Genomic DNA, 288,358 nt, shown 5'->3' with positions numbered 1-288,358 from the left:
TCCTCATACCTTCATTAATAGAATTTATTGTAACATATTTTCTTCTTAAATAGAATCTGATATATGTGAAGTTGTATATCTTGGACTGAAATTCACAATACATTTTACTAATCCTGGACTTCCATGGTTACATATAAGAACAATTAGCATGTAAAATTTAAACAAAAATAACCCCACTACCAACAACCGATATATAAATGCCTAAACATCAGTATTCTGTCAGCATTATGAGGGTAACTATTTGCCTGTGCTGCCCTCTGTCTCTCATCTCCAGTACCTAGCACATGTAGCAGGTGCTCTATAAATAACTGGCTTGTGGTCTGCCTTACCTACTTTCACCTGTCATTCTACAGACATTAGAGTCATAGGCTGTCAGGATTTCCTCCTTTGCTCTCTGCTTATCTAAGTTAGTGATTCTCAAAATGTGGTCCCTGGATCAGCAACCATCAGCCACACCAGGGAGCTTGTTAGAAATGCACAGTCTTGGGTTCCATCCCAGTCCTATGCCTGAGAAGCTCTAGGAGTGGGGCCAACAATCTGGGTTTTATCAAGCCCTCTGGGCAATTCTGGGGCATTCTTAAAGAACCCGTAGGACAATGAATGGTTTCCTATGCCCTTATGTGTAAAATGCAGATAATGGATATGTGGGTAATTTTTGCACAGCTTATATGTAGTTGATGCAAATAAATCAAAGTCACTAGTCTGATTTTACCAGACTTTTCCTCTGTTTTCCTTTTATCGCCTCCTGTATTGTCTTCTTCCTCACAAAGTAAACCTTGTTTCTTCACTTTCACCAAGTAGGTACATTGACAAGAAAAGTTCTGATCATCTTTCCTCTCCTCCTCCCCCTTCTCCTTCTCTTCCTCTCTCCCTTTCTTTTCCTCTCCCTTCTTTTCCCCTTGTCCTTCCCTCTCTATTTTATTTGATTGACATTTCCAGTTTAACCATCAAAATCCTTCAAGTAATTCTCCTATCCTCTCTCTCACATAATGACCCTGGGCTAGCATCTTCTCTACTAATGCTAAAAACTCCTTCTCAACTCGTCCAACCTGACTGCTCTTAACCAGCCTATCTTGTCCCCCTTTCTGGTTCTGTGTCTTCTATACACTTCTCTCTTTATCATGCAACTCTGCCTTAATCTTTCAGGTCTCTGCTAGTGCCTGCTGTTCTGCAAGTCGCCACCCAACAAACAATCCCCACTTGAAATATGCATTACCATCACTAAAACCCACTTTTCATCACCATTACTCCCACTTTTTCCAGGCAGGGATGCTTTTAAATTCACACACATAATTGAGGAAATGAAATTTGTCGCTTATACTTTCCAGAATTGGCCATTCACTGAGCTTCTATATATCTAATTCATAATTACTTTTGTTTCCTATGTAGGACAATTCTTCTATTTCTTATTACATGAAACTGTGCCCCAGCAGTTTATCCCTTCAGGAGATGTCAGTTAGAGCAAGAAATATTTCCTAATTCTTATCCTGTATTTGTTGTTTAAAAAAAAAACTGAGCATAACCCATAGGCTAAACAGAAATTAGAGTCTTTCTTTCGCAATTGATTCTTTATTTTTTGGTTTTTGTTTTACACAAAATTCACCATTTAAAAATATAAATTTCAGTGGTTTATAGTATATTTACAGTATTATGTAAACATTACTATTATCTAGTTCCAGAACATTTCCATCACTTCAGTTAGTCCCAATATCCTCCTTCCTCTAGACTCTGGAAACCACTGATCCACTTAGTGACTCTGTAGACTTGCCTTTTCTGGACATTTCATTTAAATGGAACATACAATATGTGAAATTTTCTGTCTGGCTGCTCTCATTTAGTATAGTTCATCCATACTTTATCATGTATCAGTGCCTCATTCTTCTTTATGGCTGTATAATATTTCACTATAAGAATATAAGGATATGCCATTTATCAATTGATATAATGAGTAGAACTGCTATTAAGTTTTTGTGGTGAAGTTTTTGTGTGGATACTTCTCCAGAGTATATACATAGGGATGGCATTTCTGGGTTATATGGTAACTCTATGTTGAAATTTTTGAGAACCTGTCAAATTGTTTTCCACCATTCCTATCAGTAATGAATGAGGGAATTTTTCTACATTCTAACATTTGTTATTTTATGTTTTGTTTTTTAGTATTATACCCAATCTAGTGGTTGTGAAATGGTATCTCATTATTGCTTTGATTAGCATTTCTCTGATAAATAATTGGTGTTGAGCATGTGTTTCTCATCTGTGTATCTTGTTTGACAAAACTACTATTCAAAACCTTTGCCAACTTTTTTTTTTTAATGTTTATTATTTTTGAGAGAGAGACGGAGCAGGAGAAGAGGAGGGGCAGAGAGAGAGGGAGAGTTAGAATCCGAAGCAGGCTCCAGGCTGTGAGCTGTCAGCACAGAGCCCTACGTGGGGCTTGAACCCACTAACCATGAGATCATGACCTGAGGTGAAGTCAGATGCTTAACTGACTGAGTCACCCAGGCACTGCAACCTTTGCCAATTTTTAAATCAGATTGTGTTTTTATCAATAAGTAAGAGTTCTTTATATATTGTGGATACTTCTCAGGAATCTATCTATCTATATACATACACATTTATTTTATATATCAGATGTGCAAATGTTTTCTCCCATTCTGTGGGTTGTCTTTTCACTTTCTTCATGGTGTTCTTTGACACACAAAAATTTTATTATGATAATGTCTAATTTATTATTATTTTGTTATTGTTGCATGTACTTCTGGTGTCATATTTAAGAAACCACTGCCTGATCCAAATTCATTAGGATTTACTCCTGTGTTTCCTTGTAATAGTTTTATCCTTTTAACTCTTAAATTTAGGTCTTGAATTCATTTTGAGTTAATTTTTATATATGGTGTGAGATAGTGGTCCAAATTTATACTTTTGCATGGGGATATTCAGTTGCCCCAGCATCATTTGTTGAAAGGGCAATTTTTTGCAATAAAATGGGCTTGACATCCTTTATTGAAAATAAGTTGAACGTAGACATACAGTCTTTTTCTGGACTCTCAATTTTATTCCATTTATCTCTTTATCTTTATGCTGGTACCACACTATTTTGATTACTGTACTTTTGTAATAAGTTTTGAAATAATGAAGTGTGATTCTTCCAACTTTGTTTTCCATTTTCAAGATTATTTTGGCTATTTGCAGTCTTTTGAATTGCCATATGAATTTTAAGATCAGCTTGCCCATTTCTGCAAAAAAGACAGTTGAAATTTATATAGCAATGGCACTGTATCTGTAGATGAATGCCATCTTAATGATATTGAATCTTCTAGTCTGTGGACATGAGATATTTTTCCATTTGTTTAGGTCTTTTTAAATTTATTTCCACAGTGTTTTGTAGTTTTTAATGTATAGGTCTTGTACTTCCTTGGTTAAATTTGTTCCTAAGTATTTAATAATTTTATTTTTTTTTAGCGTTTTGTTTATTTTTCAGACAGAGACAGACAGAGCATGAACGGGGGAGGGGCAGAGAGAGAGGGAGACACAGAATTGGAAGCAGGCTCCAGGCTCTGAGCCATCAGCCCAGAGCCCAACGCGAGGCTCGAACTCACAGACAGCGAGATCGTGACCTGAGCTGAAGTCGGCCGCTTAACCGACTGAGCCACCCAGGCGCCCCAATAATTTTAAATGATATTGTAAACGGAAATTATCTTTATTTCCTTTTCAGATTGTCCATTGCAAGTGTAAAGAAAATCAATGGAGTATGGAATTGTTGAATCACTATATTATATACCTGAAACTGATACAGCACTGTATGCTAACTATACTGGAATTAGATTTAAAAAAATTAATGGGGGGCGCCTGGGTGGCGCAGTCGGCTAAGCCTCCGACATCAGCCAGGTCATGATCTCGCAGTCCGTGAGTTCAAGCCCCGCGTCAGGCTCTGGGCTGATGGCTTGGAGCCTGTTTCCAATTCTGTGTCTCCCTCTCTCTCTGCCCCTCCCCCGTTCATGCTCTGTCTCTCTCTGTCCCAAAAATAAATAAAAAACGTTGAAAAAAAAAAATTTTGAAAAAAAAAAAAATTAATGGGTTTTTGCTTATTGATCCTATGTCCTGCAACGTTGGTGAATTCTTATGGGGTGTGTGTGTGTGTGTGTGTGTGTGTGTGTGTGTGCGTGTGTGTGTGTTTTCTTTAGGATTTGGATATAAAATACCATGTTATCTGCAAATAGAATTAGTTTTATTCCTTCATTTCCAATTAGGATGCCTTTTATTTATTTTCCTTACTTACCTGCCCTGACCAGAACTTCCAGTACAATTCTTTTTAAAGCTTTTAATTTTAATTCCAGTATAGTTAACAGTGTTGAATAGAAGTGAATAGAGCAGATATCCTTGACTTATTCGTAATCTTAGCGGTAAAGTTCAGTCTTTCATAGTTAACCGGGATGCTAGCTCTGTGTTTTTGTGGATACCCTTTATCAGTAGGGAATTTCTCTTCTGTTTTTAGTTTATGGAGAGGTTTTTTTCTTTATCATGAAAGGGTGTTGTATGTTGCCAAATGCTTTTGCTACACCTATTGAAATGATCATTTAAAAAATTCTATTAATAAGATGTATTACATTTATTGATCTTCATATATTGAGCCAATCTTTCATTCCTGGAATAAATCCTGATTATTCATTATGTGGGTAATCCCTTTATGCTGCTGGGTTCACTTTGCTAACATGTTTGCATCTATATTCATAAGCAATATTTATATGTAGGCTTTCATTTCTTGTGGTGTCTTTGACTGACATTGGTGTCAGGGTAACACTGGCCTCGACAGGAACAAGTTTGGCAGTATTCCTTTCTTTTCTATTTTATGAAAGAGGTATAAGAAAGATTGGTATTAATTCTTTAAAAATATTTGGTAGAATTCACCAATGAAGCCATCTGAAAAGAAAATCCTGTGATCTTTTTTGAATTTTTTTGATTACTAACTCCATCTTTTTGCTTGATTTTCTATTTCTTCTTGAGTCAGTTTGATAGTTTGTGTATTTTTAAAACATCATTCATTTCATTTGGGTTATCTTGTTTTTTGGCATACAATTGCTCATAGTATATACTCTTACATATATATGTTTTATTTCTGTACAGTAACACATATTTTCATTTCAGTAGTAATATCATTCCTGATGTTATCCACTTTCATTCCTGATTTTAATAATTTGAATGTTCTCTCATTTTTGCTATGTCTGTAAAGTTAAATGTTTGCCAATTTTGTTGATCTGTTCAGAGAACCAAATTTTGGTTTAATTTATTTTCTCTATTATTCTTCTGTTCTCTTTCTGTGCTCTAATTTTTATTATTTCCTTCCTGCTACTTGCTTTGAGTTTGGTTTGCTCTTGTTATTCTAGTTTCTTAAGATGCAACATTCAGTTATTAATTTGAGATCTTTATTATATTTCAAAATAGGCATTTACAGCTATAAATTTCCCTCCAAGCACTATGTCCCATAACTTTTTGTATGTTGTATTTTAATTCTTATTTATCTCAGTATTTTCTTTTTTTTAATTTTTTTTAATCTTTATTTATTTTTGAGAGAGAGACAGAATGTGAGCAGGGGAGGAGCAGAGAGAGAAGGAGACACAGAATCTGAAGCAGGCTCCAGGCCCTGAGCTGTCAGCACAGAGCCCGACATGGGGCTCAAACCCACTAACCATGAGATCATGACCAAGCCGAAGTCGGACGCTCAACAGACTGAGCCACCCAGGCGCCCCTATCTCAGAGTATTTTCTAATTTCTCTTGTGACCTCTTCTCTGACCCATTAATTATTTACAAGTGTTCATTTTCTATAAATTTGTGAATTTTCCATATTTCGTTCTCTTATTGACTTCTAATTTAATTCCATTGGGGTCAGAGAATATAATTTATATGATTTTATTCTTTTTGAGTTTACTGAGTATTCTTTTTGAGTTATTTTGTGTCTAACATATGCTCTATCCTGGTGGATGTTCCATGTGTGCTTGAGAAGAATGTACCTTGTTCTGTTGCTGGGGGGGAATGTTCAATAGATATCTGTTAAGTCCAGTTACAGTGTTGTCAGATCTTTTGTTTCCTATCTGATCTTCTGTAAAGTTTTTTTTTTTTTTTCTGTAACTGAAAGTCTGGTATGAAAGTCTCTCACTATAATTGTTGAACTGTTTTTTCCATCTCTCATTCATGTCAGTTTTCATTTCTGTATTTGGGGGCTCATGATAGGTGCATATATGTTCATAATTTTTCATGAAGGATTGACTCTTGTATCATTAGAAACTGACCCTATTTATCTGGCACAACAATTTTTGTCTTCAAGGCTATTTTGTGTAACTACCTCAGCTCTCTTTTGGTGACTGTTTGCATGGATTATCTTTCCCAACCCTTTACATTCAATTTATTTTTGTCTCCGAATCTAGAGTGAGTCTCCACTCAGTAGCATTTAGTTGGATGTTGATGAATGACCAATTCTGGGACAGAGCAAGTACACAATAATCCTGGAACATCTTGTACCAGAAAGCAAGAAAGTGCTCCTAATTCATAAAGCACATTTATTAAAACTGATAAACTAATAGTGATCCATTTATTATTAACTAAAGTTCATAATAGTTTGCATTATAATTCACTCATTGTGTTGTATAGTTCTTTTTGTTTTGACCAATGCATGAGGCCAGTGAAACTATTGTGCATGGTACTGCCAAATTGTCTTCCAAAGCAGCTGCACCATTTTGCATTTCTACCATCAGTGAATGAGTTTCCATTTTTTCCACATCCACACCAGTATTTGGTTTGTCAGGTTTTTGGATTTTATCCATTCCAATAGGTGCATAGTGGTATCTCATTGCTCTCTTAATTTGTGGTTCCCTATTGGCATATGATGCTGAGCCTCCTTTCATCTGATTATTTGCCATCTAGTCTATATATCTTCTTTGAAGGATGTTTGTTTAGATATATTGCCCATCTTTAAATTGGGTTGTTTATTTTCTTAAATTGGGTTGAATTTCAAGGGGTCTTTGTATATTTCAGATACAAGTCTTTTATCAGATATGTGTTCTGCAAATACTCGCACTCTGTGGCTTGAGTTTCATTTTGTCAACAGTGTCTTTCAGAGTAGAGGGTTTTTATGTTAATGAAATATAATGTCAGTTTTTTTCTTTCATAAATCATAATTTTAGTTTTATATTTAAAAGTTACTGCTAAATTCAAGATCACCTATATATTGTTCTGTAACATCTTGTAAGTTTTATATTTTTGTGTCTTACAATTAGGTTTATGATTAATTTTGACTTAATTTTTATGAAAGGTATAAGATTAATGTCTAGATCCATTCTCTCATATGTATATCAAAGTGTTCTAAGCACCATTTGTTGAAAAGACTGTCCTTTCTCCGTTGAATTGTCCTTGCTCCTTTGTCAAGGATCAGTTGACTATATTTGTGTGGGTCTATTTCTGGGCTGTTTTGTTCAATTGATTTTTTTTTTGTCTGTTCTTTCGCTAATCCCACACTCTCTTGAACACTATAACTTTATAATAGGTCTTGAAGTCAAGTAGTGTCAGTCTTTGGACTTTGTTCTTTTACAGTATTGTGTGGTATTCTGCATTGCCTTTCCATGTAAATTCTAGAATCTGTTTGTCAATATTCACAAAATAACTTGCTAGATTTCGATTGTGACTGCCTAACATCTGTAGATCAAGTTGGGAAGAACTGGCATCTTGACAATACTTAATTTTCCTATGCAAAAATATGAAATATCTCCATTTATTTGGATCTTGATTCCTGACATTAGCATTTTCTTGTTTTCCTCACGTAGATCTTGTACATATTTTCTTAGATTTATACCTAAGTATTCCTTTTCTCTTTTAGCACTAATACATATAGTATTTACTAACCCAAACCCTTGGTAGGAAAGGCTGGGGAATGAGATACTTTGGGGAATAAGGGCTTTGAAAAACTCTGACATATTTCTGGGGTTCTTGAAGGTAATGTTCAGGCCCAGGGCTATCTACAAATTCAGCAATAGTTGAGCAGGCCTGAAGCTCCCACCTCTGGTTGACGTCCAGCCTCTATGTACCCAAGAAGTAAAGGCTAGAGGCTAGGCTGTGTTTTTGACAAAATCCCCAGGGATAACAGCTTTAACACTAGGAAAGTTCCCATTCAGGTGAGATAAAGATAAGCCTTTTGAGCAGGTATTCTGGGGAGTCATGAGACACACCAAAGAAGAATTCTTTGCTAATGTATTCCATTATGTTCCTCAAGTATGGGTATCTTGAATGTGGAGTGTTATTTTCAAGGCCGCTGTTGAGCTAGTATTGAGGGATAGGAGTGGCATAAATTAAGACATAAGTCTGCACTTCTTACTGAGAGTTAGCCAGTTTGTTTGTTTGTTTGTTTGTTTGTTTGTTTTGTTTTACCAAATGTTATTTGGATTGCTATAAAGTTTTGGTTAGATTCTAGAGTTCTGAAAAGGTTGGTTCCAATAGCTTTTGACATAATTTTCATTGCTTTTATAGAGGGGCAAACTTTTGGAGGTCCTTAATTTTTCATTTTCTTTGACATTTGAGAATTGATTCTTAATGGAAGATGAGATCCTCCCTTTCCTGAATAGCTCAAGAAATGGATCACACATATTGGGTATGTTTAGTCCTGTCAGAAGAGGGAAGATTCACAAGGGATTCTCTCTATCCCTGTATCTCTGTATTTATCCAGTATTGAATAGAATAGTATTTTAAGTATCTAATATTATTATTCACAACACTCAATGTGACCAATATCAATAATAATACAATTAATAACCAAATCACAAATTTACAGTCTTTTAAAACTCCAACAACAGCCATCTATATTATCAGTTTGGTTTTTTATCTCTACCATATTGTATAAAGGAATTATGTTTTTTTCAACCTTCTAACATAAAGAATAAAAATATATTTATGCGACAATAATCCGGACTGCCTTTAGATAAATTCTGCTATTGCTGAAGGTTATCAAGAAGAGTAATTGCTCAAGAACATGTTATATGGAGAAAATCCTGCTGTAGGTGTGATTATTCCTCTTTGTAAAAGGGAATAAGAAAATGCTTGGGAATTCTTTGCCTATCAGTTAATAACTCCTATAGAAAAGAGAAAAACATAGATTATGAAGCTAGTTGGGCCAATAGCACTGGACTGGGAATCAGGATATAGTTTAAATCATGACTGTGTCACTAATTTATTGTATAGCCCCTAGTACTCTATAGAGCTCAATTTATCATATAGTTACTGAAGGGATTTGTTAGATCGAAGCCACAAACAGGTGACAGTGACATTGGATCCATTCTGCTGGGTAACACTTGCCTTTTAATGAATCAAACGAATACATATAGAACAAAATATTGCCATCCTGGAAAAAGTTTTATGCCCTTGAACAGGGTTTTATCAGAGTGTCCAATGACAATAGCTAAGTTATATAATTCAACACCATTCTTAAGAATAAGGTTGAACTAGAGATGGGCCTAACCATACCATCTAGAATCCTAGTCAGGTTCTCAGTGTAGCCCAACTTCCTTTTGGCTGCCAGGTGTCAAGGTTACTAGTATTTTTGTATGTTCTATTCCAAGCGTAAGAACACAGGGTAGACATCTTGAAGCTGTTTGCTGTACTTATTGGTACGACCTGCAGTAGTTTTCCCAGGAATATCTGACAGACCTCACAGGAGTTCTAACTTGCCAACATTGGAAAAACAGCCTGTCATGATAATGTTCCTAATAATTGTCCCTCTTGTCTTTCCTTCAAATTGAAATACATAAGGAGTCAAGGAGTTTATAAAAAGATCACTGGACTAGGACTAGGAATGTTAGTCCAGCTCTGCTGCTAGATAATTCTGTGGCCTTAGCTACTTCAATCACCTTGGTACTCTGGTCCTGCATATATAAAGTGGGCCAGATTAGTGGCTGTGAAGTGCAGAACTCAGAGGGTTCTGTAGAGTTGCTTCAGGCTGTGTAAGGATGTGAGGATGTTCTGAATAGGTAGGATTCCATCACTACCCCCCTTTCATCCAGAACAGTTCTACTATTGTTTGTTTTATAGATTTGAGCTTCTGGGTATGATGCTCTTTGAGGGAAGATTCTGAGGCTCTGAAAGTCTATTACAAATCTCCTTGGCTGAGTGTTGCTGAACTCCCTGTTTCTGGCTTCAGCATGACAAAACTGTACAACTTTAAAATTAATGGGAGTTCTACAAGTAGCAACCAAAGAACCAGCGGCACCCTTTAAGAAAGGTCAGTAGAAGGAATTGTAGGACTATGTAATGTGTGGAGCGTGCTTGTCAAGTGTTCAATTTATTGATAATGATGATGACACAAGTATTCTGACAGTAGCTAGATATTTTGGGTGTATGCGTGTTCTTTTTTGCTGTAGTGCATTTTTATTTTTGTCATATTTTGCCAAACAATAAATAAAGACAGCATTAATATTCATGAGAGGTTGCAGGAAGAAAATGTTGAGTTTATTTTGCTCTCAGGGACACAAACCACTGAAGAAAAGATGCTGTAAACTCATAGTTGGAGGATAAAATAGCAACAACAGTAATAATGATCTACCCAATTCTCCAGGGTATGTTAAAAGCACACAGGCTTGTCTAAATTCATTTATGAGAGTGAAGCACATGGTAAGGCACCATATCTCACCTTTATGTGCCTTGATTTCACCCCCAGAGTGTACCTGAATCTGTTCAAATTTTCCCACATATAGCAGAAACTTGAACTCGGGTACAGAGCCAGAAGGGCTTCTTAGTACTCTAATATGAATTATGCTTAGCTGCCAATATTTATAATTCCCCCACTGTATTGTGCTTTTCGTAAGGACAAGGAATCTGAGTTGTCCAAGGTGCCTACCATAGTATTTCTAGCATGTTGCCCACAGTTGGACCTCAATACATGTTTGTCAAAGTGAAAAGTTAAGGGTGATATAGGTCAAAATTTCATCTTCAGATTTAAAAGCATTTCTGCAGCACCTATTCAGGTTTTCTGACCCGAATTTGCTGGTAGCCATGCTTAGGCTGGGGCCACTGGCAGTGGGCCAGGCCCTGCCTCAGTACCTACCCACAAGTCGCCTGATGAATCTGTTGAGAACTAAGGAGAGCTTTCATTCCAAGCAACAGGGCAAGTGCTCATCAACTCTTTTTCCTTCCTTAGGAAAGGTAGGCAACTCAGCTGAAAGCTCCCTTCAGTTTTCATGCATGATAAAATGAGCATATCCCTTCAGTAGAAATCCTGCCCCCCCCCCCGAAATGCTGCCCATATTATTTTAATGAGCAACCAGAGTTGAGAAACATGAAGACATAGAAAAACTAGTGGCTTTGGAGTTTAGGTCCAAAATTCAAATCCTCCATGGCCACTTACTGTTTGTATGACATTGACTATGGAGCAGTGGTTAAGAGCCTGGCTGTTGGAGCCAGACTGCCTGGGTTTGGGGAAGTTACTTAGCCTCTCTGTATAGGAGTTTCCCATATGGCATATAGGTATGATACTAGTGTTGGCCTCATAGACTAATTATGAAGATAAGGTGTTATATATGTAATATATAAGAATATGTAAGAGAGGAGTTAACACCTGGCCCATTGTATATTATATACAAATATTTTCTGTTATTGTTATCCACCTAAGCTTCAGTTACTTCATCTGTAAAATGAGGTTGTAATATTTACCTTTAAAGGTTATGTGAGGCTTTGAAATAACACATTTAAAATCCCTGACATGTCATAGGAGTTCAATAAATTGAAGCTGTTATTTTTTTAATACAAGATTATTGTAAGTTCTGATCTCATTTATATGATATGTAGTTGGAATAAGCCTGATGTTCTCCTACATATAGAGTGATGTCATTCCCAAAGAGGGGCACACAGGTAGTCGTATCATTTCCCAGTTGTCTCTGTACAGGCTTTCAACATGATCTCCCAGAGGGGAAAACTTGTTCGTCAGCTTGTGGGTATTTTGCTCCTGAAAGACTTACAGGTTTTTGGGGTTTGGTCTGGGGTTTGATAATAGCCACACCCCCTGAATTTGGGTAAGTTATTTCACCTTGCTGGCATTCACATTATTCTTAGGTAAAATGGGGGCTGTGATGGAGCAGAGGACTGAATACATGGTACAATAAAGCACTTAGCATAATACCTCTGGCTGCTTAGAACTTTTTGCTTCCCTTTTTTCCTTATCTATAAAGTCAAGTCTTTGCACTAGCTTTTGGTTGTTTTTGTTTTTGTTTTTTTGTTTTTGTATTTGTTTTTTTTTAAGATCATCTCCTACTTCAGCATTCAGTCTCAATATGATATTATAGATTTGGTGTATTTTAATGCTTTGGCATCAACATGGAACTTTTGCATCTTGATTTCTCATCTCATCAGGGGAATTTTAGTCCAACAAAATGGTATTTTAATGCTGTTGAATATTAACACTTATGTTCTAACAGTTGAAACAGATTTCCCTGACTATGGAGAAAAGGGCAGATATTTGAAACATGTACATATTAATTGCTATTTGCCAAAAATTCAAATTCATTGATTAGTCACAGCCAAACATTTTAGGATCATCCAAGGATTTAGGGAAATTAATCCAATTATATGGGTCTATTTCCTTTGTGAATCCTATTGATGACTGTTTGGGGGAAAATAGAATATGAAAACATAAATATGGTTCAGACAGAAATCTTTTAAGCCAAAACATTATGAAGGGCTTTGCTGTAATCCATTCAGAAATTCTGGAAGTTAGATTGGATGTATCGTCCTTGCTTAACCACTGAGGAAATTAAAACACCAAAAGAATGAGAGATTCATCTATCTCCTAGCACGGCAGAGACAGAGCCAGGATTGGAATGCAAATGGCACTCTTATCCAGACTTATATTAAACAATGTACAGGGCACCTGGGTGGCTCAGTTGGTTGAGAGTCCGACTGGATTTCAGCTCAGGTCATTTGATCAAGCCCTATGTCCAGCTTTGTGCTGAGCGTGGAGTCTGCTTAAGATTCTGTCTCTCCCTCTGCCCCTCTCCCCTGCTTGTGCTCTCTCTAAAAATAAATAAATAAAATAGGAAAATTAAAAATTAAATTAAAAAACTAAAAAATAAAACAATGTGCAGCCCAAAACATATATTTAAAAGACATTCCTTGTGTTAAATGGTTCTGTTGGAGTGTATTTTTCTTCTAACTATTCAGTAATCCATCCTTTTTACTTCTTGTAGGCACTATGAGACCCACAGAATGTTGAGCATGTAGAGAGCCTTGTAAATCAGTCTGTCTACTGGATTTCACAAAGGAAATGACTGAGAGCAAGAGAAGGAGAAAGAGAGCTGCCCACGTGGCAAAGCTAGACTATGTGCTAAGTGGTCACTACCTACAGAGTAAAAGTGTCCCTATATGTTTTTTTTTTTAATCCTGAAAGCTTTATTTTGTTTGCTAAGAACTGCAATAGGATTCTTATGCCCTATCTCTCCTTGCTGTTTTCAGTTCCAAATATATTCTAAGGCCAAGCACATTGAGAGGAACTACTGCAGACATGACCCGGAGTTGGGCTTGATTTTCATTGTGGAACCAGCAGGATTGGGGATGGGGGGCAAGGGAGGGAGGAGAGAAGAAAATGCTGAAAAAAGAACCTCTAAAATCAACCTGTGACTCAGAGTGCTGCTTACCAAATGCGTGGCTGGCTCATGGGGACCTTCTAGTTCTGCTTGAATCTACTTGGGCTACATTTTCTACGCTAGAACACTTTTCCACAAAAGTCCTTATGAAATTAAGAAATGGTGGACAAAGAGGCTAATTGGTGTAGGGGAGGAAAAGTTTTCCTTGACCTTCTCAGGGGCCCTGGCTGTATCTGAAAATTAAACTGACAGACTAACAGAAGAAAAGCATCTGAATTTTACTGAATTTTTACATTGACATGGGAGCCTTCACAAGAGAATGAAGACCTGAAGAAGTGACCAGAGCAAGAAACTTTTATACCTTTTAGACAAAGAAACAATAGAATTATAAAGGTTTGACAATACAAAGGGATTTGGGCTAGGAATAGTAAGTGGGGAAGAAGTAACTTGGAAGGTAAGGGTTAGTTCAACAAGGTTAGTTTGTACAGATTTCTAAGCCCCCATTCCCTCTCTCTAGTGATAAGGATGTCTCTTTTCTTCCTGGTATAGAAGGGTACATTTCACAGGGGAGATTTATCTCCAGCCTTCCAGGGAGAAGTGCAAGGTGGGGAGGTCAGAGTACCTTCCTGTTTCTCCCATTATCTCAAACACTTTCAGCTTAAGATACTTAGCATGCCAAGGTACCATTTTTGTGCATGTCCTGAACTCCATCACTGGATAGAAAATTCTGTAACACATTAGCTTCCTTCCTTGCATTCCTGACCCTGGTGCTCTGAGTTTCCTGGCAGGACAAGATTCCCCAGGGACAGCTGGGTGTAAAGAAAAGAACTGAGGTCAGGAGTCAGGGAGATGGGTTTGTGAATTCCAGTGTTGCTGTTTACTACCTGTGTGACTTTAGGCAAGTCACTTAATCACTCTGGAATTGTAAACCTGCCTTAAAGTTGGCATAACAATAGTATCTACTTCCCAATGTTGCCAAGATATTGTGACAACAACCTGACACAGGAGCTAGCACTGACTGAGTACTTAAGGTAATAATTATTATATATAATAATTTTCTGGCTTTCATTTCTGTAGTTGCTTTATAAAGTTTTTAAGGTTCTCAAAGCTGAGCTACTTAATCAGAATTTTTCTCCCATTTGTTCCTTCTTGTTCTGCATACTGCTTTATAGACTTTGGTCAAGCTTAATCAAGTAAGGTTTCATGCTAATGCCTTTGGTTGGTATGTGATGAAGAAGGAGCCATAGGGCATATGCATATATATGCAAACTTGGGGGTCAGGATTGAAGTTTTTGTAACTGCAAAACACAGATACTGAGTTAAATTACAAACTAATGGTAATTTGCTCAGGGGTCTGAAGGAGAAAAAGAAATTCAGAGAAAAAGTTATTGGTATCCTTATGGTCAACTATGTGCTGGATTAGAAATACACTTTTTTAAATAATACTGTTTTTGATTATAAAACCAATCCCTGATCATTATAGAAAATTTGGAAAATTGAGACAAGTAGAAGTAACCATTGTTAATAAAAAAGTGTATTATTTTAGTGCATTATCTCAGCAAACATTTTCTGCACAGTGTATGGGTATATCCATTATATAAACTTTTTTTTTAGAAAACTGAAGTTAAACTATTATTTACAGCTGTGGTCTATAACTAAACCTTTTGAGCATAGCTAAAACAGAGAAGTGGGAATCTCCAAGCCTGAGTGGAGTTTGGGATTTAGGAAGCCATCTGGAAAGAAATGCTATTTTATTATTTTATTTTATTATTTTATTTTATTTTGTAATTTTTATTGATATGTAGTTGACTCACAATATTACATTAGTTTCAGGTGTACAGTATAGTAAATTGACAAGTTTGTCCATTATGCTGTGCTCACCACAAGTATAGTTACCATCTGTCACCATACAATATTATTATAATGCCATTGACTGTATTCCCTATGCTGTATATTATATCCTCATGACTTACTCATTCTATAACTGGAAGCCTGTATCTTCCACTCCCCTTTACCTTTTTTTCCCATCCCTCTACCCTCCTTCCTCTGGTATCGATTTGTCCTCTGTATTTATGTGTCTGTTTCTATTTTTTGTTATTTGTTTACTGTTGGTTTTCTTTTCAGATTTCATAAGCAAGTGAAATCATATGGTATTTGTCTTTCTCTGACTTATTTCATTTAGCATAATACCATCTAGGTCTATCCAGGTGTATATCTGTGTATACACAGATACACACACACACACACACACACACACTAGAATATTATTCAACCATAAAAAAGAATGAAATCTTGCCATTTGCAACAACATGGATAGATCTAGAGTGTATAATGCTAAGTGAGATAAGTCAGTCAGAGAATGACAAATACCAAATTATTTCACTCATATGTGGAATTTAAGAAACAAAACAAACAAAACAAAGGGAAAAAAGACAAACCAAAAGATAGACTCTGAACTATGGAGAACAAACTGATGGTTACCAGAAGAGAGGTAGGTGGGGAGATGGGTGAAATAGGTGAAGGGGATTAAGAGTAATTATCTTGATGAGCACTGAATAATATATAGAATTGTTGAATCAGTACATTGTACACCTGAAACTAATATAACACCGTATGTTAACTATACATGAATAAAAGTTTTAAAAAAGATTCCCTTGCTTCTCATAGCCCCCACTCATGAACTGGTTATTTGTGTATGTTTTGTGTCCTAACTTCTTACACCAGCACTTATTTGTGTTAAAATTTTAAGAACTTGGAAGGCAAAACAGGGACAATTTAATTTTCTTTTTTATAGTACCATGCAGAAATAAAAAACAAATGGTTTGTAATGATCTTATGGGGACCCAACTCTTTAGAAAGAATTGATTTGGACTTGAATAGCTATGTGATAGGAAGAAATGGAAATTTTCATTAGGCAAATTCAAGTCAGAATAGTTATGTTCAAAATAAAACAGGTGATAATAATTAGAATTTGAAACATAGCAGGAAATGAAACGAGTTAGTTTTAAAACAAAATGGGGAAGCTAGTAAAGATCCAGAAATGCCCTAGTTAGCAGGTTAGAGTTGAGATATCCCAGCAAATGTCAAACACAGTAAGTATTTAAGTAGTAATGACAGAAAGGGTGGGGTGCCTGGGTGGCTCAGTCTTTGTGTCTGACTTTAGCTCAGGTCATGATCTCAGGGGTCTGGGTTCACGCCCCGTGTCGGGCTCCGTGCTGACAGCTCAGAGCCTGAATCTTGCTTCAGATTCTGTGTCTTCCTCTCTCTCTGCCCCTCCCCTGCTTGTGCTCTCTCTTTCTCTCAAAAATAAATAAATAAGCATTAAAAAATATAAAATGACAGAAAGTGTTTTCACTGCTCTGTGTACAGAAAATGATGTTAAATGGCAGAGACCAGCAAAGGGAGATCTCTGATATGTGGGTATTATGCTCTGGTAAATGATTGTGACTATGAGTCTAGAAAGGAAATCGATAACTATGTGGAGTACTCTTGTTGAGTGTAGTCAGTATATACTATTTGTTGAGAGACAGAGTTCCATTCATCCATTCATTCACTCACATGCCATCAAAAATATTTTTGAATGCCAGTCATGTTCTAGAATGCATTTTACATGCTATGTATACATGGATAAGCAATAGACAAAACTGATCAAAGTCCTTACTTGTATGGAGTGTACAGTCTCAATGAAGAAGGTGGAAAATAAGCAATAAATATATAACATAATGTCAGGTAGTGATAAGTGGTATGAATAAAATAAGGCAAAAGAAGCATTAGAGAGTGTGTGGCTGTGCTAGTTTAAATAGGATATTCGAAGTAGAGGGGAGAGAAAACCCTACAGTAAAGTAACCTTAGGAAAATGAACCTCAGGGTATTGACAGAACATTGGGATGGGCCATGGGAGGAGCCGACAACCTCACTGTTTAGAATAAAGAGGTCACAGCATGGGAGAGTGTGAGTGACAAGCAGGGGTTTTAGGCTCAGGGAGATCTAGGTTTGAATCTTTTTCTACTGACAGGAACTTTGTGACTTTAGCCAACTTACGTAAACTCTGTGAGCCTCAGTTTTATCGTCTGTAAAGAAAATATCTTTTCTGCAGGGTTTTTAAAGAATAATTATGTATGAAAATACATGACTTAATTTTCCTTTTATTATCCTTAACCCATTTACTGATTGTAGGCATGGTAAAGCCCTTCCTAGATATTGTCTCATTTAATCCTCACGACAACCCTGTGGTGGATACTACTATTACTCTCATCATACAGATGTGAAAACTTAGGCACAGACAAGTTAAGTAACTTGTCCAAGTGTGCACAGTTAAGTGATGGAGCCATGTTTCAAACTCCCAGGAAGCCTGACTCCATGATCCAAACTCTTTCAGGGTTTTCCTTGCCCTCTTTATGGACTGAAGGTGCCAGAGTAGATATTCCCTCAGCACCACCCATTCTTGTGTTTCATGGCATATGAACACAGAGAAGAAGTAAATCTTACCTGAGTAGGAAGGCCCGGACAGCTGGACAGGGCCAGAATATGGTTATTTGGGAATGTCAGCTTCTTGCCACAGCTCAGAAAGATCTAGAACGCCTGGATATCTGAACTGATAAGGGAGGTGCTGTGCTGTTATTTTCCCTTCTTATTACTCACAGTGTTTCTTTCATGAATGTGCCAATTTTGCACATGCTGAATATGGAATGTAGTTGGGCATAGACAAATTAGAGATCTTTGTGATTCTTATTCTGAGAATTTGATCTTCTTGTTTTCAGAGATGTGTTTGTGTTCTGAACATTAAATACCAAAAGGTGAAAGAGGATTTTAAGCACAAGAAATTGCAAACACAGAGAGTAAATACCCATTGAGAAAAAAATATTTCTGTATATAAGGCTGTAGTAGAGGGGTGAAAGTTGGGGTTGTGAGGATATAGGGACATTACAATATAAGGCAAAAAATCGGGGACATGCCTCATGGGAATGGAAAAGTCAAGACATTCAAGTTTCTTTCAGGGGTCAGATGGTTTCTCACGACCCTTACCCTTGTCTTTCTACTATGTGTTCCTCTCTCAAGTACACATGACCTTTTAACAACCTTTCATAATGCTTTAAGGAAACAAGGCTGCCCCCAGCAGGGAACAGATTCATTCTGGACTGTTCAAATAAAAATAGTGTAATGGGGGACCACTAACAGAGGTGTGGGAAGAGTTAAGTGAACAAACACACAGTGGAGACCCCTCTAGAAACTAGCAAACAGTGGGAAACCATTACTATCTCTAAAGGTGAAGTGGTAAAGCAAGAAAATAGTAATGCCAGAGCCCAGTGGGAGCTGGATACATTGAAGAAGATCCAGCCAGTGGCAGTGAGAGTCAGGAGGGGCATAGGAACAGCCAAAAGTACAGGGCTGAAATAGGGAGGGAGCAGGGAAGAAATCCACTCACTGCTCTTTTCTCTTTGTAGCCAAAGTCCTACCAGTGCCTCCCACTGACTGAATCCAACAGAGATCCAGCTAGAAGTAGAAACATAGTTATATTTTTCCTATTACTGCTGCTGTAACAAATTACCACAAACATGCTGTCTTAACCTTACAAGTTTAATATCTTATAGTTTTTGTAGGTCACAAATTCAACATGGCTCTCACTGGCCTAAAATCAAGATGTCCCCAGACTGAGGCCCTTTCTGAAGATTCCAGACAAGAATCAATTTCCTTATCTTTTCTCTCTTCTAGATACCATCTGCATTCCTTGGTGCATGGCACTTCCTCTATCTCCAAAACTAGTGATTCAACAGGGTTGTGTCCTCATGTCACATCTCTCTGCCCCTGCATCTATTACCACATTTCTTTTTCTGACTGCAGCTGGGAGAGGTTCTCTACTTTTAAGATTGTGTGTGACTGAATTAAGCCCACCAGAACAATATCCTCATCTCAATATCTTTAACCTTAATCACATCTGCAAAATCCCTTTTGCCATAAAGTAATATATTCACAGGTTCTGGGGGTTAGGCTATGGGCATCTTGCGGTGGGGAGCTGCTGAGCATTGTTTTGCCTACCACAGTAATCCACAGGGTTCTTCCTCATAAGGCACATAGCAGAGAGGTGGAAAATAGATCTGGGTGTGTGGAGAGGGACAAATGAAGAATAGCACAACAGCAATTTGACATCTCTTTCTCATCTATAAAGTGTACAAATACATCGAACTTGGCTATTTCAATGTTACCAATTTATCGACTTACATTTATTCATTTGTTACTTGATCACCTATTATGTAACTAGACCTTTGCTGGCTGTGCTAACTTCAAATAGAAAAACTATACTAGAAATGTAAGATACAGTCTTTGATCTGAGAAATTTACCATCTAACTGGGTCAAGAGATATATAGACCTGAAACTCTTAATGAGGGATCAAGGCAGGAAGTATTGGAGGAATGAAGAGAAAAGGGAGAAAAGAGTCTTGTGAAAATAATGGAAATTGTTTTATGAAAGTTTTAAGTTGAGCTAAACCCTGAAGGCTTATTAAGGTTTTTAAAAGGGAGAAAGCGTTGTAAGAATGTAGAAAAGGAAAGAAAAAAACCGCTGGAATATGTCATTTTGCATTTGTTGTTCCTCCTGGGTAGCAAGAGTAAAAATTAAAAAAAAAAATAATAACAATGCTATCCATTGAAAGTCAACCATGCCATAAAAATGTGTAATGTCCTACAAAGTATACCAAGGTTTCTTCTTTCACACGAGTTACTTAGGAATTCTATTTAGTATACACTTTGACTGATGAAGGAAATGTAGGAGTCACTACAAACATACTTCCATTTTCATTTATGTCTCTACCTATGGAACCATCTGATATTTGCTCACTTCTTGGTCTCATTTGACATTGCTTAATTTCTTCTAGTTCCTAAACTTCTATGTGTACCATGTGTAGCCAGATTAATAGTTGACATTTGATTTTAAAATATGAGAAGAAATAGTCTGAATCTAAGAATTCCATCACCATTTCATCATTTTTGATATTATCAGACCCTGTGGGGTCAATTCATTTTTAATAGACCAGAACATTTGCAGAGTGTAGCATGCTGGGAACTCTGTCAGGTTTTGGGGTCAAGAGTCAAAGGATGAAGTTTTAATTCCCTATATTGACTGTGGGGATGTGAATCTTTTAAACCTCAAAGTTCTCATCTATGAAATATATGAAATGATACTCACAGGACTGATCTGAGAAACAGATTGTTCAAATCTATGACTTTGTTCTACAACATACAAATACAGATTCAAATAAATACTTATAAGTCAGCTCTCTGCAACCTTGTGGCCTCAACATGGCCATGATCCCAAAGGACCCCAAACTGAATGTCCATTTTAGCAAAAATAGGTGACAAAATATAAGCCAATGAAAATCAGAGACTCTTTGTTCTTATTTATTCCTAAATCAAAAAAAAAAATCTTGGCTTCCCACATTCTAAGTTTGAGCAACTTAGAAGCAAAAACAAAATAATTATTAAGGAAAGACAACAGCTATCATGCAACGAAGCATCACATCCTATTACCAAGCAAGGAGTGAGAAAAATGTTTAGCAAAAAACACTCAAAAGTAATGAAAGACATATTTTGTAGGTTTGGGAAAATCCAGCAGTCAGGGCCATTTCCTGCCATGCAAAGAGCACGATTTACTCCAAAGTGCCAGAAGGCACCACTGTTTATATGGTTTGGCATAATGAATGTTTGCAATGATTACATTAAATTATCAAGGAAAGGTTAAATTATGTTTGCTATGATTTGCTCAAGACAGCAGGAATATACATAATGTATTCTAGAAAGATACTCATTCAAAATGGTTAAAATTTTAATGATATTGGGAGACTTAAAGAGTGATTTGGAAAACAGCTCTCAGTAGCTGAAGTTTTATTACGCTATTCTACTGATTTGCAATACAGAATGTCAGACATGACAAACAGCATTTGTCTGGTTCCCTAAGATGTGTATATTTATAGGGTTGATTATGAGGTAATAGAAGTCTCTATGCTCCACGTGTCCTGTCACCTTGTTTGAAGAAGTTTGGTTAGCCTTGTCTGTAAGACTTTGGACTCTCTGTGACATAGCCAAAGAACTGAGTAGGTTGATGATGTGTTCTTAGTAACAATTACCAAATTCCCCAACTTCAGTAAACAGTGGGCTGGCTGTGTTCTGGGGTCTTATAGTTGGCATGCCTAAAGAGAGTTCACCTGTGTTGCCTGCAGTTCAGTTGTATACTTATTAAATATTCATGAGTGCCTACTGTATGCCAGGCCTGTTGTTAGCACTGGGTTAGGCACTGGGGATGCAAAAGTGGATGAGGGGATAACCTGAAAAAAATTGGTTGTATTTTTCTGTGAGATCATTATAAACTTCCCACCCTGCCACACACACACACACACACACACACACACACACACACACACATACTTCAAGAAGGTGAGAAGGTGTCATCCTAGGTTTTAGGCCACCCTGTGTTTTAGGAAAGAGCCCCAAATATTGTAATCCCAGGAGCAAAAGATCTAGGCTCTGGGCCAGGAGTCCATGGTGGCTGAGTCCATGTCTGCAGAAGTGGAAGGATCAGAGAAGGGGCATGGGAAGAGATGACACAGAAAAGCTGGTAATCTTGAGAAACACATCAAAGGTCTTTGGTCAAATGAGGTACAGGGAATGTGTTGCTATGAGAAAAGGAACTCTTACCTTTAACAGGACCTCTGGAATTTGGTTAATAAGCTTCTCAACAACTAGTTCCAAGAACTAAAAACAGGGACTATGCCCATATTTCTGTACAGTCTAAACATCCATATCAAACAGTACTGGGCAGTAGCGAGCAGGGCAGATGCCTAGTTAGGATGTGGAATAATATTTAATTTTTATCTTAAACATAAAATAAGGTCATATACATGCACCAAGGAGTTGTGAAGCAACTTTACAGCCATTAGAAATGAGTAGGTCACAGAGGAGCTAGTAGTCTAGAAGGATAATTCCTAGAAAATAAAACGAATCACTCTGTCAGACTTTTTACTGGCAGGTTTTCAAATGTTCACAGTAAACCCTGAAAGGTGGGAATTGTCTGTTCCTTTAGTTATAAAGGAACATACAGGATGATTTATATGTTAATGAAAGTGTATATGAGTCATGACATACAGTGGATAACCATGGAATGCCTAACTTCCTGGGACGTTGTCTATAAATAGAATTAAAACACACACACACACACACACACACACACACACACACACACAAATGCTGAAAGAAAGCACTTTCACATGCTGCCGTGGAGGAATGTTTCCAGTATGTTCATTTGTTTAAAAACTTTCTTCACGTAATTTTTTCAAATGCTTTGGAATGTGTGTAAAATGAATGACAGTACCTTTAAATAGCAATTGCTGTCACTGGCCTTCAGTTTGACTGAATGTTATCTTGGAGAATAAAAGGAGTAAACAGTTTCCAATATGCTCCAAAGGTCTGCCATAGAAAGTGAGATGCACTGCCCCAGAGTAAGATCTGAAGACCAGAAGGAATGAAGGTCACCGAGTGTGGCTCTCTTCTGTCACATGCCAAGTGCTATTTGACATACTTGTGGGAACTCTAGCGTGAACAAATGCATGTTTTTGCCTTAGAAATTTTCTAGTTACATTTTCAAAAAGGTGGAGGGATGATGTGGAGAGAATCATTTCTCTCATTTATATGATGAAATATATGATGTGAAATAATTAGTGCATTGAATTAATGCATTGAAACGTTTGGGGACCTTGATTCACATTGATATACAGTAGTCCCTTGAGCACAGGGTATATGTTCTGGGTCCCTGAGTGGATGCCTAAAACCGTGATAGTGCCCTGAGTGGATCCCTAAAATCAGCCCTATGTATACTATGTTTTCCCCCCTCCTATACATGTGTACTTATGGTAAAGTTTAATTTATAACTTAGACACAGTGTAAGAGATTAACAACAATAATAAAATGGGACAATTGTAACAGTATACTGCAGTAAAAAAGTGAATGTGGTCTCTCTCTCTCTCTAAATAGCTTACTGTACTTTATTCACCTTTTTGTGATGATGTAAGATGATAAAGTGCCTATGTGATGAGATAAAGTAAGGTGAAAGACATGGGCATTATGATGTAGCTCCAGGCTATGGTTGACCCTCTGATGGTATGTCCCAAGGATCATCTGCTTTTGGACCACTAACAAACCATGAAAAGCAAAACCATAAATAAGGAGGGACTCTTGTATTGATTTACATCTTGAAGCATCAAATCAAAGCTGCCCAAGACCTGTCTTCCGGAGAGCACCTATGAGAGAGGGTACAAAGGGATAGGTCAGAAAGTCCCAGATACTCCATATCTAAGATTAATAGCAATTAATGTTTATTTATTTTTGAAAGAGAAAGAGACAGATTGTAAGTGGGGGATGGTCAGAGAGAGAGGAAGACACAGAATCCAAAGCAAGCTCCAGGCTCTGAGATGTCAGTACAGAGCCCAACGTGGGGCTCAAACTCACAAACAGTGAGATCAGACCTGAGCCAAGTCAGCTGCTTAACCAACTGAGCCACCCAGGTGCCCCAAGATTAATAGCAATTAAAAATAGCCAGACACCTTTCTTTTTTTAAAGGTAGAATTCTAGTTAAATGGATCTTGGCAATCTACAATTCTAGTCTCCCTCTGAACTGCAGGCATCCTTTCTACAACATTTCTGACATTAAGTTCATCCTGCTTCTGTTTGAACTCATTCTGTACCTTGTGAGGCAAATTGATTATCAGGAAATCTGTTGCCATGGATGTTCTACTCATAGCTCTTGTTTCTAGAACATAATACGTAATATTTACTTTCCCTTCTATATGACAGCCTTCAACTAGTTTAAAGTCCACTATGGTTCTTCCCCTCAAGTTACTTTAGTTCAGATTTCTTCAAACATGTCATTCTGCTTGTTCTTTTCTGGATGTGCAGTCATTTCCAGTTTCCTTTCTAGATTGTGTATAAAAGACTCAAATATAATCTACGTTAGTAGAGTAGTAGTATTGCTTATTTTATACTTTATTTTTATTTCAAAATTAATGACTTTATGATATTTTAAACAATACATTACAAAAGTTTGAGCAATGCAAATAAATGCAAAGAAAAAACCCTAATTTGACCAAATTTCTTCCACCCCAAAAGAGCTAGTTTTTACATTTGGTGATCATTTTACACATCTCTCCATGCATATATACACTTGACTTTACTTGTAAGTTATATATTAAATATGTCTACTTCTTTTTTCTCTATTTTTTATTATAACTACTATGAAAAGCATGTAGTTATACCTCATTTGGTTTAAATTTGCATTTCCCAGATGGCTAAGAATAATAAACCTCTTTTCATGTGTTTGTTTGCCGTTTGTACATCCCCTTCAATGTATATCATCTTTAGACATATCTGTTAGTATACTTTATCCATTTTCTAATTGGATTAAAAAATTTACTATTTAGTTTTGGGATTTCTTTATGTATTCTAGATATTAGCCCTTTTTTGTTTGCATGGTTTGTAAATATTTTTTCCTGTCTGTAGCTTATCTTTCCATCCTGTTCACAAGATCTTCCACAGAGCTGAAGTTTTAAAATTTGTTAAGTTTTTTTTTTTAATTTATTTTTCCAGTATTTCTTTTAAGAATCATCCTGTAGTTGTCAAATCTAAGAACTCTTTGCCTACCCCCAAATTTAGAAGATTTTCTCTTATGGTTTTTTCTTTTCTTTTTTTTTTTTAAAATGTTTATTTATTTATTTTGAGAGAGAGAGCAGGGGAGGGGCAGAGAGAAAGGGAAAGAGAGAATCCCAAGCAGGCTCTGTGCTGCCAGCACAGAGCCCAGTGATGGGCTTGAACCCATGAATTGTGAGATCATGACTTGAGCCAAAATCAAGAGTTAGACACTTACCTGACTGAGCCACCAGGTGCCCCTCTCCTATGGTTATTTCTCAAAGTTTTATAATTTTGTGTTTTACATGTAAGTGTGATCCATTTTCTGTTAATTTTTATATAATGTGTGAGATTTAGATTAGTTCATTTTTATTGCCTCTGGATATCTAATTGCGCTAGCAGCCATTTGTTGGAATGGAATTGCTCCACAGAATTGTTTTATCACATTTTCCAAAAATCAGTTGAAGATTTTTGTGTAGGTCTGTTTCTGAGTTTTATATTCTGTTCCATTGATCTATGTGTCTGTTCGTCAACTAATTCTCCATAGCCTGATTAATGTTGCTATATAATAAGCCTTAATATTAGGTAGAGTAATTCTTCTCACTCTATTTTTCTTTATTAAGATTGTTTTAGCTATTTTAGGCATATGTATTACCACAAAAATTTTAAAATAACCTTGTCTCTTTCAAAAAAAATCTTGCTGAGATTTTGATAAGAATTGCATTAAATCTATAGATCAACTTAGGGAGAATGGATATCCTTAGTATGGTGTGTCTTCTATTCCATGAATATAGTATGTTTTTCCATTTATTTAGGTTACCTTTGATTTCTTTCAGTACCATTTTACAATTTTCACTATGCATATCCTGTAACAGTTTTGTTAATTATATAGTTAAGTATTGCATTTTTGGGAACAATTATAATTAAAAAAATCTGTTTCTACATGTACAATGTTAGTATACAGAGATGTAATTGATAATTGTGTATTGAATTTGTATTCTGTGACATTGCTGGAAGTACTTCATAAATCCAGATTCTTTTATAGATTCCTTTATGTTTTCTATGTATACAATCAGGTCACCTGCAAATCAGCACAGCTTTATTTCTTTCCAATCTATATGGATTTTGTTGATTGATTGATTGATTGATTGATTGATTTTGCTGTAGTGTGCTGGCTAAGACTTCTAGTGTCATATTGAATAATAATGACAAGAACAGAAATTCCTACTTTGTTCCTAGTTCTAGGGGAAAGTGTTCTGTTTTTCCTCATTAAGTATGTTAGCTGTAGGTTACTTTTAGATTTTTTTTTAATCAACTAGAGGTAATTTCCTCTATTGCCAACTTTTATCATAAATGGTTGTTGGATTTTTGTCAAATATTCTTTTCATTGTTAATTGATTTGATCATTTGATTTTTGTTCCTTAGCCTGTTGATAGAGTGGATTATAATTGATTTTCTGTTGAACTAGCCTTGCATATCTGGAATAAATTCCACTTGATAATGGCATATGATTCTTTCTAAACATTGTTGGATTTGGTTTGCCATTATTTTGTTGAGGATTTTGTGTCTAGGTTCTTGAGAGATATTAGATTATAGTCTTCTTCCTGTGTGCTGTCTTTGTTTAATTTTAACATCAGGGTAATATTAGCGTCATAAAATGAGTTGGAAAGTATTTCCTCTTCTATTTTATGGGAGAGATTTGTAGAATTAGATTTAATTCTCCATTAAATGTTTTCTCAAAGTGTTTTCTAAAAGTTTGAAACTATCTGAGTATGGAGATTTTAACTATGAGTTCTCATTTTTAAAATGGTTATAGTACTTTTTGGATTATATGTTTCATATTTGTTGAGTTTTGGTAGTTATGATTTTTGAGAAAATTGTCCATTTCTTCTAAATTGTCAAATTGGGTGGCCTAAAACAATAGAAATTTATTCTCTCACAGTTGCGGAAGACAGAAGTCTGAAATGAAGGTGTTGATAGTGCCATGCTCCCTCTAGAGTCTCTAGGGAAGAATCCCTTCCATGCCTCTTTCCTAGATTCTGGTGGCTGCAGAAATCCTGGCATTCCTTGTTGCCTCCATAGTCACATTGTCTTCTCCTCTCTGTTCTTCTCTCTTTGTGTCTGTGCCAGATCTCTGTGTGCCTCTTCTGGCTATCTGGGATAATCACCTTTTACCATGTAAATTGTATCATTCACAAGTTCCAGAGATTGACATGGATATTAATTGGTGATGATGGGGGAGTGATTTTTCCACCTACCACAAAAATTTTCAATTTTCTTGATCTTTCAGAGAACGAGCTTTTGGTTTCATTGATTTTTCTGTATTGATTTTCTAATCTCTATTTGATTAATTTCTGATCAAATCTTTATTATTTCCTTTTTTCTGTTCACTTTAGGTTCAGTTTTCTGCTTTTCCCCAATCTCTGAAAGTAGAAGGTTATGTTATTAACTTGAGATCTTTCTTCTTTTTTAATGTACTTATTTTCAGATCTCTATAAGCCCTGCTTTGGCTGCATCCCATAAATTTTGGTATATTATATATTTGTTTTCATTAAAAGCAAAAGTATGTCTATCCTTTTAAATGTATTGAGTTTTGTTTTATGGGCTAGCATATGCTCTATCCTGGAGAATGTTTCATATACACTTGAGAAACATTTTCTGCTGTTCTTGAGTGAGTGTTCTATTGATCTTTGTTAGGTCTAGTTGGTTTACTGTGTTATTGAAGTCTTCTATTTATTGATTGATCTTTTGCCTAATTGTTGTTTTTGAGGGGGGTGTTGAATCTTCAATTATTATACTGAATTGTCTATTTCTCCTTTCATTTCTGTCAGTTTTGCTTCATATAGTTTGACGCTTTGCTATTAGGTGCATAAATGCTTATAATTGTTATACCTCCCTGATTTATTGACCCTTTTATCATTATAAAATGTCCTTCTTAATTAACTTAGCATTTTTTTTTGTTTTAAAGTGTGCTGTTTCTAATATTATTATAGCCATTCCCTCTTTCTTGTGGTTGCTGTTTGCATTATAATATCTTTTTCCATCCTTCTATTTTTAATCTGTAAGTTTGAATCTAATGTGTCTCTTCCATAGACAGCATGTAGTTGGGTCTTCTTTTTTTTTTTTTTTTTTTTTAATTTTTTTTTTCAACGTTTATTTATTTTTTGGGACAGAGAGAGACAGAGCATGAACGGGCGAGGGTCAGAGAGAGAGGGAGACACAGAATCGGAAACAGGCTCCAGGCTCTGAGCCATCAGCCCAGAGCCCGACGCGGGGCTCGAACTCACGGACCGCGAGATCGTGACCTGGCTGATGTCGGACGCTTAACCGACTGCGCCACCCAGGCGCCCCCCCCTTTTTTTTTTTAATCCTATCTGACAGTTGATGACTTTTGATCAGATTATTTAATCCATTCACATTTAATGTTATTACTGATGTAAGTTGGGTTTATATCTGTCAGTTTTCTTTTGTGTTCTATGTATTTGTGCTTCTATTCCTCCTTATTGCTTCCCTTTGCATTAAGTGCACATCATCACAAAATCATTTGGTGTTTTTTTTTTCAAGAAGAATTCATGCATATTCTCTGAGTTTTTCCATGATCAAGAATGTCTACCTGTTGCATTTGTACTTGAGTAAGATTAACCACTTAAAATACTCATGGTGTGTCCTTTGTTTTCCTTAAAACTTTGTAGACCTTCTTCCATTGTCTTTTGACATTGAAGGATGTTATGGAATAGTCTGGTCTCTGTTATTTTCTTTTTGTACTTTGAAGTAACTTCATTTTTTTCCTGCAAACTTTTTTTCTTTATTCCTAAAGCTAAGTAACTTATTGAGGATGTATTTTAACTTTGACTATATTACATCCAGATGTATATTGTGTCCTTTCAAGCTACAGATTCATTTTTTCCTTTTCATTTAAAAGAACATTTTCTATATGTCTCTGAATATCTTTTGATCCACTTATTGGATTTTTAAATTAGGAAATATCAATTCTCTGTATTGAATTATCTATATTCCTTCTATCCATCATTTTCTCAATAATTGTTTTAATTTTTGACTTTTTTTGTGTGTGGTTCACTCTGGTTATTTCACAACCCTAATTTATTTTTTATTTTTTCTAAGTTTTTCAATAATTGGATAGCAATTTGGTTCTCCATCTTTTCTCCTTAGCTTGGCATTCTCCCTTTCTATTTTTTTAAAAATCTTTTGTCCTATCATCTTAACTTTGAGCTGATATTTTACTCCTTTCAAATTCTTATTAAGTTCTAGAGCATATATCAACTTTCTAGATTTTGCTACTTTTTCCTTAATTGTATTTTTTTCCAACTGGAATTTTAACTGCCTTTGATTTTATGTTCCTTATCTTTCTTTCTTTGTTTGTCTCCTTTTTTCTTTTTAACGTTTATTTATTTTTGGGACAGAGAGAGACAGAGCATGAACGGGGGAGGGGCAGAGAGAGAGGGAGACACAGAATCGGAAACAGGCTCCAGGCTCTGAGCCATCAGCCCAGAGCCCGACGCGGGGCTCGAACTCACGGACCGCGAGATCGTGACCTGGCTGAAGTCGGACGCTTAACCGACTGCGCCACCCAGGCGCCCCTCCTTTTTTCTTTTTAAAAAAAATATATTGGGGCACCTGGGTGGCTCAGTCGGTTAAGTGTCTGACTTCAGCTCAGGTCATGATTTCACACTCTATGAGGTCAAGCCCCATGTCAGGCTCTGTGCTGACAGCTCAGAGCCTGGAGCCTGCTTCAGATTCTGTGTCTTCCCCTCTCTCTGCCCCTCCGCTGCTCATGCTCTGTCTCTCTCTGTCTCAAAAGTAAAAATAAAAGCATTAAAAAATTTTTTTTAATAAAAAATATATATTTGTGTAATTTCCATGCTTTTCTCCTTTAATTTTTCTTAACTTTATATTATCAGTTCTATTTAGATTCTTGCTACCCACAATGTGGTCTTCACACCAGAAACATTGGTATCATCTAGAGGCTTATTAGAAATGTTGAATCAAAGACCCCACCCAGGATCTCCTGAAACAGAAACTGCATTTTAACAAGATCCCCAGATGATCATTATGCACATTAATGTTTGAGAGGCACTGCTCAAACTTCACTGCACACTGAAGTAAACTGGGAGCTTTTAAAGAATACTAATGCTTGATGTTCTGATTTAATCAGTATGGGATATGGCCTAGGCATCATGAGAATTATTTTTTAAATGCAGCGAAGTATGAGAATCACTGACCTAAGCCTTCCATTTATTTATGATATTGTGTGGGTCATTTTTTTCATCATTTTTCTCAGTTTATTTAGTTTACCACTTATTCCTTCCATTCTACCCTCCCCTGTACATATCCAACAACCAAAGTATTGCCTTCTATTTATTCTGTGATCTGAGAGGGAGTATTAAGAGGATAGAGTTGGAAGAGGAGGAGGGGTAGTTCAGTTATGTATGATGGAACAGGACTCAACTCCTTCTTTTGATATTCCATTAAATGTCTAACTTCACCAGCCAGGGATGCATCCCAATTCTTGTGGATGTCATCTTTGAAAATGGCAAGAATTTAGCTCCATTCAGTTGGGAGGCTGGGAGCTTTCACTTTTAAGGGTCTTTCCTTTACTCATCTCAGGACAACCTATGTACCTTCTAGACAGACTTGCTTCTTCCTATGTTGTAGAAAATTAGTGAACAATTCTTAGGTTTTGTTTGTTTGTTTACCTTCTTGTCTTAGTACTACTGTGGGTTTATGGTCAGGTTAGGAGTTCTGTTAAACCATTTAATAACAAAATTTTCAGTTTCACTTAAAAATGTTAATAACTCAGGGTTGTCTAGCACTCTATCCTTCTACTGGTGGTGAATGTTTACTCCTTTTTCCCTTCATTTCATTAGAGAATTAATTAGATAGCCACTGCTTAATTTTACCTTTAGTCTACATGCTATATGGCTATTCACATAAGCCAAGTTTGTGTTTGTATTTTAAGCAAAAATATTTGGCATTTTTGGCATACGTTAGGCTGTAACTATAGACTCCAGTAAGAATTCTTTAAATATCAGCCATTTCATATTTGATTTTAAAAGTTTTCTATATTATGCTCTTAGTATTTATGCTTTAGTTTAAAAAATCATTATTCAAGCAACATAGGTCTATTTCTCAATCTTATAATTATAAATATTGTGTGTCTGTGTATATGCACTATAGCAGATATATAAAAATAATCTGTCTTTCAAATAGGAGTACCTGCATATTCAGGAGTGTTCCTATTAATACTATTGTCAGTGCACCAGATGAGATCTATCCAAGCATAAATAAATTTGATTTACAACTCAAATAACAATGTGGCTCATTATTGGGAAAAAAATTAACAGTTAAAAATAGAGCTCAATTTAAGGTAAAAGAGCTAAAACACCCTTACTGATTCTTAAAAAAAATGAGTCTTATTACAGATTAAATTCTTTTATTAATATATAATAAATTATTTAAACTCACTATACATTAGTGAAGATTTTATTTTTACTTTAGTTTTGATCACACTTCCTATATTTTTTAATTATATAAATGTCTTTTAATTGAGTTGTTTCCAGCTTTTAGTAAGGTTTTTCTGGGGTTAAAAAGGTCTACCAGCTGAATATCTAATAAGTAAAGGTTCAATAATATGTCTAAGGTCAGTGACTAGATATATGGACACGGAAGACACTGAAATATGAGTTACTCACTAATTTAATGCTCCTTCAAATAAAACACCTTGTTTTGATGATACTTTGCAACACCAGCAAATTAAATGAATCCTTTTTATTTTATTTATTTATTTATTCTTTTTTAAAATTTTTTTAATGTTTATTTATTTTTGAGACAGAGAGAGACAGAGCATGAACAGGGGAGGGTCACAGAGAGAGGGAGACACAGAATCTGAAACAGGCTCCGGGCACCGAGCTCCGAGCTGTCAGCACAGAGCCCGATGCGGAGCTCGAACCCACGGACCGTGAGATCATGACCTGGGCCGAAGTCGGATGTTCAACCGACTGAGCCACCCAGGCGCCCCTAAATGAATCCTTTTTAAATAAAAACTAGCTCTGTTGTCTTTAAAAGTCTCTAAAGATTTTCAAAATTTGAATAGCTGACATGTTTTAGTTTATTATTTTACCTTTACTGTCATAAGCCTGAGGTTACTGGAAATTTAGTAGAATATATGAATCAATTTGAGGAGAAGTGACATAAAAATTGAGTCTTCTAATTCAAAAACATATTATAGATTCATTTATTTACATCTTTATTTTTCTTAGAAATGTTTCATAGTTTACAAAGTAGAGACCTTGAATATCTTTCACTATATTTAATTCCTAGGCATTTGATTTTGTTATTGTTGTAAATGCCATTTAAAAATTTTTACTTTTGAGTATTTGTGCTAATATAAAAATGTGTAATTAGCATTCGCATATTGACCTTCTGTCCTATGACTTAAGTTTATTAACCAGTGCTAGTAATTGCTTTGTAGATTCTCTAGGATTTTCTACCTAGGTGATCCTACTGTCTGAAAATTGAAAGTTTTATCTTCTTTATTCCAATTTTTATGCATTTATTCCTTTTCTTTCCTTATTGCACTAAGACCTATAGTACAAATTTGAACAAAAATAGAGAGGTTATCCTTGCTTTCTTCCCAGTCTTAGAAGAAAAGAATTCAGTATTTCACTATAAAGTTTGATGTGTATGCTAATAAACTCACCACCTAGATTCAGTAATTAACCTTTTACTGTATTTGCTTAATCACAAACTATTTAGCAATCCATCTATCGATGGATCAATCTATTTCCTTTTTTGAGTATAATCCAAAGTAAGTTGCAGATATTCATTTGCTTCACCCTAAACAACTAAGTGCACATAGCATTAACTATGGTTAATTGCTTATTTACATTCCTCCTTTTATCCCTTGAATCAAAATTTATATGTAATGAACTGTACAAACCTGAATTGTGTCATTTCATGATTTTTTTCACAAATGCATGCATGCACTTGTGTATGTGTAACCTAGCCCTATTGTGGAAGACAAAATGCACCAGATAATTAAGGAGATTATTTTATTCAGGCTATTGTAATAGGGGAAATATTCATGAATGAGGAGTATCTCAAACAAAAGGATGTGGGCCTAGCATTTTACAGAGATAGGTAAACAGGGGAATCATCCAGAAGTCTTATGGGAGTCATGAGGAAGGATAGTCTACATGAGAATATGAAAGGTATTAGTGGTAGTTGGTAGTTAGCTGTTTTCAGGTAAACAAAAGGTGATGGAATTTAACTGTCTTTGATTTTGGGGAATCACAGGGCTCAGGTAAAATTCGACATTGTCAGTTTCCACTTTTGTTTAAGAAGAATGTTTTTTTGTTTGTTTTGTGGCTGTACTAGATAGTAAGCATCCTTAATGGAGCAAAGAAGAGTTTAAGAAATAGCTTCTCAAGGACACTTGTTGACATCATTTCTGTATAATTAGCTAGACTTATCTTTTGAGAGTTGGTGGCAAAATTCAGTTGTTTTAGAGTCTTAGAGATCAGGTATTTTAAAAGACAGATGTCTGGGGGCACGTGGGTGGCTCAGTAGGTTAAGCATCCAACTTTGGCTCAGGTCATGATCTCATGGTTTGTGGGTTCAAGCCCCATGTCGAGCTCGAGCTCTGTGCTGACAGCTCAGAACCTGGAGCCTGTTTTGGAATCTGTGTCTGCCTCTCTCTCTGCTCCTCTCCCACTTGTGCTCTCTTTCTCTCTCAAAAATAAATAAACATTAAAAAAAATTTAAAAAAAAGTTGTACTAAGAAACAGTGGATCCTTGAAGGTAAGATGTGAGTAGAGGAAAATGTTTTGGTTATGAAGTAACATTCATTGAGTTTCTTGAAGCTCTCAAGTTGGGATATTGATGATTTTTGTGGCGTTAGCTACATTGTTATATGGGGGCACGTATGACCCAAGTATTTTGCTCGACTTTCTTTTCAAGGAGAATTTTGGCTCATGCATGATCTTCTGTGGTCTTGAGTTTTTTAGGCCTTATGCCAAATAGCCTGGCTTCCATTTGCAGGACTTCCTTAGATCTTGAGTAACAGGGCCAACTGCAAGGCAGCCAAAGGATGTGACCGGTTAGAATTTAGGTCTTGGTGATGGCAAGTTAGGAAGGAGGGAGGAAAACTAAAGGTGGTTTGGAGGATTATAGCCAGGTATTGAAGAAAACTGAAAGAATTGAAAAATTGGTAAGGATTGTTAATTTGTACAAGGAACAAAATCCAATTTACACCTAAGTACCAAGAATGATTTTTTTTTCTATCGTTGGAGATGTTAATTATGTTTCTACCAGACAAAACAGAATTTGCCTATCAGTTACCTAGAATTTAGAGTTGCAAAATAGCTCAAAGATATTGAACAGAGGCTAGTCTCTGGTAAACTCAGAAAAGTTTGCTGGAGATGATAAATAGTTTTCCATTGAATATAACAATTCTCTCTGTAGTCACCCTTCTTTTGATCAAAAATAATCTCAAGGAAAAAATATTTTTGATCACATTAAATTTGATCTGATTATTTACATAGGTGCAGCAAGGATGGCAATATACTATACAGACCTTAAATTTGCTTTGCAGGAAATCTTCATAAGGAATCTCAGATTGGATTCTTTTAAAATTGTATTTTAATTCCAGTATAGTTAACAAACTACATTAGTTACCTAACTAACAATATAGTGATTAAGCAATTCTGTATATCACCCAATAGCCATTATAACAAGTACACTCCTTAATCTCCATCACCTGTTACACCCATCCCCCCCTTACCTACCTCCCCTCTGGTTACATAAGTTCTCAAAAATTAAGAGTCAATTTCTTGGCTTGTCTCTCTCTGTCTTTTTTTCCTTTGCTTGTTTGTTTTATTTGTTAAATTCTACATATGAGTGAAATCATATGGTATTTGTCTTTCTCTGACTGACTTATTTCACTTAGCATTGTACTGTCTAGCTCTATCCATGTCACTGCAAATGGCAAGATTTCATTCTTTTTAATGGCTGAATAATATTTCATTGTGTGTGTGTGTGTGTGTGTGTGTGTGTGTGTGTGTGTGTGTGTATCACATCTTCTTTATCCATTCACCTATCGATGGATATTTGGGCTGCTTTTATAATTTGGCTACTGTGAATAATAGTGCTATAAAACAGTATGGTACTAGCACAAAAATAGATACATAGATCAATGGAACAGAATAGAAAACCCAGAAGTAAACCCACAATTTTATGGTCAATTAATCTTTGACAAAGCAGGAAAGAATATCCAATGGGAAAAAGACAGTCTTTTCAACAAATGGTGTTGGGAAAATTGGACAGGCTCATGCAAAAGAATGAAACTGGACCACTTTCTTACACCATACACAAAAATTATTTCAAAATTGATTAAAGACCTGAATGTCAGATTGGACTTTTAAAAGCCTCTTAAAAATAGCAGCCAAGCCAAGAACTTGCCACTTGACTTCACCTATCTTGCTATAAATTTGAGTGAATTCCTCTTTTCTCAAGGTCCTTGCAATATCCAAGCCTGCCAGGACATGACCTTCCTTATTCCCCCTGTGAGGTTGAGGACCTTTTAAGTTTATTCTTATTTATAACATTGTTTATTCATTAGTTTGTGGAAGCACCATTGCTATGAGTCTTCTAGGGAATTCTATGGGAAAATGTGCCCTTAGTTTCACCCTTCATTTCCAATTTTAATTCCTCAAGAGTGAGCTAACCCTTCTGAAGGGGGACCCTCTTTTGTCCTGCCTTAAGAAAATAGTCCCACAGAAATCTCTAGTACTTACGGTGCCCAAGTCTGTTACCCAGACAACATCTGCACTCTTCCCCTATAACATTAATTTTAATAGAGATTTCCTGGGTTTGGATACTTATAATTTATGTGAAGAGGACCTGAGAAAGGATGGATATCAACAGTCTCTGCTGCCTATGTTGAATAAAAGCTGTTGAAACTACTAATAATTATACAGAGAGCAAAAATCCTTACCTTAATGAATAGTTGGCCTTTAGAATAACACTAAATCAAGATTGGTAATTTCTATTTGTTCATTCTCTGTAGACGTTAGCCAGAATTCTGTCCTTAGACAGAAAATATATTACTCCCCACATCAAAAAATAATCCTGTTATACTTCCAAAGCACTTAGCAACCTTTTATATGCCATTCAGGTGTAAATTAGTGAATGTTATTTTTTCTAATCACAGTAGCTATCATGATGTATTAACAGGAAAAGCTAATTGAATAGCAAAAATCTTTGCATGAAATAGCTCTTTCAGTCAGCCCTGCTTTACCATATCATGGAAGCATTGCATTAAATCCTCATAAAGTACAACTGATTATTTAAAATGTAATAATTGACTGTCCTTGGAAAAGAAGTGATATGCGTAGTTGTGTGGAGGGGAACCTCTGTTATAGGCCATTCTACCTGCTGTTTTTCTCACAGTCAGAGCCATCTCTTTGGTATGGGAGGGAGGGAAGCTGAAATGTACTGACCCCTTTGTAGAGCTGGGGATAAGGACCTAAAGGCTTCAGAGAAACATAGCACATGCTGAGCAGCCCACAAAGCCCCCATTATTACTGTGTGGGCAACTCCGTTTGCATCTCATTGAAAATGTTGTCTTGCACATCAACATAAGCAATTAAAAAATAAAAGAGGAAAAACATCCGCCTGCTTGTTTAAGATGCTCAGCAAAAGAAGGGAAGCTTGAGATTTGAGAGAAAAGGGAAGGTTTGTAGTATCAAAATTCCATGCTCACCCCCCCCTACTGAAACTCACCCATAAAGCTACTTTTTGAAAAGCCTTTAAAACAAGGAGGGGGAAGTACTGAAAGCAGCTTTCATGTCTGCCAAAATGTAGGTTCATTAACCAGTGTATAAAAAAATGAAATTTTGGTTCACTTGCTGTGATATTAATTTCAAAATAAATTGAATACAGTGTATTTAATTTTTCAGGATGTTCCTCTGGGGCATGAGCACTGTTTATGGGCTCAGTAAATATATAATACCAAATCTGGATTGATAGAAAAATAGAAACATAAAGCTAAGAAAAATTGAAAAGGAATTCAAGAATCAGGGAGACGGAGTAGGATATGTGAAAAGACATGGGATAAGAAGTTAGATAATGGGACTGTTAAGAAGATACAGGAGTTGTAAAGAATGCACGGGAATGAAGGGAAAGTAAAGAAGTGACCTTCATTTACTGTCTCATCTCTTCCATCTCTGCCTCCCCAGCTCTGCATAGCTGAGTTCCATAATGTTCCATCACCTCACCCTGGGTCATCCATGTCAGTCAGGAAGTTTGAAGATGTTCCAGTCTCCCAGCAGGTGGATTTGTCTATGAAGAGGGGAATCATTCATTAGCTGACTGTACCTAATTTCTGATAGAAGGGCAGGTTCTCCAAACTGACCTATGGATGCACTTCATCCACCAGCACTGAAGTTGCAGTTTAGATCAATGGTGGAGGCTAATGAGATTTGCAGACTGGAATGAATCAGACCTGAATATGCTAAGTACAGTTGATGAACTATAAGCAAAATAGGCAAAGGAAACATTAATTAACAACCAGCCTCAAAATCCAAGGTAGTGGTTGTCCAATGAGAAGAAACGATGCTAACAATTTGTGTGTGACAGAGATAGGATTTGGTTTAAAGGTTGCATGCCATTTTCTGTAAGAAGAGATGGAATGGCCTTGAAAAATGCACTTATGTCACAAAATAGAAGATACACACACACACACACACACACACACACACTGAGCAAGTGTGAAGAATGAAATTAGTGTTTTTTTCTTAATAGTCACTGTTAGTGCATATGATTTCTTTAAATTTTCACAACGTTATGGTGTAGGTATTTTTATCCGCACTTTACAAGCAAGGGAATTTAAGCACATAGAGGTTTACGCCATTACCGAACGAGTGGGCAGCTGATTCATGGTTCAATTCAGCTCTAACACCAGACCCTATCCTCTCTCCATTATAATACCATATTGCCTGCCATGGAAGAGTTACATCTATCCTTGTTACTACAAATTGCATGATAATTGCTTAGTGCCCTGCTTTTTAAACACGAAGAATGCATGCGTGCATATGCATGTCTATATTCTCCCTAAAAGCAGGGCATAGGCTAATTTTATGATAACAATTATGGTTAGGAATATTGTCAAGTCTCCAGAAACCTCCTTGTCACGACTCACCCCATCACCAAGAATACTCAAGGAAATTTTATGGAAAGGAAAAGTGCTAACATGTTTTGAGAATCTATTATGTGACACTTTGCCAGTTGCTTTCCTGGCAACTTTCAAGGTGGATGAGGTATAGATTTTTGTCTTTACCTTTCCTATCCCATTTTTCCCTCAAATCAGCTCTAAGATTACAACCATGTCTTTTTCATTTTTGGTGGGCTGTATCAGTGCTGTTAGGCACCAAACTACACTTTTATGTGATCTCTCTCCTCAGCCCTCTCTTTAAACTAGTTTTCTGGCCACTCTGCTCCCTCTTCCTTGCTTTCCTCAGCCCTCTTCAAATCCTTACTGTCCCTATCTGTCTGTTTATTCACCATGATTCCCTGATGTTGAGCATAACAGGATCTGAAATTTCTAGTCTCCAGAGTGACTTTTAGTCCTGGTCTCTCAGATGCAAAAACTGCTAGAAAATCCTCCATAATGGTTTCCGTTCCTTCATTTGAGGAACAGCAGTGCCCCATATTCTACCCTATCTCTATCTTTTTTTGTCCTATATCCTTAAGCCCTCTGAACCCCAACATGGCAGGACCTAGAGTGTGGTTGTTTGCCACACACACTGAACAAAATTGATGGGAGGAAAAGTGTGCATATGTGTGTGTGTGTGTTTTTACTCAAGCATGTGCCCCATTCTCAGTCACTAAATTTAAATACCCGTGGGGGCTGTGGCACCACACGGGTCAGCTATAGGACATTGTGGACTATAGACAAAGACTGGTTAATTGGTTGAATTGTTCTTTGACTTTCAGTTGGAGACTTTGGTGTTTACGTATAGCTAACATCTATCTTCTCACACTCAAGCTCTGCTACTATTCTTCCCTTACTCTCATTTTCTTCGCCTACAAGTCCCTTACTTCAATGACTTTCACATTCTATTGGAAGTGGTCAGAGGTGCTCTTGGGGTCTACTTGACCCTAAGAAGAAAGCCATGCCTCATTAGTAGTGGGTGGGCTGAGGCTCTGGTTGTTGCTTATGTTTTCCACTACATTAGAAGTGTCCAGCTGGAGAAAATTTGGGGCTAGACCAGAAATCCAGCAAGCACACCAACTTAACACTTCCCATATGTGTGAGCCTGTCTCAATCCTGAACTTAATCATAATCAGCCCACCCACTCGCCCTAATACAGCTGGCACATACAGACCATTCATAGACAGCATCTGCTCCAGGCTGTTACCCCAGACAGGGTCCTGAATACATCTGCTGCTACTCATGCACTTGTCTCCCTAAGACAGGAAGTCCTGAGTCCATAGCCCTGGTTTCTGTTTGACCTCCTATTTTTAACTCACTTTCTTGGCTGAGTGGGCCTTGGCTTCCTTTTCTATTATCATCTCTACCCATCGCTCTAATTTTGGCTCTTCTATAGAGCCTTGGCCCTAGGAATTGCACAAACCTACCTATTATTCTCCAGACCACTACAGCACATTCAAATTCAGGGGTGTTGGACAGTAATTCTCCTTTTTTCATGCAAAAAGAAGTGTCTATGAAGCAGGGCATTTGGCATTTTAGATGTAAAAAGGGGTTTGAGAATGTCTATGGAGTAGAAATTTAAACACGTGCTATTAACATCATATTATTTTTAAGATAATTTTTAAAAGTTATTGAGTATGGTAGAAAGAATACTGAGTAATATTGAGTCTATAGTTCTGGTCTTATGTCTTCCACTGAGTCTCAGTTTCTTAACAACTTGTAAAAGTTTATTATAGTGGGTGATTCCTTTGGTCCTTTCTAGGTGTATGAGTCAGCAATGCTATTAGTCAATCAACAGACAAAAATGATAATACTTCATGATCTAGGTTCTTCTGTAAGTTCTGGATTCTCCTATAAATTTTATGACTTCTTTTTTCAGTCACCCTACAATTAGAGAAGAACAATTCCAAAATAATTAGAAAGACTATATCCTAGTGAATGTGTTCCAGAGTTATGAAAATTTCTTACTCTGAGGCACCGGCTGTCATGACATTCCATTGTTGGTTTTTGCATTATTTTTCATATCTTTCTTTTAACCCAATTTCTTGTATTTCCTAGCAGACATAGGACATGGTTTCTTAAAGTATAACAACAATGATTTCCTTTATCATTCCGTGCTTTAGAACTTTGCTTCAGGTACTTTTAAATGAGCAGTCTCGAAATCTTGGAATTAAATTGCCAGTTATTAGAGATGATATTTCATGCCTCACATGGGGCGCACCTCCTTTTCATATTGCATTTGTGATAGACAGTTCTTTGCATGAATAATAGAATGGCCCTGAATGAATTCACGTCAGCTCTGCCTCAGGGAGAAATGCAAGGTGAGCTCGATGACTCCTAGTGTGATCCTTTGCCTGTTGACATTACTTTTAAACTTTTCTTCTTTAGGCTGCAGCCATGTGTATTAAATAAATGATAAACACCATTTCTCTCACAAGGCCGGTTCACCATTTGAGCTACAAAGAATGCTTTGCAGGTAGTTGAGAGGTTAATATCACTGAATTATTTATTTATTCTGTATAAACATCCCTATTTTCTGCCTCCCTTTCTCTTTTTTTTTTCTTTTTTTTTTTCTTAACTTTTCTAGTGACTGATTCAGAGTAGAAAAAATATATAGTCTCCAGCAGGGACAGATTACAAAGATGGCCTCTGTCTTGGGTGGAAGAAAAAGTACGGGTAACAAATCTTGCTTCTTCTTGTATTGGAGAGGAGTTCATGTTTTTAAAAAACTATGCAAGAAAACATGTGGGAGGATATAGATGTTCAAAAAAGAAAAAAGGGAAGGAGAAGGTAACAGGACATCCTACTACAAGGGCAGACCCCGAAATTGTGCAGAATTCTTGAAATCTGTGTTGTACGTTATTTCCATCCCCTCCCCCATAGAACTTTTTATATTATTATTCAGATGAAAAGTGGATAGACTTAACAAGGGCATTCTTGAAGGGTAAATAAGAGAAGAAGAATTACACAAAGCATCACTCATCCTGAGGAATGAAATCGCCAGGCAGCCATTCCTGCACACCTTATCACTCTTTCAGAAGTCCTTCAAGCATCTCCAAATTTGCAAATGGGAAAATCATTGCATAGGCTCCTGCCTTTCTTTCCTGTCTCATTTCTATCCTATCTTTACACTTCATGTTATCCTTTTCCTATGAGTTATCTCTTTAAATTTTTTACTAAGACTTTGTAGCACATTGGATGACCATTTTCACAAAGAAGCAAAGTTTTTGTGATCATTTTTATGAGTGATCAAAGAGCAACCACATGGAGCTTATTCACAACTATATTATTCCCACATATCCGCTTTGTTCCTCACTCAGAATGCATGCCCCTAAAAGGACTCATCCGAAGTTTGAAAGTCTAAATTGGACTAGCCTAGCCTTCATGGTTTCTGATCTCAGTTCCAGAATCTACCTGTCTGACCGGCAGAGAATATGAGAACATAGGTTCTGAGTGGGTGCTTCCAGTCTACAGACATTTTGGAACCCTATCCCCTGAGGGAGATTTCCCAGTGCACAGAAGTTCCAAAGGGCTGTATAAGACCACCATGAATTTGTCTAAAAAGCAGTTGTCAATTTTTTTTGCTTGGAGGAAAGGAAATCTTAAAAATTGTTTAAAAGCCTGATGCTAACTATTTGGATGCCAGAGTTACAGCTCATGTAAGCAGCTAGGTCTTTTAACTCCAGCTGAATAGACCTGTTTCTTCACCTGCTCCTGCTGCCTCCATTGCTCTGGCTAGCTGGGTCTGTGAGCAGAGTGGAAACAAGGCAAAGAGAAGTCAAGGTGATCCCCTTCATTGTTCTACCCCAGGGTCAGCTCTGCCTCCAGTACTTAAACCTAAATTGCTTGACAAACTAATTTTTCTTTCTTGGTTGCTAGTTTCTCAGTGACACCACCATTCTCTGAGATTATCCAGTTTCAAAACATTGGAGGATTCCTTGACAGTTTCTACTGATTTATCATTCACTCTATTCTATTAATTAAAAAAAAGGTTTCAGGGCACCTGGGTGCCCCAGTCAGTTAAGCCTTTGACTTTGCCTCAGGTCATGATCTCAAGGGTCACGAGTTCCAGCCCCTTGTTGGGCTCAGTACTGACAGCTCAGAGCCTGGAGGCTGCTTCAGATTCTGACTCCCTCTTTCTCTGCCCCTCCCCCACTCATGTTCTGTCTCTCTCCTTCAAAAAGAAATAAACATTGAAAAAAGGTCTCCTATCTGTCCAGTCCTCTTAATTACTACTGCTAAAGTTCCCTTCTTGTCTTGGCTTTATGCTTGAAATACAGCCACACACTAGCTAACACACCTCTGATTTTTCTCTCACATTCTAATGGCATGTGGTACAAGGGAAAGTGAATGAATGGAAGGTCTAACCTGGCCAAATCACTGTAGTGGTTGTTTTGCATGTTCTATCTTACTTAATCCTTACAATATCTCTTTGAGGTAGGTTTTGATGACTTGGTTTTACCAATGTTGAAATGAAGACCTAGAAAATTGGAGAAAATTAGTTCCGTGTCAGGTGGAAAGTGGTAGAGTTAGGAATGAAACCAATGTCAGGTTCACCCCAGAGTCGTTAGAATTTCCGTAATAGCCTGCTGTCTCTCAATAAATACATAACTGAATGGATAAGGAGTGAGTGGGTGAATGTATGAATTCATGCATGAATACAGGAATGAGAGGAATAGTGGGCAAGAGACTTGTAATATAATTTTACGCCTTTTTGAAAATAGGGACTATGGCCTGTTAAGTGCTATTATATCATAAGTAGCTGCTGTCACCACTGCTGTGTGTCTTCAAGCCTGTGACAGTTCTTCCACCTGTACACTCCACAGTCCACATTCTTACTTAGGACAGCAAAGCACAACTTAATCAGTATTGAAAGAATTCTGATTGGGAGCATACTAATGCTTCCTTCAATTAGTTTCCTCCAGAGTTAATCCCATTTACTTTTCCTGTTTGGGCAACCAGCTGTTTGAGGTTGCTGGGCAACCAAGAGTTGAAGGGAGGGAGTTGGAGAGAGATGGAGACCCAGAAGCTTCAACGAAGGTGAATATTAAATGAGAATCAAATGTCAGGATTTATTTTAAGGCACAAACAGATCATTCCAAAGTGAACATTAAAAAAGTGAGTTAAATCCAGTTTAGAACATTTGTTTTTCAGTATTTATATTCTTAGCATAATCTACTTTTTTTTCCGAAACAGTGTGGCAACAAAGAGCCAAGGGGATTAAATGTTGAGTGAAAGGAAAAAAGCATGGCTTCAGGGAAAGCCAGAGCGGTTGTGAAATGGCAGCTCTCCTTTGGGATGATTATGTTGTTTCTGTAGAAGTAGATGAAACACCTGGGTGTGTTCAACCCTACAGAAACTTCAGAAGCACAAAGCAGGGGGCTGGATCCTACAGGAGATACTAGTAGTATAGAGATACAAGTAAATAAATAAATGGATAAATAGATAAATAAATAAATAAATAAATAAATAAATAAATAAATAAATAAATAAAACAAACCTTGGAGGGGCAGGTGATCAAAGCATTACGTACAGGTACCAAAGATAAGAGGAGAAATGGAATGTGGGCATTCATGCCCTAGCTGCATACACTCTAGATACCCATCCCTCTCTATAGTCAATCCTGGGAGAATTGATGGTGGCAGGCTGATCCTTAGAAGGTGGGCCACTATAGCTTCCTCCTGGGAGGAATGAAATAATTGCCTGGAAAAGACAGACTTCTTTCAGATACATTAGCTGAGTGTAAAAGAGAAAGACAGTACAATAACCCAGAAGTAAAGAAAAATCTCTCTGTGATCTTGGGTAAGAAATGTCTTTCTCTTTAGAGCCTCTGCAATATGTCTGCAACATGCTACCTATTTGACAGGGTTATTTTTCATCTAAGAAATACAAGAGTACATTCATGTCTCAAGTTAAGGCCTATACATAACAGAAATTGCAGGAATGGCTGCAAAAATTTCAACTAAAGCTAAAATTTCAAAGCTCACTGGGGGTCATTATGTCACATTTAGCGTGTCAAACACTAATCCTGATTTGAAAACAATGCAGTATTCTTTTTCCTGTAAACAAAATGGAACGTTTCACTTAACTTCCATGGTAATTTAACTGAAATTAAAGAGAGATAGAGAAATTGGGAGATTTAGAATTGTTCTGTTCTATATAAATAGAAGAATAACATGCTTGAAATGTAAACAATTATGTTATTTTTTAAGTTCACTTATTTATTTTCAGAGAGAGAGAGGGTAAGAGTGAGTATGAGTGGGGCAGAGACAGAGAGAGAGGGAGAGAGAGAATCCCAAGCAGACTCTGCACTCTCAGCCCAGGATGTGGGGCTCAAACTCACAAGCCAACCAGAAGATCGTGACCTGAGCCAAAATCAAGAGTCAGACACTTAGACACTTAACTGACTGAGCCACCCAGGTGCCCCAACTATATATCTTTTCAGTAATAAAAATTAAAAACTTTAAAACCTAAAATTAAATTATATATGTACAAATTATATATATATATGTGTGTGTGTGTGTGTGTGTGTGTGTCACTGGAAGTGATTTATATTTAGTAAATATAAATCTATTGTATATCATATGTATTTAAATATGTATTTGTATGCTTATATTTACATATAAATACATATTCAAATTTAAGTCAAATACCCTTTTTACCATGCTGCTGTCAATTCACTTATTTGAACAAGTGACTGAGACAATATAAATGACCATAGCTTCATGAATTAACAGTTTCCATTAATCTTCTTTTCTCCAGTACATGCAGCCAATATGTGGGAGCAGTAAAACAAAACATACACATTCACATATGTACACAGAGTAAGTAAAACATCTGTTCTGTTTGTTTCACATCTTTACTCAGAGTGTTGGGAGAAAGAACCACAGCATTATATTCTTTGTTTTAAAAGCTAGGTCTAACCACCCAATCGTTCAGCATAAAAACATTTCTTTGATGCCACATTAAAGAGGTGCATCCTAAAACTTTAGATCAAAATACAGGTCATTGAATCATCCAGTGCTGGAGCATTGATTCATTATCTCCATATGTGTTTGTAAACATTATGTAGTGTTTAGATGTCTTGATATGATGAGTGATTTTTAACATATGGTTTAGGACTTCCAAGCACAAAATTGGTCAATTGCCTTTGGTTAGTTGCAAGCTTCAGCAGTTGTCCCATGTACTTACACTAAGTTTGGAGGAGAAATTTGGAAGGAAATGATTCCTGGAACTAAGACACCTACTATGCCCAATGCTTGTTCCATTTTCACAAGACAGAATAAAACCACCAGAGGAATTGATTATAGAGAAGGGTGGGCACTCTGAGTGGTGATCTGCAGCATTTTCTGAAGCCAGAGATCCTTGAATTTACTTAATGATAATTTTGTCTTGATTCAAAAGAAACAGAAGTGCAGTGTGGTTCCCAGTGACTAGGATTGGTCTTCCATTGGTCTTTTTTGGTACTCAGATCCAAACTTTGTGGACTAGGATGGCTATAGAAGTAAAATCACCATTCTTTGGCCATTGGAACCATGGTTCCATTGAGACCCAGGAGGCCAGAGGAGCTTCATAGTCTTTTTATATCTTACAGAAGTATCTTTCAGTAGATATATTAGTGTTTGCAATTATTTACTCTCCAGTTTCCTGTAACAGGATTATACATTCCTACCTTTATTGACTTTGAAGTTTGACAAATTATTTGCTTTAGCCAATGGAATGTGAGTGGTTGTGATCCACACCACTTCTGTGCAGAAGCTTTTAGAGGCATCGTTTCTGCCACCACATTTACTTTTTCCCTCTGCCTGTTTCAGATTTGGGCTGCTTATTCAGTTCTTGAATGAGAAGACAGGTAGAGCTATAGCCAAACTGTGTCCAGCTGTAACATGAATGAGCAGTAAATGTGTATTTTGTATGGGGATTATTTGTTAGCAAGGCAAAGCTGACTAGTACAGTTGCCTACCTCAGAGTAGTCTCCCTTTAATTCTTTCCTGAAATAGCTAGAAAGCACATACACCTCTGATATTATCTATATTAAGGTATTATTTGCTTATCCCCTTCATCCCCTTGTGTCAGCCACTCTCAAATATTTCTTGTGATCCCAGAGAATTCTGGTCACAATAATGTAAATAAATTAGTGAACTGAATAAATGATTTAACTCATTAAACGTTTTATTTAAGTCAAGCTCTATAAGATATGAAACGGACAAGATAAAGTGACTGTCCTCATGGAGAGGAGGGCCAGTGAAAATACTAATGCAGTGTGATCATTCTCTAGGTAGAGACACATCCAGGATATTGTGACAGTCCACCCATTCACTCAACAATGTACTCCTATACCTTACTAATCCTTCTTTATTTTCTCTCTACAGTTTTAAGCACCACAAATAAAAATACAGATTTATGCCAAAGGTGACCTAGAGACTGGTTCAGCTTTTGACTACCCTCTTCCTTAACCCCTCTTTCCCTCACATACCACATCATGTATTGCAGCCAGAAAAGAAGCCTGGGCTGAGGCCCAAGGTCTTACATTTGTTATCTGAAGCCTCATTGTCTTCTCCTTCCTCCTCACTCACATGATTCCAAAACCCATCCCCAAGGATGGAGGCTAAGAATTCTAGCAAAAGACTCTCACTCGCAGATGACATCTAACATAGGATGGAATACCTATTTGGGGATGTTATTAAGCCCGTATTGTTGTCTACCTTTCCCTCTTCTCTCCTAACCAACTGCCTTTATTTGAAGCATTTGTTCTAGTTTTCTTCTGATGTGAGTTTTAGGGAATAGGGATCCCTCTTTTTAAACTGGTATCACCTTTACTTTTAAAGACTTAACTCTGCCTTTTGACTATTCTATTGTCCCACTAATATCTATAGCTTTTTAAATCCTTTTCTTTCTATACCTCCCACCACTCACACATTTGACATTATTTTAGAAGTTTATTTTTACCGTTAACATTTATTAACATCCTAACATGGTGATAGGTTTCTTGCTGTGTTTGATTATGTCTATCGAAGATAGATCTGTGTTTAGCTATACTCTCTCTGTCTCTTTCTATCCCAAGTGAAAACAAAGTACACAATGCTAAGCAAACTTTTGTCCTCTATTCTCCTGTGAAATCAAGTTATTATGCTTCACCTGTTGATAGCTTTGCAAAAGAAATCTTGTACGTATGCCATACATCATTCAGAATTTCTACTCTTTGTTTCTGAAGAAATCTCTTCTATAGTGTAGGAAGAACACATTCAAATGGATAAATAATTCATGTTATTTTTAGTAAAATAAATGAATGTGTGATTTGAAGATGCAGTGTTTCACTCCTGGAAACATTGATTGAACTTTGAACATTGATTGAAAGGCCACTGTGTTCAGGGAAGTGTGACAGAAAATAAAGGATTATATAAAAGATGTGGTACCTTCCTTTTGAAAGGTTTACAGTGGGATGTAGGAAAAAAAAAACACCTGTAAAAGTGAATAGCAGTGTATTTGGTTGATACCTACTGGCTATATAAAATTGCTTTTGGACATGTTTCGTGATTCCTCATAAAGCAAAGGCTTAATAAGTTTACTTGGCAGCTGATGGGCAAAGTTAAAAAAAAATCAAATGAGCTTTTTGTTTTCCTTTAAGCAGTTCCTGGCAATGTTTTCTTTTTTATTTTAAGCAGATGAGTTTTTAAAACAATGATTGCATTTAGGACCTTTATGAAAGCTTGTAAAGCATGGATTTGATGAGCTGGGCCCTGAGATCTGAACTGGGAGCTAGCTTGCTGCAGGCATTGCAGGGCCTAGAAGGTCTGGCATTTCCATGCATACAGACAGACAAACAAACACGATGAGGGCAAACATCAGCCTTGTACTATTTGAGTAGGAACCGTAACATATTTTGTTGCTCCGTGAAGACTGGCAGCTTAAGCCAGGGTCTGGGTCCTGTCTACAGGGTGAGCAATGAAGGGTGACTGGACTTAGATGGAAAAAATATCTATCATTAGTTTTGATAGCTTTTTCATTAAAACCCCATTTCCTGAGTGGATGGATATACCAATTTAAATATTTGCTATTCATTTCATGTTTCTCAGCAGTCTTTGTTTCCTTCATATCGGGACCCGTTCGCTTGGCCATGCGGTCTGTCTCCCAAGAGTGCTCTTGATGAGATATTTTTTCTTTATCAGGAAATTGATTTTCTTGCATCTCTTTCTGAGATTACTGAATCCAATCTTGGAATAGAATAACTCAGTTCTTGGAAAAATGTCTAATTTGGGAGCCTGGTGGTTGATTTTTTTTTCTTCCGGTCATAGCATCAAGGCTTAATGTGAGCATGCCAGTAAGAGAGGCAGAGTAGATGCTGCTTGCCTGCCTGGTCCTTCCCCTTCATGAACTCACCAGTTTCCTCCAGCAGTGCTCTTCCTCACACTGGGCTCTGAGCACCCTCTTTCTTCCCTAGGAAGTACCCTGCTCTGATGTAGCTTTTGACTCTCTTTCTTGTTCTAAATTTTAACTACACTGTCTCAGTCTTACCCTGGGTTATCTGCCCTTACAGCTGTGTGTTTTGCCTTTTTGATTAGAATGGCCTAAACTCACCACTTTTCCTTGGTGATGAGAGTTGGATTGCTGGTCTAAGCTTCGGATTAATAAAATCTGGACTCCTAGGTCCAAGACAGGCACAACGGTTGCACTCTGTGTCTTTCTAAAAGAGATGCACATAATTTTATTATGGGTAAGGGCCTTTGCCATGATACCTTTGAGAGGGGGGGATATGTATATTTATATCTCATCTTGATGTTTTATTAATGACCAATAGTTGTTTAGTCTACAGTGGCAATAGGGAGTTGGAAATCAGTCTGTGTGTCTGGATCTAGTTTGCTTAAGTCCTAAAATCAGAACTGGTTTAATGCAGCACAATGGGTATGGTTATTATAAACAATTATGGCCAGAATGCCCAGTTTTCTGTAATTAAAATGCCCAATGTATTCAATTCATTGGATTTTGTCCTGTGACCATTGTGCTGTTTCTCTCTGTGTGTAAAGAAGCGTATGCAATTAAGTCTTGCATAACATGCACTTTGTCAGTCCAAAAAAATTTTTTTTTCAAGTTGCTCGTGGTGTTGCTGGTATTTATTCTGCAGCATCAGCAATGCTTGAGGGCCAAATGCAGAGTGAAGACTGCAGTTGAAGCAACATTTTTGTTGTTGTTCACATTCCAACATTCTTAAGAACTGCCTGAAAAGAAATGTTGGAACTGTGTTCTGAAAAGTACTTTTGAGAGCCCTGTACTATGGAGAAGTTAAGAACCTTATAGTTCTGAGGGCGGGGGTGGGGGGGAGGGAAAGACTAGGAATCCTTCTCCCTCACCCTGCTTTGTGACAATGCTAGTTGTTTTAAATCTCTATCTCAAAACTAAAAAATAAAATTAAAAATGTTGCAGAATGAGTTTCGGTGCTGTTTCTCACTTTCTGGCTTCTTCTTATGGTAGGAAGCAGACATCTTTTGTTGTAAATAATAAGATGATTCTGCCTTGCGCAAAATAAAATAAAATAAAATAAAATAAAATAAAATAAAAGCGAAACTCAATGCACTCTATTGGAAAAATGCTTCTGGGTCTCTCCTGTAGGGCTTTGCCTCTGTAGTTACCAGAGACCTTCATTTCCTTCCTGTTTGTAGCTGAAAGGCCAGGGGTAAGGTGGAATGTATATATTGCTTAAATTTTTGTTCTCTTCTTCTTAGCTATTGCCAACAATTGACAAAGACAGAGGTGGGAAGCAGCCATCTCAATACTTGAGAATGCTCATGTCTCTTATCCTGTGCCCAGAGTGGAACAAAATTTGAAACGTTTAATTCTCTTGTGCAATATTTCCTTTGTCTTTGCTGCCTCCGATTTGAAAGGAATCGTTAAGACACCTCTCAGCCTTAGCCTGGCCCTAGGCTGTTAATAGAGTAGCAGGAACCAAGAGTAGCAGAAAGACAGCAGGGCTAGAAAGAGGGGACATAAGGCTTGGAGTCACAGTCACTCACATACTGGTTGAAAGGCCTGTATTCTCTATAGCAGTTTTGCCCACTTTACATAAATGTAATTATATGTCTTTTACGGAGGTTTGAAAAAATGCTTTGTTACATTTTTACATGTGTGAGAGTGTCAAGTGAGATCATGAATGAGAAATTATTTTTGAAAATTATAGATTAGATAAATGTAAATTATTGACCTTCTTTTCCCATCTTCAGTGGGAGCCAGGATCCCACAGTTTGAAGAATGGAGATATTCTCCTTCTCCCACTCTGCTTCCCTCCACCCCTAAATAGACACATGGCTTGGCATAGTTTGGTCCTTTTCAAAGCCTAATATCACTATTAACTTATAGACCAAACTCTGGGAAGAATTATTGATAGATCTTTGGGAGAGTAAGCAAGACTTGTCCATGGAAATAAACACTGTTGGAAGAATGAGGAGAGCTCCTATGGCAGAGAGATGGAGATATTTAAACAGTGATTTAGAAATTATATTCAAAAACAGGTATGGGATGCTTGTAATGGGCCATACAATTATCCTGTGAAAAGTAAATGTTAGAACTCAGCTCAGTGTTAACAATGGTGCACAAATCTAGACACAGTTACATTAACAATTTGGTTTGATTTATACTTGGTCCCACCATTGCAAGTCATTTAGTGGGGGCCATACCAAATTGCAGAAAATACTGTTTTTCCTGAGTTTGGCTAAGGGTTTTTTTCTCAGCCTTTCAGATACCTGTCACAAATCTGTTCTCTTTCTAGCTGCACCCTTGGAAGATTCTCCCATTATATATATAGGGGTCCAATATTGCCTCCATGACTAGTCTGTTGCCCTTCTGCTGGTCCTTCCAGTTGGAATTTGGTTGTGTTTTCTCTCAGGTGGGTGCGCTCAACTACTCTTGACCCCAAACGGTGAAGGTGTCAGTTTCCTGATTTAAGTATGTACTTATGCTAACATTAGAGGTGGACGTCCATGTATTAAGTTTCTAGTTTTATTAAGGACTTGCATCTCAAGTCCAACCCCCTTTCTGTGGTTCCCCAGCTCACCTTGATTTTTTTTCTAGTTGTTTTTGTACAGGAAGACTTACTGTCTAGTGTAGGAGGTCACACAACTACAGACCTGAACAATATATTGATGTTTTTTGAAGAGATGGATGGGTAAGTGTATTTGTGTATATATAACAGTTAGGCTGAGTTCTCCAAGGTATGGCTGCCTTTAGAAATAGCAGTTGCTATCATATCGCCTCCTTTTCAATAGATACTTGCTTTATACCACTAGGACAACCAGACACAACTTTATTTTTTTTAATTTTTTTTTCAACGTTTATTTATTTTTGGACAGAGAGAGACAGAGTATGAATGGGGGAGGGGCAGAGAGAGAGGGAGACACAGAATCGGAAACAGGCTCCAGGCTCTGAGCCATCAGCCCAGAGCCCGATGCGGGGCTCGAACTGCCGGACCGCGAGATCGTGACCTGGCTGAAGTCGGACGCTTAACCGACTGCGCCACCCAGGCGCCCCACCAGACACAACTTTAGTACGCTTCAAATTAATCACTTAAGAAAACCCATGGCTGTGTATGCAGTTGAGCCTGTCCAGATAATCAGCTGACATTTATACATTCATAGAAATTTGTGTAGGTGAAACAGAAAATAAAGCAAGAGGGAATGTTAACTAAAAGACAGTTTATGTGCCTGAGCATGTTTTATAGCAATGTAAAAGTGAAGATATATACTAGATATAGAGTCCAACAGAGGATTCCTTTAGAAAGGCAAAATATAATATGGTGAGTGTTTCAAGATATGAGACTTGTAATGGAAAAATATTCTTTCCTTTAATGGATGAGCAAACTCTGCCATAAATATTCACACAATTGGTCACCAAGTATAATTTAAGACCATGTTTAAGGAATATTTTCCATATGAATGTGCTTTAACACCTGCATCCCTTTAAAGCTCAATGTTTCAGTAAAGGAAACTGGTAGGCACGTGGCTGGGTGGAAAGGGAGAGAAGCAAATGGAGTTCTGAAAATCATCTTTACATTTTTGTCTGTAAAAAGGAAATTGAGTGAGTGCAATTATAACACAATCCTCTCTTCCCCCAAAACAGTTCTCAACCCATTTTGAGAATTTCTTCCCACTTTTCAAAGTCAGTCATCAGAAAGGAGGTATTTTCCCTTGTTCAAGGGCGCACAAACCTCAGCCAGAATCCCCCTTGCAAGCCTGTTTGGAGATTAGGTTATCATTCGTGACACACAGTGTAATGCAGAAATCAGGTTCTTTTAAAAGGAATAAATAACATTTAAAAATATATGTTTGTATTGGAAATATTTAGGCCCTAAAGGTATAAGACATTTTTATGATATCTCAATTGCTTTATAAAGCTGACATTTTACCTACATATATTTATTAGTTTTCAGTTCTGTTTCTTGTACAAGATTCCAGAAACTCTTTTTTAAACAGCTGTTTCCAGGTGATGTAGCTCTAATCAATGATTCTATGGCCTCTTTAGAGAACCCAATATTTTTTACCTCCTCTTCTATTCTGTGTGATCTTATAGCTATGCCCCCACAATGTTTATAAAGAGATTGTGAGCATAATTATGAAAAATCCTATTGTTTTATATAAAATGGGTAAGTCTTGATGGAAACATTCATTTATTAAATGCTTAATCTATATATACTCTGTTGCTAGCATTGGCCAGGGTGCTGTGGATATAGCAGTGGTTTAGATGTTCCTTCTCACAAAGAACCATTTTACTGAGCAAGTAAACGAATATACAAAATGAGTGCCCACTGTGATAAAAACTCTAAAGGTAGTAAAAACACAAATGAGTTAGAGAGTTACCAGTGGTATTAGCTAAGGATTCCTTTATACTGGATGATCAGGGAAGCCCATCTGAGAAGGTGACATTTGAGATGAGTACAACTAGCCAGGATGGGACAATAGAGAAAATATTCACACAAGGAGAGATAAATGCTTCCAAATGAGGTAGGAAAGAGGTTGGTGTATTGGGATGACAGAAAATAGGCCAGTGGAGGCATAGAATGAGAGATCTAGGAGTCCTAGATGAGTTGAAGATGTAAAGAAGGGCCAGAGCATGCTGGTCCCCTACAGCCTGTAGGTTATGACTTTGGATTTTATTCTAAAGTGTAATGGTTTCATGTAGGTGAAGCAACATGATCTCATTTATGCTTTAATAGGATTGCTTTCAAAGGGGGCAGTTAATGATTAAGGCAGTATCAGTAAGCAATGGGAATAGGTGATAAGGGCTCATAGGAGACTAGTTCAGGACACACAGGGATGAGGAGGAGCAAAGCTTGTACTGGGAAGAAGACTGTGCATTGACTGCCTTCACATGGCTTCATGGAGCACTTTGGTGAGGTTGTTGGTGATCAGCTTGGACATTTCAGAGCTTAGTCTAATATAGACAAAATGTTTCTTTTGCTCACTGGGTACACATACCTTTATTCCAAACATTAATAAAGAGGGAGTATATAAAAAGTACCAAAGTCATTTAAGATAGCTTGCAGCATGAGCTACCTATAGGAAAACAACTATTTGCTATGGAATAAGGTGTAATGTAGAGTTCCAAGCAGTGTGACTTAATGACTTGATTATATCCACTAGATAGAACATTCACCCCAGCCTTTCATAGAAGTCGCTGTGTTCTTATTTGCCCAGTGGTAAAATGGCCCATTATGTTAGAGTAATATTCTATCTGCTCTCTCAGCTCTCTTTTTACATCTGTCCTCCAGCAGGCTGAAGGGCTGGTGAGAGTGGGTTATGGTCATGTTTCAGGCCTCAGTCTTATATCCTTTTTCCCTCTGCCAGGGTTCCCTTAGTTCTGCTCTCAGTAACAAAACCCGGCTCTGTGCCCAGCTTTTCCATCACCTTGATATTACCCCATTGGTGAGGAGGATAACGATGATGATGATATTAACTCACATTAATAAAGTACTTACTGTGTTTCAGACGTTGTGCTGCTTTACCTATTTCATTCATTCCTGAGGGCATCCCTGAAGCTGTCCTTAAATTTATAACATTAAAGCTTAGTATCAGAGGGACTGTGACTTGCCCATGGCCATGGTGGACCAGTGGAATAGATCAGGAAGAAAAAAGTTCATACAGGAAAACTGGTGTGCAGGAAAGGTGCAGAGGAAGGGTTGGGGTGGGAGACGTTGAGGTGATTGCTTGGTGTGTGGACAACAGGTGGACATGTGGGTTGATCTAGCCACAATGATACTTAGCACATAAATGAATCATGTGATTCTTAGAGATTAAACTAACCAGACACACCATTGCTTTCAAGATAATCATTTTATTTCCTGGTGTGTGTCCACACAAAAAAACCAGTTTAGGATGAAATCCAGTCTGCTTGGAATGACTTCAATTATTTAGGAACCTCAAACCTACTTAATAAGCCAAGTCTCCTTCATAGCACATAACCTTTGAAGACTGTTTTTACCCAAATGAAAGCAGAAATGATGCCCATATAAATTTTCATTCACTGTAATTTTGGATTCCTTTGGGGTATTTACCTTTGGCAGGGAAACTAAAGCTGATCTGCATGGCCAGTAAATAACAGTTGTTTCAGTAGGAACTACAGGAAGGCTTTGAGTTAAATGAAGATGAAAATAAGTAAATTTTGCTTAATGGACATACTCCAAAATATGGGCTGGTAAGGAAATAGTGAATTCTAGATAAATCAAAAAATATATATTGTTATTCTGGATGACAACTGCCATCCTTGGAATCTATTAAATACCCTTGAGTAACTTACACCTTTTAAAAAAGCTGTTTCTCCCTTATAGCTATTGTCTATCAGAAGCCATCTTGTAAAATAATAAGATTCTATAGATACTTGATGAAAAATTATGGGCACATATGTGCAAGCACTAAAAACAATCTAGAGTTAATGCAGAGAATTATTAAAGACATTTCCATTAGTTCTCTAAGAAACCCTTAGCAATTGTATAGAGGAGCCAGTATCCTCAGCTAATGACTGTGGGGTGTACACATTAACAGATTAGCATAAATTTATCCTTGATGTAGCTATTAGTGGGGTGTTAGGGAGCCTCAGAAGATTTGGAGATTCTGATTAATCTGGGCGAACATAGAGAATAATGGCATCACCGAATCTCTGGGATTGGATGTGTTCTGCCTGATCTGTGCCCTCCGTGGCTTGGTTGCAGTGTTTGCCTGTCCCTCATGGTGAGGACGTTTTCCAGCAAGTGTTTTTAATGTCTGCTTTTCTAGTCTTTAGGGCATCTTATTCTTGGCTGATTGCTCTTGGATTGTCTGTAGTGCCAAGTGAAACCTGGGCCACTTGAAAAATCAAGAGAAAGAGAAACGGAGAGTTTTGCCTATTTTAGGCAAGTGTAAAAGAATGCTGTCAAGTTCAAAACATTTACTGAGTGCCTGTTATGTGTACTGAACAGTGTTGAGTCCTGGGAGTGTTTGCGGAGACCTGGTGATGAGCAGAAGGAAGAGAAAAAAAACCTGACTCAAACATAGTTCGTGCCATTGGACCACACACTTGCTTATATCTTAGAACTTTCTTTCTCTAGTTACACAATTAGGTGTTACTTTAATAGAACAGACAGCTTTGACACTTGAGATGAATTTTTTGAGCCTCTTATTCTGGTACCTGTAGATTTCACTTTATTAATCAGTGGTAGGTGCATGTTTGGAACGTGGATCTACTTTTCAGAGAGGATTGAGGAACATGTTTACTTACCTTCCCTCTGATCACTCATCAACTTTTCCTTCCGCCACCCACCTGCCTTCAGTACGTTCTCAAAGGCTAGTTAGGCCAACATAGTTGTTGTATGTAATGTAGCCACCAAGCCCATCCATGGCACTGCATCTTCAATGCAATATTATTCCTGATGATCCTTACCATTCCTCTAAACCACCAGCAGAGAGTTACTGCATTTTATCTCCTCCAGTCTTTTTATCTGTGAGAAAAGAATGTTTAATAGTAAACTCTGAAAATAACATGGTTAGTCGCCTGCTCTCTCCATGCAGTGAGTTCATCTTAAGGTACAGAGGACAAACAGCATAGACTCAAAGTATGAGTGACGGAGGTGTCATGGAAAGAGAAGTGATTTGGGGGGCAGGTCAGCAGGATTCTAAGTTTTGTCTTTGGGCCAGCCACTCTCCTTTTCTAGGCCTCCCTTTCCTTATCCCTCATATTAGGTGGCTGGATTCAGTGATCTCTAAGGAACAGATTGAGCTTTCAGTGGTTCTATGATTCATGTCAGGAAAGATGAGAGAGAGAAACCAGTGTAAACAGTGACAGCTAGACCTCCATCAACCCCAGTGCTAACATGTGTCTAGATATCGGTCTTCACCCAGTGGGTGCAGAGGCTTCAGGGTCCACGCCATCCAAACTGTGTAATATGTCATATACTAGCCATACTAGGTATCTGGTGTTGAGGCATCTGGAGTTTAGCACCAACATAAGAGATGAACTCGACACTCATCAGAAATAGAGCAGAAGTGACAACAGGTAGCTGCTGTTCTTCCCTCTACCCAGGCTTTTTCTGAAGAGGTAGGTGGCCCTGAAGGTCACCAGGCAGGTGTCCAGCTGCCCTAGGGGCAGTCTGATCTTGAATGTGCTTCTCAACTGATCTGAGCTTACTGGCTGCCTTCACCAGGAGGCGGGAGCATGGTTTCTCGGCTGCGCCTTTCTCTGTACAGACAGCTGCTGCCACTCTCTGCCAGGTGACTGTTCCTCTCAGAAGCAGCTGTGAGAGGCAAGGAAAGAGAAGGGGCCTTGACCGCAGGGCAGTTCTCTTAAAAATAGCTTCAGGGTTCATGCCATAGCATACTGATTTGGTGTTTGGGTAGATTTAATTTGCATAGTGAGTTCAAGAGTCCCCCAGACTCTAAAGGAGATAAAAGCAGAAATATTTATTTAGGTCAAATGTAATATCTAGGACTAGTTTACATTGAAAAATAGTTTAAAACCTAAGTTTTTATTCAGAGACTAGATTAGAGGACCTAGGAAGCAAGCAAAAAGAAAAAAAAATGCTGTTGATGATGCTAAGGACAAAAACAGTAACAGCAAAGTAAGTGACCAGTGCAGGCCATTGCCACATCAGTCCACATGGCATACAGGTGGTCCTGTCCTTCTCATAACAGCCCAACAGTTTGCTTTAAGGAAACTGAGCTTCATAGTGCTGCAGTTTACACATTATTAGGATATCCAAACAGGCAATGGTTACCTTAACTCCTTCATTCTTTCTTTTTATTTTAAGATCCTATAATCATATGCTGCCCTTCTAGGGACTATCATCCCAGAAAATTGTTTCTGCTTATATGTAAGAGGACTTTATGTCTATTGCCAGTTTTTCAGCGACCAATGCAAACTTCTCTTATAAAAATTTGGTCAGATCCAGAAAAGTGGGAAAAAAAAAAAATAAAAAATATTTTAAAAAATGAGCAAAGCATACTATGGTAGGCAGAGTAATGGCCCCCAGATATATTCACATAGTAATCCTCAGAACCTATAAATATGTTGTCTTACACGGCAAAAGAAACTTTGCAGGTGTAATTAAGTTAGGACTTGGAGGATGTCCAGGATTACTGGATGGATTCAGTGTAATCACAAGGATGCTTAAAAGTAGAAGAGGGAGACAGAAGGATGTCCCAGAATCTGAGAAGGAGCAAGGTGAATGATGGGCTGTGAGGACTCAACTCAACTTCACTGGGTGTGAGGAGGGAGGAAAAGAAAAAAACAAGGAATTTGGACAGACTCTAGAATAGGGAAAAGGCATGGGAACGGATCCTCCCCAAAGTCTATAGAAAGTAATATGGCCCTGCCAACACCTTTATTTTTACCTGGAGAGTCCCATGTCAGGCTTCTGACCTACAGAACTGTAGGATAAAATTTACTGTTCTAAGCCACTAAGTAAGTGGTAATTTGTTACAGTAGCTATAGAAAATGAATTCACTATAGAAAATAGGGTAAATTTACCAGAAGTATCTGTGGCAAGGACTCATGGCTCTCACCATGAGCTGGTCCTGTGCTTATGCTGGTTGTTTTGGGGCAGATTAAAAATTATGATTTAAACCATCTTGCTTCTCCAGATTCATATGAGAACTTGTCCTTTCTAGGAGAAAAAGGAAAGATAGGAACAAAAATATGCCTGACAAGATTCCCAGAGATATACAGACCCAGACTTTACCACAGCCTTGCTCTCTAGAAGTCTAAGACAACTTAGAAAGCTGTGGAATTACTGAATGCACACTTCTCAGCAATACAATCTGAGAGTACATGTCGATTTGAATTTCCACGGTAGGTATTGATGCCTGTGTTGTGAAGCCACACCATGGATTTAGATGCTGACATTTTCAGGGTCTGTCATGATCTCCATGTCTCTTTGCACTTGGCTGTTTCAGTTTCCTGGAATGCTCTTCCTAATGACTTCTACATGACTTACTTCCTCACTTCTTCAAGTCTTTGCCCAATTGCCACTTTCTTAGCGAGACTGTCTCTAACCAATCTATTAAAAAATATTCTCCCATCCCTCTACCTTGGACTCCCCGCCCCTTTATTTTTCTGTCTTTCTCCATGATCCTCATCACCATTGTATGCAGCATATATCTGACATTTATTTTCTTGACTTTTCCTCTCCTCTCATAAATTATATGCTTCATAAGAGCAGGATTTTTGTCTGTTTGTTTACTCATACATTTCCAGCATTGTCTAGCACTTGGTAGATACTCATTCAATATTTATTCAGTGAATAAGAATTGTTAGACTTGGGGGGAGTGTTGGTGAAGTATAAGCCTTCCCCTTTGAATTATGTCATTCATTATGCAAGTTCAAGCCCACTGTTGGTGATGAACTTGTTTTCTCAGTTCCAGGAAGACCAATCAATGAAGAGACTCTGAACTACTTACACCTGAGAGCTCAGACTAGTTTTTGACACCTCCCTTGATGTCAAAATAACTTTCCCACCTACCCCTATATGCACCATACCCCTGTATTACTCTCTGACTGATCAGATCACATGGAACACCATATAGGATGCAAGGTTGAGTGAGTGTGCAGGATATTACATTTAAATACACTGCCTGAGAGATTCAGACTAGTAGTAGTGTTTTAGCACAGGTTTTCCATCATTATGTGTAAATCACATTCTTTCTCCAGAAAAGGTTGTCATGTTATCTTAGTCATGTTATAAGTAGCACCTTTGGGGATTCTGTGTCTAAAAGCTTCTGTTAGAGTCCATAGGGTGGCCTAGTATTTATTCTCATCTCGATTTGGACCAAGCATGCCATATCTAGACTTTTCTTCTCAATATAGAGGCATACATTCTTCTGAGGAAAGGGGCCAATAACCAGAAATAAACCAACAAAAACATTGTCAACAATACATTGATTTTGAAAGAACCACTACTTGTCTATATTAGGTATTTTCTTCAAACAAGTCCAGAATGCTCCAAGTTTTATCTTAAACTTTGGCTACACAGCTTACTATTTTTTTATTTTCTCATTATTTATAAATCTCAGATTTCTAGACATTCTGTTGTTCTGACGATGGATGCATATTCTTATTTCCTCAGTTGCATTTGAGTTGAAAGTCCAAATCAGATTCTTATCTGAACTATCACCTCACACCTCATCGCCCTCAAGTAAATGTATTTTACTGTGGTGCTGATGACTAAGGCTGTTCTGGTGTTGTGAAATACAGGAGGAAATTTGCCTACAAGACCTGCCAAGTTTGCAATCACTCAAATATATTCAACAACAATATTCAGTTCTGCTGAATTATTAATGAAGCAAAGCTGAAAGACTCACCCTGACCGTCTCTATTCATACTTAGATGAGAATTTATGAGGCAAACAAGAATATATGCTGAGTGTTGTTACACTAGCACCTGTTTTTCATTTATGTCTATCATAAAGGCTAGAAAGAATCATCTGGGTTGCTTATTAAAAAATGTAAATTCGTGGGGCTCTCCCCAGATCAATTGAATCAAATTCTCCATGAATAGGGCTTAAGAAGCTACATTTTAAATAAATTTTATAGGTGGTTATTCTGTGTCTTAAAGTTTGATATGCTGGGTTAGAATACAGTGCATTCCTTCACCTATAAGCACTCTCATTGAGGTGGTGACTAGCAAGTAGGTGATTTGGTGTGGCATTGCCACGTGGCTTGCCATGGGTGTGGGCCAGAGAATGATGGAGAATATCTGTAGGGAAATGTGGCACTGATGGCTTAGCTACACTTGCTTGGGCCATACCAAAGCTACATTGTGAAAGAAGCCAAGTCACTCCACTGGTCATTATCCCAGAAGTCACATCATCTGGTAGAAGAGAAATAAGAGCGCCCCCTTTTCCTTGGTTACCAGATTATGTTAACTAATGATAAAACTATTTTGTATTGTAAAATGCTGTAATGCAGCCCTGATTGTTTGTTCCATTTGCATTTTAGCAATTCACTATAGTGAATTAAGTAGAATTAATTTAAGGTAGTATTTTTTTTCTTATGGAAAACATTTTATTGAAGAATATTCCTCACTTGGCCATTTTGTTGTCACCATCATAACAATCTTGCTTTGATGAAGCATTGCATGCTTTGAACTTATCTGACCACATCGAAGTTCTGGGTAAGATCTCTCTTGGAGATTGAGTTGCCATCAAGGCAGCCAAGATAAGCTGCTTGCCCAAAAGCGGTCTTTACTATTCCTTCCTGTCTGAGCCGTCACACATTTGTCTGTGTCCTTGATACTACCACTTGCTCTTGGCTTTCCTCTCTTCTCTGTCACAGTGCCATAATGAATAATAAATTGAACTGAGAATTCTGGTGGATAATGCTTAGATAGCATTTGTATACTTTCGGTAGACTCTAAAGCGCTATGCAAAAGAAAGGATTTTATTGAAAATAGGTAGGTGGGGCTTCCAATGGGAAGAGAGCCAAGGTTTAGTGGTAACATCTTCCGGCTGGCTCTGGTATTAGAGGGTTCTCCTAGGAATTCTAGGAAATTTTTTATTTCCCCCTGCCCACTGCTTTAATTATGCAAGCCATGTATATTCATTGTAAAAAGAAATAGAGAATACAGTTAAAAAATAAATAAGCATGTATATACAAATAAAAATAGAGATCAATCATAATCCCACCAAGTAGGGGCAATCACTAACATTTTACTTTCTAACAACTTTTATACCTACCCTTATATAATATCAATTGTAGAATATGTGTCACTTTTCAACTCAATATAGATAGGAATATTTGCAATTTCAAAAACAGGTGGGTATTTTTTGAAAAGACAACTTATCTATGAACCTATTCCATTTTGCTGGTAGAAGTGTATTGTGGTATTTAAGAACATGAGCACTTGAGCCAGACTTCTTACAGTTGAATCCTGGTTCCACCTCTAAATAGAGATGCGATCCAAATAGTAACTCAAATTCCATGTGCTTCCATTTCCTCAACTGTATAATGGGGATAATAATAGAATTTCTCTCATTTGGCTGTTGTGAGGATTCATGATATAATTAATTATATGTTAAGCACTTAAAAAGTGCCCTGCAAATAGGGGATAGTCATTAGATGTTAGCTGTTATTATTAATTACTTCTCTGTTACTACACATTTAGGCTAAGGGAGTTTGTTAACTGCAAATGTATGACATCATTTGGGCAAATCAAACCTCTTAGAATTAGTCTCTTATGTTGTCATTTTGGTAGCTGTTGTTAGGAACTAGACCATTCTAACCTAGGTTGGGAAACCTAGGGAAGGAAAAAAAAAAGATTGGATACACATTTGATACACATCTGAGAGATGGGTGGTGATGAAATTGTAGGAATTCCAAGAAATTTTCTTTACATTCTTCCCTGCCAACCACTGCTTAATCCTAGGCCTATGGAAAAGTACTATGAATTTTCTCAGCTCGATGATGAGAAGATTTTTCCCTGAGATTTTCAGGAAATTCACAAATGTACAAAACTGAGAAAGATAAGTGGCCAAACTTCAATATGTAAAGCAGGAAAGACAGTGACTGTCAATATGAACAGAATGTTCATTCAAGCCAGCTGCTTGATATAAGCTGAATAGTTAGGTAAAGGAGGTACAGTAAGGAAAAGAAAGAAGTTCTACTGGCTTTTGTTAGTATCTCCTCTTCTTGTCCAAAATATCTTTCATTTCCTTCCAAGTAAAGGAAAATGATTGACTGTTACTTGCCAAATGACAATTATCCTAATTAGGATTCATTATTTGAAACCATCTTCTCAAAGATGATTTACAGGAATCACATAAAAGGGTTCTACATGTGATGACAAACTGGTTTGATCGAAGGGTACTTTTTGTAGCAGTTTATTGAGGAATCTTATGATGAGAAGTTTTGATGAGTTTTTGCATGTTTGCTGCCTGCAAAAATATGTCAGAATTTCACCTGGCTATTTTTTTGTTTTCAAAATGGTTGAGAGGTAAGCAACTTGACATTAAGCTTATACATTTCAAAGCATATTTTATAAAAAGTTAAGAAAACAAAGAAAAATCTAATATTTAAGTACTGACCTACCTAGTCTTTTCTCCTTGGTGTATGTTTTCTACATCACTGCAAAGACCCTTTGTTCAAATCCCAGCTCTGCCAGCTGGTTGGAGAAATTACCATTTGTCCCCCAGACCTCAGTTTCCTATTGTGCTAATGAGAATGTGCCATCTTGGGGTTCAATGAGAGTAATATTAACTACGTAATTTCTGGCATGTTGTAGACATTCAATAAATATTAAGGCTTTACCCTTCCTTATCTGTTGAGTCTTAAAACATTGTCTTCTACCTATCATTTCTAAAATAAATGAAGATTTGAGTAGGTCTGTATTCTTAATTAAGCAAGCCAAGAAAATTCCCTTGAAATCTTTAGGACCAACCTCCTAAGACACAACGGCTCACTGGCAGAACAGTTCCATAACCACAGTAACCTTTGGACAAATGACTCAGATGCTTTTACATAACTGTTGGCAATGGCATCAGGGTATTGGGTTGGGCTCTTCAGGCATCTCTGTGAGCAGGCCATATGATCATTGACAGAAAATTGAGGTCAGATTTTTCCTTTTGTTCCTATAATTGTAGAAAGGGAGTTAATGGGGGGAAATGATAAAAGGGTAACTCTTCTCCATTAGATTAGAACTATTTTAGACAGGAACTATAATCAAAAAACTAAGTCAATGTCGGCCCCAGTTATTTAAAATTTTATAACTAACCCATTTGAAAATTTTTATTTTCTTTTTTGTCATTTATTGGTTTGGCATCATATGGATATAGCCAATGTTAAAACACACATCTGCTAAATCTAACATCTTTCAAGCACAACCCCTTCAGCATTACTACAGGATTGACATTTACTTTCAGATATGCATTTATAAAATTATGAAGTATATCGTACCTGAGGTTAATACAGGATCTTGCTTCTCCGAAGGACCCCTGATTGCTGTACACAAAATGGGACATGGTTCATCTTTACACTCATTTTCAGTTTCCTCACTTAAAAAATTCTGTATTTCTGGTATGTGTGTGGTACAAAGGATATTCTTGTGAACACATCCTTTCAGATCTGTGGCAAGTAGAAGGCTACATGAAGTGCGCCTTTTTCACGTGACAAGTTGTCTGCTGGGTCCTGACAAAACCTCATACCTAACCCCGACTCAGAGACAGAAGGGCTGCAGACTCAGCTTACATTTAGAAACCATACCCCCTGTCATAACTGTGACCTGGAAGAGGAGCTGAAAGTTGCAGAGGCTGGTGAAGAGAAGGATGTTAGATTCCTGGTCCAGGTTGTGTTTCCACCAGTGTCTACATTTGGTGAAGTAGGCATATCTCTATTTTAAAATGTGATATGTTACTTATTTGAAATGAGCCAACTGCTCTTTTCACATTTGTTCCCATGGTTTACCCAACTGGTAGACTGCTTTGAAGGGGTTTGTAAAATCCTGAAGGAATGACCTGGGGGCAAAAATATTGCTTTCTAAATGCATACAGATACAGTTCATAATGTTTTTAAACCAAATATTGTATACTCTTTGAATAGTAATAGTTTTTATTATTGTTATGGTGAATCTACTATATATTAGACACTTTCATTTCCCTTACTCTTCATACCAGTCCTGTAAGGAGAGATAGTATTTTAGATATTTATATTTGTATATATTATATATTATCAATCAGAAACTGAGACCTAAGATCACACAGCTTCTTTGCAAATGTTACACTACATCACAGTGTATGAGAGACTGAGGTAGCATCAAAAGGAAAGAAATATCTGAGCATGATTTGCAGAAGTTGAAGACAGACATATAAATTCTAGTTCCTCCATTGTTCCTTTCTTTAAAAAGTCATGGAACTATCCTTGCCTTGGATTTATGGCCATAGTTGAATGCAGATTTTCTTGCTCTGGGATTGATTATATCACCAACTGCCTAATTCCTTGGCTGAAGCTCTGAATTTTGCCTCCCAAGTATGCACTGTATTTTTATAATACATACTTGAGAGGCAAAATTCCAAAGTGGGATAGCACCTTGATTTGGAATTGCAACCAAGGGCCATTCATTAAAGATCTCATCGTCCTATTGCTGCCTGTTCAAGATTTCCTATCACCACAACATGAAAAGAATTGGCCCAAAGAGTTTGATTGTTGTTGTATCATCTACACATTTTTCCCTTTATGCAGTGACTTGATCAGTTGGTTTAGGTAGTGGAAGCATGTGCAAACATGTTATCTTCTATTCAAAGAGTTTATGTAGGTAAAGTAGGATCCATTTGTCCATGTACTCAATTTGACATCATTTGTGAAAGCTAACTTTTTTTTTTAAAGGATTCAGGAGAAGTTATTAATGTAATTGCTATCTCAGAGACACAGCATTCATTTTAATACCCTTATTCGTCAAGTGTTTTCACCTCTTGATTCTTGAATATAATCTGCTTTGGAGCCAATGGAGCATCATGGGAGGACATTGAATGTGATGCCTGCAGGAAGAATTGTGTGGATTTTTTTTTAGCATATATTTTGATGTATTCAGTTCCAAAGTCAGGTCGTTTTGCAGATCAGCTCAGTGATATTTACCCTGGAGTAAAAGATGTATTTCCATTTCTTTTACAAATTAAAAGTTATCTTTTGGATTTGAAAATTTGAGTCATTTTCCTTAAACTTTGGGTCTCATTAAAATTACAGAAACAGGAATGAAAAAAAAATCCATATATAGCTTTTTTCCCCCCCCACACAGCAGTTAACAGCAAAAGTCAAGAAGTACCCTAGGCTGTTCACATTTCTTCCTTGCCTATGGTAAATCTCTTTTGGTGGGTTTTATCCTGTGTCTACATGAGGCAAACCAAATGTCTGTAGCAGCTAAAAGCCGCGGGAGACAGTCCTGGCAGTGGATGTTAATTATGGAGCTATTGTCAGCGACTTTGCCGTTTCCTGAAGCTCTTGTGAGAAGACTTTGCAGCTTACCATCTTCAGCAGTTTTGATCCAATAAAGCACCTCATAGGTATGTGCTAGGGCAGGAGAAGTGGTGTGGCCTGATGTCTCTGATGTCTCAGTTCCGAGTGTGATGTCCTGACCACTCCAAATGATGGGCTCAGGTTTAGATTGCAACTTCAGTTGATGGCATTCATTTTTGCCTAGGCACCTATTTTTTTTTAGGTTTTCCTTTTCCTCTTCCCATTGCCTTCACCTACTCTAAAAATATATCATTTTACTGCTAGACAACAACCACGGCTCCCTCTGCCTTCCTGTCTTTAGTTTCTCTCCATTTCATCATGTGTACCAATGACTTAACTGTTCTTCCCAAAACACTCTTCTTATCCTGATGGCACCTTTGCCAGCCGCTCTCTGCTTTACACTGCGGACATGCTTAGCCATATCCATTCATTATTCTCCATAATCGAATTCCCTTCTTTTTATGTGTCCATCTTTATGCATGTCTATTCCATCCGGGCTGTTTTCTTCATCATGACCTGTCAAAATGATAATTGATCATGTCTTCAGTGCTTCTGATTTTTCAGTTTCTTTTCCCAGTCTCTCAGCAGCTTCTACCTCCAAACATGTGCCCAGACTAGCCTTGTTTCCTTCATAACATCCTTAAATTCTACCACAATATTAAGGCTAGAGCCTTTAGACCAAAACTGTCCGACAGAAATATAATGCAAGAAATATAATGCAACATATGTAATTATGTATGTAATTTTAACTTCCTAATAACTACATTTAAAAAGGTAATATAAACAGGTGAAAACAATCTTAATAATATTTTATTTAATCCAGTATTTCAAAATATTACTAGCTAAAGTATAATTAATATATAAGTTATTAATGAGATATTTTACTTTTTGAAATGAAATTGTTAGAATTGGGTGTGTTTTCACACAGCACATCTCGTTTAGACCAGCCACATTTTGGGGGCTCAGTTGCCACATGGGATTAGAGGCTTCAGTGTAGGGCAGCACAGACCATTTTAGATTGTGTATTGGTGTTCATTTGTTGGTTTTGTTTGTTTGTTTGTTTTTCTTTTCTTCTGCTTTTCTGTTGCCTCCATTTCTCTGACTGCTCACTGAGTGTATCTGCAGGAATCTTCTCAAGTTCTCATATCCACGGAGACTTCATGAGCTCCCTGTCTGTTTTCTTATCCCCACACCATCCACTTAGCAGCCTGGCCAGAAACCTTCTAGTCGTTGTTGAAATCCTCTTTTCTTCCCTAAGGGGTCTGCTGTTAATAGTACACAACAGTGTTCTGACTTGTCTTCTTTTCTCTGTTGTCCTATTCCACATTTTACCTTTGCAGCAGCCGAAAATTATATCCCTCAATTTCACCTAATATGCAGTGATTCTTCATTGTCTGTCTCATAAAGCCTTAGCTCCCCAGTGTGTCATAAAGGTCCTCCTTGCCCTGGCCCTAGTCTGCTTTTTGAGCTGTAACTTTTACCTCCTTCTCCCACGGTACCATAGGCTGCAGTTACCCACAAATTTAATGACTCCTTACACTTTACCTCTTTTTATGCTTTCCTGACTTAATACCTGTTCTTCTTTATGCTTAGGATGCTCTTTCTCCCAACCTGTGTTCTTTCTTTAAAAATTCCCTTTTATCCATTAAGTCTTAGTTCAAACATCATCTCTTCTCTAGAGTCTTCCTTCCTCCATCCAGAAAGAGTTTAAGTGCCTCCTCTTTTTGTATTGCCTTTTTTCCCCCTAATGTTTCCCTTAGGCTTGTGAATTCCTTGAGAGTAGAGAAAGTGTGTGTTTGTCTTCATCTCCCTAATACCAATCAGGGCCTGTTACATAGAAAGCAGTGATTCAATATATGGATATTTGCTGTAATGCTGAATGGCATATTGACCTCACCACATGGTTTGATACTTACATATTCTATGATTAATTTAAAATATTAATTTTGTCCTGTATGCTGAATTATAAACTACTTGATAACGAGATTATATCTCTTATTACTCACACAGCTTTAGCCAGGTAAAATTTAATTTGTATATTAATATACTATTATATATTAATATGTATGTATGTATCTATCTATCTATATCTATCTATCTATCAAGTTTTGTTAACTTAGTCCAATCACTGGAAGCCCTTCTGATAAGGAGCACCTGGTACAGTCTTAGGGATTTAGTCCCATCTTTATGATCTCTGTCTCTTGGTAGGTCAAATAAGACATAACTGAGTATCATCTAAATTGCAGACCTTGGAGTTGCTCTAGAAGAGGGGGATGCAGAGAATAATGGCAATAGGGTTTTGCATAGATACTTTAGGGATAGATAATGGAATACATTTATTTCATCAGCCATCATGCAACAGCATTTATTGAGTGACGGAATGTGGTCATTAACCACAGTCTCAGAGTCAAAAATAAGAGGTCTATACCTGTTTCATTTTTTCCCTCTACAAAGAACCTATTAAAATAAATTATGTGTTACTATCTTTATTCTTATTAGAAAACTATGTGTGTTCCTCATAAGAAATGACCACAGAGTATAATGGGCATAAATTTAAAGAAGTGTTAATTGTTTTTTTTTTCATTTTTTCATGTTTATTTATTTTTGAGAGAGAGAGACAGAGCGTGAGCAGGGGAGGGACAGAGAAAGAGGGAGACACAGAATCTGAAGCAGGCTCCAGGCTCTGAGCTGGCAGCATAGGGCCTGACATGGGGCTTGAACCCACAAACCATGAGATCATGACCTGAGCTGAAGTCAGACACTCAACCAACTAAGCCACCCAGGTGCCCCAAGAAGTGTTAGTTCTTTATGAGAAAAATAACTTTTACCTTTTCAGTATGAGGAGATGAAACACATAGTTGTTTTATGTTCCTTATTCACCAGTCAACACAAATTTGTGTGACTAGCACTTATTTAGGTACCCCCGTTTATATTGTGATTGTTACAGAAGATGATGAGATAAACCCTCTCAACCCTATTAGATGGGGTTATTTTTTAAATGCTTAATAAAACAATCTCCCTCCTCCTCTAACGCTCTGCAGAGAGCAGAAAAGCCCTGTCCTGATTAGAGGGCACCATTAAAACAGTGGGAGACACCATCATATCAGTTTAACACTATGGATTGTAAAAAGCCTCTTTTAGCTGTGTTGTTAAGACTCAGGCAAGGTATATCTATGTTGACATAAAATAGAAAACTATGTGAAGACTTCAAAGTTTCTTTGACATCTATGGAACAAGAATCAAATTCAGAAGGAAGGCATGGCAATTTCCCCCTGTTAAAAAAACTTTTCATTTCCAAGTAATTTATTACTTAACTGAGAAGTTGCAAAAATCATACACAGAGTTCACTAATTATACCCTTACCCAGCTTCCCCTAAAACTGGGAAATTAACACTGGTAAAATACTATTAGCCAAACTTCAGATCTTATTGGAATTCACCAGCTTTTTAAAAATTGTCATTAATGTTATTTTTCTTGTCTAGGATCTAATCCAGAATCTCACATTGCATTTAGTTGTTGCATCTCCTTAATTTATTCTAATATGTGACAGTTTCTTATTCTTTTCTTGTCTTTCATGACCTTGACACTTTTAATGAGGTCTGGCCAGTTATTTTGTACAGTGTGTCTTATCTTAGATTTATCAGATGTTTCTTCATGAATCAATTGAGCTTATGCACTTTTGAGAAGAATACTACAGACATAATGTTGCACCCTTTTTAGTGCATTATCCCGTGAGTACATTATGTCTGTATATATTATTACTGGTGATTTTAACCCTTATCATTTGGGTAAGATAGTATCTGCTAGATTTCTCCACCTTAGAATGACTAATTTTCTCTTTCTTGTTGATAAATATCTTGAAGGAGATACTTTGAATGAATGCTAACATCCTGTTTCTACTTAATCATCTGTACATTGATTTTAGCGTCCACTTAGTGGATGTTGCCTGCAACTGTGGTATTTGCCTAATGATGATTTTGTGTGTCCCTCAAATGACAATTACTTTTCTATCTATCTGTCCCTGTGAGAGCATATTAACTACATTTACCTAGACTCCAGTGAGTACCATTGGGAGCTAAGAAGAACTCATTTAATGTTCTTGGCATTTTGCTTGGGATATCCTGGTTTTGTTAAAGTACTAGACCAGAAGGCCAAAAAGAACAAATTTAAACACCAAAGTTAACCAAAGGCAGTCAAAATATAATACATAATACAAGTTCACACAAATTTTCACAATCCAGAGATAACCATATTAACAATTTGTTGCACCTAGATACTTACCCAAATATTTTTCTTTCGTAAATATGAATTTATAAATGTATAAAAATAAACTTTAGTTTGTTGTCATCTTTTTATGCTTTACACACAAAAAAATGACTTGACCTGTGTTTACCTAATTTAGATGTATATATGTGGTGGGAGAAGCCATGGTGGAAAAGCATATTGATTTCTAATATATAAAACAGAAAAAAAGCTTTAGATATTCAAAACTGTAGACTTCAAAAATTCATAATCAATTGCTATCCATGTGGAAAATATTACTGCAAGGTCTAAGATGGGTACTAGCAGGGATTTATTTATTTAACAATGGTTAATGATTCTCTTAAGCAAACCCAGAGAAGCAAGTTAGTATATGATATATACATATATATGTATATATAAATTATATGATATATAAATGTATGCTATTTATGTTATATACTATCTAAATATCAAATGCTTATTATATATATGCATAAGTGTGTGTATATATAGTAAGTGTAGTATATATGTGTATATGTGCCTAGATATAGTAAGCATTGGATATAGTGTATTATAATCTGCTGTTTTCTCTTAGAAATACATGGTGACAATTATTTTTTGATGGGCATTGAGGAGGTCATTTGTTGGGATGAGCGCTGAGTATTGTGTGTAAGTGATAAATCATGGGAATCTACTCCCAAAGCCAAGAGCACACTGTATACACTGTATGTTAGCTAACGACAATAAATTATATATGAAAAAAAGAAAAAAAGAAATAAAATATGTGTGTACTTTAAATACTATAATTAATAGGAAAAAAAAAAGAAATGCATTGTGAGCTTCCTTCCATGCCAGTGAATATAGTTCAACATAATTTTTGAAGGCTGTTATTATTCCATTGTAATGTGGTTCCTTAATTTATTTGAAACCCTCTATTCAATGGAATTTGATTTTTGGTTCTAGTGGTTGCTCTCACAGACACTCTTTAGCTGGACACATCTTTGTGGAGCTGTTGAGTCAAAGGATAAGTCTATTTTTATCCAAATTTCTGAAATCACGTTCTAGAAAGGTGGTACTAATTTTTCCTCCTGCCAATAGCACATGCACGTTCCAGACGTGCCACACTTTCTCCAGATACGGTATCTTTGTTCTTGTTAATCTTTTTGCTGGGAAAAAAATATTACCTCATTCTTTTATTTTCTCTGTCTTCCAGATAGTTTGAATATTTTTCTTTGTGTTTCTAGGCCATTTTTTTGTATATTTCTTTGAATTGCTTTGCTCAACATAATTCTGCAGAAATAAAATATTCTCTAATTTGATCTCTATCATAATCCCCTTCACTCATAGCAGAAACTTTAAACTCAACCCTGTAACACTTCTCCAATTGACTCAATTCATTGTTTTTATCTAGAATAGGCAACACTCAGTTATCCATTGTCCTTAACCATTACAAGATCTTTGGTTAGAAGAGCAACAGGGTGGAAGTTTTCGGATCCATTATCTGTCAGTATTATTTCCTTTCACATGTCCTAATGAACTGTGACAGAATGCTTTCCCTTTACAATGCATTACCTACCAAGGCTTCTTCTTCAAAAATGAAAACAACCTTAAACCCTTTATGCCCTTTAAATAGCCCTTATCAGAATATGCTGATTCCCTGGCCATGCCTTCATTCTGTGGTTGGGTCCAAATGTTTGGTTTTGCCATTCCCGATGCTATTTCCCTCCTTCACCTCCTGTGTGCCTGAAATTGCCAAATCATTAATGAAAGGACTGATTTACATGCTAGTATTTGATTTGCAATTGTTGTTTTATCTTTACAGCTTCTTCTATAGTCAAAAAATAAAATTTAAAATTTGCTTATAAGAGATGAATTTGCTGCCTGAAGCAGTTTCCCAGGTACCAGAAAACAACAACAGCAGCAACAACACAAAGAAAAACCTCATGTAACTAGTTATTAGAACCTGTACAGGTAATTGGATTTGGGTTTGTAGGAAATCAGAAGGTTTTCTAGAAAAGTAGCTGCTATTAAATTACTTTGAACATTAAGAGTCCCAACCAAAGCTTCCATCCACTCTTCCTTGTGAAAACCTCCCTAAGCTATATCACCTTGGAGAGGACCCACATGAGAAACCATTATGGAAACGGATTCCCTAATGCAATTTTCATTAATTTCTTTACTGCTGGGCATGAAAATAATGAACTAAATTCTCTCACAATCACGCTTAAAATTTCAAATCAGAGCAATTGTAAAAGAGTTAAAGAAATATTGTAATAAATGTTATTTCATTTTACTTATGACAATAATGGCTCCACTATTAGCCAGGGTAGCAATCACAGTACTCCTCTCAATCGGAAAGAAAAAGAGATCATTTCATCCCATCTGTCCTGGACTGTTAAAAGCATTTGCTGTACACATTCTTGTTCAAAAGGTGTTGCTTTTCTAATGTATTTACATGATGTGCAAAGATCAGAATTGCAAACAGGTCAAATGGGAAGTATTTCTTTCTCTTCTCCATTCTCAGAAATGTTTACCATCTTCCATTAGGTTACAGCCTAGTTTACATTTACATTTTGTTAGTAAGAGGTGAGTTGTTTACAAGCAGTGTTGCTATGTGTACCTTGAAAATAGGAAATTTTGGAAGTGCCAAGCTCAAGTTCAGAATGTAGGAATCAAGTTTGTAACATGTTGGTTGCGAGGCACTGATTATTGAAGGAAAATCAGTGACTTAGAAGTGTGTGTGTGTGTGTGTGTGTGTGTGTGTGTGTGTGTATTTTGTCAATTGAGATTTGTTATCTTTTGTGGGAGAGAGATTTTCCCCATGTCAGATTAATTCACTTTGTTCACTCCACCTGCCCCCACAAAGGCATACAAGGCTGGTTATTCACATGGTTATAGTAGGTAGGTCATGGACACCTCTGGAAAATTCTGGGCCTATGCTATGGACATCTGGATGTGCAACTTCTAAGGGATAGGCTCCAACAGCCATCCAGAGTTCTATGCCAGTTTATCTCATGACAGTAAGAGTTAGCTGAGTCAAGTTCTTGCTGTCCTACGGTGAGACGAGGCCCCTTGGGTGTTTAGGTGTTGGTTATATCAGTCATGTTTAAGCATTTGGGAAACAAATACTGCAAAGATACTATATATGTGCTTTGGGCCCGTCAGTCTGGGGCTAGTGCTCTGGCTCCCCAGTTACTGGCTAGATGTTCCTGGGTAAGTTATTTAGCCTCTTTGCTGAAATTTGTCACCTGCGAAATACTGATAACCCCATCTAAGTCATACGTTATGATAAGAATCCAATCAGATAGTTAATGTAAACCACTCAGCATAGGGCAGTCACATGATAAGTATGATACACGTACTAGTTATTCTCATTGCATTAATAGACTTTCCCCCATATTTTCTAACTCTTTTGTTAAAATTCACAAATGAAAGGCCACTCTACTCCATTAACCTCATTTATTTATGAATAGACACCTATGTGTTTGAACTGAAGGTATTGTTTGTGTTTCTGTTTATTTTAAAGGTTTTTTTAAAGGTATGTTTGTAGAGGGTTGCCTGGGTGGCTCAGTTGTTTAAGTGCCTGACTTCAGCTCAGGTCATGATCCAGCTCAGAGCCTGGAGCCTGCTTTGGATTGGTGTATCCCTCTCTCTCTCTCTGCCCCTCTCCTGCTCTGTCTCTCTCTCTCAGAAATAAATAAACATTAAAAAATTAAAGGTATGTTCATAGAACACCTATGTTTGTACTTATGAACCTATTCAGATAGTGCTTTTTATCCCTAACTTGTGACTTAGGAGTAGAAAGTATGAATACAAGGTAAATATTGGATGAGATGCAAATAGTAAAAAACATTTTTTAGTTCATGGAGAAATCCTTTTCTCATTAAGGAAAAGAAAAGGGTGATATGCTGGACTGGGAAACATTGGTGGTAGTGGGACAGTGCTTCTGCCTGTCGGAGGAGGATTGCAGAATTCTCAATGTTAATATGCTCACAAGTGCCTTGCAGGCAAACAAGACATTTTCTGAGAAACTGGATAGGAGGGGGAAGTAATATTTATTGAACACTTACTCAGTGACAAGATACCTTATCCTTTCGTCATTTAATTTTCACAGCATTATACCTATTATGTTTGTTATTATTATCTCCATTTTACGAATGTGGAAAGTGAGGCTGGCTGATTTGTTCACTCATGGATATATTGTAAATAAAGAGCAGACCCAGAATTTCAAGTGTATGCTCCTTTAAAGCTTAGGTCTTAGTTCACAAATATGAAGAAAGCTGCAGAACAAATTTTTAAAGTCTGATAATTTGGTATACCTTGGATGGAACAAAGAAGGCAGGAAACCTGATTTTTCTCAGGATGACTGTATAGCTAACAAGATCATGTCAGCTCTTCTCTGATGCCAAGCTGATATGAATTCTAAACTCCTAACCAAGAGAGTATATCAGAACACTTGGGGAAACTTTGCCAAAACACTAAAAACCAGGCTTTCTCCCTGAAAATTCTGCTTTTCCCACCCAGCAGATGTAATTATGCTGTTTGGCAATAAACCAGAGATTCCCAAGAGGATGAAACTTCTTCAATGCTAATCAAGGTCCTAATTGAGCTTTGGAGGCATAAAGGGTCAATTTTAAGACAGAAACAATGGAGAATACTTAAACTGCTGTAAGTTAAAGCATTTGCTTTAGATCATTCTCAGAGCATCTCCCAGTACTCCTCAGGAAGGTAAACAAGGCTTGGCATGTAGCTCCTCTCGTCAGACCTCCAGCTCAGGTCCTACCTGTGGAGAGATGCTCCTTGATGTGGCTGGTTGGCCTGTCTCCCTCCAACCATAAACTCTGGTGCACGCCTCACCTCTCACTAATGTGAAGCTGAGTAGGAAGGAAATACATGGCCCACCAAAGAGGTAACAGTGGATTTGCCAGGGGAAAGAGTACCATGCCTGTTTTATCATTTCAATCTTTACTATCCTGTCATTTAATTATTTCTCCCTTTAGTCAACTTATTTAAGTAGGTTTTCATCAATCAAGATAGAATTCATTCATTCTTTCATTAATCCAAGCTTCTTAGTTCATGATTGTCTTCTCAGCCGAATTATCTTGAGGGTAGGTTTTCATCACTCAAGATAAAGCTTATTCATTTTTAAAAATTTTTTAAAAATTTTCATTTTAGAGAGAAAAAGAGGAAGGGGGGAGGGGCAGAGGGCAAGAGGGAGAGAATCTCAGGCAGGCTTCACACTCAGCACAGAGCCTAATGCAGGACTCAATACCAAGATCCTGGAACCATGACCTGAGCCATCCAGGTGATCCAAGCTTTTTAATTCTTCTGAAAAAACTTAAGAACCTAAAATGTGCCAGGCGTTGTTCTTGATGCTGGCTGGAGACTGTTGAACAAGACAGATAAGAATCTGTTTTCATGGAGCTTTCTAGTTGGTGATCAAGACAGAGTAGGGGCAAGTAGTGTTTGTTTCAAGTATTACAAACACTAATTAGAGAAACTACAGGGTGATTTCATGTGGTAGAATGAGTTGAGGGATCATGGAAAGGAGTGTTTAAAATGAATGTAAAAAGCATCCTGTTACTGTTTTCTTAACTTCTTCACTGATAAGCCATGTAGCATGAACCTATAACAAAGGTGTCAGTGTTATCATGGTGGCACCGAATGTACTGACTATAAAATGTATACATGAGAAAATAAGTAGGCTTTTAAAGTTTTGGCCTCATTATCTCAAGCCAATGAAGTAAAATTGATGTCCGGCTAATTTAGCTGAAGAAGAATAAGTCATTGTGATTTACTGTAATGATTGTGATATATCAAAGTGTGCATTGTTTGGGTTACATTAGGAAGTTTAGCTCACTGCCTCTTCCTTTCTTCTGTATTTCTTTGTATTCCCTTTATAGCAGCGTTTCCTTTAAGAATGGCCCTCAGACCTACCTGAGAATACACTTGAGTGGTTGCTAAAAATGTCATTTCTTGGCCTCTACCACAGACTTACAGAATCAAAATTACTTAGAGTAGGAATTATCTGCATTTTTAACAAGATCCCAAGACATTTCTCCTGCACACTAAAGTTTGAAAACACTGCTTTAGAGTCATATCTTTCTGCTGTTGTCTCATTAAGTTACCATCATTGCCTCAATCAACTGATGAAGATGCTAGTTAAGAACTGCACACTGCCTTTGTGACCTGCCTGGTGCTTCCACATTGCCCACTTGGTAAGGTGACAGATTAAAAGAAAACAGAACTAAGCTATGTATACTATGCTGCCTTTATTTAGAATTAGCAACTGGTGGCCCTTTGCTGACCAAAGGTTTAACCCCTCTCTCTCCCATCCAGGGACCCATCTCTCATACACAAAATATTCACAATTTCTTGTTATGCTGTTTATTTTATATTCTGCTTTCCCCATTTAATTCTTTTTCTTTTTCTTCCTTTTGGTCTTGTCTGGACTGTACATGTGTAAGTTTGCATGCAACTATATAAGTGAGCGACGTTTCTGTGTATCTGCGTGTGTCCACATGTGAGCATATGTGTGTGTTTGTGTGTGCATAATGTAGGTAATCCTTAGTCCATTGGTAATCAAGAACTCCATGTTTCTCTGTGTTGGATAAGACATTCAGGGAAAGGTACTGTCTCATGGAAAGGATCATCATGTAAGTCAGAGACCTTAAATAGTCGGGTTATAGTGGTGATAGTGATCAGAAGCATTGGTGGATAAAGGAGGCTAGCATAACTGAGAAGAAAGGCACTATGATGGAAGTCTCTGCTTTCATATTTTCCATGTTCTAAAACTGGCCAAGGAGCCTTTGGGGTTCTGAATGGGTATGTAGGCCATGGTTCGTGGTATTAATATCAGTCCAGATCACTACCCCTTAATTCAGCCAACAGTTATTAAATCCCTAGTATATACCAGAATCCACGGACCTACCAAGACAAGTAAGATACAGTCTCTGTTGTCATGGAGTAATGTCTGACGGTAATATGCACACACAGCCAAATAATGCTTTCTGAATATAAAATGTTATGGAATCTCAGAGGTAGCCACATGTTTTTAGAAAGGGTAGGGAGGCCTTCTCAGAGGAAATGAGGCTTCAGTTGTGTGCATTGTAAAATGCAAGATAGAGACAGGAGAGAGAAAGGGTTTCTGAATAGGGGATCCAGGATGTGGACACAGGCGTGGGCAGTATGCATCAACAAAGCATACTTAGTTAAAGATAGAATTACATGCCATCCTTAGAAGTGAGGCTTCTCCTCCATGTTGCACAGCCCTGTTTATTTTTCCCAGTTTCAGCCTTTAGCTATGATGAGAGCATCGGATCTGAATAGTCTAGGTCATGAGTTTAATTTCTGATCCCGCTCCAATCTCACTGGCAAATTTTACTTGCCCTTAATTTCATAATGCATTCCACCTACATCCCAGGCCAGAGTGATAAAGGGTCACCATAGGAAAATCTGGATATCTTTTCCTATCCTGGATAGTCCAACCCTCAACCACATCATTCTGTTTTTTAATTTTCTTGAGCTAGCACTCACAAGCATGGACCTGACCGATGATTAAACATTTTCTGTTTTAAAAGCAGACTATAAGGAAATAATCTCATATGTGTGCCAAGATAAATACAGAGGGATATACAATGTGGAATTACTTGTAATAGTGAAAAATTAGAAACTAGTTAAAGTCCAAACAATTTACTTAAGCAAACATTGTGCATTCATATGTTAAAATATGATGCAATCATTAAATCTTATTTTCATCTCAATTATATGGGGAAATGTTCACTATATACCTCGTAAAAAACAGGACACAAAACTAAATATATGTCATTATACCCAGTTTTTGGAAAAAATAACTCATGGACATATGTATAAATATGTGAGTGTGGAGATAGGATTATATAAGGAAAGGCAACAAAGCAAAATAACAATATTTTTGGATGGTGTAATTATAGATGATTTTTATTATCCTCTCTGTATTTTTCTACACTCTCAACATTTTCTTTACTGAAAATACTTTTTAAAAATAAAAAAAAAAAACTGAGGGATAAATAAGAACCAAAGCCAAACATAGATCTGTGGTGTTTCTGTCCATAGCCTTATAAGAAGAGACAACATAGAAAAACATACTAACAGCAATAACCTATGTTTCCAGTCACTTAATACATTTCTGGTTCTCATATTGCACCAGTAGCAGCCTGATGTGGTGATAACTGAGTCAGTTAGAGTCTTGGAAGAAGGAGCTTAGTAACAGAGGCCCGCCATTGCCCTAAAACTGTGCTCAACTTTGGCAGGAAACTCACCTCTCCTCTATATTATCATTCTTCCAATGTGTTAGGGTTTTGAATGAGAAGGGCTCAGGCTAAAGTCTGTTTCTAATTAGCTTACTTATCTGAAGAATGAGTGTAAATGGCATTAATACACCTAACAAGACATCTTTGGTGATTCTACTTTTCCTTAACTAATAGCACTACAGTGTGTATAGTGCCAACAGACACTGTGTCCTTGTTAACACAGTAACTGAGCTTTAATTGGTTTGTGCATATTTATGTGACCTTGAATGGAGATCAAAAACTGCTTGCAAAATTGCACAAACATGCTCAGGTTCCCACTCCAGCCTTGGACATTTCAGCCAGGGAAGTTCCACGGGAAAGGCAGGCTGCTCAAACACCGCGTTTGAGCAGTGAGTCCAGCCAGGAAGGCATGGGCCCTGGCCCTGACAGCTTATTTTTCAGCTCCAAGCTTTCACCTTAATTTTTTGTTGTGGACGTTGCTGCGGTTAAACAACCAGAAGGAACTTGGGAATGTGCCCCTGGGTGGCACAAAAAGGGCGATGTGGCAGCTTTTCTTTAACTGTTCAAACTGTGTTTTCCCGCTTGCGGATGTAGCTCAAGATGATTTTCTAAGCCCACTTAAGCTTTAAATCAAGAACAGAGCCCTCCCTCTGGAATCTAGCTGTGGTTGTGGGGTCATTTATTCTTAAGGAGTTATATGGGTGAGAAAGACAGCCCTTGCCATAATCTTGAAATCCTCCATCTGCCAGGTTAGGTCCTATGATGCCCACACAATAATCATGTTTTTTTGGATAAGGGATTGTAGCAGTAGATCATGGCCATACATGGCATGGGTTCTAAATCACAGAACAGATCTGCATACGTATACAAACAGTACCCTAAACATAGGTGCCATTCAGCCGTATGCACGAGTAACCAGTCATTTACACACTTGCCACTCCAATGAATACTGCCCATCTAATTTATCTGTATTACTGGAAGGAGCCAGTGGAAGTCAACAAATTCAAATAATTATTATAATCAAATCTAGATTATTAGATAAGATAGTAGGATAAAAACATACGTGAATGCTGTCACTTCTGTGGTTATTGTGTATTATTACTTTTTGGAAGAAATTCCTAAGTGAGGTAGGAGACTGGGTTTGGCAACCTTGGATTGTTCCTTATGACTCTAAAAATTCATGAGTTTAAAATATGCTCTATTCAAGTCTACAGGGCTTACTCCAGTTTAATTAAGCTACTGTTAATAAGGTAGGATTTAATGAGTAAATATTCATTTATAATAGTCCATAGTGTTGGGATATATATGTCATAATGTAAAATAGAATAATTGATCAAAAACTCAAGAAAAATTGGTGAAAAACTTTAAGAAAAAATTCATAAACCATAAATGAGAGCTAGGGCATGCTAATGTATTTCCATTTTATTGACACGAAGTTCAGGCCCAGCAGTTCAGATCCAAAGGCTGTAGCTAAGACCTCACCATCCACTTTGTAACAGCTTATCCAAATATCTGGATGACAATAGTCCGATTAGTATTGGACCTGGAAGTGCCACCTAAATTTGATGGCAAGTGTCATAACAAACAATGGAAAAATAGGTAGTTAATTTGGTGTCGCACATCATTTATTCATTCAGTCATCCAGCAAAGATTTATTGATTACTTCCTTTTTCCAGATATCACTCTAAGTCCTGGTGAGCATCAGGAAACAAAACAGACAAAGCCCTTGCTGTCATGGAAGTTACATTCTAATAGGGGGAAGGCAATAAATAAACAATTAAACAGATAAATGTATAATAGTCCGGACATTGCAAAGTGCCATAGAGAAAATGAAGCAAGACAAGGGGAATAGTGTTGGGAGTAGGGAGGCCACTATTTCTTACAAGGTGGTCTTTAATAAGGTGACATTTGAGCAAAAACCTAAATAAAGTGAAGAAGCCATGTGGCTATCTGGGGGAAAGAGGGGACATTAGGTTCAAAGGCATTGAGGTGCCAAAAGCTTGGCAGTTTCAAACAAGAGCAAGGATATATGGATGGAGTAGAGTGGGCAGAAGAAATAATGGTAGAAGATAAGGTTACAGAGCTGGGGGAGTGGAGTCAGTTGATGGGTAATAAGCTACGGTTAGAGAAGGAATTGCCTGGAAATTAAGGAGAGGGGAGAGTGTTAGAGATGGCAGTGAGCCAAGTTAATTTTTCCTCAGAACCAGATTTGCCTGGGAACCAGGCAAAACAAACTATCCAAGTGCTAATTAAAAAAAAAGTCAAAGAAAAATTTGCTTGAGAGAATGCACAGTTGGAATGATAATTCTGCTGCAACCTTTCTAGGGAGAACAGAGGACCCTCTACTCTTCTCCTTAGTCATGTTTGTCATCTACTTGCTGTTTCCCCTTTCAGGAAAGTGGCCCAAGTCCGGCTGTCAGGAGAAAATGATATGTATTTATAACTTTACATTTCCAGTCAAAATCATTGTTTCTGCACCATGTTTACTTTTTTTCAGGGGTCAGATCTGGAAACCATCAGCTGAATCTCCAGAACTGGTTTCAGTTGGTTGATAGAAACATTATGCAGATTTAGGGCTATGGAGTTAAATCAAGCTGTTAGGGCCATAGCGCGTCAGGCTTCAAATAAACTATCCTGAGAAAAGAGAAGTGGGCAGTAGAAAAGCACTGATTCAAACAGAAATTGAAACACCAGTCTGTCTCCCTTAGATTTCTGTGTTTACTGATATAATATATAAAGTCCCACTGCACCGTTGGAAAGGGAGTTACTATTGGGAGATTTATAACTCCAGTTTGAGTGATCATTCCAAAATTATCTGGAGTAAGTAGAACTTTTTAAAATCCATTTTGGGTCTTAAAGACTTGGACCATTCAGTCATTAAAAATGTCTCTATATCATTATTGGAAATCCTTATTGGAGACTTAGAGACCTCTCAAGCCTGCCAGTGTATTCAGATTGTTTTTAACCCTGCTAGAGGACCAAAAATGGAATTTCCTAATTCCTATGTTGTATAGAAGTGATGAATCACAAAATTCTGCTACTGAAACTAATATTACACTATATGTTAACTACCTGGAATTTAAATAAAAACTTAAAAAGAGAATAAAAAGGAATGAGACCCAAACATATGTTTGCATGTTGTAAATAATACTAGCTTGGAGAGAAAGGTCTGTGATCCTTTCTAAGTTTTGCCAGTTTAGCAACTGTATGATTTTGGACAGGCCAAACCTTCTCATCTATACTGCAGGGATAATTATAACTCTTTCTCTCATTAGATTTTCCTGAGTATTAAAATTCAAATAAAATGTGATCAAGTAGAGTCTGTGGAGTTTGCAACTCTTGATCTTGGGGTTGTTGTTTGAGCTCCATGTTGGGTGTAGAGATTACTTAAAAATAAAATCTTTTGAAAATGCGATCAAATACTTTCTTAACTGTAAAATTATGAATAAATATGTGGTTCTATTATTAAACAGCTTTGTAGAATTTAAAGAATTACTCTGTAGTGTTTCTTGTGCACCATTTGAATTGAAGTACTTGTTATTCTAGAAATGGTTACACAAAGCCAAATATTTGTTATGGGACTTCATAGGCCTCTGCTTTTAGATCCTTGATATCTATTGTGACATCTGGGAAATGAAGTGTCCCTAATGGTAACCCCTTGTTTTGTTTCCTTCCCACCCTCCGTCTACCTCCAGTGCCCGAACCCTTTTGGGCTGCTCCAACTCTGAGTGTTTAAATTCAGTGAAATTGTTCCTTGTGTGTCCCAGAGTACCAGATTACTAATGCTCAGTCATCTAAAAAGTAATAAACAATAACACCTTGTTCTTCTGTACTTTTTGAAACACTGTAAAGATGTTTTCATTGAATAAGTTATGCAAATCTCAAATTTTATCTCTGAAAGCAAGAATTTTAACAAAAATTTATTGACTTATTTCTAAAATGTATTATGATTACTTAATTTATCATAGTATTCTGAACCCAGTTTACCTTTATTTTTTTTATCTAAAATTATCATCACGAGCAACACTAATTCTTTAGTACAGTGATAACTAAAATAACTTTTGTTGAGTGCAGCCCTCTTGCCTGTACACTAAATAGACCCAAATTCCTTTCAAGGCATCTAGGTGTTTTGCTTCTTTGCTTAGAACCACCTGTATTTTCCCAGTTGATCCTCTTCTAATGTAAGACCTTACCCACTGCTGCTTTTAATTTACCCCCTATTATGGTGCTTCGTAAACTTGATGATTTTAGTACTACCACTTTTTGCCACATAAGTTTTATCTGTATTAAAATTATACATGTAGTACTTTAAACAATAGACTAGTGTTTTTTACTTAAAATAGTTTTAAAAGAAAATTGCATCACTATTCTACTACCAGTATAACTGCCACTTTTAGTATACATTAAAATAAATACATAAGGACTTCCAGCCAAGATGAAATCCAGCCAAGGAATGGATTTATACTCCCACCTAAAACAACCACAAAAAAGTGCAACATATATGCGATCATGATTTTCAAGACCTAATGTGTAATAGGTAAGATGGATAGCTTCCTGGAGATGGAAAGAAAGTCAAATAGGGCCTATTTCTGCCCCAACTACTTTTTGGGGAGTTACTAGGCCACAGTGCAAAGAGGGGATAGGAAGGAGGACCATGATACACTTCCTGAGTTGAAGACACGAAGCTGAATGTGTGAGAGGACCAAGGTGGTGGGAGTTCCCAGGACAAAGATCCTGAGAAGAAAAAATTGCATGGAGAACTCTGGAGATCTGCAAAGTGTCCACCTTGAGGATTCAGTTAAGTTCTGATCAGTGCAATATTGCACTGGAAATTTTAGGCAGCAAAGTGTGGCAAAAAATTAAAAAAAAAAAAAAAAGAAAAGAAAAAGTCATCTAAGTAGGACAAAAGAAATAAAACTTATTTGTAGAAAATATGAATATGTAGAAAATCTAGTGTAATATATTAAGAAACTACATAAACTAAGAAATGAATTTAGCAAGGTTACAAGATATATGCAAAAATCGATTGTATATGTATATATTAGCAATCGGTATTTAAAATTGAAATAAAAAGTCAAAGCCATTTAGAGTAGCATCAAAAATATGAAGTACTCAGGGATAAATCTGAATACAATTAAAATTATACAACATCAGTAAAGGAGGTTAAAGATGACCTAAATAAATGGATTGATATACTAGATTTGTGGGTTAAAAGACATGATATTGTTAAGATGTCAGTTCTCCCTGTATTTATCTATAGATACAATTCCAAATCAAATTGCAGAAATCTTTTTGTAGAAATTGACAAACTGATTCTAAAATTCAGATGAAAATGCAAATTATCTGTAATGCCAAAAGGACTTAGAAAAAGATAAATTTAGAGGACTAACACCATTAGATTTTAAGACTTATAATAAGACTGCAATAATCAATGCAGTACAGTAATGGAGTAATAATAGACAAATAGAGCAGTGGGACAGAAGAGAGTATAGGCGCGCCTGGGTGGCTCGGTCGGTTAAGCATCCGACTTCGGCTCAGGTCATGATCTCATGGTCTGCGAGTCCGAGCCCCTCATCACGCTCTGTGCCGACAGCTCAGAGCCTGGAGCCTGCTTTTGATTCTGTGTCTCCCTCTCTCTCTGACCCTCCCCCGTTCATGCACTGTCGCTCTCTGTCTCAAAAATAAATAAACATTAAAAAAAAATTAAAAAAAAAAGAGTACAGAAACAGATCCATTCATATATGGACACTTGCTTTCTAACACAGAACCGAGTGCAGTTCCATGGGACAGTATAATCTTTTCAACAAATGCTGCTAGAACAAATAGCCATATGTAAAGAATAAAAAGAGCTTTGATCCATACTTCATAGTATATGCAACAAATTAATACCATATTATGTACAAAAAATTACTTGATTTTAGACCATAAGCAAATGTAGAGCCTAAAAATATAAAACATCAAGAAGATAACAACATAAGAGGAAACTTTTGTTTCCTTGGCCTAGGCAAAGTTTTCTCTGTTTTTATATGTTTTTTTTCTTTATTTCAGTTTTTTAATGTTCATTTATTTTTGAGAAATAGAGAGAGACACAGCATAAGCCAGGGAGGGACAGAGAGAGAGAGAGGGAAGCACAGAATTTGAAGGAGGCTCCAGTCTCTGAGCTGTCAGCAAAGAGTCCTCTGCGGCGCTTGAACTCACGAACCATGAGATCATGACCTGAGCCAAAGTTGGATGCTCAACCGACTGGGCCACCCGGGTGCCCCTTTATTTATTTATTTCTGAAAGAGAGAGAGAGAGAGAGAGAGAGAGAGAGAGAGCGAGCGCACCAGCATGTACATGCATGAGCCTACAAGTGGGGGAGGGGCATAAAGAGGGAAGGAGAGAGAGAATCCCAAGCAAGCTCCATGCTGACAGCATGGGGCTCAACATGGGGCTCAATCTCACAAAGGAACTGGAAGATCAAGACCTGAGCTGAAATCAAGAGTAGGACACTTAACTGACTGAGTCACCCAGGTGCCCCCAGGCAAAGATTTCTTAAATATGAAACCAAAAGCATGGTCCATAAAAAAAAATAAGTGAAAAGTGAGTTTTATTAAAATTAAAATTTCTACTCTTCAACAGACACTGCTAAAGGAATGAAAATACAAGACACAGATGAAGCATATATCTGATGATAACCATATATTTGGAACTTATAAGAACTTGCAAGCTTAATAATAAAAAAAACTAATAGCCTGATTAAAAGTTGGACCAAAGAAGCAAAAACAAACTATTTGAGACTACACCAAAATAAAAAGCTTCTGCACAGTAAAGGAAATAATCAACAAAATTAAAAGGCAACCGACAGAATGGGAGAAGATATTTGCAAATGACATATCGAATAAAGGGGTAGTATTCAAAATATATAAAGAACTTACACAGCTCAATACCCCCAAACCAAATAATCCAATTGAAAAGTGGGCAGAAGACGTGGACAGACATTTCTTCAAAGAAGTGATACAGATAGCCAACAGACACATGAAAAGATGTTCACTCATCATCAGGGAAATGCAAATCAAAACCACAATGAGGTATTACCTCACACCTGTTAGAATGTCTAAAAAAAAAAACCACAAGAAACAAGTGTTGGCGAGGATGTGGAGAAATAGGAACCCTTATCCTTATCCATTGTTAGTAGGAATGCAAACTGGTACAGCCACTGCGGAAAACACTGTGGAGTTTCCTCAAAAAGTTAAAAATAGAACTACTCTAAGATCCAGTAATTGCACTACTGGGTATTTAGTTCCCCCCTCCCCCACCAAAAAATACAAAAAATGCTAATTCAAAGGGATCATGCACTCCTGTGTTTATAGTAGCATTATTTACAATAGCCAAATTATGGAAGCAGCCCAAGTGTCCATCGACTGATGAGTGGATAAAGAGGAAGTGATAGATAGATAGATAGATAGATAGATAGATAATGGAATATTACTCAGACATATAAAAAAGAATGAGATCTTCCCATTTGCAGTGGATGGAGCTAGAAAGTATAATGCTGAGTGAGATAAGTCAGAGAAAGATAAATACCATATGCTTTAACTCCTATGTGGAATTTAAGAAATGAATGAACAAAGGAAAGAAAAAGAGACAAACCAAGAAACAGACTCAACTATAGAGAACAAATTGATGGTTGCCAGAAGGGAGTTGGATGCAGTTGGGGGGAAAAGGTGAAGGGGATTAAGAGTACACTTATCTTGATTAGCACTGAGTAATGCATAGAACTGTTGAATTACTATATTGTACACTTAAACATAATATAACACTATATGTTAACTATACTGGAATTAGAAAAAAATTACATGGTCAACGAAAGGCTGAAGAAGTGTTACAAAATGAAGGGAACTGCAGAGACATGGAAGCTATTAAACAAGGCCATTTATGGGGCGCCTGGGTGGCGCAGTCGGTTAAGCGTCCGACTTCAGCCAGGTCACGATCTCGTAGTCCGTGAGTTCAAGCCCCGTGTCGGGCTCTGGGCTGATGGCTCAGAGCCTGGAGCCTGTTTCCGATTCTGTGTCTCCCTCTCTCTCTGCCCCTCCCCCGTTCATGCGCTGTCTCTCTCTGTCCCAAAAATAAATAAACATTGAAAAATTTAAACAAGGCCATTTAAGTGAAGTGGCTGTATTGCCATGGTGGCCTATATAAGCAGATTAAAATCTAAGCCTGTAAATGCCTCAAGGTTATGAAATTGTAACCTAAGGACAACCAGTCACAGCCAATGGGTGCCAATAGGCTTTCAGCTATAGTCAATCAAAAATGTCCTTACTTTGCTTTTTCCCTTTTCTCTATAAAAGTCTATCCTTGAGGTCTTGCTGATGCAACGATCCTAACCACTTTCTAATTGCTGCCCAATTTGAGTAGATTTTTCTTCAAATAAGCAGTTAAAATTTTTAAAAAATGGGCAAAAGATTTGAACAGGCATTTCATAGGAGAAGACATACCTGTTGACAAATAAGCACATAACAAATTCTCATCATCATTAGTCATTCAGGAGATACAAATTAAAATCACAATGAGGGGCATCTCATCTGTGTGGCTCAGTTGGTTAAGCATCTGACTCTTGATTTCAGATCAGGTCATGATCTCATGGTTTTTGAATTCTAGCCTCTGTGTAGGGCTCAGGGTATAGAGTCTGCTTGGGATTCTCTCTTCATCCCTCCCCCACATGTTTGTGTGTATGCACTCTCTCTTAAAATAAAGAAATAAAATCACAATAAGATACCACTACACATCTTTTAAGGATGGCTAAAGTTAAAAGACTGACCATATCAAGTGTTGATAAGGATTTGGAGAACTGAACGTGTAAGAATGTAAAATGGTACAACCTCTTGAGAAAACAACTTGACATTTTTTTTAAAGAAGTTAAGTGCACAACCATCATATACCTAGATATTTACCTAAGAGAAATGACAGCATATGACCATATAGTTGTACATGAATGTTCATACCAACTTTATTTGTAATAGCCCAAAACTAGAAAAAAAGGTCCATCAACAAGTGAATGGATCAACAGGCATGGTGTATCCAAACAATGGAGTGCTACTTTGCAATTTAAAAAATGCACTATTGATACATGCAACAACATCAATGAATCTCAATATAACAGAGTTGAGTTAAAGAAGACATACCCCCCAAAATCTGCATTGTATGATTATGCTTAACAAAAACTCTGGGAAATGCAAACTAATCTATTGTGACAGAAAGTGAATCAGTGGTTACCCAGGGATAGGGAGGTCGAAGGAGGGTAAGAGCAACACAAGGAAACTTTTGGGAGTGATGGATATATACGTTCATGTCTTGAGTATGGTAAAAATTTAACAGGTGTGTGTGTGTGTGTGTGTGTGTGTGTGTGTATGAGTTTATAAACTGTATGTTTTACATATGAGCATTTTATTATGTTGATTATACCTCATACAACTATTAATATATTAAATATATGACCATTACAAAATGTATATTGCCCAAAGTTATCTTGTATATACCACTATCAGGACACCCTGTCACTACCTATGTCAGAGCTTATAGTTTTCAAAGGTTAGATAAGACAGAGACTTAGTTTAGTAATTCTGATTTTGCTAACCATATTACATCAATAAATTCTGGTTTCAGGTATGCCCATTCCTCCTAATAAGTAAGTAGAAGGACTCTAGGAGACAAGGTTTCCATGTTGCTCAGGATTTTCCTTTCAAAGGCAAAATGGATTTTTGGAAGGCTATGGAATAGCATCAGGAGACCAAGGTTTTTGGCCTAGCATCACTTGGATCTTTGCCTCCTTTTGTTCCATATGTCTAGGAAAGTCATTTAACATCTCTGCGCCACATATGGAAAACAAGGAGCTTAAATTTAATCCCCCAAAACTTCTTCCACAACTGTCATTTTGCCTCTAGGTTGTAGCTATGTTCAAGAGGGCTGAGGTGACTGGAAGTTCAACCAGATGATAGCACAAGGTAATGAGAGAAGAGTTATATGGCTTTAAATAAAAATTAAATAAAGGCAATTCAAATTTAGAAACAGAATAATTATAGTGATATTCTATGGTGACATAGTAAGAGTTGAATAAAAGATTTGCTAATCTCTATTTTTACAAAAAGAGTTTTGAAAGTACAATCTTCTCATCTAGGAACGGTGCCAGGTTTCTGTCTTAAGTGAATTTTTGTATTTTTTAACAACATTAAGAAGTTAATACTGTCAGAGTCCTACCTAACTCTAGCAGAAGTGGTGTTTGTGTAATAGATGACAACCTGCAATCCTACCATAGCTTTTGTGATTCTATTGAAACCTATTTCTTAACATAAAACCATTTACCTTGGAATGTCAGGGACAGCTTTAGAGTAACTGGTAAAAATTAAAACCTAAATGAAACCCAAACCCAACATAGTTGGTATTTCTTCCAACAAATGGAGACCTATTCACAGCCAATGTTGAAAATTAAATGGAGCAGGCTTTTCTGACAGAAAGTAGCTATTTCCCTCCAAATAACAATTGAGAATATCGATCAGCATTTCAGCTCATTTCAGATGATGGTACTTTTTTCAATGACTTGCTGGGCATCTATAATCACAATGCAGGCACCAAGTAGTGGAAACTCACTGGAGACACTTAAAAATCCATAGGTAATAATAAGAGTGTGCAAGGTAGCAATGCTTTGCTCTGTATGCTTTCTTCTATAAACCCTGTGAGAATGTGCCCCTTCTTCCAGAATGGTGAATGCACACTGAACCATAGAAGCTGGGGAGGAGTCATGGAGTCCCTTCTGAGTCTTTTCCCTTCCTCATCATCTCTTTTCACTTCTCCAGATCTGTCCTTGAAAAACCAGAGGTCACACATTCCCTGTATTTCTCTAAAGAAATTGGATCAACTGCTCCTAATAAATCACTAATATCTTAGTGTCAGTGAACATGGTGCATTACTTCCAGAAATTCAGCTATGTCTCTGTGGTAGAAATTCAAAGTCTTTGGGCATGTGGGGAAAATCCTATGGGGCTAGAGAGTTTCTGCGGTTCTTCCATCTCGCTGCATAAATATCTAGATACTCTGTTTTTTGGCAGTGCCTGTTGTTTGCCCTTCTTTTCTTCCATTAAAATCTGGCTGTTTTGGTATAGTTCTTTTGATGTAATCTTTCTAATGTAATATTTTCAAATTTTGCGTCCTACATAATGTAGCCAGCACATATTTAGGTATAGAGCTGAAAAACAACATATAGATCGCCATTTGTTTATTTGCTCTTTACTTCATTTAACACTTACATCAAGCCATGAGCTCTAGAGCCAGACTCCCTGGGTTTAAATGGAACCTGTGTTGGTTACTAGACTGTGACTTTGGAAAACTTATCTAACATTTCTGTTTCTTTGTTTCCTCATCTGTACCTGGAGACATTGGTGCTTTATCATAGAGTCATGAGGATTAACAACTTAATATGTAAAAACTCTTATAATAGTACCTACCATACACCTAAGAGCTATATATATGCATAAGCTGTCACTATTTCTACTACTGTCTCTTTCTAGAAGGACACTAATCCCATTCCTGAAGGCTCCTTATGACCTAATCACCACCTCAAATTTTGTCACATCAACGATTAAGATTTCAACATATGAAATTTTGGGGGACACAAACACTGAATCCATATGTAATCTCATTTTATCTCAAAATAATCTGGTGCTCAAGATCATCCAATTAGTAACTGCCTAAGCCAGTATTTCAAAGCCAAGCCTCCTTGACTCAAGAGTGCATGTGTATGCACGCATGTGCATGCACACACAGACACGCACACACACAGACACACACACAGACACACACACACACACACACACGCACACACACACATTGTTTTTTCCTACTGTACCACCAGTAACTAAATCTATGGAAAGACTCATGGAAAATCTTTCAAAGGAGGTGATGTTTAGGCAGTGTGTTGAGGAATAATGACAGCTATCAGGGAGAGAATGGAAAAGGTATTTGTGATGTAGAAATAACAGGGTCACAGAAGTTAGAAACTTTGGGTAGCTGGCTTTCTTCTTAGCTGCGCCTGTCCTGTAGATCTGATCTTCAGGGATGTGGGATAGGAGGGCAAGGGAAAGAGATCAGGGCATCTAATGGCAGAATCTGCTTAGCTCCATTCTCCCCAACAATCCCAAAACAGATTCGGGGTGAAGGATCTCCACTTCTCTTCATTATTCTTTCCATGGTATAAACACAGAGTGGTTCATCCCATAGTCATTTATCTCAGCCTGCTTTCCCCACACAGAAGGGAATTATATTCCTTAGGAGCGATCCTTCTAAGCATATTGGTAACACTTTTTTTCTAAAAAGCAGAAGGCACTTTTTGTGGATTTGATTTGATTTCCTTATCAGAGCATGTTATTTGAGATTTTGCAGGTGCAGGCTAACAAATCTATGAGGAAGAGGCATTTTTGTTTATTTGTTCACTCTTAATGACTCTACAGGGCATGTTGGTGCATCTGGTTAAACCCAGGGAAGAAGCATTTGCAGGATCAAACCCCACCATCATATCAGCGTGCCAAGATGTTTTGAATGTAAAGACAGGGAAATACTATCCACTGGTTCTACTGCTCGAAGGGCCTTTGTCTGATTGTTTTAAAATGTGAATACTTTTTCATAGAAAATACTGTATGTGGTTGTAGTATAAATAAGGTTTTACAATGAATTTTAACTGCATTTAAGCAGGCATTGCAGTACCAAAAGATGCAGGAGAGAAAGTGGAATGGAGATCATTATAAAAAATATGGATCTAGAGATAAAGCCTAATATAAAAACAGATTTTGGTAACTGCCTGGAGTAAATTGAAATTTGGTCTCAATGCTAATGTTGTTGAATACAATCTAGAATAAAATACTGTCCTGATCTTCTTTATCACTCCATGGAGATAAACTCCCCATCCATGGAATATGAAATAACCCTTGAAGGTTGCCGTGTCATGCACAAAACAACAACACAGAAACAATAAAAACAAATTACGTAAATGGGGTCTATTATTGGAGAATGATTTTGTGTAAACTTCAGGGAAGTTTACTCATTTCAGAAGTTAGTGCTGGGGCGCCTGGGTGGCGCAGTCGGTTAAGCGTCCGACTTCAGCCAGGTCACGATCTCGCGGTCCGGGAGTTTGAGCCCCGCGTCGGGCTCTGGGCTGATGGCTCAGAGCCTGGAGCCTGTTTCCGATTCTGTGTCTCCCTCTCTCTCTGCCCCTCCCCCATTCATGCTCTGTCTCTCTCTGTCCCAAAAATAAATAAACGTTGAAAAAAAAATTTTTTAAAAGAAGTTAGTGTAATAAAAGAGCATTTTATCTTCCAATATGCCTAAGGATATGTGTATATCTGTGTGTATTTTGTATGTAAAGGTCGCGTAAGTATGTTTTCACTATAACTCAGTCATATCCCCTTATCACAAATCAAGTTTCTAATTTAACTGATCTTGATTAAAAAGTCATAGAATCTCATAAGACAGATATCAAAAACAACAATGGGGATGAGTAAGCTTTTAATAAAATAGTCCTTTATCAGTATACCTGATCTAGATTCCTACACCAAGTCAGTCACTAGGGCAGAAACTAAACCACTTACAGGGACTTGAATCCACGAGCTTTATACTTTACATATCTACTAAATAGAAGTTGAAAAATTGAATTTCAAAGAGTAAACTTGAACACAGGATCAAACATTTGGATGTCTTTGGAATTTGATACTCAAGGTATTCTGTTACCAAAGATTCATTTTTACATGGCTTCTGTGTTTCAGTTGACAGCAATAAACCACAGACCCTTCTGAGTCATTTATCTGTCTTCCGCCAGCTGTCTCCATAGACCTGTTTCTTCCACTCAAACACAACTTTTGGTGTTTGCTTTTCTATATCACTTTCATAAAAAGGGTGTGGGGAAGGGGAAAAAGATGAAACCCTGTATGTACCCAGTTCAGAAGCTTTGGTTTACCTTTATTATTAATAATGGCAAAGCTTTATTTGCATTTTTATTAAGATACCTGAATTATTGGGCAAATGATATTTTTAAAAAGAACCGTAGCTGTTTCAATTAGTGCTATTGAGCTTAGGACAGATGTTTCAAATCCAAACAATTTGAACTTTAGTGTAAATACAAATTTTAAAGAAGATGTGATCATGATTGGCTTTCTCTTAACTCATCAGGCCATTTTGTTTATAAGATTTTCTGTCCTAAGTAGGAGGTGGGACCACATCACATCTTTATTATTTTGGTTATATGTAATAACATTGATCATCAAAACTCCTGAAAGCCTCTGTATTTCCTACAGAGTCAAGGTCAGATTCCTATTTTGCATGGATGCTAGCAGTACACTTTGACTCTTCTTTTCCCATACCATTGCCCAGCTCCCAAGCTGAGCAGTCTCTTATTCCCCTTGGAAACTTGGTGCTTTTATGGTTCTCTCAGTGCATCTTCTCCCTTCTAAAGAAAATCTTCCTCCCACCCACTTCCATGTGTTTATATCATATCTACCCTTAAAGATTCAACTCAGGGGGACCTGGGGGCTCAGTCGATTAAGCATCTGACTTTGGCTCAGGTCATGATCTCGTGGTTTGTGAGTTCAAGCCCTGCATCGGGCTCTGTGCTGACAACTTCAGATTCTGTCTCTCTCTCTCTGCCCCTTGCCCATTTCACTCTGTCTCTCACTCTCTCTCTCAAAAACAAATAAACATCAAAAAGAAAAAAGATTCAACTCAAATGTCAAAAATTTTGAATAATTTCCTGATTCTGAAGTTGGATGTTTCTCTCTATTTTTGTCTCATTTATAAATCTGTCACATATTCAATCTTATTTCATGATGCTTTCTTTTCCACCGTACCAATAACAACAATAATGATAAATATTAAAGGCTGTTCTATGATATGTAAAGCTCCTTATGTACGTTATCTCATGTAATCCACAAAACAACCCCATAATGTAGATGCTATTATTATTCCTAATTCATCTGAGAAAAAACATCTTTAGAGAGGGCATAGCAGTTATACAATTATATAGATTTAATTTTTTTAATGCTTATTTATTTTTGACAGAGAGAGAGAGAGACAGAGACAGAGACAGAGACAGAGAGACAGAGCATGAGTGGGGGAGGGGCAGAGAAAGAGGGAGACACAGAATTCGAAGCAGCCTCCAGACTTTGAGCTGTCAGCACAGGGCCCGACACGGGGCTTGAACTCACGAGCCGTGAGATGATGACCTGAGCCAAAGTTGAACGCTCAACCGACTGAGCCACCCAGGCACCTCGAATTATATAGATTTATATCTGAACTTCTAATTCATAGGCCTTTTCCTTAACCAACAGCAAGACTGTGCCTCATAGCCATACCTCCTTTTGCTTGTCACTTATCACTTTCTGCTTTGTTGTGTAATTACCCATGACCTGAGTTACTGTAGCTGTTGTTCTTTGAGGGCTAAATTTACGTTTGATATAACTGGTATTTAACATGATCTGACTCAGTGTCTGATACAAAAGTAAGGGTGGTCCAAAACAATTTGGTGAACAGCTGAAAAATTTAGAACCTTTCATACATTCTTTTATAGCTCTGACATGGAAGATTTCTGAGAGAGGAAAGTACTATGTTTAACTGTCATCAAAATAAAATGGAAAATACAGCTTGACCAAAAGAAATGACATGTTCCCAAAGAACAAAATTAAAACAGGATTTTAAAATCCATTATCCAGTCAATCTGAAAATAAATGAGAGTCCCATGACCAAAGGAGTAAAGTCTTTGAAACTTTCACCGTCATTGTATAACATACATACATGTGGAAGCCGGAAGTCTATTTTCCACTGAAACAAAAGATTATATTTGATTAAAATAAAAATTAATATTAGTTAAACAATAGCTAATATTAATGATATTTTAATAATTAGTAGAAAAGTACATAATGACATTTTATGTATTTATATTTCTATCATTCAGATGAATAATTGGCTGATTTTCATCAACATGCTGTCATTGAATTGACAGAGCCTTAATATTAAAGTAGGAGAAGGTGTTGAAGATAAGATGTCTTATCTGAAGACTAATAACCTTTTAAACTTTACCAAGCTATCTTATCTTCACTACTCTGCCTTAGAAACTCAAGAACAGTGGCAGCCTTGAATAAGCACTGCTATTTTCATCCTCATGTCCTGAGACTGATTCACAGAGAAAATGTCCAATCAGAAGGATGGCATGTATTTCAGGCTTATGAGGTAGCAGGTAGACCTGTGAGGAGCTCACCTTCTAAGGTGAAGAACCTTTGGTTCTGGATCATTTATCTCAGTCATTCTAACTCCATCCACAATTATACACTGAGTGCTAAAGAGAGTTAGACTTTCTTCAGCCATCTCCTGATCATGAGATATAAAGAAAGATAAGGATGAAGGATTAGTTGATTGACAGTTTTTTTATTGCATTTTCAAGGATGTAATTGAATTGTGTGTCCTGCAAAGCTTCCCGAACATTAAGTGTATTCCCAATATTGGATATATTGTCCTATAAAGATCCAGTCACCCAGGAGAATTTATTCTGATTACTTTTTGCCTATATATTGTTAGCATCATGTAGATAGAACCAGGCAGATAGAATTTTCATGAAATAGTTTTTGGATGAATATTGTTTGGATACTGGGACATCAATATCTCTAATAAGTAATCTTCTATACAAAGGTTTATTTAGCTCAACACAGATGTCATGAAGACGACTCTTAGGGTCCTGATTTGCTGCTTTTATTTTCTACTGACAGTTTATTCATTAAATTATATATATATATATATATATATATATATATATATATATATATATATCTCCTGCCTTTAGTCAAATTCTGTTCATAAAGAAAAATTAACCTTTTCAAGATATCCCAAGGGCTTCACGAAAGATATTGAGTTTCAGGATGGCAAACTACATTGATACTTCCTAAAGAGTTACGTGTTTTGTCTTTTTAATGGAGGCCTTAGATTTCTTTAGACCTTTATCCCATTTAGGATTCTCTGACGATACTGAACAAGTTCAAGGGTTTCTTAGAGTCAACCAAATAAAACAAATTCCTTTTTCTGGCATAAGTAGTAGATAATGATATTTCTTGCTCTTTTTTCTATACCTTATGCATCTAACAAGGAGGCACACCTCCAGTGCTTTCTACCTTGGTAACATTCCACCTTGGTACCCTTCCACCTTGGTACCCTTCCACATGCTGTTCCCATCAGGAATGTATCACACTCAAGTGATACGTTACCTTCTCCATGAAGAGTTTTTAGTTTTGTCTAGCAGAATTGGTCTCTTCATTCTCTAAACTTATACCTCTCTTAGAGCCCTTATCATATTATTTCAATTGTATTATACATATGATCTTCTCAGTGTGAGAATAAATCACTTGAAGCTGGGGAATATATTAATCTCATTTTTAAACTCACCTTGGCTCCTAGAGCAGTGCCTAAAAAAGGTAGAGAGTAAACATTTGTCAGGAAAGAATGAGTGAGTTGTCCTTTTTTTCTAAAGACAACAGTGAAGCCAATTTTGTACCATTTGTGTAAAATATTGGGTAAGTTTGTCAAGACTTTTCATGCAGAATCATTTCCTTTTTATTGAGGCCATTAACATAGAGACAAGGGATATGGAGACAATTATGAAGTATATATCTGAAGATAAGTTGTGGAAAATAGTTACAAGATTTTGAAAAATATATTTCACAAAGAACCAGATTTAAAATATTATTTAGTTATTTTCCTGTGGGATTCTTAAGTCATCTCCATTAATAAGCTCTCTCTCTCTCTCTCTCTCTCTCTCTGACTTTTTCAGTTTCTCACGTAGGGACTCAAAGTCTTGGCATCATTCTGTGGTCTTTGGTGTGCTGGTACTTTTCTCAGTAAGCCCTTTTGGGGCTATACCTTTTGATGATTTAAGAATAGAAGGGGAGTGCAGTGCTTGGGTGGCTCAGTTAGTTAAGAATCCGGCTCTCGGTTTCAGATCATGTCATGATCTCACAGTTTGTGGGCTTGAGCCCCGCATCAGGCTCTGCACTGAGAGCATGGAGCCTGCTTGGAATTTTCTCTCTACCCCCCCCTCTCTCTCCTTCTCTCTCTGCCCATGCCCTGCTCTCTCTCTTGCTCTTTCTCTCAAAAATAAATAAGCTTTAAAAAAAAGTAATGGAAGGAGAGGTAAAGAAGTGCACCTTCCCCTCTGAATGTCATAATGGCTTTCAACAGAGGTGGGTTGCTCATGAGTCTCGCTTTTCCAATTCTTACTTTTCCCAGAGTAGAAAGCATATAGAGCCACAGATACTTATCTTTTAAATATAACCATACCTTCTTATCATAATCTTTTAATGGGATGCTTTCTGAATGATTTGATGCACATGTGTGTGTTGAGGGGTGAGAACAAAGAATGTGATGAACTTGTGACTTCAGAGAAGGACACAGAGCAATAATTGAGACTTTGCAGTGGCTGCAGGGCATTTGCCCATATCCAATCTTGTAGGTCCTCAGTCTTAGGAAAAAAATACTATTGTGCTTTACTGAACCCTTATCTCAATTCCTGCTATACCCGACTATAGCCTGATTCTTTTTCATGGTTCTCTATTTTACTTTGAACACTACACAGCAGAATGCATCATCAATAAAATGAGTAAGCTCTGATCCTCGTTGGGTATAACATATTTTCCCCCTTTGTATTACTTGTAGCTTCTCCTTGAACTAGTTTAGCTGTACTATTTACAGGAAACAGAGGTTAATGAAAATCCTCAAGCACCTCTGGTTACAGGAGGAATATTCACTGCAATTATAAGGGTAATGCTTTCAGGCATTCTCTATTGTGAGGATAAAATTTGAGAAATGTACATCCAAATAGTATGCCCAAATTGTGTCCACGTGTTACCTAAGCACTTCATCAATTTAAAGATAACTAGTAGAAAAATGTGTAAGTAAATAGTAGGATGTGATGGGAGCTAGAAGGACTGTAGACAATAGCACATCTACGTATCTCATTTTGAAGATGAGAAAAGTGAAGTCCAAATGGGTTAATTGATTTTTCTCAATGTCATTTAGCCATTAAGTGACAAAGCAAGGACCCCTGACTCCTGGTCCCGTGCTCTTTCCATTATACCATTAGATTCATATAAAGAAGAACTACCTTCAGTATTTGAATCTCTGATGCTCATTCAGCCTTTTCTTGAACAAATTAAGAGGCTTCAAACTCTATCCTCCCTTCCACTAAGATGTCCCATTCCATCTTTGGGTAGGTGTGATTCTTGTGAAGTGCTAATATTCTTAACATTCTCAAAACCCAGTTTCCTGTACCTTCTACCCATTGGACCTGGTTCTTCTTCTTAGGGCCACAAATGCCAAACTTGTCCCTTCTTTCCAACTGTAGTACTACAACCATTCAAAGACAATTGAGATTTCCTTTCCCCAGACCCCATATCCCGTGCCTCCTTATAATTTTCTTTTTCAGGATAAGTAGTCTCAGTTCCTTTATTCCTTGATATGATGGAAATAGAAAAAAAAAAAAGATTTTTGGCTACCAGTTAATTGACTGGTTGGCATTTTCCCCTTGTTTTTAATTTTATATTTTGTGTTTAATTTTTACAAATCACAACTAACCATTTTCATAGCTTAGTTCTTCCCCCTGCCTCCTGCCAGTCTCTCCCTGATCTATTTTGAGGTTGAAACTTAAGATTAGGAGCCCACTGTTATTTGGCAGAAGAAAGGCAACTTGAGAGTTACCAGTGAACCAGAATATGTCCTTTTCCCTACAAGTTTTCAGTTTGTGTGTCTCCCCTCCAGTGAAGGGGATAAGGGTGAATCAGCAGTATGGTGCCAGCAATGATACAGGGGCATAACAGTTATGGTTAAAAGTGGCTGCTTGCCACTCTGCATAGAGGAGATGTGTGGTCAGCAAAAGGCCTTGCAGTCCACTTTGTGTCTCTATTGCTGGCAGCATAAGTGTAAGAAGAAGAAAAAAAGTGACAAAGTGGGTTTATTTAACAGCTTTAGGCAGCCTAAAATGTGTGTGTCCAGCCCTAAGGGACAAAATCATTCAAGAATTTGTGAAATTGTTCCAGTGAATTCATGAGGTTTTTTTTTTTTTTTTTGCGTATTATTTGAAACCAATTAAAAGATTTAAGAGTCCAGGAAGGAATATTTGAATTCCTGTGATTAAAGGGACACCTGGGTGGCTCACTTGGTTAAGCATCTGACTCTTGATTTCGGCTGAGGTCATGATCTCACGGTTCATGAGTTTAAGCCCCAAGCACAGAGTCTGCTTGGGATTCTCTCTGTCTCCCTCCCTCTCTGCCCCTCCCTCACTTGTGTGCACAAAGGTTCAAGATTTTCCATCTGGCACACTGAACTGTAACCTTACATACCAAACTTCCATGTTTTCCGACTTTATTTTCTTCAGAGGTCTTACTTGGTGTTCAGGTTAAGTGAGGAAGAGTTAAGAGAGGGACAGGGGCTTCGAGAGGGAAGTGGGAGTGTAAAGGAAGCTGTAGATTTCAAGTAATGAACCAAGGATTCGAATAACTGAATTGCCAATCACTTAAATACAGATAAGAGTACTAAGATTCTAAGTTGTTGAAATAAAAATTAAATTAAAAAGAAAATAGTAGATGCTGATGCTAACTGCACTTCCTGTGGAAAATTTCCTGTGGAAGCTGTTTTCCTTTTGTTTCTACATAAAAATGAAAAGCTTCATGTTTTGTTTGCAACTGACATTGCCTAAGAGAGATATTCAGGATTCAAAGATCAGAGGTGGAAAATTATTCAGATTAGATGCTGTCAGAAGAAAGGGTGTGTATGTATATGTGTGTGTGAAAGGGGAGTTTCAAAAGTGCATTTACCATTGGAGTCTTTTTAGAGCAGACATCATCTCTAGTTCCCTAGTTCTTTTTTTTCCAATATTTATTTACTGTTGAGAGAGAGAGAGAGACAGAGACAGGGGCAGGGCAAGAGACAGGGAGACACAGAATCTGAAGCAGGCTCCAGGCTCTGAGCTGACAGTACAGAACCCGACACAGGGCTCAAACTCAGGAGCCTTGAGATTATGACTTGAGCCAAAGTCAGACACTTAGCTGACTGAGCCACCCAGGCACCCCTTTAGCTCTTTAGTTCTGCTATATCCCGCAACCCTCCTTTCTATTTTTTGTCTTCTCAGGACTATGCTTACCTGCTTAAATAGCTTTTATACCAGCTCTGAGAGGGGAAAAAAAGAAAAAACTCAATGCACTTGACTGTGGGGTTAGAGAACTGCTCTCTTAAATCTAGCAAAGGTCCCTTATGATTTACATTGCAGATCAGCATGTACCAGGCCTTCACACTAGGAGGGCATGTAAATTAGAAGGCCATGTTTTCCCAATGCAAGGATTATAATTACAAAAACAATTTCAGGGGCAATATTTTGCTGTTTTGAATTGCTCTTCCAAGTAAGTCTCTGTTTACAGTATTTCTAGTTAAGCACGACATTCTCTTTATACCATTGTAGAGGGAGAAAACATCAGAATTTCAGAGCTCCAAATGGGGACAGTCTAACCCAGAGGGAGATTTTGATAAACAGTGCGAGTTGGAAACCTCTTCAATCTTTGGTCATTTGGGTATTCCTATTGTACAGCGAGTTCAACTCTTGGTCTTTATCTCTCAATGGTCCTTTTCTTTTCTCCTTTCCCCACCCTTTTAATGTTCATGTGAGAGAGAGAGAAGGGAAAAAGGTGGGAACAAAAAGTAAAACTAAAACCTTTAGGGAAGATCATCCTTAAAATAGAAGGAAAATTGATCCCCACAAAAAGTAAGTACCTACCATGTTTCTACTTAGTTCCACATAAATTAGACTAGGTCTCGTCTCCCCCCAAAGAAGAACAGAGGAACGCTATAGCCAAGAAGACTAGCCAATGAACATTTCAAAATACAAGAATAAGATCAAGCCTCCATTGTTTAAAGTTGTGTAGGGGGATAGAGATGTTGATTGCATCAAATGGGCAGATAATCTTCAAATCCTTTCTATTTGCAAACAAACAGACTTTAATGCTTACATAAAATGGTAGCTATGCATGGCATTTTGGTAAAACATTCCAAGAAAACCATACCCAAACCTCCAAAACGCCAAGAAAGTCACCCATTGAGAAGACCAGAGGAACCTGAGAAATGCTTAAATTATGTACAGAGCCATCTGCTCTATTTACCCTGTGATATCAAAGAACTGGCAGCTTTTCAGCCTCCAAAGCTATTAGCAACATCATCAGCTGATCCAACACAGAAGGTGATTTGGGTGGATATTTTCTCCTCAATTATCCTTAATAGGAAAGCATATCATAACAAAGTTTACTAATATATTGCAAACTAAATATATTTAAACTCAGTTTAGAAAAAGCTGCACATTTCTATAGACTTTGGGAATTTTTAGAAACTATTTTTCAGAGTACCACAATTTATTCTAGGCCAAAGCTCTGAGTTTTCCTTGTGGGTGGATGATGTTATTCTCTAAACTCTTCATTTGCTTGTCCAAAGATTATGTGGATGCTATATGTGAAAGGAAGGCTCATGTCTCTGAATAAGAGAATGTTTGACCTTAGATGATTAGTAGTTACTTTGCTATGAAGAATGATCACCATGACCTTGTCATCCTAATCACCATTTATTTGTTGGCTTTTTTTTTGTTCATAATCTGTCCTTTTATGCCCTCCCCTAGTTTATTTATAGAAAAATAGTTTTTAAAGTTTATTTATTTTGAGACAGAGAGGGTGAGTGCATGCAAGCAGGGGAGGGACAGAGAGTGGGGGAGAGATTGAGAATCCCAAGCAGGCTCTACACTAAAAGCATGGAGCCTGATATGGGGCTTGAACTCATGAACCATGAGATCATAACCTGAGCCAAAGTCAGATGCTTAACCCACTGAGCCACCCAGGTGTCCCTAGCAAAATATTTTTTTTTAATTTTTTTTCAACGTTTTTTATTTATTTTTGGGACAGAGAGAGACAGAGCATGAATGGGGGAGGGGCAGAGAGAGAGGGAGACACAGAATCGGAAACAGGGTCCAGGCTCCGAGCCATCAGCCCAGAGACTGACGCGGGGCTCGAACTCACGGACCGCGAGACTGTGACCTGGCTGAAGTCGGACGCTTAACCGACTGCGCCACCCAGGCGCCCCAGCAAAATATTTTTTTAGAAAAATATTTTTAAAGTAATAATAAAAATGATAGAGTTTAGCTTTCTAATCTAATTGCTTCCTAGTGATGATTCCCATATAAACATAGGAGCTTATCATGGTCTGTTGGAGAGGAGGGAAAGGAATGGACTAGGATGATAGGAAATATGATTCTTATTTTTTATCCTCCAAAGCTTTCTGAATCATCTGGTGAAAGGCTCATCTTTATATGTTTCACTTCCCTGGTTTCTGAAATGGGTAGGAGACCACCTGGCTGTAATTAATCTCCTAGGGCAGAAGCAGTCATGTGCAAATGAAGGGCTTTCAGCACATGGAGCATGTGCACATGCACGTGTGCGCGCGCACACACACACACACACACACACACACACACACACACACACAGATCTGGATGTCATCAGTCTCAGAGGAAAGCACTGTGTGTTATCCAGGAGTCAGGGCCCTGATTAGGCATGATGGCTACAGCTATTTTATGCATCAGAACAGTAGAGTATTCTATGAGATTATTTTCATGGTTGAAACATAAATTTAAACATAAATTCATCTCTGCAGCATAGAGCCTTAATTCTGCCGTGTGGGGTTCTCAGAGACAAAAGACAGAAGAGAAGCTTGTCACTCCTATAGTATAGTTTTAGTTGTGACCGTATTTGGTCTGCCATATTACTTTTCATGAAATTTATCATGTCATCTCTGAATCTTAGAGAGCCAGATGCATATTTTCTGCCCTTCCTGGACTAGACATTTCTTGAGGATAAGAACTATATCTCTTATGGCACCTAGCACAGTGCTGGGTATGTGTATATCTGGCACCAAATTGATAATTTATTGAATAATCAAGTTCCTTAGCCTCTCTGTACCTCACTTTCATCATCTTTGGTGATGATTTCATGAGAAGTGCCATGAGAATTAAATGAATTAGTCCTTTTATAATTCTTAGATCAGTGCCTAGCACATAATGGACAATAGATATTTTCCTGGAATATGGAAAGTGTAGGGGACAGGGGTGGGACTCCTCTTTTCTCTGCTCCATGGGAGTGAAGCAGGATGAACATGAAGACTTAAGGTTCTGAGAGGAAGATGCTATGCAGTTAGAAGACATATTTTTTATATATTTCAGTCACTTAGAGCTATTATGAAAATTCAAATATGTAGTTTATACCAACTAAAAGATCTTATAGGGATTAGTATCTCCTGGATAGAATGAACATATAAAAGAGAAAAAGAAAAAAAATGATAATCATGGTTCTAGTTAGGTTATAATAGCTTTTCACTCAGATATGCTTTTTCAAAGTTTGCCTCAATCTTATGACAAATTTTCTAGGAATACTCTGAAATTTAGCATAGTTTTGAGAGGATCAAATAGAGCTCAGGGAGAAAAAAAAAAAAAACAAAAGCTCTTGAGCAGATTGTAATGTGGTTGGGTAAAAGATACAGAGTAATGCTGGATTGCATTCATGTCCACAGGCAAAGCTGGTTTGGGCCCAGTGGAGATTTTGGAAGTGCTCTGTGTCTGACATAGTCCTTCAAGCTGAAAGTTTGTTTTGTTTTGTTTTGTTTTGTTTTTTCCTAGCCTTCTAAACAAGGACGTAAATTTTCTAGAATGTTCATTTCCCCATAAAATAATGTTCACACAGCTAGTCATATCAGACAAGTGCATCCTGCTCATCAGGGAAGGGATTCTAAAACTTAATGAATCCTTAAGTCCACTAATGATGTCTGGATGTTACTAAAGCTATTATCCCAGATTGCTTCTGACATTTGCTCCTTTATATCAGAGTGCCAGCATTCTTCAGCTTCCCCCAGTACATGCTGAGCTTGCTTAGCAGGTAAGCATAGGACTATGTATGCAACTTATATTTACAGAACCTTTTAGCTCTGTGTTGTTCAATATGTTAGCCATTAGCTATGAGGTGACTATTTTAAATTAAAATTAAGCAAAATTTAAAATTCAGTTCTTCTATCATCCTAGCCGCATTTCAAGTGCTCAATTGTCACATATATCTAGTGGCTACTATATTAGACATCACAAATTTGAAACATACCTATTATTGTAGAAAATTCTCTTCTATGATGCTATACTAGATTATAGGTGCAAGGCAAGAAAATTTACCAGTTGTCAATAGAAAACAAGTGTGTCTTGTTTTCAGAAAACCCAACCTGTGAAAATGCAGGCTTACAAAGACAATAATTTAGGAAGCATTCATTGTCCTCATATGGCAGTTCAGAATATGTTCTATTCATCTACCTCCATGGATTTTTAAGTATTTAGAAATTCTTAATTGTATTTAGAGAGCAGTCAAAAATAAAATAAAATAAAATAAAATAAAATAAAATAAAATAAAATAAAATAAAATAAAATAAAATAAAATAAAATGTAAGGCTATAATGAAGCACTAAGTCATGGGAAACCATGCAGCAGGGAATTTTTATGAGGGAGGTGGAGTGGCTGTTTGAAGTATACATCTATCTATATATTAGGATTTGGATCCTAACTTTGCCTCTTGAAAATGGCAGCCCTCAGGGGCAGAAATGGGCAAAACTCACCCCACCAGATTGTCCTGAGGATTTATTGTAGAAGCACGTATGCAATAAAGGTGATTGTTAACTACTAGCTTTTTTCCTAGTTCCTCTCTTCTTCCTTATCTCCTTTTCAGGGCCTTCTTTTTAAAATTAATGTATTTAATTCAAGTTAGTTAACATACAGTGCAGTATTGGTTTCCAGAGTAGACCCCAGTGATTCATCACTTACATACAATACCCAGTGCTCATCCCAACAAGTGCCCTCCTTAATGCTCATCACCCATTTAGCCCATCCCCCTACTCAGCTTCCCTCCAGCAACCTGCAGTTTGTTCTCTGCATTTAAGAGTCTCTTACGGTTTGCCTCCCTCTCTGTTTTTAACTTATTTTTCCTTCCCTTCCCCTATGTTCATCTGTTTTGTTTCTTAAATTCCACATATGAGTGAAATCATATGCCTGTTTTTCTCTGAGTTATTTCACTTAGCATAATACACTGTAGTTCCATCCATGCTGTTGTAAATGGCAAGATTTCATTCTTGTTGATTGCCAAGTAATTTTCGTGTGTGTGTGCGTGTGTGTGTGTGTGTGTGTGTGTGTGTGCGCGTGTGTATGCCACGTCTGCTTTATCCATACATCAGTCAATGGACATTTGGGCTTTTGACATAATTTGGCTGTTGTTGATAGCACTGCTGTAAACATTGGGGTGCATGTGCCCCTTCGAAACAGCACACCTGTATCCTTTGGATAAATACCTAGTAGTGCAATTGCTAGGTCACAGGGTAGTTCTATTTTTAATTTTTTGAGGAACTTCCATACTGCTCTCCAGAGTGGCTGCACCAGTTTGCATTCCTACCAATGGTGCAGAAGGGTTCCCCTTTCTGCACATCCTTGCCAACATCTCCTGTTTCTTGTGTTGTTGATTTTAGCCATTCTGACAGGTATAAAACCATCTCACTGTGGTTTTAATTTGTATTTCTCTGATGATGAGTGATGTTGAGCATCTTTTCATGTGTCTGCTAGCCATCTGGATGTCTTCTTCTGTACTTATTTATTATTATTTTTTAATGTTTATATTTGTTTTTGAGAGAGAGAGAGAGAGGGAGAGCATGAGCAGGAGAGGTAGAGAGAGAGAGAGGGAGGGAGAATCACAAGCAGCCTCTGCACTGACAGCAGAGAGCCCCATGCCAGGCTCGAACTCATGAACTGTGAGATCCTAACCTGAGCTGAAGTCGGAGGCTTAACCTGAGCCATCCGGGTCTCCCTGGATGTCTTCTTTGAAGAAATGTCTATTCATGTCTTCTGCCCGTTTCTTCACTGGATTATTTGGTTTTGTTGGGTGTTGAGTTTGATAAGTTCTTTATAGATTTTGGATACTAGCCCTTTATTGGATATGTCATCTGCAAATATCTTCTCCCATTCTGTCGGTTGCCTTTTAGTTTTGCTGATTGTTTCCTTGGCTGTGCAGAAGCTTTTTATCTTGATGAGTTCCCAATAGTTCAGGGCCTTCTTTTGCCTTCTTCCTCTCTTGCATCTGAGAGCCTAGAGCCTGGCATTTTCATGCTGGCCACTCTGTGTTTCAGGATTTAGCTGTGCTAGTGACATAAACTCCTCTTTTTCTGTGACATTCCCCTAACCACCCCTTCAGATAATACCCTATTTTCATTCAGTCAAAGTGTGCAAATCCCCTAGGGAAGGACAACCAGCTACAGGAAGACAATGCCCCATGGGAGGCCACTGATGGAGAAATTTTAGGCCGCTTTTTATTATTCCTTGGGTCACAACAAGAGAGGGTAAAATAAAATTAAAGTAGAAACCAGGAGAGCTGCTTGTAAGTCTCAGTGCTGACAATGATTTCTGCAAATACTTTACCTCACCGAATAAGCCTTCATTTGTAAAATGGAAAGGTGCAGCTAGAAAGTCTCTTACTGCCCGTTTCCGTTCAAACTTTTGTAAGAACCACTTACAGACTCTCAGCTACACTGACAATTCTGTGAGGGTAGGGACTTGAGCCGTGTGCTCCCCACTATATCTCTCAAGGTGTAGCATAGCTCTGGTCACCCCATAGCTGCCCAGGGCATATTTGTGGACTGAATGAATGGATGGTTATGTGCTTTCCTGCTGGACCCAGTGGCCCTATCACCCGCTACCTTCACTCCACTAAGCTCTTGCATGACACTACTTCTAGTATTACCACTGCTTTATCTTCTCCTTTTAGAAAGTGCCAGAATCTCTGATGCATTGTACCACAATTTCTGGTTTCTCCATAAAGCTGGGGCTGGAAAACAAACTGCTCTATGTAATCATCCTTGCAACGTTCTTCTCAAAGACTTCCAATTTAATAGAATTACCAAGACTTAAAAAGATTAAAACAAAAATGAGCTTGTTAGAGTAAATTAGGCTTCATAAATGTGTTCCCTTTTTATTTCAAAACATTGATTTCTGTGGTCACCTTCTCTAAATTATTGAAGGCTGAGTGGACTGCCTTAATTGGCAAGGAGAAATGTCATCAAGCAACTACCATGGAAGCCAGGGAGGGGGTGAACGGGAATGAAGAAATTCAAAAAGAAGAATGGGGGCAGAGTTGGCTAGATAGGTGAGTGGAAATCATCATGGGGAAAGAGTCTCCTGCCTTGGTGAAGCTCTTCTAGAATAATAACACTCATTTGGGCGAGGAGTGGATAAATAGTATGCTGAGGGTTGCAATATAAATGTGGAGCTCTGTGATTCCATAGCAAGAATAGGAATTCTTGTTTCCTCAGGAGGAAAATCTTTGTTCATGACCCTGGAACTTGGCCTAACACAGACTGACCAGCAGAACTTTCTGGGTTCCTAGGCCTGCCTCTTGCCCAGGGCTCTCGGTATCCCTGTCTCACACAGTAAATGATGCCTGCTGACCCTACTCCTCACTGGGCTCTGGTGCGACTTTGCCAGCCCCAAACAATCTGCTTCAGGCCCTGAGCTTCTTGAAGATCATAGTAATCAGTGTGGAGAAAGCAAAGTAGCCCTCTCTGGAGCCTCCTAACCACCAGTTTGGAGAGGAGAGCAGTGGCTGTGGCCAACCATAATGAAGCTCCCACAGGGACTAGTCACAGGAAGGGTGGGGGCAGAGGCAGCTGCAAGCCTCAGAGTTGCTGCTGCCAATACACAATCATTTTCTCTGCTTGGGGATGAGCCCTACTTGATACTGGAGGCGTGGCTAGGAGAGAGAGAGGCTGTGTTTCTTGAATTAGGGCCAGTGGGAAATTCTAGAGGTGATGACTTCATGCTGCTCATTTGCTGTAGGGGGAAAATGTAGGTGCTCCCAGGCCAATGACCAAATCCTTGAGGGCTTGCTGAAACAGTCTGACTTCTTTAGGCAACTTTCTGAACACTGCTGCCCTTCCATACCTGGATTAAATTCAGTTAGAAAGAAAAAGATCTCCAAATAACAGCAACAAAACCAATAATAGTAGTGACTGATGCATAGCATTTAATGACTGCATGCCAGAAGCTGTTGTATGAACTTTATGTGTTAATTCAGTTTATCCCCACAAAAACTTTGTGAGATAGATTCTATTAGTGTTTTGTCTATAGAGGAAGAATGTAAGACACAAAAAGATAACCTGTCTGAGATCACAAAGCTAGTAAGGGGTAGAGTCTGAAATTTGAACCTAAGTGTTTGGCTTCAGACTATGGACTGTTAGTCACTATGTTAAGAACATTCCCCTAATTGAACATTCATTCGATACTCAGTATGGGCCTGGTACAGAGTAGGCATGATGGGGTTATATGAATCTACGTTCATTTCTGACGTGGATAGGGTGGGGGAATACGTGCCCCATTTGGGACTAGGTAAATAACTTGTGGGGTTCCTTTTCTAAAAATTATGAAGACATTGATGGTGTCTTTAAGCCACATTGACTTAGGCCAAACACGGTGACCTTCTGAAGATCAGCACAGCTCACATGCCCATGAAACTGGCTCTGTCCCCATAACCCAGAAAAACAAAACAAAACAAGACCTACAGCACAAAGCAAGGAGCAGAATATTTGTAAAAAGGAATGAAAGTCCTGTACAGGGAATGATTTAGTCATTGTGAAGGCATCAAGGGATAGGTTAAATCAGTCAAAAAAGTGGAGGACATGCCTATGTGGGAAGGAAGGTTACAAATTAAGACACTTCCAGTTGGGAGCCAGGTGTAGCCGTGTTGAGCAAGACGGCACATGCACGTCGTGTTGACCTGAGGGTCACTCAGCTACACTTGTTCTGAGACAAAAATTTCTTCAGAAGTTCTGGCAGGATAGGTGTGGAAGTATTTTCATACCTTTTCAGCTGCAGATCAAAATCAGTGGTGACGAATTCTGTGGGCAGCAGGAGTCCAGCTGTATTGTATTATCATGGCTTAAAATGACCATGCTCTACACAACGGTTTGTCTCATAATCAGTCACTCGAAAGATGCGAGAGACCAAAGAAGAAAAGGTCTAGAGGGGATTTTTAGTTCAAATAAGCTAGCACCAGGGTTCTGCTCGGGGTCAACATGCAAGATGCTGGGGAAGGAGCAGCATAATTACCGTTATTTATAGCCCTGCACTGCAAATGTGGAATTTTATACAGTAGCTGTAATTTGTTTTCTATGGATCCAACATAGAATGTTTTCCAGCTCCCCTGAAATGTGTGATTTAACACTGAGTAGAGCAGCGGGCCATCTCTCCACTCCAGGGCCTTCCTCCATTGCCCCTCTTCCAGTGCCTTCCCTCCTTGAGCCTCCCACCTACTTCCTGTCCCTCTCTATCCCTCACTACCCTCCCTCCTCTTGTTCCTGGGCCCGGGATACAAATGAGTTCGGCCATCTTAGAACTGTCTTGCTGTGGTCTGTATGCTTTGGGCTGCATCTCAATAGGATCCGGGCACATCTGGCTGCACAGTAGGAGTGCCACACTCCAAAGTGCAAAAATAAAACCACAAAAGATCAAAAGAAAAGCATCGTAGGCAAGAAATTACCCTTATCTTTATCTCCACAGAATCCATCAAGTACAAGCATTTGAGAGATGGCAAGCGGTAAGATAACAAAAGGGAAGCCGGGAGGAAATTAAAAGCAGCCTCCAATCATTAGCCCTTCAGCTGGCCTGGTTAGGGCCTAAAAGGCTCTGAGAGGGTATCCCACAGACAGAACCTTCATTAGGAATGGATTGGAGCAAAATAGACAGCCTGCTGATCCTCAGACCTTAAGTTGACAGCCTGGCTAAGCAAAGTTAAAACAGGAAGGCCAATTTTATTTATACATTGCACAGTGTTTCAATTGTTTTCTCCCTTGTTTAGCATATGCACTCTTGCCTCTTCTTGGGGTTTGATGTTTTGCTTGGTGAAGTGTGGATAATCTTCATCTCCTTATACCTACAACTGTGCCCAGGGACCCCTGCAGGTGGACAAACCCGCTGAGGCCCAGAAAACTCCATCGTAGCCATATAACAGCTGTGAATATCTCTTCCTCTTCTGGCAATTTGTTTCTAACATCCTCATCTAATCTCTTAAGTGGACCAAATTTCTATATATTTATGATGAAGCCACACTGCCCATGCTTGAACAAATTTAGGTGTAGTATCAGAAACAGAATCCATCAATTTTTTTCCAGAGCATGTTTTGTTTAGATGTTTAGACAATGTCTGGGTCAGTTATGAGTTGACTACACTCTTCAGAGTATCAATGTTTTATTCAAACTAGGATATAACTGATCAAAAATGACAGAGAAGGTTTGGACTGAAGTTCAATATTCTGTCATTCTAATTTTAGTTATTTATACACATGCCATGTGCTACAGCTCTTAGTCCATTTGTGCCATGTGCACTCACAAATTTTAATATCTTATTGTTAATACCAGGCTGTTGTGTTCAGCTGTGCAGGGAATGTCCTGTGTGACTTCAGAGGAGCCATTCACACTTGTAACTTTTGCAGATGGTGCCCTCTGGAGTTGTGCAGTTTAAAATCTGCATGGTCATATATGGTTGCTGTGATGATGTCTGTTCCTCTATAGGGATGAAGCAGTAATCTAGTAACAGAGTAAGAATATAGAGACGATGGTGAAGAGTTCCTGCCCATCAAAAGAACTATGACAAAGGCAAATATGTAAAGACAGAAAAACTGCACCAAATGCCCTAAGACTATATTTGTGGTAGGGACAGAGTGCTGTTGGGAAATAGTGAAGAGAGTTATTAACTCTGCTTGAGGGAATCAGAGAAACTTCACAGAGGAGATGACATTAGACCCTGGTCTTGAGGGATGAGTAGATATTACATAGAGTGAATAAAGAATTTCAGGCAGAGAAATCCTTGTATAAAAGACTTAAGATAACAAAGAGCACAGCTTGTAGAGGCAAGAAATTCCTTCGTGCTGGAAAACAATGGAGACAGTGAGTACAGGCAAGAAGGGGTGTAATGAAAGAGTTAGAATGGTGGAGTAGAGCCAGATCACAAAAGACCATTGTTCAGCTGTTTGGACATCTAAGATAACATTTTATCAAGAAATAGATTCAGTACTAACTGCTTGGCCAGTTAAGCTCCAGTGAGAAAAAATGACAGCCAGGAAGACTCTATCTTGCCTGTAGAGGTAGCAAAGTAGTAAGAGCACATGCTCTGGAATGGGAATGCATGGGTCATCCCTCATGGTCACTTAACCTCTCTCTATACTTTGGATTCATCAGCCAAAAGGGATTTCAAATAGTACCTGCTGCACAGAGTTGAGCCAATCCACGATGCAATTCATTTGCCAGGGTGTCTGGTATTTAATAATTGTGCAGCAACTATTGGTGGATCTTCATACACTGATGCTGTTGTTGGTGATGTCCTGCCCTTGCCCTCCCCATCCTCTTCTTCTAATTTTTACTGTTTTTATTGAAAACTTGACAGAGCTCACGGAACAGATTTTCTTCCTGATCCTGCTCTGATTAGATTATAAATAATGAGTCTAGTTTGAGTGGATGGCAAACCAGAGGTCATCTGCATATCTACTTGGTAAATGGAAGAAAATCAGATGTATCCAACTTTTTTGCCTTCTTATATCAAATAACTGTTTTTAAAAACCCAGTTTTTTAAGCTCTACTGCCTTCTGGCATACTCAGCTATGGGGTATCTAAACTGTTTATCATCCAGTGCTTTACCAGACTTATCTTTTATTCCTAAACTATTATAAAAGTCAGTTCAAGCTATTTTATTTTTTTAAATGTTTATTTATTTTTGACAGAGAGACTGTGCAGGAGGGGCAGAGAGAGAGAGAGAGAGAGAGAGAGAGAATCTTGTGCGGGCTTTGCACTACCAGCTCAGAGCCTGACGTGGGGCTCGATTTCACGAACTGTGAGATCCTGACCTGAGCTGAAACCAAGAGTCAGACTGACTGAGCTACCCAGGCACCCCATCATAGTTCAAGCTATTTGAAAAGGAATTGCTGGGAGGAGACTGTTAATCTGGGATTTTGCAGTGGTGACTACTCTCCCCTTATACACACACACACACACACACACACACACACACACACACACAGATAGAAAGAGAAATGGAGACAAAAAGAGAGAGAGAGAGAGAGAGAGAGGAGAGAGAGGGAGATTGATACAATTGACTTCTTCCTTAAGAAATACTACAATCCATGCATTTAAGCTGACAACACAGGCATCTCTTAACATTTTAATTAAACATTTCTGCTTTTCTGATGACAAGCCTTGGCTCACACTCAAAAACTCCCAAGGTTTAGCTTTGACAAGATGAGGACACTTCTGAGAGACCAATGGCCCCCTGAAGCTTAATGCTCCCTTTTTCTTTTCATAAGAACATTTGGTGTGTGACTAGAACATAATGTTTGGGCCCAACATAAAATAGTAAGAGGACAAGCTTTACAGAGGCTTTCAGATCTCTTTCCAATGGTACGCACAGCATTTCATCTTCTATTTAGATACCAGTGTCCATAACCCTAACACCATTGCAGGAGTTACCTCTAAGATATGACAAACCAACAACATTGTGCCAGGCTCCCCAGCTTTGGTGGGCCCAGCCATGCAAATGATTCAGGGAGGCAGCCAGTGGAGGAGAGGAGGCAGGTCCATCAGCTGGTGACTGAAGCCTTGAGTCTCATAACCGTGAAGTCATTCCAGAATTCTTATTCCCCAACACCTTCATTAGGGCAAAAAAATGGGTTTGCCTGACTTCTCTCTACTTTCCTCACATACTTCACATATCTGGACTACCCTTCTACATATCTTTTCCTCTGGAACAAAGGAAAGGGAAGCCAGCCTTTACTGAACCATATGAAGGGTCCCTAGTATGAATTCCATAAAAGCTGCCCTGATCCTTGCATTAATTGCCAGATCTTTCCATTTCCATTTTTCCATTCTTGTGTATATATGTGTGTGTGTGTGTGTGTGTGTGTGTGTGTGTATATACATACATATATATATTCTTGTGTATATATGTGTGTGTGTGTATACATATATATATATATATGTATAAACACACACACACACACACACACACACACACACTATGAAGCTTGAAGTTCATACCAGAATAACAGAGCAAGAATTGGAGCCCAGATTTATCTGATCAAAAGTCTTTTACTTTTTGCTATCTTTCAGCACTTAACATTTCTTAATATTGCCCCTGGAGAGAGATGCAGTCTCCCTTAGAGATGTTTCTTGGTCACTTAAGACTCTCAGAGATCACAATGAACATTCTAAACGGTCTGTGGGTTCTTGGCAGGAAAGCTTCATCATTGCTTTATAAGTAACTTGGGGGCTATGCAATATGGGTTAATGTCATAAACCATGTAGAACAAAAGAAGCCAGATAACTAATCTGTGGTTCCATTTATAAAAGTCCAAAAAGAGGTGAAACTAATTGATAGTATCAGAAATAAAGGTGGTAGTTATTTTCAGATGGTATGAGATGAAAGGGGCCCACGGGCTTCTGGGTTCTGGTCATGTTCTGTTTCATGATCTAGAACTGGTGACATGGGAGTATTTAGTTTGTAAAAATTAATCAAATTATACATCTATAATTCACGTACTTTTCTATATGTATGTTCTAATTCAGTAAAAACATTTTTAAAAGTTGCATCAGGCTTAGAGCTCAGAGGGTTTTGAAGCAACTTCTTTGAATTATCTGACACCTTTACAATGTATTGAAGTTTTCAGAGAAAAAAAAGACAATAATAGTTTATAAAAGAAAAAAACATCTTAGAAAATTGCCCTCCATATCTTTCCATTATTGCTGATGTTTCATCTACTATGTTGGGCTTAGTGTGAAAATTTGAATCCCAATCTGTTATCATGGTTTTAAATCCTCCCATTGAAATTCAAAAGTAACAATTCTCCTTTTTTCCTTCTACTGTGAGACACCGATTATGATGAAATGTGGTTCATTTTTGAAACTTACTGATCATTATAGTAATCACTGATGTATTTTACCATATACATAAAAGGTGAGTACATTAGAATTGTGTTGGATTACCAGCCCCTGCTAAAGTATATGTTATTGCCACAAGAATAAAGGAAGTTCCTACCCAAGAAGGAAAATTTTCCAATAGTGAGACACTATAATTCTGACTAGAAGATCTGTGTACAATGCAGTTAAGCATTCATATCCTTTCTGGAGGCACATGCTACAAAGTAAGTATGAACATAGCCTGCATTAACTGAATGCTTATTACGTACCAGACACTGTTTTAAGCATATTGCATTGGGTTACCTTATTCGTATGCCTTATGAGAGAGGTCTCTTGTTATTTCAGTTTTATGGATGAGGAAACTAAGGCACACTTATGTTATGTAACTTACCTGAGGTTATATAGCCAGAAGGAGATAGAGCTGAGTTATAAACCTATTCACCTTGACTTCTGTCTTCTGGTAAAGGGAAAGTGGGTCATTCTCAAGGTGTCACTCCCTTACTCTCCAATACTTAGTAAACATCTGTTGATATTTCAGAAATATTTTAAATGAGAAAATTGTGAGGGCTTGGCAGCCTTGAGGTAGGAAAAATGGGGCGACAATCTTATAAATTAAAGGGTAGTGATGACTACTTGAAGAGAAGACTGAGTTCATTTGATGGAGAGGGAAGAATGGGGGAGAATGCAGGAGGAAGCAAAGGGAATGATGTAACCTATGGTAACTTGGTAAAGGGCTCTGATGCAGATGGTGAGCTTTTGGATGCAACTTGCTGCCTAGTTAGTGCTCAGCTACTCGGCAGAATCTGTTCACCTGGTCCAGTGCCAAATAAAACAATGGATGGCCAAATATTACAGTTGGCCCAAATATTACAGTCCCTAATCAATGGACTCTTGGTTACTTTTCCTTCAGGGCCATTGTTTATGAAAAGCCAGTGTCCATGTGTTTTGGTAAACCAAGTTCTTAGCCTAGGATGACAATATGGACGACTTTTTCTCTCCACCATAATGTTCATTCATTGTAAAAGTGCCCTCAAAATCCAGCTTCCTGCCAGGTGATGATGGTAGATACTTAACTCCCATCTCCATAGTTTCTACAGGAGCAGAAAGGTCTGTTAAGAAAATAAATGAACTATTATGTGATAGATTAATCAACCAAATGCATTAAGCCAATCAAACAAATGAATCAAGCCAGTGCTTGAGAAACCTTACACGTGCTTGCTACTCAGTTCCCTCAGTTAGGATCCCAGCCCGAATCAAGGCAATCGTATACCTTCTTAAGAAAACCCTTCTAAAAGTGGTGTGAATGCCAGAAACTTCAGAAAGAGTAGAAGAAAGACACCCTTCATGTACAGGATCCTTAGGTACCCCTCGGTATTACTGTGGAGGCACTGTTCTCCTCCCTGGACCTGTGGTGCGGAGCAACCTGTTGACTTTTGTGTGCCATTACTTTCAGGGTGAACTCCTCACCGTGTAACTGGTGAGTCATTAAAAAACATATTCAGACATCCTAAGCATTTGGACTATAATGCTCGAGGCCCTCCTGTTTCAAGCTTAACTTTGCTGCTTATTGCTCTAGTTTGTGTTTGATGGTGATCATCGTATATAATATTTACTGGATACTTAATTGATTGTCAGGCATTGTGTGGAGTGCTTTGCAAACGTTTTCTCAAAAAGGAGAACGGTCCTACAAGGTAGGCAGTAATACTTTCCCCCATTTATAGATGAGGAAATGGAAACTTAATGAGATCCAGTACTGTGCTCAGGGCCACACAAGTGTTAAGTGTTGGAGTCAGTATTTAAGGCCAAATGGTCCCAATCCCTAATCTGGCACCCACTGTGATATACTCTAACTGCCCTTAGCAACCCCACATCTTTTGGTTTCATCTCAGTTCTTCACACATTGATTAGACTTGATTAAAGCTTTGTATTCGATGATTTTGACTTCAGAATTCTTTTTTTGTTGGCACCCAGTCTCTGGCTTTGTGACTGTACTATCTGATCAAACTCAGGTGCTAACCAGGCTTTTCCTGATCTTCAGGGAAGTTTTGACATACCTGGATCTTCAAGGAGGAGATCAGACATACCTGGTCTGGGATATAACCTTTAATAGGAAATTCTAAAATTTCTTGTGCTTGAACTGTTGGATGGAATAACATGGAAATTGCGTCTTTCTTTTTTTATTTGCAAAGATGAAGCTGGACTTGAAGAGATAGATGCAAAGCAAAAACAAACTCCATATTTAGTTAGCCTCAAAATACACATGACCTGAGAGCTCCCTATTTAGCTCACCTCCCTGCTTCTGCTGCAAATGTTTGCTGATGCTACAGCTTACAAAGCACAAATCTGCAGGGGTGTCTGAGCCCCTTTGGTACACTCTTTGCCATGATTAGGTAAATGTCAGTGGAAAATCACCATGTATTTAGTGTTTTAATAAAACCACAATATTGTTTATTTTGTGGCCTCAGGTTTCAAAAGGGAAAGAAACAGCTACATTAAACTTTGCCCCTAAAACTCCAGCAACTCCCTCCAGGATACTTATAAATGTTATCCTCCTGCCACTGAGCTATGGTTTCACTAGAAATCCTCCACTGCTAATTCTAGTCGATAATCATAGGACTGGCCAGGGTCATTTTCAGGCTTGAGGAAAGAAATAGAATCCAGATTGTGTGTCACCAGAAACATAACTTTAATTCCTAAGTTCCACCTCCTTGATGACAAGGTCACCAAATGCCAAACTTAGATCATGGAACAGTAATTCTACCAAGAACACACAGGCAGGAAACCTATCTCAGCTTCTATTTGCCTGTGTAGCACTCAAAGGGCTTCATCATCACCTCCAACCCCACTGTTAAGCATTAGTTTTGTGCATCACACTGTCAGGGACACTGACAAGAATCAAGGGGTGAATAAGCCAGCTATACATGACTTCACAGGGCCCACTAGATCCAGGTAGCGCTGAGATGTCATCCCAGGTGCTACTGATGCCATTATCCACTTGTGTTTGAGCAAATTGTCACATGGACAGTGGGATTTCCATGAGCCGGGAAGGCTTCTCTCCCACTCCTCCTCCGTCTGTTTTTTAATGCTTCTATATTTTTAAAAGAAACATGGACATATATTACAGGTATTTTAAAATGTAAATATACCCTATATTTGAAACAACACCATGATATAAATTAACTTTCCTACAGGACCATGATCGGCATCTTTTCAGAAAATTCATTTTTTTAAGGGGGAAAAGAGAACCCAATGGCTTTGGATACTGGAGTCCTGGTGTGGGAAGAAAGAAAGGTCTCTCATAGAGGATGAGAAAGGGGTAAGATAGTGTCATTCTATCTCACTCTTCTGACAAACCTGTCCACATGCAAACTGAATTGTATTTGGTACAGGTGTTAGAACTTTACAAGGTTTCTGTGTATATGATATATAAATTGGATATTTCCCAACCTTGTGACTAAATATTACTATTTATCACTTAGTTACTGAACTGTTATTATTCATGATGCTTCCTGTTAAGTTCCAGGCTCCATTTCATACAGTTGTGTTTTCTTTTTCAATTTTTATAAAAATCTGTGTTTTATTTACTGTAAAACTTGCCCTGGCTTTTGAACAAAAGGGCTAAATGGAAGGGCTAACCTTTTCGTTGGATAAATGTAAATAATTGGTTTCTCTCATTTCATTGGGGTTCTTAGGCAAGGCCATGAGTGGGGGTCATGGCACAAATCCACACAGTGGTAAATAACTCATCCATGGATGGCTAAGGACTGAACCACGACAGATGTGAAGATTAGCTGGCAGAAATCAACCTTATTTTGGACATGTGCTAGGACAGAGAATAGTGAAAACTAGCAAATAAACAGGAAAACATTTATTTTAGTTCTAAACATTCACTGTCTTCTAGAGTTAAGAACATATAACTGCTTCTCTGCATTATCCAGAATAAATGAGAAGGACATTAACAGAAGCAACTGGAACATTAATTTGGAAGGAGAGAAATGGGATCAGAATTAGGAAATTGGCTTTTGGAAGAAATCCCATAGAAAGAGTGAGGGTGTAAAAAGGAGATGGTAAAAAGAAGTCCTTTAACCTCTGTTTACCCTTTCATATAGCTGTGAGAGAAGAGAGAACCATGCATAAAATGGTGGCAGAGCTCATTTTTGGGTGAAGGGTGAATCTTCTCCCTTCTTTTGAAGGGACCTTTCTTAGTCAGCAATAATGGCAATGCACCTGTTTTCTGTGTTCAAGCCAAATGTAAACTGGTGGGATAAGTGCTTCCTTAACCCTATTGGACTCACACCCTCTCTTCTTCCCTCATTTGCTGTCCAAGGCAGAGCTCTCCTTTTCTTCTCTGTCTAGGAGACCCCTACAAGGGCCAGTTGTCATGGATCTTAAAGCTTGATTTGGCTGCTTCTGCTGCATATGAGGCACACTTTATTCAATATAAGCGTTTCCTATGTAATTGGTAAGACCTTTAAGCACCTGTCCTAGACCCAGGGTTGCTGAGGCAAAATGAGGGGGAGGGGCATCAAGGACAAATTACCAATGTCCCATCTTTGAGGCTGGATGCCCTACTGATCCTGCCATCCCAGGGCTCCAGGAGCCTAGGTGTGTGAACACTGAGCAGGTCTGGTGCATGAAGCTCTGTGGGAAGGGTAGGAAAATGACCACTGCTATATCTTTTCTCCTCCTGATCAGACTCCAACTCTGTCATGGACCTGTCACAGAGGCTCACGTGGGTGGTTAGCAGCAACTACTTCCTGCTCCCTTTCCTGGTCCCCATAGGGGTACTTCATAACTTCTCACCTCTGAACTCATATATCCTTTGTAGTCTGTGCCATTCTACTTATTTCTTAGTTATCTTTTGTCTGTATTGCTCAAGAGATGTCTGAAAAAGCTGACTAACCATCCTAGGAGTCTAACGTTTGGGAGACTAGAAGTCTCCAGGTGGTATAGATGCTGTAAAAGCAGAAACTACCTGGCCCCATAAAAATGGGTCAGGAGGAGGCTAGGAGCAGCATGAGTATAAATCAGACTCTAGAAACCACAGGAGTGGTGTCGGTATAGAAGAAGTCTAAAATCTTGAGTGGTACATTTTCCAGCTGCCCATTTGTCAACCATGGAGCCTAATGCTGACTTTTCCATTTCCCTCTTTCTGCTTCTCTTCTTTCCCTTCTTTCCTCCTCCACCCTCTTCTTTCTATTTTCTCAAAGTCTCCATCTCCCTGTCTCAAATATACCTCCTCTATTCTTTCTTTCTTTCTAAAATTTTCTTAGTGTTTATTTATTTTTGAGAGAGAGAGAGAGAGAGAGAGAGAGAGAGAGAGAGAGAGAGAGAAAGAGAGGGAGCACAGGGGAGGGGCAGAGAGAGAGGCTCCAGGTTCGGAGCTGTCAGCACAGAGCCCAATGTGGGGCTCGAACTCACAAGCTGTGAGATTATGACCTGAGCTGAAGTTGGCTGCTTAACCAACTGAGCCACCCAGGCGCCCCTCTTATTTTTTCAAAAGAAATTATTTTAAATGATCTTAATTATCTTAATATTTTGTCCACATGCCTGCTGAATTCTAATATTGGTGCATATCCTAGTTACTGTGACCTGCTGGTGAGCAGAGAGCATGACTTCTCACCAGGCCAGAGAAGATAAAAAAGTCAAATTCAGTTTCCCAGCATTTCAGCAAAATTGGTCTATTGACCCTGTTACAATTCTAATTCTTTTAAGACAAAGAGACAGATGTGGATTTACTTACAGAAGTCTGTTAAAAATTAAATGGCCAGGGGTGCATAGCAAATAGAATTTTATTTCACTGATAAACTGTGTGGATTAGGACTTATAATGTACTGAAAATAATTTAAAGGACAAGACATTACATATACATTTATACTCCATTGTCTTAATTGGACAAAAAATTAATAAGAGTCAAATGCTGGAGTTTTATATATAGAAAAAAGAAAAACTTTGTGCCTTTCTAGGCTGAGTTTAGATCCACTCATCTTACCTGTCCCCAGCCTGCAACTGTGTGTTGCTTATATTAATAACTGCAGGACGTAACCCATGTAAAGAAGAATGGCTTAAAATGGAGCAGTACTGTGTCTTCGAACAGTGCACACTATTAAAATGGACTTAAAAGTTTTATAAATGCCTTTTAAGAGCAAACATTCCTCGAGCACCTGATCAGCTATTTTCAGGGACAAGAATTTGCAGGAGACAGTGGAAGGGAAGAGTGTTGCTGCCCTGGCTGGTTCACACCCTCTTTGCTACAGTTCTCTTATTTGGATCGCCATCTGTCCTTCCTTTGACAAAGCTGTCTTTTGGGGGTGCTCCTTTTAATTTCTTTGCTTTATCACAACCTGCATTTGAATATAACTAATGCAGCCTGCTGCTTGATGCTGAGCACAGCAAGAAATCCACATCAGCACCCCCGGCACAGACCGCCTTCTACTTTTACAAAACCAAATGCCAAACTGGTTTCACAATGGAGATGTTGAACATAAAAGTTGGCTCCATCCTAATGTCCACCCGGTGGTTATGTGAATGGTTGTTTATAACTTGTGTTCAGCTTCCTAGCCAAGCACTAGTGTCGCCTAAAATTGCTACTGTGAGAAAACCAAAATGCTATTTTGTAAGCCCAGACTGTTCATCTAAGTTTTGGAAAACTGCTCTTCTTTCTGTAGAGCTTGCTAAAGAAAGATAAACAACTCTACCCAGACAATGGGTAGCTAGGGAGCAGTGGTTCTTTATTAGGTTACATATTACTGTGGAATGGGCAGATATATGTGCTTTAAAGGCGGTTGCCTTCTTGTGGGGTAAAATATGTTAAATATCAGCAGTCTCCACAGATCCCTGAGTTGACCTTTTGTGGATTTGTTGCTGAGAAATTGATCAGTCCCTTTATTTTTCCCACGATCACATCAGAAGCATAATTTGGATATTTTCTTCTATTGTTCCTAGATTGTAATGATAATTTAAACAACTAATTTGGCTTAAAATAATCAATAATTGGTGCCTAACAGCTGATCAGTGACCCTATTTTCCCCCATAATTATTTGCCAGACATCATCTTGACTTCTGAAGAAGCTGAATATGATGAGTAATTGAATGCCTGGAGATACGTTGGATTTGTGTCTGAGGGCAGAATACAATTTTAAATAATTTATTTGACCTCCCTAGAATTATTAAATTCCAAATGAACAAATTAATAATAAAATCTGTGCAGGATGATAGTAATAATCTAATTTTTTTCAGTTAGCCTGAATTTTGAATCAAATATATAATTTATTCAGTAATAATTAATTTGTGTCTTAATAGCATGAAATGGTTTCAGGGATTGACTGTCATCTTTGGAACCATCAGGAAATAGGTACAAGTGGCCTCATGGGGAAATTCAGTAATTCCTAGCAATGCAATCAGATGGAAATAGTAACTTACGTCCATCACTGTTGCTGAGTGCCTCCTGGGTGACAGAGATGAGAAATAGAATTATTTATTTTTTTTTTAGGGAAAAAATAAAAGTTGTTTCATGGAAACCTAAGGATCAGAGCCTATGAGTCCTTGCAGGGAAATAGCAGTGGGTATGTGGAAAATAAGGTCTCATAAAGTGAAAAGGCACTCCTGTTAATAAGTGGGAGGATCAGAAGTTGTCAGAAGGTGTCCTACCATCCTGCCTCATATGGAGTCAATCCCAAAGTAAAGCAGGGGGAGGGAGTGGCTGCGTGTAAAGTGGGATGGTGCCTGGGAATAGAATTAGCAATGTTACCTGAAGTCTAGAAGTAAGTGCAAACTTAAAGGTGACCTCTAATTTGTTCCCTAAGAGTCTGAGGAGAATATTAAGGTGTTTATGCCTGGTGAGAGGAGTGGAGGCAAGTCACAAGGTTCATGTTTCTTAATTTCCTTTTGGCAAGGTGGTGTTGTCCTTCCAGACTGATATTTGGGAAAGCTACCTGTTTTCTGAAGCTTCCACATGTTTATATTAAAGTGTTTAAAGGAAGCTTTATATCGCCTGGCCACTTTCAATTGAATATATTAACTGGAAATGTCCTTAATGGGAGAAATGCTTAAAAACATAAACTTGAGGGGCGCTTAGGTGGCACAGTCAGTTAAGCATCCGACTTCAGCCAGGTCACGATCTTGCGGTCCGTGAGTTCCAGCCCCGCGTCAGGCTCTGGGCTGATGGCTCGGAGCCTGGAGCCTGTTTCCGATTCTGTGTCTCCCTCTCTTTCTGCCCCTCCCCTGTTCATGCTCTGTCTCTCTCTGTCCCAAAAATAAATAAACATTGAAAAAAAAATCTTTAAAAAAAAACATAAACTTGAGCCTTGAAAATCATTTTAAAGCAGTAGACTAGGGTAATAATAAAAGCACAATTCTCTCCTTTCTAGAAGCGGAATATCCCCAGCAAGGATGACTAACAAAAGAAATTTGTTGAAAATAAATGCTGTTTTTCCTCTGTCTCCCTTTTTAAAATCAGACCAATGTCTGAATGTTAAAGATTGAAGGATCTTCCTGAGCACGTTTGGCCAATTGTTTGGCGTATTATCATTAGGAAGTGTGCTTTGCACATCTTCTAAAACAGGTGAGTCTAGTCTCTCCTCCCAATGTAACGAATTTTCATGATGATTTAAAAATTCTCTGAATAGTTTTTTTTTGTTGTTTTTTTTTTTGTGTGTGTGTGTGCCTCACACTTGGTACCCACTTCTAAGATTTCTTACTACCTTGCTTACTTCAGCCAGGATAATGTAATGCATAAAACTGGCCCAAATACATTATTTTCCACCAGATGCTGCCATTCACTCTGTAATGTATTATGACCTGGAAAGATAAGATTCTACTAAATGAATCTACTGACTTAATCAATTCTGTGATCTGTAAAATGGGATTACAGAAATGGCAGAGAACTCTATTAGCATGATACTCGGTTCTGACATCACAAAATTTAATGAGCTCCTTACTGGGCCTTACTTCCAGACATAAACTGGACCGGAAGCCACATGGCTTCGAGGTAAGCAATTTGTAGTCATTTAGCAAGGGGTCTATCAGAAGACATACAAAGCATAGTCTCATGTAATTCCCTCTTTCTCAAACCAGAGACTTTGTTTAAAACAGAGACAGAAAGGGTGGAATTATGTTGGAAAATTTTTTCTGGCTCTACAACTGCTGTAGCCAGGATATAATTTGCAACCTGGCTACAAACCTTTGAACTCTAAAGCCTTTGTTGACACCATTAACTGTAATTAAGACCTTTCCTATTATCTGACTACTAAATTAATTCAAATCTATTACATTCCCCTGCCTAAATTTCCAAAGCTTCCAGGGTAGAAATAATGTGCTTCAGGGAACTGCTTATGTCTTTCTTAAAACTGGCATTTTCAGGGCCCCTGGATGGCTCAGTCAGTTAAGTGTCCAGGTTCAGTTCCTTGGACATGAGATCAGGATTCTGAGACATTTGCTAATCAGTATGTATCTAGTCTCTGTGGCTCTCAGGTTTCCCCCAAAACTGTTTACAATTATCCCATCTATACATACCTTAAGAAAAATCTTTCCCCAACATCAATGCAATTTCCCTTTTGACAACAATTCTCTTTATTTTCATATTCATATTTAATTAGTTGATTTAATTATAATCCAATTATATAAATGCCGTAATAAGAACAACCATATTACTGGGTTTAGGAACATATATAAGTGACCACTGGAAAGCAGCCACATCATTTTATGGGAGTAAAAGTGTATGGGTTTACTAATGAGACCCTGCTGAATGAGAGAATTCAGTGTGGAGAGGGTCTGGTCTCACTTCATATATTTTGGAGATGAATGATATAAGTCACTTAAGTAAAGATCAGTCAGTAGAGAGATACTCTACTGCAATAGCTATAGTAACAAAATTATGAAGGCAAACTCAAAGATGAGCCTAGATTTAGAAGTCAATTAAAAGGGACTCTAGAACTGGCAGTCAAAATAGCTGGAGGTCATCATACATCACCCACCACTCTCCTCCCTAGTGATGATAAATAAAATACTAAAAGGAGAAAGTTAAAACAGCTGCAGCCAGAAAAACAAGTTAAACATCTTTGTGGCCCAGAAACATAATAGAAATGCAAAACTGTGAATTAAGCCAGGCTGAAGCTACCAGTCTGCTGGGCTCAGGGCCAAACATTCTTTTAGTGGATTTTACACTTTGAACATCTGGTTCAACATTACTAGAGCTGAGGACTTACTTAGACTGTGTCTATATGGTGAAAATTACAATGGCTTATGGTAGATTTATAATCTCAAAAACATACCACTTCCGAACAAATCTACAGGTTGCACCAAAACCTTCACTACTAAAATTAGTGGCAGCGTATTTGTGGCTTTTGCTCATTGTTAGACAGAGCCAATAGGTGTAATTTCTATTTTTGAGCAAAGCCCATCCACAGATAGCCCTTGCACACTGACCAAAAAGCCTAATTCTGTGGGGTCTTGCTTACTCAAATTAGTCTCTGGAGTGACAACTGCAGGATAATTTCCTATCAGTCTAATCTGTGCCCCAAACCCAGGGGCACACTAGCACACCTGTGGCCTTGAGGAAGCTGCCGGAAGAGTCAGTGGGAAGGTGACCTTCTCTAATAGGAATGACTTGAGGGCTTTCTTGAAGATATCAAAGTGTTGTATCAAGCAAGGTATCATGGGATGTTTAATAAATGGAAATTATTTTTAGCAGAGGAAATAAATGTAACAGTTGTGACCACACTTAAAAAGAAGAATCATAGAAATGTATGCAGATGCCAAAAATGTGATATCAATGCAAAATTGTGGGAAAAATGAGTTGTAAATCCAACATTTTACAATGAACTTGTAGCCACTGTGAACAGATCTTCTGAGGAGTGACTAATGAGGCAGTGGAAAACATATGGGCTAACTCTTCTGCATGATTATAAATGATCTTTGTCCTATTTGCCCCTCTCTGTTCATTCATTCAGTGAAGATGGGTTGAATGTTTACCCTGAGCCAGAGACGGTATTTGGGTTTAGAGGAGACAAAGGTGAATAGGACCTTGTAAATGCCCTGAGAATGTTTTGCATTGCTTTTCTCTTTGGTAAGGAAATATTTGAGCGAATAAGGAGAGGAGATGCCAAATCATTGCTGCTTGCTTTCAGTAGAACATTACTAGATTAACATCTCAAAAGAGACACAGGAATAGTATCATATAAACTTAAACAATTTTTACATGATAAATCAAGCCTCTTAAGAGGGGATCACTGAGACATTTTTATGCCAAAGGAGATTTATTTTATTTTTTTAATGTTTATTTATTTTTGAGAGAGAGAGAGAGAGCAGGAGCAGGGGAGGGGCAGAGAGAGAGGGAGACACAGAATCCAAAGCAGGCTCCAGGCTCTGTGCTGTCAGCACAGAGCCCGATGTAGGGTTCGAACCCACGAACCGTGAGATCATGACCTGAGACAAAGTCGGACACTTAACAGACTAAGCCACCCAGGTGCCCCAAGGAGATTTCTTTAAAAGCACAAACCAAGTCAACAAACACTTCTAAGAGCTGTTAGGAGACCATTCAAATACTGCTCAAGTGCCCAAGTAGAATAGACACATGGCTGAGACATGGTTTCATGTTCACAGAGCCCATGGCTGCTAGGTGGGACAAGAGAAAAGCATGATTTCAGAAGAATGGCCCTCTGTACTTAACTCTTGCTTGTTAATCTTGTAGTACCACATGGTGAAAACAGGTGACATTTACATGGTTCTGATTTTTCTCTCTCAAAATGATCCAGGGTGGCTTCCCTCTGTGCCTCCTGAGGAGGACAGAGAATTTTCTCTCGGCACCCTGGTATTCCACAACTTTGATGCAACTAAATGGACTTAGGCCGATCCCCTATTTCCAAGGATACAAGGATCATGGTTCCCTAGCATTTCAAAGAGGAAGGAAACTAGTCTCTTCACTTATGCTGCAGCTCATCTGGGAAGAGTTATGAGCAAAGGCTTCTAACAGAGTTTCTGATTCATCTTGGTGATTCAGTAGCTCTGATGGACACATGCAAGGTATGGGAGGATGCCACATTATAGTTCCTCCCATGTAGTGGGGAATGGGCATCAGCACTGTAATTGGTCTTTAACTCGTATCTCCTGGCTACCTACTGGTTGATTTTTAAAGCTTTCAGCACAGATGTTTCTGAAGAGGGCATACTATTCTTCTTTGAGATTAGACTTCCATTATTTTCACATCTGGCACTGGCAGAGGCTTAGTACTCACAATACTATAATAATAATCTATTGAGTGCTTCCCTTGTCTCAGATAATGAAGTCAATGCTTTATTTGCCTGAAGTCACAGGAACCCTTCAAGTTAAATATAATCACCTGCACCCTATAAGATCATGAAAATTCAAGCTCAGAGAGGTTAACTAAATGTCCAGGTTTACAGATCCAGAGGTAAGACTGTATTCAAAGTTTGCCTTGTCTGATTCCATGACACAGAACTCTTAACCACCAGACTACACTGAAAGGTCTCCAGCATGCTAAGACATTTTAGCACACATTCAATTTCTCATAACCTTTTACCTTTGTTGTCAGAAGCATCTCTATGAGTCTCCTGGTCCAAGTTTAAGCTCCTGCCTCCACAAAGCACACAGGCATACATTCACACTTATACACCCTCATACACACAAATTCTGTTTTCACTGTCTCATTTACAATAGGTTCAGGTATTGCTTATATCCATCCCATTTGAGGCTGGGCCTTTAAATGCTTTTTAAATATTTAGAATTTCAGGGGCCTTCACAAAATGGCTTAAGACCAACATGGTAGGGTTTGTTTTCTTAAACATCAGAATAGGCAACTGCCAGCTTCCACATCCCATCTTCACCCCACCCACCCCCACCACTCAGTGACAGCAGTTGTATCAAAAGAACAGAAAAGCCAAAATATTAGATGCATGTAAAAGGTGTTTTAAACAGACCTGGAAAAAAAGAGCAAATTCAAAATATTTGCTGCCTTTCTAGTGCCTATTCATTAAGTGTTCTCTTGTTCAGAGCTGGGAAGCTTCGTTTTTTTTCCCCCACTTCACCTTTCCCTTTCCCTTGAAACATCTTTATCAGCTTCCCACTCTTCCATCTGTCGGAAGTTCCTATTTTCCTTTGAAATGATTTCTCAGCAAGCTGACCTCTGCAGATTCCGTCAGCCCCACTTGCTTGCACACGCTGTGACTCATTTTCACTAATTTGTGCAATGAGCAGCGAGCAGAGGCCAACAGAGACACTGCTGCCTGCAAAGGACTAATCACTACCAACTGCGGCATATGAGGGTGTCTGTGTGGGGAGCTCCTAATGCCTCTGTGCCTCCTGCCCAGAAGCTCCTCCCTCTGGATCTCTCACCCTTAGGTTTTGATTTTGAGTAAGTGGTGTGAAAGCAAACATCTCTAGCTCTGAGTCAGGCTTACAGTGCCAAAAACATAGAGTGTGTAGTTATTTTCCCATTTATCTATTTCAAAATTAACATTTGATCACTAAAGTTTTTTTTTTTAAGTAAAGAAAAAGAAATATGTTTCCTCTAGTCCTGGCAGATCATTTGTTGTTTTTCTCACCCCTTCTGTTTCTCTCAAGTGTATTTGTGAAATGAACGAAGGCTGATTTCTAGCAGAGAATATTTCATGGCTTAGTTTCTCATCAAGATGATAAATCAGCCTGGGTGCCTGAATAATTACATTCATGGAGCCGGACTGTAATTTTTTTTACCGTAGAATTCACCAGGCAGTGTTCCGACTCATTATATACAACAGTTTTCATAACTCATGCAAATACTGTATCCAACTTTTGGATAGATAGAGGTATATTTTTAGGAATTTTCATCAATACTTAATAATGCAATTTGCACTACAAACAGAACATTGCAATAAAGAATTCAAGAGTGAATAAGTGCCATTAAGTCAAGTAAGGGACTTCATAGACCTGGTTTCCACTTACAAAATACCTTGTCTCAAAACACATGAATATACATTTAAACATAGTCACCATAGACATTATGCTGTTCCTTTCTGCTATGAAGGCAACATGGTCTTTGCTCTGGGAACTGGGAGGACTGAGTTCCATTCTAAGTTCCAGAACCATATTGTTGTGTGAATTTGTAAATATTAATTTATTTTTGTTTTAACAGAGAAAAGCACAACCTGGCTTCTACTTCCTCTAAGATCATTTTTATAGTTTGTTTTGGTTTTGTCAGAGAAATATATTTCCATGTTTCCATGCATCTGAACCCCAAAGTCCAGAAATTCTTGCTTGCTTTTTATACCTGCCCACACCCTCAAAAGAAAAGACTAATGTACATTAGAACTATAGCAATAAAGGGGACCCTGACTGGCCTAGTCAGTTCAGCATCTGACTCTTGATTTAGGCTCAGATCATCATCTCATGGCTTGTGAGATCAACGTCTGTAGCATAGGGCCTGCTTGGGATTACCCTTCTCCTTGCGTCTCTGCTCCCCCACCCCCACCTCAAAATAAATAAGTAAATTTTTTTTTCAAAAAGAACTATAGCAATAAAACAAAAAAAATACATACCATTAAGATTAAGGCTACAGAACAAAAACTGAACCCCAATGCAAAGGACGTCTGCTCCAAGGGGGCATGAAATTTAGCCCTCTTCTTCCTAAGACTTAAGATAAGAAACAGGCTGAGCTATCTAGCACTTATATATCAGCAAAGCTTTTGATAGGGATTAAATTATAATTTGAGCACAGGATTTAGTCTAAAAGCCCACATTCAAAATCAGGTCTGCTCCTAACTGTGTAGTTTTGGGCAAGTCATTTCATTTCTCTGGGCTTCAATTTTCTTCTCTGTAAAACGGAATTGATAAGGTATACCTAGCAGAGTGTCGATGAGGATTAATTAGATATGGAACATATGTATAACTCATGCACAATGCCTAGCATGGAGTGCTACATGTATCAATAAGTTGTGATGCCATTACATTCAAGGGGCTCAACATCTGGTAGAGGAGATAAAATATCTACATAGACAACCATAATTTATGGTAAAATTGCTTAGGTATCCTGAAAGAAGTAAAGGTAAGAGGTAATAGGAGAAGCTTCCAGCTGGAGCTTGGGACTTGGGGGAATCAATTATTGCTCCATGGGAAAGGTCTGAAGGGTAGAATTAAGAGAAAGCTAAGCAGCAGGAAACATTATAAAATGTGTTAGTCTTGAGTCCTTTGAGCAGCGTTGGCCAATGTGGGATTAAATGTATGAGGATTTTATGAGAGGAAATGCCTGTGAATGACAATAAGGAGACAGAGGCAGAGTCTGGGTGAAATGTCTGACCTTGACCCAAGACTGGCTCCAATGAAGGAGAAAGGGAGGGGGAAGATCCTAGCCTGGTGTGCATGCTCCCGAAAGCCACTGGGGAGACCTGCAGCCAAAGATGGCTGTTAGACAAGTCTGTCTCCCAGGCTTTGTCCTGTTTTAGGGTCCCTGCCTGCTCAGTCATTGACTGGCAGTAGCCTATGGGAAGCATGGCCTCTGGGCAGGACTGGTGTCAGATTTTAGGGGACAGCCGTTGGGGGCCTTGGTTAGTTACATTCCCAGTAGTTGGGGCGGCGGGGGGGGGGGGATCTGTCCGACATGTTCTTATGGCTACCACATAAGTATTGTATGGAGGCTAGAAATTATGGGTTGTTTCATCGAGAATTAAACTATCCAGTAGGCTAGCTGGGCTTGGTTAAAAAGGTAGGAACATTTATCTCTGTTATTCGCTTACTTACAAATGCAGAAGGGATGAAAGAGTGGCGAATAAGGAAGCAGGGTCAACAGCACTGCCCGCGCAGACATGGTCATTATGAGGGCATGTGTACTTTCAGACCCTGCTCTTTGGGTGGCTCCAGTATGTTCCAGTAGTTTCTTTTTATCAAGCTAATTTAGGGAGCACCTTGGAGATGTGACTGTATCCCCAGGGGTAAGCAGTCTTCTAGGACACAAAAATCCTTCATTAATAGCAACCCTGGGAAGTACTTTTACCCATCTAATTGTTAAATGTGGTCATCATGAGCACACTGTCTAGGAAATTTAAGGCAAGCCTTGTTTTTCCATTTTACTGATGAGAAGGTTGAGGTGCATTAAAGTTGTAATTTACCAAAGTCAGTCTTGTACTCTACTAGTGGAAAAAACAAAGCAAACATGAATTTGGAGGCATTTAGATTCAGTCCTAATTTTGACTTTGGATTGGTAACAAACCTTTTAAGTCCCAATATGTTAAAATTTAAATATGAACTTGACATTGTTATAAGAATTAAATGAATAATGTTTCAAGTGCCTAATCTCACACCTACTGTGTGGGAAGGATTCATTAAATGCTCATTTCTTTCCTCTAATTGGTTGACAGATTGATTCAGATAAATGTTACAGCAGGGCAGACAATGTTAAAAAGAAAAATCAGTAATAATTTTAAAGAAACTTGGGAGCTCATTGTCAGAATATATGTAAATAGTGTGTAATTAATAACAAAGTTTGGACTGCTGAACAAACATCAGTTTAATTCCCAGGTCTGCTGTTTGGGAGCTCTGTGACTTTGGGCAAGTTTCTTAACCCCTTGAAACCTGTTTCCCCCTCTGTAACATGTATATGTGACAGAAAGGCTCTCATGGGAATGGTATAAGGATTAAATAAGATAATTTGTTATAAAATGCTTAGTGACAACCTAAGTTCTGCTACTTAGAAGAGTAGTAAGCACTCAATAAATGTCGTCATCACCACCACCACCACCATCATCATCATCATCATTATTTAAGAATTTATATTACAGGGTGCCTGGGTGAGCATCTGACTTTAGCTCAGGTCATGATCTCACAGTTTGTGGGTTTGAGCTCCACGTTGGGCTCAAACGTGGAGCATCTCCAGTCGGTTGAGCATCTGACTTTAGCTCAGGTCATGATCTCACAGTTTGTGGATTTGAGCTCCATGTTGGGCTCTGTGCTGACAGTTCAGAGTCTGGAGACTGCTTCAGATTCTGTGTCTCCCTCTCTCTCTGTCGCTCCCCTGCTCACACTGTATCTCTCAAGAATAAATAAACATTAAAAACAAGAATTTATATTACTATTTTAAGGATTGTTATTATAATTCTTTTGTTGCAGTAGGACTTTCTTGGTTGGAAAAGGAGACTTTCAATTACCATTTCTTGATCAAGTCTATCAAATATACCACTTAAAAAAATTGGAAGTGCCAGAGAACATTGTTAAAAGGAAGAAAGCAAGCAAACAAATATAGATCAATGAATTCCTACAGAATTCATAGACATGTTTTTATATTGATATTCTTTTTTTTAAGACTTGCCTGAGTCTATGTATTTATTTATATCTCTCTTTGTTTCAGAAAGGATTTCAGGAAGCTTACAAGATATATAAAATCCACCACACTGTAAATTAAAATTAGAAGTAAATGATGAAACAAGATAGGGTGGAGGCATAAGAGCGACCAGAAATGAGGATAAACATGTATACAGAGCGAGGTATGTGCCCAAGTGGGCTAGATACTTGGCTACAGATCTTCTAGGTAGAAACTAATCAGTTACAGTGTTTCTCCAATAAAAGTCTACTATTTGCTTAGGAAAAATAAATAATTGGTATAAAAGTCATCAGATAAAAATCTACCATTTCCTTAGAATAAGCACAAGGATTATTTGAAACAAAAGTGAGAAGCAATTTCTTTACAAGTGCAAATAAGTTACCTGTGGTGAACTAAGGGATGTTTTAGCATCATCCTTAGCACAGACATGGTGAATTCTACACAACTGTTTCTTACCTTCTTAGAGACAAGTTATTTTGCATGTCAGTCTCAGATTCCTTAAAATAGGAATACTATTTGTATCTACTTCATAGAATTAGATCAGTTTATATATATAAATAAAGAGCCTAAAACAGTGTCTGGCACATATGGAACATTTTATAAAAGTTTGCTGTTGGTATTATTAGGAACCTCAAGGAAGCTGTGACATCTCACTAAAGCAAAATGTATTGTTCTTTGTGAATGTGCTTCTTCCACATTCTTCACTTCCTACCTGTGGGAAGGAATGGACTCTCTGGAGGAAAAAAGAAAAGACATTACTGAAATGGATTGACCCAGTTATCCAATTTCTAGGAATCTACACCCTCCACCCCCCAATTTAAAACAAATGAAAATTAAATGTACTTAGAGGTTAAGTGTTGAGATTTTGATAAAAGAATAAAACAGGAAACAAAGGAATGTCCAACATAAAGTAATGGTTAAGTAATTTATGCTGTGCTGACTGTATAGCTGTTTAAATTATTATTGTGAGAAAAATAGCAAAGTGGAAAACTCAAAGCATTCTATTCTTTTAACATTTTTTAACATTTATTGAGAGAGAGAGAGAGAGAGAGAGAGAGAGAGAGAGAGCGCACATGAGTGAGCGTGAACGCACAAGCCAGGGAGGGGCAGAGAGAGAAGCAGGCTCCAGGCTCTGAGCTGTCAGCACAAAGCAAGATGTGGGGCTCAAACTCACGGACTGTGAGATCATGACCTGGGCCGTAGTCAGACACTTAACCAACTGAGCCACCCTGGTGTCCCCAAAGGGTTCTATTCTGTACCCAGTTTTCCAGGCTGGAAACCTGGGAGTCACTCTTTAGTTCTTCACTTTCCTTTCTCTCTGTATATAACTCATGAGCAAGTATTATTGTTCTGTCTCCAAGATTTATGTCAAATACCTTTCTTCCCTTTTGCTCCATTGCTACCATTCTCTCCAAATGGATTATTCCTACTGCCTCTTCCTTGCTGGCTTCTCACAGCAGAGTGAGCTTCAATAACCATAATGCATATCATCTCACTCCCTACTTAAAACTTGTCAACTATTTTCCCACAAGCTCTGTTAGATGATCCTTCTATGGTCCATCAGCTATTCCCATAATAATGCTGTATAATAAGCAACTCCAAAAGTTGGTGGCTTCACACAACAATTATTCAGTCTTACTTGAGCATCTTCAGATCAGCTGGAGGTTGGCTGATCTAGGAAGGACTCAGCTGGACTTGGCTCCAAGCTGCAGTTTGGACATGCTGCTCATGTCTCTCATCATCTTGTCACCAGTGGGCTACCCAGGGCGTGTTCTTTCCCCACAGTGACAGCAGTGCCATAGAGCGAGCCTAACTGTGCAAGCACATTTTAAACACATTCTTGTGTCATATTTGCTAATGTCCCTTTTGATAAAGAAGTGACATGGCTGAGGCCAAAGTTTAAGGGTGAGCAAAGTTCACTCAGCCATTGGGAAGTCAAAGCAAGTTATATGGCCAAGTCCAACAACAGTGAAGTGGGCAAGTGTATTCATCCATGGAAGTGGGTAGAAGGGAGGAAGTGAATATTTGCTTAAGAGTAATCTACCACATACACCTTCCTGACTTCACCTCAATTATTCACCTTGAATTAGCCTCATTGTTGTTTCTCCCCCCAGTTCTTCACACAGGACAAGTTCTTTCCTGCCTCGGGAAATATTTGAAAATATAATTCCCTCAAGATCCAAGGCTCCATAAGGTTCTTTCTAATTTTAGCTTAAATGTAAATTCCTCAGAGAAGTCTTTCCTAGAGACGTTAGTAGGAGGTAGCCTCCTGTGATTCTCTCGGTAGCCTTCTTCCTTCATAGCATTTATATTAGTTTATTATCATTGTTTTCTCTTTACCAGTTTGGAGATCTGTCTTCCCTACTGGACTGATATTTTTCCCCCTCCATTCTGTATTGTCTGAAATGTTAGCTTCCCTTTGTAATTAATAATCAAGAGGTGGGGGTGGGGATGTGAATCAGAAGCAGAGTCTGAGGCGTTGCAACAGTGCATGTGTGGCTTAAATTCTGTGGTAGCACAATTCCTATTCTCTTCATGCTCAAGAAGACCCATGGCTCTGCTTTGAGCTTTCCTTCTTGAATTTGGCACTTGTTTCCTCAGTGTACCACAGTCTGACAAGTTAACCCATTTTTCTCTGCTTTCTCTTTTGAAAATGTTTCCTCTTAGGTTCTGAGATATTCCAAGTCCTCTCCTGGACAGCAGCTCCTGTTTCTCCTTGTAGAAGCTTACCCTATTGAAGCCATCAGTAACTGCACTCAACCAACTGGCCCCTCTGCTCTCTGAACTGCTGTCCGGGCACATGCACACTGGATACTGTCAGAGCCATGACTGCAGCCAGGCCTCTTGTCTACCACTACAGAACTCTTTCTTATACTAGAAAACATTCTAATGCCAAATTAAGTAGCCTAAAATTTATATCAGAGGCTTCACTCAGCTCTAAATGAGTACTGACATTCAATGAATCTTGCAGCCTTCTTGCTGAACATTATGTGATTATTGTAAGGATCAATCCATCCGACAATGGCTCCTATTACTAGTTAAAAGACAATGTCAAGTGTACTAGGGAGAGGTGACTCTGCATAACTGGAGTGCTTTGGTTTCCAGTTGGCTGGAAATTAATACTGAATTGTATATAAACTCACACTGACTGGAATGACCTATCAACGCTAAATTGAACTGCACATTTCACAAAGAGGCCCAAGATGAAATTTGGGGACAGAAACAACTATTGATTTTTTTTTTTTTTTGCAAGAGGAGTGAAACTAGCTATTGTATGGTTTTTACACACATGCATTTTTTTGCCGCATATTTCTTGTGGGAGTATCCAGTGAAGTATGCAAGGGTCATTAGAATAAAGGCTAGACTTTTAAAAAAGAAAGAAAGACAACTTTGATAGCTGGTACATTTTTAGAAAAGATGGAATTTAGGGGCACCAGCTATTCATATTTACATTCTCTCCCACTCCTGTTACCCCATCTCTCTCTCTTAATAGATATATTTATATCCAACAATGCATCTTAAAATCACTACCATATGCTTTCTGTGCTCACACTTAATTTTCATGGTGTACATACTTTGCCTAGTTCTCTATCCAATTTTATAAAGAATCTGTAAAACTACCGTCACTAACAGTGTCTCATTTCCTGTTCATTTAAGGCACTGTTCTCACCAAGCACTCTTTCACTACTGAAATTGCTCATCCAATTCACAGGACACCAAAAATTATTTGAGTGACAGTTTTCTCAACTCTTCTGGGGATGACACATAACTAGCACCATTCTAGTTGCACAAGAGAGAAGTTAATTTATTATAAACAAAGGATGCCCGAGTAATGGCCCCCCACACAAACATATTCACTTCTTAATCTCTAGAACCTGTGAGTCTCCTACTGTACATGGAAAAAAGGACTTTGTAGAGGTGGTTAAGGATCCTGAGGGGCATCTGAGTGGCTCAGTAGGTTAAGTGGCTGACTCTTGGTTTCTGCTCAGGTCATGATCTGGTGGTTCCTGAGTATGAGACCCATTTGGGGCTCTGTGCTGACAGTACAGAGCCTGCTTGGGATTTTTCTCTCTTCCTCTCTCTCTGCCACTCCCTTGCTCATGCTCTCTCTCATTCGTTCTCACAAAATAAATAGATAAACTTCAAAAAACGTTAAGGTTTGAGATGGGAAGATTATCCTAGGTTGCTTAGGTGACTAGTTTGTAACCGTAAGGGCCCCTATAAGTCAAAGAAAGGTCAGAGTCAGAGATGGATGTAAAGATTCTTATGCTCCTGGGAAGATGGAGGAAGGAACCATGAACCTGGGAATGCAGACAGCTTATAGAAGTTGGAAAATACGAGAAAATAGAGCTCCCTCGGACCCCCCAGAGCCTCCAGAAGGAACACAGCCCTGCTGACCCCTTGATTTTAGCCCAGTGAGACCCATTTCAGACCTCTGATTTTCAGAGTTATAAGATAATAAATTTGTGTTGTGTCAAGCCACTAATGTTGTGGCATTTTGTTACAGCAACAACAAAACAAACTAATATACATGATTTAGGGCATTGGGGCTTACTTCTATCTGGGAACCCCAGGTTGCCACCAGGGTAAGCAAAGTCATCTAATGAACATGAGGGATGTCTCTGGTTGCCGTTGCCATTCGGAGGGCCACTGAGTAGGTCTCTGGAGACAAACTCCTCTCTGGCAGGTTTGTGTTTTACTTCCATTTGGTCACCTTCATGTGACACACTTAGGAGATTTCATTGGTGAATTGATTCTAATCAAGAAGTCTCTGGCCTCTACAAACGACTTCACCAGTCCCTAAGAATCATCAATAGCAGAAATGTGTCCCTCAAGAAAATGGGAAAATATCTATAAGCAGGGGGAAATTCTAGCATTCCATAAGTATTCATAGTTGATCCAGAACCTGTATTATCCTTTTCTTTTATTTTTCTTTTATTTATTTTTTAATGTTTATTTATTTTGAGAGAGAGAGAGAATGAGCAGGGGAGGGGCAGAGAAAGGGAGACACAGAATCCGAAGCAGGCTCCAGGCTCTGAGCTGTTAGCACAGAGCCCAATGCGGGGCTCAAACCCACAAACCGTGAGATCATGACCTGAGCTGAAGTCAGACGCTTAACCAACTCAGCCACCCAGGTGCCCCAGAACCTTTATTATCCTAACATCATCCTCTTAGTGTTCAAGCATATGCCTTGGTGGACAAATAAACTGAAATATTCTGCAATATCTACAGAGTGATTCCTTGGGCTTAGTTAAGCATTCAGACCCACAAGATTACCATAGAAGAGACTGGACAGCATATCACTTAGAAGGACCAGGATGGGAAACCTAGCATATCAGCAGGACATCCTGAGCCATTTCTCTTCTGTGGGAATCTTCAGAGTTTTGTGTCACACAGGCCAGCTGCAAGGAGAAAGGGTCTACATTGGGTAAGTGTTTCAACACCTCATGCTCCAAGAGTCAATATCTCTTATAATAACAATAATATAGGCATAATTTCCAGGGTCCCCACAAGGACATGTCAGTGACAAATTCAGCATACTCAGGAAAGTCCCACCAGGTATTTATAGTTCATGTATGTGCCTCCCAATCCAGATGCAATTTTTGAATCATGGGCCACATTTCATCATTAACAACATTCATTAGCAACACAGCCAACGTATTACTCTTAATAGATTAACCCAGCTTGAAAATTAAATGAAGGTCAAGTTTTCATGCAGAATGGAAAAGGTTTTGTTTACTCTTCACCCATAAGTATTTTGGAAATTGCCCATTTTCCATGTATAACTCTGCATTATCATCATTGTTATTGTTATTCATAGCTGCTATTTTTTTGAAGTTGAACATTTATGTAAAACTTTGTGCTTTATATGCATTGGCTTCTCAAGTCATCATATGAATCTTATGAAGAATGTATAATTAATGCTTTCTTTTCATAAGAACAATGAGATTCAGAGAGGCAGGGGAAACTTCTTAAAGATTTTTTAGCAAGTGAGTGGCAGGATGGGCCTTTTGACCCAGTTCTCTCTGGTTCTTAAGCCAACTGTCTTTATCATTTGCTGTACTTAACATCCTCCTTGTTGCCCAATCTGGGTTGTGGCCATTGTCACAGATACCTGTGTCTGCATCCAGGAGGAGGTGTGCCTTTCTTGGTCTATCAGACCCTACGTGGCCAGTTTTGTTAGCTAAGCAGGGATTGACTCTGTGCCCATAAAACAAAGAATGATTTGTACATACTTATTTTCTCAAACTGAAATGGAGTATCTTTAATGGTTAAAAAAGAAAAAAAAAGGAAAGAAAGGAGCTGAGGACACATGAACACTTCAGTGGTTTACAATGGTCTTTTCTCCGTTACATTCAGCACTTGGTACAACTATGCAGCTAGAATGCAGGCAGAATCTGAAGAGTGCTGGATTTGTATCAAAAGAGAGTGGTGAATTAGTTGGGGAGAACAGTCCTGAACTTCATATGTAAAGGAAGGCTTGAATGTGGAGGTAGTGAGGGTCAACTGTATTCACTAATCACTTCCCTTACAAAAGAGGCTGCCTTCAGTTCTTGCTGACATCAATAGGAATACTAAATCCTACCACAGCATTTCAGCTGATTCCTTTCACAGCGGGATCACCACTGTTTCACCTCACTTTTGAAATCCTGCAGTCTTTGCTAGCCGTTTGGTGGAGTTATAAATGATTGTCTGTCTAAATCAACAAGTGGTAAATCTCCCTTAGTTATAATTTGATTTAAATTAGCTTACCTTGGGAAGCAGATCTCCACACGTGTAAATTACCATAAACAGCAGCCTTCTTTGATGATTTACATAATTAAATGAGAGAATATTAAGACATTACTGTGAAGTGGCAACCTATGATGCCAATTTTTTTAAGTGAAGAAAAAGGTAATTTTTCACTTCTTCTCTGTTGTCATTTTCTACCAAAGCAAACCTCATTAAGGTTGTTGTGGTCAGGGCACCTTGATGGCTCAGTCAGTTAAGCATCTAACTCCTGATTTAGGCTCAGGTCAAGATCTCACGGTTCCTGAGTTCAAGCCCTGTGTCGAGTTTTGCATTGACAGTGTGGAGCCTGCTTAGGGTTCTACTCTCCCTGTCTCTCTGCCCGCCCCCCCTTCTCTCAAAAATAAATAAATAAACATTAAAAAATATTGCTCTGGTTTTAGAGATACATTTTTCTGAGATGATGTGACCCAAAATGTGTAGCTTTCCTTGACCTTTTTTAAAAACTGAGAAATGATGAAATTCCCAAATACATAACGGTAGAGAGTATTGCAGTATACCTGATTTATAAAATTACATACATAATAGGTATTTTAAAATGTAGGAAAATAAGAAAGACAAAGTGCTTCAATTAGTTGTACTTTGGAAAATATATTATACGACATTGTTCTACTTAGCACTGTGAGGGGGAAGAGATTTTCTTCAAAAAGTACTCTTGGGATTTCAAAACCATTTCTGCTTTTGGGGAGTGAGAGTTTTAAAATGTCATTGGAAAGTTGTGAAATTTAAGATGTAAATCTTCATTGGCTTTGTCAATGGTGAAGTCATATGAAATCATCAAATCCTGTGGAGCAGACCCTGGTTTTCAAACCAGAAAGCTGTGATAAGAGGTTCACTGTGCATCTTTTTATTTTTTAGACTTTCTATGGATTGTCAGAAAGATATTTCATTAACTGTTACCTGGCATAAAAAGAACATATCCTTTTGAAAGAAAAAGAAACCACTTGAATATTATTGATTTTTCCTCTGGAGAATGCACACAGGCTAGAGAAGGCTTATGCAGGAGCCGAGTGCTATCATGTGGAGACAGGCTGTGATGCCACAGTAGCCTCCAAGTCCATTGCCAGGCAAGCTATCCTAGAGGTCATGGAACAGAAGGTCCAAATGCTAATACTCAGATCAATTTAAAACTCCCAGCAAGAAGCAAGGGGAAAGGAAAGAGGGGCAGGTTAGCACACCTAAGATGGAGTGCAAATATGGAGAAAGACCACACTGTCTGAATCTAAATTATGTGATATTCATACACAGGATCAGCTACTCAATTTACAAGCCCCAGTGAAAAATGAAAATATGGGGACCCCTGTTCAAGAAACAGGAAAAATGTGCCACCAAAGATACTGAAATATCAAGGTTTTCCTTCCAGCGGGTTGTCTTCTCTCCTTATACACATGCTCCATTGCCTCATTGAACGTCTCATCCAAAACACAGGTTGAAAGATAACATTATTAAGAATCTCAGGACAGTGACATCAGAATGTTACACCAAGTATGGGGCCTTTCTAGCTCTGTTCCTCTTATATCCTGTCTATTTCTCTGCCACAGTCCTTTTTTTTTTTTTTTTTTTTTTTTTTTGCTGATGGCCTTGAACAATTAATAGAGGTTGGTGAAGGAATGGGAGAAATGGCCAAAGGGCCAGCTCTGATTTAGACACATTTGTTTGGAGAGCCCTCTTAGACATCTGTGTAGACAACCAACAGGCCTAGTTAGGCCTAGCAGGGTACGTAGATCTTGCTCATAGTATAGGTCAGATAGAGATATCATTCAGATATTAACCTGCATAGAGATCATATTCAAAGCTATCACCCAAATGAAATCACAAAGATAGAAAAAAGAAAGTACAGATGAAAAAAAATGTTTGTTTCTCTGACAAGATTTCAAGCTTCTTGAGGGCAGATCATATATTTCTAATTTGTTTTTGCAATTCTAGTGATGCCCCAAAATGTCTTACACAGAATACGTGTTAGATAAATGTTCAGAGAATGAATGGATATGTAAACAGCAATTTATTCAGAAGTATTATTATTTTTCTCACAGACTTTTTCTTAACTCTAATTTGGAAAGTGTTTGCTTTTCCAGCAGAAATTGTACATTGATATATTATATGCATGCTTGTTAGAGGTGATTTTATTGTTTTATTTCTGTAAGTAATTAACCTGTTTTCCATGCCTTCTGTGATACCAATTAAGAATATTTAGTATGGAATAACTCACTCAGATGTAACTTCAGCATTTTCTTACTCTTTGCCACTTGTCATTGAAGATGTTGTAACATTGCTGTGATATCATATATCCATTATCTCTAGGAGCTTCATAAGCAATTTCCAGTGGCTATTTGCTTCACTGTTTGTTGAGATTTTGTTCCTCTGGAAAAATTTCCATTGCTGGTTTTCATGTCCTTTGGAAAGAGAAAAAAGGCAAAAATAGAACAACAGTATCTTTCAAAATGTGCTTTATGAACAAATATGCTTATAAAACCTAGTTTCTCAAATCGTTACACAAATTGAAAGGGCTTCAGCACTCACACCATCCCCCAACCCCCAGCACTTTCCCTAGCAAAAATTCATCACAGTTTCTGCCTTATGAAAGATCTTTTAATCCCAGCCATGGCATTTGTGACTTGGCTAATTATGAAGTACAATTAAAAGATGATTAAGAATTGTTCCCTTCTTAACCAGAACTCAGGAAGTGTTCTCTTTGTTCTCACCTATTTAATCACCTCTGCAGTCTTTTTCAATCTAGCTTGACTCCTTTTGACATATCCCAAAATAGCCTTTTTAATTCTGGCCGGAGATGTTCTTTCTTCTTATCTGATCTGGCACTGTCTCCTTCTTTATTGGCTGCTATCAAATAAGATACCCTTACAAACCATCTAAAGTCACAGATGCCTCACTTTTCAGGCTATAAATTCCTGAACTTCTTGTCTTTCGAGAGTCTTCCGAGTAGGTCTAAGGGTCCCAGAGTCTGCGCCTGTGCCAATAAAATGAACAAGGGGTTTGTTGTTGTTTTGTTTGTTACTTAAGTAATCCTGAAAGCTTGATGAAAACCATTCTAATCCCTATTCCCCATGGCCCCAAGGCTTCATCTGAGAATTTTAAAAGAATGGAGAGATATGGCTTGGCACGCAAGAGGGAAGACATCATGATATTAGACACAGGGAAGGGTATGTATGAAGACTCAGAAGTGAGATCAAGGAAGTGGTACGGGGTGGTGCCATGGCAATTGCTGTGGGAGTCCTGAAGTCAGCTGATGGCTCCGAGTAGCTGTCCTCAGTCTCTCAGGAACCAACCAGATGCCTTTGCCTTAACTCAGGTAAGCAACAGTGACTGCAGGGCCCCCATCTAGAGAGGAAGCAAGCTGCAGTATTTAGGGCCCCTGGCTCAGAAGCCAGACTGCCTGGATAAAATTACCACCAGCAAAACCTTGGCCACGATACTTACTCTCTTTGTGCCTTAAAAATAGTCATTAGAATGTACCAATGAAAGATTGGTGTGAATATGTTTTAGTTGACATTTGCGAGCCACCAGTGTTGCCAGATGCTTTCACATAAATTCTTTACGTGAGAGTATTTTGTAAATTTATAGGCACTTGTAAAAGTATAAGGCAGTATATATTTTCTCAGTTAAAGACAAAAATCTTTTTGCTGTTTTTCTTATTTTTCTATTATCTGCATTTTAGTAATGAAAAAACAACAGAGAATAGAAGAGGTTAAGTGATTTGCTCAAGGTCACATAGCTGGTAATTCTAGGCCACAAACCCAGAGTGAGCTTTCTAGTCCAGTGAGATTCCCATGACAACTCAGCCCACAGCAATCTGCTCTTAATCAAGTGCCAAAGCAACATTCAACTTACTGATTCTTCTACCAGCCACCATCCTGCTGAATCTCTCCAAGAATTTCACTCAACCCAGGGCTTGGGAACTATCGATCAGCCACCTAAACCTCTTTTCTTCTCAAATCCGGGCCTCCTAGACTTCAACTCCTCTGACTTACTGGCTGATGCCCTAGATCTCCTTTCTGATCCTACCATATTTGTAAGACCAAAAATAGGGAATTTGTGGTTTGAGGATCTGTGCTTCCATAGTTATTATTTGTGATTATTAGCAGGGAAGAACATGCTTCCTTGGCCAGTCCTGAGACCCAGGCCAGTACCCTGTGCTGGGGAAAGCCTGGTAATGCTGGCCAAGACTGCTTGGGGAGAGGCAGTGCTCTAGCGGTGTGGAACAAATTTGAAGGATAATTATGTTATCTCACTCATTAAAGTGGAATTACGTAAGGATGGATGTCAAAGTAAAGAGCAGAATATCAGAAGAAAAGACATTTGGAAGAACTTCCTTGAGAGATGAGGCCTTTTGTGAGGTCAGTCAATAAAAACATCAATGTGTTAGGCTCATCTGGGCCCAGATTTTGGTAAAAACAGGGATGTGTTTTTGAAATTGAATCAGAGAAGGTCTTAAATAAGGAGAGTTGGTGTTTAGGTCATACACTGGAATGTGTTCGTTTTGAAGAATTTCATATTTATGATACCCTCCTCTCCATCCATATGCTTAACTGAGTTCCAGTGAGTTCTAAGAAAGGTTTTTCAAGACTCCGCAGGCCTTGTATTGGACCATGATGCCTTAATTAAAAGAACAAAAATTATAGCAGCAAAAGATACTTCTCAGTAAACATCTATGTACTACACACAGTGAAAAATCCTTTCTCTCTATTCTCTTAATATTTCTTACAAACCACTGAGGCACACATTAGCCCCATTTTCATAAGAAGAAGCTGACTTTTCTGAGAGGTTGTTACAGGCAGCTATTGTTGAGGAATCTCTGGGATTGCCATCATGTCTTGATTATCTAAGGAGGCTTTGAACCTACCTTTTTAATGATACACAACTTATCAAGCATTTGTCCATTTCTATCCAGATGACCTTCTATGGAATAGTTCTACAGTACACATACTGGCTTACTGGCTTTCGTGGTGTGAGAAAGTTGTTTCTGAAGATCTGTACTTACATAAAATTATTTTGAAGCCATGCTGTGGTGGAAAATAATCCAATATAAAATCAGGCAGACTTTTGTCAAAGAATTTCTAACAGAGGCAGAACAGCCTGGAGGCCAAGGATATAGATTCAAGAGCTGGATGTCTGGGTTTGAATCCCATTCTGTCATTTATTAGCAGTGAGACAAATTTTTTAACTTGTTTATGCCTTCATTTCCTCATCTGTAAAAGGGAGATAGTAATGGTAGCCTACCTCGTAGGATTGTTGAGAGGATTAAATGATTAACTTATTTAAAGCACTTGGAATCATGCCTGATGTGTAGTAAATACTCTGTAAATATTAGCTATTATTTGGCTATTATTATTGACATAGGTAATTGTCTTGTGTCTTATTTCTCTATACAATATAATCATTTTATTCTTCTGCTCAAATCCTTTCGCGGCTACACATTCCTTTTATAAACTATAGTAACTTTCTTTTTTGATTATTTCACATGTGGCACGCATTGTGACAAGCACATCGTCTCATTTAATCTACACAAAAATCATAAAAATTTGGCAGGGTTATTAATACCATTTTACAGATGAGAAAAATGGGATTCAGAGAGATTTAAAAACTTGCCAAGAGAATAAAACTAACAGTGTCCAATTTTGAGTAGAAACCTAGTTCTGGATGTCAGTGCTATTACTTGCTGAGTGATAATTCCTAACACCCCTTCCTCCCACCGCCTGCTCACCTCATACCCTTTAGCTCACCGTGCCATCCACTTTGCCAGCCTGTTCTCACCCAACCTCTTCCTGGAAATTTACTCTCCATTCCAGGAATATTAATACCCTCTTCATGTACTGTTCTCACCACGTCCAGTGCCCTTTCCCCTAGTAAATTAGGAAAGTGACTACTCATTCTTCAAGAATCATGTCATATTACCTCTTCTTTGAGGTCTTCTCTTACTTTTTAGGGCAAGATTAGGCTGTTTTGTCTCCATGCACTCATAATATCCATTACTCAGTGCCCCACTTTTTTCCTTTTTAAAAATATTTGTTGGGGCTCCTGGGTGGCTCAGTTGGTTAAGACGCCGACTGTTGATTTTGGCTCAGGTCATGATCTCACGGTTTGTGAGTTCAAGCCCCACGGCAGGCTCTGCTCTGACAGTGCAGTGCCTACTTGGGATTCTCTGTCTCCCTCTCTCTCTGCCCCTAGCCCACTTGTGCTCTCTCCACCTCTCTCTCTCTCTCTCTCTCTCTCTCTCTCTGATAAATAAATAAATAAAAATTAAAAAAATTATTAACCCACCAGACTGTGAGCCCTTCAAAAATAGCTAACTTTTACTTTTAATCTCTGCCTCCCCCAGAACCCAGAATTGAGTCTTTTTTTTTTAAAGGGGAGAGAGAGAGAGACAGAGAGAGGGATGAGTCAGAGAGAGAGGCAGAAAGAGAGTGAATCTTAAGCAGGCTCCAGCTCAGTGCAGAGCTTGACACAGGGCTCAATCCCATGACCCTGAGTTTGTGACCTGAGCCAAAATCAAATTCAAGAGTCTGATGCTCAACTGACGGAGCCACCCAGATGCCCAAGAATTGGGTCATTTACAAAGCAAGCAAGTCATAAAATTATAAAATAAATGAATCAATGAATAAAGATTTCAGATTATTTTCTAGAGCAGCACTGTCTAATAGAACTTTCTTATGATAATGAAAATGTTCAATATTTGTCCAATTGACATCATGAAATGTGGCTGATGCAACTATAGGACAGTAATTTATTTAGTTGTAAGTAATCTAAATTTAAATAACTACTTGTGGCTCATAGCTAATGCTCTGGACAGCGTAGTTGTTGAGTTAGAGCTGGAGTGGGGTTTTATTGAAGGTTCTTTTTGAGTATGTCTTATCTTTATTTCCTTCTCAGTTATATATCATATCTTAGATGTGGTCAAAGTCAGGGTGCTACATATGTTGGAGAATCGAGATGTTAAGATGCTGCAATGAGGCAGCAACACTATTCTATTAGCACACTATAGCTCCCCCACTGATGGGCTTCTCAGAGGGGAAATTTGGGCTCTTGGAGCCACCCAGATAGTTATAGCAATAATTTTTGTGATAGAGTTCGCCATTTTCTCCACAGTCTTTGGGGTCATGGGGGACATTTGGGGCCTGAGTAAGATGCCTGCGTTGTGTGCTTTCAGGTTTCCTGCAGAGCTAACACGTGGGAAGAGATATCAGCCTCTTTATCTGCTTGCAGTGGGCCCCTCTGACATTATGCACATAAATCTATTTTCCATTTGTCTTATTATACTGTCATTATTTGTTTATGTTCTGTTTTCTCTCCATCCTGGGTGACTTCATTGGGAGCCAAACTTTTTTTCTCATTCATCCTTATTTCCCTAGGACTCACCATAGCACTTGATATAAGGAAAGAGGGTCAATAAATGTTTCATGAATGAATGAACGAACATTGAATTGAGGAAGAAGCCAACAACTCCTGGGACTCCAGGAGGCCTAACACATTCATCACAGAAGAAGGAATATACCAGAGGGATCCAGCCTGCAGCAGTGTTACCCAATAGAAAGAGAGACATGTGGGCACAGAAACCTGTTCACAGGACAGTCACAAAGAGACACAGTTATGCATTCTAGGCCAGTCCAGGCAGTTACATTGGGTGGAGTTTCAGTCAAGTTGGCAATGCACCATCTTGCAGTCCACCTGAGGGATTTGGGGTTTAATGAATAGGAAGCAGTAAGATATTTTAACAAAAGCTGTTTTTCACAATCCTTGTGTTGTCTAGAGAGCTTGCCCAGCTTCCCTGGGGTCTGAAATGAACTTGACCAGTATATGTGCAAGTCTTCTTTCTTGCACAGTCTTTGTCTGAAAAAGCCATAGGGAAAAATGTGAGTGATAAAAAAGCCCCAGAAATGCACACACGTACACACACACCCACACCCAGCCTAGGAGGTGCCAGTCCCAAATTAAATGGAATGTGAACAGGGATTCATTTCAGTTCAATCTGATTCAATTCAGTAAAAATTTAGTGAGTATGTACCTTATGGGAAAATAAATGAATAATTAAGACACAGTTTCTTCCTTTAAAGAATTCACAATCTAGTACACCAGAAAGACTGGTAAACTAATAACTTGTACCGGAATACGATGAATACAATAACAGATGATCTGGGTCCAGTGGTGGTACAAAGGACAAACTCGTTCTACTTGAGTTTGTCTTGAACCATGTATAGAAATTCTTTGGCTAGATGGGTTGGGGTGGGGTAGAAACTAGAAGGGAAGGGAAGGACTGCCAGTTAGAAGCAAGAGCATAGGAAAAGGCACAAGAGTGTGAAAGAGCATGGAGGGGATATTGGGGGAGAGGTGGCTAGTTCTCCCAGTGGGGACTACTAAGATTTCGTCAGAAGATTGCTTTGCCTTTATGGAGTTTGAAAGATGATCCCCACTATTATATATACGATAGATTGACAAGAGGAAAACCCCTAACTAGGAAGGTCAGCTAGGAAGCTGTTATAACAATTTTAGGGTGAGAGGTTTAGGGTCCCAGTTGGAATTATGGCTGTGAAAATAAAGAGCAAGACTTTCTGAGGTATATTCTAGAGAAGTGATTCTCAGCTTCCTCTCTATCTGATAACTTCTGAGAAATAAAATATATATTCCTCTGTAACAGTCATAGTATGCTATACAAGTGTTTCTAGAAAGGAACGTGGGGGGGCATGGAAAATCACCCTAGATGATTCCGGTATATAAACCATCTTGTAACCACTCCACCGAGGATAATCCCTATTCTAGAAAAAACAAAAACAAAACAAAAAACAAAAACAAAAAAAACAGAACTTTGTGAGGGTTCAGAAGTGGAGGGTTTGTGGCCGAGGATGTAAAAAATAAATGTTACAGTTTACTGAGAACTTAAACAGGAGATGTTCTTAACAGCTATAATTTAATTTTATCTTGGTAGTAGCCTTAGAGGATAAGTATTCATCCTTATTTTACCAAAAAGGGACCCGAAGTTCAGCTAGATTCTGAACCTTGCTCTGGTTCCAGTTACTACTGGAAGCCACACCTGGATTTGAGCCAAGGACCATCTGATTGAAAAACCCAAGCTCTTTGCAGCATACAACACTGCCTCTCTCCTGGGAGCTTTAATCCTGTGTCCTGAGAAAGCCCTAGCATTATAGCAGTGGGGTGTCCTTTATAGTAAAGAAGAAGTTGGCAAAAGGGATAGGTTTCAGGACAAAGATGCCAAGCCAGTACTCTGATCTGTTGCCTTCTAGAGATAGCTTTTCTCTCCAACATCACCACCACTATAATACATTAAAAAATGATGAAGAATCACATGCTAACTTACTAAAAGCACATGGGAGGGTAATGAGGGGGTCATTCATTCATTTTTTTCAATCAACATATTTATTAAGCTAATATATCTTCAATATTTTGCTCTCTATGGAGGATAGAAAAGATGTATTTATAGGGATTGCTCTTGCACTCCGGAAATTCAGTTTTGTTCAGGCTAAAACATATATAAATATAATTCCAGTGGAGAGTGCTAGGTGGTCATGTAGAGATGTTTGCAGTGTCATGAGAATATAGCAGAGGGAATGACTAGTTCCTTCCTAGAGTTTGAGCAAGTCCTCACCTAGCTACTTATGTGGCAACAGTTTCTTAAAAGAATGAGTAGGAAATTTGTCCAGAGGAGAAGTGAGAAAGGAAGAGGGGACATCAGAACAAAAGCACAGTAAACTGAAAGTGTTTTAGGAGATGTAAGAAGCTCCATGTGTCCGGAATTGAAAAGACCAGGCAGGATTATAAAGGACTTGTATTATCCTCTAGGAGCAGGAATCTCCTTCCTGACTGAGGTGTTATTGGTGGGGAGGAGGTGTGAAGAAGTTGAGAGAGAGGACATGAACTTGGTGTCTCAGAAAAAAATCTTGAGAGCCAGCAAGGAAGGATTTGATTGGAGGATGGTGCCAGGATCGGAGCCTAAAGTCCCACCTCAGGCAGAACTTCAGTGCATCCTAACTACCCACCAACCCCCCCTCCCCCCCCAGTCCACCTTCATACACTTCCTCAGAGGGTTAGGGAATTTTAGAGGCCAGGTGTGAATAGAGGAGGAGTTTTGCCCAGCACTTACTAGTAGGGAGAGTCCAAGGTTGAGGGCTGCATACCTGACTATAAAATGAATCAGTGCCTCAGGGCCTTTTCCTTGGTAACAAAATTAGTCCTTGACACCTAGACATTCTTACTTCTTTTGTTTTTGCTTCTCATGTTGCCCGAAGGCTCTTCTTTTGACTTGCATAATTCCCTCATCTAGCCAGAATGCCTCACAGAAACTCTGCGGCTGCTAATATTTCATTGTCATTTTTAGCTCTATTACATCTTTCTCTCAATCGTTCTTTAGAGCAGGAGATGTCATCTAGAGGGGTTCTGCGGCTTGCATAAATGAGTTATGAATCCTCATGATTTCAAGTGGGTTACCAAACCCCTTCCAGCAGAACCAGGCATCTGGTAACTCCAAAGTGTGAAAAGGACATTATGCATATGTATGCAGAGACACATGCCCTACAGCACTTCCCAAGTACACGCCACATTTTCATTCACACAGGCGCCATATGCAAGAGGACCTGAGAACTGCTCTTAGAAAGGAAAAATCTTTAACGTATCCTTTCTTGACTCTTGTCTTCACAGTTTTTCAGTTTTCTCTTTCAGGAAAGTGGTAAGGAAAAGGTTTGTTTGAGCATGCACATTATGTGTTATATACAGCTTTGTGCATATATAGGTAGGTAACCATCAGTGGTTATAGGACAAAGTGAGAAAAGCAACAAAGCTCAGTCTACACAAAGACAACAAGGGAAACAAAACCAAGTAACTACATCACTTGACATCATTTTGCTTGAACTATATGATTATGGAGAGTGGCACTAACACATTTTGACCATAAGTGTCAATAACTTGAACCTTTCTGTGTTTGAGAGTATGATACCGAGGCCGCAGTATGTCACAAAAGGCAAGGCATGGCAGGCTACAGAGTCCGGATGCTCAGACAATGAGGACATCTCTGGAAATCAGATTACTTTATTTAGAATTGAGGTCAGATTTTGGTCGAGACTGTGGGCTTTGATTTAAACCTGGATTTGAATCCTAGCTCTGGTATTAACTTGTTTTATGACCTTAGGCAAGTCATTTTACCCACTTTAATCCTTGGATTATTCATTTGTTTAAAGATAATAATGCCTACTTCATGGAGTCATTATGCAGACTAAGTAAGCGAATTTACATAACCTCTGCAATGGTGTGCCACCCATACACAGCAAGCCCTCAATAAATTCAACTTGTATTGTTTTTCCATTGTGACACATTATCTGGGACACTTCATTTAGCTTCAATTTCCTGATTTAAAAAATTGGACTATAAATGTAAATCCATAAATTTTGGACTGACAGCTGTTCAACTGATAGGGAATGTTGCTGTTTCTCAGAGGAATGGCTGCATTTAACCATCAAGCCCAATTCCTGTCCACCTTTTGGAGTGAAAAACTGCCCAATAGCTCATATGTGTATAAGGTGGATACTATTTGGAAATAAGAATCAGGGGATCCTGTGTTCCCTTTTAGAGTGGTAGATAGAAGGTGGAAACTTGCAGTTTTTTACATCTTACAACTGCAGGGCTGTTACCATTCCTGAAGCTTAAAGTTTTAACGTGATTACTGATGCCCATTTGATTGATAAGCAGCCAGAAGCTCAGATACTTGCAAATTCAGCCAGTCTTCCTGGCTTTCTTTCTGACAAAAAGGGCATTCTCATGCCTTTCTTCATCTTCTCGGCCCTTCATAGTGGAGAGAGAATTGGTCTTAGAAGTATGCAATCGATCAGGCATTGGACCGAGTTGTTGAGGGCCTGTGATTTGTTGCTGGGGCTGCCCAAATCCCCTTTCTCTGTGAATTTCCAGGCTTTCATGTCTCATCCCTGTGCCACCCCATGTTGTAGAGGGGACTGTTGGAAAGGGACTGCCTTGGGCACAGTCTGGCATCCTCAGGCAGAGCTAGGTTTGAAACCCCCCTCTGCCAACTACCACTTGCAGTTGTCTGGTCTGGTTTAAGTTATTCACTCTGCTACTTGCTTACTGCATCTGCAAATGGTGATAATAATATACATCCTGAGCAAGATCTTACTGAGAACTAGTGAAATAATGTATTTAAAATATCTTCCAAAGAACATAGTGCACAGCAAGTGCTTTTTTGCTCTCCTGTTCTTTTCCTTTGATTTGTAATAATTCATTAACAGTTACTCTGCAACTTTGTCTTTCTACACCACTGTTTCCTATGCGTAAAATGAAGTTAAACTCTATGACTTATCATTCCCGTATATTAGTGAAGCTCTAGAATTCCTACGCTTCAAGTTCTGTGTGAGAGGAATAAGTGAGATTGCTCTGGACATTCTTAGGTAGGTGCGATAAAGCCATGCTGGGAAATTGAACAAGGAGAATTTGATAAGCAAATGGGTTTTGAGAGAATGAGGAAAGACATACAGAGTCTAATGCTTTATTAGGTTCAACAAAAGCTATCTGGGTAAACTGATGCACACTAAGATAATAGAGATTCTCCTGAACTTTGTTTGAAAATTTGAAAAAGGGCAACTTAAAGGAAGCATCGGCGGTGCCTTTCTTGGGAAGGTGGTGCCTCTCCCTGGCCCTTAGTTCACACTGACAGGAATGCAGCAGACTTTCCAGGATGCACAGTTCCTTGCTGGACAGTAATCTGAATGAGAGCAAGGACTCAGTCTGCTGTTGCCGGGTGTATTTGCTGATTGTTGAACTTTGGATGAGTAAATGAATATCACTGATGTGCCTAAAATATTAATGTCTGAGTGTGGAGTAGGATCCAGAAGAAGAGAACCTAGCAATGGTTTTATAATAGTAATTCTCCTGGAACTCTTCCTGAAGATACCCCAGAGCACTTTTGCAAATGCTGATTATTTTTTTTTAAACTTGTAGACAGCTTTTTCTTGTCTGTTGTACAGCTGTGAGTGTGGGAGCACAATTCTCTGGGGACCCGAACATATGTTCCCTCCCTGTGAAAATCTGGGAGAGAACCCCAAAGGACACATTGTACCCCTCTCCCAGCCAAGAAAGTAAAATCCTGTTTGAAATATTCCCTTGGTCAATGAGTAAAACCATGAGCTGGGAATACAGCTTTATAAACTTTTTGTATGTTAGAATAAAGAGTGAATTGATGTATGAGTCTGAAATTCTGGGTTCAGTCCTTGATCTCTCAGCATAAGATATTGTTTGAAAAGCTCTCTGGGCTTTATTTTCTTCCCCATAAATGAGGAGATTAGGCCAATGGACATGGAAATGTCCCTTCTATCTCAGTCCTCCCAGTTTTACTGGCTTTTCCTAGAATGGAGGAGCCAGAAGGATACTTAGATTTTTCTAGTTTAGCTTTCTCATTTCACAGATGAGAAAACTGAGGTGTCGAGAGGTGAAGTCATTTGCTGAAGTCGAGTTAGAAGCAGAGCTAGGATTAGAACCAACATCCTTAGACTGCCAATCCAAAAGTTCTGAGCCTTATGAGTCAGTGTCCATCTTAAAAATCCCACGGCTGCTGTAGACCTTCTGGGAGTGCGGGATGGATGGAGGCCAAATGCCTCACAGGAACACATAACATTTGCACATTGTTTAAGGGGGAAGGGGGGGGAGGGTGATTCTAGGATTTCAGACGAAGAGCTTTTATGCTACACTTTATTACTCAAAGTAGATGCTGGAATCAGATGTTAAAAAGCAACATAGTTACATGCAATAGAAAGCATGCCTTTGGCTTTTTTTGGTTTAGTAACTTTATTTGTGCAGAAAAGCATCTCAACACAACTGGAACAAGTTTGGGTTTGTATCTCTCTCCAAATAAGTCTTACCTGTTTTGTCGTTGGCAGTGTCTGATTTTTAAAAAAGCCAGTTCCCCTTTTAAATATCACAGCTGTTGTTCCTCTTACATATACTTCTGCTAAATTCAGTGCTTGACTTATCTCAAATGTAGCCAGAAAACACGAGAAGGAGATGGCTAAAAAAGTTTCTCTCATTAACTGGGTCTGAAAGTGGTCTCCACTAATTGGTTCTAGAGTTGAATCTTTATACCCACATTTGAAAAGTGCCTTCCTCAATATGTGCCCAAATATTTTCAGTCTTTAATAATACTAACACAAGGATCATTCTATCCTAAATAACTCTTGGTCTTTAAAATGTTAGGTTAATGCAGAATTTAGAAAGCATATTTGAGAAACATGAGTGTATTATGCTAAAGTTTGTAATCTTGTATTTTTCCAACAAAAAAACTTTTTCTGCTCAATTGAAATATAAGGACAGGAGGGGCTGTGGTATGGTTAATGCCATGATGGGCACTGTGCAGGGTGTAGAGACTTCTCTTTGGCCCTCATCTGAAGGGAGATTCCTCAATATATACACTTATTTTTATCTTCACAATTGTATATACTCTTGCCATTGAAGAATTATTCCCATAGTTCTGCTTTGTTTTTTTTTAATATAAAAGTATCAACTGTATAATTCCAAAACTTACTTTAGCAAATAGTGAATATAGAATTTATGTCTCCTCTTAGCATCAAATAAATAACACACACACTCATACACTGGTAGAATAAAAACCCATATAAGAATTACCATGTCTGGGGCGCCAGGGGGCTCAGTTGATTAAGAGCCCAACTCTCAATTTCAGCTCACGTCATGACCTCGCAGTTCGCACCCTGAATCCATCACTGTCCATGCAGAGCCTGCTTGAGATTCTCTCTCTCTCCCTCTCTCTTTGCCCCTCCCCCACTCACACTTGAACTTGCTCTCTCTCTCTCATAATAAATAAATAAACTAAAAAAGAAAAAAAATTAACATGTCTGACATTTTCTAACTCGAAAACACCTTAGATCTGAATGTGAAAGAAAAAAAAATCTGTGGTCAACAAGTGAATGGATATCTGTTACTTTGGACCAAACTACTGAGTTACTCTGATGCGTTTGAAGTACATATCTTGGGTACCCTCCCACCAGTGAAATCCCTAGAAGCCCAGAGTGTGTCTGAAAGATCTGTAGTCAGTTGAGTGTTGTAGGCTGTGGGTTAAGTCCAATAGACCGCCCATTCCTGATTTAAGACTTCTCTGGTTTTCTAAGCAGCTTCAGAGAACTCCTGGAGATATTTATTCATCTACTTTTCACCCTCCTATATTTAGGTTTTGGATTCTTGAGTTTCCCAGTGGGTTCACATCCCTTGTATTTCTATATAGCCACTTTGGATTCAAATCCCCCTCTTCCAGTAGTGTCATCATCAGATCTGTCCATTCTTGCCTTCAAAGCTTCTATTCTAAGAACAATAGAGAGAACTTGGAAGTAGTAATCTAGGGTGTCCTTAGGGTCCCATATTCACTCTGATGTGGCACTCAGTCAAAGCCCAGATGCCCTAGACTATCCAACGCTTGGCCCACAGAATGCCCACAGACTTTTCAGTTTCAGTCATGTAAGCACATACTTCATTAAGATTGGATTGGTTCCTTTTTTTTTCCCCACAGAAACTATTGCAGTTTATTAAAACTACCCATGCAGTGTGCCATTATTCCTCCTGCTTGTATTCATGAATGGTTCCTATTCTCAATAGGAACATTCAGGTGGAGATCAATAATCAGTCAGTTAGGGAAGGAAAAAAAAAAAGAAAATCCATTGGTTGCACTGCATTCAGCTGTATTTAAGAGGTCTTATCATTAAAACAGCAGCAGGCATTCATAAACCGAGCTTGCCGGCAGTGCTGGACATGCAGGATTAAAATAATCGTCCATCAGACTCTGTCTCATAAACGTTTTCCTTTGACTTTTGGCAGGATCGCCAACCTGAGCATATGCCAGTTGACATGGGAACACTGAGGACAGCAATTTAAGGATTTTCACATTTGCCTGTGGTGGTAAGATTTAAAGATACAACAATGCAGGACATTAAATATTACTGGGTTCTGGCTTTTTTCACTATATATGAAAATGAAGTATTTTATGTATAATAGTTTTTGACCCATACAGGTCTCTAATTACCTTGTATAAAATCACAGTAAACACAAGAGAAATCCATACTCCATAAATATTGAATTTACTGTTGTTTGGGTTGGTGGAATAGGGAAACTAAGTAATATTAAATTTTTTTTATTTCTCTATAGTTGGACCAAGTGGGGGAAATGGTTTCCATTTTGAACTGTGTCTATTCAGAAGAGGTATGATTATCAGAGCACATAGGGACACAAAGTTTAAGATCAGTGGGGAAAAAGAAAGAGGAAGTGATTCTGTCTTCAGTATCTTAAAAGACAGTCATGACCTCAATATGGATCCAGAGATTGGGTTTCTAAAAGAATAAAATCCGTGGTCAATTAACTTATTGCATAAAAATTAAGAATGCCTAATGCTGGTGGTGTGGTGATATACTGCATATTTGTTGATATCAGAGGTACAACCATGTGATGTTTCTTAAAAAGAGAGAGTCATGATGATGAATATATTGGTAGATGGATGGCAAATTGTGTTATTAGAAGATTGTTTTCAAAAGAGAAGTCTTCCACTGTGTGTGTGTGTGTGTGTGTGTGTGTGTGTGTGTGTGTGTTTACATATGTGTGTTCACACACACAGTCTTAGACCTGAGGCTGAAATGTAATATTGAATAAAGTATTATTTCAGCATTCCATATTTTACAGAATAAAACATTGTCTGGATACATTTCAAATATAAAGTAGAAAATGCACCATGATGTGGTTAACTGGAGCCAAACAAGATCATCTAGGCCATAGGTAATTTTTTGGACCCTGAACTTTTGAACTTAAAAGGTTAAATTTAGCAATAATTCCCATTCCATTACCAACTTCAAGTTGAACCAGATCTTCATAGGGTGAGACTATATTTGGCATTTTCAGTTTTCTGATGGCTACCATTTTGGTATATTTTCCACATATGTTTCAGTCTCCATTTTCATATGGCCTTGTAGCAGTTCTGTGATACATTGAACAAAATGTGATTTAACCAACTCACTTGTCCATTTTTGTATACCGCACATGGCCTTATACCTGTGAATTTTCAAATGATATATTTTGGCAGTTCAGTATTCATATTTAGTCTTCTGAGTACATTCCTCTCAAATTGCCCTGCTGTTTTATTCACTTATATTATTGCAGTAACTTTTAGTTTAACAGCTTGTATTCACATAATCTATTTATGGGACAATGGAAGAATGATTATTAAATAGCCTGGAAAATACATTACTTAAACTGATACCTGAAAATGACGGTACAACTTCATACTTTCGTACATATAAAAGTAAATGAATGTACTATTATGGTTTCTTTTATCTGAATACCACATTCCTTTTAAAAATTAAATTACTTTGCATTTGAGTTTAATGTTATATTTCATGATTTAGATGTGCTTTCTAGGAACTACCACCAAGTTCTAATTCCCATACATAAGTCATGGTTTCTCATATATACATGGAATTCAAGATAACATCCTAATGAAAGTCATTAAATCTCACATATCAGAAGGGCTGGATTTAAACTGAACACGGCTTTTTAAAATCCCCAAGGCTGGGCAATTTGAGGAGAAAAATAAAAGTAGAAGAGGCATGGCCTTGATGAAACAATAAACCTCCATGGAAGTGGTCTAGTAACTCACTTCTGGACCACAGAAGTCACAGTTTCATCTGAACTCTGAATATCGAATTATGTGTTTTGTTATCAAGAGTGAAAGCCTATGAGAGAAACCTAATAGATCATGCTACACTGATCTGTATCCGTTGGGATATGGGAAGGTTTTCTTGAAACTAGCCGTGGATCTCCTAATCGTTGTAGAGAATCAGGGGTACTGAATCCTGTGCCACTTGTGCAGTATGAGAACACTTTGTCAGCCAGACAGACTTGTTTCAGAAAGAATACATTGATGTTGAGTGGTATAATAGAAAGAGCAATGATTTAAGAATCAGTGGACCTAAATTCTAAACCTGACATTATAGCTGACTTAGCTAGAGAAGTTTTTGTTTTTTTGTTTTTTTCCTTGTTTTGCTACCAAAATCTTAAATATTCAGTTAACTCTTGGACCTTAGTTTTTAATCTATAAAATAAGGTTAATACTCATTGTATTCCTCTGTAAGTTTATACAAAGATAACATAATAAAAGGAAAAGACTTTGAAGAACTTAAAATCATGACACAGAACTTAGTATTGCTAGAAAGTTGATTCCTTATTGATAGCACTTGTCTGATTTGAAAATAGTCAAAAAGGCTCTTAATAGGTGTTCATAGATGCCTTTACATTGAACAAAGGCTTAGAGTTGCTCTGAGCTCTAATATATTTGTTTTTTCTCTAAATTGTGATAACTGCCTCTGACTTGTGTCTGAACCTGTCTCTAGTGTTTATGCTACACTGACCCCAAATTTCAGTATCCTAGAATTACTCCGAAAGGAGAACATGGGTGAGAGTGAAGAAATATTTACAATACATCCCTGTCAGCAAGATGGGGAGAAAAAAGTCTCTTGGGTTGATGATCTTTGAGGTGAATCAGTCTTTCTCAGGCCTCTCTCCCTCTATTTTTTCAGATATATACTTTTTACTAAACTGGAATCTCTGCTATCTTCCCGCCCCTTATCTTCCTCTCCACCCCCTCCCAGTCTCCTTTCCCTTCTCCTTCACACCTCAGAAAGCCCTTTACTTGTTTACAAATCCAGGTTTTGGTTTTTTTTTTTTTTGATATTGACCCACAGCCTTCTGCTTCCATAAATTCCGCTTTAAGTGTTTGATCTCTAAGACAAATATACTCCCATAGCCCTGAGTTTACTTTCTGACTCCATTTCATTACAAGCATAGATAGTCAATATGAATTGGGGGGTGGAAGTGCCTTGGGTCAAAAAACACAATTTGCTTGAACACACGATAGTCTTTGCCCCTGCAAAGAACTGTTCATCACACATCGTTTAAAAACAAAGCCATAATTATTGGAAAACATCACCTAGATAATAAACAGGAAATTCCAACGTTACACATGTTACAGAAAATCTTCCAGAGTTCCCAGTTTATGTACTAATGTTAGAAGCAATCAGGGCTATTAATAATGGGTGAAGTTAAACATAGTAGTCCACATTTTTGTCCAAAGTGCCAGAGGATATTAACATAATGGCTTTGGGTTAGATAAATTGGCTGACATATGAAACACCAACCAAGGGTATCATCCATTTAGTTTTTTTAGGGATGAAATTTGAACACCATCCAAAGTTCACTCTTGTGGAGATATTTACCTGCATGTACTATCATCTTCTTCCCCGGTCCCAAGACCTCCAACTACATGGTAGTATCATTTTTACATTCTCTGTTAAACCCACCCTCATTCCTACCAAATTTTGTCTATGAAGATCCTTCAAACTTTGTATGCCCCATTCTGTCCTTATGTTAGAACCTATTTTAAATTTTCTTTGGGTCACAAAATTCTGCAACTAATCTGGAAGAGTAACCAAAGAGAATTAAGAAAGGGATAAAGTTAAATATGGAAAAGGCAATCTCAGGGTACTCCATGCAGATTTCCATGTGTTTATGACTGACCCAATTAGCCTGAAAATTGTAGTTTTTAATCATCACAGCAGACCATACTGCTGACAACTCAGTGAAACAATTTTTTTTTGGGATCTGGCCGATATGGATACTATTATTTTCAGTATTCCCAACTCAAAAGGTAATTTCTCTTTTCAATCATTGACCTCTGCTTCTCCCCAAAGATAAAATGGGGATGACATATAATCAACAAAAATGAATCCTTAAGACCCTTCCCAGTAATGGCATCATGAAATGATGGAAATTGATAGAAATTCAAGTAAGGTCTCAAAAATCTCAGTTACTTCCATTAGCATTTTACTGAAGCTCCAGAAAACTGTGAGTATTTTCTATTCTAGTCACCCACTATTACTTTGCAGCTGATCAAAATAACCCATGGCTAACAATAGGAACCAGAAAACCACCATATCTGCAATGGTCCCATCTATCACTCAGACATTTTTGGTGTAATAAAGTCAAGAGTGAATTTTCTCCTTTTATTTTTAAGTTTTGCATCTGACAAAATGTCATTAGAGCGCAATGACTTATGGAAAATTGGGATAGATTTAGAGCCTCTGATAAAAGACAATCTTTATATATATCACTGGAGGATTCTACAGAATTAAGGGAGAAGGGGAGGAATAGTTTTAATAATGTGTTCTCTGGCATTTTATCAACCATCTGCAAAAAATTCTAATTAACTATCTAAAGACACATTATAAAGATATATTGTAAGGGCACGAATATGATCCTGGAAAACATTTTAAAAGCTTAAAAATATACATTTTGTCTGTTTTGGAGTGTGGAGGTCAAGGAGAGCTGGGAAACATAAATTATGTAAGCATACTGCAATTATATTCTAATATTAGGCAAGAAGACATGTTCTGACATCCCACCCCTGGGTCATGTATGTCAGCTTTTAGACTTTATCTGATTATAGTGTGTGTGTGTGTGTGTGTGTGTGTGTGTGTGTGTGTGTGTGTGAGAGAGAGAGAGAGAGAGAGAGAGAGAGAGAATGTCTGAGAAAGTAGGAAGTAGACATCAACAGAAGTGAAACTTTTGCAAGTTAAACCAAAAGAGCAAGATCTATGAAAACTCTTTTCTCAAGGAGTGACAATTATTGCTAAGATTAAACATGGTAATTTTAGAATTGTTCAAGGATTTACTTTAATCTTGGTGTTTTTGTGTTGCTCAGTGAGCTGTATTGTTATATTGTCACTGCATCACTGTGACAACTGTTGTATCCTAGGATTCTCTGAAAATCCCGACTTCATACACAGGAGATTTCATAGTAAATTAGACATCTCTAAATATTAATTTTCCGTGTGAAAAACATTTATAACTTTCTGTTTTCTCTTTTCCTAGTCATTCATACACCCATTTATTTGTTGATTCTTTCATTGAACAAATATTTATTGATCACCAACTAGACCTTGCTAGGCATTATTTTGTGTACTGGGGATACTGAAGTAAACCCAACAGATAAAAAGTCTTGCTTCCATGGATTACTTTCTAGTAGAAAAGATGAGCAGTAAGGAAGATACAAATCTAAAAGATATAGTGTATATATATTTTATACACCCATATGTATTTTATATATAGATGGGTGCTAGAGAGAAAAAATAGAGAAGGAGGCGTGAAGGGCAGGGTGGGGCAGGTGTTGAATTACAGATAGAGTGGCCTAGTAAAGCTTTTCTAGGGAGATCTTTTGAGACCTTTTGAAACAAGATTTGAAGGAAATGAGGAAGCAAGCCATACTTCTCTCTAGAATTTCCTAGGCAGTGATAACGAAGGCAGTGAGTGCAAAGGCTCTGCAACAAAAGGGTGCCTGGCATATTTGTAAATCAGCAAGGAAGCCATTGAGGTTGGATCAGAGTGAAAGAGGGAGAGGTAGTAGGCAAGATATAGAGGCAGTGTGGAATCAGATCATGCAGGGCACTAGTGCCATGGAAGAGTTGGCTCTTACTCAGTGAGACAGGAGGTCTTTGGAGGTTTTGAGTAGAGGAGTGGCATGATGGATCTAACTTACACTTTTATGGGGATCACTCTGGATGCCATGTTGAATGTGGACAATAGGAGGGAACATATGGAGTGGGCAGGCAGGAAGTAAGTGGGGAGATCACTTAGGAGCATGCTGCAGTAATTCTAGTAAGAGGAGAGGACAAGGTGACTTAGTGGAGAGGCTAAACTTGACTAACAGCATGGATAACTTATCCACAGTAACTGGAGACTCGAGGGTAGGCACAGATGTGGCAATGTGAGTGTGTGGAAGTTCTCATTTGATTATTTACCAAACATCATACCAGACTGCATGAATGTAGGCACTGAGGGGTTGCCTGATTGACTTTAATATGGGCTCTGATTTCACCAGGAAAGTTCACCAAAGCAAAAAAAGGAGTTATGGTTATAATGATGATCTAGTCAACTTAAGCTGGCAAGGAGACAAGAGAGGATATCATGAGGAAGGTAACCCAGGGACACTAAGAGAGTGCCTTTTAGGTCCTGGTGGACTTGCAGAATTGTAGGGTTTGAGATGTTAAAGGGAGTGAGCGGGAGAGATAAAAGGTGATTAGAGAAAGGTTGTGATAGGGAAAGATTTTTCAGGAGATGTAGGTACTGTAGATGTGTTAAAGGTAAGACTGTATAAGTGAGTGGGTCAGGAAGGATAGCTGATGAAATTTTTGGAAGAGAGGAAGTCCAGGAACTGAGAGGACAGGATGTTGAAGGGGTCATCCCATTGTATATGGAAATGTCCAAAAATTAAATGAATAGTATTATAGACAATAATTATGAGCCAGGCACTAAAACTTTCAGTTAATGGAGGAGGAATGAACTGGAGAATAGTAAAGAAGTACCTGCATGAGTAGACGATGGTGTAGCCTGATGACATGGAAGTGAAAGCTGGAATTTTATAGATGAAGAAGAGAGAAAGTTCTAGGTGCATTAATGAGGACCATGGACAACACCTAACATACTTTCAGGCTCCTTGGTAAGAGGGATCTTTGAGAAGAAAAGCTACTCTTGGAAGGGATTAAGTGGAATCATTGTTATCAAGGAGAGCCAGGTTTCAACTAGTGCAAAAAGTGAAAGGGAAATTGCCAAAGGAAGTTGAGAATAAGTGGACTTACCGGTGATTGATCTGAAGCCCCAGAGAGGTCAGGGAAAAGGTGTCAAAATATGTGGGGCCAGGGTCAGAAAAAGTAGTGAACAAAATCCGTGGGTATTAGAGAAGAAAGGACAAGAGATGACAGTGACTGACAGGCAGAGGCCTGATGATAGCTGTCCCCACTGCCCTCACAAATAGTGGTGAGGCTGTAAGTGTTCAGGGCAAGGAGAGTGTTGAATGCAAGATTCAAGGATGGTGAAGCAGACCTTTCCAAGAACATGAAAGGTTCTGAGGTTCCCACTTTGTTGCTAAGGAGACAGTTGTCCTTCAAAGGAGTGGAATGACTCAGAACACACAGATACTCTCTTGACTTGAGCCAAACAGTGGTTTTCAGTAAAGTTGTCTCACACTTTACCAGGGAGTGGGCTGGCTCCCTCTGAGTTCATCATTATAGAAAACAGTAGTTCACGTTTAATCATAAGACCCCCGTAACTTTTTTTTTTTTTTTTATCATTAGAACATTGCACTATTTGGATACATCAGGTATAGACTCAAGTGAGAAACTCATTGTACTTTAATCATCTCATTTTGTGATTTTTCCCCCACTAACCTACTTATAAACCCTTCCTCTCTTCCCCATTTTTCTCCTCTGGCCTATTCTGTTCCATGATACAGTGAGTGAATGAATAACTGTCAACACCACTGTGTTCTCCACTTTTCTTTGGAAGTACTGCATTCTCTCATCCTGTGCATTCTCTAAAATACTGGTTACCTTACAGTTTTGCTCATCTTCAATGTCATGTGCTCTGAACTGAGTGAAGGTATGTGCTTTGCATGTTCTAGTGACCCTTTCTTTTGTCCTGACTTTCTTTCTTTACAGAACTGACTTGAGAACTTTAGCAGAGCCATAAATGCCTCTTAACTTTTCCTCTTACCCTCTAAGACGCTTTTAAAATCAACATTTTTTTGAGAGAGATGGTAATACTCATACAATTTTGGAGGCACTTGTAGCTGGCCAGTCTATGGGACTAAAATAAAATGCAAGTTGTAATTAAAGCTTCAGGTCCAGTATCTCTGAAAAATAAAGCTGTTTTATGTTTGTAGCTTTAGGAGCAAGTATTCAGTTCTCTGAAAAAATAAAATATATACATATGAAATAGATTATGAATAGAATGGGATCACAGCGACACAGACCATCAGTATCCGTGGGGTTATTGTAAATTATAAAATTGCTATTTCTCTTCTTTTCCTAAATGTAGAAATATTGCAAAAAATTTTAAGTGTATTATTTTTGTACTTTTTATGGGAAGCAAATGCTATGAGTCAGTGAAGAACACATGATTTAGATGAATGAACTTTTCTTACCAGTTAAAATTATTCATTATTCATTCTCACCTATACCACTGGTTATTCCTCTCTCCCCACACCAAGATAAGATTCAATCTTCTTGTTATACTCTTCAGTCTCCTTTAATATGGTTCCCAGCAGCTGCAATATCTGAGGCAGTGTGATAGAGGTAAGAGCATGGGATGTGACATCAAAGGGCTGGTATTTGAATTCTGGCTTTGCTACTTACTAGCTGTACAATGTTGAGGAAGTTATGTAAGTGTTGTTATTCTCTGTTTTCTTATCACAGGGTTTCTGGGTTAACTGTTCTCATGTATTTGAAAGTGTTCAGCTCACTGTTATGAATAGTATGTGCTCAACAAATATGCCCTCATCATGTGCTCCTTGGTTTCAGCCTCAGGTAGTTGGTTAGTTTTCCTGTTTTCTGTTTCTCTGGTCACCTCAAATGTTTACTCCTTTTTTATACTTAAGCATTTTCTGCCTTTGCTCTCCACTTGACCAGTGCATGTGTGCCATATTAGCTGAGCTTTCTGATTGAGAAGGAGAGACGTTAGGAGTCTCTTTTAGATAAGGAGGATCTGAAGGAAAGGTGCTTATGATATGTAGGAGAAAACTAAATATTTATGTGGAACAAGGGAAAGTTAATGGGAATCTGAGTATCAGCCAACGGTATAAAGTTTTCATAAACCAAACTTGTGGCAGTGCCCACCATATGTAGAACCACCAAGGAGAAAAACCTGCCAAATAACATCGACTGACTTTTCTAAAATCTGTCAATCAGTTTAGTAAAATAAAATGCTATTGTTTCCATATAACTATAGATACCTAATTATGATATATAATACAATTTTATTTCTTAACATGTCTCCCTCACATAGGCATAGCATAGAACTAAGACTAAGAATGTTTAAGAACTAGGAGTCAGAAACTGATCAGTGAGCAAGGAGAGCTCAGTACCACAGTATTAAAGGCAGTAGGTATTTTGATGATGATGATTGTAGAGAATGAAAACTAAATGGCAGGTGATTTGAAATTAACCCTTTCTTGTTTGGACATTTTTTTCTGCATATTGTTAAGAGTCTTCAGTCCTGCATCATTGAATTAAAACCAAACCTGCTAATCACCATCCTTAAGTGACGAAATCTGTATAATGAAACTCTAAACAAGAGACGGTTGAAACAGATAAGTTTCCAAGCTCAGTTTCTTGATTGATATTGTCTTTTCAAAACAATTGGGTATTCCATGTCATTAAAATAGCAGGGGGGAGAAGAGAATATATTCTGCCTGACTGTGTCTCTTTGGTCATCTTTTCACACTCCATTAGAGGCTTTATCCAACGTTTGTATTCAGACTATTGTATTTTTCCGGTGCTAGAATAAACTTCAATGAGGACATGATGAATGTCCACATTAAATTGGATCCCCCTCCTCTTTTTAATTAAGTTCATTTAAATTTAATTTTGTAATTTTACTTCAGTAAACCATCTGACTCCAGATGTTGGATGCACTTTTTCTTATTTCTGTTCCCACATAATTGTACCTGTAAAAGATTTATAGCTGCAGGAGACATTTTGGAACCTTAAAGAGCATTTTCGGCATATGTTTCATGGATGACTGGTAACATGAGCAATTAACATCCTAAAATGTTGTTCTGCTCCCCAGAATATTTTTAGTGGGATAAGTTACTTTTATTAGCTTGAACTTTAAACAAATAATCATCTTAAAGGAAACATTATCATCAAAATAACTCAGTTGAAACGGAAGGCCAACACTCAAAGGAAATTGGTAAGAGAAAGAAGAAAAGACCCTTGGGCTAAAGAGCCTTTAACAAAGACATATAAATGAAAGGTGAGGTTTGGCCTTTTGCTAAAATAAGTGCTCTAAGCGGAGTTTCTGTTCCTTCTGATTGACTCTGAGTCACTGTAAAGTGTGTGTTGTACTGCACATTATAGATTTATGGGTCACACTTCTTGTGCTTGGGGAACATCTAACTCTGGATTTCAGTGATAGAACTCTCAGATAAAAGTGAACCACCCACTTTGCAGGAGACCAAAGGTGGAGGTTCTCCTAAGTGTGTTTGTGTATTTAAGAAACATATAGCTGCCTTGAGGCCTAGAAGTCAAACTTATTGCACTGATAAATAATCTTTACCATCACCTTCTCTCAGGCATTCTTAAAACAACAAGAAGAAAGATTACTCACAATTAGTCTTTCTTGTTCTAAGAATTATCTGAATGCTTACATTCATTCTAAATCTGCTTCCTTGCTTTCTTAGTGAGTACACCTAATAAAATACTTGCTAGCTCACCTGGGACCTTGTCTAATGAAACTTCTAGTCTTCATCAAAGAAACATATACTAGAATTAAACCCTTAGATGACATACCAAAGAAAAACAGCAAGTACAAATCCACAGAATAAAGGAATCATTTTTTTTTCCTTATGTGAGAAATTATACTCCATGTTTTTGATATTCTATAATGTGTCTTGGTATATATGACATATTCACCACTGCAGTAAATAAATTAGAATATGGATTTTTTTCCTCGGGCTTAAAGGATCCAGCACCAAGCTCTAATTCTGTTCTTTCACAGTCTTTGCCTGGAATAAGTATTTGTGTATGCATTGGGGATGGGAGTTGTCTAAAAATGACTGGTGCTTGACGTTACTGTTTGCAAATGTTTTTATTGCTTTGAGTACTAAGTAATCCTAAAATCATTTAAAAATAACACCAACCACTGGGACCAGGCAACAGTTGTTTGCCTTTAATTGATAGACAAGAAACTCACAGTCTCCACTTGTTTCTAATATAACAAAACTAGCTCGTAGAATGATTTTGCTATTCCAAGAATTTTGCAACTTTACGAAAGTTTAAGTAGAAAATCAGTGACAGCCTAGAGAGGGAAACACGTGAAGCGGCAAATAGAACACAGCGTATAGAGTAGTATGGAATTGTGATCTTGCTCAGTGTTATTTGTTTACAGAGTAACTATACCATCTAGGAAAGTGCACTTACAACATTCCATGTCTAGAGACAAGAGTCCTATTTACCAAAACCTGTAATTCCTACAGGAAATTAAAATAGATGTGTGCCATGGAAATATAAAAGGAAGAAATTGGAACATATATGGAGCTTTAAAATGTTGCATATATTCTAAGTAATAGAAAAAAAGGAAATTTGTTTTGAAAATAAAAAAATGCACTGTACTTTCAATTGTTTCTATCGATCATTTATGATGAAATAAAACAAATTTTAATGGAATAATATTTTTATCTACCATAAGTCTTGGTTAAATTAGAGCCTGTCAGTTTTATGATTACTTGGAAAATATGTCCAGAGTAAATGTCTGAGACACTATCTCTGTCTTCAGCTTATTTTTTTAAATTTATGTATTAATTCAATGACCATATACTGAATACTTCTTGGGGCAAAGCAAGTAGTAGAGCTTAAGAAACCTGAAATGAAAATCAGAAATGAATCTGACAAAGAGTTCTCATTTGAATGGGGGAGAGGAGACTATAAACCATGGTATAAGGAATGAATAAATGTTAGAAGAGGTCAAGATGAAGTGTTGGTCCCTCTTTATTTTTACTTGGACAAATTTTGTAAGTAAAAATATTACTGTAAGCTGACTTATTATACATTGGCACCAGTTTCTAAAAACATTTTGATATATGAGAGACGACCCACAATATTGGTCAATGTTAAACCTCCTCATGTCTTGGAAAATTGGTACTGATGCTATATGAAGTAGATAGAGTAAATCTGAATACGATGTATGAATTCTATCTATAACCTCCATGTTGGCCCACAAGGCTAATGGGCTAATGGAGGCTAATTAATGCTAATTCCTTATTCTGTGGTTTAGCTCTTTTACCCTTTGGGATAGTACTGGTGTGTTGTGTTTTGATATCCCTTACTTTCTCCTTGAATGCAACAGGGATTTGTTTCACTGGACTTGAATAGTAAAAGGACCTTTTCTTCCACAGAATCCAAGTTTTCACAGAATCCAAGGACACTTTTAGGACTTCTTTTCAATGAATAATCTAAATTCTCCCTTCTAATTTCCCAGCCCAATAAACACCTGTTCTAATTACTTTCAATCATTCTCTGCTGGAGATTTTTGTGTGTTATTGACTATTGGCAGGTGTTCCATAATAATTGAGGGAAAGAACCTATAAGAAACTTTGCATTTATACTATTATGTACTATTATATAAATATGTATATTTATAAATGTTGATTTGTCTACCTGTCTTATCCCTTGAAAACCTTTCTACATTGTTTTCGCTATGTTCCCAAATTCCCGAAATATATACGTACCGAGTTAGCACCTGAGATAGCTTAGTGCAAGAATTTTAATTTTTTTTTCTGTTTTATTTGGTATTGCTGTCTAACGGTTGGCCATTTTATCACAAGAAACTGCAGAGATTCTGATGCAGAGGAAGACACACAATGGATTCAATTTTGATAATCAGTACCCTGCATCGAAGTATTTGGATTAATTGAACCAACTCCATCCTGATTCTATCATGTGGGCCACATGAGGATGTGGTCTTTAGAGAGAAAAAGATAGGGCCTCAGGACCATTGCTAGTAAAATCTTTCTTCCCAAGGGTTTCTGGTTAAAAGGCATAGGAATACAGAAGGAAATATTTAAAGATAGATTTTGGCCTTTTATTAACATTTTTTAAAATATAGAAGCACATCCCTGATGTGTACTTCCTATAGGGGATAGAAAATCAAAATCAGCCTTTCACACACACACACACACACACACACACACACACACACACACACACTACCAAATATTTTTTTCCCCCAAGTGAAGCCCAACACTAGCAAAGACTAACTTCAGATTTGTTTTGTAAGAGCCTAAGGACTGCTGTGTCTCTTATTCTTGTTACCACTGTGGAAATGAATTGTATAAATTGCATAGTTTTTCTCTGCCAGATATAAGTCATAAATCTGAAGAGAATATTTTAGTTTCAAAAGACATAAAGATCATTTTACTGATAGGATTTAAATGGTAGAAGGCATGTTCTTTTTTATACAGGTTAACCTGTTGTAAAAAGAAATTAATAAGTCAGGTACCAAATGCAATTTCAAATGCCAGTAGGGTGTAATAAGATATATTTGCATTTTATTTTGTGATCTTATTGAAGTAAGATCTATATTCAGCATCATTTCCTTTAATTTAAAGACATGGTATTGAAAAACTTTAAGAGGGAGCAAAGAGGCATTGGTAGAGATCAGCATTGCCCAAAATAAGTGTCCTGGGACACAAGTCTCAGGAGGTGTTGGTCACTATTGATCCATTGTTCATGTAAGTTTGAGAAACACTGAACACAGACCTGCTATGTACTACATGCTCCACAGTCTAATGACTCTGGGAAATGCTGCACACTCATGTAGAATCACAGCAGGGTAACAAATGTATTGGATCCCTTTCTTTCACATTTTACAATATCCCATGGAATTATGATTCTGTGCAAAATACTTTGGAAAACATTGGGCTCAATGATATTGTCCTTTACATATCATAAATTATTTTTAAAAAAGGAGAATATACACATGGGAAAGGATGCTGAATGTGACATCAGGAAACCTATGTTAGATTACTGCCTGCTCTTTGCTGAATATATGGCCTAGGGAATATCATTTAAGCCTGCTGGGAAATGGGAATAGTGTTATCATCTCTAACCCCAAGGGGGCTATTGGATACAAATTCCAAAAGAGGTAGTGCTCTTATTTATGGCTTTATTATTATTTATTATATAATATATAATATAATTAGTAATAATAATCATAATAATGCTAAGAGCTGCATCTCAGAAGTAGTGAAAAACTCTTACTTATCATATTGGAGCCCTTTCTGATTTACTAAACTTTCTTCCCAACCCTCTCTGAGGAGACTAAGAGAAACAGTATATTCTTCCTAGGGAAAAAGAAAAATGGAATGGGATATATGAAATAGGATAATTGAATAAATTGCTTTCAGACAAATTACTTTGAAATTGTTGGGTCCCCAGAGGAGCTCCAGGATTCAGATGTTTTATTGGATTATGTAAGAGACATAGCCTAAAAAAAATACAGAAAAAGAGAGAAGCTGAGCATTATTAATAATCACAATAAATAGGTGAATTTAGGTGTAAAATGGCCCATCTACCTGCCATATTACAACAGAATCACGGAGACCACTGATAAATCAATGACTGAGAACTTATTTAGTACATATTATATATTGTATAATATAGTATATCCAGGAGTGTGGGAGATAAAAATAATAATATGATGTGTGCATGTTAACAACAACAACAAAAAATCAACCTCTCTGTGGAGCTAATATGAACACATGGTGTAAATAGAGATCAACTGATACAGGCTTTGCAGGATACCAAAGTATTTCCAGTTACAACTGTACACTTATTTATAAGAGCAAAAGGAGTTCTAAGAACAGGGAGGTAGGAAAGTCTTCAAGTGTGGATTTGGGCTTGAACAGATCCTTAAAAATGGGTAAGATGGGTGTCATGATTTTTGTTTCCCCGTTACTTGGTATTTATGTACATTGCATATTGTAGGTATTCAATACATAGTTGTCATTTAGTTAGATGAACAGACAAGAAAGTGAGAGGAAGGAATGGAGAGAGGGAGGGAGGGAGGAACAAAAGGAAGGAGAGAAAGGGAAGTAGGGAAGGGACAAATGGAGACCACTTCGAGCAAAATAGAGCATTCCCACCTTGAAAGATACAGAGCAAGTACTAGTGTATGTGAGGGCATGTGTGAGTCCAGGCCTGCCCACGTCCCAGAAACAGGAAAGCTGGAGGCAGCAGTGATAATGATACAGTGCTCAGAGTACCAAAGTTATCATTAGAAGTTGTGAGCTGTTCATTTCCTGGCTCTACCATTCACTACCTGTGTGGTCTCTGGGAAGCCTCTTAAATTTTCTGAGTCCTCTTAACACCGTAATGTACTTTTTGTTAGGGTTCTTACATGGATTAAATAAAGATATGTGAAGTGTATTAGTAAAACATTAGACAGCTGTGAGATAATGTTGTTATTTATGGAAGTGACATGAAATTCCAAGAGGTCATGAAATACAAAATCTAGCCAGTCCTTCAAAACTCTGGTGTGAATTTCTGAGGGATTTTATATGACAAAGATTTGCAGTATCTGTGAATATACTGTACTGTTACACTACTCCATATTTCTTGGTAAGGCAATAGAGCACTAACAAAGTTGTACATTGACCATAAACACTTGGCTCTGTAGGAAACAACTGCCTGGAAAGGAATACAATAGGGCAGATGGTACCCTTCTGAATAAACTTTTGTTGTATTGTATGGTGTAGGACACTATGCTCTGTCCTAAGTCCATCAGTAACTAAAATGCTTCAAGGGTGTCTTTAAGAGGATTTTTCTTAAAAAAAAAAAAAAGTGTCTGTTATTGTCCCTGGGAGTTTTAAAGCTTTCAGAATTTTGTGACCAAACCAGTTGAACTTCCCAGTGATTAGAAAGGTATGGTCTTACTTAGTGGTAACTGAGCAGTCATCCATGGAAAGTTTTCTTACTTTTTGCACCTTTACATGATATAACACAGCCAAAGTATCTTTTATGTTGGTTTGGAGCCAATCATTATAAGGGGCCCATACGGTTTTATCAGTAAGTGAGAGCTCACTTTATCAGTAAGTGAGAGCTCACCCTGTGGTGAGCTTTCTCACCTGATTTAGCAACCATTCCCATGAGTGCCCTGAGGTGTTGGACTTTGATAGAATGAGGGAAAGTCATAAAAGTGCAGTGTGCCAGCTACTTTTTGGCTTTAGCATAAAATCCTTATTCTTCCTTTCCTACTTTACTCCATTCTCCAAAAAGTCTCCTTGATAGACCAAACCATTTGCTCTGCTATAGAGAGGGAAAACAAAGAGAATTCCTTTTTTCTAGCATAAGACCCTACAGCAGAAGAGGAGGGGAGCATTCATACTTTGCCCAGGGAGCCATTTTTACTTGCACAGTTACTGCAAACTATCACTTCCTTGGTATGTGTTTGTTTGCTTATTGTCTATGATCATCCAGGAAGTATTTTTCTTTCTTCAGCATCTCATCAGGCTCAGGCTGGTCTGGGAGAAGCAAGTAAATTGTGCCTCCTCCAATATAAAATATGTATGGTTTTTAATGAGGCAGCTGGAAGGGCAGAAACAATGGGACACAGACAGGCTCGTGTGAGCTGTGTCTCCCATGTAGCAGGTCGAACTCACCTGTCTCTGCCTGGAGGTGCTAAGGCAGAGCAGAGAGACAGGAAGAAAACACGTAAAATGCTGGAAAATAAAGAACATATGTTTCCTCTCTGGGTAATAATGTGTTCCCCCTGCCTCTGTTCCCACCCCGGTCCCCCACAGGCCCAAGGTAATGTTTCAGGTCCAGATGAACATTGATAAGATATGAGACAGCTACATACTTTCTGAAACTTATGTACATATTCTATTTGCTGTCTATGTAAATGCAAAATTTGAGGGATAGAAAGAAAAGCATGAGACTACTAAGACCATATCAAATGCTACTACTGTTCCTCACTGTTCACCATCCCTCCACCATTTTAGCAATGTGGGTTTGGGGTCAGGTGCTGAATTGCAGGAACACACACTCTTGCCTGGGAAGCCTGTGTCTGGCCAGAGAAAGCTCTGCTGGTCAGGATCCCTAGTCACTAAGTCCCCTTGTGAAGCAAATCATTCAGGCCAGTCCTCTGGATCACAGATGGTGTTCATTTCTACAACTATTAAAAAACCAATAACCTCTGTTTGGGTTAGACTCTGTTTGGATCTCAAGATAGGATTTTTCTTCATCTTGGTTGAACCACATATTTACTTTTTTTTTTTTCTTGAAGAACATAATGAAACTTGTCACTTTTCTAGTCTTAAAAGATACCTGTAGCTATGAGGTTTGGGTTCACTTTTCCCTCTACCTCATGCTAGGCTTCTTTTTTGAGGATGGATGGCTGTATACATGTAAGGCAATTTGAAATGGGAGTCTTAAGTCTTCTCTATAAAACTTTGATTTCTGAGGCTTTTGCCATATGGTTGGGTATTCCTATTTAGTTTAATAAGAAATAATAAAGTAAAATTTTATTTTTTTAGAATCAAATTAACATTTCAAAGCACAATTTGAGCATAACACCAGTTGAAACCTGATCCCTCTCCCCTTCTAACATTGCATAGAACCTAAATCATTCCAAATCTAAATCTCTACCCCTTGCTCTGTGTCCTCGTTATGAACACACTTCTCTGTCTGCTCCTCTTCCCATTGTTCAGCAAACCTACATCTTCCTACAGTGATCCCAGATTGTCCACTAACCACATCTTCCTAGTTGGATGGATGGAGCTGTGGGCTGGACGTAGGGTTGACTGGCAGCCTAGCAACAGCGGACAGCAGGGACCGTTTTGTCATTGGCCCTTAAGGTCCAGCATGTGGATGTGGGTGAATCATGCTGACCTCAATTCCAAAGGCACCCACAAAAATATTTTCTGTGTGATGTTTCCAATATCCCTTGTTGATTCACATGCACAAAGGAAATGAACAGTTTAGATTTTAGGTACAGTACAGTTGAAAATGCCTCTGACATCAAGTTGTCTTATGTGTCTAAAAGGTATCTTAGTGTTTCTGTTGAAACAAGGATAATAATTATAAACAAGCCTCTTCATTTTATAAATATTCTGTGTATGTATAAGACTTTCCATTCATTGAGACAACCCTGAAATGTGTTAAAAGTAATAGTGGCTTTTTTTTCATTCTTTTAAATATCCTTTTCAACCACCAACAATGATACCTGGCTCTACGGGTGATGTTCCAGTGCATTGATCAATGCGTGAGACTACTGAGTCCTAAAAGATGTTTTCTTCTTTACAAGGAGAGCTGTGTGTTTGTGAAAATCATTAACTGAATCCAAAAGAGCCAAGAGCAATTTCTGACCTATTAATGCACTCATTGAAAACAACTGGCAGGAGGTGCCAGGGTGGCTCAGTCAGTTAAGTGTCCGACTTCTGCTCAGGTCATGATCTCACAGTTCATGGGCTTGAGCCCTGCATCAGGCTCTGTGCTGACAGCTCAGAGCCTGGAGCTGTGTCAGATGCTGGGTCTCCCTCTCTCTCTGCCCCTCCCCTGCTCATGCTCTGTGTCTCTCTGTCTCTCAAAAATGAATAAACATTAAAAAAAATTAAAAAATAGGGGCGCCTGCATGGCGCAGTCGGTTGAGCGTCCGACTTCAGCCAGGTCACGATCTCGCAGTCCGTGAGTTCAAGTCCCGCATCAGGCTCTGGGCTGATGGCTCAGAGCCTGGAGCCTGTTTCTGATTCTGTGTCTCCCTCTCTCTCTGCCCCTCCCCCGTTCATGCTCTGTCTCTCTCTGTCCCCAAAAAAATAAACGTTGAAAAAAAAAAAAGAAAAAAAAATTAAAAAATAAACCGGCAGAATAGCCAGTGTCCACTCTATAAAACTATATATGACTCTTACATCTTTTATTTTTACAATATAGATATAAGAAGAGAGGGTTACCCTGAATAAATATGTCTTATAAAAATGGATCAATAGAAACAAATAAAGAATAATTTATGTTTAGGCTGATGAACTTTAGAGAATTTTTCTTATTAAAAGTTGACAGTTTTCTTATTCATTCTCTCCTTCCACCTTTTCTGTATATATATGTATATATAATAAAAATAAAATACTTATGTATGTATACATATACATTGGCTTTGAGAGGAAGCATAATAGGCAAATGTGCTAAAAAGATCATGTGACCACACTTGAGCTGAAAAAGCAGCTCTAAAACCAACCATTCCAAATTATGAGCTGGTCTGGGCATCTCTTGGGAGAACTGCTGTGTTTTCCAAATTAAAACAGTTCAGCTTAGAAAAACTAAAAATCTGAATGATCAAATGTAAGTGTTCTTTGCTTTGGTGAGAAGTGTGAATTTTTAAGATGTGAAAAATTATTTTTAAAACCATAAAATTAACTGGGCCATTAGTGATTGTCAAAAACTTAAGCTAGTTTTAAAGGGGGGGTGGGTAGAGTGAATGGATCTTTCCAATGTTTGTAAGGTACATTGTAAGGTGTTTGTAAGGAATTGATTCATTCCACAAAAATTTTCTGAACATTTGTATCAGCCACTGGGCTAAGTGCTGAGATTACAGTGATAAACTATTATTTATAAGCTATTATTAAACTATAACCTGTAATCACCAATTGTGATAAATACTATCAGTTCTTCAGTATTTTAGATATCACTCCTTGCATAATTATACTTTTAGTTTCTTTTGCTGAGCTCTTCTTGTGAACAGTGCAAATGTAAGTTTGCATCGAGCCCTGGAGTTAGTTGCATTACTAGAATACTAAAAAAAGGTTTTATATTTCTCGATACTTAGGAATATATCCAAATATGTTACCATTTATAAAATGTGTCTTCTAAACAACAGCTTGTCATGCAGAATAACAGAAATAAAAGCAACAATGGAGACTTCACTGGCTTTTCATTAACCAGTCAACTTCTCTAGCTAAATAAATAATAGCTTTGCCTCAAAACACTGGGGTTTAGATTTTAATAAAAAGTGGCCCATTTTAGAATTTTGTGTGATGGCTGCATTTGATGTATCTTATATTTTATTTTGCCAGAGTCTTTTTCTGTCAAACATTGCAATTCAGTGTTTCCTGAAACACACATTCTGGGACGGAGTTTTAGCTGAGGTTAATAATTAATTAGACAAAGAACTCACTGGAGGTGTGGAGAATGGGGAATGCCTGATTTACATAGATAGAGGTGCACCATTACCACTGGGGAATCCCTGGATAACTGTTAGTCTCTTTTCGAAGAGTAATGGTGTCAACATAAAATATGCTTAGATGTTAAAATCAGTTCAATGAAAAGATGTGGAAAAGATTAAGAGAAGGAGATCCTTAGTCCTGTGAGAGATGCATTCTGTCCACAGATCCCTTATGATTTTGAAAATGCAAGCTATGAGATGGGTATTCAGTAATTACATAAAAAATCTGAATGGTAAGATTTTTAGCGAGGACATAAGTTTTCATTATCTCAGTACACTCCAATGTCCCAACAAAGTGAGCTAAAATTATAAATGATGGCATAGAGTTGGCACAATAAAAGTGAGAAAGCCAAGTATGAACCAACGATGACAGTCTAGGTACAAAAGATGAGGCCTCAATTAGGATGGTGACATTAATAACAGAAGGTGAGAATTGATGTTTAATAATATTGGGCAGAGTAACTATGTTTGGGAGCTGAAAGAGAAGGGGAAAAACATCATAACTATAGTTTCAAACCTGGTGATAAATGTTGAGAAGACTGACAAAAATAAGAAAGTTTAAAGAAAGCAGTTTGGAAATAAGGGTTTAATCCTGTTGAAATGGGTGCATTCTAGATCATTCCCATTGTAATACTCAATAGGCTGACAGTGAAGTGGAATGGAAGCAGAGGGAACAGGGTTCTGTCTCTAAAGGAGTAAACTAACTGAGTCAAGGCAGATATATTTTCCTTCTTCCATCTTCTATCCCTCTGTCTCTTTTCTTGCTACATGCCATCCTGATACTTTTCTATTTTTCCTTATTTTGATTGCCTGCATGAGCAGTGATATATAAATATGAATTTGTTTTCCTCAGTCTTCAGGAATATTAACAAAATGCATGTGATAAGCTATTGGACTAAAGCTACTTCATGAGTTAAGTCTGTGTTTGGTCCACTTTATATCCTACACAGCATATAAATAGTGTCTGGAATATAGAATTCATTCTACAAATAGATAATGTGTGGTCCCACATGGCATAGCTCCCTCTGAATCATATGTGAGGGCCCATTGACTAACCCAGAATCAACCCAAGGGCAAGACCTAGTGCACAAGAGGAATATGTGTGTTTATATCAGTGTGTTCTTTGTAAGAAATACGCCAGATGGGAAGAAAAATGGCGCTTCTTTTGACCTTTAAGAGGGACTAAACACAGCTGGTTATCAGAAATAACACACACACGCACACACACACACACACATATACTGACACACACACAGAGACAAAGAGACAGAGACAGAGACAGACACCACCGTTCTTTAACAGCTTGATCCCTAGGAAGATAATCAATGTTCAAAATAAGTCGCTGGACTGTAATTAGTAGAGAATGGCCAGATTAAACTAAGCCATGTTGGAAACATCACATTCAAGTTTCAGTCCCTTTTTATACTTTGCCTTATTCTTCATAGATTTTGTGGTTTGCATTAGGTGGTGGGAAAGCTGGGATTTTCTTGGAAGGTCATATGTGAAAAAAACCATTTTCCCAAATGAAGAAAGAAATATTCTAGGGGCGCCTGGGTGGCGCAGTCGGTCAAGCGTCCGACTTCAGCCAGGTCACGATCTCGCGGTCCGTGAGTTCGAGCCCCGCGTCGAGCTCTGCGCTGATGGCTCAGAGCCTGGAGCCTGTTTCCGATTCTGTGTCTCCCTCTCTCTCTGCCCCTCCCCCGTTCATGCTCTGTCTCTCTCTGTCCCAAAAATAAAGAAATGTTGAAAAAAAATTAAAAAAAAAAGAAATATTCTAAATCACAGTCTGAAATTTCTGTGAGGTTGCTGTGGTAGAAGCAGCCTGGTTTGTGAACCATCAGTCCTTGTCTCTAAGCCACAATCCTTCAAACTATTAGCAACATAGAGTATGGTCTCCCTCCACTCTATCTCCATTTTCCATGATGAAATTTGACTTCATGGAATGGTTGAAATTCTGTTTTTCAGATATACCTTGTATCTTGTAATATACATGCTCCAAGGCCCTGATAAGAAATAGTGAACTCCTTATGGCAAGTATAAGGCTGTGTGACTCCCTATACGACTGGACCCCATTCATTTCTTTCTGAGCACTTTAGCTAAAGGAGGTGCTGAACCTACTGCCTGCTAGATGCTCAGAATGCTCTAGCTCAGTTTGCTTATTTTGGTCTGGCTCTTGAGAGAGATAGGATTCCTATGGGGCTTTTTCTGGGTAGAAGCACTACTAACTAGAACAACTTGATCCTTTTGTCTGACTTTTATTAAGAATTTAGAAAGGTGTTTCTTTTTAATGGTTTTCACTGGCTTCTGTGTACATTTAATTAATTAATTAACTAGTTAGTTAATTAATTTGGTTTCTGTATTCATTTTAAAGTAGAAACATACTTCAAGTGGCTAAGACCATACCTCCAAGCCATGTTATTATGTTTTTGTTTCCTTAAAAGTAAATACAAAGATATTATAAAAAAGAAAACTACTCACCAAATACTCCTTATATTCCCAGGATCCTTTTAGTTTAGTAGGAGTGGTATGATTAGTTTTGGCCTAAGGGCTGTTAAGGGACGTTGCATGAGACACTTTCAGACTGAGGGAGTAAGAAACCAGAAACCAATGCTCAGTGAAGCAGTATCTCATCCCCTGAGGAGGCTACGTGTTCCACACTTTGATCTCCAAGTGACTCTAAAGAGGAGAGCCCCGATCCTATTAGAGACACAGTGTAAATAAAAACTTGATTTCTCTGTTAAGGTGCTGAGATCTGAGGGTTGTTATCACATCATTATTAGCCTGACCTAATAAAAATGGCATCAGTGATGCTTTGATAGGCTTTAAATGATTAATATATATTTTCAATATTTATCTAAGTAGAAATTTATGAATCTTATGATGTAGAAAAATACTGTAGGAAAATGATTGCTTGGAATCTTATGATGTAGAAAAATACTGTGGAACAATGAATGAATCTTATGAATCTTATGATGTAGAAAAATACTGTGGAAAAATGATTGCTTGGAACTAACATTAAAAATGATGGTTCAGGGGCGCCTGGGTGGCGCAGTCGGTTAAGCGTCCGACTTCAGCCAGGTCACGATCTCGCAGTCCGTGAGTTCGAGCCCCGCGTCGGGCTCTGGGCTGATGGCTCAGAGCCTGGAGCCTGTTTCAGATTCTGTGTCTCCCTCTCTCTCTGCCCCTCCCCCGTTCATGCTCTGTCTCTCTCTGTCCCCAAAATAAATAAATGTTGAAAAAAAAATTTTTAAAAAAAATGATGGTTCAATTGTCTGTCCCTCACTGACACTTAAAAGAGGATTTCTTTCCCCACCCTATAAGAGGAATTTCTAGTGTTTCATGCAGCTAAACACCTCATTAGCCAATTGTTGTCTTGTGACTTTTCCAAATAGTGTTATGTGCCCATTCAGATTATTGTAAGAAATAGCCTTAATATAGGTTTGGAAAGCCCACAGTTCTCTTGAGGGCAAGGATCATGTCTTACTATGATTTTTACTCACACCACTAATACAATCTATGATGTTACTGAGCAATATTAAATGTTTATTGTTGAATAAATCAGTGTGTCAAAATTATTAGTTATCTACAAGCATGTCAGAAATATTTTTGAATGATCAGTCACAGTCTAACTGAAAATAAATTGTATAAATTTCCCTCTGCACATTTGCCTACATAATATTAATGTAGTTCTTTCATCCCAAATCATTACCCACCCACAACAGTCTGAAGTTAGCAAAGGAACTAAGCAGTGTCTAGTTTGAGAGGAAAAAGAAATGATCTCCCACCTTGGATACCAACCTCACTGGCTGGCTCTTGTCACTTTCATTTCTTCCGACTAAATGAGAACCTCTTTCAAGAGACCTGTACAGCATTGATTTGTCTGAGTCATACCACAGTGAAGATGATTCAGATAATTTACTATAATTATGAATTTTATTCTTCCTAGAGGTGAGACAAAATAAAAAGCTCGGTCTTGATTTTTCTTCTCAACAACATACTGTATTCCCACTCTCCCTACTGTTTGCTTTGAAAGCACCAAAAACAATACCCTAAAAATCTCTTTGATTCATGAGCCTACTGTAGATGTTTTCCTTCTCACTCTGTGCCCTTGCTGTGACTTAAGCATCTAACAAAATCTGGGATAAGTTAGGAGGTGGCTTATAAAACCTGTCTTATTCTTGGGACTTCTAATTTATAACTGCTGCCAAATTTGGATAGTGTGAATGAATTGTTTGACTTTACATGTCTTAAAGTGAATTTCTGATCTTTCCCCCAAAATTTATTCAACTTGCAGTCTTCACTTGCTTAGACCAAAGCACCTTGGAGTTATTCTGGACCCCTCTCTTCTCTCAAATCTCACGTATAATCTTTCAGAAGAGTCCTGTTGACGCCATTCAAAATACATCCTTAATCTTACCACTTCTCACCACCTTCGTTGCAACCACTCTGTTATAAGCTGCCATCATCTCTCGGTGGCAAAAGCCTCCAAATTGTCTCTCAGCTTCCCCTCTTGATTCCCTAGAAGCTATCTCAACATAGCAGCCAGAATGATCTTTTAAAATATAGATAAGACCCTGTCACTCCTCTACTCAAAATCCCATAATGGATTTTCATCTCACACACTGTAAAAGCCAAAATCCTTTTAACAGCTCATTATGTCCTATGAGGTTTGACTCTTTTCATATGTCTCCCCTCTGCTCTTATGATGCCTCCCACCACCCTCTGCTCCAGCCACACTGCTCTGCTTGCCATCCCTGAGACCTCTTGACATGCTCCTGCCCCAAGACCTTTGCACTTGCTGTTCTTCTCCAAGGGATGCTCTTTCCACAGATGGCTGACTCCTCCACCTCTTTCAGGTCTGCTCAGATACTCCCTTAATGAAGGCTACCGTGATCATTTGTCCTTGCCCTAGGAGTATCCCTAACTCCACTTACCCACATAATTTTCTCCTCCATTTCATTTATTGTTTGTTTTCTCTCTGGAATGTAAGCTCCATGTGGGAGAGGATTTTTTGTTGACGTAGCCCACTATTATATCCCAAATGCCTAGAACAGTATCTGTAACACATATGTGCATGATATTTAGTGGATGTATTTGATGTAGTTCTATCTCCCAGCAATACCTTGCAGTGGATAAGCAGCTGGAGTGGTGGGTTGACATTTTAGGAAAGAGTGGAAGAGGAAAGAATAAAAACATCTGAGTCTACCAATTTATCTATCTATTTATTTATTTATTTATTTATTTATTTATTTACTTACTTATTTAAGTTTATTTATTTATTTATTTATTTATTTATTTATTTATTGAGAGAGAGCACACAAGCTGGGGAGGGGCAGAGAGAGAACGAGAGAGAGAAAATCCCAAGTAGGCTCCACACTGCCAGCCCAGAGCCTAATATGGGGCTCGAACCCATGAACTGTGAGATCATGACCTGAGCTGAAGTCAAGAACCAGACACCTAACTGACTGAGCCACCCAGGTGTCCTGAGTCTACAAATTTAGAGAGAAAAACTAAAAAGTCATTTGAGAACTGGAACTTTTTTGAATTTTTAATTTGTGATTTCTATGCAATGAAAGAAGGGTATCACCTTGTATTCTTTGCATGTTGTAATTAGACCACTGTGCCAATTAATTTGAGCATATAATCTGGAAATGATTTCATTAGCTATGTTTTATTTTGTAATCAAATAATAGCTATGTACCCAGAAGTGAGTAGTTTGTGTACATTTTTAATAATGTTTGTGAGTCATCTCACTTCTATTTAAAAACCTATATAAACTGAATACTTACAATCTCTGTATTTATACAGATCAGTTCTCCAGAAGTCTTTAATTATGTGCTGCTCAAGATTCTGTACTTCTGTTTATATGGTTACTAGAAACAACCAATACAGTTTGGCCTGAGCTGTTCCAACACTGTAATTTTGGATGTATTTTCTTCTCTGAATGTGTGAACTCTACTTTACAGAGAAAATTTATCATGTGACCTAAGTGATGATATGATCTGTACAATATCCTCTTGGCCATGGTGTATCTTTTCATTACAGCCTTTTCCGTGCGAGATTTCCCAATCACTTTGCAAAGGCAGAGCTAGAAGTAGACAGTGCATTATTGACTAAGTGCTGATGCTGTTCTCATGACTGAACACTTTTATACCTAATTTCTGCCCTGTGGGTTTAGAGGCCAAATTAAGCAGACAATAAAAGCAGATAAAAAGTAACAGTGAGGCCTCAAAAAAAAAAAGACTCAGTTAAATCTTTAAAAATCCTACACCAAGATACTACTAAAATTTTTTTTCCCAAAAGATCACAGTTACCAAGAAGAATTTGGATACAAGGAGGAATTGTAGTTTCATTTCAGAAAGCACTACAGACACTAAGGGAAAAAAGGAAAAAAATATACAGTGCATCTAAGATATAGTCTTAAGTGACAGGAAATGTCAGTCTCCAACATTTATTGAGCACACGCTTTATGATGATTCTGGAGAGTTACAGAAAAGCAAATTGCTCACCTATCAGTTGAACTTGGGAGAACAAAAGGAAGAATGGACACCAGGGGGTGGTGGTGAATACCCTTGAACAGTTATGAATGTGTTAGAGATTAGATGAAGGCAGTGGTTTCAGAAATAGAGGAAGAAACATGTCTAAGACCCACAAGGGACAGAGAAATAGAGGGACTTGGCAGAATGAAGTAATGAAAGAGAGAACCTGAAGATATCCTCCCATGAGTAAGGACACAAGGATGCGAGAGATTATCCTCATCATCTATAAGTCAAACAAAATGACATGAATGTGGGTGTTTGCCACGATCTGGGTATAGGGACTTTATAACAATCTTGGCTCTGGTTATATTCCACTTATTATTGGCAAGAAATTTGTGTGATGACAAGCTATAGTCAGGAAGAAATATTGGAGCGAGGACTGCATTGGGAGAGTTACGTGCAAACATGTATTGGCATGTGAGAATTATTGGCTGGAAAAGAATAGAGCGTTGAAGAAAGAGCACAAGACCCCCGACTAAAGTTTGGAAGAGAACTGCCATGTATGCATGAGGGAGATGGGAGGACCACTTTTTAACAATGGCTTTAGCAGGCATCAATTTAGAAAGGAAAGCAAAGGTACAATGTTTCTGAAGATAAAGTCAAAAAGATCATGGTGAATGAAGCGTAGTACAGGAGAGGCTGGGCTCAAGAGAAGAAAACAGACAGACAGATAAGGTCCTTGGTGACCTCTGAGGACTTCTTGATCAAAATGAAATGCAACCAGGTTGTCCTCCTGGTAAGGACATGGAGACAATTTAGAGTATGTGCATTCAGATAGTTTAGCAGATGAAAAGAAAAAAGCAAAAGGAATGAGAATCGTGACAGATTTGTGGAACCTGCAGGAGAACCTATTGCTGAGACTCACACTTACTCTTTCCGTGACCTTTAGGAGACCAAACACTTCAATTGTTTGTCATCCCCTTGTATGTAACTTGCTCTTTCTTCCTTTTATCATTTTTTTAAAAAATTTTAAACATTTATTTATTTTTGAGACTGAGAGAGACAGAGCATGAATGGGGGAAGGTCAGAGAGAGAGGGAGAAACAGAATCTGAAACAGGCTCCAGGCTCTGAGCTGTCAGCACAGAGCCCCATGTGAGGCTTGAACTCACGGAGTACAGGATCATGACCTGAGCTGAAGTCAGATGCTTAACCGACTGAGCCACCCAGGCATCCCCTTCCTTTTATCTTTGAAATGCCACCATCTCTCTGATAGTCTGCTTGACCCTTTCCTTTACATGGCGGCCCTGTGGGGTTAATCATAGTGTCCTGTCCTGTTAGCTTTTAGACACTCACTTTACATAATGCAATTTTGTATCTTTTTATGAGTCTCATTTGGTCGATCTTAGGTATATATGAACTATGTCACCTATGTAGATCACATGCCCTCCAAGACAAATATCTCTCTTACCTGGGCAATCATTCCTAATCCCACCTTGTAATAGGCATTTAATGGAAAAATAATCATCTATAAAGTGCAAGACAAGTTAAACAGAGAAGGGAAATACAGGGCGAATAACGTTGGAAAGAAACTAAAGTGGACAAAGTCAGAAGTTAAAAAAATTGTAATGCAAATGGAGGGGGATGGGAACAAGATGCAGTGAGAAATGATGAATGCAGAGACAAAATGGAAGGTTCCTGTTACAAAAAGCAGGATAAATGATATCTTTATTACTGTAAAAGAATGTAGACACAATGTCATTTATATAATAGCTTGATATACTATTTGTCTTTTAAATGTTTATGGGCAGAAGTTTCAAAATGCACAGCTGTCTTTCAACTATAGACATTGCGTGATTTTGGGCAACGGCAGATCCCAATTGAGTGAAAAAGAAAACTGGCTTTAGAGGACTCTGTAAATTGAAATGTTTTATGGAATCATAGCAAATAGATATAATTTTTTAATAAGGTTGATTTGAATATGTTCCAAACCATAATATTTTATGAATATCTGTTAATATGATATCTTTCAATTCAAGGAGTAAAGCAGAGAAAGCATGTGTAGTCTATCTAAGGCTGATTTCCCTCCTATATAGGAGAGGACTGCCATGTGTCTACACTGAGATCGCCTATAACCCCAAATTCTTTAGTTTACTATTGATATTGGAATAACTAAGATAATTAGCCAAGTTTTAAACATATGAATTTATGAGGCTTTTCCTCCCACTTTACCACATCTCCCTCATTGTGTATAATTTCTAGCATTATAAAGGCAGCTAAAATTCATCCTCATTTCATTCAGTATATTATAATGGGCATAAATAGCTCTGGAAGAGATTCTTAATGACTAGAAAACCTTGTATTCACAGTATGTCAGCAATATTTCCACAGAAGCTTGGTTAAAATCTGTTAACAATATTAATTGCATAGTACACATCAAATGCTGATGTTTCCTAGGTTTGTTACCTCCTTGACAGTCTTTGAGACACTTAGAATCCTGAGACTTCCCCTTCACCTCCTTCTCCTATGAGAGGAGTGGGCTATAACTACACTTCTAAAGGATACCCTTTATGATGCATGGAAAAGGGAGACTCAGCTACTTCCTCCATGTCTCTGCAGCCACAGAAGAATTTACACCTGTTCTACCCCACAAAGCTGAGCAGGAAGAGCCCTGTTCTGCAGTTGGGGGTCCTAAGTTCTTATCCCCCTCTGCCACCAGCTAGCCATATGACCTGTGCCACATGACCTCCATATCTCTCCTTTTCCTCATCATTCAAAGGAGAGTAACACCTGCCCTACACAGCTGTATTATAAAGAAACAACATCTGTGGAAGTGCTACCAAACCAAAACCTTAAAGTTCTAAATATTGCAAGTTGGCATTGTTTACGTTAATAGCCATCTTCTAGGGTCGAAAGTGCTATAGAGGTCTACATTACTGTTCTTAGCTAGGTCAGAAATGCTAAGACTAGAAGTGTATTTTCCATAGTCCTCCACTGCAACACAAGAGTCATCTTTTTTGGGTGTTGATTCTTTGTATAGAAAAAGATTTGCTATGAAATAGGGAAAACCCTGCTGTGACACAGCAAGACCCTAAAAACCTATAACGCTAGGAATTCCAAATGGACCAGAATTATCACTTATTGTCCCTTTAGGGGTGTTATACTGAGTGGCATTCTCCAGAACCAAAACAGGCAGGCTAATCCCACTCTAAGCAGGAGTAGTTTCAGATTGTTACAGAAGAGTGCACTGACTAGATAGTTATCCTTTTTTTTTTTTTGCCAGTGATAGTAGAAACTGCATTCCAGTTTCGCAAATTGAAATGATTACTAATCACATGGAATGCAATGATGCATATATAACCTTGTGATAGATGGCATTTCCAAAGATGGTCACAACACTATCTCCCACCCCTGCATCCCTCCCATTGAAAGGTGGGGTCTATGTTGTGTTTCCTCCCCCTTGGGATGTGGCAAGTTGTTGTGTTGGCCAAAAGAGAACAGTTCAGAATGACTCTTGAGACTTGGTTGTAAAAGGCAGTGCAATTTTCACTTTGGTCAGTGGAATTAACTCTTCTGAAGAGTTACCATTCAAACAGTCTGCTTAAAGTCACCATAGTCTGAGGAAGACCAAATTCACCCTTCTGGAGTGACCACATGGAGAGGTCTTGAGACTACATGAACAGAGAGATGCCTAACCAGCTCCAGCTTCCATAGCACCTGCTGCCCCAGGTCTAGTCACCATCTGACTCCAGCCTCATAAGGCACCCAGTCAGAACCGCCTGGCTAAGCCCTTTCCAAATCCAGGGGACATAATAAAATTACTATTGTTTTGACCCTCTTATTTTTAGGATGTTTTTTATATAGTAATAAGTAACTGGAAACACTGGGAAAATATTAACATAAGCTCTTAAATAAAACACTTAACAAGGTTTTTCTTTAAGTTTATTTATTTTGGGGGAGGGGAGAGGAAGAGAGACAGAGAGAGAGGGACAGAGAGAATCCTAAGCAGACTCCACACTGTCAGCACAGAGACTGATATGGGGCTTGAACTCATGAACTGTGAGATCATGGCCTGAACCAAAACCATGAGTCAGATGCTTGACCAGCTGAGCCACCCAGGAGCCCCAAGAGGGTTTTCCATCAAGATAATCACTAAACGTTACCAACTGTGGAAGTCCGTCAGTTTTTTTAAGGTAAAGGAGTGTACCCACAAATCAGGTAGTTTTAGGAAATTAATTAGTAATGGCTACTTACCTTGGAAATTTGTCTTTCAAACATTACTTTTTACTAATAGCCTATCATTTGTAGACCAAAGTGGGTGCAAAGAGAGTACATAAGGATGACAAATGGATGGCCTAGAAGACAGTCACAGTATCTTTGGAATGTGGTCAGAATCCTAATAGAGGCTCACTTAACTTTTTAGAGTCAGCCACATCCTTATTCTGGAAATGATGTGACTGAATATACTGTTGTCTTGCTCGTCAACAAGTGTATCTTGGATCTTTTCTCCTATGCCTGTTTGCTACATGCAGGACACTCACTAGGTGTAATTCAGAGAAAAATAACAAAGTGTCATGGAATTTATAATCAACACACACACATATACACACACCCTCATACCTACACACACAGAGTTAATAACAGTACAAAGTAGATTATGACCCTCAAATAAGTAGTATGGACAGGCTGTTGGTATTCAAAAAGGAGAAAGTTCAGGGGTGCCTGGGTGGCTCAGTCGGTTAAGCATCTGACTTCAGCTCAGGTCACGATCTCACAGTTCGTGAATTTGAGCCTCACATCAGGCTCTGTGCTGACAGTTCAGAGCCTGGAGGCTGTTTCCCATTCTGTCTGTCTGTCTGTCTGTCTGTCTCTCTCTCTCTCTCTCTCTCTCTCTGCTCCTCCCTGACTCACACACTGTCTCTTTCAAAAATAAATAAACATTGAAAAAAAATTTTTTAAAAAGGAGAAAGTTCATTTTGCCTGGAATGAGTAAGGATGGCTCGTCAATGGAGATGGGATATATAAGCTTTCAATAAAGTGCCAGTCAGTGAAGAATAGTTGAGAGTGTTGGGTTAGCTGATTTCCTTTAACTCCTCTGATTGCCAAGATAAGCTTTCCAGGATGAAAGGCTGCTTCTCCATCCTCATTTCTTTGAGTGTCACAAGTACATATCATCACACAGATACGGCAAATGCTTAGTTGTCTCCAGAATGAGCTGAATTAGTTTATTTTATTGGGAAAAGCACAAATTTATGACATATCACACAAAGTCCTGATTGTACCACCGATTTTTAAAATATTAAAAATTTTTATGCTGTTTTCACGATATGATCATTATGTTATGATACTATCACTGAAGAAAACTTCTGGAAAATAGGAAAATTTCCCTACTGTGGTAATACGCCAACACTTTTCATCTTAATATGTCTGTCCCTGCTCAGGGCTTATCCATTCCTGCATCTGTTTCACATTTTGGCAATTATGGTGTATACCAGTTTGTGTTATACACTTGATTTACCATAGTACTTGGTTACTAGCATTAATTTACTTAGTACTAACTTAGCTGCATGTTATTCCATCTTTCTGTGTGTTACCTATTATTGAGGCATTTCCCTTTTGTATGCTGTTTAGATTGTTTTCAGCACTTTTTAATTTTTACTACTTTGGCTCAAATTTTTAACTTAAAAAAAACAGATGCCATTTCAGAAATCAAGGCATGTCCTCCCCCTAAGCATATCTTGTCCCCCTTTCAAGCTCCATATATGTGACAAATATCACCAGTTTCAAAAGGTTATGTTTGAAGAGTGAGATGGCTCACTTGTGATACAAGTTACATCATGATACAAGTTAGGGGGTGGATGTTAAGCATAAAAGTACTTTGGACTCATAAAGAATGACCACCTTCCACTTCCCTTTCACTAAAGGGAAATACACAATCCTTGTGCAAGAGAAAATAAATAACTGTGCACAACTGTTTTCTTTACTGCATGAAAATTTCCACTTGCTCTTGGGTGATCAACCTTGCTGGTGCACTTCTCACTGGCAGGCTGTCCCCTCAACCCTTGCTTGATGGAATGGGGAGACACTGATTGCTTCGAGGAGAAGGGGTGATTCCTCCTTGGCCACTGTGATGGGGGATGCTGGCCTGTACCACTGGGGGTGTGCATGGGATACTCTATTCTGTGCAGGTCCCAGGGATGAACATGAATATATTTATGTTAATGTATGTATTATGATCTTTAATTGCACTGCTAATTTGTATGTATACACAATATAAATTATGCATACATTTTAATCATTTAATTAGCCAAATGGGTGTTTAGAACCTTTTTCTTTTTATTTCTTTTCAGTGTTTATTTTATTTTATTTGAGTTTTTCTCATATTTGGTTAGTTAACATAACAGTGTTATATTAGTATTAGGTATACAACATAGTAGTTCATTTCCATACATCACCTACTGCTCATCACAAGTGCACTCCTTAAACCCCATCACCTATTTAACCCATCCCCAACCTCTCTCCTGTCTGATAACTATAAGTTTGTTCTCTACAATTAAGAGTCTGTTTCTCAATTTGTCTTTCTCTCTTTTACCCTTTTGCTCATTTGTTTCTTAAATTTCATATTTAAGTGAATTTCTTAGCAAATTTCTTATAAGAAACCATATAAGTCTTTGACTGACTTACTTCCCTTAGCAGTATACTCTGTAGTTCCCTCCATGTTGTCGCAAATGGCAAGATTTCTTTCTTTTTATGGCTGAATAATATTTCATTGTATATATATACACCACTTTTTCTTTATTCATTTATTAATCAATGGACACTTGGGATGTTTCCATGTTTTGGCTATTGTAAATAATGCTGCTGTAAACATAGGGATGTATGCATCTCTCTGAATTGGTGTTTTTTTATTCTTGGGTAAATACCCAGGAGTGTGATTGCTGGATCATAGAGTAGTTCTATTTTTAACTTTCTGAGGAAACTTTCTACTGTTTTCCACAGTGGCTGCACCAGTTTGTGTTCCCATCAACAGTGCAAGAGGATTCCTTTTCCTCCACATATTTGCCAACACTTGTTGTTTCTTTTTGTTTGTTTGTTTATTTTAACCATTATTAAAGGTTTGAAGTGATATCTCATCATAGTTTTGATTGGCATTTTCCTGATGGTAAGTGATGATGAGAATCTTTACATATCTCTGTTGGCCATCTGTATGTCTTCATTAGAGAAATGTCTGTTCATGTCTTCTGCCCATTTTTAATTGGATTATTTGTTTTGGGGATGCTGAGTCTTGTAAGTTGTCTTTATTTTGGATACTAACCCTTTATCTGATAATGTCATTTGGAAATACTTTCTTCCATTCCTTAGGTTACCTTTTAGTTTTGTTGATTGTTTTGTTTGCGATGCAGAAGCTTTTTATTTTGATGAAGTCCTAATAGTTTATTTTTGCTTTTTGTCTCCCTTGCCTCAGGGGACCTATCCAGAAAAAAGTTGCTACAGGCAATGTCAAAGAGGTTACTACCTGTGTCCTGTTTAGAATTTTTATGGTACCAAGTCTCACATTTAGATCTTTAATCCATTTTGAATTTATTTTTGTGTATGGTGCAATAAAGTGGTCTAATTTCATTCCTTTCCATGTTGCTGTCCAGTTTTCCTACCACCATTGCTTGAAGAGACTGTCTTTTTTCCCACTGGATATTCTTTTCTGCTTTGTGGAAGATAAATCGATCATGTGCCAGTATCATGCTGTTTTGATCACTATAGCTTTGTAACATAACTTGAAGTATGGAACTGGGATACCTCCAGCTTTGTTTTTCTTTTTCAAGATTGCTTTGTCTATTCAGGGTGTTTTGTGGTTCCATAGAAAGTTTAGGATAGTTTGTTTTAGTTCTGTGAAGAATGCTATTGGTCTTTTGATAAGGATTGTATTAAATTTATAAATTGTTCTGAGTAATATAGACATTTTAACAAGCATATTAATCATATTTGTTCTTCTGAACCATGAGCATGGAATGTTTTTCCATTTGTTTATGTTGTTTTCAATTTCTTTCATCAGTGCTTTATAATTTTCAGAGTACAGGTCTTTCACCTTTTTGGTTAGGTTTATTCCTATGTATCTTATTATTTTTGGCATAATTGTAAAATGGGATTTTTTTCTTAATTTCTCTTTCTTCTGCTTCATTATTAGTATATAGAAATGCAACAGATTTCTGTACATTGATTTTGTATCCTGTGAATTTACTGAAGTCACTTATCAGTTCTAGCAGCTTTTTGGTAGACTCTTTCAGGTTTTCTACATATAGTATCATATCATCTGCAAATAGTGAAAGCTTGACTTCTTCCTTACTGATTTGGATGCTGTTTATTTCCTTTCAGTGGCTGGTAATTGTGGTTAGGACTTCTAGTACTATACTGAATAAAAGTGGTGAGAATATCCTTGTATTGTTACAGACCTTAGGGGAAAGGCTCTCAGTTTTTTCCAATTGAGGATGATGTTAACTGTGAGTTTTTCACAAATGTCCTTTATTGCGTTGAATTATGTTCCCTCTAAATCTACTTTCTTAAGGGTTTTTATCATGAATGGATATCGTACTTTGTCAAATCCTTTTTCTAAGTCTATTGAAATGATCATATGGTTCTTAATCTCTTATTGATATGATGTATCAATGTTGATTGATTTGCAAATATTGAACCACCCTTGCAATTCAGGGATAAATCCCACTGGATCATGGTGAATGACTTTTTAATGTATTTTTGGATTTAGTTTGCTATTAGTGTGTTGAGAATTTTTGCATATATGTTCACCAGAGATATTGGCCTGTATTTCTCTTTTTTTGTTTTGTTTTGTTTTGTTTTGTTTTGTTTTGGTATCAGGGTAATGCTGGCCTCATAGAATGAACTTGTAAGTTTTCCTTCCTTTTCTATTTCTTGGAATAGTTTGAGAAAAATAGGTATTAACTCTTGTTTAAATGTTTGGCAGAATTCACCTGTGAAGCCGTTTGGTCTTGAATGTTGGTTTGTTGAAAGTTTTTTGATAACTGATTCAGTTTCTTGGCTGATAATCAGTCTTTTAAAAATTTTCTATTTCTTCCTGTTTCATTTTTGGTAATTTGTATGTTTATAGGAATTTATCCATTTTTTCTAGATTGTCAAATTTTTTGGCATACAGTTTTTCACAATATTCTCTTATAATTGTTTGTATCTCTGTGATATTGATTGTTATTTCTGTTATTTCTCCTGGTCATTTGTTATTTTATTTGAGTCATTTCTCTTTTTTTCTTGGCAAGTCTGGTGAGACTATCAATTTTGTTGATTTTGTTTCATTGATCTGTTCTATTGCTTTTTTTAGTTTCTATACCATTTATTTCTGCTCTAATCTTTATTATTTCCGTCATTCTGATGGTTTTAGGTTTTGTTTGTTGTTATTTTTCTAGCTCCTTTACGTGTAATGTTAGGTTGTTTATTTGAGATTTTTCTGGCTTTTTCAGGTAGACCTCTATTGCTATAAGCTTCTGTCTTAGAACCACTTTTGCTGCATCCCAAAGGTTTTGAGTTGTTGTGTTTTCATTTTTATTTGTTTTCATGTACTTTTTATTTTATTTTTTTGTTATTTTCTGGTTGACCCAGAAAATGTTCAGTAACATTTTATTTAACCTCCATGTATTTGTGGTCTTTCCAGATTTTTTTCTTCTGGTTGACTTCTAGTTTCATGGTGTTGTGGTCAGAAAAAATGTATCATATGACTTATATCTTTTTGAATTTGTTGAGACTTGTTTTGTGTCCTAACATTTGATCTATTCTGGATAATGTTCCATGTGCACTTGAAAAAAAATGTGTATTTTGCTGTTTTAAGATGAAATGTTCTGATTATATCTGTTAAGTCCATACGTTCCAGTGTGTCATTCGAAGCCATTGTTTCCTTGTTCATTTTCTGTTTAGATGATCTGTCCATTGATGTGATTGGCGTGTTAAAGTCCCCTACTATTATTGTATTATTATTAATTAGTTCCTTTATGTTTTCTATTAACTACTTTATGTATATGGGTATCTACAAGTTGGGTACATAAATATTTACAATCGTTACATCTTCTTGTTGGATTATCCCCTTTATTATTATATAGTGTCCTTATTGTTTCCTGTTACAGTCTTTGTTTTAAAGTCTATTTTGTCTGATATAACTATTGCTACTCTGGCCTTCTTTTGACATCCATTTTCAAGATGGATGCTTCTCTATCCTTTCACTTTCAATCTGCATGTGTCTTTACACCTGAAGTGAGTCTCTTGTAGGCAGCATATAGATGGGTCTTGTTTTCTTAATTCATTTTGTCCCCCTATGTCTTTTGATTGGAGCATTTAGTCCATTTACATTCAAAGTAATTATTGATATAAGTGTACTTATTGTAATTTTTTTACTTGTTTTGTGGTTGTTTCTGAAGATCTTCTCTGAAGGTCTTGTCTTTCTCTTTTCATGGTTTGCTGGTTTTCTTTAATGATATATTTAGATATCTTTCTCTTTATTCTTTGCATATTTATTAGTGGTTTTGGATTTGCGGTTACCAGTAGGTTTGCAAAGAGTGTCTTGTGCATATAGCAGTCTATATTAAGTTGATGGTTATTTAAGTTTGAGCCCATTCTTTACTCCTCTCCATGTTCTAGGCGTATGGTGTCATATCTCACATCCTTTTATTTTGTGAGTTCCTTGGCTGATATTTTACAAATATGTTTATTTTTAAATCTGTTTGTTTGTTTCCTACCTTCATACTGTCACTTTTGGTTTTTCTTTTCCACTCAGAGTCCCCTTTAATATTTTTGGTAAGTCTGGTTTAGTGGTCATGAACTCCTTTAGTTGTGTTTATCTGGGAAATGCTTTTTCTCTATTTCTATTCTGAATGATAGCCTTGCTGGATAGAGTATTTTTGGCTGCAGATTATTCCAGTTCAGCACTTTGAATATATGATGCCACTCCTTTCTGGCTTGGAAAGTTTCTGCTGAAAAATCCCCTGAGAGTCTCATGTAGGCTTCCTTCATATACAACCATCTTATTTTGTGTTGCTGCTTTTAAATTTTTTTATCACTATATTTCGTCATTTTAATTATAATATGTCTTGATATGGGTCTACTTTTGTTGATTTTGTAGGGAGCTCTTTGTGCCTCTTGGATATGGATATCTCTTTTCTTACCCAGATTAGGGAAGTTTTCAGTTATTATTTATCCAAATAAATTTTCTGCCCCCTTTTCTCTCTATTCTTCTCCTGGGACTCCTCTAATGTGAATGTTATTGCATTTGATGAAGTCACTGAGTTTGCTAAGTCTCTTCTTGTTTTGCATTGTTCTTTTTTCTCTCTTTTGTTCAGCTTGATTAGTTTTCAGTACTCTGAGTTCTGTGTCATTAGTTTGTTCATCTGCTTCATCCAGCCTGCTGTTCATTCCATCAAGCATGTTTCTCATTTCATTTATTGATCCCTCTGTCTCTGCTGTGTTATTCCTTATTTCTGTGTTAAGAGTCTCACTCATGTCTTCCACTCTTTTTTCAAGTCCAGTGAGTATCTTTATGATTATTACTTTAAATTCTCTACCAAGTATGTTAATATATCTGTTCCACTTATATCTCTGGCCATGGCCTTGTCTTATTATTTCATTTGGGACAAATTCCTCTTTCTTTTCATTTTTTCTAAATCGCTGTGCCTGCTTCTCTGTGTCAGCAAAGTCAGATACTTCTATTCTTCAGGATAATGGCCTTATGAAGAAGAAACTCTCAGGTCACAAGATACAGTGTGAGCAGCGGTTTGGGCTGGTCTTCTGGGGGAATGGGCCCACTGTACTAGGACTAAGGCAAGCCTGACTATGAAGGACAGTTCCACCAGAGAGCTGGGGGTTGGTTCTTGGTGTAAGCAAGTTAGGTAATGAGTATAGGCACTGAGCTCATTCCCAGGTGACTTTGTGTTTATGCTGAGGGACAGGGGAAGGAAATGGCATCTGCCCGTTTCCTTGTTCCCAGAGAGGTCTCATGAATGCTGCCTCTCTGGGACACACTGGGAGATGAGCAAATACCTCCCCACTGTGTGACCCTGGCCCTTTTCAGATCATTGTCCTTGCTATATGTCCATAGACTGTTTCCCTGCCTTCTCTCCAAGAGAAGCAAAATGCCCTCATAGCTCTCCCTGCACCAATCCTGCTGACCTTTAAAACTCTAGGCATTAAGCCCCACTGGTTGCAAGAACTCACAAAATTTGGCCCTTCTTCCTTTCCAAGCCAATTATTATGGGAATTTGTGTTCCCATTGTGGCTCCCTCATATGTTAGTCTGTATTTCTCCTTTCATGACCATGACTTCCTCCCCAGCACAGTGGCCAAGGTCCATTTTTCTCCCAAACTGCATCTTTGGACTAGCTACCTTCTTTGATGTGGCCTGTTCTTTACCTTTAGTTGTGATTTGTTCTGCCAGTCATCAGGTGGATTTCTAGGGTATTTAGGATGATCTGGACTCCCTATACTTTTTAACATAAGAGCTACCATGTATGCAAATATGTGTTTGTAACAGTGGTGGTCACACATTGTCATCACACACTGGTAGGCCCAAATCTGTTGTAGAGCAGTATTTAGTTACTCATAGTAATTTATTAGTAAACTTCACAAATGGTTTGTTTTCTTTTCAATATTATCCTTATGGTAAATTATCCTTCCCTTTGCTTGAAATCCAACAAGCTTTCTTCAGAGATAGAAAGCAATGGAGTTGTAGCTAGTGTGCCAGAAATTAAACATAGCATTGCCTACCCTACTTATAATAACGTTTCATGGAACCAAGCGGCAAGTGGAAATATGTCATGTGTATTATAGCGATTTTCAGAATATTGTTTTGAAATACTCATCAAAGTGATAAGGAATTCAACAGACCCGATCTATTCTAAAATACATTTCCCTTCTTAAAAACCTTCAATAATTCCCAGTTGCATAGAGGATAAATTCTAGAAATCTCATCATGTCATAAAAGTCTTCCATGATCTTTTCCTTACCTACATGCCTGGTCTCTTTCTCGAGCCATATCCCCACAGACACCCCGCACTGTGACCATACGGAACTGCATACAGTTCTCCATTTATGTCATGCCATTTTTCAGGTCATTTCCTCCAATGGAATGTCTTATCCCAGTTAACATGCTGGCACTGCCATTCATCCTTCAGGAACCTCTCAGCTCTGTCAGCCTTTCCTTTTTGAAGCATTCTCATCTGCATAATTGGTCTCCTTTTTACATTTGCCTCTACTGAACATGACATACATCTGCTATTATACTTCTTTCTCTGTTACTATGAACTTAACTTTGACTGCCCCCATGCTTCTTGAGGCAGAGCCTGTGCCTTATTTGCTTCAGGCCTCTGATACTGTTCATGGTCCAGAGAATCTCTTAGTGAATGTTTGATGAATAAATAACCTGGCAATTTATCGGGATCTTAAAGCCAATGTCCACTTTAAGGTAGACCCCACACCTATTCTTTCCAAACTATATGGAACATTTCCTTCTCCAAAAGAATGTGCCCAGTGTTGTCCTATCAGTGTGGGTATAAAACTATAAGGCACTCTCAGACAAACAAGAAATCTACCTAATTATACTGCACTTCTGAGGGCAACATAAGGTCCTCTTGTCATAGATGTACTAACATTAGCTTCATGAAGGCTGCCTTGCTGATCTTACTTTGTACTGCTCAGCGTTCACCTTGCTACCCTCCGGTCATTCTGCACTCTATAGTCTTCCACTGAGATATTAATTCCAGTGTATCATGAATCTTAGGCCATAGACTTTGTTTATGCCTGTATGGCAAGTGAATGGAGAAGAGCTGGCTCTTTTCCAGTAAAAATAATCTCAGTATGATCTGACTCAGCTAATTGGCCAGGCTTCAGGTGGAGGTTATTCTGGGAGGCTGAGTAGTCTGTGGCATGGCTTTAGTAATGCTTAGGACGTCCAGTTATTGACATCTGAACCATTAGCGATGGGGCATGCTCTTTAAACAAGTAGCTGTTGGAGAAATAGTGCCTAATCAAAATCATTTGTTTCTCAGCCTGGTATACTGTTGGAGCTCAATAAACATTGTCAAATAAAAAGGAGATGAATCTGTTTATCACAATATTTTTTGGTAGCATAGTCTCATTGTTGTGAGGGGAAAGAAATGAGGGCTCTGGGGACTTAATATGGAGACCAGAGAAGAGGAAAGTTTGCGGGGAAAAAAAAACAAGCATAGCTAGCTGAAGGAAGAGCCTTGTTTTAGTGGATGCTCACTATTTAGGGACTGTCCTGCCTGTAGAAGATACCTTCTTTCAGGGAGAAGACTGGAGCCTTCACCTTTGTTCTGAAACAGCTTCTGCCAGTGCCTCAAACTGAGGGGTGTGGAAAATTCTCTTTCCCTTACTCTCTGGCCTAATCTCTCAGGGGGTCCTGTTGCTTTCTCCATCAAAATCTCATTCTGACAAACAAGCAGATGAAAACTCATCCTCTGCCCCACTCATTGCTTCTCTTGTGGTCAAAAGGAATTTCTGACATGTGCTGGTATGGTTGCAGTCTTTGACTCTCTTCTCTGCATGTTTTGAACAGACTATCATGAAGCAAGAAATGTCTAGATAAGATATACTTCCTGTGAGGATGCTTCCCAACTTGGGCTGACTTCTCCAAGGACCTGGATATTTACTGAGGGATGGAGACAAAAAAACTCAGCATTTGTACTGATGTCTTATTAAAATAAAGCATAGGGGCACCTGGGTGGCTTATTGGTTTAGTGTCTAACCCTTGATTTCTGCTCAGGTCATGATCGCAAGGTTCGTGAGTTTGAGCCCTATGTTGGGCTCTGCGCTGACGGTGCAGGGCCTGCTTGGGATTCTCTCTCTCTCTCTCTCTCTCTCTCTCTCTCTCTCTCTCTCTCTTTCTCTCTGTCTCTCCCTCCCCTGCTTTTCTCTCTGCATCTCTCTCAAAATAAATAAATAAACTTAAAAAAATAAAGCATAGGTTAACTTTACTGATATTCAGTATACATAGTATGAGCTGATGAATATATATTTACTGGAGATATATTTGTAAAAATATCTTACTAATGGAGTACATAATAAAAAAAATGCTGATGTCCACTGCAGTAGACAATAGTAAGGTATATGTGCCCAGAGCCAAAAGGATCTGACTGGTGAGGGGTTGCAGGATCTTACATAGGAACTTGAATTTAGCCATCTGCATAAAAAGGCAGGTTCTGTCTCCCACCTATAATTGTGGGCAGGCTTCTGCTCATAGATTGCCTTGAGCCTGGCTGACCCAGTTCATGTGGGTTGTGTTTGCCATTTATGGGCCGACATGTGAGCAACAGTATTGCATTATTTATAAGGAAAACAAAATATCCTGAGCTCCTCACCGCATACCTTGTCTTTATGAAGAATGGCTTTGCATCACATGTGGAATTTGAGATTCTCCATGCTTCCCTGATGGTGTCTTGTTACCATCTCTTATCATACATCCTGGTCTATCAGGGAAATAGCATGAATTTTTTAAGACACTGAACACATATAATGCAATAGAGCACAATCTTTCCAAAGGAGTTATTATAAAGCTCTTTATTCCTTGTAAGAAAATCCCTAAATACATATTTATAATATGTATTAGAAGTCTCTGAATACATATTTAGATGACAAGTTATGTGTTTAGTTGTCCCAGAGTACTTATTTTAAAATGTTATGAAGAATTAGGGAAACTCCCAGAGACATATCACAGTTTCTACAACTATCAAGCCAGAGAAAGTTGTTTTGAGGAGTGACTGACCTCTTATTCTTAGGGGACTGTTTGGCACTGTTTTAATTGCCTTTTAAAAATAGAATTAGACATGAAACAAATAGAGCAAATTCAGTGCTCATTGCACAGGCAAAGAACTTCTCAAGACAGGGTTATCTTAAATGCACATTTAATAAATCAGGTAACCCCATTTAAAATAAACCAAAATGTCTGACTCATCCATTCCCTGTTCTTCTTTATGTGCACAGATTATGTAACATAATTTCCCTCTTTTCATGCATTCATTCAAGAACTATTTATTTGTTGATTATCTATGATGTGCTAGATGATATTGGGGAATGATATTCCTTGGTAGCTCCCACCCACCCACCCTATTATGCTCGTCATAGGCAGTATTGTGCTTCTCAATGTCACTTTGTTAGTGTATTTATAGACAGTTGGCCCCTAAAGCAGAGCACTGTTCTGCTATGAGTCCCCTTGGAAGGAGTCCTCTGTGAAATAATGACTCAAAGGAGGTGAGTTCTCCTCTCAGAAACTGGCTCCTCCTGGCCATGTATATTCCAGATCACTTCTCAGTTTTATGGGCTTTTCCAATGTCTGGACGTTTGCCTCTGTGTGTTGGATATTTCATAAGATGGCCTCAAGTGGCCAGCATAGTTTATTATAATTCTAAAAGAGAAAGGGTAGTTTGACTTAAGGGAAGGCAGTGTGCAATCCTAGAATATGGAGCTCAAAGGCATTATCCAATCCAGCCCTTTCTCATTTGAAATTTGAGCTTACTGGGGATACCCAGCAAGGTTTGTGACCTTTGCAATGTTAGGCCCATAGCTACCGGGGGAAAACAAGACTCAGTGGAACCATGGAATGCCTTGTGTTCTCTCCACCCTTTGGTGCATCTTTTCTCAGCAAGCTGCACATCCCTCCCTAACCCCACAAGTCTTTCTTCAGAACCTTATTTTCTTGTGCAAAGTAGTGGCATGTCTCCACCTCCAACACAAGGGAAGATAAGGTGTTATAAAAGCTCTAAAACATGCTTTGCAGAGAAAATGCTAATGTAGCACTTACAAGTGGTGATGCAGAGGCTTTCCTGATTCTTTTTGCACAGGGTGAGATATTTGCTCCTGGTCTGCTCAGAGCAGGAAGGTGCAGAAAAATGCATGGTTATGGGAATATTTTACACACTGAATACCGAAGACAGTCCTTATGGTCCAGAAATGGGTTTGGGGGGTCCAGGAACCACCTGAAATTGAATGCAAAACTATGTGTTGAGGTGCATGTTACTAGGGGAAACATCAAAAGTTTCCTCAGAGAGGTCTGTGATCCCCAGAAGTTTAAGAACTACATGAGTAGAATCGTGGCTAGGATTCATGGACATAGGATAGTGGTTGGAGCTACCAGTGTGATCCAGCTTGCAGCTCCTCAGTACAGCAGGACTCTGTATGTGTCATTTTCATTCTATAAATATATGCGTGGATGGGCCTCAGTTGTGATAAGATGAATGATGAGAAACAAGGAAAAGACTACTAGAAAGGAAGAGTTACCTGGGCAAGTGGATGGCTGTCCTTGCCCCCACAATTCCAACTAGCTGCTCCTTCCCTGCCTGGAAATTTTATTTAGACTTACAACCTGGAATTTTAATAGTTGGGAAATTCATCTGACTTAAGTCCTCTCTGTGTTCTGACTATTGTCCTTACCCTTTCCACTTTCCATATTTTAAAAATCCTGTCAAATGTATGAGGCCAAGGGTGGAAGGAGAGACTGCCTGCAGAAAAGCTGGAGGGAAACTTGGGGGGGCAATGGAAATGCTCTTGGATTTGACTGTGGTGGTCAATGAATAGTACACAGAAAACGGATACATTTTATTATATGTAAATTATACCTCAAAGATAGTTGGCTTATCACCAAAGCCAAAAATTGACCTATTTGTTGTTCATTCCAGCTCCCAGCTCATCACTTCTTTTTGTGGAGGTAACTGGTACTTAGAATTAGTGTCCTTGTTTCATGCCCACATAAACCTTCTGTCACTACTTCGTTTCCTGGCTGGCTCCCTCTCAGATCCTCTCTTCCAACCTCTCAAATCCTTAAGGCCTAGCCCACAGCCTACTCCTCTCACTTCTCTGAGTTCTCCATAGCAGCAAGCACTGCTCTAAAGGAATACCTGTTGATGATAGCAAGGCAGAGGCAATGAAAGAAGGGAGCTTATCAACGTCACTTAATCATATAGAAGACAGTTGTCATTGCTTTTGAAGTGACTGAGGAAAGGTGTGTTTCATAATCAAAAAGTGGATTCAAACGCAGATGATTTGTATTCAAGCCCCAGCTTTGACACTTAGCATCTATATGATTTGGGATGGTTTCTTCACTTTTTTGAGCTCCACTTTATGTCTTTAAATAGAGATATAAGGAATCCTTTTTTTAATTGCCTCTTCAGGAGATATATATGACGATATCTCCACAAATCATAAAGCTATATTTGTGTTTTTATAGTGTACTAGATGATATTTTTTTCTTTCCTTTAAGAAAATACTGACATTTTAAGGAAAATGAATCTTCCGTTTTGAACTTTAACAGGGATTTTTTTTTTAATTTTTAAAATACTTCTTAAAACTCCTGGAATACTTTCATTACCTGATTATGTGACCAAACATGAAAAAGTATTTTAAGTTATAAATAGCAAATTGTTTCATCTATTTCTTCATTTTGGTATATTTTGAAAATGGTTACTTATTGTTATTACCATTGTAATTTTTATTTGACCTACTCAAAAATAGATATTCCAATTTCTGTTCAGAAATTTATTATGTTTATCAACATCAAATAAAAATATTTATTAAATTGCAATAGGAACACTTTTATATATATTTTTCCAGAAAGATTATCTTTTATTTATTTGTTTTTATTTTATTTTTTAAATTTACATCCAAGTTAGTTAGCGTATAGTGCAACAATGATTTCAGGAGTAGATTCCTTAATGCCCCTTATCCATTTAGCCCATCCCACCTCCCACAACCCCTACAGTAACCGTCTGTTTGTTCTCCATATTTAAGAGTCTCTTATGTTTTGTCCATGTCCCTGTTTTTATATTAGTTTTGCTTCCCTTCCCTTGTGTTCATCTGTTCTGTGTATTAAAGTCCTCATATGAGTGAAGTCATATGATATTTGTCTTTCTCTGACTAATTTTGCTTAGCATAATACCCTTTAGTTCCATTCACATAGTTGCAAATGGCAAGAATTCATTCTTTTTGATTGCTGAGTAATACTCCATTTTGTGTGTGCGTGTGTGTGTGTGTGCGTGTGCGTGTGCGTGTGCGTGTGTGTGTGTGTGTGTGTGTGTGTGTGTGTGTTTACCACATCTTCTTTATCCATTCATCTGTCCATGGACATTTGGGCTCTTTCCATACTTTGGCTTTTGTCTATAGTGCCACTATAAATATTGGGGTGCATGTGTCCCTTCAAAACAGCATACCTGTATCCCTTGGGTAAATACCTAATAGTGAAATTGCTGGAACACTTTTATATTTTTTAAGTGAGTATATTTACATTTGAAATTATTCTTCTGGGTGTTTTTTGTTTGTTTTAGTTAATTTTGTATGATCTCATTTTTTACAATCACCATTACCTTCTTCTTTGCAATTTATTTAAAAAGGAAAGTGGGACACCTGGGTGGCTCAGTTGGTTAAGCATCCAACTCTTTGTTTTGGCTCAGGTCATGATCTCATGTTTCATGAGACTGAGCCCTGCATTGGTCTCTGTGCTGACAGCACGGAACCCATTTGTGATTCTCTCTCTCCCTCTCTCTGCCCCTCTCTGCACACACACACACACTCTTTCTCTCAAAACAAATAAATCAACCTCTAAATAAATAAATAAATAATGAAAAAAGTAAATCTTATACTATAATAGATAAATTTCCAAATTTGTTATCATTTCTTGTTTTAAACCTCAAGTGATTTTGAAAAGAAATCTGTGCTTTTTCAACTTTGTTCAGAATCTAAAACAATGTCCATGTTTGCCAAGTTGGAAAGTAAAATATTAGGAGAAAATTTAATTTACAAGTTCCCAAAAGGTCATGTAGAGGCAAATGAGGAAGATAAATTTAATTAATTTATTTTAAATAAAAATGACTTTAATGCCCTTTAGAAGAAAAGCACCATTTCAACAAACGTGTTTTAAACAGAAGTGACAATTTCTATCGCTTTGGGAACAGATATGAATAAAAAGTAAATCAACAATGCTAAGCCCACATAATAATCCACAGTGAGTCAGTAGAGGTTATGACAACAGCGGCCTGAAGGGTACAAATCAGCTATTAAAATATCTGAGTTGATTATGTGCACAAAAGCTTTGTATCCTACTGAGAGCAAAGAGCTGGGAATGGTACTTAGGACCTATCTTTATTTCCTGTTCAGAGAAGAGTCCGATTTTAAGTAGTAACAGCATGTCTGCAAGTATTCAGTTTTATTCCATAAACTAAAACAAATAGCCCCACTCCACAAAGAGGGAGAATCAAATGTCACGGTTTGATCTATTTCAAAACATCTTGTTTTATCACAGGAGCCACTTCTAACAACTCTTTTCAAAAAGATAGAATAGGAGGGGGATCAAGAGCCCATGCAAGTCCCATCCTGTGGCCAGAATTTCTGGCAAGCTATACACAAGCTTGAAAGCTATTGTAGATAAAGCTGTAAGGTAGTGTGATAACTAAACAAACATCTGTTGGAAATAGGAGCTCTCCTCAGATGAAACTCAGAGAGCCATGCTCTTTACAAAGCTCATTCCCTATTGATGATGTCTTTGGTCACGAGTATCTGACATTCCAGTGATTTGTGGCAACCATTGCTTCATAGGACTAAAGAACAAATGAGCAAAGGCATGCTGCTACCCAGCTAATGTTCTAAGTAATGCAAGATCTGTGGTGCAGTCAGCAGAGAACATGCAGTTTGAAACAGTGTAGTTTTTTCATGTACTCAATGAGCATTTATAGAAAGCCTGGTTTTTACATACTCGGATCTGTACTAGTAACATTCGAATGTGAATCAATGGCTATGAATGTCTGCTTTCTTAAAGTTTTGTAATACATTTCAAGAACTTGTATTTTAGTTTTGGTAATTGAGTTCTTGATCATTAGTCATCCTTATAGTGATGCAGCCTTTTGTTTCCCTGAAAGTAGCTTAATTACTAAGGTTATTTTTGATGTTCCCTTGTCATTTTGATGTTCCCTGGTTTTATTCCTGTGGCCAGAATACAGTCTTCATTCCTTGAACACTTTTTGCTAAACAAATTTCTGGGGCAATATACAGATCTTTATTGAGGAGGACTGCCTGTCATGGTATGAAGACTAGCCAGCAAGAAAGCAATGAGATATCTTGAGATGAGGCTTTAAGGATGCTTTCATAGGAAGAGCTCAGTGCCCTGGTATGCAGGTGTATATGTGCACACATGCACACACACAGCTTTTGATACTAATATTTATACATAGGACATGCTGGTGTGGGTTTTTTTTAGGATTTTTATTTACCTCAATCTCCTAATGTACCACCCTTTGATTTATATTTCTGTGACTGTTGAAGGCTTTTCATTATAGAATGATTTTTTTAAATGCAGGGGCTTTCTAAATGAACCTTCAAATTTATTCTACTACAGTAAGGTGGTACGGTGGCTAAGTAGTTTTGAGCCTAAGTTCTGGAGTCAGAATGCTCAAGTTTGAATCCTGGGTCTGCTGCTCATTACTGTGTGACCCTGAACACTTTGCCTGGATTCTGGGAACATCAATTTCCCAATCTGTGAAATGGAGGTGATGATAATACCTATATTTAGGGATTGTGAAAGGATTGATTGAGATTATACAGTTACATCTCAGCACCTGGAACAAAGTAAACATTCAATACATTTTAGTAGTTACTGTAATTAATATTATTAATTAGGCACAAACAGCTGTGTTGGAGCTAAAGATTAATAGGAATAACAGACTAAAAGGGGAAGGTTAGGAGGGTATAATTAGAGGACGGATGACAGAAGTTGGCAGGGCAGTTGGAAAGTCACTGAAGAACAATGAAACAGGTTATTTTCCCTGTTCACTCCATTGTACCTCTCTTTTCTACATCCTAGCATGAGAACATACTTTATTTAGTAGCTAAAATATAAAAATTTGTAGCAATATCTAGAGTTGTTATTATCTTTTATTCTTTATTCTTTTATTTTATTATATATCTTTTTATTTATAAAGTAAAAAGTTATCTTTTTACTTTATTTCATTTTCAAAGGATTCCTAGAAATAAAACTACATTTATTCTTGGTTTTGATACATTTATATGGAACATCCACTATGTGTCATTACATTGCTAGGTGATGGTAATAGAATAAGGAGTAAGATAAACAGGGCCTTCTGCTCTCTGTTTTCTGTCCCCGGTCCAGTCTAATACACCTGCTACTGGGAACATGGAAAATAATCCCTCCAGGAGTCATACATACACTCAGTGAAGGGCTCTGAGGATTGAGGCTAGGCCTGTTAGTGGTTCTCTCCTGTCTCTACCACCCCTCCAGATTTCCCCACATGATTGCTTCCAACTTAATGAGGACAGAGATCACTCTACAGTTAATCTCATGGTTAACTGATGAGATTTATGAAGATGAAGAAGAGGAGAATGTCAGAAGGGTCCATGGACCTCCATGGTGTTCATGGATAAGGCAGAGACCCATGAACATCGATAAGAAAAAAGGCATCTTAAATTTCACTAACCTCTAACTGAAATTTAACGTTCCTTTAATTATGAATACAGTATCTAAATCTGAGTAGTATTAGCAGTTCTTGTGATTTTTGTCACCAATAGAAATTGAAAATATTTTCATAACACATATAGTTGCTGCAGATATCTGGAAATTTTATTTATGCTCAACACTGCTTCAGATTTTGGTAATTATTAGACCTGCTGCTATAATTTTTAAATGTTTTAATAAGAAGCACATGTATTACAGTAACATAATTATTTATAAAAATATTTTGATAAATGTATTTCAAGATAATTGGTTTATTTTGCTATCCTATGCTTTCATTATATGAATTTAATATCAACATTCTGAGAAGAGTGCACAGATTTCACCAGGCTGCCGATAGAGCCATGGCACAAAATGAAAAGATTAAGGATCCTTGCACATTTCCCCTTCTAGTAATGGTGAGGGGCCAAAACTACATTATGCACCCACCTTAAACAATGAAAAAATAGATAGCAACAGTTTTAAGGTATTAAACAAGAGACAGTATAGTGCAGTGATACCTGTGGAAAGTAAAAAAAATAAAAAGAAGAAAAGAAAGAAAATAAAAAGAAGAAAATAAGAAAGAAAATAAAAAAGAAAAAAATAACAATAAGAAGAGGCATGTCATATGATGGTCTCAGGTTAGTGCCCCAAGAATTTCGAGGAAGGACTAGAACCAGATCCCAGTAGTCTCCTGGAACTGAGAGGATGGGATTGAGAATTCAGGGAGGCTAAAGAGGCAAGAATTTGCAGGGCAGAGCACTAGAGAGGCGAGAACTGCAGAGAGAGGGGACTTGTTAAATCTCCAAAGTATTCTCCTTTTCTACTGTTTTCTGTTCAGCACAAAGATGTGATGAAATCACTACATCTGGAGAAATAATCCATAAAGGATTAGGTAAAATAGTCACAAGAGATTATATAGGGCTTGTAATAAGTTTTGTTCCTACCAGCCAGAGTGGAGGAACCTTGTAATACATAGGGCACTGGGTAGAGTACTCAGAATTGTATTGTCTTAGTAGCACTGAAAAATTAGCCCTAAAGTAAAAAACTATTCTGATTTTTTATATCAAAATTTATAGGTTATCCTTGAAAAGCTTATCAAATAACTTGTTTGAGTCTCAGAATAAAGTTCAAACATACTACAAAGAATGTTAAAAATATCCAGCATCCAAAAATATAAAATTCACATGTCAAGCATCCAATAAAAATATTCTCATAAATGCAAAGATGCAGGAAAATACACCCTATATAAAAGATTAATCGATATAAGAAGACTCAGAAATGACCCAGAGATAAAAAAAAAACTGTTAAACTTCAAAGTAAATAGGATGGTATTATCAGAATATTGGACACTATGGAAGAAAAGGTTAGTGACTTTGAAGACATGACAATGGACAATAACCACAATGAAACACAAAAAGGAAGAAAAGACTGAAAAGTGATAAAATAAACAGAGCATCAGTGAGATGTAGGAAATTTTCAGTCAGACTAATATATTTGTTATTGGAGTCCTCAAAAAGGAGAAAGGCAAAGAAAAATATTTGAAGAAATAAAGGTAAAAAAATGTGATGAAAAATATAACCCCAGAGATCCAAGAAACTCAATAAATCCGAGGCATAAAAACATGAAGAAAACTACACCAAGGCATATCATAATCAAATTGTCAAAACCAGTAAGTAATAAAAAGAAAATCCTAAAAGTAGCCAAAGCAAAAATGGCGTAGCCCACACAGAGGGAAAAAAGTTAAGAATGATTGTAGATTTCTCATTGGAAACAATGCAGGCCAGAAGACAGAAGAACAACATCCTTAAAGTACTAAAAGGACAAAATTGTCAACCTAGAGTCTATACAACAGGAAAATCTCTCAAAAACCAAAGCAAAAAGACTTTTTTTCAGACAAAAGCTGAAATCTAAATCTACACAAAGAAATGAAGAGCACTGGAAAATGTAAACATGAAGACATATATTAAAATACTTTTTTTATATATATCTTTAGCAGAACTTGGGTGGCTCAGTAGGTTAAGCGTCCGAGTTCGGCTCAGGTCATGATCTCATGTGGGTTTCAGCCCCATGTCAGGTTGGGCTCTGTGCTGGCAACTTAGAGCCTGGAGCCTGCTTCAAATTCTGTGTCTCCCTCTCTCTGCCCCACCCCACTCACGCAAGTGCATGCACACACACACTCTCTTTCTCTCTCAAAAATAAACATTAAAAAAGTTTTTTAATATCTTTAAAATATAATTGATTATTTAAAGCAGAAATAATCACAACGTATTGAGGAGGTTTATATATGACAAGAAAAGTGAAAGAATGGGAAAGGAGAAATGGATGTATACTGTTGTAATTGCCTCACACTCTCCATTAAGTGGCATAATATTACTTGAAGGTCTTTATTTTAAAGATGTAGCCACTATAAAAAAAGAAGTATGGCTACTAAGCCAACAAAAGATATGAAGGATAGTAATTTTAAAGTATATTCAAGTAATCTAAAAGAAAGCAGGGAAAAGACGTGTCTTAGTCTGCTCAGGATGCCATAACAAAATACCATAGACTGAGGCCTTAAACAACAGAAATTTATTTCTCACAATTCTGAAAGCTGGTAAGTCCAAGATTAAGATGCCAGCCAAGGCACTGTTTCTGGTGAGATCTCTCTTCCTGACTTGAAGATAACTACCTTCCTTCTATGTCTTCACATGTCCTTTCCTTTGTGGGGGTATGTAGATATCTCTCTCTATCTTCCTTTTTTTATAAGGCCACCAGTCTCATCATGAGATCATGAGGGTCCCATCTTTGTGACTTAATCTAACTCTGTCTCCCAAAGGCCCCATCTCCAAACATCATCACATTGTAGGTTAGGGTTTTAACATGAATTTTGTGGAGGGGACATACTCAGTCTATAACAAAGGGAGAAAGGAAACAAAGAAGAGATGGAATACATATAAAACAAAGAACATCATAATAGATTTAAATATAATGATACTAATAATGATATTTAATGTAAATGGTTTAAACACCCAATACAAAATGAGAAAATACTAGATTGAATAAAAAAGCAAGATCCAAGATATGCTACCTATAAGAAAATAAGAAACTTAAAATTTAAAAACATAAATTGGTTAAAAGTAAATCATACAAAAAGTTATACTGTGCTAACTCTAATTCAAATAAAGCTGAGTGGCTGTATTGATATTGGAAAAGGGTATGACCGGGGATAAAGAGTACCATTTCATAATGACACAGAGGTTGGTTCATCAAGAGAACATAACAATCTTAAATATTTTTGCACTTAAAAACAGAGCTTCCAAAAACATGAAACAGAAACTGATAGAAGTAAGATGATTATACAAATATACATCATTGGAGATTTTAATGACCCTCTTTAGATAAATAATGGAAAATGTACATTAAATTAGGATATAGAAGACTTAACAGTATCAACCAATTTGACCTAACTTATATTCATGGAAGTCTCAACCAATCAGCCCTAACTTAGATTTATGGAAGTCTCTACCCAATAACAGATTGGATTGTTTTCAAGTGCTTATGGAATATTTATGAAGATAGACAATATTCTGACCACAAAACAGGCCTCTTTAATTCAAAAAGGTTCCAATATATATAAAATATATTTTCTGATCATAATTAACTTAAGTTAGAAATAAATAACAGAAAGCTCTGGAAAATCCTGAAGTATTTGAAACAAGCTAGCACACTTCTAATTAAGTTATGTGTAAAAGATGAGATCAAAAAGGAAGTCAGGATTATTTTTAATTGAATGAAAATAAAAACAAAACAAATTAAAATGTATAGGATGCTGCTATCACAGTGATTGGAGGGCAATTTATAGCACTAAACACCTTTATTAGGAAAGAAGAATTGTCTGAAATCAATGGCCTAAGGCTTCCACCTAAAGAAACTAGGGGGGCAGGGAAGAGCAATTTAAATGAAAATAAACAAAATAAATAATACGAATACAAGCCTCAAACAACAAAATAAAAAGCTATGATAAAGAATATAAATTAAAATGTGGCAGACAGACTCTAACATAAGTCCCAGTGATTCCTACCTCCTTGTGTTCACGTCTTTGTGTAATCCCCTCCCCTTGAGTGTGAGTGGGGTTTGTGATTTGTTTCTAGCCATATAAATATGGTAAAGGTGACGGGATGTCATTCCTGTAATTAGGTTATTTTATATGGAAAAGATGATAGGATGTAACTCCCATCATAATGTTATATAAAACTCTGTCTTAGCAGACTTGAACCAGGAATTCTCCTTATAGGCTCAATGGAGTGAATGGCTGTGTTGAAGAACCCCATGTGGAAAAGGCGTACGGTGTCCACTACAATCTGAGAGCAGCCTTCAGACAGTAGTCAGAAATAGCCGCCTCAGCCAAAAAGCTGCACAGAAATGAATTCTGCTTAAGCTGATTCTGAATAAGCATGGAATCAGATTCTCTCCAGTTGAGCCTCCAGAGGAGAACACAGCCCAGCAACTTCTTGATTGCAGCTTTGTGACATATTTTGTAGGATGAGTCAATAGGACTTGCAGATGGATTGGATGTGGATGGAGCTGAAGGAAGCTCTGAGAGGGAGGAGAATCAAGTATGATCTAGTTTGATTTGGCACTGGGTACATTGTGATTTACTAAGCTAGGACCGACCATGGAGTAACGGATGGATGGTGAGCCCAGGTATCAAGACTTTTGTACTAAACAGATAAACATAAGGGAAGGGAAACAAAAATAATATCAACATGGAGGGGGGAAAACATAAGAGACTTAAATATGGAGAACAAACTGAGGGTTACTGGAGGGGTTGTGGGAGGGGGAATGGGCTAAATGCGTAAGGGGCATTAAGGAATCTACTCCTAAAATCATTGTTGCACTATATGCTAACTAACTTGGATATAAATTAAAAAAATAAATTAAAATTAAAAAAAAGACTTCTGTACTGCCTGTGATAACTGCAAGGGGAAATATTTAAATTTAAACCTTGTAAAATAACCACAAAACAAATGATAGATTTTCTCCCTTTTTACCCTGAAGCCTTCCACTTAAACCAATATTAAATTCTATTAACAATTTCTGTGAGACTCTATTAAGTTCTGTTTTAAATGATTTCATTTCTGTGGCAATATCAGAGGTAACTATCTGGGGGAAAATGTGGAGTAGTGCAGAATATACTATATTTGGTCCTTCTACTTCAATTTTCTAAATAACACATGAATTTATGAAATAAAATCCATTCCTTAAAAATCAATTCCACTAACTCGTCCATTGACCTTTTAAGCTCTGTAGATCCCTATATTCAAATCCCCATGTCAGAGAGTTTTAAAATCTTACGCAAAGACTAAGGAAAATGTCTATTTTCTAGGTTTTGTTAAGACATAGTGAAGTGAGGTTAAAGTCTTCTAATTAGCCATCCCACAGCTGTGTCTTCTCATTTGCAACCAAATGACACTCAACCAAGAGGAGGAATTCTCCTCCTGTGAATTCTCCAAAATTATTTAGAATTACTTAGAATCTAATTTTTATACCCGGGGAGATTCATAAGAAGGAGTCAGGCTCATTACTGCTTATCAGAAATTACTTTTCGTCTCAAGTCCTTTTTTACCCTGAAAGGCCAATTTTGATAAGAAGTGGAGATCTGAGTCAACGAGAGGGGAAAATCATTGCAAGCAGTGATCAATGGAGTCCAGTTTGCCAGGCTTATTTAAGAGTTGCCAAGAAATCTTCTTGCCAATGACCAAATCTTACAAAATAATAAGTACCCTACTCTAAATGTGCTTTGAAAGCACTGAAGGAAAATCATGTATCTGCTGTGATTAAAGCTACATCATGATGCTGTATGCTTGAGGACAGAGTATAAGAAGGAGCAAAGACAACTGAAAATAGGTGATTTGTTAGTGTTATGTTATCATAGATTCTTTTCTTTGTTTTCCACACTTCTGTGTAGATAATATTGTGAGAGAGGGTGGGAGCAATGAAATACTTTACAGAAATCTTATACTTTCTTACTCAAGCATAAATCAGCTTATAAAATTGTATGAACAGATCTCCGTTTTGGTAAATGTTATATTTCTAGTAAAATGTTTGTCACCAAAAAGTATCATATCATACAAGAGCAGATATAATGCTAGAAATTAATTCAACTAAATTTGCTTTGATCTTATGAAATCATTGTTAGTATTTGCCCTAAGCAGGCATATTGAGTCATTTCCATGGCCCACAAGGCCCCACATGGTCTAACTCCTGCCTTCTTCCTCTTCCTGCTTTTTCCAACCCGTACCCCTCTCATTCTCCTCTAGCCATCCTGGCCTTTTCCTCCTGGAACAAGCTCATTTCTATCCCAGGACCTTTGTACTCGCTCTTCTGTCTGGCTGGACCACTCTCCCCTTAGTCTTCACATCGCTGTCTTTATTCAATTCTTAGTTGAAATATGACCTTCTCAGAGAGGCCTTTGGTGACCACATCATCTAAAATAATTATATGTCCACTCAATGACCACCCTCTGCAATCATTCTGCATCTCATCACACCATCATCTACAAAGCAGACACCTCACAATCTAAATGACTTTTATTAATTGAATTACTGTTTATTGTCTCTCTCACCCCAACACAATTGCGTGCAGTCACACACACAAACACACACGGATGCAAACTGCATGAACACGTAGATGTTGTAGCTTTCCTCTTCACCATTATATCTGCAGTGCCTGAAATATCACATACTATAGAGCAGACATTCTGTAATATTTATTGGACAAGTGGTTGAAACCTGCAGAACAAGAAATCTGAGGTTTGTCTGTCAGATTTGATAATCATATGACAGGATTACCGAGCACATGGAACCAGAGTCTTTCCATCATTAAAATTAGTAGGTAGTAGTAATAATCATAGCCGTCATCATAGTTCTAAGTGAATTCTTATTGATAAAGTGAGGTGTACCGGATGTTAGGAGGAGGCTTCTTCTTGGAAATTTAATTGCTTTATGTCTTTGGATCAGTCCTGTTCTTTGGAATGGGAAACCTGGTCCTTGCGTGTTAATTTAAGAAAGATGAACTGAGGTCAATACAAACACACAAATAGTCCCAAAGGGATAAAATCCGTAAGATTAGAGCCTCCACCTGCAGGACACGGGTATTTTATTTTATTTGTAAAATTTTATTTGTACAAATTTGTACAAATTTGTACAAATTTTTATTTTATTTGTACAAATTTTATTTGTAAAATAAGTGAGGAATAGATGTTTCTGTTTGCATACTCAATTTATATGGTGATGGATAAAAAAGGCTTGTCGATGTTTACTGGTTCAAGTCAATGCATATTAGATTTGATCCTACAACATGAGCAAGACAATCTTTATACATTACCGGTGTGTACTGAATATACATAAAGGCACCATTTGGTGATTCTAGATATTGATTTTTTTAAAATGCTCATCTAGCATGATTCATTTCAAATCTTGGTGCTGCCATGGCGTTTTTCCAGACCACTTCAGTGTGGTGTGTGCTCTCCATTTCTCTGACATCCTGTAGCAATTATTGATAATTAAATGTGTCCTGTCTTGTGCTATTTTTGCTTTCTTGAACTCTTACTTGGGGTTCTTTTTGTTTTGATTGTTTGGGGCTATTGTTTAAAATTTAAGACATTTTGTCTCATCTCTCGAACTGGATTTTTAAGACAGAGATGATGCTTTAAACCTGTTTTTATACGCCACAGTTTATGGCACTGTGCCTTGCACAGCAGGAAAGCAATACAGATGTTGCCTGGCCAGTGATTCCAGAGGGTGGTTGCCACACCCCAAATGCCCCATCTCAGCCTCTCTGTTCTCAGGTGGGAAATACACAGTAGGTGTTTTTGCAAAAAAAAAAAAAAAAAAAAAAAAAGGAACCTCTTTCCCACAGTCTCTGTGAGTATTGATCTGGAGTGACATTGTTGCAACCTCGAACATAAACATATTTCTTGCTACTGTGCCATCAGAGATTAAATCTTTGGATGTAATGAACTAGAGTCAGACTACCAAATTCTTCAGGTCCTCAGATAAAATGAAAAACACATTAGTTGTGGTGGTTTGTTGTTATTGTTTTTTCCTGTTTCTGTGAGCCATAGCAAATTGTGATTACTCTGTTCGCAATGAATAGATAAAAGGCCTTCTCTTTTTCATTATTATGTTAGGCAAGAGTGCAGGTAATTTTATCTCTTGTAAAGATTACTTAATTCACCTTCCTGGAGAAGGAAGGGCTGAAGTAAAGCTAAAACCTGTTTTTCAAGAATGGGGTCTTTGTGGCCCTATATGTTGCTGGCCTGGCTTGTAATTCATTAAATCCTTTAGCAAAACAGATGGCATTGAAGGAGACACGTGGACAGAAAGAAAATGCCTGGCCACAAAGAGATGTAGCTACAAAACCAATTCAGTAATGAATTTGGATATGGGAAGGATTTTTTTTTAAGAAAAGGATCTTCAGAAAGTAAATAAGAATACCTCAGATTCCAGAAGGGATAGTAACAATCCACTCTAGCAAGAACAAAAACAATCAGGATCTAAATCTAATTAGTTTCTCATTTTAGTACAAGATTTTCAATTGCAAGCTGGGTTACACAGTGTACTGTGTATGGAGCTTGTAATTTTCCCCTTGAAATACTGCTTAAGCCATTCTTCAGAGACTCCACAATGTAATACCTGGTCTTTCACAATTATCCAATTACGTGCATCCTTTTCCTCACAATTCAAAGCCTTCTTCTCCATAAACTCTTTCCTGATCATCTCTGCCTATAACAAGTTCTCTTGACTCAGTTCCTATAGCCCTTACTGCATATACTTCTCATTGAAATCTTAATATATCCAGTTTTAATGTGTTTCCAAATGGAAGGTGGTGTCGACTAAAGCAGATGGTAAGTATCTTGCAAGACCAAGAGCTAAACAGCTGCAGCAAGTACTGATGGTATAGAGGAGGCATCCCAGCAAGGCTCAAAAAGACAGATTTTAAAGCCAGACAAACTTAGATCTGAAACATGTCTCCTCCTTTTACTAGATCATTATGTGGCTGTATTAGTTTCCTATGGTGGTGGTAAGAAACTATCAGAGTGGGTAGCTTAGAACAGATAGGTGTGCCGTCACAATTCCGGAGGCCAGAACTGAGATCAAGGTGTTGGAAGAGCTGCCCCTTGCCTCTTCAAGCTTCTGGTGACTCCAGGCTTGTGGCTGCACCGCTCCAGTCTCTACCTTGATGATTGTATCGCCTCCTCTTCTTCTGTGTGTCCTCTCCTCTGTGTGTCTGTTTCAAAATTCCCTCTGCTTCTTTCTTTTTTAAAAAAAAATTAATGTTCTTTTTGAGAGACAGAGAGAGACAGAGCGCAAGTGGGGGAAGGGCAGAGAAAGAGAGGGAGACACAGAATCCGAAGCGGGCTCCAGGCTCTGAGCTGTCAGCACAGAGCCCAGTGTGGGGGTCGATCTCACAAACTGAGATCATGACCTGAGCCAAAGTCAGATGCTCAACGAATTGAGCCACTCAGGTGCCTCTCCGCTTCTCTCTTATGAGGATATATGCGATTGCATTTAAGAGTCATTTGGATAATCCTGAATAAACTCTTTCTCTCACTATTCTTATTCTTAATCATATCTTTTGCCATACAAGGTAATACAGGTCCTATGGGTTAGGGCGTGCATGTATCTTTTTAGGGCTCACTGTACAAACTGTATGGTAACCTTAATGAAATTTCTTTTTTTTTTTTTTGAGCTACAGTTTCTTATCAGTAAGAGGAGGACAATGTCCTTCCATTATCGTGGCTGTTAAATATATTTTTTGTGGAAAACATGTTTTGTAAGGTCACATAAATGGTATTTCTCTGATGGACCACCCACAGCTATTGTAATAAATTCAGCCCCTGCAGCACCTTGTCCCTAGTAGTGTGTTGCATGTGTGTTCGTTAAGAAATGTGTTCAGGGGTGCCTGGGTGGCTCAGTGGGTTAAGCGTCCGACTTCGGCTCAGGTCACAATCTCGCGGTCCGTGAGTTCGAGCCCTGCGTCGGGCTCTGTGCTGACTGCTCAGAGCCTGGAGCCTGTTTCACATTCTGTGTCTCCCTCTCTCTCTGACCCTCCCCCATTCATGCTCTGTCTCTCTCTGTCTCAAAAATAAATAAACCTTAAAAAAAATTAAAAAAAAAATGTGTTCAGTTATCAGATGCCATTAGTCATCTCACCGCCAACAACCACTGCCGCCAAACCCTGCTTCAGGTACCTTGGAGGAGCCATTGCTGCCAGCACACAGGTCCATGCCAAGGGCCCTGCTTCCCGACATCCCCACCTCTGCTAACGAAGTGTTCCACAGCCAGGTCTACTTTTCACTCTTCTGAGATTATTATTTTGAGGAGCTGTGGGTATGTTGCCATGGTGGACTACATGCTGCCACCACCGTGGTGTAGCTGGTTTACTCAACCTCTCAAGGTGTCAAAGTTGTACTATATTCTTTGTAGTCTTCCATGTGCACGCACTACTCTGCATCCCTACCAAAATGGAGACTTTGTTCTCTGTCTCCGACTTAATGTAATTACCTCTGTAATAGACGAGTCCCGTATATATGAGTCCATGTACAGTTAGGACAGAACACAAATCACAGTGGCAGTCCCGTGGATTGTCCTACCTCGTTGATAAATGAGGTACTGTCATGGCTCAAGCCAGTTTGTCTGAATTAGTACTCTCTTAAAGGGTTCTTACCTCCCTTGTGCCAATAGACAGATAATGCTATGAGTTTGCCAGATGAATCCCAGTGATGAGTACAGCTGAGACTCAAGCTAGAATACTACATTCCTCTTTCTCTTAAACCTTCTATCTCCCTGTCCTCCCACCCACCCCCACTCACAAATATAAGTAAATGCGCCTTGCATGGCATTGAGAATATGATAGGTGCTCAATAAATACCATTTTCTATCCTATATCCACAGGGCTTTGCATGCATTAAATAGTCTATAAATATGGTGTTACCAATGAATATTTAAATCTCTGTTATATAAGAAAAATAGAAATATCCCTCATAAAATTGCATTTACTTCAACTGGGCCTCTGACTTTAAGGTCTACTACTGTTAACTTTCTGGTTATTAGTAATAAGCCCCAATATAGACCTTTGTACATTCATATGTGTGTAAGTAATTGCACACGTGCCATTTAAAATTCTTACTTCCTAAACATTTGCTTTGCAACATTGCTAGCTGTACTAAACTCTTTTACCTATAAGAGGGAAAGGTCTCTGGCCTTTATGTTGTAAACCCAGCAAAGGGTTTTGCCAATTTTATAATAATATTTATCTAGTGCTTTTCTCCAAGGAAAAACATGCTTTTTTTGACATTTTTCAGGTGCCAAAATGTCCATATTTGCAATTATTCATGGACAAAAAGTAAAGATAAGAATTTTGACCCTTGTTTTATAAACGAGAACCTGAAGACCTAGAAAATTGTGACTTACTCACATCAATGTAAAAGTATTGTGCCCTCCCTGATGCAAACTTGGGATCATTTCAGCATCAGTGTGCCAAGTTTCTAAGCATTTACTGTAATTTTTGTTTCATGGACCAGTAATCATCTCTTACCCCTGAAATCACTGTGGAATGACACACTCCAGGTCTAGTTGGGGCCAAGGGAATTAAAGTAATTATGATGTAAACATGTTGGTATTTATGCTAATGCTTGCTAGAAAATGCAACCTAGAGAAGGTGGATTGACATAAGGCCTTATACCCAGTGTGTTCTCATTAAACATGTGAAGGCTGAAAATGCAAGAAGGCTGGCAAATTTGTGGGAAAAAAATAAATTGAAAATGTTACTTAAACGGCTGACTTAAAAGTAGAGGAAGGGATGGAAGAGTTTAAAAAGGCTGTTTAATTAGGGAAAAACGTTTAAGACTTGATCTAGATACATGGGAAATGGGAGTGGGATTCTTTCTCTACCTTCATCACATCCCTTTTACACATCATGGCATTTTGCTTCAGATTAGGACATTGTCTCTTTTCTTTCCCTGATGGGATGTTAAGAGAAATTTGATAGAATTTTTATCATCGTGGGTTTTTGTAGGACCTAATCCAACAGCATTGGTGCCATGTAGTAGATGTGCCTGCTAACACAGGAGGCAGAAAGAAGATAGGTTTGAACTCCTTCCCCTACTATCTATGTGATCTGGAAAAAGTTTCTTTGTTTTTATGGGCCTTCTTGTTTTCTCTCATCTGTAGTATGGGAAATAATATCAACAGGGTTGTTATGAGATTCAGATGAGACAGTTTATATAACAGTGCTGGTAAAGCATTGGCCAGTACATATGTTATATAATAATGAGCTTGTGTCACTGTCTGTCACTTACCGCACTAGACCTGTTTTCTTATTGGAAAAAAAGAATATAATCAAGCAAATCAACTTCAGCCTCCTTTCTAATTTAAATCATATGTGTTCATATGTATGTATATACATGTACCTATACATGTGTGTATGTATGTGTATATGTATGATATTCATATCTACGTTTCTTCATTGTTGAAAAATTGGGTACATACAGTTGACAGTGATTTCCATCCTTGGGGTTTTCTCATGATAGAATATCTGGCTTGAGTTAACAGCATTAGATAGAAGTGGAGACTGTGTCAACCATTGTAATTGAATAAGAAGTAAGATGTGAGACAGTGGTTTAAACCCTGAGTACTAACTCAACCAGGAGGCAGGCATTAAGAAGCAAGAATTATCAGATCCATGGCCTCATTTTAAGTGAGTGAGTACTGGGATCAGAGAAGGGAGACAATTTAGCAAGACAATTCAGAGCCAGCCAAAATGATAGCCCCCAAAGAGTTAACACTAGATATGAAGCGAGCTGGGTTATAGGGAGCAAGTTCAGAACAAGAGGGACATATCAAAAGCAGCTACTTCAAGAATTTCCATAGGAACGCTTACTGATAAAAACACCTTAATTGGTATTCTTTGCTGTTGATAGGCTGTGCAGATATTAAGGCAGCACTTCCTTGGTTATCGTCTATAGCAATGATATTAAGGAAAGCACAGAACAGTCACCAATATCCAATATCCAAGGTTTGGATGGCACAGATAAAATTGTTCCACAACTGGTAGACACTCAGGCCAGAGGAAGTGGTCCTGCCCCTGGACTTTATCCGTTTACCTTCACCAACACACTGGAAAGCCATGTATTTTTTTTTATTTTTCTTAATGCTTTTATTTTTGAGAGAGAGAGAAAGAGAGAGAGAGAGAGAGCACGACTGGGGGATAGGCAGAGATAGAGGGAGACACAGAATCCATAGCAGCTCCAGGTTCTAAGCTGTCAGCACAGAGCCTGACAGGGGGCTCGAACTCACAAACTATGACATCATGACCTGAGCGGAAGGTGGATGCTTAACCGACTGAGCTACCCAGGTGCCCCTAAATGTTTATTTATTTTGAGAGAGAGAGAGAGCGTGTGTGCACATGCACACAAGCAGGGGGAGGGGCAGAAAAAGAGGAGACACAGAATCCCAATCCATGCTGATAGTGTGGAGCCTGACCTGAGGCTCTATCTCATGAACCAATGCTCAGTTCAACCAACTGAGCCACCCGGGCACCTCTGGAAATCCATTTAGGGTGATTCCCAACATAAACCTCTCTACACTACCCTATCTAAGATGCCTTGCAATTTTCTCTGTAAGAAAGCTTTCCTATATTTCCTTTTACGTCAACCCTTGAATTCTTGAGGGCTCTGGTTACAGAAAGTCTGTCACTCCCAAATTTTTCATCACCATAACTTCTTAGTTTAGGTAAAGAGCCCATCTTTTCTGATCTCTGTGGTGTATCAGATGGGAGGCAGTAGAGCAACCTGCCTGGTGGGGAGTATTTTATTCCTGACATGATTGAGAATTGTCAGTGCATGGCAGTGATAAAAAGCAGGTCAACTTTTAGTTGGATGTATTATTGTTTCTTTAAAATTCTCTACAGTAGTGAACCCTTTTATTTTCTGAACCTCAGATAGATCCCCCTCTACCCCCGCTTTGGAACACCATTGTCAAAACACAGACTTTTGGAACTATTGCTGTAAGTTCTTTTTGTTTTGGTGGGGGGTGGTAGCAACAAATCATGGTCTTTATGTTTTGTATTTTTATTTTTGAGAATTTTTTAAGACACTTAAGCCTGCTCAACAGCCAAGTGTTTGTAGAGTATCTGTGGAGTCCTGTTAGATCAAGGACCTGTACTAGATACTAGAATTACAGTGAATCAGCCCTGCTCCATGCCCACTGGCAGCTCAGACATCTAAACATCTTCCAGATTGTCCAGAAGCTTTTTTTTCCCTCTGTTTCTTTATTTTTGAAAATATTCAACCTTGCCCACAGCAACTTCTTACTCAACATGTCTCCAGAGGCGAGGGAAACAAAAGCAAAAATGAACTATTGGGACCTCATCAAGATAAAAAGCTTCTGCACGGCAAAGGAAACAATCACCAAAAATAAAAGGCAGCCAACAGAATGGAAGAAGATATTTGCAAGTGACGTATCAGATAACAGATTAGTATCCAAAATCTATAAAGAACTTATCAAACTCAACACCCAAAAAACAAATAATACAGTGAAGAAATGGGCAAAAGGCATGAATGTACACTTTTCCAAAGAAAACATCCAGATGGCCAACAGACACATGAAAAAATGCTCAACATCACTCATCCTCAGGGAAATGCAAATCAAAACCACAATGAGATACCACCTCACATCTGTCAGAATGGCTAAAATTAACAACTCAGGCATTGGCAGATGTTGGCAAGGATGCAGAGAAAGAGGATCCCTTTTGCACTGCTCGTGGTAATGCAAACTGGTGCAGCTACTCTGAAGAACAGTATGGAGGTTCCTCAAAAAATTAAAAATAGAACTACCCTACGACCCAGTAATTAAACTGCTAAGTATTTATCCAAGGGATACAGGTGTGCTGTTTTGAAGGGGCACATGCACCCCAATGTTTATAGTGGCACTATAGACAGAAGCCAAAATATGGAAAGAGCCCAAATGTCCATGGACAGATGAATGGGTAAATAAGATGTGGTATATATATATATACATATATATATGTATATATATATATATATATATACATATATATATATACACATATGTATATATATACACACACACATATACATACAAGGGAGTATTACTCGGCAATCAAAAAGAATGAAATCTTGCTATTTGCAACAACATGTATGGAACTAGAGTGTATTATGCTAAGTAAAATTGGTCAGAGGAAGACAAATATATGACTTTACTCATATGTGGAATTTAAGATACAAAACAGATGAACATAAGGGAAAGGAAGCAAAAATAATATAAAAACAGGGAGGAGGACAAAACATAAGAGAATCTTAAATAAAGAGAACAAACTGAGGGTTGCTGATGGGTTGTGGGTAGGTGGATGTGCTAAATGGGCAAGGGAGCATTAAGGAAGACACTTGTTGGGATGAACACTGGGTGTTATACGTAGAGGATGAATCACTGGATTCTACTCCTGAAATCATTATTGCACTATATGCTAACTAACTTGGATGTAAATTTTAAAAAATAAATAAATATATTTAAAAAAAGAAAATATTTATCTAGTACCTTCTAAGTGCCATGTACTGCACCAGATATTGGAGATCGGGTTAATATAGAAATACTTGACTATCATGATGTAGCTTCCAATCTCCCATAGATGCTTACCTTTCTCATTTATATAAATAAAATGATAAAATCTTAGTCACCTACTTATTACCTTCATGACTTTCCCTATATTGGCATATTAAAAGTATTATGTACTTTAGATTTTCTTTAAATTGACACACTCTTAAATTTAGAATCATTTTAAAAGAAAACACTTTGTCTCTAAATACGTAAATCGATATTTCTGTGGCTTGTGATAAATATAATACACGTAAAGATAAAAAAATATGATGGAAACAAACCCAATTAATAATTTCTAGCTGTATCTTGTGATCTGCCAAGACCTAGGTTAGTTAAAAGAGAGATTAGCAAAGATTAGAGATAAACGTTAACCAATGTAAAACATTTTCCTTGAACTCATCACAAGTATTGACAAGGAAATAATGTTGTTGTATGTGCCTTGGCATTATTTTATTGCTTCTCCTGTTCCACCTAACATGGTCTTGTTCCTTCAGTAGCCACACTGCATGCTTTCTAACGCCCTGTATGAAGTTACTGGTTTACATACTGTTTTTGTGTTGAGAAATATTTTTTAAAATTTTTTTAATGTTTATTTATTTTTGAGACAGAGGGAGACAGAGTGCAAGTGGGGGAGGGGCAGAGAGAGAGAGGGAGACACAGAATCTGAAACAGGCTCCAGGCTCTGAGCTGTCAGCACAGAGCCTGACGTGGGACTTGAACCCATGAACCATGAGATCATGATCTGAGCTGAAGTCGGATGCTCAACCAACTGAGCCACCCAGGCGCCCCGAGAAATATTTTTTTTTTGTTGAAGGCCTAGAATTCCTTAAATAGGGATTATGAACCTAATTCTAATTTACCTTCTATTTCTCTAGTAACTTGTAAGCAATGCACTTGCACTGCATTTGTAGCTATCCCAATATCTCTTTGTTCATTTTCTTTTCTATTTACTGTAGAATGCAGAGTCCTGGATCTCTTGGCCACAGTTTGACAGCCTGGAATCCTAAGGAAGACCAAGACTTCTAACAGTAAGGCATGAGTCTTTTGCAGTTGTGCTTCCTCCGCATGGGATGATACTACGATTTGATTTAAGCTTGAATTTGGAAGGTTCATTCTTCTCAGGGAAATATATGTCATCTCTGGACTTTTGCCACATACTGGCAGTAGGCATGCTTAACTAAGTAGTCAGGTTGGGTTAGCTTTCAAGATTGGTTTCTTGATTTAGTATAGATCAAAATTCAAGTTTTATTATGATGTTTAAACTCTCTTTGCTAGTTTAGAACAAAACATGATAGAAGGAGAATAAAGATGAATAACAGAAACACTGCTTCAAGCATACCATTTGAATAACAATCTGGGTCGTTTTGCTGCATGCTGTACACTGAAAATATATGGCACTTCTTCACGTGTTTCAAATTTTTAATCAATATGAAGTTATGCTTTCAGGAACTAAATAAATACACTGTAATGACCATGTCTAGCAGGCAATTGCTGGAGCAAGACAGGTTGTGTGGTGTCCATAGAGGAAAATACTACTGGTTTTGACCAAGTGATAAGAAACAATCAAGTACCAAAGAAAGACTGTTAATTGACTGGGACATGTGACTATTTTGCCTCATGAATATTTGAGGGAACAGAGTCAGGACAGTAAGCATTTCTATTCAAATAGCAACAGTGGTATCGGGTAACTGAATGAATATCGTAGTATCTGTGAACTTCTGCACAGACCCTGTGAGACAGCAGTAGACTGTCCTAGTGATTTTGTTGCAGTCATTACTGACTGTTGTTGCAGTTTTAAGTTTGTTGGTTCCTATAAACATATCTTTAAGATCCTATTTTTAAATTTGCTGCTTCCCTGAAAAAAACATGGGACTTTCTGATTCAGGATTTCCCTTTTCCTACATCATGTTTTCCTTTTTCTTGAATCAAGTGCTGATATACTCCTTGCTGAAACTATAACTCATTCAGTAGTTCTTTAGTTATTTTCAACTCATGTCCTAAGTAATCTGTTATAAAGACTGTTGTTCTGGAGGTTGGGACCCTTCATAATTTGTCTACTTTGTCTAGGAGGGTCTGCACCAACTGAGAAGTTAATTCTCAGAAAAAGGCTGGCTTACCATGAGATGGCAGTAGAGAGCAGCTTGGCATACAGACCCATTTGACTAGGTTTTTGAGCCAGACTGGGGACTGGGCCCTGTGGGAGGAGCTAGACAACCAAGGTAAACTACTTCGATTGTGCTCTTTGTATTTATGTGGGAGTGCCTTTTGGACGAAGGGGCATAGCTGTTAAGAAAAGTCCCTTATAGACACATCCGAGATGGATAAATCAAGAGAAAGAGAGATAATTCCTGAAATACACCAACTTCAGTTGATCAGAGTTCTGCTTCTCTCTCTCTTACACATACACACACACACACACACACACACACACACACCACTGCACAGTGCACACACAGAAAGGAGAGAGAGAGAAGGAGGAGGAAGGGCAGAAAGAGAGAGAAGAGAAGAGACATACGTGTTTGATCATTGAAAAGCAAGGCTAACTGAGATCAGCAAGAAGCCAGAAGGCAGTTGTCACTGATCAGGAGCCACATACAACAGCTAAGTTTCAAGGCCACATACCTTAGCAATGTGTTTTCCATCCTTAAAGGTGTCAAAGCATCAATGGAGTAGACAGTAGGGTGTAGGTTTTATCATCCTTTACATTTTGGTATCTTCTATTGTGCAGAGAAATCAGGAAAGTTAATGATAGATGGCATTTTCAAAAGCTGTAGCCCAGGAGGTGACGTGTATTACCCATGCTCTTTTAGTTTAACTAGTTAAACTAGTTAATTCGGACTAGAGAGTCACTTGTCCTAATTATCAATAGCCTATCCTTTCCAAATCATAAGAGCAGAGGAAATTTGATATTCTCTCCCAAATGTAAAATGTATTAAAAGAGTGTGAAATACATTCATTCTCATTTTCCTTAATTAATATTTTGGTCTATGAGACAAAATTTGGGCCACAAGGGAGTATAGGGTATCCTGTCTGATTGTCTAGTAAGTTAGCATGAAATCAATTAATGTGTCACAGGATCCCTCAGAAATTTTATCCTTCGAGGATATCTCATCAGTCATATATCACTGTCCCAACTCTTATTTTTTTCCTAAATAAGAAGTCTGAAATAGGAGAACAAATGATATAGTATTCTGTGTTCCAACTTTTCTTACCTTCAAGGAAAATCTTTTATGAAAACCCAATGTGTAAAACAGGTAAAGTAAACATGGACGACATAACGAGGATGAGAGAATAGAATCTTAACAGGTGAAGTAAACATGGAAGAGATAGTGAGGATGGTAGAAAAGAATCTTACTTGTTTCCCAACCATGCCCTCCCTCTTCATACAAAATGGCCCCAGGACTGTATTAGAGGAATGTGAATGGTAGAGGCAAAGGAGCTTTGTGGACAAAGACAACTGGAGTCAAATCTAGCATCCATCTTTTATAATCTGTGTGACACTGATATTGTCACTTGATTTATCCTGAGTTTCAGCTTCCTCATCTAAAAAATATGAATGACACTGATATAATAAGGCTATATGGAAGATTAAATGAGACATGCATATAAAGGATTGGTAGGTGAAAACTGGATCTTAAAATTGTTGAAGCTGGAAAATGTTGATTTGGTGACTGGAACTGGATTCTGCAGTTTAAGTTAACAAAGTCAATTCATTTGTAAGGTTGAATGTACTTTTGTTTTGTCAAGAACTACTTGCCCGGTTGCTTATAGTTATGTAGACATAGAGTAAGTAGAGATCCTGTTTTTTTTTTTTTTTTAATGAAGAGAGACCTCAAGAGCATACCTTTGCCTTGTCTAGGACCTAGCCTTAGAAACTGTAAGTAAATGAAGTTAGACAGTACTCTGTTCCTGTAAGAGTCATGGAAGCTTTCCTAGGAAAAAGAGATTCAGACAGTGCCTCTTCTCCAGGGTGAGCCTGAGGAAAAAGAAAATACATTGCTAATACTGTTGGTGGCTTCAGAGTGGAGACAAGAGCAAGAGGAGGAGACAGACATTCAGTTCTCCATGGAAAGGTATGGTGGTCTCACATTGGCCACACAGCTCTTCAGTTCCTGTTACTCACTGGGCCTTTCCCCTTGGCCACCACAGAGGCAGCTTTGATTCCAGTCCAGAACTGGTCCTGGAGAAGAGTTGGAATTTACAGAGCCTAGTGGACCCTGGATAACACCAGACCAAATCAGAGATTCAGCACCACTTGAGAGAGCTCTGTTGCTGGGCCAGGGAGGTTCCTGGGCCAAGACACCAAAGCCAGCCTTGGAAAAGATCTACATCACACGTCAAATCAAACAGTCATGCTTGAGTCCCCTGATTCACGTTAACATGATCTGAAGGAGTGTCTCTAGCTGCTTTCCCACCAGGTCCCCAGGAAGTCTGCATGTGAAACAGAGATGTGGTAGCAATGTTTACACCTCTTCATAAAATATCAACTTAAATTTTATTAAGAGAATTGGGATTAAGAGAATCCCATTAGAGAATTGGGATTAATGCTCAAAAAGAAAGCTTCTCATAAAATAAAACTGATGAAATAGGGCACTGAACAGATTTCAGAGGCACATCTTCCAGCCTGCCTGGGGTCTCTCGGAAGGAAGAGGTTTTCTGATTATCAGCAGACTATGGAAAACCATGACTACGCTGCTAGAAACTCACCACTTTCTTTATTTTTCTATGACCCAGAAACGCTTTCTTTCCCCTTGGTCTCTTAAAGCCTCTATTAGTGACCATTTTGTGACAGTGGCTTTGTAATCTCCCAATTCTGGCTCTCAAGTGGGGAAAAAAAGGGGCTATTGGCGAGCTCTCAGGGTCTGGAAAGGCCGTTCCTTTCCCAGCTGGCCAGGAGTGCCGGAAGCCTGAGAAGGCTGTCCACGGGCTGTCTGGCGAGGGTAAAGGAAGAGGGGAGGAGGAGGCTTAATTCCTGGCTGGCTGGACCTCGGAAGGTGGCCTCCTTTCCCTTGGCTCATGAAACAGAATAGAAGGCCAAGAATCCTGGCTTAGTTCCTGTCAGCTTGTCGCCTTGTTTGTGGGCTTGTGGAGTGAACTGAGTTCCGGAAGAAGCTTGAGGGCTGCCTGAGACAGGCTTACAACTGAGCCTTGAGGAAGAAAGACCCTCCCTGTCGCCACTGGGGTCAGAATCTCTTAGCCAGAAGCCTCTCTCCTTTCAGTTTAGAGGAGAAATGGATTGAGGACTAAATGGCCTAATTAGTAGTGGAATGTTTGCTCAGTACGTTAGGATCTTTTCTATGTTCCCATGAAATTACCATAAACATAAACACTTTTATTTCTAAGCATCTCAAACCTCATTGCATATATCAAAGGGTAAATTGCATTAACACTTAAAATTGTGAATATATTTTTTGCAGCAAACGTTACATGTCTCCAAAAAGTCATCTTAAAATATAATTCTTCTCAGAGACTGGTGTGACCTCAATGAAATGCTCATTTATGCAACATCACTTTAGTAGGTACTGGCTTTATTAAAACCATTCAGTATCTATCCAACCTGCTCTATACAAGAAGGCACTAAGTCTTAATCATTTCTCTTTTTTTCCAGTGCTTAATAGAGTATTTATTTACAACTTTATCGAAATATAATTGGTAGACAAAAAAATCACACATTTTTAATGTATACAATTTGATGAGTTTAGACATGTCCATATACCCATATCATCATCACAATCAAGGTTATAAACATATCCACCACCTCCAAAAGATTCCTTATTTCCTTTCATTTTTGTTTTTGTTTTATTTCTGTTTTATGATAAGAGCATTTAACATGAGACCTACCCTCTTAATAAATTTTTAAGTGCACGATTTGTAGTGTTAACAATAGCCACTATGTTGTACAACACATTTCTAGAACTTACTCATCTTGTATAAGTGTAATTTTATACCCATTGAGCAATTCCCTGTTTCCCCCTCCCCCCATTGCCATTATGTTTTCTTCTTCTGTAAGTTTGACTATTTTAGGTACCTCATATAAGTAAAATCATACATTATTTCTCCTTCTTGGACTGGCTTATCTCACTTAGCATAATATCTTCCCGGTCCACCCATATCACATATGGTAGGATTTCCTTCTTTCTTAGAGCTGAATAATATTCTGTTGTATTTAGATACCACATTTTCCTTATCCATCCAACCATTGATGGACATTTAGTTTATTTCCTTATCTTAGCTATTGTAAATAATTCTGTGGTGAACATGGGAACGAATATATCTTTCTGAGATCCTGATTTCAATGTTTTTGTATATATACTCCCAGACATGGGATTTCTTGATCATGTGATAGTTCTATTTTTAATTTTTGAGGAACCTCCACACTGTTATCCATAGCAGCTGCAGTATTTTACATTCCCACCAACAACATATAAGAGTTCCGGTTTCTCCAAAATCTTGCCAATACTTACTATCTTTTTGTTTGTTTGTTGTAGCCATTCTAACTGGTGTAAGATGATATCTCATTGTAGTTTTGATTTGCATTTCCTTGATGAGTGATGTTGAGCACCTTTCCTTGTACCCCTTAGCCATTCGTATGTCTTCTTTGAAGAAATGTCTATTCAAATCTTTTGTTCATCTTCTAATTGGGCTTTTTTTTTTCCATTGAGTTGTGGAGGTTCCTTATGTATTTTGAAAATTAACCCTTTGTCAGATATTTTGCAGTTATTTCTCCCATTCCATAGGTTGCCTTTTCACTCTGTTGGTTGTTTCCTTTATAGTGTAGAATTTTTATAGCTTTGTGATGGAGTCCCACTTGTCTATTTTTGCTTTTGTTGCTTGTACTTTTGTTGTCATATCCAAAAAAATAATTGCCAAGACCAACATCATGAATTTTTCTCCTGTGTTTTTTTTTTCTGAGAGTTTAATAGTTTCAAGTCATTTAAGCCTTCAATCCCTTTTAAGTTGATTTTTATGTATGATATAAGATAGTGGCTTGATTTCTTTCTTTTGTATGGATATCTGATTTTTTTGATACAATTTGTTGAAGAGTCTATCCTTTCCCCTTTGTGTACTCCTGACACTCTTATCCAAACTTGGTTAAGTTTTAATGTATGTATGGGTTTACTTCTGGATCTCTGTTTTGTTCTATTGGTCTTTATGTCTGTCTTTATGCCAATACCATACTATTTTAATTACTATAGTTTTGTAAATATTTTGAAATTAGGAAGTGTGATATCTCTGGCTTTGTTCTTTTTTTTTTCTTTCTCAAGATTACTTTGGCTACTCTGAATCTTTTGTGATTCTATAAGAATTTTAGGATTGTTTCTTCTGTTTCTGTAAAAAATGTCATTTGGGTCTTTGACAAGAGTAGCACTTAATCTGTAGATTGCTTCAGGAAGTATGGACATTTTAACAATTTTTTAATAGAAATATTAAGGCAAAGATAGCACCACTCAGCGGATATTCCCTTTGTTCCCCTGTATTCTTTGACCCTTTTGCAATTAGAGCACTGTGGCCAATTCTAGCCAATGACATGTAAGTGGAAGTGATGAATTTGTCATTTCTGGACTGAGAGAGTAAAAACCCATATGCACTTTTTTATGATTTTATGGCATTCTTTCATGGCATGATTTTACAACCATCAAACAAGCCCACGTTCTGGATGGCATAACTACAGGATGGTGGCATTTCCATCAACTTGGATCTCTGAGTAGCTATGTAGAGCAGAGTCCTTACTGACCCTGCATGGGACATAAATTATGAGCAAGAAATAAGATTCTGTCTTATTAAGTTAAGTTACAGAAATTTGGAGGTCAGTTTGTGACTTGCATAATGGAGCTTCTCCTAACTAATACAACTGCCAACCAAGTCGTGAGTACTTCCCTCAAGTGGTTCAAAATGGTGCTCCTAAATGGTGGGGCAATGGTGGGAGTTTGTACAAAGTGTGGTTAGAAAAAAAGAAAATCTGGGGGGAAGACCTGTGCCACAGGGGAGGTAATATTGATCCTAGATCTTGATGGAGACATGGACATATTTTAGACAAAGAAAGTAGGAGGGCATTCTAAGCAAAGACAAAGAGGTGGGAAAGGGTTTTCTGTATTTGTTATGTTAAGGCTTCATCCATTTATTCATTTATTCATTCATTTAACTTTACTGTTGACACTGGTCATTAGCTGAAGCATAATTTCATGGGTGAAATGGTAGAATGGACTGAAAAAGTGGTTTATGATCAGGTTGGGAAGGGCATTGTTTCTCTTGCTGATTTGGAGGTTTAATTTAAGGAGAATTTTAAATGACCCTTACAACTTTAATATATAAGTTTTTATTTGGTGAAAGGAGATGGACTCAACTATTGTATTCATGTTATATATGTTAGAAATTTGGGAATTTGATATACACTACTTTCAGGTTCAATTAAACACAAATCAATGGTGGAGCTTATAACCAACTTAGAATTATGTACTGTTTCTTCCATCTACTTGTCACCCTATCTACAATCTCCCCCATGTTCCTGTCTCCTCAAAAAACACCCTACAAAAAGTGAGTGAAAAAGAACCCTGAAGTCATTTTAGGAACAAACACCGGGAATGGGGGTAGGGAAGTATGGATATAGATGAGCTAACACACTCCAAGCATGCTGTTTGATTTAATTCAGTCAGTTGTTTTATTTTTTTGTCCATGGACTCATCCCATTCATCCCAGCCTAAGACAACTCCTCTTCATACCTTAGAATTTTTTCTTGGCTCTGATCCTTTTACTTTCTTAGCACCACCTCATTTCCTTCCTTTACAGAAAGGTCTTGGGCAGATGATACCTTTTAAATACAAATCTATCTTTCCTCCAAAAATATGTTGGCATTTGAAGAAAGAGGAGATAGTAATACTTAGTAGTCAGGTAAAAAGATCATATTGTATGATGAGGGAACAATGTGGGTGAATCAGAAAACTGGCATTTTATAATACAGAATGTATTTTCTTTTCCCTCGGATATTATTTCATTTAACCAGAATTTATTGACTAGAATCACAAACTAGATATTTTCAAAATATTAGGAAAATATATTTTCCTTGGAATTATTTACAGTATTTGGGTTTTTATTATTCCAAAAAGATGAGTAATCATTACTCCACATGAACTCCACAGTAAGTGGCATGTAAATTATGTTATCAGTCCTGTCCTAATAACCTGGGCAGAGTGTGCAATGAGGAACACCTGGGTACTAATGACACCTCCTTCTTGAGTTTACCTGGATGGGGTAACACATTTAAATTGCCTTTCTGTAGCTTCAGAGAGCCCACAGGTTCAACTCTGCCCAGCTTCCTCTGAAGTGTTTCCATTAGTCTACAGCAGGGAAAGATCACGAATGATCTGGCATAACCCATTTTCACCGCAAGAAAAGAATTCAAATCATAAATTCCAGTAATTAGGGATTAACATCATGATTCTATATTTGGAGAAAAGCATATCGCTATCATTACAAATAAATTTAATCTATTCAATATTTTAAAAAGCAAGAGAACTATGCAGAAAGTATTAAATAGCCACAGAATTAAACATTTTTACAATGACTTTGTTGTTGTTCTTGAAGTGATGCAGTGAAGAGCATCTAACTAACCATTCTCAGTACCTTTCATTCTCCAAGCTGCCCCAACAAAATATTTTTCAGTTGGCTTCATCGTTAAAGCTGACCCAAAGACAATCTGGGATAAACTGTTTTTATACTAGATATTGTAAGGTAATCTAGTAAACTATAGCAGAGAGAATATTGGCTTAGTCTCCTCATAGTTCAGCTCTTTCTATGTAAATGCCCAATCAGGTGCTCATAAAAACTGAAATTATGACCTTCATTTTCTGTGGCTTGAATTTAGAGCAAAAGTGTTCCATCAATAAAATCTTCAATGGTTTTTCGATCCTCATAATATCACCCAGCAATTGTCTCCCTGAGTTGAGATAATAGCAGCAATTAAGCAGCTTTTATTTCTCAACCCCTTTTAACTTTGCTGTCTTATAAATGAACACACTGCATATATATGTATCCACTATAGAAAGAATGCTGGCCAGTGTCAGAAGCAGGGAAAAACAATTAGTCCATTCATGAATTATCCTTTATTTTTCACTTTAGCCCCAGAGGTTAAATGTGAATGTGCTTAGTTGCCTCACTTTCTATTTTGACCATATGTGAAAGCTTTGATGGAGTTCTACAGAGAATAAGAAAAGTAAGATTTGTGAAAACCAAACACACTTGCATTTATTAATGGTCACTAATGGCATGCAATTAAAGTAATTACAGGAAGGCAAACAGACAATTAACTTGTTGGAAGTGTCAAGGAAGGGCAATAACAGAGTTTAAAGTTCTTGTCTGTCTGGTTCATCTTTAAGTCCCACAAATATCATAAAGAAAGAGTGATGCTAACCAGAAGGGTCAGGCTAATATTAGATCTTTATGAAGCAACTATGGAGTCTGAAGGGAAAAGCAAATGGCCAAGGGCAAAAAGCTGGGGTAGTATGGGTTTGAAGGAAGGGAGCTACAACCAAAACCAGGCTTCATGAATGACGATGGCTTTATCAGAGCTTTGACAAGGATTAACTACAGCAGATGGCAAACAAAAAATGATGAACATGTCTTTCTTTTCCATCAGTGTGTGTACTTCAAGTGTGAATCACATTATTCAGCCCTGACTGGTCTTCGTCTGAAAGTCATTTCATGTGTATATTAATTTTATATTACCGAGTGAGTTGCAAGCTCTCAGGGAACAAAACTTTCATTTTAGGAATCTTCCATGTGTCGTACCGTGCTCAGTACATTGGGTGTCATTTGATGAGCTGGAGTTCCTGAATTACCCATCCTGCATCCCTCTCTCCAAAATCTTTCTGTGTTCGGTGAGGAACAGGCATGATGTGCTAATAACGAAGTACCCCATCTCACTTATTGAAATTCACCTTTTATGGAACACATACACAGCCACTGACACCCAATAACTCACTAATGCTAATAAATATGTATATATCAGTTCACTTCTGAGCACTACCCGCTTTCTTGTTATCTCATCAGAACAACTCTAGGAGATTGTTTTACAAGGGGTGGGAGAAATCTGATTTTTATTATGTCTATGTAAAATCAGTTGAAATTTTAGAGTAGCAACTTGGAAACCAACCTTTGTGATGAGTAAATTGGGAGCTCTTTTGTTAACCAAATGATTGCAATAGACTAGGCCTAGGGGCCATTTGTAGTAATAAGAATGCAGGTGGATGGGGTGACTGGGTGGCTCAGTCAGTTAAGCATCCGACTTTGGCTCAGGTCATGATCTCACAGGTTTGTGAGTTCAAGCCCTGGGTTGGGCTCTCTGCTCTCAGCGCAGAGCCCATTTTGGATCCTCTGTCTCCCTCTCTCTCTGCCCCTCCCCTGCATGCTCTTTCTCTTTCTTTCTCCCTCACACTCAAAAAAAAAAAAAAAAAGAATGTAGGGGTAAGAAGAGGGCCCCTCCTCCCTAAATGAAAATACTTATCTCAAGACAAATGCAAGTGGTTTGCAATTCTGTGAAATCACATATTTCTTAAATATGATTTCTTAAATTATCTATTTCTTAAATTTCTTATGTTCTCACCATTGTTATTTCACTGCCTGTGTTCTTTGTTATTTCTCACCTAGAGAAAAGCGGTGCTTTCAAAGCAGCTTCCTTAATTCCATCTCCCCATCTCCGATGTATTTGATGGTGCTTCTTTCTGATGGATATTTCCTATGTAATGTGTAACTCTGATCATATTACTGTCCCACTCAAACATCTTCAGTGGCTCTCCATGGTCTACATGACACAGTCCAATCATCTTATCTTCACAGTCACAATTACCCACAAGCCGGGCCCAACTTTCCTTTTGTACCTGATCCTCCACTCCTCTCCTTCAGACATCCTGCATTTCAATTTGAATAGCACTTTTCATATGCCCTGTACATTCTTTGAGCTGTCTCATCTCCATTCCCTGGTTTATGCTATCTCAACGATTTTTCCACACTCAAATTCTGCCTTTATTTCAAGATCTCTCTCACATATCACACTAATGGCACATCCTTACCTAATTTCTCTCCCTGCCCTCCACTTCTGCCAGAACTCCCAAGGTTCTTATCTGTACTATTTTCACTTGCATGTATGTATGTGTGTACATATGTATGTATTTATAGATCCGACTCATTTCTAGAATAGCACTGTAACATTCTGTGGAGATGAACTTTATCCCAATTCTCATTGTATCTTCATAATGAAATTATGATAACTTAAATAAACTCACTCCCCCCAATTTAACTATGAAGACCCAGTTTGAATATAACCTCTTGCAGAAAGTCTTCTTAAAACTTCAAGCCTGAGTTAAATGCACTTTTGTGTTTTCTCATTGTCCTTTGTTCATACTTTCATCTTGGATCTATAGCCTCATAATGAAATTTTATAATTATAGGACTGTCTTCACTATTAGATTCAAAATCCCCCCAAGGAATTATATAGTATTAAATTTCCTAAGCCTCTAAGAATCATAGTTACCATATTATAGGTGCTCAGTACATTCTGAAAGACTTTTTTTTAAGGGCTCAGATCCATGACTCTTTCCTGATAAGACTGGAGATAGTGGGTGAGGGCAGTTGAGATAAGATTAGAGAGCCCTTTTTGAGATGAGCAACCATAAAACACTTCCAGTTTTCAAGGTCTAAAATTATGTTCAGCCTGGGCTTTGTCATCTTGAACTTCACAGCTACCCCCATTTAAAGCTACAAAGTATTTCTGGGCTGGAGTACACGAAGAGGATAAGTACTTTTGGCAGATTTGAAGGAGTTTGGATGGATTCTAGAGAGTGGTGAATGTTTTAAACTCTTAAGCTTTTTTTAGACACCTGAGCTCCATTTATTTGCACTGGGACATTTCCTGTGGTTCTTCTTCTCAAACCATACTTGACGAGTGTTTCCAAGAATTTGAAATTGATGGATGCAAGCCTGTTTAAATTCATGACCACTGCAGTTTCCAAACACCTGGCCCTGAAGTCAGGTCCCTGCCAACCCCAGTCACCTCTAACTTGCAAATCTATTGAGTTCCGTTACTGAGTATGTCTGCAGTGCTCTGAACAGGGGGAGAAAGTGGTATGGCCTAGTCTGTAATCAGTGTAGACTATTTCCTTCTACATGCTAAACCCTAGGGAAGAATGTAGGTACATGCTATGTATAGTTAAGCTCTGCCTATTAAAGATAGAGCTCTATGTTTGTGTACAAAATTATGTTTGAAACAAAATAAAATAAGGGCAACACAGGAGTCCTGAGGAAGGGTAGAGTGGAAGTGTTACTTGTCAGATCTTATTAATTAGAGAAATCTTCCTAGAAGAAGTCATTTTTCTGAGCAATTAGAAGGAGTATTTGGAAAGGGGGGGCAATCATTTCAGGTGCACCATGGAGCATGGCTTCATGAGATTTGGACAGTGTTAAGCAAGGCATGCAAGAAAACAGACAGATCCTTTGATTAGGTCAAGGATTCTGGGTAGATAAATCATAAGTGATTAAACCTCTGAGAATGGGGCAGGGGTGTTTAGTAAATGATATGAATTGACATAATTATAAAGAAATCCATTAGAAGTTATTGAATGAGGGGCACCTGGGTGTCTCAGTCGGTTAAGCATCCAACTTTGGCTCAGGTCATGATCTTGTGGTCCATGAGTTTGAGCCTCGTGTCAGGCTCTGTGCTGACAGCTCGGAGCCTGCAGCCTGCTTCGGAATCTGTGTCTCCGTAGTTCTCTGCCCCTGCCCCACTCATGCTCTGTCTCTCTCTCTCTCTCTCTCTGTCAAAAATAAATAAACATTTTAAAAAAATGACTTTAAAAACTAAATACAAATGAAAATTATTGAATGAGGAGAAATATAAACTATTTTTGAGGAAGATTGTTTTAAAACTTTTATATTAAATATATTAAGGAGGAAAGATCTAAAACTTGGGTACTAGGAAAGGGTTTGATCCATTAAATGTGTGAGCTGATGAGGGCTTAGGCCGGTAATGACATGCCATAGTTACCTGTTTTCTGATGGGTATCCCTATTCAAAAGCGAATGCTTTCAGAATGGTACCAGAATTCTTCTCACCACAGCCCTCTGGCAAACCTCTATCAAACAATTTGAGTTGGCAAGCTAGATGATACCTACATGCTATTCCTGTTTTAGACTATGGTGTAATGTGTGGAAATGAATATAATGGGCACCATTATGTAGAAGCCATATGTAGGCTGTTAACAGGACAACATGAATACAGAGGATGAGGGAACTTGAAGAATAGAAAGTCACTGAAAATGTAGAAGTATAAGGGGCTACAAAGTGTTGTTCCAAGAAGAGAAGTAAGGGAGGAATTCTTGTTTTGATAAGAAAATGAGTTATTTATTAATATCTGAGGCTTAGCTCCATATGATTATAATTGACTAGATAGAAGTGCCTTAGAGAAAGGATGAAATATAATAATAATATTGGGTTGATAAGTTTCTTCACTCAACACTTTAAATAAATATATTTTGAGCAATTAACTCTGCACCAGATACTTTTTTTGGGTGTCTGGGATACATCAGTGAACAAGACTGGGGCATAAATTGCAACAATGAGAGGAGACAGACAACTAACAATAGATACAATAAATAATCACCTAGTCTATTTGAAAACTAAAAATGCATAACAGCATAAGAATGATCAGGAATTCAGGAGGTGTGGAGGGAATTAGAAGTCATTCAATTATAGATCTTCATCACTTGATCTACTGTCAGATTATTTGCTAGGTTAACTCCATACAACTTAAGAAATACTAACAATTAATTTTCTTACCTCTGATCATGGAAACTCTCTAGCCATAAACCCTGCAGACTACAGAGATATGTGTTAGGATTTTTTAGGAGACCAGAGATTGATCACTGTGTCTCTTATACTGATCTTGTTGCCTTCCAGCGAGAGAAAGAAAAATTAGGATAATCTCCAATGATTGAATAGTATGGACCATTTGGCCTATTGGGTTCTTCATGTTGATAAATTGATAAATTTATGCTACAAAGGATGATGAGGGCAGATTGGCTGATTTTGCCCCTTCAGGACACCATAGTCTTAAATGCAATAGTTAAATATAGTCTATTCAAATTTCTATCAATTACAACACCTAGAGGAGATTTTTAGTGAAGGACATTTTGACGATCATGGAAGGATTTGTTGAGGAATCAAAACTACTCTTGGGAATGGGAACTATATGGATTTTACCATTCAATTACCATCAGACCACCTTTGCTGTAGAATGACCATAAATATCACTCACTTGTGTTCAGATTTTCATCTTCACCCCCTTCTCAGCAAAGATTTGTTAAAATCTCTCTCAACTCTTACGGCAAAGAAATGGTATCTGTGCTGGTTCACTCTAAACTCTTTTCTTCTTTTGTTGTTCCTATTTCTTGGAGCCTCTTTGGTTTTCTGCAAATGTCCTGCCTTATTTCTTTCATACTGGGGCATGGGTTCCTGATTTCAGCATTCCTATTGATAGTTCTTGGGCTTCCTATCTGCAAGAGCTTAATGGTCACTTCACATTGAACTTTTGCAGAGATTTTTGTTCAGCTCACCAAAATGTTGGCTGCCTGCTTTACATGCTAACCTCCTAATGGCTTTGGTCTATTTGCTTGGCCCTACAACTCTTCTCATGCAGGAGGGCTCCCTCCTCTTTCCATTCTTTTTGGCACAGTCAGCATTTTCTTTGCATTTTGCAGCATTCTAAGCATACTCTGGCAGCAGGAAGGTATTTTCAGTCTCTTTTTGGCAGTAAGAGTTATCTTATGCCTGGCACCAAGCTGAAAACATTCCCCATTGTGTAGTGCTTTGACATTGTCTCAGCAGTAGCAGAGTAGAGGTACTTCCTGTGTAACATCATTAAATATCCCTGCTCCATCAACAACCCTTTAGAGACATTTCCTGTGTAGCACTATTGAAATTCCTGCCCCATAAATAGCAATGCAGGGATACTCCTGTGTCACTTCAGGGACACATCCTATGTGACATTATTACAGTCCTTACACCAAAAGGAGTAGTTTCAAGGATACTTTTGGTTTTGATTAAATATTCTGTTGCAATGGCCACACAGCAACTCAGGATCCTTATTTTTTATTTCATTTCCAATATTGTTGGCATTCTTTACAAGCATATAAACTACTATTACTATTTAGTTGATTAATCTAATATTTTATTCCCTTGTCAGAGTCACTGAAGCCATAGGTACCCAGGCATGGAAATTATGGGATCCAATCAGATTTAAGGTCCCAAGAAACCTCTAAATTCAGAGTAGCATTCAAGAAGAAAGCAAAACCTGTACTATTTATATCTTGACCATTTTTTATTATGTTCCTTATTCCTTAACAATAAACAATAAATAAAAATACAGCCTAAACCCTATCATTGTCAGGAGAATAGTCAATTCAAAGAGCACTTTCAAATTGTACAGTTATGGGGATAGGAGAAGAGAATGCTACGCAATATCCTGTGGGATAAATCCTGACTCCGATTTGAAAAGTTATTTATTAAGCCTTTTCTGTGCATTCTCCAAAGGCTACAGGGATGGTGATAGCATATCACACTGGACAAACATATCTTAGAATAATGTGAACATAATAGGAATATTCAATCTCAAGAACACTTCGAATTGGTGTTTGTTTAGATGTGGCTTTTATGATATAGAAGATATAGTTTTATGGTGTTCTCAGATGACATATCTGTTTCACCATGACTAAACTGAATATGATTAATTATGTGGTCAAAACCAGAGTCACTCTGACCTGCAAAGTAGGCAAAGCAACATTTCCAGGTCCACATTAAGGTAACAGGTCACATTGCATGAAACCAACCAACATTTCTTTGGGTCACATCCATGTTTCTCAGGTATCTAGCATGGTCTACTTTTGGGGAAGTGGTTAATATCTTGGAATAAGGAATAAATATAAAATGACCACAATTAATTAGAGACATAATCCTGATCCTTCAGAAAAAAATGAAAATCACCCGGAACAGGTACATAATAAAATATTTTGCAAAAAGAGTGACATACTATGCTTTAATTATAACTAAATCCATACCAAAGAAAGTTATACTTTATTTAACCCAAATAGAGTTTTGTCAGGCTCAATTATGTTGTATGTCCAGTTTTCTAGAATGATGCCATTAAGTTGGGTTAGCTTGACTACTGTCCAGAACTTGTGATGCAAGGCGAGAAACAAAGCAGAAAACCCAAGTAAGCTAGTTTGTAAGTCTTTCATGGGAGTGGCAGATAGGTATAGCACTGAGCTACAGGGACATCGCAGTCTGGTCCGTGCTGTATTCATATAGCCAACAGATGTGACACTGCTCTCTACAGTGCACCCAACCTTGTGAGCTTTTTCATCAGTCACAGTTAACATGATAGGAGAAGACAATATTGTTTTCCAAAAGGAGCCAGAAAGATTCAGTCCACAAGGCCGTTGACACTGTTTATTGCAAGTTCACATTATTGAACTGTGTCTGTAGAAACCAAATAGCTGGTTTCTAGTAAGGTGAATTATGGCAGCAGGGGCAGGTAGGAGAGAGGTAGTTAGGAGAAATACCAAAGTATCTTATAAAAACCACAGTCTGCTAAAGTCCGTAGTTACAGCTACTAAGAAAGTGGGATTGCTGTTAGTGACCAGGCATAAGAACTCATCATTAGTTAAAGCATAAAAAAAAGGTATACAAGGCAGAATTGCAAACAGTATCAGACTATGAAAAGGACAGCTGCAGTCAATGTTCCCACTAATATTTTCCATCCATGTACGAAGTGAATTTGTAATGTGCAAGTTATGTCAAGGAAAATAAACAGATGTGCACCATAAGCAGGAACAACAATGAAAAAACTTACATAGGTTTTATGAAGACTGGACTTTTGATGTTGATTCTGTTAGTAAGAGGGTATTGTAGCAAAAGATCTCCCATTTGTAAATTTGTCTACTATTAAGGAAGATGAAGTTGTTGATATTCCCCAACAACCCAAAGTGTTTTGAACTCTTTCTGGTGGATCTGTGCCAACTTGGAAACACCCTGTCACCCATTCCCATTGTGTAGGTTGCCAGACAGCTGGATGTGCATTGCAATGAAGAAAATAGGCCTACCAAAGAATCACATCTGTTATCTTGGCCTCATATGCACCCTGATGAAACCAGTTTTTCCACCTGGCAAAAGACATGGGAGGGTACAATTATATTTTAATGAATTCTTGATGTTAGAAAACTCTCTAAGTTTGTACATTTTTATAGGCAGAAGAATTTAGACTAGACATATAATTGATGGCACTAATGCTAATTCTATACTATCATTGACTGTGAATATATTGCAAGGCTTAAAAAGTTCTTCATAATTTGTCCCTTATATACTTATCACCTTTATTAGCCTTGCCGTTCCCTAAACATCCTACAGTAAAGCCATATACCCAATTTGATATTACTATAATATACCATTTTTCAAAATAAGTATTCATTGAGTAATTACTGTATAGGAGGCATGGACCCTATTTTTACAGTGGTCCCTGCCCTCAAGCCTAATGGGTAAAATATAAAAATAGATATTTTAAATATCTTAAACAAATATATTAAATATATTAAACAAATATAAAAATAGATATTTAAATCAGCGTGACATTTTTATACAAGTAACTCATTAATACATTCTCTTTGTTTTTTTTTTAATTTTTTTTTTCAACGTTTATTTATTTTTTTGGGACAGAGAGAGACAGAGCATGAACGGGGGAGGGGCAGAGAGAGAGGGAGACACAGAATCGGAAACAGGCTCCAGGCTCTGAGCCATCAGCCCAGAGCCTGACGCGGGGCTCAAACTCACGGACCGCGAGATCGTGACCTGGCTGAAGTCGGACGCTCAACCGACTGCGCCACCCAGGCGCCCCAATTCACTTTTCTTAATTTGATTTGACCTCTTTCACTTGGAACTGAAAATATTCACTAATCTAGGCACTATCATTTTGACTGCATGTATTTATATAGTCTCAGGACACTTCTCCCAGTGTCCATATATAAAATCTTAGGGAAGGACCCTGATTGGGCCTTCTTAAGTCATATGACCATCCTTAGCAATTCGTGTGCAAGAGAATATATACTGTGTTTGGCATCCCCACAAGAATCTTAAAGAAGAGGGGAATAGTAGCCTCCTAAAGGAAAGTTGAGGAAATGATGACTATTCAGGTAATATCTATAGATGTCCCTCCTTCTAACCCCACTATCTCTAAAGGGGTGACCACTGTAAAAGTTAGTTTCTGTTTTTCCAAGCCTATGTACACACATTTCTAATGCACATACATATATACATTTATACATATATCTGTGCATATACAGATTTACGTATGTGTGTATGCATATCTACATGTGCACTCACATATACATACATTTATGCATATGTGTAAGTGTATAGATTCTTTTTAAAGATATAAATTCAGTTTTATTATATGTATTATAATTTTCTACTTGCATTATATACTGAAGACTTTTCTATGTCACTAAATGTTTTGACAGAATGCCTATGCCACTTCATTGTTTTGAATGCTAAAAAAAAATGCACCATAATAAAGATGTATTACATTTTACCTAATCTTACCCCTATTTTTGGCTATTTAGGTTATTTCTAATTTTGGGTTACAATGCTTCAATGAACACCTTTATACATTCTTCTGTATCCTCACATGCAAGCATTTTTCAGGTGTAGTTATCTAACAATACTTATCTAGTCTGTGTTGCTTATGAAAATTATTTCAGTCCCAATATCATAAAATATATTCTTTGTGTATCCTTCTAATATTTCTCATAATTTTGCTACTTATATTTAGCTCTTTCTTTCATTGGACTTTCAGTGAATGGTTAGAAGCAAGAATCTATTATCTGCTTTTCCTTAGCCCTCATGACTTACCAGTCACTTGCCTCATTAACTGACCTATTTGTGGCTGATTTGAGAGGCTACTTCTACCAAACACTAAATCTCCAATATGTGTGCACCCGTTTCTAGACTTTCTGTTCTTTTCTACTGGTCTATTTGTACATCCCTGAATAAATCATAAATTTTTTTACTTATTTTTGTTTCTGTCATACTATTTCTGTTATGCATGTAATATGTAACTTTTTCTTTGCACATGGTTGAAAGAGTACAGAAACATTCAGAGGGAATATGAAAGACTCTTTCTTCTCCTCATTACTCCCCTTGCATTCCTCCCAACTGTCGATAGTTGGGAAATAATATTCTGGTTTCGCTCATGTGTTTCCATATACACATAAAGCTATGTAGATGTATCTATTATGTTCTTTTTATTGCTATAAGTAGGGTCATACTATACATATGACTTCAACTTGCTTTTGTCACTTCACAATCTTGGAGATATTTTCTTATCAGTGCATAGTCAGACCTTTTTTTTTAAACAACTTTATAGGATTCCGTAGTATTATATACTATGAGATATTTATCTACTTTTTTTCCTAAAGACATTGTTTTAATTAATGCAGATTTCTATTTTTAAATATGGAAGGCTATAGCAGGATAATTGTTATTTGAGGATCAGAGAAGAAAGCCTGACATTCAAAGAGGAGACCGAAGTAGTTAGAGAAAGAGAGGAAGGAAGAGCAGCCACAGCAGAAGGACCAATGTGCAAACAGCCTGAACATAGAAAAGCATGGCCTGAAAGAGATTCTAGAAGACTGCTGTGACCAGAGCATAGTAAGTTTAGCAAGGGAGGGAGTGAGATGAAGACTGAGTGAGAGACAGTGGTCAGATCCTTAGGATTCTGTTGGCTATATAAAAGAATCAGTATTTTATTCTAAAACAGTAGAATCATTGAAAGATTTTAGACATAGAAGTGACATTCTGTAAGGGGTTGAATTGTGACCCAGAAAAAGATATGTCCAAGTCCAAACTGCACATACCTGTAAATGTGACCTTATTTGGGAAAAAGCTCTTTGCAGTTGTAACTAAGTTAAGGATCTCAGGATGGGATCATCCTGGGATTACTTGAGTGGATCCTAAGTCCAGTGATAAGTGTCCTTCAAAGAAGAGGAAAACACAGTGGAGGAGGCCAGAGGAAGAAGAAAGCAGAGACTGGAGTTACGCTTAGACAAGCCAAGGAACACCTGGAGCCACCAGAAGCTGGAAGAGATAAGGAAGGAGTCTCCTCTGGAGTCTTTGGAGGGAGAGTGGCCTGACCCACATCTTGATTTCGACCTCTGGTTTCCAGAAGTGAGAGAATAAACTTCTGTTATTTTAAGCCACCAAATTTGTGGCACTTTGTTGTGGCAGCCTTAAGAAACTGATATGCATTGCTTCCTTTATCCTTTTATTCATTTGCTCGGATATTCAACAAACGCCTATTGAAAGTGTTCACTATATATCAAAGCTGTTCAAAGTCCTGAGGATACAGCAATGGATAAAGAAACACACAAAAATTCCCTGCATTTGTAAGCTTATATTTCTTTACAACACATCACCTATCAATGTGGGACCCAGGAAGTTGCAGTCTTTAATGCTTCTCTTTTTTTCACTCTTACCAGTTGCCATGTTGGGTTGATAAAAACCCACTGTGGGTTTTTATGTCACTGGGCCTTGGCATATACTGATAAAATTTCTTTCTTCCAGTTGTTCAGTAGTAGCTTAAATATTTCATCAGTTTCTATGACGCTTCCCTGATTGTCTTTAGTAAGTTTTTTCTGCCTCTAACAGCAGGTGTCATGCTATTTTGTAATCAATCATTTACCCATTCTACTTTCTCAGTAGACTTTTGAGCTTCTTGAGTGAAAGGACTACTTTTGTTTTCATTTTTATATTCCCAGGGCTTGTTATAACCCATGCATATAATGAGTGCTCAGTATTTATTTAAATTATGAAATCAATGCATAAAAGAAATGATTGATAAATTGGAGTTTATTAAATTAAAAACTGTTCTCTAAAAGACACTTTAAAAATTGGAAATACAAGCCATAAACTAGTAAAGTGGTATTTGTAAAACACACAACTGGGAAGGGATTAGTATTCAGAGTTTATAAAATACTCCACCACGCAAATAAGGAAAACACAAATGATACAATCAAAAAGTGGATTTAAGGGGCATCTGGGTGGCTCAGTCAGTTAAGTGTCTCACTTCGGCTCAGGTCACATGACTCAAGGCTCATGAGTTTGAGCCCCACATCAGGCTCTGTGCTGACAGCTCAGAACCTGGAGCCTGCTTCAGATTCTGTGTCTCCCTCTCTCTGCCCCTCCCCTGCTCACACTCTGTCTCTGTCTTGCTCAAAAATAAATAAACAACAAAAAAAGTGGATTTAAGAAACTTCATTAGGCATTATAGAGAAGAATAAATACATTTGGTTCATATACATACGAAGATCTAACTAATCTTGATCTAACTAATAATCAGAAATGTAAACTTGCAATACCATTTACATCCTCTCAGCTGGAAAAAAAAATCTGAGAAATCTGATCAAATCAAGTGCTGGAGATGATAAGGTTCTGCGAGGTCTCTTTAAAATTGTTAGTGTAATTCAATGCAATCCCAATCAAAATTGCACCAGCATTCTTCTCGAAACTAGAACAAGCGATCCTAAAATTCATATGGAACCACAAAAGGCCCCGAATAGCCAAAGTAATTTTGAAGAAGAAGACCAAAGCAGGAGGCATCACAATCCCAGACTTTAGCCTCTACTACAAAGCTGTCATCATCAAGACAGCATGGTATTGGCACAAAAACAGACACATAGACCAATGGAATAGAAGACAAACCCCTGAACTAGACTCACAAACGTGTGGCCAACTAATCTTTGACAAAGCAGGAAAGAACATCCAATGGAAAAAAGACAGTCTCTTTAACAAATGGTGCTGGGAGAACTGGACAGCAACATGCAGAATATTGAAACTAGACCACTTTCTCACACCATTCACAAAAATAAACTCAAAATGGATAAAGGACCTGAATGTGAGACAGGAAACCATCAAAACCCTAGAGAAGAAAGCAGGAAAAGATCTCTCTGACCTCAGCCATAGCAATTTCTTACTTGACACATCCCCAAAGGCAAGGGAATTAAAAGCAAAAATGAACTACTGGGACCTTATGAAGATAAAAAGCTTCTGCACAGCAAAGGAAACAACCAACAGAACTAAAAGGCAACCAACGGAATGGGAAAAGATATTTGCAAATGACCTATCGGAAAAAGGGGTAGTATCCAAAATCTATAAAGAGCTCACCAAATTCCACACCCGAAAAACAAATAACCCAGTGAAGAAATGGGCAGAAAACATGAATAGACACTTCTCTAAAGAAGACATCCAGATGGCCAACAAGCACATGAAAAGATGCTCAACGTCGCTCCTTATCAGGGAAATACAAATCAAAACCACACTCAGATATCACCTCATGCCAGTCAGAGAGGCCAAAATGAACAAATCAGGAGACTATAGATGCTGGAGAGGATGTGGAGAAGCAGGAACCCTCTTGCACTGTTGGTGGGAATGCAAATTGGTGCAGCCACTCTGGAAAACAGTGTGGAGGTTCCTCAAAAAATTAAAAACAGACCTACCCTATGACCCAGCAGTAGCACTGCTAGGAATTTACCCAAGGGATACAGGAGTACTGATGCATAGGGGCACTTGTACCCCAATGTTTATAGCAGCACTCTCAACAATAGCCAAATTATGGAAAGAGCCTAAATGTCCATCAACTGATGAATGGATAAAGAAATTGTGGTTTATATACACAGTGGAGTACTACGTGGCAATGAGAAAGAATGAAATATGGCCCTTTGTAGCAACGTGGATGGAACTGGAAAGTGTGATGCTAAGTGAAATAAGTCCTACAGAGAAAGACAGATACCATATGGTTTCACTCTTATGTGGATCCTGAGAAACTTAACGGAAACCCATGGAGGAGGGGAAGAAAAAAAAAGAGGTTAGAGTGGAAGAGAGCCAAAGCATGAGACTTTTAAAAACTGAGAACAAACTGAGAGTTGATGGGGGGTCGGAGGGAGGGGAGGGAGGGTGATGGGTATGGAGGAGGGCACCTTTTGGGATGAGCACTGGGTGTTGTATGGAAACCAATTTGACAATAAATTTCATATATTGAAAAAAAATTTTAAAAACTAAAAAAATAAACATTTTATAGATATTCTAAAAACAATAAAATAAAACTGCTAGTGTAAATGTATACTGAAACAACTGCTTTGGAAACAATTTGGCATTATCTCATAAAGTTGAGATAAGGAAGTCACAGACCCAATGATCTAGCAGTTATATATACGCATGTACATGCACGTATACATATGAGGAGAAACACTGGCGCGTGTGTACTGTTAGCAAGTATATGCAGTAATTTTTCAGCAGTAAAATAACAAAATGCCCTTCACATTCACACCTCCTTCTTCTCAAATAACCCTGTAACTAGGAATAATCAGGATGTCTTTGATAAAATACTCTGACAAAAACCTGGATAGATAACTCATGATATATTTTCACAATGGAACATTATGTGGAAATGACCAAAAACAAGCTAGAGTTACGGACAACACAGATGACTCTTAGTAACATGATGTGGAGTAAAAAAAAGCAAGTCCCAGAAGACTAAATGATGCCCCTGTCGTAAAACTAAAAAAATAGGCAGAATTAAACAATACACTATTTGTAAATATATGCATAGACATATGTGATTTCAAAACTGTATTCTTTAGAAAGTAAAGAAATTGTAAGCACAAAATCCAAGGAATTGTTTATTTCCTGGGGAGGCAAAGAATGATGAGGTATTTATTAATAGATGTAAGTGAATGGTAATGTTGTTAGTTATTGAAGTGGCAGTGAGTTTATTATACTTTAATTGAAATAAGAGGCACCCTGGATGGCTAATTGGTTGAGCATCTGACTCTTGATTTCGGTTCAAATCTTGATCCCAGGGCCATGAGATCAAGTGGAACTTGCTTAAGATTCTCTCTCTCCCTCTCTCTGTCTCTCTCTCTCTCTCTCTGTCCCCCTCCCTGACTCATGCTCTGTCTCTCTCTAAAAATAAAAAATAAAAATAAAATAATTAAATTGAAATAAGGTGAATGAGCCATGCATAGAGCAACAATAACTTATAAATGAAGACTAGGGTTCATCTAATTAAGTCCGTCCATTCCGTGTTTCATATATATGTATGTGTGTGTATATATACATGTGTACATATAGATTCATGTGTGGTACATATATAAATATATAAATATGTGTGATTTCACTTCAAAATAAGCTTTGTTGCTAATTTATGCCAAAGAAATCTCGTTCTGTATAAATCATTTTTCCTTTGGTCAGTACTCTAATTTTTCCTTGTTTACATAGTTCCTCACTTACATAGTTTGTCTCTCCCTGGAGCAAAAAGCACTTTAAAAAATAAACCTGCTAGTTGAATTAATTCATAAACCCATGCATTTGGGCTCTGCTTCTTTCTGTTATAGCTAGCTATTACCTTTGTGAAGTGATGGGCCTTGATCATAAGTGCTGGATATTAAGCTTCGGAGTTTTAGAATCTGTCATGAAATGCAAGATGTGGAAATTCAAGAAAACAATTATTTTTTTAACTAGTATTTATGATTACAATAAAGTCAGGTTATATTTTTTTTTAGTTTATTTATTTAGAGAGAGGGAGAGAGAGAGCACTCATGCAAGTTGGGGAGTGGCAAAGGGAGAGGCAAAGAGAGAGAATCCTGAGCAGGCTCCGCATTGTCAGCGCAGAGCCAGACATGAGGCTCAATCCCAAGAACCACGAGATCATGCCCTAAGCTGTTATCAGGAGTCAGACACTCAACCAGCTGAGCCACCCAGGCACCCTGTCAGGTCACCTTAAAGTAAGAAAACACATGAATAGCTTTGGCCACAGAAGCATAGGAATATCCAAATTAGAAATGTCCAATTTAAATACTGTTACATGAAGTTACCCAGAATGAAAGAAAAACATCCAGATTAGACTGAAAACTAGATAAATCTAAACTTGGTGTAAATTAGGATAGAGGCAAAAAACTGGAGATGTCTTCCGTAAGATCCCACTGAGCCACGGTATTGAAATATAGAATAGCCTCTCCAATTCCTGGCAAAGGGAGCAAAAATAAAACTGCGATTAATACTTAAAAAGCTCTCTCCCACATGCGGTCCACAAGGGAGGGAAGTACACATTTCTGAGGCAAATGCACAAAGTGCTTGTCCCAGCTCTCTGAACATTTGATCTTTAGCCAGGACCTTAAATTGTGTGTATTTTTTTACCCAGCCCTTTCTGTATTTTTATACCTTTCCAAGCAGTATATAAAGATGTTTTGAAAAACTACTTGAGAAACTGAATGTGGCTTTGTTTCTTTTAACCATTTTAAAACTCTGAAAATACTGACTTCAAGTGAATTTTAAAAATATACTCAGATAATGAGATTTGGAATAGTGTATTCTATATTCACATATAGATTTGTAGGTAGCTTTCAATGCCTGGGTACTGGGGGTTTTATGGTGAAAACATTGACATAACTTTAATTGGTGTCCTTTGAATGGAAGAGCAGAATGTGGCAGAGAGTTAATACTGAACATTTAAAAAGAAAGAATCAATGTTTTACATATAATTTTGATGATCGCCTTGCTCCCAACTTTGGTTTAGATATTTGCCAAGTAAGATTCTTTTCGTCCATAGGGTATTAAATTCCTCCATATCCATTACCAAGGTCCTCCCAGCAGGGGGAATAAGGAAAGAAACTAAGCTTCCTTCTGCATCCAGCCTGAAAAGAGCTTGAAAAGAAAGGCACTTGAATTTCCAAAAAAACCCAAACAAACAAACAAACAAACAAAAGATTGGCTGCAGAATAGGAATGGAGTAGAAGAATCAGCCCCCACAATCAAGACTCTTCACAGATCCATGGAGGCCCAGCTCCTCCTAAGAGGCTCCCATCCCTTGGGCTTGGCATTCTGTAACAGTGGGATGGTGGACACATCAGCAGGAGGCACAGGTGAAGGATGGCCCATTCTCAGAGTTTGGCACTTTCATGGGAAGGGTTATGCCTCCTGAAAACATACCTCTGCCATAGAAATGCACGATGTAAGATTTTGTCAGCAACTTTCACCCCTAGATCTTTTCATCTTGTGGTCTTTCTCTGATGGCAAGTAAAAACATCATCAGGGTCAGACATGGAGGTTTCTATTTAGAATTGAAAATTATATCAGCACAATATCTTAGCTAGAAAATCACATTATAATATATTTCAAGCAAATTCCAATGGTGGGCATCAGAAGCAGATTAGTTATACCCTACCATTTACAGAGATGCTAAGTAAAGAAATCAGTCAATAAGCTGAACGATAGTTTACAGAAAAGACTTACATATGTATGTGAGTTCATAATTACACCTGCTAACAGTTCTGAGCATGTTCCATTTGCCAGAAACTCTTATTACCTTCTTCATGTGAGTTATTTAATTTATTCCTCATTATATCCTGGGAGGTAGAAAACAATGATCCCACTTTAAAGGTGAGGAAACTGAAGTTCAGAGAAACCCAACTAATTTATCTAAGACCAATTAAGATTTGATGCTAGGTCAGCCTCATCCAAAGTTCATACTCATCATTTATCTACTATTTTGCCTATCCTAGAATTTTTTTGAAAGTACACTGGAGTCTTATGTAAAATTTATGCTAAGGCTGTTGGAAATGGAGTATAGGTTGCAAAACTGCAACTTGAATAAAATAAGCGATGGAAAATTTAAACCTCAAATGTACGCAACATGGCTTCAGTAAGACAAAGAAAGTCAGAATGGTGTTTCATATATCTCTGTAACATATTCTTCAAAGTCAGTTCCATTCCACAAAGCAAAGACTTCAAAGTGTATTGAGGACCCAAGTGCTTGTGGGTTCAGGCTTATCTACAGCTGACAACATGTGCTACCAGTTATTACAGTGGCCTGACGATCATCTTGGCACCATCTTCTCTACATTTCGCAAATGTCCGTCAAACAGTAAAGACTAGGAATTACTATCAACAGCAAGAGTGCAGTTTCGATGGCGATGGCTTTCTATATTCCAGAAATGTAATCTTACACTCTACCTTAAAATTGGATATAGCACATGAGCTCCCTCAACCATGCAGAAAGTGAAAATGTATATTATAGACATCCCTGCTGTCTGTAAAACAGCTGATGAAGAGTCACAAAAGAAGTTTTAAATGCCCTGAAGAAATGCCTAAGCAGCGTTAAAGTCACAAATAGGGTACATGTCAAAAGTCCTTGTAAGCCTTCACAAGTTTTCATGTTAAGTGTTATGCATCTTGGGCATAGTTTATTGATATATAATTTGAGGAATTTTCGATATACATGACTGCTGAATACTTTAACTTATTTTACGTGATAAATGGCTGTTGAAGGATTTGGCAATGTTATTATAATTTTAAATAATTGCATTATTTTTTCTTATTTGTATTCTTATCCCCAAAATGCAATAAAAAATCTGGAGATTGTGCACACACACACACACACACACACTAATTGATGAATCATTCTACAAATGATAACAGGTCTTTGGGTTTTGTAATAATACTTGATGATTCCCAGGCTTTGATTACCTGTTCCCATACTTTATCATACCAGTCAGTATCCCAGGGGAAGAAAACACAATGGACAGCCAATAAAAATACTGAATTTTTTTAAGGGCATCTACATAAGGGACTAAGTTTCTGATGCCTTACCATTTTTATTTTGAAAATCTGCTTTAAATGGGAAATAGAAAATCTGGAAGCCGTTCATTTGACCATGCATGATTAAAGGTATTGTATAAATAATCATTCTTGCAACCATCCATTCAGGGAAATAGCAGTGTTCCTTACTATACATTATTCTTTTTAAAGGAAAGGAAAGTAAAAGAAAAATGGTTTTCTATTTACTGATGAGTTCTATTCTCCCTTAAAGGCTACGTTATGCCCTGATTGTAAATTGAGACTTAGGGAGTTGAGTCGACTTTGTACTGATGCCTAAGAACTTATTTTCCAAACTGAGGATATAGAGATGGAGGGGTTAGCTGCTGTATTTCAAGGATTGATTTTAGTCCTTTTCCCTACAAGCTCTCTTGCTATTTATGTTAGAACTCTTGTTACTAGGTGGTGTTCATGATTCTGTAAGATCATAAATGGGATGACATAAAATTTGGAAAAGGTAAAAAAAGAAAAGAAGGAAGTTCCTTAGGACTCTTCTTGACTTTTCTGTTTTCTGTTGACCTCTCTTTTGGCCAAGTGTAGTTTATCATTCTCTTCATGAATATTTTTTTAATGTTTATTCATTTTTGAGAGAGAGAGACAAGAGTGTGAATGGGGGAGGGGCAGAGAGAGGAAGGTACAGAATCTGAAGTAGGCTCCAGGCTCTGAGCTGTCAGCACAGAGACCGACATGGGGTTTGAAGCCAGGAACCCTGAGATCATGACCCAAGCTGAAGTCAGACGCTTAACCAACTAAGCCACCCAGGTGCCCCTCTTCATGGATATTTTTAAAAATAAGGCAAAGATCAAGTTATTTTTAATTCTGAATAACCTTACAAATAAATAAGATACAGAAGAGTGACACGTATTTTAATATTCTACATTTTAACTTTAGTCTTACAAGTACCCAATTCTCATAAATTTCGAAGTGTTTAAAAGGTGCCCTTCATTGCACTTAAAAGTATTATTCGGCTTTGAATAGTTTAAAGATCTACCTAATGCTCTTAAAAGGTTAATCAAATTTAATGAGATTGTTAAACTAATCAATATTTCTTTTATAGACACATTTTTCACTTGGTCTCCTAAAGGAAATTCTCCAAAGGAGATAGAAACAATGTTCACTAGAAAATGGAGTATAATGAAAACAGTAGGGACTCACCTCCATTTTTTTCATTAAACTTCTTTTTTAAATCTCTGATTACTAATGCTAATGTATCCTAATGGAACACAGGAGCTAATTTATTATACTTTCAGATTCAATATTTTCTCTAGCTGGTCAAAGACTAAGCAGTACAGTGATTTTTTCATGATATCCATGATTAGACCTAAACCATATTTTGTTGTCTCTAAAAGTGCTGATCCTGTCTAATCAGGGGCCATCCAACCATTGATTCACTCAATGGAGGTACACATATTTTTTGAAATGTTTGTTCTTTGTGTGTTTATAATATCTTCATTATTTCATTGAAAATTCACCAACACTTTGTAATGTTCTCGGTGACTTCAGAACCTTCCTCTTGGTTACCGTCCTTCTGGGAGCTAAGCTTCTCCCTAAATTTAATATCTACCCCTCTATGTTTCAGCTCCAGAAACATATTTCATTCTATCTCAGACACCAATGACTTAGTATCTTAGATCTCATCATATTTGAAATGCTCCTAATTCACCTCTGATGTTAAGTTTCTACTCTTCACCTAAATCTGATGTTTACCCTCTATATCTTTTCTGGTATTTGAGTCTCATTTTTCTGGTTTCCCTTTTTCCATCGTTTTCCTAGTTTCTGCTTAGCCTCAACTTCCTTTCAGAAAATTTAGTGTTGGAGTCAGGATGATTCAAGGATATCTCACCTACTTGACCTTCTACTCTCCCACCTTGTTGGTCTCCAGTACAAAAGATCTTTGGATTCTTTGACTTCTGGGTAACTGAACAGCCAAGGAAGCCTTTTTGCTTCCTTGCTTCCTAGCTTCCTTTGCTCAAGGGTAGCCTTGAGCTATCATGGCTGCATTGCCATCCCCTTATTCACCACTATTTATCCTCAGCCAAACTCCCAGCAATGATTTTAAGCACTTTTATTGTCTCACAACCTCACTCAGTTATTTCTCCATAGTTTTAATAAGTAAACTCATGTATAACAAGTTCCCTTGATTTTCTCTCTTATGCTTCATGAGTGATTACTCATTTGCCATCTCTTCCTTTCTCTGTCTGTGAGACAGAAGGGTTCCTATTTATTGTCAGAATTCATCCTTCCTTCCCTTGTGTTGGATTCCACTTTTTCTGCTTCTGTTAACCTCTTGCTCCATAAGCCATTTTTTTACTCTGGAATTTTCTACATAATTTTTATGCTCTCTTCCTCACACTAAAAAAAATAAAATGGAAAAAGAATTAAAAAGCATTGTTCAGGCATATCACTTACCCAAGCTAATGCCTTATTTCTTTTCTCCTTGCCTTCAGTGTCAAACAAAATCTATACCCTCGGCTCTCTTTCAGCCATCTTTTTTTCAGTGATCATTTGCTTTGACCTTACAACCTTGACACTGCTATTTAGTTCCTTTCTGAAATTTCTACTTTCCTGTCATTGTTGTTTTCTGGCTCTCTTTTTTGACTGCCTTTTCCTCCTGTAAATATACACTGTCTCCCTCAGTAAATTAATTCATTTCTTGGTGGTAAATGTCTCCCTAATAGATGATTCTTTAAGTATATTTGTGGAGCCCTAGTCTCCTTACACAGCTTCAGATCTCCATGCCCAATGCATCTTGACCAATTCTGTGACAGCCTTTGGCACCTCAACCAATATATGTAAAATCAAGCACACTTTCTACTATAATTAGTGTCTTTTAATTCTGTTTACTGCAGCACCTTACTCCCAGCCAACCACTGCTGAAGTCTTGGAAGCATCCTAATCTTCCTTCTCTCTTTCTCATGCTTCCCTTGTTGGCCCCCTTTGGGCTCTAGTCAGTTTCCAGTAGGTTCTGCTTCTACAAAAGTTATCTCTGTCTTTCTAAATCAAATACTATATGGGACCTCAAGGCTTCCCATTGGAACTACTGTACAATAAATATCCTCCCTGATTTTCTATCTCTTTGTACACGCTGCTGTCAGATTGTTTTCTTAAACCATGACTCCAATACCACTAAAACCCTTATAGATTCCCCACTGTCCATATTCCAAAATGTGGCAATCATTGTCTTCATACTTTTGGGCATTCTAGTTTAACAACCTCACTTCCTACTGCACCACTTTAAGACCATGTATTTCCATAACAATAAAATGATCTGATTATAACCTAGATTTCTATCTTTTTACACTTCAATATTCCCAAAATTTAGCGATGGAGAGGCATACATATATACCCTGTGTTTTCCAAAGAAAGAAATAACCTCCTCTCTCTCTCTCTCTTGCTCTCTTAAGAAAACCTTCTTTATGTATGTATGTATATATGTATGTATGTATGTATTTCTTTTAGAGAGGGATGAGAGAGAGAGAGAGAGAGAGAGAGAGAGAGAGAGAGAATATCCCAAGAAGGCTCCACATGGAGCTGGACATGGGGCTCAACCCCACAACTCTGGGATGATAACCTGAGCTGAAATCAAGAGCTGGACACTCAACCAAATGAGCCATCCAGGTGCCCCAGAAATAGCTTCCTTTCTATCATGGGGTTGAGAGTTATGTACCAGCCTGAAACAAAACTAAAAAAAAAAAAAACAGGTAAACTTGATTTTGGTACATCTCAACTCCTTTTATGCTTTTCTTACCACTGTTGATAAGTACATCAAATTATCAAATCTATATCTCAAGGCTATGAGGTTGAAAACCTCAGAGGGGAAAAGGAGGGCCTTTTTGTGACCTCATTTTAGAATGAGGAATCCCAGGAACCTAAATCCCTCTGGCTTATAGATACCTGGCATTATTCAGGAGATAATAATACTGTCAACTACTGCTAATAAAAGTATATTTCTTCTTCCATGTTACCACAAATAATGAAAATTGATAGACATATATTCACCAAACTTGAAGATGTTGTTATAAAGGACTGACTCAAAATATTTGTTACAATGTGTGTGAAAGATTTACTTTGAGGGGATCTGGGAAATACACCATGAATATCCTAAATAGGTACCTGATGTACAAGAGGCTCCCATGACTACAGAGCAGGAGAGTTGTGATGTGGGTACAGACTATGGCCTGAAATATGAGCTAGTAATTAAAAGTTGCACGGTAAGTATTCCAGGTCAATTTGTAGTTGCACTGCTCCTTATGTTGTCACATATTTGTACCTTACACTGTAGTTTGTAATAGCAAACTTTATTTATTGAATGATAGTTAATGATTCTGTTAAGACATTCAGTGGAGACCAGTTATGAATAATTATATAAATTATTGTTGCCATTTTTTGTGTACTTACTGTGCACTTTGCTCATCTCTTTCTATGGGTCATTTTAATTTATCCCCTAAAACAATTTTATGAGATTATTGTCTATTATTACTTTGAGATGAGGAGGCTGAAGATCATTGTCTTAGTCCATTTAGGCTGCTATAACAAAAAACCCACAGATTGGGTGGCTTATAAACAACAGAAACTTATTCTGACAGTTCTAGAGACTGGGAAGGCCAAGATCAAGGTGCCAGCATGGTCAGGGTCTGATGGAGTCCCTCTTTCAGGTTCACAGCCAGTGACTTCTCACTGCATTTTTGCATGGTGAAAGGAGTGAGGGATCTCCCTGGAGCCTCTTTTTTTAAATTAATTTTTCTTAAGTTTTATTTATTTTTGAGACTGAGAGAGAAACAGAGTGCTAGCAGGAGAGGGCAGAGAGAGACACATACACAGAATCCAAAGCAGGCTGTCAGCACAGAGCCTGATGTGAGACTCAAACTCAAGAGCCATGAGATCATGACCTGAGATGTGGTTGATGGAGCTACCCAGGCACCCCTCTCTGGAGCCTCTTTTATAAGAGCAGTAATCTCGTTCGTGAATGCTCCACCTTCACGATTTAAACACCTTCCTAAGGCCCCACCTACTAATACCATCTCATTGGGCATTAGGATTTCAGCATTTGAATTTGGGGGGGAGGGAAGGGACATAAACATTCAGATTATAGCAGTCATAAAGATTGAAAAATTTTTCTAGTAAATGGTGGGACAGGACTAAGACCAAGATCTAAGAGCAAAGATCTCGTCTTCCTCTAAGCATCTCGTCTGTCCCCAGAAATGGTCTTTCTCTCCCAGTTTCTACACCCTTCTCAGGCTAATTCACTCAAGATTTCCCCTTGCTCCCGCTCACAGACTCTGCAAATTTTCCACTGCTTACCTGCAAAGCCAGATAAGACCAGCCGTAGATAATACATTTATGTCATTTGTAACAAAAATTAATTAGTGGCTTATTAATTTGTAACATCATCAAATTATAACTCATAACAAACATTTGAATAGGATTATTAATGTCATTGTGATATTTTGCATTTAAACATTTTGCTTCATAAAATACAATGAATAAATCATGCTTTCAGGGCTAATTTGAGATTATTTTAATGCTTTCAGTTACATGATTTTAAGTAATATATTTCTCAAGATTATATCCCTTATGAACCTTGGGGTTCAGCTATATCTATAAATTGCTTATAGTTTCTTGGATGGAAACAAAACGCTGTTTACATAAAAGATAGAGCTGTGTCTGTAAGGCTTGATATTGCATTTCTAAAGCTTTTGCAGGTAAATCATGTGTTTATAGCCTGTTATTTTTCCCCTGTACAGCAGCAGGCTCACAGATGGTGATATGAGTGATTATTCTGGTGGTTCTAGCTTTTTAAAATTTTTTTTCCTCTGGTGAATAAAAGCAGTACCATTATTCTTACCCACAGAATTTCTTAACATCACCATGGCTACTTGGCAGATAGTTGCTCCCAAACTGGCTCTTAACCTATCAATGTTGAGCCCAAATCTTCCTCCTCAGCCAGGATTCCTTTTGCTACATACAATACTACCAGCCCCTCAGGTTCCTTGAGAAGTCATTTTCATAGCCAGTCAGATGGGACATCAGTAGAGTGACCCCTCTGGTGAAAAGAGGAGGTTTTGACTGGTTAGAAGCCATGCTGCCCTTGAGAAGTCTCCCTTTGCATAATAGGTACTTGGTGGGTCATACAGGACCTGTACTGCACTTTCATTCTGTCTGCAGTTATTCAACAAAGTAATTACGCAGCTAAATTATAAATGAAAAAAGTGTAAAGATACTAATATCTGCTGAGAATTCCTGAATTACATGTTTCTATTCCCAAGAATTGTGATTATGTCATATATTTATATTAATTTAAGATAACTGAGACCACAATATAATATATATTAATTTATTCATGCTTATATCAAATATTCAAACTGAAACAATTTTATAATAATTTAATAAAAAGGATATCACTCTAATTGCCTTCTTCGCTGCTTTCCAATACCTCACTAGCCAAGATTGCATTTTAGTAGGTTAGTATTTATTAGAATTGCTTGGATATGCATTTATGGGACAATTTTGGGGTTCTCAGTTCTGTTCCATTGATCTCTGTGTCTGTTTTTTGTGTCAGTACCATACTGTCTTGATGATTATAGCTTTGTAATACAGCTTGAAGTCCAGAATTGTGATGCCTCCAGCTTTGGTTTTCTTTTTCAACATGACTTGAGCTATTCGGGGTCTTTTCTGGTTCCATACAAATTTTAAGATGGTTTGTTCTAGCTCTTTGAAGAATACTCATTTTTTTAAATAGGGATTGCATTGAATATGTAGATTGTTTTGGGTAGTATCAACATTTTAACAATATTTGTTCATCCAGTTCATGAGCATAGAATGTTTTTTTCATTTCTTTGTGTCTTCTTCAATTTCTTTTATAAGCCTTCTATAGTTTTCAGCATACAGATCTTTTACCTCTTTGGTTAGGTTTATTTCTAGGTATCTTTTGGGTTTTGGTGCAATTGTAAATGGGACATATTCCTTGATTTCTCTTTCTTTTGCTTCATTATTGGTATATAGAAATTCAACCAAGTTTTGTACATTGATTTTACATTCTGCAACTTTGCTGAACTCACATGTCAATTCTAGCAGTTTTTTGGTGGAGTCTTTCAGGTTTTCCATAGGGAGTAAATACCATGTCATCTGTGAAGAGTGAAAATTTGGCTTCTTCTTTGCCAATTTATATGCCTTTTATTTCTTTCTGTTGTCTGCTGAGGCTGGGACTTCCAGTACAATGTTGAAAAACAGTGGTGAGAGTGGACATCCCTGTCATTTTCCTGATCTTAGGGGGAAAGCTCTCAGTTTTTCCCCACTGAGGATGGTATTAGCTGTGGACCTTTCATATATGGCCTTTATGATGCTGAGGAATGTTCCTTCAAATGCATGGCCAACTAACCTTCGACAAAACAGGAAAGAGTATCCAGGGGAAAAAATTCTCTTCAGCAAATGGTGCTGGGAGAACTGGACAGCGACATGGAGAAGAATGAACCTGGACCACTTTCTTACACCATAGACAAAAATAAACTCAAAATGGATGAAAGACCTAAATTTGAGACAGGAAACCATCAAAATCCTGGAGGAGAAAACAGGCAGTAACCTCTTTGACCTCAGCTGCAGCAACTTCTTACTAGACATATCTTCAGAGGCAAGGGAAATAAAAACAAAAATGAACCATGGGGACCTCATCAAGATAAAAAGCTTCTGCACAGCGAAGGAAACGATCAACAAACCTGAAAGACAATTGACAAATGGGAGAAGACATATCGGGTGACATATCAGATAAAAGATTAGTATCCAAAATCTATAAAGGACTTATCAAACTCAACACCCCAAAAAACAAATAATCCAGTGAAGAAATTGTCAGAAGATATGAACAGACACTTTTCCAAAGAAGACATCCAGATGGCTAACAGACACATGAAAAGATGCTCAACATCATTCATCATCAGAGAAATACAAATCAGAACCACAATGAGATACCACCTCATGCCTGTCAGAATGATTAAAATTAACAACTCAAGAAACAACAGATATGTCAAGGATGCAGAGAAAGGGGAACCCTTTTGCACTGTTGGTGGGAATGCAAACTGGTACAGCCACTCTGGAAAACAGTATGGAGGTTCCTCAAAAAATTAAAAATAGAACTACCCTATGACCTAGCAGTTGCACTACTAGGTATTTATCCAAAGGATACAAAAATAGTGATTTGAAGGGCACATGCACCTCAGTGTTTATAGCAGTGTTATCAACGATAGCCAAATTATGGAAGGAGCCCAAATGTCCATCGACAGTTAAATGGATAAATAAGATGTGGTATACATAGATAATGGAATATTACTTGGTGATAAAAAAGAATGAAAGTTTGCCATTTGGAACAATGTGGATGAAACTAGAGTGTATTATGCTAAACAAGATAAGTCAGAGAGAGACAAATATATGATTTCACTCATGTAGAATTTAAGAAACACAACAGATGAACATAGGGGAAGGGAAGGAAAAATAAGATAAAAATAGAAAGGAAGGCAAACCATAAGAGACTCTTAAATATAGAGAACAAACTGAGGTTGCTGGAGGGGGATGGGCTAAATGGGTGATGGGCATTAAGGAGGCCACTGGTTGGAATGAGCACTGGGTGTTGATTGTGATGAATCACTGGGTTCTACTTCTGAAACCAGTATTACACTGTATGTTAATTAATCTGAATTTAAATAAATTAATGAATTTAAAATTTTAAAAATTAAAAAGAAGAATTGCTTGGAAATTTTAGTAAATACTACTGTCCCAGTTCCACTGACAGAGGTTCTGATATAATCAGTATAATGTTAGACCCACACTTGAGTATATACATACACATACCTTGATAATTTGTCCCTTCTCTTTTCTTAAATCTGTTTCAAAGATTTATTTTTTCCAAGTCTCATATCTTAACAGCGTCATTTGGTTAAGATTTACATTCAGAAACATAGATTTGCCTACACTTACCTAGCGCTGTTCCACAGAGGTGAGAGTTTTGAATAATTTCTAATCTTTTCCTTTGACTTTACTATGCAAAAGTCAACTTAACACTCATGCCTCAGTTTCTACACCTGTGAAACAGGTATGCTATTTTGTATAAATAATTCTGGTTGACTCATGTTGTAGAATTGCTTTTAAGCAGTAGAGGGAAGTATTGGTCTGGATATTTCTAGAAAAGTCAATGCAGAGAAGTGAAGTAACTTTTGGCACCTGGGCAAATGGGGAATCCCAAAACAATTTTTTTTCTTTTAATCAGTTCAGCCAAGTTCTTCAGTTCTTTAATTTGCATTATAAATACAGCTTTCATGGCTCCAGACTTAAAATTAATCAGAGAACTATGTAAATACTAGGAGATGTATCACTGACTAGAGTTATTTTCAGAGGTGGAATTTTCCCTTCTTGTCAAGTTTCTTGTAAGTTTCTCACTTCTCTTTCTTGTCTTGTGTGTTATTTCATTCTCTACTTTTTCGTCAAAGAAAATAAAATAAATTACACACAAGAGAATACTTGAGGACTGATGGGGGATTTGTCTGTAACACAGCAAAAACTTGCAGTGGTCTCAGGGGAAAGGATTCTACATGGGACCAAAGAGAGTTTCTCCTATATTTTGAGAATGGGGCATCACGCTGTCTTCTTACTTTACAAGTTCAGATTAAGTTTGAGACATAGGGTCTAGTTCAGAATCTACATCTATATCTGCACTTGATTAACACCTAGGATCAAACTTCTCCCTTCCTTTTGGAGTTAGGTGGATGGAGAAGTCAGCAGAGTTTGCCTGGAACTTGTTAGCAACATTAACAAATGAGCTGGTTATCCAGGGCCAAAGACCTGGATATGATTTTTTTTTAATTTTTTTTAACGTTTATTTATTTTTGGGACAGAGAGAGACAGAGCATGAACGGGGGAGGGTCAGAGAGAGAGGGAGACACAGAATCTGAAACAGGCTCCGGGCTCTGAGCTGTCAGCACAGAGCCCGACGCGGGGCTTGAACTCACAGACTGCGAGATCATGACCTGAGCCGAAGTCGGCCACCTAACCTACTGAGCCACCCAGGCGCCCCTGGATATGATTTCTTTAATAAACCACTATGTGATACAGCAGAAGAAATTAAATTACGTTAGTTAAATTAACTGACAAGGCAATTAGCAAGCTGTTCATCAAGCCCAAAGTAGCCAAACACTATAAATTGTGGCACCACCTGCTGGCTGGAGGAGTTTTTGTTTTTGTTTCCCACTATAGGCTTCCTTCACATTATTATTTCTCCACCAACATCTGGTCTGTAGACCTTCCTGTCTTTGCAGTGCCTTTTTGGTCATCAGTTATTGTAATTCAGAGATCAGAAGGTAATTTTGGCTTTCACTAGTTAAACTTAGAGTGGAATAAAGAAAACATGTCCCCATGTTTCCTCAGTATTTAGTATCCACGCTAACAACAATTTCAATATTTACCCAGAGACAGATGAAATAATGAGCCTAGCAAATCTGTGCCATACACATATTTCAGCAGTGACCGTAAAAAGACATCACACTTATCATATTCAGCTCGGTTCCCAAAATACATTTTTTGACAGAAGACAAATTAGATCGTCGCACTGCATGGTGATGGGACCCATCTCTCTACAAGGGTTTGATTAAATGCCTTTGACCCGTGTCATTGACCACAGAAAGGAGAGAGAGAACATAAATAAATTCTGTGATTTAAAAGTACACTACAGAAAGTGGGCTTCTCTGGGAATCCAGCACATTCAGCTGCATGGTCTGTGCTTTGTTTTGTCCTGGCCCCAGATGAAAGGGCTTCCCGGGATAAGGCCACATGGAAGGAAAGATACTATCCTCCCATCACTGGCCTGAGGTGTGAATGGAAGAAAATTGATATGGGATGAAAACTTTAAAGGCTATGCAGTAATTGGTAAAATCTGTGACCCAAACCATGTGAATATGACAAGGGCATGTCACATCATCTTTGAAAGATGGTTCCCTTCTACCCAGATGAATGGAATATCTTTTGTAACAAATTTTCAAATTCATTCAGACTAAGAATGTTCACTGGTTCATGAAATGTCTTCTAGACATTACCTCCACATATTAATGTTGTTCCTGCCTTCTGCTATTCCGGGTCCTGTGACCCAAACTGTTAGGTCAAGACATTACATGTGCCCATTGATTTTGAGGAATATTTCATCAAACTGTTTTCTCACTGTAACTTCCCCATAAAAACTGAGCCAAATAAGAACACAAAAGATGGGTAGACCGTAGTCATCTCCTACCCTCATCCAATCTCATTTTTGTTTAAAGCCTGGCCTCATTTCCTACTTTTTTGTCTTGACACTTGACACAAAATATTAGTAAAATCAGTAATTATATTTAGTTGTGTTGATATACTTTAGAACCAATACAGTTTGTTTATTTTTTAAGTTTATCCATTTTGAGGGAGAGAGAGAGAGAGAGAGAGTGACACAGAGAGAGAGAGAGAGAGAGAGAGAGAGAGAGAGAGAGAGAGAGAACCAAGCAGGCCCCACACTGTCAGTGCGTAGCCTGACATGACCTGAGCCAAAATCAAGAGTTGGATGCTTAGCGGACTGTGCCGTCCATGTGCCTGACCAATACAGTTTCTTTTCTGCCTTTAATGGTGTCTATTTTATGAGTTATACACTATCTTATATTTACTTTATTTAAGTAGTAGCATAATACAAAAATCTGTATCAACCAGACTTTTGGAACTCAAGTTACATGCTGGATATCTTATGGAAAGTTATTCATTAGTAATATCCTGTGATGAATTCTGAGATAAACTTGAATACCTTCTGCTAGTACATCTACTTCGGGAAAAAAAAATGGTTTTCTCTATGTTGATTTTTCTTGAAGTGACATATACCTAAGTCCCCATTCATCATATTGAGCCTTCATTTCAAATGCAAACTTTTCTTTTACAAAGAAAGGCAAAGAAAGTGAGTGAGACCACACCAGACCTCTGTGAATCTGTTGCTTATAGAAAATGTGAGATTGTCAGTGTGCTGAAGTCAAAGAGGACAGACTGATCTGTCACTCACTGGCTAGAAGGCTTTGGGAAAATTCAGGTTCCTGTATCTTTAAAATTGGGATAATAGATAATATTTGCAGTATTTCATGTTTGCTTGATGCCTGCCACTTGTTAAATGCTTCATTCATGTAGTAAATGTTTAATAAATGAATGGTAGGGTATAAGATGTGCTTAATGAAGAGTTAGATGCCCATATTTGGGGTACCTTGGCTAGGCCAGGATACCACGAACAATCCTGAGTGTAAATCTTCTAGCCTGAGTTATGGACTCAGGCTAAGTTCTGATACCTACTGGGAGCCCATGACATTGGGCCAGATGTAGGAAGTTTGGGCCTCTCCTGGTCCTAGTTTTTATTTCAGAGACATGTCTGGGCTTTTTGCCAGTGTTGACAGAATAGGATAAGGAGAGCACCCCTTCCAGAGTAGAAGTCCCAACTGAGGAGCCTCTGGAGCTGACACCTGACCACGGGACTTTGATATTGTTGATCTGATGTGTTTATACTGAGCCTTATCTCTGAAAGGACACTAGCATCTCTACTGCTCTTTGTAACACTTTATGAGTTTGGTGGAACAGGCATTCAGAGATGGGCAGAAACAGACTCAGAGAGGTCAGGTGACTTGCTCACAGTCTTGGGTGTAGTACAGAGAGGAGCCACGACTAGAACCCAGGTCTCCCGACCCTCAGTATCTTGCATTCTCTAACACACGGCCCTGCAGTTCTCCAGACTGTGGCTGTTGCTGCTGTTATGCAGCAAAGCTTGCCCAGTGGACAGGCATCTTCCTGAAAGATAAGAGTTACCGTCCAGCCGACATGTAGGTGTTCTGGTCACTAAGGAGAAAGAAGCTTACACATTTGAGCATCGATTCAGTGGTGTTATTAAAATGTGTGTCACTTCACCTTGATAGCAAGCTGAGGGATATACATCAATAGTTGTACTTTACAGATGAGGAAAATAAGAGCTAAAGCGTTTAAGTACTTGGCCAGGTTCAGGAGGAGGAACCAAAGATTTCAAACACATTTTCCTTCATGTTTTGTCCCTCATCTGCATTCAAAGCCTGCGTACTTTAAGGAGCACCTCACATTCCCATGATGAAGATAGCCGTGGTTTGGGGAGATCCTGAGAAAAAAGCCACATGATCCAGGCAGACCCCAGAGAAGTCTGTTGGCCAGTGGTGGGGGAGAATCAGGCAGTGCGAGAGAGGGCCCACCAGTGTCCTCTTATTCCTCTCCATATTGAGGGCAGTGGTGGCCCTGATTCTGCTCTTGAAGGTGCTGTGACAAAATAACTATATCTCTAGCTGCTTGTATCAGGTCAAAGGAGTGCGGGTGTCACCCTAGGACTCTGGGAGAGGAAAGTGCATGGTGCTGTATTTTGCTGTCTTTCACACGCTCACATAGAAACCAGATCTCTCTCCTCCTAGCCAGAAAGTCTGTGCCTGGAGCATAGATTAATTTCATTTCCTTGCATCCCCTGCTAACTGCTGTGAAAGAGAGAAACCCTAAAATAAAGAATAAAATGGGAGCATCACAGGGGAAAAAGAATAAAATGGCAGTAGCACAAGAAATTGAGGGTGGTCAGCATTTAGCTGTAGCTGAGCATTTTCATTACATCCATACACATGCGCCTGCGCATACACACACGAGCACATGTTCAGTCTCTGTATGATTTATGAACCCTGTGTATGGTTTTTGCTCCTTCTAAAGACAAATGGAAATCCCCCTTCTCTTAATGATATCAACCTTGGGAGAAGTTTCACAACTAATGTAATGCCACTGGGCAGCAAACCTCATTTATTTAGTCACAGACTAGACATTTGAGTTAGCAATTCCTTCAGTTGCCACAATGCAAGATTTTGGCCCATTCTTTCTAACGCAGAATATTTGATAGGCAGGCGGAGAACATAATGTGGAGAAGTTTAGTGATGTCTGTCAAAGGTTCATGTATCAGATTAATTTGTTCTCCAATATACTTTAAAGATTTTTATATGTCCAGAAAGCAATTTTCTGACTCTGGATTGATGCAAGCACTATGTAAAATTGGGAGTTTTTGTTAAAAATTTCCCAAGTAATTAGAGACTCAAAGCCTCCTTTGAAGACTTCCTAAGACAACTCCTGTCCCTGGGACCACAACCTACACACACATCTCCACAAAGCAATGGCAGATATTTTCTAATTTGAGATTCTAACCCAACCCCATGTTAATTACAAGATGAGGCACCGAGGCCCACTAAGACTTTCTCCAATATAGCAACCTATTGACAAAGCACTACTCTCAGCTCCAGCCCACATTTGATTGAGTTCTGAATATTGCCAGGAATGACAACCTCAAACAATAGCACAAGGTAGTCCTTATTGTTATTTCATAAATGAGGACAATGAGACTTAAGGAAATCGAGTAACTTACCAAAGTCACCAAATTAATAAACGACAGAACTGTGTCTAGAACTGCCTGTCATTAACCTGCACACCCTACTGTTTGGTACTCACAGAAAAGAACAGAACATGTCTATCCTTTTACTAGATACTTCCTTTGTGCTGTGCACTGTGTAAGCCCCGTGATCACAGGGTCTCAAAAGTTTCACTTGAGAAACCAAACCCTATCATCAAACCTGCCCAGCACATGCCAAGGAGGCAATGAATGATTCTAGTCAGGACTCGGGGAGCACACCAAGGGCCTGGGGTCATTTTGTTCATACTCTCTGAGAAGAAAAACAAGCGTATGTGTGTGGTAGAGGTGGAAGCGATGGTATTTGCCAAACTATTCAAGTATTGGCAGCCATGCAGAGATAGCAAGAACAGTAACTTCACTCTTCCTTGGGGGAAACATCGATATCTTTGCTTGTGTCTGTGTGTGCACGTGTACACACACTCACACACACACACACACACTCACACATCACATCCCTATGTGTGACAGCTCAAGACCTAGACATCCTCACCTCTGCTTTGAATGACATCATTGTCTTTCGTTTCTTCTCACACTCAGAGACAAGCCAGACATCGCTCAGGATCATTTAAAGCCTTAGTGATGTAAGCAAAAGGTTGAGAGACCCCAATCCTTATATTTACTGCCACTTAAGCTTAATCCCACCCCCAAACCCCCAACTAACAACAGGCCATTTTTCTTTGTATCTAAGGGCAAGTCTTTGTTAGAAAGAACAGCTCAGTCACCTCCTGGTAAAGAAGCCCAAGTGTCTCCAGAGAACCTGGTAGGAACCCAAGGCTCAGTTTGCATAGCAAACGCATTAGCCTTTGGCAGCCAGACATAAAGCCCCCTGCTCCTCCGCTGCCGTCCAGCAACCACCCGCCCGGTCTCCAAAGATGATGTGCTATACTGCTGTTCAGCCAGACCTGCCCTTTCCCCACAGAGTTTAAAATGGGGAGTCAGCCTGTCCATTTTCAACTTCTTTGCACCTGCTTAAAAGAATCATGAGCATCTCCTCCCACCTTCTGAATTCTGTGGAGTCTCCTGGCAGATCAGCTGGCTGGGGCTCAACTCAAGCTGGCTGGATGCCTCTGTCCTCACCACCCCCACCCTGCCTGAGCAGCCCTGAGTTCTCCCCATTGTCCCACAGCCTAGGCAACCCATCGTACCCTTCAAGAGGGAAGAGTTCAGTGCAGACACAGCATCCATTCCACTCCATGGTGAGGGCAGGGGGAAACTTGTGTTGCTCTATTATGGTTAATACTCTGATCAGAAAGTTGGGGATTCAGAGAGCCAACAAATAAGACCATTTAGCCCTCCTGAGATAGAAAACAACAGGGAATTGCAGGCACCAGACAGATAAATATCAAAATAGCAGCTTTATTTCTGATGAAGCTAATTTGAGAACATGACATGGCTTTGATATGCCACCACACAGGCCTCTTACTCTGCTCTCTACGCTGACCATGACCTGCCTAACTGCACCCACCATGCATGCAGTCACATACAGAGTCTAATGAGAGCATGTAAGTGTGTCCACTCAGACAGGCAGCTTGGAGCAAAAGAGGAATGGGCTAGCCAGGCATGCTCAGATCTGAGTCATTTCACAGAGGAGGGAGTCCAGTAGAGTCTCACCACAGTTTTTCTCTTTGTGGAGGGGAGTGGAAATTCCCTGTCCTTGATGGGAAAAAGGAGAAGTGGGGAGTATGGGCTTGTCACCATCAGGAGAATTTGTCTGGTTCCTGTCATAATTACAGTGGCTCAACATGGCTGTTTGCATGAGAAGCAGATATAGATTAGGAGTAAGGAAGGAAATCAGGCCTCATGTGAGCTGGAGTTACAGCACTGGGGGGAATCTGAAATGAAGGCAGGAAAAAGGACCATAAATGTGCTCTTCTGCCCTGGTTCCTCTGGCTGGTCCTGGGCTGGGTGTCTGCCCTCCATCAAGTCATCTGGCATCTTCATTCTACCTTAAGTGAAAATAAGAACATAAGACTTAACAGTGTCCAGTGATGTTTGAGACCACTGAGGAGGTAGCAAAAGAGATAATACTTAGTGACGTTTACAGCAGTAAGCCCATTCTGCAAAACCACTGGCCTAGACCTTCCATAAACATCAGTATGGCACATAAAAGTCCTGTAACAGACAGGTGGGACAATTGGGGAAATGTGAACATGGGCTGTATATTAGCTAGTCGTAGAGTATCAGTGTTAAATTTCCTAAGTGCGATGGTCATAACTGTGATTATCTAGCTAATGTCCTTATTCTTAGGGGATGAATGTGAAAATACCGAGGAGTGAAGGAGTTGGGATGCCCAACTAACTCTCAAATGGTTCAGCAACACAACCCAAAATACCGCATACATCGTACATGTACACCCCCCCACGCACACACATACAAGGAAAGAGATAAAGGAAAAATAAAGTATAAGCGGCAAGGTGACGCACAGTGAAGGTGATACACCTGTTCATCGTTTATCATCATCATATTCATGCAGCTCCTCTGTAGATGTGAAATATTTAAAAAATAAAAAGCAGTGGAGAGTGGAGAGGAAGCACCAACCAGGAGGAAAGGGTGATACGGGGGTTACTGCTGCAAGACAACTGAAGTCTCAACATGCCGAGAAGTTGGGGAGTCAAGGGGCAGGGGGATGACAGTGCACAGGGGAACTTTGATCTTTGGGCTGGGGTGTGGTCAGAGGAAAGGAGGCAGAACAGCAACATCCTAATGGGGAGCTGGGAGGCATGAGAAATGAATCTTGCCCTCTTCTCATTGCTCCCCTGGGCTAGGCCTCTCTGAGAGTGTAAACCCTGGGCTGCCACACTGTGTACTCTGAGCCCCAAGGGAGGGCCTTTCCTGTATCAAAACTTACATATTTACACAATAGCCAATTTTATCCCTTTGCCTCAAAATTTCTTGGCACCAGGAGCCATCAGATCTCAGAGAGGCACCTTCAGGTTTGTTTTGTCTTTTCCTAAATCCATCAAGTAACATGCCTTCATGTTAGATTTTAGAATCGTTTTGTGACTGTGGTGGCACCAGAGAAACCTTTGCTAAATTTAGCCTTGTTGCTAATTAGGAACAGAGGACATGTTAAGCTTCAGGCTTAAATACAGAACTTGGCAGGAGGCCAAAATATGGAATCAAGTCGTCATTTCAGACTGGGGGAAGATCCAAGGCTGGATTACCTTGGTGGCTAACCCCGCGTATTGTCATTTTCGTCTTCCAAACCTCCCGAACTGTGCAGGCACACACGCACACACACATCATTGTTGAGTATCATGCTCATCCTCCAGAATCCCCCATGCTTCCTTTTCTAAATGAAGAGGCAGTGGAGCCTAGGGATAGAAACAGGGTTAGAGAAAGAGTGTCTATGTTGACTTTATACTGGAAGCTATTATTGTATGGAGTGCTGTGCATAATGACATGCCATACCCATTGACAAGAGGCACTGACCACATTCTTAGTTACATTACTGCAAGAGTTATATTATTCCTGTTGCCATATTTACATCACTTTAGACCCAGACAGTGACTGCAACCACAGTAGCTATACTCATCCTCTAATCCAAGCATAAAGTAGGTCTTTCAAGTCAGGCTTTAGGCATCTACACAGCTGTATCTAATGCTACAGTGCTGCTAGTATTTAAAGAATGAAGGGAGCAGTGCCCGAGATATTTGTCACTCTAGGGTCTCCATCATTTAACCAAAATAACTTGAAAAGGGTGTTGTTCTCATCTCTTGGAGTCATGTGCATTTCCCTGGGGTATTAGGGGGGCTCCTGGAGCTGTCAGCTTCTAGCCTTTCTTCCTCCCTTCCTTTCCTCCAATGCTACCATATTTGACATGACAATTGGAAAGCAAAATAAATAGAATGGAGATGAAAAGGGAAGATAGGCAAATAGAATAAAGAGTAGAAAGAAGATCTGAGGCTGTTGCCATTGCCTCGGATTCTGCTCAGCCTCTTCCACCCGGGCAACCAGCTCTGCTCTCAAGTGGGACCCTCCTTATATTCTTTGGCTGAGACCCCATGCTGCCTGGGCTGGAGACTGGCTTCTGGCCTCCACTGCAGAATTGCCATTCCAACTGGAAGACTGGGTTTCCAACTTAGAAACCGGGTTTCTAAGTGCGGGAGCCAGAGCAAGAGAAAGGCAGTGCATTGAAACGAGGCCTGTCCCTCCAATGTTGTTCTCAAGCATGTCTACGGAGGAGTATTTATCATCAAGGAAGAAAACAGTAATAGCCCAGAACTGTCTGTTTGTTCAACTCCAACTTGAATGATACCAAAGATTAAATCTTGGTTTCCAATTGTTTCATGCCAAGGCTGTTATATTTAAGGTCCAAATATGTGCACCATATGTCATACTGTAGCTTGACAATTACCTCAACAGGCAGTGTCAGACAGATGGTAAACATTACTACCAGGCATACGTACATTTAGAATTAGACATTTAAATAAATTCAGGCCTGTCTTAAGCTTATTAAAAGGATTTGGGTCTGTAAAGCCATTTTGGGCATCTGCATATGCTAAAGTGTCTTTTGCATCCTGAACAGATTTGGTTTGATTCAAGCACCTTCCGGCTACAGATGGCAAGTGACATGCATTCTCTTTGAGCCCCGTACCTGCAATTAGGCCAATAATGGCAATTAAGCAGAACGAAAAGAGATTTCAACTTGAGTTCTTTGTATCACAACCATGTATTCCTGCCCACGAAATGACAGAAAATCCTCCGCAGGGAACATCACCAACCTCTCTTAAAAGCCCTGAACTTCAGAGAGAGAGAGATTAGAAAGCTACAAAGGTACCTGCCTCAGGACCAAGTCAGAATCTCTCTGGTTTAAACCTCAGGCTATAGCAAGCTTCTGACATGAATCTCACAAACTGCAAATAAAGGTTAGCATTCCATGGGAGAATTGAAAGAAGGCTTCAGATGCATGTGTTTTAAGGTATTTTTTTCCCATAACTATATAAAAGCCCTCTTTGCACTCTCTTCTTCCAGGGGGTTTTGAATCCTATTTGGCATTGCAAAAAGGTTCAGTACAGTTTGTGATAGGAAACTCAATGAGACTGGGGACGAGGTCCTGGAATTTTATTAAGTTGCAAGTGTAGCCAAAGCTGCACTGTGAGAGGGTGGCCCCATGGAGTGGTTTGATCTTTTTGAAGACCCTGTATACTGGCCACATATGGGGTTCACTGCTAAAATTATTTCTTTGCTGAGAACAGCTGCTTCGTTCAACTTTTAAAAAGCAGCTTCAATTTATGTGCATAGTGCCTGGCAAACATAGATGTTCAATAATTCGGGAAGGCAGTGGGAAGAGAGAAAAGGAGGGAAGAGGAATGAGGGACAAATCGAGACTATTTTTCTTTTTTTTTTTAATTTTTTTTTCAACGTTTATTTATTTTTGAGACAGAGACACAGCATGAACGGGGGAGGGGCAGAGAGAGAGGGAGACACAGAATCAGAAACAGGCTCCAGGCTCCGAGCCATCAGCCCAGAGCCTGACGCGGGGCTCAAACTCACGGACCGCGAGATAGTGACCTGGCTGAAGTCGGACGCTTAACCGACTGCGCCACCCAAGCGCCCCTCAAGACTATTTTTCAAATGCACATGTAGCCTCAGGATCTTGCACAACTCAGAGTGCAAACCTAGCATGGTGGTTAAACACACAGATGCTGATTTGGGGCCTTTCTGATTTCAAATCCTGGCTCCACCTCTTACTAGCTGTGTGACCTTGTCATATTTCTCTACTTCTCTGTGTCTTAGTTTTCTCATCTGTAAAATGAAGATAGTGATCATCTCTTGTGAGGATTAAATAGCATGATGTATTTATTGTGTTTAGAATAGCGTCTAGCACTATGTGTTGGCTTTCATTTTTATTTGGGGAGACAGAGTTCAAACCCAACTTTTTCATTCAAACAGAACCTGATGGGAAAGTTCAATACCCTTTTCCTCCTCTTTAGCTCTACTTGGTGCATCGTGTTTCCATTCTGGACAGCTCATGATTTGACTTAGGGAAGTATCCTACCCTGTGCATTTGGCAGTGCTTCCACACCTATGCATTTAGCACTGGGGCTAAATCCTAACTTCACAGCTACAGACTCGTGTGGGTGTGTGAAGAGGCGTATTCTAAATTCTGGCATACCTGTGTGTTTCTGTGTGTATGAGTGATAATAAAAGCAGAATCCCAAAACCCTGGGCAATGATCAAATTGAGACCTTTGTCCTGCTTACTCAGATGAACTCCAGAAACATATGGAGCGGCTTTCGGATGAACACATGTCTCAGTTCTATTTTGGTTTCCCTTAATAAAGACAGATTGGTTTAGTGGCTTAATTATCAAGCCCTGTTGTCCATTCTCCATTGTTGCCTGTTGTCAGCCTTTCCTTGGAATCTGTGTACAACAGTCCCGTATTCTCTATCACCCAATAAGGAACCCAGGTTCCATGGCATGACATTGAAGGTGCCCAAAATAATGCCCCTGGATTCTGGGAATCTCATCTCTGCATACAGCTATTTGCCATCCCTAAACATTGTGGGTGCTTCCATATCTCTACCTCTCTTACTCATAGTGCTTACTTGGCAGTGTCCCCTCCAGTCCTTTCAAAAAGATAAAAATAACTGCTGAGATGCTTTTAATTATTTCAGGCCTATTTGCCTTTTAGCCCAGTGGTTCTCAAAGTATTGCCCCTGAGCTAGGGTTAGTTCATCACCTAGGGACTAGTGAGAAATGCAAATGTTGAGGCCATTTCCAAAACTGAATAAGAAATTCTGGAAGTGGAGCTTAGTCAGGTGTGCCCTTCAGGTGATTCCAATGCATGCTGCAGTTTGAGAACCATCTTTTGCAATGAATTGCTCTCTCCTCTTTGATTGCAAAATGGTTTGTTCTTTTTTTTTTTCACTACCTTTGTGTCTCAGTGATTATGTGCACACGTTTTTCTCTTTTAAGTCCCTTGGTAAATACTTAAGACAGAGATCCTCTAATCTGTTAGTGTGTCTCCCAACCTGGCCCACAGACTCTTCAAAAGTCTATGAAATTAATTCTATTCAAAACATGTTTGTTGAGCATTAAATATGTGCCCTCCTCCAATGCCCGGCCCTTGAAAAGATAAAAGAGCAATGCATCACAGGATCTTGGTCTGAAGGAGCTTACAATCTAATCGGAATGTCAAGACTTACATATATGTGATTAGAGAAAAACATACAATGGTCAGGATGCAGGGGTTCATTATCGGGTGCAGGCAGTAAGTGCCTCTGGACATCAGGAAGAGGGGTGCTGCAGGCTGGCTTGGTGGAGGCTGCTCTGGGAAAAATGGAGCTTGAGCTAAATCTAATAGGCAGAAGACATCAGTGGACTTGAAAAATATGGGTGTCTTTCCTTGAACAGAAGTGTGGAGACTCATCTGTGAACCTCATCCTCTGACACCACCTTCCATATGGCACTTGGTTCTTAGCAAGCTGAATAAGATCTATAAACACTTTATTTTTATGACTCAGATTAATGTGATATTAATACCTTGCTAGAATTAACCATGCACATTATAATCTAATTTATGAGAGGCAAATCTAGGCATATAATAAGTATTTGCAATACCACCTTCTGAGTGAATGCCAAGGTGTATGGTTTCCAGGTTCCTTATGTTTTAAATGGTGCCTATGAAATCACCTTTTCAATTACACATGGCTGTTGCTTGAGCGCCTACTTTGCAATTAAGCATTCATCTTCCTTCAGAGCTGCCTAGGAGGGAATAGTGGAGGAGGTGGAGTTGGTTTGGGACATTCCTCCACCCTGGTTGGGGATTCCTATGCCATCAGTTTAGTCTGTGTCCTTGGGCTGTCTGAAGATCACCACTGAGAGACTCCACGACAAAACAAGCTTCAACTGCCAATTTATAATCTGTGATTTAGTGGTGGAAAATACCTTAGATGTCTTCTAACTCAACTCCCTCATCTTTACAGTTGAAAGGGCAGATGCCCAGAGATTAGCATGGCTTGGCCACGGTTGCACTGTGGTTAGTAGTGTAACCTCCACTGGATCCCACATCTCCTGCTTCTCAGATCAATTTCCACTTCCTTAAATATATTAGGTTGCCCCTATGTCTTGAGATTATTGTTTCCTGTCCTTGCCCATTACATCTGGCCTGTAGCATATCCCTTCAGAACCATATACATGAACCATTGAGTTAATGTTGCTTTGTGTTAAGATGAATACTAATGGACTTCTAAGATAAATTTGGGGGGCTAGGGGGATGGAGGAGCAAGTGAGGGAGCTAAGTGGGGCTCCAATTCAGTTAGTCCTAAAACCTGACTTTAATGTTGACGAGCTATGTCCTGTGGCAGGTGGGAGGAGGAAATGATTGAAAGCAGCAATGCCTTTGGCACACCTCAGGCCACACATACTCTCCGAGGACCAGTACAGTCTGAAACATGTACTGTATCATTTCAGAATGAAGCCACCTGTCCTGGGCAAACAGCCTGCCTCAATTGTGACAATTTTAATTCTTACTGTCTGTTAAATTATTTAACTTTACTAAGTGTTCGGGATTAGGCATACTGCCTCACTTGTTTTTCTTTGGAATCTGACTCTGTTATTAGGCTATAATTAAAGTTTATCTGGCTTTGAGTCAGCATTCCCAAACTTAAATGCTGATGATATGTTAAACACTGATGCATAAGCTGATAACCACTTAACTTTCTATAAGCACAATCTCTAAGTTATATCCCCAGGATATCAAGCTGTGGTTAGCATCAGGGTTGCTGCAGAGCACAACTCCAGGGGGTGCCGTTTACATTGCGATATGCTGTACCTTTCAGACATTGCATATGTTGTCCTCTGCAATTGAGCAGTATGTAACCTGCACAGCAGTAAGCAGTGCTCAGGTTAATATTCCTTATTTCACTTGCTCATAGTGAAGCTCATAGTAGAGCAAGTATCTTTCATGCCTCACTCCTGGCCTGCACATAGTTAAACCAGTAACAACAGATGGATCCAGAAAGCAGTGAGTGTAGAGGATCAGATATGAAACACCATGCAGTGCTGATAGGTGGGAAGAGCACAGAAATGTGGGATCATGAAGCAGGCAGACATGCAAACAGGCAGCATCAGGCAGTTCCAGTGTTCAGGGCTAGGATTCCCATCACCCCAGCCCTGGGGAAAAAAGGCAGGAGATATTCCTAGAAGGCTGGGAGTAGTACTGGGAAGGTTACCAAGCTGGGGACCTCAACACAAAGGAGCAAGACAAAGATTATGCTGCCAGAACTAGGGTACAAGGTAGGGAGCTGATCTCAGGAACAAGACAGAAACTCATTTATAGAACTGGGTCATGCTGTCTAATGAACTGGCAGCTACAGTGATTTGATTCTGAGTCAGTGTTGAAGGAGAACTGTTTAAATCCTTGTGATTAAAGATAGGATTGGCCCTAGAGCCTGGGGCAGGGCTTTGTCTATAGGTGGGAGGAATGTGTGCCATGCGGTTGGGAGAGGTAGGCTAGGGGAACAGAAACCAAAGCAGGCCTTGACAGATTTCTTCTCCATTGTCACTTTCCAGTGATACATAAAATGTTATGTCATTACCCCCCAGAGATGGCACATTCTAAAATGTCAATAGTTTCAGGAAAGATATAGATAAATTCATGGATGAGAGACCCAGAGTGAATTACTAATAGAAACCAGGCACACTTAACCATTGGAGGCATATCAGAGAATGACAATATTCTCCAAAAATGGTACCATAGTCTGAGATGGAACATAAGGCAAAATGGACCAAAGGTCCATAAGTTACATAATAGCATCTATGCTACTCATAGTCCACATCTATGTGTACATCAAATTAAATAATCAGTCATTTGTTAAGCAATCATGTAATACTAATCTCTATTATACCATAATTTTCTTAAGGAGAGTTCCTAATTATCTCCAGTACTGAGTAAACAGAGGACCTACAGCTTTGCCCACCCCAGATCTTGGGAACTACAGCTGGCCTTAGGCATGGGTAGAACTGAGCCAAATATGCATTCCAGGAAAATAGATGAGCCTAAAGTTCAATTAGCAAGGTAGCAGGTAGATAAAAGAAAGGTCATAAAGGGATAAATCTGCAACAGAAGCTTAGCCAGAGAGAATGAGTAGGTTTGAGTAGGTTCCAAGACAGATTCCCAGGGGCAGGTGTGTGTGTGTGTGTGTGTGTGTGTGTGTGTGTGTGTGTGTGTGTATAGTTTGTTCTTAAAGCATCTCAGCCAAGCTCAGCTGTTAAGATTATTGAAGTGGTTAGGTAGGTAAGATCTATAGGTAATGTTCTCTGTAGCTTCTGTATTGTTTAGGCCGGACACTGTGTGTCAACACTCTGTGTCGTTTAATGAATAAGTAAATGTTTGTGCTACTACCTTTCACTGGGTGATTTTTCACTTGTTTCAACAAACTCCGAAGAGACTTCAAGTTGTTGACCATTCAGATAATAATTCATGCTGATAGATGTAGCTTCATCATAGAAACTGAAACTGTAGTGGGTGGGAAAGTACACTTTTTCTCCCTCTCTACATGTGTCCATAAGCCATTATTAAAGACACAATGGCCTTGTTACCCATATGACTGGGAGGTGTATGGGAAATGTGGAAGGACACTTCAAACGCAGTTCACAAGTGTGGCTTCCCGTGAAACCGGAGAGAGAATCCACTTTCCAGCCTTCCTCTGTGTTGTCTCCTAGGGACAGGAGACTCCCTGATGGAAGTCCAGGAGATGAGTGCCCAAGGCTATTACTTTTCTATCTACACACTCATCCAGTTTTATGGCTTTAAATACATTCTGTCAACTACTCCCACATTCATGTCCAGTCCAGCCCTCTCTTTCAAATTCCAGACTTTGCCTTTTTAACATCATCACATGTATCATGTCCAAACTGAACTCCTAAACCTACATTCTAGAACATATTCCACTTGCAGCAGTCCCCATTTCAAGTTGATGGCCACTCTATTTCCCAGTTGCTCAGGTCAAACACTTTAGCATCATTTTGTCTCCTGACTCTCTTACACACGACTTCTAATCCATCAGGAAATTGTTATAGCTCTACTCTCAACATATATCCAGAATCTAATTACTTCCACTGATAGCTCCTTAATCCAAGTCATCACTATCCCTTGCCTGTATTACTACAATAGTCTCCTAACTTGTCTCCCTTCTTCTCTGCTTTTCCCCCATTGCAGTCTGTCCTCAACAGTCACAGAATTTTTCAGTGTATTCCCTACATTATTCAGAGTAAAAGTCATTTACAGTGGTTGGAAGTTCTGCTACTTGAAGTATGGGCAATTGAGTGGCAGCACGAGAGGCAAACTGGGAACTTGTTAGAGATGGAAAATCTCAAGCCCTGCCCCTCACCAAGTGGATATGACTCTTCGTTTTCACAAGATCCCAGATGATCTACATCCATTTCAAAGTTTGAGAATCACTGATCTACAAGACTCCACATGACCTGGACTCCTATTATTCTTTGACCTCATCTCCTATAGCACCCCACTGCCCCACTAACACCCCCACAGTCACACTAGAAGAGTCCACATTGGCCTCTTAGACTTTCTCAAAACATGGCATTCATGATTTTGACTTAGGGCTTTCTCACTAGATGTTCCCTCTGCATGAAATGATCTTCCATACATTGGTATCACCAACTTTTTCATCTCCTTCAAGCCTTTGCTCAAGTATACCTTTCAAAGGAACTAGCCAGAATACCATATTCTAAAATTGCTAAATCCCCTCTTCCTGGAATTCCCAATCCCCTTATTGAGATCTGTTTTATTTTTCTTAGCCCTTATCACCTACTAATATATTCATACTTATTATGTCTATTGTTATTTTCTGTCTTCTCACTACCCTTGCCAGGAATGCCAACTCCACAAGGATCTTCACTGATATAAAGTGCCTGAAATCATCCCTGAGATATAACAGGCTCTCAATAAGTACTACAGAATGAATTAATGAATGTAGCAGGTATTCTGCTAGTTGATAATTTGGGGCTGGATATAAATTTCTACATAGACCCTTACATAACAATAGGAACTCTTTACCCCCAGAAAGAGCACAGAGGCCTGAAACTGAAAGGAAGGACCCCCTCCTGGAGGCAGCCCCAGCAGAAGGGCATTGCGCAGTTTTCCTTTCCTCTGAGAATTTCTGAGGAGTTGGAGCAAAGTTAGCCTCTTCCTAGAACATGATCTGCAACAGGCTATTGGGAGCATATGTCTTCAGTTAGTGAAAGACATGAGCCATGCATAGGACAACTTTTCAGTGAGGCTGTCTTGTGTCATTTCGATATGTTTTGACTCTGCGGGCTAGACTTGAAGCAGAACAAGTAAATGGTGCAATTATTTTTTTTAAAAAAATACCTTTTTCACTATGCAGTCATTTTTCCAACCCTTCTTCACAGCCAAAGCTATAATTTGTGTGGATCTGAAAAGGAAGACAGAGATAGAAAGTTACTTTTAGAAACCAGAAAACCACACCTCAAATTGTGGGCAACAGGTTGGCTGCAGAATGAAGCCTTTGACTTCAGAGTGACTGTGCTCTACATGCACGGTTACCCCTGTTGAGCCTTGTGGAATGGATGGTTTTTGTTGAGAACAACACCTTTTTTATAGTGACTTTATAGACCCAGATATCAGGAGTGTCAGATTCATACATACACCATTTCGTAATGGTGTAAGTTGCATTGTCACCCAGTTACCTTGATGTAAGCTTAGCTCATTATCATGCTGAACCCCCCAGTACTTAAGTTGACTTCCCCAATATGAGTAGTCTGGCCTGAAAACTAACTTAAATGAAATTACAAAAGGATCCTGTGGAATTAAATGGTATGCATTATCCATTTGCTCTCAGATGGTCATAGCAGTCACAGGCACATCAAAGTGACAGAGTCAACTTACTTTTCAGTGCTATTGATGTTCTGGTTTGAATTTAACCATTACTGTCAAACTGAGTTGATTTAACAAAAGTCTAATTTACTATCTCATCAATTTGTTGTACCTTCCCAGGGAATAAGAAGAAGCCTAGAATACTAACTGTTCAGAATTCCTCCCCAGTGTTCTCTATGGATAGGCGGCTAAGGGACAGAAAAGTCCCATCTATCTGGTAGGGACACTGTGAATTAGTATGTGTCATAGAAGTGTGCCCTTGGCTACAGCTCTACCAAGCTAATAAGTGAGGTGCCTCAATTAAAAGAAATTATTTAGAAAAAGACATCATTAAAGTGCTAAGTAACTGATGCATTAGTCATAAGACTTGCTCATGCAAAATAATTATGAAGTGGCCAAAATATTCTCCTGGAAGCTGAACCAGAGCCTTGTATCATCAGTGTGGCAAGGAATCCACACTCAAAAGGAGCTGTGTTGAGTAATACATTTTCTTTAAATTTTTTTTTGTATAAAAAGAAGAAACAAAACAAAACAAAAAAACAAAAACAAAAACAAAAACCTTAAGTGCCCAAGAATAAGGCTTGTTGAGGGATGTGCTGGACTGAAGCACTTTCCTTGGGGGTAGAGCAGTGCTTTCTAGAAAAACACCATTTTCAAGAGCCAGTGATGCTCTCTAATTTTGCAACTTCCAGCTACACTTCTAGGAAAAGTAATACCATGGTCAGGAGAGTTTTCAGGTCTTTAGCTTTATAATGAATAAGGAATGAACCTCCATCTATGATCCTTAGATATTCAGAGGAAAGACACTGTTGTAGGCAGTTGCATGGCTGCCCCTGATTCTCTGGCTGCCTGAGTTTTCCATTGTGGTCACATTGTCAGGTATTGCTTACCAGGAGTTTTCCAGGTGGGTTTGTTGGAAATTAGATCATAGACTCTCAGATTGGAAGGCAGATGTCTTTGAGGTCGAACAGGCCCACTCTGAAATCCACCTACTTGAAGGACTCTAGCATGACAGCGGATTGTGTGCTTTTTTTTTTTTTTATAGGAAAAACCTATTTGCTCCCTTCCGTGCATTCATTACACACCTATATTGTGGTACAAGGAATGCAGTGAATTCTATTTTGAGCTTTCCTTTTTCTTTTTTGGAGTTACCTCAGGAAACTGAGACTGGGAGCAAATATAGCCTTAAAATCATCAGATGGAAAGGTTTTTTGTTTTTGTTGCCTTTTTTGTTGCTTATTTGTTTCCTTCTCCTCCCTCTCCTCCTCTTCCCCACCAGGAAATTTGTATCTGAGAGGAGACTCTTCTCCTGACCTTGGAATGACCCTTAACTGTTGTATATCCTTCACATCAGTTTTGTTTTCTTAAGAAGAGTGACCTGTACCCAGTGCCTCTGGATCCTTACCATGCAGTCTCCTTAACCCTTTATAGACTGACCTCCACCCTCAATAAGTAATAAAACTGCTTTTCCAGCATTAGCGAGTTGGGGGAGTTGTCCTTTACCAAAGCCATTTCCTCCATATGCTTTCCTCCCCCAATTAGCCCACCCTGACCCACTGTTTGTTGTCCAGGCTGGGCCATACCAGTTTATTTCAAGAGGTGGATTGCCCTGGGGGCAGAGACTGGGCTTGCTTCAGCAATTTGTGGCCAGTATCGTGTCCTCAACTTCATAGGAACCCATTAAATGTTGATAATGGTACAGAGATGGGGATCATCACAGCTGCCAGGGATATGGCCATTTATTTCCTTTTTAAACTGGAATTGCATGAGCATTTGTGGAGGTGAATAGAGCATGGAATAGGAATTTAATTTTTAATAATAAGGAGGAAAACAAGGAGGACTTGGAAAGACTGCAGAGAGTGAGCCAACAAGGTAGAGAAGGAGATATTTAGACTAGAGAAGCCCAGAGAAGACTTTGTCTTCTTTATTTTTTAAAGGACAGTGACTAAGCATGAAAAGATCTTTGGCTCATTCTTTTTGGACAACAAGAACCCAGGAACAAGAACTCAGATGGTAATCGGAGAATGATAAGTAGTTGTTAATACTGATGGCAATCAGAGAGTTAAGGGGAAATCCAGTAAATGCTAGTTGGTGGATACCAGGTTTTATGCAGTGAAAAATACCGGACAGCAAAGATGACTTCGAAATATAAGACCAGACAGGCTTTAATCAGTGATAAATAGTTGTCCAAAGTGCCATTTATAAAAATTGGGTGCACCGATTTGTCTGGAGGTCTCCTAGAGGATATTGCTTCAGGCTTGAGAGTGGGCCAAGCCCCCCCCCCCCACTTGCCTTTCACTGTTTGGTTACAAGGGGCAACGAACAATTTATAAGGCTCTAGTTCAATGTGATGACTTACTCTGCTGCTGCCATTTATATCATATTAGTGCCTGCCCTCTTCCTTCCTCATGGGGAAGTGGCAAGGATGATTGAGGTGACTATGAAATTCCTTGAGTTTCTTTGGAGAAATAAAAGATTTTTCCATTATTATTATCATCACAGAATACTTGAAAACATTTTAACACTGTGTTTCATGTTAGGACAGACCCTATTTTCAACATTGGTTCTCAGCCAATGTTTATCCTTCCTCAGACCTTCCAAGTCCCTCCCTAAAGGAGCTCAGAAAAGAAGGAGAATCATTTACTCAGTGAGCCATTTAGGACAATGATGGATGGAATCCCCACATCTTCTTGGGCCTGTTCATGTACGATTCTGTGTCTCCATGAAACCTGGGCCATTCTCACCAGCCAGAGTAATGGGGAAAACAGTGGATGATACAAAATCAGTTTTCCTTTGGTTTTAAAATATAGTTAAAATTTACTTTAGGGAATAATTTTCTGGGAATTTATTTTACACATAATAAGGTCAAATAATAAAATACTCTATGAGGAAATTGAGACCCAGAGAAGCTGAGGCCCTAGGCCTTCAGCAATGGCAGTGTTGAGGAGTAGGAACTAGGTCTCTGAGGACACAAACTTGTGCTCCTTTCTTTCTCATCATATCACGTGTTCCCAGTGTGAGAAGACATAAGATGGACGTAGATGCTTTAACATTTTTTTATTCTCACGTCTTGGACAAGACCTATAGAATGTATTTTGAGCTACCAGAAGGCTGACTCTAAAAATTTTACCTCCAATTCCACCTGTCAGAATGCGGTACAGAAAATGGCCAGGAGAAGAGATATTGCATTGTGTGCATTGATCTTCAGAAAATTCTGCAAGCTAGTTATTTCTGATAAGTATCCCATAATCTCAACCACAAATGGCAGGGCCTTGAGGGGATGCTGTGAAACTGAGGAGCTGAGGCTGAAGGGATCAAAGGTCAAATAATGGGAAATTACAGTGAAGAATCTAACAGATACCATGCATTTTTCTCCCCTTGGGGAATTAAAGCAAAAGAGAGTGGAAGGTATTAGAAGAAAGCTAGCATCTAGCAAAGCTGAATGTGCCTGCTTATGGTGTGTCTGCACTGGTTTTTGAGGCAGAAGAGAGTCTTCAAAGACTGAAGAGAAAACTTAGGTTTTGTGTTTCTTGAGCTTTAATTAACTTGCTTTCGGCAGGGTGAGTAGAGTTGGAATTGGGGTTGGGATATTAGAAAAGTTGCCTTGTTGTATTACTATACCAGAGTCGAACCACCTTCTCTAGTGGGTTTTGGCTCAGAGGTGCCCTGTTGATAAGAACAATTATTTACAGGGTCACCTTGAATATATATGGCCCAATATTGGCTCATTCAGTTTTTCATTAATGCACATAACCAGGCTGGACATAGGCTGCAGTGCTCTTTGAGGGCACTTGGAAGGGGAAGAGATGGCATAACAAAGTGCTGGAGGGACAGTTGTAGAGGGAGTACCCTGGGTTCTACAGAAGCTTGGATTCTTTCAATAATCTTTCAGTAAACATTAATTGAGCATCTCCTCTGTCCCAGGCATGTGGGAGCTGCTGGGAATAGGAGAATGAATGAATAAAGTCCCATGCCTACCTCCAGGGGGCTTGCAGTGTAGTGGACAGAAGTGTGCTTGAAGAGGACATAGGTGATGAGGTTGCTGAGCAAGCACATGGAGAGATCTTCCCTAAATTCCGGGCTTGTTCAGTGAGGACTTCCCCATGGAGACCACATTTATACTGTGACTTGAAGGCTGGGGAGGAGACAAGGTGGGTTGAAGGAAGAAAGGAGGAGTGGTTGGGAAGGAGTGCAGGGTTCCATGTGGAGGAAATGACAGGTGCAAAGTCAGGAGGTAAAAGAGAGCATGATCCTTTTGTGGAACTCTTGACAGGGTACCCAAACTTAAACAGGATGACTGGGTGGTTCTCAGCATTGGTTGTTTACTCCACAAACCTGTCCCCCCGCCATATGCTTTTAGAAAGTAAATAAAGAACAGTTGATGGGTTCACCAGGCATGTAAAAAAGCCTGATTTTTTGAGCATTCCCTTTTGTGGATCCACCAGAACACTCCCAGACACCCCTTCAGTGATGATTGTCATCTCTTCTAAGTGTAAAAGGAGCCAGAATTTCTGCCTATTATTTTCAGATTGCTTCCTCTGCAGGAAATTGTGTCAATTCATTTGGACGTTTGTGGTTTCACTGTACTCCCAGAGCCATTACATCATGATGTGGTAACTCAGAACTCCAGTGGCACATTATCAGAGCTGACTATTTCTGGAAGCCAGGAGATAACAAACAAAGCGGCTTCATTTGGCCTATAAGCATGTTAAACACCCTCGGCAGAGGACAGTGGAATACAAATATGCCTTCCTCCTGACTTTTATCAAGGAGAGGCGAGAGACGTGGGATAGATATAAATTATGTACCCTGGTTCAGCGTAGGATCTATCATAAAATCTATTGCCACCGATGCAAACTGGCTTCAGTGTATAATTTAGTGACAGTTTTGTGCATTATGTTTCCTCACTGACAAGATTGCTGCATGGTGAAATGTTGCCATATCTGGGTATGGATGGAACTGCCTAAAGATTTAAGCCATTTTATTCCATCCTGAATTAACATGCTCAGCCTAATCCTCATCTCCCCGGGAGACTGCGGTTGGTGAGGGAAGATGAGCAGAGGCTTTGCATGCAGGTGGCTGGGGCCTGTGTTTCCACTTGCCTGCATACCATTCCCCCTTGTGAGGCCGCTCATTGAAACTTACTCAGAGATTACCTTGGTAATAATTTGAGCCTTATCAGGAAAAAAAAAAAACACACACACACACAACAAATTAATGAGGTTTCTGCCGATAAAAGAAATATAAAGGGCTTACTTTCCTAAAGATGCCTGATACCATGGATAAATCATAGACAAATAGAAAGCTTGCTGTAGTTGATGCCTAATTATAAATGACTTAATACCAAGTCAGACCCAAAAGATTCAGGGGTGTGATCATTCTGAAACCTAATTAGTTAGAGAGAGACAGTACTACACTATCAAGATTTTCATTAATGCAGGGAAGTCTCTTCTCTACTCATATTTACCATTATCCTGGTAGCAAAAAAGGAAATTTATCTTCCTGAGTAGATGAATTGGGCACAGGCTACTAAAATATATTGGTTAATAATTGCGTTATTAGACTAGGCCAATGTAGCAAATATTAGGGCCTTTCCTGAGACCAGTGATCACAAAAGGTGACTTAGTTTGGGTTTCTCTCACAGAATACCAATATGTTGGGTGGCTGAAACAACTGAAGTTTATTTCTCACAGTTCTGGAGGCTGGAAGTCTGAGATCAGGATGGCAGCCTGGTCAGGCTCTTACGGAGGGCTCTCTTCCTGGTTTGCACATGGCTGTCTTCCCATTGTGTCCCTACAGGGCACAGAGAGGAGAGATATCTAGTCTCTTTCTCTTCTCCTAATGGACACTAATCCCACCTTGAGGTCTCCACCCTCATGACCTCAACTAATCCTGATTACCTCCCAAAGGTCCCACCTCCAACCACCATCCCACCTGAGCTGGAGTTTCTACATACGACTTTTGGTAACAAAACATGCAGCCCGTAAAGAAGATATTTCTGTCTTGCTACCCAGGAATCAGGGGAACATGAGCATGGTAATGAAATGACAGAGTATCTGCTCATGGTAATGTTGATGGACCAAAGTTTAGTCACATTCATAGAGACCTGAGTGTCTCTCCAGGTTGCTCTCCTCCTACAAAGGGGTTGACTGGGTAGGAAACAGGCTGCCTTTCTGCTTTTATTTCTGTCTTTTCACGGCCACAGAGTGTCTCTGCCTCTGCCATTTCAGTGTCTTCACCTGTTACCTTTCGTGTGGCTAGGGCCCCCAGCCGTAATTCTCTCCCTCTCTGCCTTTACCCCCTTCTATCGTGGTTGAACTAGATAAATGAGAATAGAGGATTTAAAAAGAGAGAAAAGATGACAAATGATTGCCTCTAAGGTAGCAGAAATAGGAGATTTATAATTATCTGAGGATGGTTTCAAGTCACCAGGGATTTTTTAAAGGTAAACATAGCTATGGTCCTCATCTTTTTGCAAACAACTGCTTCATAAAGAAGATACGTCTGGGTCAAGCTGGGTGGGAACTCAGCTGCATAGTTGGTTTCAAGGACACAGTCTTTAGGGCTTCCTCTTGAACTCTTCAGATTCTTCTATCACCTGGGTGAGTATCCCTCCTGTTTCTGCTCTCTGTCTCTTCGAGCTCCTTTTCTCAAATCCTACTTTTCAGTGTGGATTTTAAAAACTCATCCACAAAGAAGAGTTGGAAGTTGAAAATAAGTATTTTCATTTGAACAGGGAATCTCACTTCCAAAATAATTGTTCTCCACTACTCATCTGCCACAGAAGGTTAAGAAAGGGTCTTTAAACTGGCTGGAGCCTGATTTAAAATGCTCTCAGAGGTCTAGCCCCACTGTAAAATCCTGCAATTCTGTTTATACCATTTCAGCTTCCATCAAGGTTATTTGTAGAAGCAAGAGAACCTCACAGAGGTCTCTGGAATCAGAGGCAGCTTCTCCTGTATTGATGTGTATGGTCATTTAAAATAGTCTTTAAAAGACACACAAACAGAAAGCCAGTCCCGTGATATGGAAAAAGGGAAGGGACAGACTACCTTTTCTAGAGGCTCTCTGCATCTCTTAGGGAAGAAACCTCCTCAGATAAAACACCCACCTTCTCTTTGGTAAGTTTCAGGATTTCAGTAAGCAAGGTAGGTTACTGAAAAGAAATTTCATGCTTTCAAACTAGTGTTTGGGCTCTTCGCTGAGTCAGTCTTGGCATCTTCTTACCTCTAATACCTGTACCTTAATTCTTTATTTCCATCCTTTTTGTTGTTATTTTTCAACTTTTGAAGTTTATTATTATTATTATCATCATTATTTTGTTTTTGTTGTTCAAATTTACCTCTTACAGTAAAACTATTGAGGTGACAGCCATACCCTGCCACCTCTCTTTCTTTCCATTCTTGTTTCCCTCCTTGATACCAGCTGGTACCCCATTCCTACAGGACTTAGCGCTCACCCATCTGTCACATATTCCCTCATTCAGAACTACTAAAGGCCTGTAGCCATCCTTCTTAGAATGCTTTGCCTCTTATTAGGGAACTTGTTGAGGGCCCCAAAACTTTCTCTCAATCATGTAGCATATTTCAAAAAAAAATAGTTAGAAAGGGGAGATTTTTTGAGGGCTGAGACTCCAGAGCAGCATGTCTAAAAATGTTCCATGTAAGCAAATATCTATGCATAAAAGGCTAACTTTGAGGTAGGCTGTGACTTGAGAAGCACTACTAGGGACCTGGATGTTATTAATAATCTTTCTGAAGGACCAGACCTCAGGTCAAAATGTCTAACTAATCCTTTAGAGACATAGCCAGTATTCAGCAATGCTGTTAAAATGTGATGACTATTTTAATTTCAAATCTGTCATTAGTAGATAGTATCATCGTTATGACACTGGGCAACCAGTTGTCCTGGCCTGCCAGAATTGTTCTTTGCTTGTTTTGGACTTGGGTTTTGGTGTTGTTGTTTGGCACCAAAAGGGAACTACTGATTCTTAACTGAACTGTCCTTCATTTACCCAGTCTCTCAGGATTTTTCTCAACAACTAACTCCTGACAGGAATTACCCCCAAGAGAGGAATTTTTGCCAAATACTTTATGTCCTGTCAGGTTGAACGGATGCAGACTGAGCCTAAACTGTGATGAATATATTTTCTAACAAAAAGGCAGAAACAGACAAAATAAGACAAAATAGTCTGCTCCAAAAAAATGGGGCTCTAAATTTCGAACTGGCAGTGACAGCACGAAACATGTAAATTTGCTTGGAGGAAATATTGAAAAGAAACAAAGTAAATGTTTTGTTTATGTTATATAAGTGTTGTTAAAATCTATGAATATCTCAGATACATGTTTTGGCAAAAGACTGTTCTGACCCACAATTGCATGGAAATGCCAAAAAGAAAAAAAAATCTTATGATACCACATGTAGATTGTTCTGGAGTTTGTTATAAATGTAGTTCTAAGGGAGAACAAGAAAACCAACCTCTCAAAGATTTCTGTGAGAGTAATTGATGAAAGGTATTCTTGTCTGTGTGTTTTTGGGTTTGGGTTTCTTCTCCTAGAGAAAATAAAGTGTTTGATTGAGTTCCCAGCACAAAATGAGGAAGGCAATTTTGTATGCCAATCTTATAAAACTCATAGCCTTACTTTATTTCCCTACCACAGTTGTTCCCTTTAGGGCACTCTGAACAGTGGGAGGAAAAAAAAAAGGCAACTAAATTTGTATTCCTCCTTAGATGCTTCCTGAAGAAAGAAGGGAGAAAAGGAATACTGGAAAATGCATATGAATTTTTTTTTCATGAGAATTTCCGTAAAATAATCTACTGTTGAAACTGCTAACAGCTGTATTTTCACACTCTATAACCCCCAGCAGGTAGGAAAATCCCCTGCAGATTTCAAGATATTGCATGTCAGTATGGTAAAGCACAAGTCTTTATTATTATTTTTTTAAGACCAGGTTTCCAGTATTACTTCAACAAGATAAGTTCCTGTCCTGTGTGAGTAACTGCTTCCTAGATGACAAAAGGTGGTATCATTTTATTGCCAGCCAGACTCTGGGTGGGAGGATCAGTACTTCAGCTCCTCATGCTTGATGGCACCCAGAACAAAGCTGAGGAAAAAGTAAGGCACCTGGTTGATGTAATCCCAAGTCTCTATTTTAAACTTTAATGTGGACTGCATTCATTTTCAACTCCGTGAGGGCGATGCTTCATCTCTCCCTATACTCATTCACTATGTAAATAATCAGAAACATAATCAATTCTTATGTATTTTTAGTTTACTTTTTTTTTCCCCTGAGGCAATAACTAAGGACAGAATTTCCAAGAGCAAAGTCCCCCATACCTAGATCTTTCTCATCACTCCATGTCTCGTAAGGTTAGACTGTCCAATCCCTCTCTTAAGGCAACTTAGGTCATAGTCCTTAAACTTTAGTGAAAGATGTCAACTTGAAGTTGTTCAATTTGTGTCTTACCTTTACCATTTTATTCATCTTCTTGCTCTCAGTTGGCCAACATTTAAGAGACTTAGGATTGTAAGCCTCTTCTGTAACTTTGGAATGAAGGCATATTTCTCTCTCTATGGCCCAAGAAGTTTCACTGCCATGTAGCTGGATGGAGGAAGGGAAAGGCCCCTTCTTTAAGGCTGCACTACAGAAATTTGAAGTATCATTTCCTCTCTTGTCCCATTGACCAGAACCAGGCAACATCTAGTTGCAAAGGGGGCTGGGAAATGTAGTCTTTACCCTCAGTGTTCAGGTGCCCAGCTGATCATTCTATTACTATGGAAGAAGAGAAAGTAGATATTGGGTAACAAGACTTAAGCTGTTTGTTAGGGGAGACTGGGCTGGGGAAGGTAGGAGAAGGGAAGCTTCAACATAGGCTGTCATCTGTTTCCTAGAGCTAACCTGCTCAGAAAAGAGGTTCCTGTTCTTCTGGCTTTCTCCCTATTTTAGTCCTAAGTAGCTGTCTCACTAAAAGAGTCAGCCTTACTTTGAGGCTTTTTTTTTTACTTAATTTATTTTCTCAGTCTGTAATTAATGATGTCTTCAGGAGCTCTATTTGAAAGGAATTTTTGCTCTACATCTGAGAATCATTGCTATAAGCCTCTTGGAGATGGTTGGGTTTGGGGAAGAATATCATTTACTTTCGAAAACCTACATTTCTCTTAATCTTTAGGTTATTTCATGTGAAGGAGTGATTGTTCCATCAATTTTCTGTGAGTTTGGAAGCGTGTGTTTCAGGAAGATATTTAAAGTCTCACATATTTTGTCTTCATTCTTTTCATGATAGTCTCAGTCTGAGCAGCTCCCATGACAAGTCATGATTGAATCTCAAGCTTGCTGAGCTCTGCAGGGAGGAGGAGATGGTCTCCACAGCCCTGCTCAGCTGTTGGGACCAAACCAAAAGAATCATATACCTTGATTTCCTTCCATGCTTCTGGACCAAGGAGGTACTTGTTTGGTGATCCTCTCAGGCCCTGCATAACATGGCAGAACAGGAGAAGCTGTTTGCTATGACTCACACCCACCAAGGGGTAGAGGAAGGGTAATTCCAGTTCAATAGAATCTCCTTTAGAAACGCTGTACTTTATATTTTAAAAATCTTCCCTGCATTTCTCCCTGTCGTGACAAACTTCTTTAGACAGAATATCTAACTTCTGAGCAACCCAAAGGGACTCGAACAAATGCGTTAACATAATTCATTCTAAATACCAAATGTCCTGGTTTAAAATAACAGAATTAGGCACTTCATAATTAACTAATGGCCCCCTAAATTGGACCATTTGTGCAAAAGCCTGTTGTCCTATAAAATGTACACCTAAACTCAAACTCTCCTGCTCCTTAAAAAATACCCTCCATGATTATTTCTTTGACATAGTTAGTTATTATTTTATATAATTAAGATCATAAGACATTTAAAGAGACCTCAGATGGATTTTGAATACATTGTGTGTATTAAAGGACATATCCAAAGGTTACAAGTCACAAGTGATGTTTTTAAGATCCAGTTTCCCAGAATGTAAAATTTAGTTTAAATCATCTGTCTTTATAGATGAGAGAGAGAGAGAGAGAGAGAGAGAGAGAGAGAGAGAGAAAGTAAATAATGTGGCTTAATAGTTATTATGGTAAAGTTTGAAAACAGCCAAGCTTGAGTTGAGTTCTCCCACTGCTACTCATTAGCTGGTATGATTTTGGAGGAAGTTATAAAACCTCTTCTAGCCTCTGTTTCCTGATCTAAGATGGTGCTAATAATGATGCCTGTTCCATATCGGTTGTTGACAGAGTTAAATGACATAATTCAAGTTAGGAACTTAGCACACTGTCGGGCCAAGATAAGCCTTCAATAATTGTATACTACTATTGGTATAATTATTTTACTTTATTTACATATGAAAATAAATTTACACCAAAAATAAAAAACAAGCACAAATTAATCATGACACTCTATCCAATTTGCCTTTAAACAATCAAAACAAAATCTAAGTGAGAATAAAAATAGGTCAAAGATGTGTACTGTTTACATATGCATGCAAAGTTTCCTACCAAATGAGACTCCAGTGAAGAAATCTATATATTGTCAAGTTGCTATAAATACACATATAGCAAATAGACACTTTAAAATTATATGTGCAAAATATCAGCCTAAAGTTAAGATTGTGATTTGAAGTGCAAAGGAAAATAGGATTAAAGCAGGAAATCTTCATCACAACCTCATTTCTGCTCCTTGTCTCCATACGCATAGAAAAATTATATTTGGACTTTCATCACATGACCACACACACTGGACTCTGTAACACAGTTATGACCAGAATTATTGGGTATGAGAAAGGAGCTGCACATTTGGCAGATGCTATTATACTAACACTTTATATCATTGCATATATTTTCAGGCAAAAGGACCATGTACATATGCATGTGCATTTGTGATTATCTCCATTTTTCCCAACTATTCAACAGTTTAGCCAGCACTCCCTCTCTGTGGTTGATCTTTAGAACTGGGATTGAAGAGAGAAGGGGAAATCCCTAGTCTCTATGCTAACTCATCCTCTCTAGGAGGTCAGTGTCAGGACAAAAATGGAGTGTTAGTAAACAGTGGGAGAGAAAGCCCTGACTGGTTACAACCTGCCTTCCCTTCTTCCTGCCCATCCCCACCCCCCCATCATTATTTATTCACTTTCCAAATGAGCTTTTGGAGATCATGTTGCTTTGCATTGTCTTGTGGTGTGTGTGTGTGTGTGTGTGTGTGTGTGTGTGTGTGTGTGTGTGTGTAGAGAGTGTGTGTGTGAATGTGCCAGGAGAGCACAGGTGACTCTGGTTCTAAGACACCCAGTGGACGAATAGAATGTTCCTCATGGTTGAATGGTTGAATGGCACCCAGTTCTTTCCACTCTATATATCTCAGCCCCACTCCTAGCTCATAATCCCTTCTACGTCTTTCCTTTTGGCATCCAAAGATCTTGGCCACTGCAGACTCCTGGAGGACTTTCTCAAGCATCAATTTGAAATCAAATCATAATCTGGGAAGTTTTCTTATAATGGACATTAATATATTTTAATCCTCTAAAAACGAGCTTGTCTTAGTTGACTAGTGTCTTTGTCAAGGATAGCTGAGCTTTAACCACCCCTCTTCCCCCCTCGGAAATCAGCTCAATGAATAAAAGCATTAATTAAAAGACTTTGGTTAAATCTCATAAAATCTAATTTCATGTAGTCTGACTTTCTTAGAACTTCTGTCTCTCTTCCTCTTCCTCTGAGTTTACACTGTTAGTCACCTGGGCTGTACATTGGTTCCATTCTCACTGCGTGAGGCTCTTATTTCCAACTCCCCATCACTTTGGCTTTCATGAGAAGCTCCTAGTTGTTATGGCACTGCTCCTAGCCCCAACCTTTATCAAATGTCAGAGTTGAAACCTACATTGTTATTCTGATTCTCTCAGTTCAGACTCTTAAGAGAGAATATCTAATTGGTGGCTGGTCAGTGAGTGGATTTTATCCTCCTGGTCTCTTGTCCACTTCTGGCCTAATCAGCAGTGGCTGGTAGAGATCCTGTGGAGATATGCCCTTCCAGGCTATTATCTATGGCAGATTAAATAAGAAGAGGAAGTCACATATGCCTGACAAATTGACTAAATATCTCAATTTCACTGAAAGCTTTTATTAAGCTGAACATTTCAAATCTCAATACCGCTGGATAACAGAAAATTCACCATATATACACTTCAGTGTTCTCATTGCCCATTTTAGTTGGCATGGGTATAAAGTGAAGCGTATATCATTCAGCAGCACAATGGCATTCCAATTTGATCATTTAATAAAAATTGCTCAATGATATTGATAATGTTGATGATATGATGAGATTGCTAAGTAAGGAAGAATCAGACCATCTTGTATGTCACATTCACAAGTAAAATAGGAAAAAGTCCTCAGATGTTATTAATATTTTACATGCTACTACTGATAACCCATAGAATGGCTATAATAAAACCGAGAAACCGTTGGTATCTAAAAATTTTATTCCTGACATAATGTTTTATTTTATTTTCTTATATGCCTAATAGATCTAGTAGATGATAAACCATAATGATCACTTGGTTGAAAATTTGCAAAAAGAAAACTTTAATCTAGTTCAGGAAGTATAGGTGTAAACCAGTCAGCCCAACAAAAATGTATTACAAGGCAACAGAGAAGCAGTCCTTACTCTCTGCTAGAAATTATTAACATGATTTTTAAAATATGTAAAAGAAAACTTCCAGCATAGGCATAGTGATAATAAATTGAATACAGTGTTTATCTGTAAAACATATCATGGATATTGTTAACTTCTGCTTATGGTTTTATCTTTTGAAATTTAGAGAGTACAATAGTCAGAAAGTTTTCACTTGGTCATATTCTCTAAAGTTCAAAATAAAGTCTGTAGGTTTGTTTTCTGTGTAGTGTGGGAAGTCCAGGAAGCAAAGACACAGAGAAGTGACAGTTCACTGAGCTGAGATGGGATATACATGGATGGATGGCCGCTTGAGGGTGTGAGGGCTGTTACCACTTGCCAAAACTGTACCCTTAGACTTTGCTCACACCAAACCATTATATTCTACTTGTGGAAGGACAGG

This window comes from Prionailurus viverrinus, chromosome B3, assembly GCF_022837055.1.
Source record: "Prionailurus viverrinus isolate Anna chromosome B3, UM_Priviv_1.0, whole genome shotgun sequence".
Classification (NCBI taxonomy): Eukaryota; Metazoa; Chordata; class Mammalia; order Carnivora; family Felidae; genus Prionailurus; species Prionailurus viverrinus.
The sequence above is the reverse complement of the archived record's forward strand: the minus strand, read 5'-3'. Positions refer to the sequence as shown.